The sequence below is a fragment of the Euleptes europaea genome, chromosome 20 (assembly GCF_029931775.1).
Source record: "Euleptes europaea isolate rEulEur1 chromosome 20, rEulEur1.hap1, whole genome shotgun sequence".
Classification (NCBI taxonomy): domain Eukaryota; kingdom Metazoa; phylum Chordata; class Lepidosauria; order Squamata; family Sphaerodactylidae; genus Euleptes; species Euleptes europaea.
Genome location: NC_079331.1, coordinates 22,190,688 through 22,477,061, shown reverse-complemented (window position 1 = coordinate 22,477,061; position 286,374 = coordinate 22,190,688). Strand labels below are relative to the sequence as shown.

Sequence of the window (286,374 nt, the reverse complement as noted above, 5' to 3'; positions counted from 1 at the left end):
AACAAGAGACCTAGTTCTCGCCAACAGGTGCGCACCTCCTTGGCGACAACAGCAAACCAGCAGGTTCCCGGGCGTCTCTCAGGAGTACCCGCGGCAGCTCCTCTCCGTCTAGGCCTACCAGTGCGCAGACAACCACGGCAAAGAAAACAACAAACTAAAATAAAAACGATGGTGGGATTAGACTCGTAATGTCAGCTCTGAGCTCACCAGCTACATCCCACAAAACGACTCTTAGGCAGGTGTTCCATAAGAAGTTGATTTATTGAGAAATAAGCGCAGTGAATGGCAGAATATGACTTGGAAAAAGCAACGAGTCTAATGGGAATCTACTGAGGGTGCAGGAAATATAATAGAAAGCAAACTTTCGGAACGGCTCTTGGTTGCCACGGCAACTCAGATAAGCCCCTTCTTCCCAGGGCCCAGTTTCTAGAATAGAACGGAGTACAGACATAACAATATGTACCACAACATAGCGACCTTGGGACTAGCACCTGGCAGGCCCCTGAACAACAGGCCGATGCCTGACAGCAATGCTGATTCTATGACCTTAGGCAGATCATGAGAGGGAGGGCATCTTGGCCATCTTCTGGGCATGAAGTATGGGTCACTGGGGGTGTGTGGGGGGGAGGTAGTTCAGAATTTCCTGCATTGTGCAGGGGGTTGGACTAGATGACCCTGGTGGTCCCTTCCAACTCTAGGATTCTATGAATGATGCCGTTGGACACATATTTCAGGTTCACCACTTTCTCAGCTTTATCAACATTCAGTGATCATCCTAGTATGGGGTTGCCAGATCCCTCTTCACCACCTGCGGGAGGTTTTTGAGGCAGAGCCTGAGGAGGGCGGCGTTTGGGGAGGGGAGGGACTTCAATGCCAAAGAGTCCAATTGCCAACCCTGGACTCGTGCTTACTTCTATTTTTCGTTGGACTTTATCTCATATCGAGATATCACAGTGGAGGCAACTACGCCCGCATTTATTTGGACTTATCCGTGGTGGTCGTCGTGTTCCATTATTTCATGGTGATATAATTTTCATTCGTTTATTTTTTGTCTTTGTACTTTAGCAAAGTTTGCTTGCTTACCATAGTAAACTATATAGTTATGAAGTGTATGTTTTGAATGTTTCTATGGTCTATCTATTATCTTTTAATGTGAGCCTTATTGCTGCTTGTTGCTTGCCTAGTACCTGGAGGTTGGCAACCCTACTCCATCTTTCTTAAAGTGTGGTACCCTGAACTGGAAACAACTTCAGATGAGCTTTGAAGAGGGCAGAGTAGAGTGGAACGATAACTTCTTTGGGCTTAGACAGGACTAATCTTGTGTAGGATTGCACTGTGGATAAACCAAAGGTATTCCCACTGATCAGATGTTTTATTTTTCCAAGGTCTATTTTCCTTTTCAAAAAAGTACTGGTATCACCTGTTGCAGTAATGCAGAATGTTTGTTTGCTTTTTTACCAAATGCATATTCTGCCTCTCTGGAGAGCTGCTCAAGATGGCTCATCAAGTAAAATAAATGTAATAAAATCATAAGAATTACACAAGAATTATCAATCAGAATTATTGGGGAGGGATCGTGGTTCAGGGGTAGAGCATCTGCTTGGCATGCAGAAGGTCCCAGGTTCAATCCCCGGCATCTCCAGTTAAAAGGGACCTTGCAGTAGGTGATGTGAAAGGGCTCTGCCTGAAACCCTGGAGAGCCGCTGCCAGATTAGACAATACTGACGTTGATGGGTCCGATGGTCTGATTCAGTATAAGGCAGCTTCATGTGTTCATGTCTTAAGCTGTTTGGAAGGAGCCAGGGCTCAGTGGTAGAACATCTGCTTGGCATGCAGACCGTCCCAGGTTCAATCCCCGGCATCTCCAGTTAAAAGCACCAGACGATGTGAAAGACCTCTGCCTGAGACCCTGGAGATCTGCTGCCAGTTGAGAGCAGAAAAGACTGACCTTAGTGGACTGAGGTTCTGGTTTAGTAGAAGGCAGCTAACTTCATGTGTTGACGCCATAAAAACAAACTAGGGGTATGAAACCAGGATAAAGCCACATTTAGCAGCCTAAAATAATATCCGCCCTGACCTGGATGGCCCAGGCTAGCCCGATCTCATCAGATCTCGGAAGCTAAGCAGGGTTGGCCCTGATTGGTACTTGGATGGGAGACCACCAAGGAAGTCCAGGGTTGCTCCGCTGAGGTAGGCAATGGCAAACCACCTCTAAACTGTCTCTTGCCTTGAAAACCCTACTGGGTCGCCATATTTCGGCTGTGACTAGACAGCACTTTATACACAAATACAATGATATCCGTATTATACTCCTCAGGCTAGATAGACACAGACAATTTGAAACAGATGGCTTTTATCCTCAGTTAAAACCTGGGATAAAAAAAGATTTGTCCTAGCTACTAAAGGATAATAAGGGTAGTGCCAGGTGAGCTTCAAGGGGCAGGTGAGGAGCCACCACCAAAAAAGGCCCTGTCCCTAGTCGCCACCCACCTCATCTCTGAAGCCAGGGCCACAAAGTCCAGCGCTTGAGAAGAGGATCTTCACTGGCAGGCTGGACAGTATGGGAGGAGACGGTCCTTCAGGTGCCTTTGCCCCATGCTGTTTAGGGCCTTAAAGGTAACAGACATCTTTGAATTGTGCAGCTAGGGATGCCAGCCAAGGGCTATAAACCCCCCCAGAAATGAATCAACCTCCCTCTCCCCAAAAAACGAGTTTCAGTAAAAGGCCAGCATTCCAGGCCTAATTTATAAAAAATCAACATGAAGAGGTTAAATAATTATTTTTTTGCCCAGCTGAGATTAAAATAGACATCAAAAATTCCCTCACTTCAGTCTCCCACATCACTGGCCTGTCCATGCTGTAATCAAAAGCATATTTTTGTGATTGTGAGGACCTTTTGCCAAACCGACAAAAAGCAGCTAACTCCACTGCCTAGTCCAAAAATACCCAGCGTGTAATTTATGTCAAATCAACAAAACTCATCTTTCCACGGCCCCTCGAAACCACATGAAATGCAGGCTGCAGAGAAGGACAAATGCTAAAAGTTCAGTAAGAGGAAGGTTCTGTTTTTGACAATGGGAACAGGTAAGCCTCAATTTGGGCCACAGGTAAGCCTGTTCCTGGCAATAAAGGGAACCGAAAGAGGAATGCATAAAAAAGCAAAAGAGCCTGTCTCTCAGGAGCATGGTTACAGACAAGGGTTACTGGGTTTACAGAAAGCAGTTCTCCTGGTGTGGCTGGCACATAGAGTACTGGGCCAAGGGAAAATAGGAGTCAGCCCAGGTGTATCATTAAAGTACCCTCATCTCCATGGGAAGTTGCTGCCAATCGCAGCTCCCAGGTGAGTGTACCTGCTCGATCAATGTGTCAAAGCCTTCATATGGACTGGGGTGGGGGGAAGGAACAAGGTGAAAGACTCTAATGCTGGAGTGTCAAACATACAGCCCAGGGGCTGGATCCAGCCCCTCGAGAGCTCTTATCCAGTCTGCGAAAGCCAAGGCAGCCCTCCCCCAGTCCAGATCTGGGGTGGCAAGCTCATTGCAGGCTTGCTGGCCGAGGCTGCCCCCACTCCCTCCATTCTCAATCTGGGCTGGCGAGCCCTAGGCAGCCACCCCCACCCCGCCCATCCTGATCTGGGCTGGCAAGGCATGGCCTGGTCCGACCAGGTGAGATTTTGTCATATCTGGCTCGTAGCAACTGAGTTCAACACCTCCTCTAATGGGTAAAGCAGCCCTTAAATCTGCCTCTGAATGTTTTTCTATCAGTGCCGGCCTCCCTGTCTCCCCTCCCTCTTCTTTAACATCTGTATTTAGTTTGATTACTTAATGCTCATGGGCTCTGCAAGATGGATACCACTGAGGAGCGCCATCTTATGCACATACTCAATTATTTATTATGGTTCTATCGATTGCTGGTATTTATGCAGCTGAATTTTATTTTTATTTTTTAATATTTTTTTGTTTTAAAAAAAGATAATTTGAAAAGAAAAGGAGAAGGGGAGGGGGCAATTAGTAAAAGATAAAAAAGAGTTATATACAATACATTCAAAATTTCTTCTTGTTTTTGTTTGATTTCTTTCTTTGCACCCAGAATATATTGTAATACATTAAAAACTTCCTATTAAAAGTAATGTAAGATGTTTTCAACATTTCTTGTCCTGTCTTCTTCTCTTCTTCTCTTCATTTCTTCTCTTCTTATTGCACATACTCAGTTGTGACCCAAATTGGGTTGTGATAAACATAATAACACAATGAGACATACCTATATATGTCAAGTTGCAGGTAAATATTTACAATATGATTTAAGGAGGCTGAATTTTATTGCTATGCAAATGGTTTTAATGCATTTTCTTTGATTTGATATGTTTTTTATTTTGCTGTAAGCTGAGAGCCCAGCTCTGCCAGGGAGAGCGGGATGTAAGAATGACAAATAAATAAATAAATGGCGGGGGGGGGCAGCATGGGATTTGACAGGATGCTTTCCATTTCACCCTCCTCCTTGGCAGACATCTTTTCAGGGGGGAAGGGGAGAGATTTGGGGATTGTTTTTATTTTTGGTTTTTAAACTGAAAATGTTTGTAACTCTTGTTGTAAGCGACTTTGAATGACAAGGAAAGGCGGGATATAAATGCTTAAATAAATGAATGAATAAATAGGCTAGAACAGCGGTTCCCAAACTGTGCTCCACGGAGCACTTAGGGCTCCGCAAAACATCTCCTAGTGCTCCTTGAAGAGATTGGAAAGAAAAATACTATTGTCATTCGGTTTAGTATATAGGTGCTAGGTGAAAATTAGTGCTCCGTGACGAATTTCTCTCCATGACTCAAAAAGTTTGGGAACCGCTGGGCTAGAAGAAGCAGAAGAAATTATGGGGAATCATCTCCTTTTCTCTGAGAATTGTTGGGTCTGTCTATTTTCTGGGCCCATCCGGAAATGTTGTTGTTGTAGCACTGAAGGGAATGAGAGGATATTGGAGGGTCATAAAACCCTTACAAGAACTTTAGAAGTATGAGAAGGTAGACAGATGACTGAAATAAGTCCATTAAATTCACACGTGCACAGAAGTGCAAGACATGAAAATGCTCACGGTCAAAGATGCAACATCTCCTTCTCAGTTTGTGGCTGGAATTACAACCCCTCTAGAACCCCCAAAGACCCCAAAGATTATCTGGTGTGTCCTTAGCTCACAGCTCTACCAGTGAGCCAGTGTGGTGTAGTGGTTAGAGTGCCAGGTCTGGGAGACCCCCCACTCTGCCGAAGCAGATCACTGGGTGACTTCAGGCCAGTCACACATACTCAGCCTAACCTACCTCACAGGGTTGTCGTGAGGTTAAAATGGAGAGGAGAATGATGGAAGCCTCTTTAAGTTCCCATTGGGGAGTAAAGCAGGGTATAAATGAAGTAAACCAACAATAACAACAGCAATAACAGTAGTAATAGTAGTAGTAGTAACAACAACAACAACAATAGTCTATAGATGAAACACTGCAGCCCTAATAAGACGCGGGGGGAAGTTATAAAGGCACCCTTTGGATCAGGTGGGGAAAACCTATTAAACCAAAGGAATTTGCAAATAGGGTTCACTCTCTTGACTTTTCGCTCTCTGCTACATGCCGTGTTTCTAGGCCGGCAACGAGGGTGTCCGAGCAAATGGCCATTCCTGACGCCACGCCACCCCAAAAGGTCTTTGTCCTGTCTCAGGCCTTCTGCTGTCAAAACAACGTCAACAGGAAGATAAGAGAGCTGCAGATACGAAGGGGCTCCTTCCTGCAATCCCACCGCCTATCTCGAAGACACTCTTGTCTGGAAAGAGTCACAGACGCATGCAAACCAAGAATGGGCCCCTTCCAATCACATTGCCAGAAATAGTCTGAACCCCTCCTGACCTCGAGATTAGTATTATTTTTTCAAGTAGCCAGAAATTTTCGCCTACGGAAGAAACGGTTGTTTTCCAAGAGCAGCTGAGATGGTCTCCCGTTGGCCATTCAGAAAAATATGCATTTTCTGGCTTGGTTTATCTCTCACAGCATTTCTGCATTTCTCCCACCTCCCCGCAACCTCCCCCTTCTCCTTAGGATCTCCTCCTGAACTGAATTAATCTGAGCCTTTGGACTCAGCCCAAACCTGCCCCACTCAGATATACAAGAGGAAATAAGATTATAAAGGGATGTGATTCGTTTGGTAAGTTTCCCCTTTTCAATTACTAAGCTCTTCCTTTGAGAGAAAAAAATCATCTTCAGTCCAGAACTGGAAACTAACAGTCATTTTTTTCCCCTTTGAGTATATGGGGGTGGGGTGTGAGAAAATGGGGAGAAAGAGAATGCAGGACCCCTCCCCGGCTTTAGCATCCTACTACACAGAAACTGAGAAATGCATTGGGAAGTCCGGATCGCTCCCAGAGCTCATGAAGTTGCAGAGTTAGCACTCTTCATGGACACCGGGGCTCTGACACGAAACCATATTCACACCCGGCACTTTGGAAACTCTTTCGCCTGTTCTGAGTACTTCCTGTATGTTATCTCAGCAACATGTGAACAAAATCAGCATGCTTAGTCTCATGTTCTGGTTTTATTTGGGGTTGGGAGCAGTTTAGGAGATTATTATATTGCTTAAAACCCTTCTGAGTTCATGGCATGTGAGAGTGGAGCCCCCCAGCCCAATAAGCAGTTGGACCCCTCCTCCTGCTAAGGGGTGCCAGGAAGGCACGGGGGCCAACCATTGGCATCAGAGCAAGACACTGCTGCTCCCCACAAAATGGATGCCCCTCAGAGGGTTTTGGGATCCATCTTGTGTGTCATGTCTGGGCAGGAAGGCAGTAGGCCACTGGGCGTTTCTCCTGGCCCTAAGGTGTGCCTGGCTGGACAACGGGGCCAGCTAATCTCCACTGTGTCACCCTAAGGTGATTCAATCAACCAACAGACCATTACTTACCCGATCTGCACCCATCCCAGCAATCAATCCGTATTCAGGAGAATGAGCCAGACATTCTCTTGGGTTCATCAAGCCTATCTTTTTGCTCGAACCCCAGAAAAGCAATCAATTCTTTGTCTCTGGCTTTCCTGCCAATTTACCTCATACCGCCTCAGGACCCATTTTGGGGTATAAACATAGGTCAGCCAATGTGGTGTAGTGATTAAGAGCGGGGGTTTGGAGCAGTGGACTCTAATCTGGAGAACCGGGTTTGATTCCCCACTCCTCCACATGAGCGGCGGAGGCTAATCTGGGGAACTGGATCTGTTTCCCCGCTCCTACACATGAAGCCAGCTGGGTGACCTTGGACTACTCACAGCTCTCTCAGCCTCACCTACCTCACAGGGTGTAGGGAGGGGAAGGGAAGGTGATTGTAAGCTGGTTTGATTCTTCCTTAAGTTGTAGAGAAAGTCGGCATATAAAAAACCAACTCTTCTTTTCTTCTTGCATGTGGGCTCTTTCCTTTGCTCCTAGAAATGCTGGTCATCTTCCCCTTCAGTGCTGCTTTCCCTGGATGTCCCTTCAAGACTGGGAATGACCATCCATCCCTGAAACCCTATCCAACTTCCTTCCTTTTCTTAGTCAGCTCTTGTATGCTTTGTGTGCATAATTTGATTGCTTAAAATGTATTTCTTGGTTTACTGTTTTTATTCTTTAGAATCATAGAGTTGGAAGGGTCATCTAGTCCAACCCCCTGCACAATGCAGGAAATTCACAACTAACCTCCCCCCCACACCCCCAGTGACCCCTTCTCCAGTGGCCAGGGGGGACCTGGCAACCCTACTGATGGACCAAGGGTCTGATACAGGACAAGGCAGCTTCTTGTGTTCACGTGCAACCCCAGGGCAGCCTTCATTCTTGCAGAGATCGGACTTGAACCCAAACAGCATCCTTTACCACTGGAGAATCTCGCTTGCTTAAGAGGGCTGGGAAATCGGCTCTTTTGCTCCCTGCCTTTCTCTGACAGCAGCTCTTTGTGGAAGCCAGGCAGGCTGTCCCTTTCCCATGCCAGGGAGAGATTTGGCTGGTGCCGGAGAGCTTTTCGTCCCAGCGTGCAATTGATACAGCTTCCCCCCCACCCCCAGATAAACACAAGCTTGTTTAACTATGTCTGTTGATAAGTCCCAGCAAGATTTGATAATGCGGCCCAGTCGGATGTTGTCAGGACGAAGGAGTCAGACATGCTGGCAGCAACCTTTTCCCTTTCAAAGCACACATGTTTAGAAAAGAGAAGGGGCCGCGGCTACTGCCGCTGGAGACTCACTAAAGCATCAAACGCAGACTGGAATGCGCTCGCGCCGGCTTTGGGTTCAGCCGCTGGTTCCCACCCGAGCTTCTGCCGTGCGATGAAGACTGCAAAGAATAATTCTAATGGTAATCCCATAAAACAAACAAATAAGTCCTGCTGAAATAGTTTGCGGACATATAGGAGCTTCTCTCTGCCAGGTAGCCTCTTCTATGTGTTCATTATAGCTCTTGGAATAGAAGTGCAATCCAAACTGTAAAGTACTTTCAGGATTGTTCACCCTCCCAAGTACCTTCCCCCTAGTGTGGTTCTAGGTCTGACTCAGTGGGTTTTCCTCAGCTGCCTTTCTATAACAGGGGTCTCCAACATGGCACCCGTGGGCACCATGATGCCTGCAGGCACCTTTCCTGATGCCCACCAAGTGGATTTAGAAAGTGGGTGGGGCTCCTGCCCAGCAGGTAGGGTTGCCAACCTCCAGGTAGTAACTGGAGAACTCCTGCTATTACAGCTGATCTCCAGCCGATAGAGATCAGTTCACCTGGAGAAAATTGCCGCTTGGGCAATTGGACTCTATGGCACTGAAATCCCTCCCTTCCCCAAACCCTCCCCTCCTTAGGCTCCGCCCCAAAAACCTCCTGCCGGTGGGGAGGAGGGACCTGGCAACCCTACTGGCAACCCTACCAGCTGGGGTTCAGATTGGCCGCTGGAGATCAGATTAGCGGTGCAAATTAAAATAACGTCGTTTCAGCGGCAGCAATCACCAGCAGGGTTGGTTTTATTCTCTCACTCCTCTTTCCCAGTGTATTTTTTAAAGATTACTCTTCTCATCCCCTGCACTGTGAATGCCTCCTAGGGTTGTCAACTGCCAGGTGGTAGCAGGAGGTCTCCTGCTAATTCAACTGATCTCCAGCCGACAGAGATCAGATCACCTGGAGAAAAATGACCTCTTTGGCAATTGGACTCTATGGCATCGAAGTCCCTCCCCTCCCCAAACCCCGCCCTCTTCAGGCTCCGCCCCCAAAATCTCTCGCCGGTTGCAAAGAGGGACCTGGCAAGCCTAATGCCTCCTGTGGCAGCCATTTTGTGATTGGCTCCACCTAGGGTTGCCAGCTCCGGGTTGGGAAATACCTGGAGAATTTTGGGGTGGAGTCTGAGGAGGGTGGGGTTTGGGGAGGGCCTTCAATGCCATAGAGTCCAATTGCCAATGCAGCCATTTTCTCCAGGTGAACTGATTTCTATCGGCTGGAGATCAGTTGCCATAGCAGGAGATCTCCTGGGAACGGGCGCTCCTCGCTGTGGAATTTGTCCAAGCCTGTGTGCTTGCTGCTGCGGCCTCCACAACAACACTCCCTCAAAGAGCAGTGTTTTTCGAAATGACTCCCCGCACTCTCTTCGAAAGGGACTCCGCTCTTTGGCAAAGGCTTGCAACACTCTTGAAGTCTCAGAGGGGGGGAAAAAGACAGAACGTTTAACTTGACAAACAGGAATGATGTTTGAAGAGACTCTCTATTGGATTCTAAGCCAAACCGGGTGCCGGAGGCATCCTTCACGCGTTCCTACTGAGCTTTTCTGGCACAGAGAGCTTTTCTTTTGAGTCCCTTTTTTCCCACTTGTGGCAAGGAAGCCACGATACAACTGGCACCTGGAAATAAAGGCACTCTCATGCCAGGAGGCAACTTGGGCTTTTGTTATTTCAAAACATTAAAAAAAAATATGATAGCCAGATTAAACTCGCTCACACCTACGATTTGCAGGAGATGTGGTCGGCAGCCGCACTGAAGTTATGAAATTTAAAACCCTGTGAAGTACAGTGTGGAAAAACTACACAGGCAAGAATTCACACTACAACAGAGATGACCCTCCCCTCCCCAAAAAAAGTTCATGGCACCTGTCACATGTCACACACCTGTCACACCTGTCTTATACCCTTGATCCATCAAGGTCCATACTGTCCATTCAGACCAACAGCATCTCTCCTGGATCTCAGGCCTTTCCCATCACCTACTTGCCTGGTCCCTTTAACTGGAGATGCCGGGGATTGAACCTGGGACCTTCTGCCTGCCAAGCAGAGGCTCTACCACTGAGCCACAGCCTCTCCCTTAATGCTGTTCCCCAGTCAGCAGGTGAATCTCAGTGCAAGAAGCTACCCTTGGGCTAGGTCACACCTGGAGGTGCATGACCCAGTTACTGTGGGCCTGGCAACTGGTGGCTTGTTGTGTGAAATCACTCAGTCGAACATAGAGGTCCACAAAATGTTTCTCTGGAGAGGGTGCAGGGAAAGTGACCTCTGCTCTGGCCCTCCACACACCCAAGTCATCGCTTGATGGTGCAGCTACCGAGTGATAAACGGGCGCACAACATGTATAACAATGTATATTATGTATGTTGTATAATGTATTATGTATTGGTATGCATTATAAGTGATGTTATTAGACCACTGAGGAAGGCCAGGGGGCCGAAACATGTTTGGATTGTGGTTTTAGTTTATCAACCTGTATTAGTTGCCATTTGTGCTTTCTTTTAATACAATTTTTAATGTTTAATGTTAATAGGTATCAGCGTTAAATATATTTCTATACCAAGTCCTATGAGGAAAGTTGAAGGAGCTGGGTATGTTTAGCCTGAAAAGGAGAAGACTGAGAGGGGATATGACCGTGTTGGCGAACCTATGGCAGGGCAGCTCAGCTGTTTGTCGGGGCCCCGCCTGTCTTCAGTTTGTCTGGGGCCCACCCATCTAAAAAAGCATTTAGAAAATTCTACAACATCTGCAGACAATCCTACAAGCCATCAGAAATCTACAAGGAATTTTCTAGCATTGTAGCAGCTGCAAAGGTGAATTTTAGTAACAGATTTTTACAGTTCCGTAAGATGGAGACAACCCTGTGTTTTCTTACTTCTCCAGATAAAGCCAAATTTGAAGAACTTGATCTTTCCTGCCTACGCTGGTTAGATTTAGCAAATCTGGAAATGGAGCTAATAGAATTTCAAGAAAGCTCTATCTGGAAAAATAAATTCTATGACCTGTGTGAAACACTTGAGAAGATAGAAGGGATGACAAAGGACAGCACAGTTAGTTCTGAAAATGAAATCCTTAAAGTGTGGAATTCTCTGCCAAATAATTTTAAGTCAATGAAAGCACTAGGGATTGCTTTCCTTACTTTGTTTGGATCATCTTATGCTTGTGAGCAGCTGTTTTCAGCTTTGAATTATATCAAATCTGACACCAGAAACAGGCTATCAGATGACCTGAGTGCTGCATGTGTTGCTCTCAAACTTACAAAGTATCAGCCAAGGGTAGACAAATTATCAGCGTGCACACAACAGCAAAAATCACATTAATTATTCAAAAAAATTGACGATGTCCTCAAAGATGTCACAAAAATGGTGAATTACATCAAGGCTTGTGTTCTGAATTGTCGACAGTTTCAAGCACTTCTTGAGGAGGTTCAGGCACAGTATAATTGTTTACTTATGTACAATAATGGCTGAGCAGAGGATGAGTCCTGGAGAGATGCATGCCAAATGCAAACTTTTACCTTTCAATAAAAAGTTGTTTGTATAATTGAAAGCTCTGTTATTGTGTTTTTCTTTTAACACAAAATATGTGAATGTAGGAGTTGTTTTTTCTAAACTAAAACCTCAGTATTCAGGTTAAATTGCTGTGTTGGCACTTTGCGATAAATAAGTGGGTTTTGGGTTGCAGTTTGGGCACTCGGTCTCTAAAAGGTTCACCATCACTGGGATATGATAACCATCTTCAAGTGCTTGAAGGGCTGTCACATAGAGGAGGGTGCCGAGTTGTTTTCTGTTGCCCCAGAAGGTCGGACCAGAACCAACGGGTTAAAATTAGACCAAAAGAGTTTCTGTCTAGACATCAGGAACAATTTTCTAACTGTTAGAGCGGTTCCTCAGTGGAACAGGCTTCCTCGGGAGGTGGTAAGTGCTCCTTCCCTGGAGGTTTTTAAGCAGAGGCTACATGGCCATCTGTCAGCAATGCTGATTCTATGACCTTAGGCAGCTCATGAGAGGGAGGGCATCTTGGTTATCTTCTGGGCATGGAGAAGGGGTTGCTGGGTGTGTGTGGGGGAGGTAGTCGTGAAATTCCTGCGTTATGCAGGGGGTTGGACTAGATGACTCTGGTGGTCCCTTCCAACTCTATGATTCTGTTCTGTTCTATTCATAACTGAGTCTTTCCTCACCCAACCTTTGGGTACCCAGCTTTGGTTTTATGTTGGGTCTTTCTTTCCCCCTTTTGTTTTTTGTCTGGTGTTTGTGCAGAACAGACCTTTCCCCCCAGTTTCACACCAGCCGTCAATTAAACCTCGTCTTTATTACTGACATCTTGTATGCTTTGTGTGCATACGTACTTTATTACTTTATTACTGACATCTTTGGAGGCTGCTGTTTGGTGCAAAACACAGACAACCAGGGACTTGCTTCGATGAGGCCTGCCCCCGGCCCTTCCGACATCCCAAACGGAACAGATCCTCATGGAAGCCAGAAGATTTGCCCTTAACCTGTCCTTACCTAGTGGAGCCTCGCCAGATAACATCCCTAACAAACAAACAAAAGATTGCTGTCTACTTGGTAAGGTCACACACAAAGCCCTGAGTGGTAAACACAGAGGTCATACTTTCCATGCACTGAGCCACTTCCTTAATGCATGCCACACATCTTAAGGAACAGCTCTACAGCACAGTGCACTAATTGCCAAATTGCCCAAGCGCCCATTTTCTCTAGGTGAACTGATTTCTATTGGCAATCAGTTGTAATAGCAGGAGATCTCCAACTAGTACCTGGAAGTTGGCAACCCTATCCCTTGGTTCCTTGCCTGCATTAATTTGGAGACACCAATACTGGCTTCAAGGATTTACTGAACACACCTACAGCAGCTTGGGAGGTGTGGGACCCAATCCCACACGGTTTGCTGCAGTCTGTGTGTGAATTCCATGCACACATTGATTCCGACCTTGGTCTATCAAGGTCAGTATTGTCTACTCTGACTGGCAGCAGCTCTCCAGGGTCTCAGATGGAGCTCTTTCACATCACCTACTGCCAGGTCCTTTCAAACAGAGATGCCAGGGATTGAAATTAGGACCATCAGCATGGCAAGCAAAGGCTCTTCCACTGAGCCATGCCCCCCCTTCCAGAACCGCATGGGGCCATGCTACAGTCGCCAACCTGCATGTGGCATCTGGAGATCTCCCACTATTACGAGATCAGTTCCCCTGGACAAAATGGCTGCTTTAGAGGGCGGATTCTACTGCATTATACCCTGCTGAGGTCCCTTCTCTCTCCAAACCCCACCCTCCCCAGGCTCCATCCCCCAAATCGCCAGGAATTTCCCCACCCAGAGCTGGCAACCCTGGGCCATGCCCATATCGGTGAGCCCAGGAATCTTTGAAGGGCGCTGGGTTGTTGCCTCTACTGTTTAGTGTTTCCCAGGGCAGCAGGCAACTGTATTATCCAACAGCTGTGTGTGTGTGTGTGTGTGTGTGTTGGTGTGTGTGAAAGAAGGAGTGAGAGATGCCTGCTTTGCCCTAAACAATGTGCCAAATGAGCACAAACCTGTTTGAGCGGCCAATGACTGGGGCATATAGTGCCATTAATATTCTGCCCACATCCCAGGCTCTTTTGCTATCACACTGATCTGCTCCAGAAGAACGCACGATGGTTTCACCTCGGCAACTCATTAACGGCGCTCTTGGAACTTGCTCTAACAAAGCGTTGTGGTATGGTTCTTGTAGGTTATCCGGGCTGTGTGACCGTGGTCTTGGTATTTTCTTTCCTGATGTTTCGCCAGCAGCTGTGGCCGGCATCTTCAGAGGAGTACCACTGAAGGACAGTGTCTCTCAGTGTCAAGTGTGTAGGAAGAGTAATATATAGTCAGAAGGGGTTGGGTTTGAGCTGAATCATTGTCCTGCAAAAAGAATCAAAGGTAATGTGCTAATCATTGTCCTGTAAGTATCAAGATAATGTGCTAATGAGAGTGTGGTATGTTAATATGGAACCATTGTATCCTGAAGTGATCTGTTAATGTGTGAAATCCAAGGCTAATCTGCATGGCTATTGTGGACTGTAGTCTTTGTTAGTCTGGAGGTTTTCAGGACAGGAAGCCAAGCCTTATTCATTCTTAAACTCTCTTCTTTTCTGTTAAAGTTATGCTGATGTTTATGAATTTCAATGGCTTCTCTGTGCAATCTGACAAAATAGTTGGTAGAATTGTCCAGTCTTTCAGTGTCTTGGAATAAGACCCTGTGTCCTGTTTGTGTCAGTCCATGTTCAGCCACTGCTGATTTCTCAGATTGGCCAAGTCTGCAGTATCTTTCATGTTCTTTTATCCTTGTTTGTATGCTGCGTTTTGTGGTCCCAATGTAAACTTGTCCACAATTGCCTGCTCTGGTCCAGTTCGCCCAGATGGACGGCAGTGACTTCAAGGGGGGGCTAGTAGATCGTCGCACAGACGGGGTGGCAATAGGAATTGGCCACCACTGGGAACAAATCAACCTTACTATCGTGCCTAATGTTAGATATGTGGTGGTGTTAGGAGCAAATTGGCTCAAAGGACACAGTCCCGCCATCGACTGGGACGCTGGAACTTTAACGTTTAATAGCCCGTTGTGTGAATTGCATCGACATGACGTAGCCGTCAAAACCGTAATCACGCCAGCCCCTGCTCTTGCCTCGGACCCCTCCAGTCCAACCCACTTGCTACCTGAGTATCAGGACTTTGCGGATGTATTCAATGTACAGGAGTGTGATGGTTTACCTCCCCATCGCCGGACTGATTGTGCTATTGAGGTGGTGGGGGATGACAAACTGCCGAAAACTAAGATTTACCCAATGAGCCCTACAGAACGAACGGTGGTCCGCGAGTTTTTAGACAAAAACCTAGCTCGCGGTTTCATCCGACTGTCCATCCGACCCTGTTCGGCACCAGCCTTTTTTGTGAAAAAGAAAACGGGGGATTTAGGTTTGTGTATTGACTTCCAGAAACTCAGTGCTGTTACTCAAACGAATGCTTACCCCATTCCCCTCATTTCTGACCTCTTGGGACAATTAAAGGAAGGACACATTTTCACTAAGCTGGATTTAGTCGAGGCTTATTACAGAGTCAGAATTCGGGAGGGGGATGAACCTCTGACTGCTTTCTCCAGTTGCTTTGGGATGATCGAGTTTATGGTGATGCGGTTTGGATTAAAAGGGGCCCCGGGGGTCTTCATGCAACTCATTAATGAGATCCTCCATGACCTGCTGTTTAGAGGAGTGGTAGTTTATTTGGATGACATTCCTATTTACTCCAAAACCATGGAGGAACATGTTGCCTTGGTCAAAGAGGTACTGCAAAGTCTTAGAGCTAATCAGCTCTATGCCAAACTTTCTAAGTGCGAGTTTCACAGGAAGCAACTAACCTTCCTAGGATATGTTGTCTCACACCAAGGACTGACTATGGATCCAGAAAAGGTGCGAGCTGTGCTCAGTTGGGAACCACCCTCTACTTGCAAACAAGTTCAACGATTCCTCGGGTTTGCAAATTTTTACAGGGTGTTTCTCCCTCATTTCGCTCGGATTGCTCTGCCCATCACGGATCTCCTTAAAACTAAGGGGAAGGAGGATTCGGCCACTTTGCCCAACGCCCGGGTGGAGTGGACCCCCCAGTGTCAAGCCGCCTTCAATAGTCTGAAGCAACTCTTTACGTCCGAGCCGGTCTTGCGACACCCTGACTGCACTCAACCGTTCATAGTTCAAGTAGACGCTTCTGACGTAGCGATGGGGGGTGCACTTCTGCAACGGGAGGAGGATAGACACCTGCGTCCGTGCGCTTATTTTTCCAGAAAGTTTACCCAAGCTGAACTCAATTGGGCTATTTGGGGAAAGGAAGCCGCCGCTGTGAAACATGCCTTGACAGTGTGGAGACAGTTTTTGGAGGGTTCCACGGTACCTTTTGAAGTGTGGTCCGATCACAAAAATCTGGTTGCCCTAACGGAAGCCCGCAAACTGTCCGCAAAACAAGTGCGTTGGGCGGACTTCTTTGCCCAATTCCGATTTATCCTGAAGCATGTACCAGGGAAGCAAAATCTACTGGCTGACACCCTATCTAGACTTCCCCAATATCCCACCAAGGTTGACCGACCCACAGAGTCGCTCTTCACCCCTGCCCAATGGGGTCTAGTGCCCACTCTGGCTGTGCAAACCCGTTCTCAGACTCACTCCCTGCTGCTGCCGCTCCCGGACGCCCCGTGCCCGAGCGAGCTGGTGACTCCACCCATCTCGCTTCCTCCTCCCTCGGAGCGGACTACACCCATGTCTCCCGAGACACGGGGACCCGAGCACCCTGTTCAGCCACCCCCCACTCCTGTCTCACCTCCGTCCCCGGTCCAGCTGCCCACCGGCACTACTCCGGGGTGTGTGTGTGGAAAGTCTGTCCGAGTCCTTTCGGGACACTCTTCTCCGTAGTTATCAAACGGAACTTTCCTCTCGGACCCTTCCAGCTTCTCTAGTTAAACGTGGACAATTTTGGTACAAGGACTCTAAACTGTATGTGCCAGAGGTGTTGCGGGGGGGAGGTTTTGGGTTTGGTTCATGGTGCCAAGACCGCAGGACATTTTGGATTCCTAAAGATGTTGCATTTACTTAGAAGGCAATTTTGGTGGGCGGGCATGCGGTCCGATGTGGACTCCTTCATCCGCAGATGCCCCATCTGTGCAGCGGCCAAACGGGCACAGGGAAGGCCGTCCGGACTTTTGCAACCGTTAGAGACTCCCTCTAAGCCTTGGGAGGTGATTGCAATGGACTTCATGACGAATTTACCCCCTAGTGGGGGAAAGACTGTACTTTGGGTAATTACTGATCTGTTTTCGAAACAGGTGCATCTTGTGCCCTGCGCAGGTATCCCTTCTGCCCCGAAATTGGCCCGCCTCTTTGTGTCACATGTCTTCCGTCTCCATTCTTTCCCGCGCAAGGTGGTGACGGACAGGGGTTCAAATTTTGTGGTCAAATTCTGGAAAGCTTTCCTCAAACTGGTTGGAGTGGAACAGGGACTATCTAGTGCCTTGCATCCCCAAACGGATGGTCAAACCGAACGGATAAATGCGGTGTTGGAATGTTATTTGCGTTGTTATGTCAATTACCATCAGGATGACTGGGTAAACTTGTTGCCTTTTGCCGAGTATGCCTACAACAATGCGGCTCACCAATCCACAGGGTTCAGCCCATTTCAGATTGTTCATGGTAAAGAATTTAATCCTGTGGGCCATGTCGATGTGTCTGAGGAGGAGGGGGGAGCTGATGTGGCCGAATGGGTGCGTTCCATCCAAACAACCTGGCCATGGTTGGTTAAAAATCTGGAACGAGCCAAACGAAAGTACAAAACTCAGGCTGACAAACATTGCTCCCCCGGTAAGGAGTACAGGGTGGGGGATCTCGTCTATTTGTCCACCAAGAACCTACGATCCAACCTCCCGTGTGATAAACTCAGTGCCAAGTACATGGGTCCGTTTCCCATTTCCCGGATTATTAATCCAGTAACTGTAGAACTCTCCTTGCCCAAGTCTCTGCGGAGAATTCATCCTGTGTTCCATACCAGTCTCCTAAAACCGTATGTTCCCGCCCAAAAATGGCATCCTGAGCCACAACCCAAAGTACCTGAAATGGTGGTGGGGTGGAGAGAACATTTTGAAGTGGCCAAGATATTGGATTCCCGCTTTCGCTACGGTACCCTTCAATACCTGGTTCGCTGGAAACATTTTGGTCCCGCCCACGACGAATGGGTGCGGGCCCGTGACGTCTCCGCCCCCCGCTTGGTACAAGAATTCCATTCCGCTTACCCTCACAAACCCTCGGTGGAAGGGTGAGGGGGGGTCCTTAGGGGGGCAGAATGTCAGAAGCAGGCCATGAAGACAGTTCATGGTTGTGCTTCCAGGTGTTGTTTTGCAGTTCTCTTCCAAGGCCACTCTGTGCCCCGTGTTTAGACTTCATAGATTCCTTTGGTGTTGGGAATTGCCAAGTACTCCTTCCTGCCTCTGGGAGGGGGGTTGCCTGGGTTACCGGTTATCTCCTTTGCTTTTCCATATATGCCAAGTCCCTTGCCCTAGCCCCTCACTTGTGTCATTCTGAATATGGCTTCTGTAACCTGTCGAGTCTAATCAATAAAGCTGCTTTCGTGGACCTGCCGTCTACTGGAATCTGTTTATGGGTTTGCCGCAGGGCTAGAGCTTACACAGAACTCCAGGCCCTGCCTGGAGGTTGTCAAACCTAACTACATGTGGACTTGAAAACTGGGTGCTCTGGCACGGCAGAAGCATGGATGGGTTGCCAGCTCCAGGTTGTGAAATTTCTGGAGATTTGGGGGGGGGGTAGAACCTTTGGGAGGGTAGGGGTTTGGGGAGGAGAAGGACCATAGAGTCCACCCTGCAAAGCAGCCATTTTGCCCAGAAATTATTTATGTCATCTGGAGATCAGCTGTAATTCCAGGAGATCTCCAGGCTCTAGGGTTGCCAACCTCCAGGTAATAGCTGGAGATCTCCTGCTATTACAACTGATCTCCAGCCGACAGAGATGAGATCACCTGGAGAAAATGGCCCCTTTGGCAATTGGACTCTATGGCATTGAAGTCCCTCCCCTCCCCAAACCCTGCCTTCCTCAGGCTCCGCCCCAAAAACCTTCCGCTGTTATCAAAGAGGGACCTGGCAACCCTACCAGGCTCTGGTTGGCAAGCCAATATAGGGCTGCCAGTTCTGGACTGGGAAATTCCTGGAGATTGGGGGGTGGAGCCTAGGAGCGGTGGGGTTTGGTGAGGGGAAGGACCTCTGCAGGGTATAATGCTGTAGGGTCCACCTTCCAAAGCCACCATTTTCTCCAGGAGAACTGATCTCTGCCATCTGCACATCAGCTGTAATTCTGGGCAATCTACAACCCCCACCTGGAGGTTGGCAACCCTATGGAACGGGCTATAACACTGACCGCTGCTTGAGGGTAGGCAGTTCTGAAGGCGTAGCGAAACTCTCTGAGCACTTCTTGTTGGAATTCAGTGGCAGAAATACTCCAGTTCAGGTTAGGGAACACGCTAGCACCACCAAAGCAACGCCAGGCAAAAGTTGCCCCATTTGTACTAGGGCTGCCAACATCCAGGTGGCACCTGGAGATCTCCCACTGTTACAGCTGATCTTCAGACAATCAAGATCAGATCCCCTTATAGGGCTGCCAACCTCCAGGTAGTAGCTGGTGATCTCGTGCTATTACAACTGACCTCCAGCCGATAGAGATCAGTTCCCCTGGAGAAAATGGCCTCTTTGGCAATTGGACTCTATGGCATTGAAGTCCCTCCCCTCCCCAAACCCTGCCCTCCTCAGGCTCTGTCCCAAAAACCTCCCACCGGAGGTGAAGAAAATGGCTGCTTTGGAGGGTGGACTCTATGCCATAATGCCCTGCCGAGGTCCCCCCCTCCCCTAATCCCGCCCTTCCCAGGCCTCACCCCCCAGATCTCCAGGCATTTCCCACCCAGAGCCAGCAGCCCTAGTTTGTACCCCCAGGGCCCAGCACAGCACGCCGGACTCCCGCACTGCCTCGGTCCCACCCAGGAGTCAGCTCATGCAATCCAGCCGCCCGTGGGGCACGTTGCAATTTGTTTATAAGTTCATGTTTGTCATGAATCACGCAGGGAAGCACTCACCGCACGGAGACAAAAGTCTGGGGTTGCTAAATCAAACGGGAAATGAACGACGTAGCGGCCTCTCCTTTTTGGCACAGAGTCTCTTTCAGCCTTTTTTAAAAAAAATTTAAAATCTGCTTCTTCCAACTGTTTATTTTTGTCCAGTTGTATTTTGCAAAACTGGGTAGGATATCTGATTTTAAATAAACAGGGCTTGTTACATTTTGATCTTTTCAGTCATTAAGAGGGGGAAGAACTGGCTAGTTTTCTTCTGGGGAGAGGTCTCTCTCTCTGTTCCCTTTTAATTAAAAACATTTTTCAGGGAGAATAAAATAAAATATACAAAAGGGGGGAGCATTTATATGATGATGGTTTGGAAGTAAGGAGTACGAGAGGATTTTCTTGTTTACAGCAAATAATTCACATTCATTCCAATCCTCCGCTAATAAAATTACCAAATAACTCATATTCTTATATGGGGGTGGGGGGAGATAATTCTGAGATTGTTTGAGCTACTCCCCGTTAGAAAACAAACAGCTGGCTCCTCATCCCATTCAAGGCAAATCTCAATAGTACACATAGGAAATCTAAGTATTTCACACTCATGGTTTAAACAGCAATGGAACATTTAGATCTGCACGAGCTAGTTTTGAGATCATGCCCAACTAGGGGTAGCCACAGTTTGCAACTGGCCCCCAAAATAGAAATATGATTAGGACCCCCACACACACACCATATCTTAAAGACCTGCACGGAGGGGCAGAAGTTTTGCAACTCCAAGTTGGGAAATTCCTGGTCATTTGGGGGTAGGATTGCCAGCTCTGGATGAGGAAATACCTGGAGAGTTGGGAGGCGGAGCCTGGCAAGGGTGGGGTTTGGGGAGGGGAGGGACCTCAGTGGGGCACAATGCCATAGAGTTAGGGTTGCCAGCTCCAAGTTGGGAAATACCTGGAGATTTTGGGGGTGGAGCCTGAGGAGGGTGGGGTTTGGAGAGGGGAGGGACTTCAATGCCATAGAGTCCAATTGCCAACGCAGCCATTTTCTCCAGGTGAGCAGATCTCTGTCGGCTGGAGATCAGTTGTAATAGCAGATCTCCAGCTAGTGCCTGGAGGTTGGCAATCCTAGTACCCACAGTTCTACATTCCTTATGCCATGCCCCACAGACCATGAGGGGAGCCTGGGAACAGAGGCAGGCAGTGGCCAGGGTGTTGTGAGAGGAAGATGGAGACACCTTCCCACAAAAATGAAAAATGGACAAAGCGAAACCACTAACTTTTAGCCCACCCCTCCCAACCTGCCAGTCCAGGAACCGTCACGGGCCTCCTCTTCCATCTAGATGACTAAGAACATAAGGAAGGCCCTGCTGGATCAGACCCAGGCCCATCAAGTCCAGCAGTCTGTTCACACAGGGGCCAACCAGGTGCCTCTAGGAAGCCACAAACAAGACACAGATGTCTGTGCTGGAAGTAGGGTTGCCAGGTCTGGGTTGGGAAATACCTGGAGATTTTGGGGTGGAGCCTGAGGAGGGTGGGGCTTGGAGGGGGAGGGAATTCAATGCCATAGAGTCCAATTGCCAAAGCGGCCATTTTCTCCAGGGGAACTGATCTCTGTTGCCTGGAGATCAGTTGTAATAGCAGGAGATTTCCAGCCACCACCTGGAGCTTGGCAACCATACTTGGGGGTATAGCCTGGGGAGGGAGGGACATGGGGAGGGGAGAGACTTCAACAGGCTATAAAACCATAGAGCCCATACTTCAGAGCAGCCCTTTTCTCCAGGAAAACTGATCTCCGTCATCTGCAGATCAGTTGTAATTCCAGGAGATCTCCAGACCCCACCTGGAGGTTGCCCAACCCTAATAGGATTACCAACTCTGCGTTGGGAAATTCCTGGAGATTTGTGGGGGGGGGGAGCTCCTGCTATTACAACTGATCTCCAGCCAATAGAGTTCAGTTCCCCTGGAGAAAATGATTGCTTTGGCAATTGGACTGTATGGCATTGAAGTTCCTCCCCTCCCCAAACCCCGCTCTCAAGCTCCACTCCCAAAATCTCCAGGTATTTCCCAACCCATAGCTGGCAACCCTTAGGGTTGCCAATTTCCAGGTGGTGACTGGAGATCTCCCACTATTACAACTGATCTCCAGCTGACAGAGATCAGTTCACCTGGAGAAAATGGCCATTTTGGCCATTGGACTCTATGGCATTGAAGTCCCTACTCTCCCCAAACCCCACAGGCTCTGCCTCAAAAACCTCCTTCCAGTGGCGAAGAGGGGCCTGGCAACCCTTCTGGTAGAGTATGAGCTCTTGTGGGTCACAGCTCCATCTGTGTCCATCTGTGTGTCTGAAGAATTGAGCTGTGACTCATGAAAGCTCCTACCCACCCCTTGAGAGTGATGGGTGGTGACGTCCCCCTTAGGACAAGTCTATATCCGCAGTAAGTGAACAGTGGGCAACAGAGGTGGAGGAAGCTTTTGCCGGGTGCCCTCTACTGTAATCCCAAAGCGTGAACGCTGCAGAGATGAGGAGGATGGGTCAGCTCCTGGCTCTTCAACTCAGGTTTCCTTTTATATGTGTGTGTGTGTGTATATATATATGTATATGTGTATATATATATATATATGTATATGTGTGTGTGTGTATATATATATATGTGTGTGTGTGTGTGTGTATGTATATATATACACACACACATACACACACACACACACACACACATGGAATATCAACCTCCATTCCAACAGTTAGACATTTCACTATTTCAGACCAAAAAGGTATAGCTCTCTCACATTTCCACCACATGTGTATAAAATCTGCTTGTTTTCTATCACAGTACCAACAGCTGTCGTTTTCTGATTTATGGATTTTACTTAGTCTAAGTGGGGTTATATACCACATATATGCATCTTTATTAGATTTTCTCTCATTTGCATACTGACTGTAAAATCTAATCCCTTTGTGAAAATGTGTTCCCATTCTTGGTCACTTAACGCTCTGTCTAAGTAAGTGTTCCATTTATCCCGATATCCTGTTGTTTGATTTAATTTATCTTTAAGTATAATTGTATATATTTTTGAAGTTGGAGTTTTGTCTTGTAACATCAGCTTCTCAAACTCTGATTTATCTCTAATTTCGGATATGTCATTTTCTTTTAGGTTATTCCAATATATTTTTTATTTGTAAATATTCTAAACATGTAATATTAATTTCTTTTTTATCCATAATTTTACATAAAGGTTCTAAATTATTATTTCTAATCCAATAATTACGCTCATTCTGTTTATCTTTATTCTATGTGGTAATTGGAATTCTGGGTTCTCAGCTAAGATATTCCATAAAAAGGAAGACATTGGGGAAATATCTGGAGCTAGTTTCTCTCTTAGCACATCCCATTGCTTTAGAATGGTATTAATGCAATTATTATCTTTGTTGTAGAAATTTTTCCTATAAGTTTTTTTAATCCAAAGCCATCTATTTAGCGGGAATTTAACGAAGTCCTGCTCAGTTATGATATATGGTTCCTTTTCATCGTTTACTACCCATGATTTTAACCACTTTATCCTAGCTACCTGATTCAATTCAGGTTTCCTGAGCAGAGAGTTAAGGGCTTCTCTGGAAAAAAACTGCCAAGAACGGAGAATCTCCATTTTCACCATTGTTCCAAGCATGATTATTTGGACTGCTTCCTGTCCTGTGATGACGTGAAACGGCCCCACTTTGTATGTCCTCTGGCATTTCAACCCAGCGACAGGAATTCCTGCATTTTACAAGAATGCAGGCAAAACACAGGACGATTTCATTTTATGCAGTTAACTGTTGAGAGAGCCTAAGGTACCTTTTTGTGCAATGTTATATCCCCCTGCCCTCCAAATTTGAAGTTTGCCAAAATTGAGCCTAATACTACACCCAGGTAATCAAATACTGCACACACACCCCTAAAAAAATAAGGGAAACTTAGTAGACGTTATGCAGAACTAGGGTCACATTTTTTTCAAAGCAACGATTCCAAATTTTCGACCAGTTCCTCTGGATCTTGGGGCCCAACCACATAATATTTTTGAAGAAATTTCCAATGCAATTGTTTGTTTGTTTGTTATTTCAGCTTACTACCCCGCTCTCCCTGGCCAAGGCTGGGCTCAGAGCAGCTTACAAAGCCTCTAATATCCCATTAAATCAATAAAACCATTAAAACAGCATTTAAAATAGCCCTCTAAAAAGCCATATAAAACAATATCCCAAATTTCCTAAGGTGCCTCTAGAGCGTAAACATAAACTACAACTAGGCGAGCAGATGAAATAAAGTCCCAGTTTGATATTGGGAAAGAATAAACAAGAGTGGGGGCCAGGGAGGCCAGAGTTTACATTGATATGGCAAAGGGGAAGTCTACCTGCTGTCACAACATTATAGGTGACCGTAGCTGGCCTCAGCCATAGGCCTGGCAGAATAGCTCTGTTTTACAGGCCCTGAGGAACTCTTTGAGGTCCCACAAGGCCCTGGTCTCACTAGAGAGGCTATTCCACCAGGCAGGGGCCAGAGCAGAGACAGCCCTGGCCCTGGTCAAGGCCAGCCGGACACTCCTCGGGCCGGGGACCACCAGAAGGTGGGTATTAGTTGAACAAAGAGTCCTCCAGGGAACATACCAGGAGAGGCAGTGTAAAGTGCCATCAAGTGTGTGTGTGTGTGTGTGTGTGTGTAAAGTGCTGTCAAGTCACAGCCGACTTATGGCGACCCAGTAGGGTTTGCATGGCAAGAGACTAACAGAGGTGGTCTGCCATTGCCTGCCTCTGCATCGCGACCCTGGTATTCCTTCCTGGTCTCCCACCCAAGTACTAGCCAAGTACGACCCTGCTTAGCTTCTGGTGAGATCAGGCTAGGCTGGGCCATCCAGCTCAGTCACACCCTTCTAATTCCACTGAAGTCAATAGACTTAGACAGACATAACTCTGCGTAAGACTGTCCTGTTCAGATTCAGATTTAGTATTAATACGGCCAAGCCATTAAAATATTCATATCAATTACAAGATAGAATTAAAATATACAATATCTAAAACTATGGGATGTATAATTCTTAAATAAATTTTAAAAATTACTATTAGCTAAAAACCTCAGATTAATATAACATTTTCCGTTTCAGGTTAGATTGCCAAACCCCCGCTTTGTCTGGCGGATCTTGAAAATTGCAGCACAGAATTTAGCTACTTGTTTCATCATCTGGGCTGACCCTTCCCATAGGGGATTCCTCACCCTCCCTTCCTCGGAGCTGTCCTTTGTTAGATTGAGGAGAAGGGAAATTAGCTTAAATCTTGCTTCCTCATAGAAAGAGCATCTGAAGAAAACGTGTGCAATAGACTCGACTTCACCCGATTTACAGGGACACCCCCATTCTGACAGTCCTGTTTGATTTCTAGTATATTGTTGGATGAGGCGTCTCATCCACCCCAAACCGCAGGATCCTCACAATACCCACAAATACCCAAACAAATACCATTCAGTGTGCTTCCGGATAAATAACTGATAGATCACAGGTTTCATTTCCCTCCAGATTGTTTTTTGGGAAGCCCTGCAGAATCAGTATATGCCCACAGCTATTAGACAGTCAAGTTTTTAAGAGGAAAGGTTGGAATTTATCAAAACATGACAGTATAAACAACTTAATTATGTTAGGGCAACTGCCAGAAAAGAATAGCTGGAACGGCACCAAATGTTCTTAATCTCCTCCAACTGGCATCAAGGTATGCTGACACTTTTATCTCTACAAACTGTTTTGGGGAGGCTGTCTCCTACAAGCAATTATGAGTCTGCCTCTTGAAGAGCTGGGCGGTCTTCTATGCTCCCTCTGACCTAGGGTTGCCAACCCTAGGGTTGCTGGAGTTCTCCCAGAATTACAAGTGATCTCCTGGCTACAGAGATCAGTTCCCCTGGAGAAAATGACTGCTTTGGAGGGTGGAATCTATGGAACTACATCTAGGGTTACTAGCTCTGGGTTGGGAAATACCTGGAGATTTTGAGGGTGGAGCACAAAGAGGTCATGTTTGAGGAGGAGAGGGACCTCAGCGTGGTATAATGCCACAGAGTCCATCCTCCAAAGCAGCCATTTTCTCCAGGGAAACTGATATCTGTTGCCAAAAGATGGAGATCTCCAGGCCCCACCTGGAGGTTGGCAACCCTAATTGTATCCCTGCTGTGCTCCCCCCCCCCTCCCCAGGCCATGCCCTCAAAGCTCTAGAAATTTTCCAAGCTGGAGTTAGCAACCAGTCTGACCGAAAAAGGCAACATGCACAGAGGAGTATTGTCTCTCGTTCACACTATCAGCACTGCTAACATGCTCCCTCTTTCTTTCTCTAGTTTTATCACAATTTGTTTGGGGCACTGGGTGTGTTCCAGTTATACTGTCCTCAAATGTGTGGAATAAGCAAGGATAAGATTAAAATTGGGCACAGGGACTTATCACTCTTGCTCTCATGAAGCTGCCTTGCATTGAATCAGACCATTAGTCCATCAGGTTCAGTATTGTCCACTCAGAATGGCTCTCCAGGGTCTCAGGTAGAGGTCTTTCACATCCCCCCTAGTACCTGTTCCTTTTAACTGGAGGTGGCAGGGATTGAACCTGGGACTTCCTGCATGCCAAACAGATGTTCTACCCCTGAGCTGTGCCCCCCACTCTCAGCCACTATGATATACCCACTCTGAGAAAGGATGCCCCAGACTTTTGTGGGGGGTTTCATTTGCCAGGGCAGTCCTGGGGCAGAATACAGGGAAACGGATGACGGATGAGCCAGCGTGGTGTCATGGTTAAGAGTGGAGGACTCTAATCTGGTGAGCCGGGTTCAGTTTCCCATTCCTCCACATGAAGCCTGCTTGGTGACTGTTGGCTAGTCACAGTTCTCTCCGAACTCTCTCAGCCCCACCTACCTCACAAGGTGTCTGTTGTGGGGAGGGGAAGGGAAGGCGATTGTAAGCCACTTTGAGACTCCTTAAAGGTAGAGAAAAGTGGGTTATAAAAACCATCTCCTCTTCTTCTTCATTTTGAAGGTCTGTAAATTGGTGCTGACTTCCGGACGCCTCCCCCACCACCACCCGATGCTGGGCTCTCCAAAACCTGGGAAGAGGATTGCAGTGGCAATAGTTATTTGGATGCATGTCATCATGAGAAAACTCAGGGAAATGCGCAGGCATGATCACAGTGGAGAGTTCAGCCAGAAACTCCTAGAGCAAGCTGCCAAATGTATTTATTGGCTTTTCAAGACGTGTGCGGAGCCAGATGGCACTTGGAAGCACCAAATCTTGTTATATAAATGCAACACGTAGTATAAGGCACTCTAAATAGGTGCCACTTCATCAAACGTCCCACATGCACAAGCCACTTACAATGTGTTTGGTCAGAGAGATTATATAAGATTTCCCCTTCAGCTCTGACCCCACTGAAGATTCTAGCATACAGAAGAAGCACAACAAAATCAGATCCATAAACTGCTCCAACAAACCTCAACTGACTGATAGCTTTGCTGAGCATTTAGCAACTTGGAATTCAGCATTCGCCAACCAACCCCCAGAACTCCAACCTCTAGAGACTAAACAAATTTATTCCAACATAAACTTTCATTGGTCAGAATCCACTTCGTCAGACGCATGAAGTGTACATCTGACAGACCAATGAATTTATATTAAAGGCTGTAAATAACAGAAAGGTACAGTGGAGGCAGGAGATGTTATAAAGAGAGGGTATTTTAAAGGAAGATCCAATTAAAAGAGTAATCAGTCCGCTCAGAGTGGGTGAGGACCATGACTAACTAGTTAGTTAGGCAAAGCAGTGTGAACATAAAATCTAATCTAGCAAGGTGCAGGATGAAACATGAAAAGCAGATCCAATTAAAAAGTTGCAGAGGTATAGCTGAACTAATTGGTATCCGTAAGGAGGAAGACAGTGCAAGATATTAGCATCTACAGTGAGTGAGAAATCTCGAGTCCTTGTTAAGAGCTGGTGTTAAATTTCTTGCTGAATTCCAATTCAGCAATTTCCCACTGAATTCTACATTTGAAGTTCTTTTGTAGGAGAACAGTGAAAATAGATCAGCAACAGAATGCCCTGGAAAGGTTAAAATATTCATCAACTGGTTTCTGAATGTTGCCGTTTTTAATGTATCCTTTGGAGTAGGGAGTCGCCTGTTTGTCCAATATTTGACACTGTCCTTTGTCAAAATATTTTTTAAAATTTGCTGCAATGTCACTGGTGTTGTTAGGGAAGCCAGTGTCTCTTGGCTTCTGCCCTCCAATCCACAATGCAGGGCTATTACCCTCTTTGGCCTGCTCTGTCACCAGTGGGGCCCAATCTAAAGGCAGCCCAGTAGGGTTTCCAGGTGCCTCCTCTCCTCCGGCAGGAGGCTTTTCTTTGTAATCGCGCGTGCATACGGCATGTGCGTACGTATGCGTGCGTGCATATGGCATGCAGCACTTCCGGTTTAGAACCAGAAGTGCCTCCTTGCCTCCTTGCAAGGGGCCTTTACCTCTTAGTTTGAGTGGTAAAGAGGACCTTTACCACTCAAACTAAGGGGATTAACGCATGGCCAATTTGTCTCGCCTTTGTGCCCCAAAAGTAGCGAATTCCCATGGTCTAAACGCATGACTGTCCGTGGGCTGCGCATCGGACCCACCTTAGGCACAAATTTCAAACGGGTTAAGCAATCCCTGGTTTATAGTGATATTTTCGGTGCTAAACTGCTACTTTTTAAAATTTCGCTACATGATCGGACCGCCGGCGTGCGTGTAATCACACGACTAGCCCACTACTAACCTCCTTTTGTTCAAGGACACGCTCCTTACTGGTCTCCCCCATCCCGCCCCCTTTTCTGCGCAAGCAATTGCCGCCTTTCCTGCCATTTTCCGTCATTCCCTTATTCCGTCTCTCTATTGGTCACGCATAACGGATTGTGTGTGGGGTTGTGTGGGGAGGACTTTTGAATGAATCTGTCCCAAAAGTGGCATTATTGAGGGAGAGAAGACAGACGGTTCATCCACTGTCTATTTTTTGACAAACATGTCTGCGTCGGGACGTTCGCAAGGGGCCCGTGGGATGTCGTGGCGAGAGAGAGACACCCTGGACCTCATCGCGATATGGGGAGAAGCCAAGGTCCAGCAGGCTCTTGGATCTTGTCACAGGAACACTGATGTGTTTGTGAAGATTTTGGAACAGGTGAGGCGGCGGGGTCATAGCCGCTCAGCGGTAGAGTGCCGCACAAAGACAAAACTTCTTCGTAAAGAATACAAAAGATCCATGGGGCACAATAGTATTTCCGGAAACTCCCCACATTACTGTAACTATTACAAACAACTTGATAGAATTTTTCGCGGGGACCCCAGCATCCAGCCAAGAGACCTTGCTTGCAGCATGAATGTCGTAGTGGTGACCGATCACGACGCTGCGCCGGCGGTGGAGGCAGGGGGATCACAGGAGCTTTTCCCGGATGACCTCATAACTATTGATCCCTCATCCATCCTGTCATCCACACCAGCTTCTACTAGTGAGTTCGTTTGCAATGCCTGTAAACTACTGAGGTTTGCTAGCTTCACCAGATTGCCGGTTTCCTAACATCTCAGCAAAAAAATACCCACCTCAACTTTTTTCAGTAGCGCCAACGCACCTCCCTCACTCTAGTAGGCATTCCACTGCCCCACTCCAAAAAGCCGTCTTATGCCTGAGAATATCAATGCTTGACAGGTTGAGACGATGGTATACCGGAACGCTGGTGTCCCAAGAAAAAAAAGGGGAGAATCGGCCTTTGATTGGATAACCCCTCAGCCAATCCTTGGGCGATCTGGAGAAAGAAAGGCTCAGTGCTGTATGGGTAATGGAAAGAATCCAGACAGCACTCACACAATATATATTAAAGTACTAATTTATAAAGGTGAAAGAAAGTGCAAAAGTGAACAATATATACAACAAGGTAACAACCAGATACACATATAGATATTAATAGCAGTCCAGCAGAAAAAACAAGTTCAATATATAAATATCCTGGGAGTCAGGTAAGTCAATGTCAATTCCTGAGTATCCTGAGTAACAGGTAAGTCAATTTTTATACTCAAATATAGACTTCTTTAAGTGTTGTAAATTGCTGGAAAGCAGAGTCCCAGGCAAGAGCCACAGAGGGAAGCTGTCAGGACGTGTTGTCTAGATCCAAATCACGTTTCGCTCATGGCTTCATCAGCTATCTGTATCAATAAAGTGCAAGGAAGAAACACAGTCTCAAATAGGACCAGAAAAAATTCATGTAGGTCTCAAAGTGGACAAGTGCACTTTACAACACATAAAGAAGTCTATATTTGAGTATAAAAATTGACTTACCTGTTACTCAGGATACTCAGGAATTGACATTGACTTACCTGACTCCCAGGATATTTATATATTGAACTTGTTTTTTCTGCTGGACTGCTATTAATATCTATGTGTGTATCTGGTTGTTACCTTGTTGTATATATTGTTCACTTTTGCACTTTCTTTCACCTTTATAAATTAGTACTTTAATATATATTGTGTGCGTGCTGTCTGAATCCTTGGGCGATGACACGGCGTTCACTCCCCTACTATCCCACATTATATGGGTGGCTCAGACGCCCGGGGAGCCTCCAGCAGCTACTTGCTTCGGACTTACAGTGGGATGGGCTAGCGTCATGCGTATGACTATCCAGTCTCAGATTAAAATATTGTGAGCTAAGGGAGAAGCGAACCAAGAACATTATGCCCATGCGTTAATCCCTTAAGAGGTAAAGGCCCCTCGCGAGGCGGAACTTCCGGTTCTAAACTGGAAGTGCCGCGCATGCGGCACTTCCAGTTTAGAACCGGAAGTTCCGCCTCGCGAGGGGCCTTTACCTCTTAGGGGATTAACGCATGGGCATAATGTTCTTGGTTCACTCCTCCCTCAGGTGGTCGGCGGGCAGAGGGGTAAATGGCGGGGGGTTTGCCCGCCACCAGCAGGCACCTGGCAACCCTACGGCACAGCCAAGGAGCAATCACCTCCTATACCGCTGATGACTGGGAAGTAGTGGCGCTCCTGTGGTGAATCGGGGCCCTTTCTTTTGTCTCGGATCATGAGAGGGAGGAAGGTTTGCATCAGTGTCTGGCTCTCGTGGCCCTTTTTTACATGCCCAGGGTAATGCTGATTGCCACTTTGAGGTCAGGAAGCAATCTTCCTCCAGGCCAGATCGGCCAGGGATCCTGGAGGGGTCCCCCCCCCATATTCTGGGCATGGGGTAGGGGTCACTGGGGGTGTAGGGGGGAGGTAATTGTGAATTTCCTGCATTGTGCAGGGGGGTTGGACTAGATGACCCTGGTGGTACCTTCCAACTTTATGATTCTATGATTCTACCTCAAGCAGTCACACCTGGAGAACGAACCGTGACAATACTGTCCTGCTTTGCTGGGCTGTTGTAAGGATTAACAGACCAAGTAACATGAACTGCTTTGTGCACTACAGAGAAGCGCTTTCTAAATACGAGGGACACAGAGATTCTTGCCTGCTTAGAGGAGCAGGAATGCCTTCCTACAGTTTCTTAACCCCTGACTAAAGTTCGTGTTGCTTCTAATCTCTTTCAATATCCATCAGATTAAATCAGGAGAGGGAAACCCGGGGTTTATCCATCAAAAAGACTGACACTCCAGTCAAATAAAAGCACCTTTGAGAGGGGCTGTGTCATCAAACAAGCTGCCCTCCTGCCTCTCAATTCCCAGGTCTCTGGCTCCACCCGTCGTCAGGAAACTTTGCACCCGTGATGGGACAGAGCAGCCCTAAAAATATCTTGGCAAAGCAAACCGAACACCTCAAGATTTCAGTATATTTAAGGGGCCCCGCTTGGCTCCCGGCCCATTTTGGTTTTATTTATCTGAAGTCGGCTTCATGGTATGAATTTTCCTAGAGAAGACATTATTTGAAGGCAACATGTGTACAAAGCAGAGGGGGGAATGTGGGAGAAACTGATCACTCTTTCTGCATCAACAAGGCAGATTTCGGCATTCAAACCAGATGTGTCTACACTGCCGACTGAACTGGGTCCACTTTAAAATGAAGCCTGTTGGAGGATGCCTGCGTCGTTCATCTTGTTTATTATTTATCACATGTGTGACATTTCCCCTCAGCCATTTTCTCACAGCCCAGCCTATCTTACTGGGCTGCAGTGAGGATAAAATGAAGAAGGGACCACGCGTGGCTCCAGAGAGTCCAAACAAAGCAGCCACAACAGGCCTAATTTCTATCACACAACTTTATACCATGGAATCTCTCGGTTCTGTAGCCCTTCAGTCTCTGAATAAATAATGGTTTTAAACCATCTTCATCTTACAGGGCTGTTGTGAGGATAAAATGAAGAAGGAACCACATATGCCTCCAAAGAGCTGAGGGTGGGATACATGACTCTGTCCTCCATTTTCTCCTAAACATATAATTTATGTTATATGTTTAGCTATGCAGCTATCCTATCCCTTTCGCCTCCCGATCCCAACAGAAGTCGGTTTCAGGTAGCCGGCTCAAGGTTGACTCAGCCTCCCATCCTTCTGAGGTCGATAAAATGAGCACCCAGCTTGCTGGGGCTAAAGGGAAGATGACTGGGGAAGGCACTGGCAAACCACCCCGCAAACATAGTCCGCCTAGTAAATGTTGGGATGTGACGTCACCCCATGGGTCAGGAATGCCCTGGTGCTTGCACCTGTACCTTTTACCTAACTCCACACAAGCTGCATGATTACTCAAGTATTCACGTGAGGTGGCTGGGTTTCATTATTTCTCACAGAAGCATGTCAAAATAGTAGTGGGCTTTTATAAAGAAAAAATATGTACATATGGGGGGGGTGTCAATTTGTACTTTTGCCCCCCTTAAAAAAATGTAGATCCAGCCCTAAATACTTTACTCAACTAGACTGTCTTTGCATCGTAGTAAACCATAGTAATTTTTTTGCATGCAGCTCTTCTTTTCCATGACTATTTTGAAAAACAGGGTCTTTCAGATAGGGTTGCCAGCTCTGGGTTGGGAAATACCTGGAGATTTTGGGGGTGGAGCCCGAGGAGGGTGGGGTTTAGAGAGGGGAGGGACTTCAATGCCATAGAGTCCAATGGCCAAAGGGGCCATTTTCTCCAGGTGAACTGATCTCTGTCGCCTGGAGATCAGTTGTAATAGCGGGAGATCTCTAGCCACAATCTGGAGGTTGGCAACCCTACTTTCAGATTGTGTACAGCGTCTGTACACGTAAACTGGCAAGTTCCTGTGTACTGAAGCTGTATGTCCCTGGGAAATACACGCATTGACATGCATTCACACAACATAGCGGGGGCATGCTTTCATTTGATAAGCCTGGCCCACAGCAAAAACAGTTGGCAAAAGTTTCCAGATGAAAACTCAGCCCTTTTACTCAGTCCTGAAACCGCTCCCGGTCTGTGAAATACGAAACCCCACCGCTTCTCCCCCTCCATTTTCTTTTTCTGAACCTGGGCAGTAAATGTTAGGGAATCACTTCAAGGCATTCCTGAGCCGGCTCTTATCTGATGAAAGACGTTTGCAAATGCACACAAACGGAGGAAAGAAAACCTTCTTTGTTAGTCCTTAAACATGACTTCATATCCCGGCTGGATCGCTGGTGGAACCCCAGATGGTCCATTCAGAAATGAACAGAGTTCCTGTCTGGGTCTGTTCAACTTTGGGAACTATCAGTTATTTTATTTTTGTTTTTCGCTTTTCTGCTCTGAAATTTGATTCATGCCTCTCTAATCTCTCCCTCCGCCATTGTTCATAAGCTGCAGTATAGGGGCAAAGCGGGGGGAGGCAGAAACATGAAGAAACGCATGGGCTAAAACTTTAGCAGTGTCCTTCAGCGGGGCTGTAATTAGATAGCGCACAGTATTAATCTTGCGCATAGCCAGCGGGTCCCTGCCAGCATCCTGCAAAAGCTCGGTTAATGAGGGAGGATTCCATGCATGCCGAGATGAAAAATGGACAAAGTGAAACCACTAACTTTCAGCCCGCCCCTCCCAATCTGCCACTCCAGGAACCCTCACAGGCCTCGTCTTCCATCTTAGGGCTGCCAATCTCCAGGTACTAGCTGGAGATCTCCTGCTATTACAACTGATCTCCAGCCGATACAGATCAGTTCACCTGGAGAAAATGGCCGCTTTGGCCATTGGACTCTATGGCATTGAAGTCCCTCCCCTCGCCAAACCCTGTCCTCCTCAGGCTCCGCCCCAAAAACCTCCCACCGATGGCAAAGAGGGACCTGGCAACCCTACTTGTGCTGGAAGTAAAGTTGCCAGCTCCGGGTTGGGAAATGCCTGGAGATTTTAGGGGTGGAGTCTAAGGTGGGCGGGGTTTGGAGAGGAAAGGGACTTCAGTGCCATAGAGCAATTGCCATTTTCTCCAGGGGAACTGATTTCTGTTGCCTGGAGATCAGTTGTAATAGCGGGAGATCTTCAGCCACCACCTGGAGGTTAAACCAAAGAAAAAACAGCACAGGCTCTTAGTAGAAAATGTTATATTAAATTCATTAAAGCATGTATACAACCTTACACACACCGAAATACATTAATGAAACACCACCAATGGCAATATAATCATACAAATAAACATCAATTGTGGCAGTTGGTAATTAAGATGTTCAATTCCCAAAGTTGGCAAGCGCTGAAATAACGCTGCTAGGGAAAAAGGTATTACGGCTGCCGGGTGAGTTGGTCATGAGCAATAGAGCACTTGAAGACGGTACCAGTAGTTAGCTCGAACAGTCATGCGCAATGAGAACGAATAGTGCAGAAGGCAAAGATTTCACTTGTGAAATATGTTGGTCATGCGCAGAAAGTCAATTGAAGTCAGCAATGGTGACTGGCAAGAGCTGTCATGCGCAGTAAAAGGGAATGAATGTTCGTACTTTATAATTCTCAATGTACTTTATAATTCTCAAATTAGCCATGAAAATAATCCTAAATTAGCCATGGTGGCGAAGGAAAGATCAAGAAGGACGTGGTTTCTAGATCATTTCTTCACGTTTCGCTTGGGGGGCTTCTTCAGCATGAGTTAAAGCTGAGGCACGTCACCGTCCGACCCTTTTACAAAGTACAAACCTTGTTACTAGACATCAAAAGAATAATATTAGACTAAATATTTGTTGGTCTTTAGAATATACCCCCAAGTCCAACAGAATAGAAAAAATAGTAAAAAAAAAAAACATTGGCATTTGTTAAGATCAATACCTGGTTGTGAAACCTTACCTACCTGTGGATTGCGTAAAACTAGAGCAATAGGTGATCTTGTGACACATTCTGATCATTTTACCCAACGCCCTTTGACAGCTTCCCTTCCTCCAGGGCATTATAAATGTGGGGCATGTTCTGTGTGTCCCTTAAGTCTGCCCATAAAAAACTTAAGTGCAACTAGCGTTGGGTTCAAATTCGAACTAAGACAATTCTCAAATTGTGCCACTAGGGGCGAAGTTTACACTATCCTATGTAGTTGTAGACTTATGTACATAGGTTCCACTACATGTGCCATCCGTACACGTATCAGTGTCAGAGCCAAGGTTCTTGAAGCGCCCCATGTCTCACATTTTTTGGAGAAAGGACATGGAGATAGTGATTTTTCCTTTTTTGTTATATGGCAATACAAACCCCACCCTTATAATCAGACCAATATGAAACGTACTTTATTACAAAATGAATGCAAATTTATCCATATGTTCAAAACTATGACTCCATATGGTCTGAATACTGAAATGGATCTTGCATGTCTTTTTATAACAGAATATAATTTTCTTTATAGTTACTCTGCAAATTCCCCTTTAAGTAAGTCAGTGCAGAATCACACCTATTCTAGTATTTAAGATGGGTTAGGCAATTTCTTTGTCAAAGACCTTTAATTGATTATTGAACCTGCGGGTCACTTTCAAATCAGCATTGCCTGTATTATACTTTCATTCCATTGGTAAGTTATAAACAAGTATTTTTATATCGGCAATTGTTTATGTACAACTACTAAGTAATTTTGTAATTTTGTAATGTGTTAATGTCTGTCCAAATATATTAGTCACTGTTTAGTTTTCTATGCACACTCTTTCAGGCTGAAGAAGCCCCCCAAGTGAAACGTGAACAAACAATCCAGAAACCACGTCCTTCTTGATCTTTCCTTCGCCACCATGGCTAATTTAGGATTATTTTCATGGCTAATTTGAGAATTATAAAGTACATCATTTACGAACATTCATTCCCTTTTACTGTGCATGACAGCTCTTGCCAGTCACCATTGCTGACTTCAATTGACTTACTGCGCATGACCAACATATTTCACAAGTGAAATCTTTGCCTTCTGCACTATTCGTTCTCATTGCGCATGACTGTTCGTGCTAACTACTGGCACTGTCTTCAAGGGCTCCACTGCGCATGACCAACTCGCCCGGCAGCCGTAATTGCTTTTTCCCTAGCGGCTTTAATCAGTGGCTTTTTTTCTTTCGGCGTTATTTCAGTGCTTGCCAACTGTGGGAATTGAACATCTTAATTACCAACTGCCACAACTGATGTTTATTTGTATGATTATATTGCCATTGGTGGTGTTTCATTAATGTATTTCGGTGTGTGTAAGGTTGTATACATGCTTTAATGAATTTAGTATAACATTTTCTACTAAGAGCCTGTGCTGTTTTTTCTTTGGTTTAACCAGATATTTATACAGCACTATTGTCTGTTGTTGTTGACCACCTGGAGGTTGGCAACCCTAGCTACTAGCCATGAGGACTAAAGGGAACCTCCACGTTCAAAGGCAATCAGTCTCTGAATTTCAGTGCTAGGTGGCAACATCAGGGGAAGACCTCAGCCTCTATGCCCTGTTTGTTTGGCCCTCCAGGGCAACTGGCTGGCCACTGTGAGACAAGATGCTGGATTAGATGGACCACTGGTTAGATCCAACAGAGCTCTTCTTCTAAAGTACTTATGTAAGCCTCAGCCTCTATGCCCTGTAGATGGACCTCCAGAGGAACTGGTTGGCACTGTGTGGGACAGGATGCTGGGCTGGATGGCTCTTCTTACATTCTTAAGCCTGCCCATTGATCAGTTCCTAGTCAGTGTTCCCGGTGCTATTCATCCTCCCTCACTGAAATGAACACAACCTTTAAAGAGTATCTATAAACGGGGGTGGGGGGTTGTTTTTTATTAGGAGCTGAACATGGCCCCCAAAGTGATGTCCTCTGTCCTCAACCTCACAGGCTTATCTTTAAAATCAAGCCCCAGAGTGGCCAGGCATACATTTTTGAAATCTGATCTCCAGCTGCACCGTGGAGACAGTGGTGAAGGCCCCCCTCCCATGCTGAGGGCCAGAGCAGCTAAGCAAGAAATCTGACTGGCTGGTGAGCAGCAAGGTTGGGTCTGAAGCACTGGTGAAGTGTTGGGTCAGGGTTGCCAACCTCCAGATGGGGCCTGGAGAACTCTCAGAATTACAACGGATCTCTGGACTACCTTAGGCAAATCATGAGAGGGAGGGCAGGAAGGTTTGCATCAGTGTTTGGCTTTTGGGGCCCTTTCTTACATGCCCAGGGTAATGCTGATCACTACTTTGGTGTCAGGAAGCAATTTTCCTCCAGACCAGATTAGCCAGGGATCCTGTAGGGTTATTGTTGCCATCTTCTGGGCATGGAATAGGAGTCCCTGTGTGTGTGTGTGGTGTGGGGGAGAGATGTAGTTGTGAACGTCCTGCATTGTGCAAGAGGTTGGACTAGATGATCCTAGTGATCCCTTCCAACTCTATGATTCTATGATTTTTTAAAGTGACATCTAACAGGCTGAAAAGGGCTTTCCCAGCTATGAAGAAAATGTATTCTGATATACACGGAGCATCATATACCAACTTTAAAAGATAGGTGGGACATTACAATGAAGACTCTTTAAATTTGAAGGCCATTTTTCTTTATTCTTGTGATTTGCCCTTTGGGAAAGGTTCTTCCTAGTCCTTCATTAAAATCCAGTTGTTCCACCAAGAGCCAAAATGTTTTGATGGTGGAAAGTGCCATCAAGTCACAGCTGAATTATGACGACCCCGTAGGGTTTTCAAAGCAAGAGACATTCGGGGGTGGTTGGCCATTGACTGCCTCCGTGTGGACTGGGAGAGTTCAGAAAGAACTGTGACCGGCCCAAGGTCACCCAGCAGGCTTCAAGTGGAGGATTGGGGATTAGAGTCTGCCGCTCTTAACCACTACTCCACACTGGCGCTCCAAAATGTTTTAGGTCTCTAAATTTGGCCCGTGGACTTATATTATTGGCCATCCCCACAGCAGGGCTTTCAGCAATGGACACTTTTATTTATGTATTTACAATCCTTTGATCCTTTCCTTCTTTGCTCCTATGACCCATAGGTCCTGAGCAGTTATTTCTTAGAGGAAAATATGATGGAGAGATATTAGGCCATGGCCAATGTTTTATTTGGATCTCTATCCATCAACAAAAAGTCGACTATTTTGCCTCTTGTTATGGGGGCAGGAATTCTCGCCAATATGGGGGTAACCCATTTATCTCAGTGGTGTTTACAGAGGGGGCATTCCATCATCTTATGAGATAATGTGTCACTTTTCTTTGTATTGCACGGGCAAAGTCTGTCAGAATATGGTAGATTTCTGTATCTTCCATTTAATACTGCTGAGGGTGCAGCGTTTAAACGGGCGGAGCATAAAGGCTCTTCGGAAGAAAGGGACTGTCAGGTTGTAAGAGTACAGTGGAGCCCACGTGGAACTCAGCTGCTGCTAACTGGCTTCCGGCAAGATCTCCCTCACTGCCTCCCTTCTCATCTTAAGAACTCCAGGAGCTGCTCCTATCCCAACACTTTTAAAGAGCTTTTACCGAAGAATGGGCAGATATCCAGTATTAACGGAATTACAGAAGAGCAAGTGCAGCTCAACCTTAAGCCAGAGGAGCTGAATGGACAACAAGCAGAAGGAATCATAACAGAAGTTATGAGAAACTCCAAATGTGATTCTAAAAGAAGAGTCTGCTGAAAACATGGAGACCAAGACACCAGAATCAACTGATAAAACAAATGAAGATGATGACCCTAAGGACTCACCAGATGCTGGTAAACAATTTATGTATTTATTTACTTCATTTCTATCCCACCTTTCTCCCCAATGGGCACACAAAGTGGCTTACATCCCTCTCATCTCCTCCATTTTATCCTCACAACAACCCTGTGAGGTAGGTTAGGCTGAAAATATATAACTGCCCAAAGCCACCCAAGCAAGGTTCCATTAGGGTTGCCAGGTCCCTCTTCGCCACTGGCGGGAGGTTTTTGGGGCAGACCCTGAGGAGGGTGGGGTTTGGAGAGGGGAGGGACTTCAATGCCATAGAGTTCAATTGCCAAAGCGGCCATTTTCTCCAGAGAAACTGATCTCTATCGGCTGAAGATCAGTTGTAATAACAAGAGATCTCCAGCTAGGTCTCCCAGATCCTAGTCAGACTCTCTAACCACTACACCACGCTGGTCCTCAGTTTTACAGATATCTTAGCCAAAGAATCACACTGATTGAGGACATTAAGTTTAAACCTATGTAGCTATCCCAGCATCAATAAGACTGGGCGATGACATCTTTAAATCCAAATACATAAAGCAAGAAATTATTTTTAAGTGTAAGTCTGTAATCAATGCATTCTTACTTGCATGAGCTGCCATAGGGTTCAAAAGCATATCGTAATGAAAACTCCTATAAATTGCATTGTCAGATGATGTAAGACTGGAAAGAAGAAGAGTTGGTTTTTTATATGCTGGCTTTCTCTTCCACTCAAGGAAGACTCAAACTGGCTTACAATCACTTCCCCTCCCCACAACAGACACCCTGTGAGATAGGTGGGGCTGAGAGAGCTCTAAGAGAGCTGTGACTAGCCCAAGGTCACCCAGCTGGCTTCATGTGTAGGAGCGGGGAAACAAATCCAGTTCACCAGATTAGCCTCCAACACTCATGTGGAAGAGTGGGGAATAAAACCCGGTTCTCCAGATCAGAGTCCTCTGCTCCAAACCACTGCTCCAAACCACTACACCGTGCTGCCTTTGGCCACGCTGGAAAGATCTCCAAGGATATTTTTGCAAACAATCATACTGACAAATGCTGCATATGGACATGCATTTTTGTGCCCTGGTGTTCAAGAATAATAAAGATGGCGTTGACAGGTGACCCACCTCTATCTTCCTTAGTGACAGACGAGTGGTATTTCAGCACCGCTACACCGTCTCCTTCAGAGGAGGCAGTGTTAAGCTAGCCAGAGCACACACTCCCCAAAAGCCTTCTCAGTATATGCAACCCCCCTTTTAAATGATCTGTTTTGCTATTTGATTTCCAACATTTATGATAATTAAAACAAAAAAGCAGTAAGCCAACGTCAAAGTTTTCTATCAACCATCCACACTCCATTAACAACTTCACAGACATGGCAGCAATTCAGCATGCAATTCTTATGGAACACCATTCATCGTATGGGATGTAAGTGAAATTGTGGTGGGAAGACTTCAGGGGAAGATTCAGGAGTGAAGAACATAAGAAGGTAAGCCAAGCCCTGCTGGATCAGACCAGTGGTCCATCCAGTCCAGCATCCTGTCTCACACAGTGGCCAACCAGTTCCTCTGGAGGTCCAACTACAAGACATGGATGCCAAAGCCATCCCTGATAAGAACATCAGAGCATCAGAAGAACCCTGTTGGATCAGATCAGTGGTCCATCTAGGCCAGCATCCTGTTTCACACAGTGGCCAACTCATTCCTCTGGAGGTCCAAGAGCAGGGCACAGAGGCCCTTTCCCTGATGTCGCCTCATGGCACAGGTATTCAGAGGTTGACTGCCTCTGAACATGGAGGATATTCTTCGGCCATCCACTACCACTAGTTTAAGGAATGAACACATCTCACACTGCTCCATTGGTCCACTTCCTGCCCACTTCTATCCACTGCAACTGGCAGAACCTCTCCAAAACCTCGGCAAAATTTTCCTTGGCTTCCTAAAATGAGCCATAGTTTCAAAGCAGGAGTCTCCTGGGCAAGAGTAAATACTTTGCCATTAGGAGGTGCCGTTGGAATGAATGTGGGCCTCCTTGGGAGAGTATATCCCAAAGTGTCCGAGTGAAGGTATGCAGCGACTGGAAGTGTGCGGCATTGGCGCCAGAAGAAGCCACCGCCGCTTCGCCTCTGATGGTGGGGCTCCGGCCTGCAGGCTGCAGGCTCCTGTGAGGTGGGGTGAAACACCGGCTGATGTCGGGGGGGGGGAGGAGGGCAGGGGGGGAGGAGCAGCCACTGCTGCTGCCCCTGTTTGACCTGTCTCCATGTGCTCAGCTTTTTGAACGTGGGATCAGAAGGTGTGAGACAGGGCAGGGTCAAACAAATGTGACAACAGCCATGGGTAAATGGCCCTGGGCTATCCAGGTCAAGGCCAGTATTCACCTCTGACTTATGGCGATCCCTGATGGGTTTTCCGAAGCTAGAGACATTCAGAGGTGGTTTGCCATTGCCTGCCTCTGCATCGCGACCCTGGTATTCCTTAGTGGTCTCCCATCCAAGTACTAACTATTATGTCTAGGTTACACACGAGGCCAGAGACAGAGTTCCAACAGCAACCACTTTATTCAGTTAACAAGAAAGAGAGGACTAACTTAACTGCAAAACTCCCCAATTTATATACAGTTCCCACCCACCCGGAGCCACCAGCCCTAATCTGTGGTTGGACGGCCAAAGTCCACCGTCCAATAGGAGACGGAGCCTGGAGCAGAGCCTCAAGGTCAACACAGTTCAGCACAGCTGAGTTCAACAGTTCAGCAGTTCCAGAGTTCAGCATAGTCCTTGCACCAACTAAATACATTACACTAACCATGGCCGACCCTGCTCAGCTTCTGAGATCCGATGAGATCGGGCTAGCCTGGGCTATCCAGGTCACATGGAAGCCCCAAATTAAAGGGGCCCATTTGACCTGCTTATTCTGCAGGCAATCTTCCTGTGGAATAAGGGAAGGCATGCACCCTCTTCAACACAACGTGTGACGGGGCTGCTCCATTCCAAGTCCCAAATGCCAAATTTGTGCTCTCTTTTTTGAGAAGGAATCATGTGAACCGGGCTTCTGTGCATCCAGATCTGTGCATGAAGCATCTAAGTCACAAGTGACATTATGTGCACAGTGCAGGGTGCGCCAGAACCTTGAAGCCAGACAGTTCTCCATCACCTCAAGGTTTGTCTTATGCCTCTTTCTCTAGCATCTAAAGAAAGCCCATTCAAAACACACGTTTCCCCAATTGCCATCGGCCTGACCTTTGTGTGACTTCCAGAGAAGCCACGGGCTGGAATGCAAAATAAAAATGGCACCGGATCCGCTCCCTCCCTTCCTCTGTGCGATTTGCCACCCAGATTTTGGACTGCCGGGCCATTGTGCTGTTTTATTTAGGCCAAGATGCGCCGTCCTCAATCACAGGCCCTCCGGTGGAGAATCTGGTTGCATAAACAATACTTCCAAGAGGAGAAGCAAGGTTCTCTGTTGCTGTGACCCACGGCGCAGCCAAGAAATTACATCCATGCTAATAAATCACTCAAGAAAGAACACTCTTGTTCCATTCGAAGAATGCAGCTCAACTCTGACCCCAAAAGGAGTAATCGTATTACAGTATTAATAAAACAAACTCCATCCGATCAGTTGTTTTCTTTCCCGAAGAACATGCGCTCTCCGTCTTTAAAGGAGGCAAGGAAAGAGTAACAATTCCCCAGCTAGCTGTGGAAGGGGGAAAAATGCACTTCTGCAGCTAAGGAGGAAAGCCGAAGGAAAGATTTATAGGGCAAATTCATAGTGCTTTCAAGTCCACATTCCTTCTGCCCGCAGTCCCATTTTGGTTGCTGCAAGAGAGCTCGTTTCTCAGGGTATAAAGATGAAATTTAAGATTACTTTTAATTACAGAGGGTGTGGGAGAATGTTTTCATGGGAGTCAAATACATCTCGTGCTTCTGAGCCATGTTGATTTAAGAGGTTCACAGCAAAAAACACAAATAAATCGGTTTATGGAGACGGGAGCATTGCTGGAACAACGGCTGTTTTGCTTGAGATTTACGGGAGCGCGGCCACAAGTCTCTTTGCCTTTTATAACTGGACACACTGGAGAGGTCTATAAAATAAAAGTTCTGAGTGTTTTCTTCTTCTTCCTTTTGTTCAGTTCTTGGGTTTCACCGGTGGGCCACTTTGAATGGGGAGGGGCGTATCAGTTGGCGAAGCCCCCTTTACATGGGCGGGGAGAAGATCCAATCAACATTCCCTCAACCCAACCAGCCAGGATATGTGAACTGGACAGAAAAAGAAGTGCACCAGTGAAAGATCCCACATTTTAAACATGTGCGTTCCCCCCCGCCAGTCTTACCAAACAAACAATGGCTATTTATACAGGGGAAATTTGTGCTGGATTTGCCCCTCTCCAGACACAGTTTTCTGATCAGAATTCTCAAAACTCTATATATGGGGGCTTTTTTGCCCCGAATATTTTTGTTTTGTTTTAAAGTGTTATTTTAGCAAACAAAAAACAAAACAAAAAAACCCCTCTAAAATAGTTAATGGAAATGAAGGGCGGGGGACGACATCGGGCTCCCTTCCGAGATCTTTACACTCGCTGACAAAACTGACCAAAATGGCTTCTCTGGGAGGGGTTGGATGGGGAGGGACAAGTGAGAATGGGCTGGAGGAGAGAAACCCAGAGTTAAGACTATTCACAGAAATCGCCTTGATTAGCTTCGCTTTGCGATTGAGGCAAAATTTAAAATCGTGATAAAACAGGTTCCTGAAAATGCAGGACAAGTGTGCGTGGCAGCTGCAAAATGACTTCCGAAGGTCGGAAAAATCATGAATAATCCAAATGAAGCCCCGAAGCAATCCTGAGGGGATCTCAGTGGGGTATAATACCACAGAGTCCGCCCTCCATGGCAGCCATTTTCTGCAGGGGAGATCAGTTGCAGTCTGAGATCTCTACAGTCTGGAGATCAGTTGCAATTCTGGGAGAGATCTCCAGGCTCTAGGAGGAGGTTGGCAACCCTAAGCTGGAAGGAGAAGGGAAGGCTGGAACACTGGAATCAGGGCATGCTGCCTTACCACATCCAGGGGAATAAAGCGGGGCTGGGCTGTTCATGCAGGGGTGTGCGTTTACACATGGAATCATGCCCTTAAGGCACACTGCTTCACCCCCTTTGCAACTAAGAGGAAAAAATATTCTTTCTCCATTTAATTTGTTTTTCATGCAAGTGCTGGGTTTTGCTTAGCTATTAACTGGAAATGTAGATGCTTGTTTTTAAATAAAATAATGACTCCTATCCTGTTACAATGTGTATTTTTTTAATATATGTGTATGCGGCAGTTTCCCAAAAAGTTTTTTTTTAGGAGGGGGGGTGCCCAAGGCAACTTTGGGCCTTTTCACTGTTGATTTCCCAGTGAATGGCTGCATTCATTAGATGCCATTCATATTTGCAAGGCGCTTGCTCCGACCTGCCAAAATGCCACTCCGCCTCCTTTTGTTTCATATTTCAGTCATTGCGTACATACACTGAGCAAGCCAGTGTGTGTATTTAAATGACCTGTTGCAGGCCATTGTGAAGATGTTCTTTTCTATCCATGCCCTCCAAAATGAAGTTTCCAGGCGTCAGTATTACAGGGGAAATAGGAACATGTGAAAGGCGGAAGTACTACGAAAGAATGGCAGTGTGAGCTCCAGGCCTGGGAGCGCAGCTGGCCTTCAAGGTTCTGTTTCTCAGAAGTTTGTTATGACTGCTTACTCTCCGTTTGCGTGATAACTGTAATCTACCATGGGAACCAGGCCATGGGAACCTGGTAACCAACTGTGCCTTTGGTTTTCTGTATATGAAAAACTGTGCCTTTGGTTTTCTGTATATGTAGATATGTTTTCTGTATATGTTGGTTTTCTGTATATGTTCCAACCTGCTTGTATTCCCCCCAGTAGAGTCCTTGTACCTTCCCCTGTAAGTTCCTGCTACTCACCTTATGCTTTCCAAATAAACCAGCCTCTTAGAATACCCTGTCTGGATGTTTGGTGATTGGGATTCAACAGGTGAACTCAGACCTTACATTAGGACTCTACTCGGCCCTCCTTTATTCTCAAAGCCCTTCATCATTTTTTTTATTTTTATTTTTTTGGTTTTGGGGGGAAATGAGGCTGAAGCCTCTTCCCTGAGTTCTGCATGGCGGCAGCATCTGAGTTCACCCTTTCCCCTGGAGGGAGGGATGACGGGTTGTCCCAGGCAGGGAGACCCGGGACAGTTACAGCCAAAGAAGTGCTTCACCAACTCCTCCGAGAGAAGGTGAGAATACAGACCCTGCGCGCCCGAGAGGAGGCTGCGGGAAAAGACTTCCAGTGATCCATCCTGGAGGGAGAGTCCTTGCGTTGGGCCGTGAGCTCGGGAGAGGCCGCGGATGTGGAGGTGGATCTAAGGCGACACCGAAGCCTAGACAGGAGTTCCCGAACTCCACAGTGGAAGGAGTCCTGCCAGCAGCGCAGCGCAGAGAGGCTGAGGGACAGTAGGGACAGACTATTGGATCGGTACCGCCGTGTGAGTGAGAATGCAGCCGGGGTAACGAATCTCTCCTGGAGGGCCCCAATCCCGTACCCTTATTCCTCATGGGGGAGCGAGTGGAGACGGCAGGTCCTACTCAACCCCGTTTTCGCCAAGAGACGGAACGATCGTTTGCTGAAGCGGTCGATGCCCAGGCCGCCGAGTTGGAGGCGCTGGTGGCCGCGCAGGCATTCGGAACGCAAGCCAAGGGTCCGGCGACGCCTGACACGGATGAGGGGGACTGGACGTTCCACTCGCTACCCTCATTTTATGACGTTCTGAGCAGGGAGGACACAGACGAAGTCCAACGTCTGCGGGTTCAAAACCGGGCGTTGCAGGAGCACATGGCTTGGATGCAGAATCAAATGGATTTAATGGGGCAGGACTTAGGCGAGATGCAGCGGGTGCAAACTCTTGTACCGACCCTGCTGCCGCCTGAACAACCAGGTCAACCAGGTGTGCTGTTCCAACCATTGTCAGGTGGGTCACAGCGGACCTCTGCTCCGCTCCCCCAGCTCCACAGCCAGGAGCACCCCAGCCAGCGCCAGGACAACCGGGGGGGGCGACGCTTGGAGGTTTGGCGCCACAGCAACCAAGAGGGCCACAGCCCTGAGTGGGGGGACCCGCTCCGCCACCCAGAGGTGTGGGACCGATGCCTGCAGCGCTGGGACTACCAGGGGTGTACATGCAACCGTGGCCACAGCCCTTGCCTCCACCGTTTGCCCTGCCAATGACTTTTGATGGGTCTGATGAAACTCTTCCCTGCTTTTTGCATCAAGTGGATAGCTTTATGAGGGAACAGGGACATACCTTCCCCACGGAAGACATTCGGGTTAGGTTTGTCTCATCCCTCTTGGAAGGCACGGCGGCGGAGTGGATGATCCAACAGTTTGATTTCCGGCCCCGATCCATTCAGACCCTGAATGACTTTATGTGGGCGCTACGAAGACGCTTCGAGGACCCTTTCCAGAATGAAAAGGCTAAGGCTGCCATTCTTCAATTGCGCCAAGGCACTAAGTCGGTCAGAGAGTATGCCAGCGAGTTCCAGCGGCTCGCTAATATAATTATGGACTGGAGCGAGGCCTCCCGGGTACAGTGCTTCCGAGAAGGATTGCATCCTGAAGTGCTGTACTGGGCTTCCATGCTGAGGGATCCACTTACACTCGAAGAGTGGATTCTGCTCGTGGAAGAAGTGGAATGCCGGCGGCAAAACCTCTCCCTTTCCAGACAGAGAGCTAAGGGAGTGGAACCGCGGCAGGAGCGGGCAACCTCAAAGATGCCCGCGCAGCCGCCACGGAGGACGGTGGCTCCCGTGACTGAGCGAGTCCAACGGATCCAGTGACGCCTGCCTCATCTGTGGAGTTGTGGGCCATTTCGCCACAGTCTGCCCGGTACGATCCAAACGGCCAAACTTGAGCCCCCGCCAGGAGAGTCCGGAACACAAGGGAGGAAGCAACCGTTGGACAGCCACCAGCGGACGCAAGGTTCCTGCAAGGTCTCCTGCCAGGGACCTCACTGTCTCATCATTTGACACCTCTGGGTCTCGGATTATAAATGCTGCCATCCCAAACGAGGACAACACGGAGTCCTCGGACAAAGAGGAAACCCAAGAGGTTTCGGCCCTGAACCTGGTCCCAACGAGTGACCAGTCAACTGAATGACCACTGCAGACCCTTGTACCAGTACAAACAAAACCTACATTAATTGTAAGAGATGTGGAGGACACGATGTATCTCGACGTCATTTTGCAGCATTACAAGCCCCCCCCCCCCAAATAACTGTTAAAGCCTTAGTAGACTCTGGGTGTGCCCGCACTTTAATTAATGAGGACACCTTCAAGGCTTTAAAAGTGAAAGCTGTCACCCTACCCCAACCCATTCAGTTTGCCCAGATGGATGGTAGTGGCTTTAAGGGGGGGCTGGTTAACCGATGGACAAGCGGAGTCGCCATGGGAGTGGGGATCACTGGGAGCAACTACACTTTACCATTGTGACAGGCATTCGGTTTGCAGTAGTCTTGGGGGCAAACTGGCTATGTGGGCATGGTCCCACTATTGACTGGGTAGCAAAAACAATTGAGTTTGCTCAGCCGCAATGCAAACATCACCAAAGGGAGGTGGCAGTCAAGGTTCCTGCCTCGACGGCAGAGGTTGGGGGTATGTCCAACATCTCCCAATTACCCCCCGAGTATCTGGACTTTGCTGACATTTTTGATGTTAAAGAGTGTGACAGGCTCTGATATTGAGGTGGGGGGGAGAAGCTAACAAAGAGTAAGATTTATCCTATGAATCCTAAGGAAAAAACAGTACTGAAAGACTTTATTGGCAAGAATCTGGCACAGGGCTTTATCCGCCCTTCCACAGCTCCCCACTGCACTCCTGCCTTCTTTGTGCGTAAAAAGACAGGTGACTTGTGACTCTGTATAGACTTTCGCAAACTGAATGCGGTCACCCAAACCAATGCCTACCCCATCCCCCTCATCCCGGACCTCTTAAGCCAACTAAAAGAAGGGCGCGTTTTCACTAAACTGGACCTGGTGGAAGCGTATTATCGCATTCGTATTCGGGAGGGAGATGAGTCATTAACTGCCTTTTCTAGTTGCTTTGGGATGTTTGAATACCTTGTGATGCCCTTCGGGTTGAAAGGAGCTCCGGGGTTTTTCATGCAAATGATTAATGAAATCCTTCATGACTTGTTGTTTAAAGGAGTGGTGGTTTACTTAGAAGACATTCTCATTTACTCCCAAACCTTGGATGAGCACGTTACTTTGGTCAAAGAGGTTTTGCAACTTCTCAGAGAAAACCACCTCTATGCTAAGGTTTCCAAATGTGAGTTCCATAAAAAAAGAACTAATGTTTCTGGGCTACAGGATTCCCTATCAAGGGTTAACCATGGACCCAGACAAAGTATAGGTGGTGGTGAATTGGGAGCCGTCAACTACTCGCAAAGAGGTGCAAAGATTTCTCGGTTTCACTAACTTTTACCGGAATTTCCTCAGCAATTTTGCACAGGTGGTGCTTCCAATTACTGATCTCCTAAAAACCAAGGGGAAGGGGGTTGCTGCTACCCAGCCTTCCGCAAAAATAGACTGGACCCCGGAATGTCAGGTAGCCTTTGAGACTTTGAAACGTTTGTTTATGAGCGAACCGGTGCTGAAGCATCCGGATTGTGACCGCCCATTCATTGTCCAAGTAGACGCTTCTGAAGTTGCCATGGGGGGGGGGCTCTTTTGCAAGAGGGTGAAGACGGCCAATTATACCCATGTGCCTATTTCTCAAAAAAGTTTTCCCAAGCTCAGCTTAATTGGCCCATTTGGGAAAAAGAAGCAGCAGCGGTGAAACATGCGTTGACAGTCTGGAGACACTTTCTTGAAGGTTCTGAAACTCCCTTCCAGGTTTGGACGGATCACAAGAACCTTGAGGCCTTAACCGGGACTCACAAACTCACCGCAAAACAAGTTAGATGGGCGGACTTCTTTTCTCGATTTTGTTTTGTGATGAAACACATTCCGGGCAGGAAAAACCTCTTAGCTGATGCTCTTTCCTGGCTTCCTCAATACCCAGTTAAGGTGGAGCGCCCCACCGAATCCCTGTTTACTCCAGAGCAAAGAGGTGTCCTACCCACCTAGCAGTGCAAACTCGCGCTCAAGCGTGGCAAACCCAAACCGTGAGTAACTCCTCTCCACCCACTGAGGGGGCTACCCCTCCTGTTCCTCCGCCGTCGCTCGGAGATGCTAGCGTTAACACTCCAACCCAGCCCCCAGCAGGGAGTGAACCTGTTGTTCCGGAAGGACTGCACAGTTCCTTCCGTGACGCTTTGATCCGCGAATGCCAAGCAGAGATGAATAACAATGCCCTACCTTCTGGTCTTGAGCAATGGGGAGAAATGTGGGTGAAAGACACTAAATTGTACATACCTAAAGCTTTACGGGCAGAAGTGTTAGGACTTGCTCATGGAGCAAAAACCGCTGGACACTTTGGTTTTGTTAAAACGCTGCATTTGCTCCGTCGTCAGTTCTGGTGGGCGGGTATGCGTTCAGACCTGGACTCCTTCATCCGCAGCTGTCCAATATGCGCCACCGCGAAACGTCCTACCGGCAAGCCCACAGGGCTACTAAAACCTTTAGAAGTGCCTCAGGGGCCATGGGAAGTCATTGCCATGGATTTCATGACTGATCTGCCATTAAGCGGGGGGAAAACTGTACTATAGGTGATTACTGACCCTTTTTCCAAACAGGTGCATCTAATCCCTTGCACTGGCATGCCTTCGGCTCAAAGACTGGCTCACTTGTTTGTAACACGTTTTCAAACATCATTCATTCCCACTCAAGATAATGCCAGGTCGGTATTCATAGCCAAATTTTGGAAAGTGTTCCTCAAATTAGTTGGAGTGGAACAAGGGTTGTCACGTGCGTTCCACCCCCAAATGGATGGACAAACCGAAAGAGTTAATGCTGTACTAGAATGTTATCTCCGTTGTTATGTGAATTATCACCAAGATGATTGGGTTGACCTATTACCTTTTGCAGAGTACGCGTATAATAATTCTGTTCATCAGTCCACAGGTTTCAGCCCCTTCCGCATTGTGCACGGCAAAGAATTTGGACCTGTAAGTCAGGTGAATGTGTCGGGGGAGGAGGGGGGCGCGGAGATATCGGATTGGATTCAAACCATACAGTCCACGTGGCCTTGGTTAACCAAAAACCTAGAACGGGCCAAGAGGCAGTATAAAGCCCAGGCTGACAAGCATCGGGCCCCTGGTTGGACTTTCAGGGTGGGTGATCTGGTTTATCTCTCCACCAAGAATCTGCGGTCTCTGCGACCCTCTAGAAAGCTAAGTGAGAAGTACATTGGGCCTTTTCCTATTTCTCGAATCATTAACGAGGTAACGGTGGAATTGCAACTGCCTAAAACGTTAAAGAGAATCCATCCAGTGTTTCATGTCAGTTTACTGAAACAGTACGTGCCAGCACCTCAGTGGCACCCAGAAAATCCCCCAGAGGTTCCCGAAATGGTGCGGGGGGGGGGGAGGTCACTGCAAAGTTTCCAAGATTCTTGACTCCCATATCCATAGGGGTGGGGGGCTGGAGTACCTAGTCCGTTGGAAGCATTTCAGCCCTGCCCATGACGAATGGGTTAAGCATCGTCATATCTCCGCCCCTCGCCTACTACGTCAGTTCCATGCCTCGTATCCAGATAAACCCACCCCATCGAATGAGAAGAGGAGGGGGGCCTTAGGGGGGGCAGAATGTGAGCTCCAGGCCTGGGAGCGCAGCTGGCCTTCCAGGTTCTGTTTCTCAGAAGTTTGTTATGACTGCTTACTCTCCGTTTGCGTGATAACTGTAATCTACCATGGGAACCAGGCTCGGCCTGGTAACCAACTGTGCCTTTGGTTTTCTGTATATGTTCCAACCTGCTTGTATTCCCCCCAGTAGAGTCCTCGTACCTTCCCCTGCAAGTTCCTGCTACTCACCTTATGCTTTCCAAATAAACCAGCTTCTTAGAATACCCTGTCTGGACGTTTGGTGATTGGGATTCAACAGGTGAACTCAGACCTTACAGGCAGCGAGGGTTGCCAGCTCCAGGTTGGGAAGTTCCTGGAGATTTGAGTTTGAAGCCTGGGGAGGGTAGAATTTGGGGAGGGGAGGGACTAGGGTTGCCAACCTCCAGGTGGCTCCTGGAGATCTCCCACTATTACAATTGATCTCCAGGAGACCAAGATCAGTTGTAATAGCAGGAGTTCTCCAGCTATTACCTGGAGGTTGGCAACCCTACCCCTGAGGTTGGCAAGCCTAATGACAACAAGCGTCACAGAAATCCCCATTGTTGGGCCACAAGTGATTTTTCCTCTTGCCGTTGGCTAAGTCACAAATTCATCCCATTGAGTGACAAATAGGGGCCTATGGACCTAGGCCGTAGCTATGTATTCTGTGGGGGAAAGGAGCAGCCAGGGCTGGTTGTTGGCACCATATTGCAGTCAGCCCACCCTAAAGTAAAGATGGACAACCCAGAAATGTCACGGCACTGCCACAGGCAGAGAAGCCACCTCCCAACCTCAAAGAACTATAAAAGACTTGTGCTGACACTGAGCTTGGATCCCATTGGGATCACAGGGTCGACAGAGGAGGTCACCCCAATCCAGCTGGAGGAAGCTCTCCTCAGGGAGCAAGAACCAACCATGAAACCCTCAAGAAATTGTCACATGGTCTATAAATTTTTATAGAGGTCTATAAAATTATGCATGGTATGGACAGGGAGAAGCTTTTCTCTCTCTCCTGGGAGTCATGCACTGAAGCATGACTCTGCATAGTCACCCTGGACTTCCTTGGTGGTCTCCCATCCAAGTACCAACCAGGGCTCACCCTGCTTAGCTTCCTAGATCTGACAAGATCAGGCTAGCCTGGGCCATCCAGGCCAGGGCCATTCTATAGTGTCCTTTTTCAGGTGCAGTGAACAGAACGGTATTTCATCGATTGTAAGAAATACAAAGTAGCCTGTGATAAATGGCTCTATAGGTAGATTAAAAAATGGAGCCCTGATACCAAGCAAGAGCTTGAAGGCAAGTTGCTAGCAGATGTTGATCCAAATGTGTCCTTGGCGGTTGAAAAATTATTGTCTATGGCATTAAATGGTATTACTCTTTAAATTTTAACTTGTATTCTCGTATAATCAAAATAAGAAATTTGAAATGAAATGTTACATATTATTTTAGGTATTTAGTTGTTAATTTGTATACTATTTTTCTTTTTGCTAGTGACCTGCTGGTCTTTGAGCAGTAAATAAAAAAGAATGGAACAGAATGGAACAGAACACAATATTCCAAGGAGGGAAGTTGTCGTACTGAGGATTGCCAAAGGACTGGCAATGCCTTTAACTCCAGGTCCCAATGTCAGTTGCTAAAACTATATGAAGCTCCTACTCTACTGATCCAGCAATGGGGAAAGGCTGGTATTTACATCATTCTGCCCACCAATCACAGGACATGATGTTGCACATCCCTGATCCCTTCTGCACCACAAGAGGGCACAAGACAAGACTCCAGCCTCAGCCCCAAGAAGTTCCCATTCAAGCCCCAGAAGTCCTACACCGCCCTCTGCCTTCCTGTCCAAAACTTTGCACATTACACTTACCTATGGACAGAACTGGTGAGTTGTCAACATGCAAACGTGCATGTCACATGTGTGTATAACACTCAAAATGTGTCCTATGGTATAGAATCAGACTAGTTGGGAATTATGAGGAGGAGGAGGTGGAGGAGTTAGTTTTTATATGCCGACTTTGTCTACCAATTAAGGGAGACTAAAACTGGCTTACAATCGCCTTCCCTTCCCCTCCCCACAACACACACCCTGTGAGGTAGGTGAGGCTGAGAGAGCTCTAAGAGAACTGTAACTAGCCCAAGGTCACCCAGCTGGCTGTGTGTAGGAGTGGGGAAACAAACCCAATTCACCAGATTAGCATCTGCTGCTCATGTGGAGGAGTGGGGAATCAAACCCCGTTCTCCAGATCAGAGTCCACCGCTCCAAACCACCGCTCTTAACCACTACACCATGCTGGCTGGGACATAAGGAGCTTTGTTTCAGTGATAACTGGACACAGGTGTGCAGTGTTGCATCCCATAAACACTGCAGGAGTGCCCTCCTTGGGGCCACCACTCGGCAGGCCAGGCACATCTGCATCTCCTGCGGGTAACTTTCCTCGACGACAATCAAGGGGGCTGTCTGAGAGAATCCAGCTCCATTCCCAGACAGGTGAGCTGACCTCTCAGCTCCTGCTGTTGCCTAGAACACACCCAGCTGCTCCTTTGTCAGAAAAGCAACCAAACTCCTACCTGAGCCACTCATGCTGAGCGGGCCGAGCACCTGTTAAAACAAATGACATTTAAATTGTGTGCTGGAGCATCTGTTCTTGGCCTTGCATTGAACTCCAATGTGGTGCTAATTTTCTCAAAGACAACAAAGGATATGGAGCCCTCCATGGGAAGCATTCTGCCTTCGGGAAACATGCACAGTAGATCAAAATCAACGAGGTGGGCCGCTAAGAGTCAGCAGCCAGAGATTATTTCACATTTCCCTCACAAAGAAGGAGAGTTGGTTTTATACCCCACCTTTAAGGAGTCTTAAAGTGGCTTACGATCACCTTCCCTTGAGGTAGGTGGGTCTGAGAGAGTTCGGAGAGAACTGTGACCAGCCCAAGTTCACCCAGCAGGCTTCATGTAGAGGAATGGTGTGTGTGTGGGGAAACCCAGTTCACCAGATTATAGTCCACTGCTCTTAACCACTACACCATGCTGGCTAGAGTCCAAAGCATCTTTGCACCAAACATTATTGTCAAAGGATGCATATCTCGTATCGCATAATTTATTACGGTCATGGACCATCAAATAAAAGATATTACATAATATATAGTAAAATCACTAATATTCAGGATAAAACACAAATTCAAATATTTAAAACCATAAACATTACTAAAATAATCAATATAGAAAAATTCATAGGGTTAATACAAAATAACAATCTATAAGATTCCAACCAATATTCATCCCATTCTTCCATAGCTATTGTGTAGATTTGGTCCAGATCTGTCTTATTTTTATTGCTAACCAGGCAAATCTAGCAACTCTGTTGGTTAAAACCTCACTTGTATCTGACAATAATAATTTAAGGCATTGTTTTCTCAGAGCCCTAGGACATTCTACAAGTAATGGCGTTAATAGTCCTGTACGTATATACAGCTTACATTCAAATAGCACGTGTTCGGTAGTTTGGAGTTCACCTTCTTTACAGATACACTTAAGTGCTTCCATTGGAAGTCTATTATACTTCCCATCTAAATATGTAGAGGGCAAAGCATTGTACCGAAGAAGCATAAAAGATCTTTGATATTCAGAATTTGTGATTTTAAGCAAATATGACATCATGACATGAGCAAGTCCTTTCTAAAAAGGGGATCCAAGATCTTTAAATCATGTTGCCTTTCTACTTCTGCTGCTCTGGTTTTAAGAAGTTCCTTTGCTTTCTCATAACTCAAGGTCAAAAGAAACTGGTACGAAAGCCCCTATGACCTGGTTGTTTGCTTGTAAGCTACAAGTTTTTTTTTTTTTTAGCACTGAGGGGTACCTAGTTTCTCTGAAGCACAACTCAAATAGATCCTCATGGCAAAAAGTATTTGATGAGAAACTGTCACCGACGGACATCTCGTGGGGTATGTTATCGGATCTTGGAAAAACAGAAGCTTTCGCTACAATAAAAAAGCATATCAAAGAGATTGATTATGATAGCACCTTTTCGTGCTCGTAGCCTTTGCTCATCTCAGTTTTTCAGAATACCACCACCACGTGGTTTGCCTGCCTATACCTACTTTTTGACAATTCCTCGCCTCTCTAGAGGCTTCTTTCAAGCTAGATTAAATGCTAACCCTTCTATGGTTATTCAAGGCAGAATTTTGAATTTACTATACTCGGAAAGGACTTGTCCATGCTCTTCTGGCTCCATTGACTCATTAGCTCATGTGCTCTTGGAATGCAGTTTCTATGAGGACCTTACAGCACGATATAGAATCATAGAATTATAATGGACCACCAGGGTCATCTAGTTCAACCCCCTGCACAATGCAGGAATTTCACAACTACCTCCTCCCCCACACACCCCAGTGACCCCTACTCCATGCCCAGAAAATGGCCAAGATGCCCTCCCTCTCATCAGCTGCTTAAGGTCATAGAATCAGCATTGCTGTCAGATGGCTATCCAGCCTCTGCTTAAAAACGTCCAGGGAAGGAGCACTTACCACCTCCTGAGGAAGCCTTTTCCACTGAGGAACCATTCTGTTAGAAAATTCTTCCTAATGTCTAGACGGAAACTTTTTGATTTAATTTAATTTAAGTTTAGCTTAAAGAGAAGACTGAGGGGGGATATGATAACCATCTTCAAGTATTTGAAGAGCTGTCATATAGAGGATGGTGCCGAGTTGTTTTCTGTTGCCCCAGAAGGTCGGATCACAACCAATGGGTTGAAATTGAAGGCAAGTAGGTGCTGTGAAAGACCTTTCTCTGCCTGAGACCCTGGAGAGCTACTGCTGGTCTGAGTAGACAATGCTAACTTTGATGGACCAAGGGTCTGATTCAGTAAAAGGCAGCTTCATGTGTTCATGTGTGTTCAGTGTAATTAATTCTTTTGGGGGAGGGAAATGCACTGCGTCTTTTCCTGCTTCTCCCTGGCAACAGTTCTAGCCCCAGGCCTTCTTTGCAAACCTTTCTTTGAACACAATGGGTAGCAATGTTAGTCTGTCTGTAACAGTAGAAAACAGCGTCCAATAGCACCTTAAAGGCTAACAAAATTTCTGGCTTTCATGAGCTCATACCCTCCAGAAATTTTGTTTGTCTTTAAGGTGCTACTGGACTCTTGCTCTTTTCTATTGAAGAAGTGCCGTCAAGTCGCAGCCGACTTATGGCGACCCCTTATGGGGTTTTCAAGGCAAGAATCTAACAGAGGTGGTTTGCCAGTGCCTTCCTCTGTATAGCAAACCCTGGACTTCCTTGGTGGTCTCCCATCCAAATACTAACCAGGGCTGACCCTGCTTAGCTTCTGAGATCTGATGAGATCAGGTTAGCCTGGGCCATCCAGGCCAGGGCCACAAAAGCTCATACCCTACCAGTAATTTTGTTTGTCTTTAAGGTGCTACTGGACTCTTGCTCCTTTCTTGAACAGACACCCAACCTTCCCTTGCTGGGTACTTCCACAGGTGTTCTTCTGCTTTCCAACACACCATCAGGGAAGTCTTCTTCCTCGAGAACATCAACACTCGGCTGAGATCAAAGCCCGGAATGGTATTGCAACCAAGCGCTCCCCGTGCCAGTAAACTCGACTTTCTCCACTGTAATTTCTGTAATGGCTCGGCGAGAAGCTCCCGGGCTGATTGCTTTCCAGCCGTGGCGCCAGCGTCGGCGCTCTCATTAGCTCCCACACCAATGTTTGTGCAACCCAGGAGGCAATCAGGACTCGAAATCAACACGGGGCTGGCGCAGCTCCAACTTAAACCTTGGGCGAAGGGCTGAGCACGCCCACGTTACAGGCAGTGGCATTCTCATTAAAAGGAACCTCTTGACTGTGCTGACCTTGGTCTCCCAGCCCCACCCAACTCTCTCCGCCAGCTATGCTCACTGAACATGACTGCTGTCCCCGGGACTCGTGCAGTTTAATTTGGTGGGGACTCAAGTTTGTTCAGGGAATTATGAAGTTTGTACCAGGTTTCCCCCTAGTGGTTGGGAAGGAGAGCAGAGTTTTATATGAGGAGGGCCTCGAAAATGGATTTTTAAAAATAAAAACTTTTGCATTGGTAAAATGTAGCGACTGTGGCTCATACTATGTATTGCTACCCATCACTGTGAGTGTATTCCAGACTAGGTAGTTTCTACACCAGGGGTGTCAAACTCAATTGTTATGAGGGCTGGATATGACATGAATGTCACTTGGTCGGGCTGAGCCATGCCTCGCCAGCCCCGATTAAGAGTGGGGGGAGGGCTGCCTCGGCTGGCTCGCAGGCCAGATAAGAGCTCTCAAGGGGCCGGATTTGACCCGCAGGCCTTATGTTTGACACCCGTTTTACACTGTTTAACATATTTAAATGCTTATGCTTTGTTTCAGGTTGGTTTCAGCTCTGTTTTAGATTTCTGTTTGTTTTCAGATTTCTGTACTCCAAACCCTATTGTACTGTAAATTGGATATCCCTATTGATTGTATTTGACCTACACTATGTAATCTGCCTTGAGTCTCAGTAAGAAAGGTGGACTATAAATTGGATGGATGGGTGGAAATGTGCATAAAGGGCGGTCAAGTCGCAGCCAATTTATGGTGACCCTGTAGGGTTTTCAAGGCAAGAGACGCTTGGAGGTGGTTTGCCATTGCCTGCCTCCGCGTGGGCTGTGAGAACTGTGACTGGCCCAAGGCCACCCAGCAGGCTTCATGTGGAGGAGTGGGAAATTGAACCCGGTTCTCCAGATTAGAGTCCGCCACTCTTAACCACTTCACCACACTGGCTCTTGGATAGATGGATAAATAGAAGGAAATGCCAGGATTACAGAAGTATAGATCAGAAGCCTGAAGACCAGGGGCATTCTCCTAGCCAGTGTGGTGCAGTGCTTAGAGCAGGGGTGTCGAACTTATTTGTTGCGAGGATATGATATGAATGTCATTTGGTCAGGCCAGGCCATGTGTACCATAACATTTAATGCCAGGTACCAGAGATACAAACTTTATAGAAGACATAGGCAAAACCAATTAATGATACTAATGATAATACAGAAAATACTGTAAGAGTGTTATTGTTTTAAGCATGTTTGTGTTTTAAGTAAAAAAATAAAATTAAAAAATCATTAATTGGCTTTGCTTGTGTCTTCTGTAAAGTTGTATCTCTGGACCCTGACATTAATTAAAAAAAATTAAACTGGGGGGTGGCTGCCTTGGCTGGCAAGCCCGTAGTGGACTCTCCAAACCAGATCTGGACTGGGGCGGGGGTGGCTGCCTGGGCTGGCGAACCCGCAACGGGGTTCATGACATAGGGACAAACCTGCCTCAAATATACACAGATATTTCAGGGTAGGAAGAAGGATGAAGTCCTGGGATGTATTATGGGACCCTGACACTGGGGGCTTCATAGAAAGAGTGCACTGTGGGGGGAAATCAACATTAGTGAGGGTTTTATGGGTTTCTGCAGCACCGGTTTCATTCTGCCCCAGACCTTAAACTGACTACATAACAACAGAGAAGCTTCCAAGGGAGATTCCAGCATGAATCAGCCAAAATTAGATTTCATTAGCAGTTTTGAAACCCCAGAGCTGGGAATGACTACGAGCTGTTGCCCAAAGGTAACTGTCTCCCTTCTTAAGTGTTTATTGACACAATGCTGCATGTTCTACCCAGCTAGTCAGGAATGGGTCACGCCCACGTTGGCAGGAACACATATTCATTCGACTGGATTTTGTATCCATTCCTACCCTTACAGCACTGTGACACACTGTTATCTGTTCAGCCTTAGCTTTGATGTCACATCATTAAAAAAAAATCTCACCCTCTGCTCAAAGTACACACAATACCTACCCACTTGGTAAGCACTTTGCACATCTAACCAGAGGGGCTGTGACCCCTGAACTCTTCTGCTGCAATAAATGTGCTAATAATAAATGATGGGGAAATGTTTCCAACACCAAAAGGAGGAAAAAATGTGTGGACAGAAAAAATACAACATAGCTTTCTGACGGCATGAAACATTGTAAACTATTCATGCGGAAAAGGCCTTTAAGTAGGAGCCTTCCAACCGAGTCAATAATTCCCAACCTTTTTGGAGCTGCAACACCCTGTTGCAAGTTTGATTTCCTGACACCCCCCTTTTTCTTCTTAAATAGAATGAATTTGAAATTATATATATTAAACATTAACAACACTCATACTTAATTCATTCAGGAACAAAAGCTTTCATGTAGTGCTGTGCTTGAAATGATGTGTGGCAAATTTCGGGGGTGGGGGAGTGCTGTATGGCATATCTTTCTGCATTAAAGTGAATTAAAATTCAGTTGCCATTTTTGCAGGGTCGATTCTGCTCCTCGCTCAATGCTGATTTTTTAAATCCGACCTTTAAAATGACTATTCACGGTCCCGATGCAAGAGGAGAAAGTCAAACAAATTCCACCTCCCCCACTTGCCTGCTCCTCCGTTCCTTTGTTTGCATAGCCATTAGCAATCCTCGTTTGCACAGCTAAGCTGCGGCTGGGATTCTGCATGCTTCCTTCAGTGAATGCTTTGAGGCGGAGGCGGAGCAAATACAAAAGGTCACGTTAAAGGGGCTCTTAAGAAATGTGAAGCAGATATGCACCAGCTTTGCAGTGATGTCTGGAATGATGGTTCAGGGTGAATAAATTTTTTAAAATATGCATGGCCCTTCAGCCTGGAACACGCTGCTAATTACCAAACATTTTGTTTTGAGAGCTTTTTTTGAGAATTAGAGATGAGCCTTTATAATAAACGGTGGCACAATTTGGAATCACTCTCTGTTGCTTTTGGTGCCACTGACTAGCACGACTTAACCATCTGGAACTGTTTTTCATGAGCAACAAGTTGCTAAGGTTGCCAACCTCCAGGTGGGGGCCTGAGTTATCTTGGGATTACATTTTACCTCAAGACTACAGAGGTCACTTCCTCTAGAGCAGGGGTGTCAAACATGAGGCCTGAGGGCCGGATCGGCCCCTTGAGAGCTCTTATCCGGCCTGCGAGCCAGCTGAGGAAGCCACCCACTCCAGTCCCGATCTGGGCTGCCGAGGCATGGCCTGGCCCGACCAAGTGGCATTTAGGTCAGATCCGGCCCCCATAACAAATGAGTTTGACACCCCTGCTCTAGAGGAAATGGCCAGATCAGAGTCCGGTAGCACCTTAGAGACCAACAAGATTTCCCGGGTGTAAGCTTTCAAGAGTCAAAGTTCCCTTCATCAGATTGAGGACATTTGAATCTCAGAAGAGATTATAACTTGAAAATACAGTTGCCAACCTCCAGGTGGTAGCTGGAGATCTCCCACTATTACATCTGATCTCCAGGTGACAGAGGCCAGTTCACCTGGAGAAAATGGTCGCTTTGTAAGGTGGACTCTATGTTTATTATAGCCCATTGAAGCACCTCCCCAAACCCCACCCTCTTCAGGGTCCTCCAAAATCTCAAGGCATTTCCCAACCCGGAGCTGGCAACCCTACATCTTTTCAGTGTCTAAGGTGCTACTGGACTTGAATCTAGCTGCTCTACTGCTAGGGTTACCAACTTCCAGGTGGTGGCTGGAGATTGCTTGCTATTACAACTGATCTCCAGGGTACATAAATCAGTTCCCCTGGAGAAAATGGCTGCTTTGGTAATTGGACTCTATGGCATTGAAGTCCCTCCCCTCTCCAAACCCCGCCCTCCTCAGGCTCCACCCTTAAAATCTACAGGTATTTCCCAAACCAGAGCTGGCAACCCTATCTACTGCAAACCAGCATGGCTACCCTCTGAAACTATAGGAAATAGCAGCTTTGGAGGGTAGACTCTATAGCATTGCGCCTCTGCAGAGCTCCGGCCCCTCAGATTCTCCACCCCAGGCCCTGCCCCAAATTTCCAGGATTTTTCTAACCCACAGCTGGCAGCCCTAGCAACAACTGGACCCTGGGCCCGTAAGTTTGTAGTATTGGCTCTTTGACACGGGCAGCCTTGTCTAACCTGAAATCCTACATGGAACATCTGAAGCTGCCTTTCTCCGAGTCAGATTTTTGGTCCCTTGGGTTGGGTGTTGTCTACTCTGACAGTGGCTCTCCAGGATCTCATGGGCCATTTATGCATGGCTGTATCCTCGCAGTCACCCTGCTGACTACCCCGCCTCACTCTCCCCGCATGTTTTTCCTGTGTTTTCTGGATGCTGGCTAAACACAAATCCAAAAAACGCGGACAAAATGCTTGGGAACATGCAGAGAGAGCAAGGCAACCTTTGATGGTTGGAAAATGCAAGCAAAATCAATGCAAAGCCCCAAAGTAGTCAGTAGGGTGACCGCAAGAAAACAGCCATGCATAAATGGTCACGGAAATAAAGTTTTTTTCCAGCAACCAGGATCTTGCAAATATAGATGCCAAAGACTGAATACCTGAGACCTTCCATATGGAGAGTGTGCCCTTTACCACTGTGGACCCAATCCAGTCAACAGGACAAAAGTCATCTCCATGATTCTGCCGTAGGCTTAGATCCTCATTACATGAGTAGGGTGGCCAGAGTCGCTCTTTGCCACCGGCGGGAGATTTTTGGGGTGGAGACTGAGGAGGGCAGGATTTGGGGAGAGAAGGGACTTCAATGCCATAGAGTCCAATTGCCAAAGCAGCCATTTTCTCCAGGTGAACTGATCTCTATCGGCGGGAGATCAATTGTAACAGCAGGAGATCTCCAGCTAATACCTGGAGGTTGGCAACCCTATTACATGAGGCATGTAAAGCAAATTGGCACGAGGATTCCCCAGCATGACTTGCTGTAGGGTTGCCAGCTCCAGGTTGGAAAATTCCTGGAGATTTGGGGGCAGAGCCTGGGGAGGGCAGAGTTTGAGGAGGGGAAGGGCCTCAGCAGGGTATAATGCCATAGAGTTAGGGTTGCCAATCTCCAGGTGGTAGCTGGAGCTCTCCTGGGATTACAACTGAACTCCGGGCAACAGATATCACTTCACTTGGAGAACACGGCCCCTTTGGAAGGTGGACTCTATGGCATCATACCCCATTGGTCCCTCCCCTTCCTCTTCAGGCTCCACCCCAAAAATCTCCAGGTATTTCCCAACCCAGAACTGGCAAACCTGAGTCCACCCGCCAAAGCAGCAGTTTTCTCCAGGGGAACTGCTTTCTGTCACCTGGAGATAGGGTTGCTGGAGATCTCCAACTATTACAACTAATCAGTTTCCCTGGAGAAAATGGCCGCTTTAGCCATTGTACTCTATGGCATTAAAGCCCCTCCCCTCTCCAAACCCGGCCCTCCTCAGACTCCACCTCCAAAATCTCCAGGTATTTCTCAACCCAGAGCTGGCAACCCTACCTGGAGATCAGTTAGAATTGCAGGAGATCTCCAGGCCCCACTTGGAGGCAGTGGCAGCCCTCAGCCATACATGTGATGGGAGACTGTCTTTAAAAAGCATTATAGGGCCTGATTCTGTTCCAGAGTCCGGCGTGGCAGGAGAAGGAGCTTCTGCCTTCCCTCCCCGGTTTTTGTGAGGAAAAAACAGCGGAGGGGGGTTGTCCTTCTGCTGGGGTTAGGGTTGCCAGGTCTGTCCTCGCCACCGGCGGGAGGTTTTTGGGGTGGAGCCTGAGGAGGGCGGGGTTTGGGGAGGGGAGGGACTTGAATGCCATAGAGTCCAATTGCCAAAGTGGCCCTTTTCTCCCGGCAAACTGATCTGTATCAGCTGGAGATCAGTTGTAATAGCAGATCTCCAGCTAGTACCTGGAGGTTGGCAACCCTATCATTTTGCAAAAACCTTGCCTGTGACGCCACCAAGCGCACAGTATACTCCAGTAATCTGATCACTGATTCAGTCCTCCATAAGGCGATTTATTAACCATAATCAAAAAGTAAAAGATTCCAGTCCAGTTTTATCACGGTCTTTTGAGTTAAGCATTTTAGAGGGGAATTTTTTTAAAAACGCCAATTGTTTCAAGTCTCATTATTTAAGAAGATATTTATTTTACCCAAGAAGAATTCTGAGCCGGCATCTCACACATCTTTTTTCCTTGCTCCTTGTTTTTAAAGCTTCTATTTCATCCTACATTTTTAAATACATTTTTAAAAAGAGCCACAACATATTCTCAATAACACCATAACGGGCTTTTGAGAAAGCATCCATTAAAAATAAGTTTAAAGGAACATTATAAATACTTAAGACAGACTTCCCAATAAAATAACTCTCACAGCAATAGGATCCTTTCTTAATGGGTTCTCTGCTTTGTACTTACGTCATTTGTTTTATTAATTTAGCTATATACCATAACTTTATTCCACTGTTAAGTTACTGCAGGATCCTTTGGTGTCTGCTGTTTAGGCATAATGAAGATATTTGCTATTACGACACTCTAATTGTTGGTCATATTTTTTCACAATCTCTGATGCTTCCAAATTCTGTGTTTTCAGGTTTTAACATAATTGCACACCTGATTATGTCTTCCAATTTGTTTAATTCTATCTTTCCTATAGACATTAATTTTAAAGCAATGAGTGCACATGAAATCAGAATTATTTTACTAGGTCTCCAACAATTTGCATCTCTTATTTTATAAATATTTCTTATCCTTTCAGGTGTTAAATACCACAGATATAAAATTTTATAATGGCTTCCTTTAACATTTACTTGTAGAAATACTGCTGGAGATTTTGCAACAATATTTTCCGAATTTTGCTCAGATAATTGCCACCCAAGACAGTTTCCCCCATCTTACTTGAAAATTATTGCCCAAATGATTTTCAAACTCCAATAATATCTTATAAATTATAAATAATAAACCTTCTGAGTTATAATCTTCATTATGCAAGGTTTTCAAATTTAGTCCTAGTCAACTGTAACAGATCATTTTGTACAAGGCTATGAGTTTATAGGCTATGAGTTTATACCTCAGCTGGAAACAAGAGAGCATCAACTTTCATATCATGACAAAATTTCATAGGCTTCATCATTGTTATTTGCTGGTATTGCACAATGTCATGATCTTTTTGTACGTTTAATTACCCCGTTCACAAAGCTTTTTCCACATTTTGTGTATGAAAATGACAATTATCATGTTATGATGATGCTTAACAATTTTAAAATTTATTCCAGCTATACAATAAAGATTCAACATAAGGATTTTGAACTGATACTGATGTCAAAACACTAGCAGATGCATTTTAAGTGGGCTAACACACCCGTTTGTTATTAGGGCTGCCAACCTCCAGGTGGGGCCTGGAGATCTCATGGAATTACAAATGATCTCAAGGCTACAGAGATCAGTTCCCCTGCAGAAAAAGGCTGGGTGGGGCTGGGCACTGGTGGTATTAGACTCTGCTGAGGTTGCTCCTGCCTTCAGCTCTGCCATTAGGGTTGCCAGATCCGTTCTTCGCCACTGGTGGGAGGTTTTTGGGGTGGAGCCTGAGGAGAGCTGGGTTTGGGGAGGGGAGGGACTCCAATGCCATAGAGTCCAATTGCCAAAGTGGCCGTTTTCTCCAGGTGAACTGATCTCTATCGGCTGGAGATCAGTTGTAATAGTAGGAGTAGTACCTGGAGGTTGGCAGCCCTACTTTAGCTCCCCACTTGGGTGTATGTTCTTAGTTTGTGTGAGTGGCCTTAGCGAGTGGGTGAGATTTCAGGCACAGTCTGCTTTCTTAAACAGGAAAGAAGCTTTATTACTAAAGATTAAACTAGAGCACTTATAGGGAAAACAGTGAGAGATACAGATCTAAGGAAATAAAAGAAAAAACAAATATCTAACTTAGTTGCATTGTGCTAGTTACCTTCAGATGGAGCAAACACATCCCCCCCCCATCCCCACATTTCAGGAAAGGGTTTCCACATGTCTGAACTGAATTCCCCTTCTTCTCCTCTCACTCTCAAACAAAGGAAGGGTTCACCTTTTAATCCTTCTGCCTGCTGAGGTAAAAACCTCCCTCTCCCAATCCAGACTCAGGTATCTTGCTCACGGGGGGTGGGGTGGGGGCTTCCCTGTGCCATGCCAATGGGCCCTTTCTACAGGTGTAGGGGTTAGAGTAGTCTAGAGAGCCAGCATGGTGTAGTGGTTAAGAGCGGTGGTTTGGAGTGGGGGACTCTGATCTGAAGAACCGGGTTTGGTTCCCCACTCCTCCACATGAGCGATGGAGGCTAATCTGGTGAACTGGATTTGTTTCCCCACTCCTACACCTGAAGGCAGCTGGGTGGCCTTGGGCTAGTCACAGCTCTCTTAGAGCTCTCTGAGCCCCACCTACCTCACAGGGTATCTGTTGTGGGGAGGGGAAGGGAAGGTGATTGTAAGCCGGTTTGAGTCTCCCTTAAGTGGTAGAGAAAGTCAGCATAGTACCTGGAGTTTGGCAACCCTACCCACTTGGGAAAGTAAACAGATTTGCCCTAGGTTCAGAAACCCCCACCATAACAGAGGCAACCCAAGTTTCCTTAGGATATCTTTACCCCAGGGGCAGAGGTTCAGGAAGAAAAATAAGAGTTGGTTTTTCAATTTTCTCTACCTTTAAGGAGTCTCAAACCTGCTTACAATCGCCTTCCCTTCCTCTCCCTACAACAGGCACTTTGTGAGGTCGGTGGGGCTGAGAGAGTTCAGAGAGAACTGTGACTGGCCCAAGGTCACCCAGCTGGCTTCATGTGGAGGAGTGGGGAATTGAACCCGGTCCACCACTCTTAACCACTTCACCACGCTGGCTCTCAAAAGGAGGCTCAATTGGTTGTGTGTGCGTGTGCGGGGGGTCCCATTATATGGGCAGAAGGTCTCAGGTTCAGTCTCCAGCATCTCCTGTTAAAAGGACCAGGCAGTAGGTGATATTTAGGGTTGCCTGGTCCCTTTTGCCACCAGCAGGAGGTTTTGGGGGCGGAGTCTGAGGAGGGTGGGGTTTGGGGAGGGAGGGACTTCAATGCCATAGAGTCCAATTGCCAAAGTGGCCATTTTCTCCAGGGGAACTGATCTCCATCAGCTGGAGATCAGTTGTAATAGCAGGAGATCTCCAGCTAGTACTTGGAGGTTGGCAACCCTAGTGATACAAAAGATCTAAGTCCAAGATCCTGGAGAGCAACTGCCAGTCTGAGTTAGGGTTGCCAGCTCCTGGTTGGGAAATACCTGGAGATTTTTGGGGTGAAGTCTGAGGAGGGTGGGGTGTGTGGAGGGAAGGGACCTCAGCAGGGCATAATGCCATAGAGTTCACCCGCCAAAGCAGCCATTTTCTCCCGGGGAACTAATCTCTCTTGTCTGGAGACCTGTTGTAATAGCATTAGATCGCCAGCCACCACCTGGAGGTTGGCAACCCTAGTCTGAGTAGAGAATCCTCACTTTGATGGCGCAAGGGTCTGATTCAGTGTAAGGCAGCTTCATGTGTGTGTTCAATGGTAATGAAGCATGCAAGCTTTCAAATTCCACAGAACTCTTCATCAGATAGAACCCTGTGTGTACAACAAGGACTCAGGTGTTGAGTTACTTCAGGGGGAGGATATGCTCGGTGTCTTCCGCCTTCCCGGTTCTAAACCTGGTTGGATGAAGAGGAGAAAAGGCACAGCCTTCAAAGACTTGTTTAAAACACAGTCTAAGATGATCCACAAAATGGAAAACAGTGGCCAAAGATTTTAGGTTGATTGATGGGCTGGCTTTCTGTCCTCCCTAAAACCCTCTCTCTCCACCTGGATCTTCGGGGCACCACAGAGATGAATTTTCCAGCTTCTGTTTTATGCGCAGCAATGGCGGCTCACTCCATCCCTGGACTTTAGAAATGTGGCAAGTAATTCTTTATTCTGAGCGAAAGGCTGAGCCCCCCCCCCCCCGGGGGCAGTTTCCTTATCCAGGTGAAGAGCTGTGAGGGAAAACAAAGTCCCCATCCCCTCTTGCAAACAGCCCCGTCAATGGCGGCTTCTCCGACATTCATGGGTAATAAGCGCATCGTTCCCATGGGGCCTACCCAAGTGCAGAACAGCTGCCAGGCAAAACCCTGCTTGAAGAAAGCCAGGCTTCGGTGGAATTTAATGGAGTAGCAGCTCTGCATTCTTGGAGAGTTAAATAACCAGGAGAAATTATAATAAATTGATCCACGCTGACTGGCATGCAGATCTCTCCCTCCCCACACCCCTTCCAGGGCTTTATGCTTCCAGAGCCGCTGGCATAGCGACCAGAATAAAAGATCCTGGGGAGTGACGGATCACAGGAGAAGCTCAGGAGTTGACATAATCTGGAATGTCAGGCTGCAAGCAGCAGGGACTGTCTTGGGCAAAAAGGGCCCCTCCCAGGCTGACACACCATTCCGGTTTCCTCCTGGGCATGAGACAGGATCCCGTTCCATCCCACTCATCTCTTATGAAGGATGGGCTGAAGCGGATGGCAAGTAGGGTTGCCAACTCCAGCTTGGGAAATTCCTGCAAGTTTGGAGCAATACCTGGGGAGGATGGAGTTTGGGGAGGGGAAGGAGCTCAGCGGGGATGTGATGTCACTCTAGGACTTGTAGACTCCCTGGTATGCCAAAGAGTGGCTGTCTGTTATAGAGATGCCAGACCTCCTGGAATCCGGACTTGTGGCCAGCAGGAGGTAATGATAGGTATATGATAGGTATATAGGGTTGCCAGCTCTGGGTTGAGAAATACCTGGACATTTTTGAGGAGGACCCTGGGGACAGTGGGGTTTGGGGAGGGGCCTAAGCAGGGTATAACGTAGGGCTGCCAGCTCCTGGTTGGGTAATACCTAGAAATTTTGGGGGTGGAGCCTGAGGAGGGCAGGGTTTGAAGAGGGGAGGACTTCAATGCCATAGAGTCCAATTGCCAAAGCAGCCATTTTCTCCAGGGGAACTGATCTCTGTCGCCTGGAGATCAGTTGTAATAGTAGATCTCCAGCCACCACCTGTAGGTTGGCAACTTTAGTATGAGACTCCATTCTCCAAAGCAGCCATTTTCCCCAGGGGAAGTGATCTCTGGAGATCAGTTGTAGTTCCAGGAGAACCCCAGCCTCTACCTGGGTTGGGAAATACCTGGAGATTTTGGGGGTGGAGTCTGGGGATGGCGGGGTTTGGGGAAGGGAGGGACTTCAATGGGGTATAATACCAGAGTCCACCTTCCTAAGCAGCCATTTTCTCTAGGGGAACTGATCTCTGCAGTGTGGAATTAGTTGTCATTCTGGGAGAGCTCCAGCCACCACCTGGAGGTTGGCAACCCTAGGCAGGCCGTTCCACAAATCAGGAGCCACAACAGAGAACACTCAGGTAAGGGCACCTGGTATTACAGCAGGGTTGCCAACCTCCAGGTAACAGCTGGAGATCTCCTGCTATTACAACTGATCTCCGGCCGATAGAGATCAGTTCACCTGGAGAAAAATGGCCACTTTGGCAATTGAAGTCCCTCCCCAAACCCCACCCTCCTCAGGCTCCACCCCCAAACCTCTCACTAGTGGCCAAGAGGGACCTGGCAACCCTATATTACAGCCAGGTGGATCCATGGTGTGTGGGAAGAGGAAGGGTGAGAAATGGGAAGACAGTCCCCATTTGGGGGTGGGGACTCTGCGCTGCTCTACCCTGCTGAGGTCCCTTCTCCTCCCCAAGCCCCTACCTCCCCAGGCTCCACCCCAAATCTCCAGGAATTCTCCCCTGCCCTGTGCTGGAGTTGGCAACGCTAGTCACTCTGTCGGAAGGTGCTTGGCATTCCAGGGTCTGCACTTGCATGAAGCTGTTTTGGGTAGGCCTTGTTTTGTCTCACATCAACCACCCTGGAGTCTAGGGATTCCTCTCACCCATTTCAAAACTTAATGGCCCATCGACTCTAATTCTTCTGTAGCGGCGCACTAAATCTTCACCACTCTGCTGAAAAGCTGCCTTTCCATTCAAACCATGGTCCAGAATGGGAATTATTTAGGTCAAAGCCAATGTGTGTTTTAACTTGCTAACTCTATTTCTTCAGTAATTAGAGGTGAGAACCATGCTGATCATAGGCAATAAAGTGATTTCCCCTGGCTTATGTATCCCAGATCGGGCGCCTTCCCATTTTTATGGATGCTCTGTTTCACGTCTGGAGCTGGGGAGGGAACGGAGAATTCCCTTCTGGCTATTAACAGAAGACACTAAATATCCTTTTCAGCCTTATTTCAACAGTTTCACAGCTCCATTTGCATAGTAAATTTTGCCAGCATTAAGAACGTGTTTGCTTCAAGGACTTGGGGAGAGGGGGTGCATCAAAGACTCCCCTTTTCCCCCATAAGTGCGAGAACTGTGCAGAACGAACCTCAAAGGCACTTTGCCGTGTTGTAATGAGCGATTCACACAACATTGCGGAGTTTGCACAGAAAGTTGGCAATGTGAGCGGGTCTTAATGCTCTAGAAAGCATTAAATCAGGACAACAGGAGCTGAATGCTTGTTGGAGCTGAAACCTCTCTCCCCGCCCCACCCCACCCCTGTTCTTGTCCCCCTTTCCTAGTTTAACTTATTTATTTAAATATTTATACCCCACTTTTCTCCCTAAGCAGCTTACTACACCATTCTCCTCTCAACTATGTTATACTCACAATAATCCTGTGAGGTAGTTTAGCCTAAGGGTGTGTGACTGGCCCAAGGTCACCCAGCCAGCTTCTGTGGTAGAGTGAGGATTCGAACCTGGGTGTCCTAGTCCCTCGTGTGCTGATCTAAGCACTGCACCACATGGGCTCTGAGACTTCTAAGGATGGAAGCAGCAAATGTGAACATCACTAGGTGATGTCTCAGACCCATCCCTCACTCTCAACCTAACCTACCTTTCAGGGTAGTTGTTGTGCGAATAAAGGGAAGGAGAGGAGTTGTAAGCCATTTTGGCTTCCTATTGGCAAGGTATTAAATATCTAAATAAGTATATCTAGATCAAAAGAAGAACAAGAGTTGATTTTTATATGCCGACTTTCTCTGCCTTTTAAAGAGAATCAGACCGGCTTACAATCACAGTCCCTTCCTCTCCCCACAACAGACACCTTGTGAGGTAGGTGAGGCTGAGAGAGCTCTAAGAGAGCGGTGACTAGCCCAAGGTCACCCAGCTGGCTTCATGTGTAGGAGCGGAGAATCAACACCGGTTCTCCAGATTAGAGTCCACCACACATGTGGAGGAGTGGGGAATCAAACCCGGTTCTCCAGATCAGAGTCCACTGTTCTTAACCACTACACCATGTTGGTGTACCTGCACATTCTGGCTGGGGGTGACACATATCTGAAGAAGCCAGTGCAATTAGCTACAAAAATAGAGTTGGCTGCAGCATCCAACATGGTATAGTAATGTCAGACTAGGATCTCATAGACCTGGGTTCAAATCCCCACTCTGTTGCTGAAGCTCTCTGGGTAACCTTGGGCCAGGCACACACTCTCAGCCTCACTGAGTCACAGGGTTGTTTTTGAGAGGACAAAATGAAGGAAGGAAGAACGCTGTAAGTCACTTCGGGACCTCATTGTGGAGAAAAGCAGAGTATAAATCAGTAAATAAAATTATTCCAATGGGAACAATGGGCTAAGCACACAGCTACGCCTCTGGATTAATCGGGTGGCTGGTTTGGATGAGCAGGGCTCAGGCAGAACGGTGAACACACATTTAATACTCACAATTTTCTTAAGGGGGGGAGGGAAAAGTTGCATTGGAATGTCTTATGCTAGACCTGGTCCTTAGAAGGCAAAATGGGAAGGAAATGCCAAAGAACTTGCCTGCCTTGACGTTCACCGCCCTTGATATTTATCACTGAAGTTTCAGAGCGTCATGGCAACAGTGGGAAGAAAACAAATCATGCCTTTCTTTCGCTGCAGGATTCAAAGAGGAAAAGCCTTCAATTTTCGTGTCCTACTTTTGGGAGAAGGAAAAGTAATAATGCCGGAGCAGGGCTGATCCCGTCCGCAGCCTTTCCCCCAGTGCTGCCAACAGCCACAAAGCAGCAGGAACATAGAGAGCATTTATTTAGAAAATGTATATATCACCTCTCCAGACTTGCTTTGAGGGTTGCCAACTCCAGATTGGGAAATTCCTGGAGATTTGGGGTGGCCCCTGGAGAAAGTGGGGTTTGGTGAGGAGACGAAACTCGGTGGAACATAATATAGGGATGCCAACCTACAGGTGGTAGCTGAAGATCTCCTGGGATTACAACTGATCTCCAGGAGACAGAGATCAGTTCACCTGGAACAAATGGCTGCGTTGGAAGATGGACTCTGTGGCCTTTTACGCACAAGTTGTTTCCATAGCGGTCACCCCCTCGACTACTTCAGGGCTTTGTTTTCGTTATGGATGTCTTTTCCGACCTTTAGAAGTCACTTGGTTCTCTCCCCACATTTCCCCTGGGTTTTCTGGATGCTGTTTCTGGTGGCATCCAGAAAACATGAGGAGAGGGAGGGCACCTTGGCCATCTTCTGGGCATGGAGTAGGGGTCACTGGGGGTGTGGGGGGGAGGTAGTTTGAAATTTCCTGCATTGTGCAGGGGGTTGGACTAGATGACCCTGATGGTCCCTTCCAACTCTATGATTCTATGAAAACATGGGGAGAGAACGAAGTGACGTCTAAAGGTCGGAAGAGATATGCATAATGAAAACAAAGCCTCAAAGTAGTTGGGGGGATGATCACCATGGAAACAACCCATGGATAAAAGGCCTATGACATTATACCCCTATGAAGTCCCTCCCCTCCCAAACGTCCTCCTCTGGCTGCACACCCAAAATCTCCAGGTATTTCCCAACCCAGAGCTGGCAAACCTAGGCACAATGCCATAGAGTCCACCCTCCAAAGAAGCCATTTTCTCCAGGGGGGGGGGGCTGATCTCTGTAGTCTGGAGATGAGCTGAAATTCTAGGGAATCTCCAGGACCCACCTGGAGGTTGGCAATCCTATGCTCGTGCTTCCCAACTATGCCTGCCAAAAATATACTGGTATATACTGATGTGACAGGGTCTTAAGTCATTACCTGAAAAATCAGCTTTCCTCTTTTTTTATTCTTGTAACATCTGGCCTGATGAAGAGTTCTGATAAACTCTAAAACTTGCACACAGTTTTCTATCATTTTTTTCAGTCCTAATAAAAGGAACTGCATTGGATGCGTTGACAACTATGGTGGTGGTAGAAACTGCCGTCAAGTCACAGCCAATTTATGGAAAACCTGTAAGGTTTTCAAAGCAGGAGTCGTTTGGAGGTGGTTTGCCATTGCCTGCCTCCACGTGGGCTGAGAGAGTTCGGAGAGAACCATGACTAGCCTAACTGTGACCAGCAGGCTTCATGTGGAGGAGCAGGGAATCAAACCCGGTTCTCCAGATTAGAGTCTGCCGCTCTTAACCACTACACCACGCTGGCTCTATAGAACAATAAAATAAAGCAAACATTAAAAGTCATACCAATAATAAACATATCAATAACACAATCTAAGTCATAAATAAATATAGCCAAGGCAATACAAACAGATGAATAAAAAAACAGCCAATAAAAGCAAGCCAGGGCACAAAAGCACTTAAAACGGAGCAGGCTGAAATCATGGTGATAAAACCATCCTCAGGCTAGGAGCAGGCTGTGGAACACCTAAAAAAGAAGGAGTCCCGCTAGTTGAAAGCCTGCATAAAGAGGCTTACAAGTCCTAGCAAGTCCCATGACGCCACTGGCATGATGGTGATATGATAGCCATCTTCAAGTACTTGAAGGGCTATCACATAGAGGATAGTGCGGAGTTGTTTTCGGTTGCCCCAAAAGGTCAGACCAGAAGCAGTGGGTTGAATCAAAAGAGTTTTCAGCTAAACATTAGGAAAAACCTCCTGACAGAGCGATTTCTCAGTGGAACAGGCTTCCTCAGGAGGTGGTGGGCTCTCCTTCTTTGGAGGGTTTTTAAGCAGAGGCTACATGGCCATCTGACTGCTTTGCTGATTCTGTGAAATTAGGCAGATCCTGAGAGGTAGGGCAGGAAGGGTTGAGTCAGTGCTTGACTCTCATGGCCCTTTCTTACATGCCCAGGGTAATGCCAATTGCCACTTTGGGGTCAGGGGGCAATTTTCCTCCAGGCCAGATTGGCCAGGGATCCTAGAGGGTTTTTTGCAGGGGTCACTGGGGGGTAGGGGAGGAAGTAGTTGTGAATTTCCTGCAGTGGGCAGGGGTGGACTAGGTGACCTTGGAGGTCCTTGTTTCTAAGTGCTCGCAGGGGTTGCCAGCCTGGCAACCCTTCTCTTTACAATCTGTTTCATTTCTTCTTCTTTAGAAATTTGAAGTGTGTGTTTTGAATCAGTTCCATTTTGGAGGGGAGGAAGGGAATTTCACTCTGCAGACGCTCAGAGGCAGGCAATGATTTCCCAAACCTCCCTACCCTTTGGTGTGTAACATTAAAAAAGCAACCAACCATGCAAAGGTTGAAGTTACAAAAGGGTGCAAAGTGGTGGAAAAGAAAACTAGAAAGAGAAATGAAAGCAAAAGTCTTCTTTCAAAAGAGAAAAAAGAGAATAGGAGGAATCAGTGGCTATATCTTTTAAAAAGTGAATTTTGGAAAAAGAAATTCAATTCCCCATAACAACGCTACCCTAAGCTAACCTCAGCCCTCCCAGCCAACCTTCTCTTTTCTTTGATAAATGGTGTCCCCTGCTAGTGACACAAGACAGGAATAAATCATGACGTCCTCCTGGGGATTTTCCTCCATGTAGGAGTCGACAATTGTGCTCCTACCACGCCAGGCCTCTTCAGCCTCACATAGCCAACGCCCCCCCCCCCCCCCACTTTAAGCCGAACCTCAAACTTGGTTTTAATGTGCAGCATTCTTTTTCTCTTTTACGCTTTCCTTTTTCTCCTGGGCAAGCTCCTTGGGACACTGGGCAGGCACTGGCAGGCAACCCATTCCTGACTCCTGCCCTGCTACAGCTTTTCCGCTTCCCCTGGCCATTGTATTAGTGAAGTGCCTGGTTGTCTTATAGAGTCCAATGAAGACAACTAGGAGGAGGTTAAAATAAGCAACAGTTCTTTATTTAGCTAAACAGAGACCCTGGGGTGAAATAACCCACAAATAAGATGCAGAGTTACTCACCCGAGAAACAAAGGAAAGTCAGTATCATTTATGCATTCGCATGGGGCAGGCCCATGACTGCTGACAAGCAGATTGATACACAAAAGCACCAATGCACATTAGGTGTCTACTCCATTCTAATTAGCATAGCCTATAGATATTGCCCGAAGGCGTCACTTAGTGAGTGCCTGATCTTGTGAGCTCGGTAACCAGAAACCACATTCCTGAAGATGAACGTAATTCAGAGCTCTCTACTGGTGAGAGGCCGTACCAGGCACAGAGAGCATGATTTGTTGGTTCATGGCTCCTGGATGCCAACTTCCCCAAAGCTTCCATGTGTGTGCATATGAGTACAAAGTATTTTATACCAGCCCTTATATCTGGGCATTACATTCGCTTGCTCAATGGCAAGTGGGGCCCCTTAAACATTAGACAATATGTTAAAAATACAAATTAATAAAAATTAAATAATAGCCTTATAGTCGTGGGTGGGCTCCCTTTGTCTCCTGGCAACCAATATTTTTAGACCCAGTCCGCCACTTACATGTAGGGATGCCAGCCAAAAAGCACAGAAGTGATAGCAATTTTGGCCCATGTGTAGGGTTGCCAACCTCCAGGTACTAGCTGGAGATCTCCCGCAATTACAACTGATCTCCAGCCATTAGAGATCAGTTCACCTGGAGAAAATGGCCCCTTTGGCAATTGGACTCTGTGGCATTGAAGTCCCTCCCCTCTTCAGGCTCTGCCCCAAAAACCTCCCGCTGGGGGCAACCCTACCCATGGGCCAGAAATCCCTCTCCCCTGCCTTGGGCTTATGGCAAGCCTTGTCATGCTACAGAACAAGGAATGGGGGGCGGACTTAAGGACTAGGAAGGAAGGCGGAATGGCGGTTGGTAGTGAGCTGCTCCCCCCACACACATTTTGAAATTGGATCTTAGCTCCATCCCCTCCCTAAAGTCATCTTGCAGTTTCCTGTCTCAGCCTGAGAAAATGAGGGGGGGTCCTCTAGTGCAAAGGGTGAGGGGAAAGAACAGGAGCTGGACAAGTCATGCCACCCCTAGCATGACATCTGGATGTTCCCCTTTACTGCAGAGCTTTCCATTCCTAGGGTTGCCAACCTCCAGGTGGTTGCTGGAGATATTCCGCTATTACAACTGATCTCCAGACGACAGAGATCAGTTCCCCTGGAGAAAAATGGCCACTTTGGCAATTGGACTCTATGCATTGAAGTCCCTCCCCTCTCCATACCTTGCCCTCGTCAGACTCCACACCCAAAAACTCCAGGTATTTCTCAACCTGGAGCTCCCGAATACATTGGTTCCAATCCAGATTGGGTCCCCTAAGAGATCTGTTAATGGATTCCCCTGTACAATATGTAGATAACCCTCGGCTTTAGTATGAGGACTGCAATAATAGCCTACCTTACAGAGCTGTTGTAAGAACAATCAAAGCACTGTGAATGTAATGTAGCGACGCAAATTGTATTTGACCAGCAAAACTAAATGAGTGGTGATGGGGATATTCCATGCCTGGGGAGCCACATCTTCTTAACATATACACCACAGCCCCCCATGCTAATGTGTGATTCCTAACCACTCCTGGTAGGAGTGGCTGAGTCTGATCTGGAGAACCGGGTTTGATTCGCCTCTCCTCCACATGAGCAGTGGAGGCTAATCTGGTGAACCGGGTTGGTTTCCACACTCCTACACATGAAGCCTGCTGGGTGACCTTGGGCCAGTCACAGCTCTGTTAGAGCTCTCTCAGCCCCACCTACCTCACAGAGTGTCTATTGTGGGGAGGGGAAGGGAAGGTGATTGTAAGCTGGTTTGAGTCTCCCTTAAGTGGTAGAGAAAGTCGGCATATAAAAACCAATTCTTCTCCTCCTCCTTCTTCTTCTATGAAAAAATCCCAAGAACTGCTAATTCCCTAGTGAATTAGTAAGTCAATGTATTATTATTTTTGCCATCAAATCACAGCTGACTTATGGTGACCCTGTAGGGTTTGCCATTACCAGCCTCCAAGTCACGCCCCTGGCATTCCTTGGAGGTCTCCCATGCAAATACTAGCCAGGGTCAGGGCTGAGAGTGTGTGACTGGCACAAGGTCACCCAGCAAGCTTCCATGGTGCAAGTGGGGATTCGAACCTGGGTTTCCCAGGTACTAGTCCGACACCTTAACCACTATACCACACTAGTGAAATATTCAATCCAGGACTGCCTTTTTCATAAATGGAAACTGGTCTGTGGTAAAGAACGTGGTGTGGGTTCTTTTATTCAACATTGAGATTTTACTCAGCAAGGCCAACTGCAATTCAAAAGAATCCGCAATATTCAAAAATTCAAGGAGACCAGAAACCAGTCTGACAAGAAAGCAGCAAAGGAAAGATGAAGAAATACAGCAAATATGTCTGCATTCCTCTAAGTAAATTCACCTGGGTTTATTAGGGAAAGAAGGAACTTCTTCACAAATCATCTTTAAGCTATCTCGCTTTCCAATAACCTTCCTTGATTAAATCATAATTGAATGCCATGGGGCAACACATAATTGTACGGGGGGAAATGGATGCAGAATCAAAAGCAGTAAAAATGCAAACAGTTATGAAAAGCTTACTTTTTTTTTTATCACGTGCCATGAAATTCTGGAAACTCTTTTCATGGATAGAGGTGTCCTGCATATCTTTACTGCCTCTGAAGTAAATCCCACTGAATGCGCAGGCCAGCATGTAGCAAATGGCAGTCTTACTACTGTATTTACTGAAAAGAAAGATGACCCACTTGAAAAATGTTATACAGGCAAAAATATTATTTTTGGACATACCTGTAACTTGTATGCAAGTACAATATGACTCCCTCTCTTTTTTAATGGGGAAACCTAGTCTTGCATTTGAGTAAATACTGAAATGAAATAAATATATCGCTCACTGGATAAAACAGCTAATGACACTTTCTGAAAAGTGGATACTGCGTTATCCGCTATCAATTAGATCAGTGAATTGTGTGAGAGATTTGGCAACTTTTCTCCTTGTAGTGTCAAGAAAAAATTAATCTTCATTTCTCCCTTTAGTAAAGTGTGAAATGGCAGATGAATAGCCAATGGCTGTTAAATCTAGGGAAAGCAAATACTGTAATGCATCAGCTCATATTTGTATTAGTGGTCAACCATTTCTTTTTATCTTAAAAAAAAACCCTGGTCTCTTGCCTTGAACATATTATATAGCATGAGCAGAAATTCATTCCAAGAACAAAAGGAAATATCCAAAATTTATATTTAGACAATCTCTATGCCACCTGTCCAGAGACATGCTCAAGGGGGCGTACAACAATAAAATAAGACCGTTAAAATAATAAATAAAACCGTTAAAATGGTAACAACCATCCCAAACAAAGCCATTTAAAGAAGCCACCAAAACAACCTATAACGGATCTCATATTTCTGAGATGCCAAAGGGAGTACACAGACCCCTTCATCCCCACACTAAAGTGGTCCTGTGATCAAGCCTAACTGGAAGTCATACCCTCTGCCCCTTTAGTCCCCTGATGTTCAGGACAGAAAGATGTTAATAAGAAAATGAACTGTGCATAAGCTCAGAGGTAGGGTTGCCAGCCTCCAGGGGGTGGCAGGAGATCTCCCGCTATTACAACTGATCTCCAGGTGACAGAGATCAGTTCCCCTGGAGAAATTGGCCGCTTTGGAAGGTGAACTCTATGGGATTATGCCTCATTGAAGACCCTCCCCTCCTCAAACCCTGCCCTCCTCAGGCTCCACCCCCAAAATCTCCAGGTATTTCGCAACCTGAAGCTGGCAACCCTAATCAGAGAGCAAATGCTCTCTCTTTTGGTATCATTTCAAATTTTCTAGGCTTGAGACATGGCTCTGAAAACAGGCTCTGGGGTCTGAGCCCAGGTGAACCTTCACTGAAAATAGTCTTTGCCTGTCAGATAATGAAAAACACAGATGTTCACAAGCATAAAGCCATAAGCCAATTCTCAAGTGGTGCTATGCTACCATTTTCAAAGCAGAGATACAATCCTAGGCAGAGTTACTTCAGTTTAAACCCATCGATCTCAGTCGGTTTAAGGCAGTTTAGGATTGCACTGCATCTCTCTTATTATATACATGAAAGAAAGAAGATAAGAGGAGCTACAGTTAGGTTTGCCAACCTCCAGGTGGGGCCTGGAGATCACCTAGAATTACAACTGATCTCCAAACTGCAGAGAAAATGGAAAAAATGGAAGCTTCAGAGGGTGAACACTATGGCATTATACCCTGCTGAGGTCCCTCCCCTACCAAACTCCATGACTATTAATGCATGGCTGTTTCCTTGCAGTCACCCCACCAACTACTTTGGGGCTTTCACAAATCACACAAGGTTGGAAGAGACCACAAGGGCCATCCAGTCCAACCCCCTGCCATGCAGGATCCCAAAATCAAAGCGCTCCCAACAGATGGCCATCCAACCTCTGCTTAAAGACCTCCAAAGACGAGGACTCCACCCCCCACCCCGAGGCAGGGCATTCCACCTTCGAACCACCCTCTCCGTCAGAAGGTTCTTCCTAATGTTTAGGTGGAATGACTTTTCTCTTAGTTTAAATCCATTACTCCGTGTCCTAGTCTCTGAAGCAACAGAGAACAAGCTAGTTCCCTCATTAACATGGCATCCCTTCAAATATTTAAACATGGCTATCATGTCACCCCTTAACCTTCTCTTCTCCAGACTAAACAAACCCAACTCCTTAAGTCTCTCCTCATAGGGCACAGATTGCAGTCCTTTGACCATTCTGGTCGCCCTCCTCTGGACACACTCCAACTGGTAGTATTACTTCCCTTGATCAAGACACAATACTTTTTTTGATGCAGCCCAGAATTGCATTGGCCTTCTTAGCCACCATATCACACTGTTGACTCATATTCAGTTTGTGGTCCACTAAGACTCCCAGATCTCTTTTCACGTGTACTGTTGTCAAGCCAACTACCCCCCATACTGTACCTGTGCCTTGATTATGCTTGCATTTTCTGACCATCACAGGTCGCCTCGCCCTCCCCACACACATTTTGCCTGTGTTTTCTGGATGTGTGTTTAGCCAGCATCCCGAAAACACGGGCAAAAGGCACAAAAATGCACGCTGAGAGCAAATATAATCAAAGCAAAGCCCCGAAGTAGTCGGCAGGGTGACTGCGAGGAAACAGCCATGCATAATAGCCAATGTTTCCTATGGTTCACCTCCCAAATATCCAAAAATTTCCCAACCCGGAGTTGGCACCCCTAGCCACAAAAGGAAGCCAAGAGTCAAGAGAGACCTGAGGCAGCCCAAAGGGAGGCTGATTATCCCGCTCCAGGCCTTTGCCGCAAATGCCTCAGTCAGTCCCCTTGTTCGGCTATTTCCATTAATAAGCATTTTGTCAAAGGGGACACCCCCTCCCCAAAAAAGATGTCAATTTTTATCTTGGGTGTTAGTGACGGATGGATGGAGTGAGGCTTTGGGGCCTCTTAATTGGGCCCGTTTGCCGAGGCGCCATCAACGCTTTTGACATGAAATGTTCTAATAACCGGGCCGTGCAGGTGGCCGGCTTCCTGGCAGAGCCGGCGTTCTTGTCCGTTCCGTTCAGGGCCCGCGAGACTGAACAGACGGCTTTGGGCCTTACAGTCACTAACCCTAATGTTCTCCGCACGTCGTCTAGCAACCCATTTAAGTAGCTGGGATCTTTAACAGCCGGAACAGAAACCAACACAAATAAAGTGGTTCTGGTGCGGATCGGATTTGTATAGACATGGATTACTGGGTTTCTTTAATAATTATTCACTTTGGGTTTTCCCTTGATGGTTTTGAGGGAGGAGGGATTGAAGGGGCAGCTAAGGGTTTTTTCTAGGGTTGCCAACCTCCAGGTACTAGCTGGAGATCTCCTGCCATTACAACTGATCTCCAGTCGATAGAGTTCAGCTCACCTGGAGAAAATGGCCACTTTGGCAATTGGACTCTATGGCATTGAAGTCCTTCCCCTCCCCAAACTCCGCCCTCCTCAGGCTCCACCCTGAAAACCTCCCGCCACCGGCAAAGAGGGACCTGGCAACCCTAAAGCTTTCCCACCCCACAGAAATATGTTGCTACAGTCAAATGTTGTGGGGTATTTATTCACAATTGCACATAAACAGCCACAGTAATTAATTCGCTCATGAGGACATTCAACGAAGAAAGTAACAAGAGCCCTGCTGGATCAGACCAGAATAGGGTTGCCAGCTTCGGGTTGGGAAATACCTGGAAATTTTGGGGGTGGAGCCTAGGGGGGACTGGGTTTTGAGAGGGGAGGGACTTCAATGCCATAGAGTCCAACTGCCAAAGCAGCCATTTTCTCCAGGGGAACTGATATCCATTGCCTGGTGATCAATTGTAAAGCGGGAGATTTCCAGCCACTTGGAGGCGGGCAACCCTGTGCATGAAGAAGACTGGCACAGACATGTACGTGACTGCACACACGCATGTGTGTAAGTGTTCCAGGCAGTTACAGCCAATCCCATTTCCCCAGCACAGACATACTTAGAAACACTTCCCATATAAACTGATGTCATCCCTGAAATGGCCTTCGGTCATCTTAAGAGAGGTGGGGGGAGAAACAAGGGACAGAAGTATTTCCATCCAGGCTTGATCCATGCTGCCTGTCTCCTAACTTCCACCCCAGAACCTCCTTGGGGGCCACTGCGGGAGAGATTTGCTCGCCTTATGGAATTAAGGTTGCCAAGTGGCCAGGAAAAAAACATGTCCTGTCTCTCTCTTCAATAGAGGTTGGATATGGGGAAATCAGCAACTGAAGGCAGTTATATACCATCACCTGATAATCGCTGCACCTAGACCTGACATTAAAGGGACAGCAAGAGGGACTAGTTGAAAAGCGAGCAACTAGGGTTGCCAACCTCCAGGTACTCTCAACAAACACAGTACCTATGCTGAAAATAACGAAGTTGTGAAAACAGCAGCACGAGGGCTCACAATAATGTCAATATTGTATTAATTATTAATGAAAACAGTTGCTGAAGAACTTGGCAGTATAATACAAAAAAGAAAAAGCATTACTTCATGCATATAATCAATTCAACACAAGGTAAGTACACCCAAAGCAAAATACATGTAAACGGGCAAGCTGCCCTCAAACAAGGTGAAAAATGTTCCACTATCAAGTGGTAAAGAGTCTCTGTGGTGCACTTGATATATCTAGGAAAGAATGAAGGAAGCCGATAAGCCGAGACGACACCTCCGGTTTGGTATTCGTTTCGCATGTGCTTCTTCAGTCGGATGTTGCCATCATGTGAAAACTCTCTAGGCAAAATAAAGGCTTATATAACATAATGTCCATTACTAAATATTATCTGATATATAGAAAACAGAATTATTCTTACCATATGTCTTACAATTGACCCAGAGGGTTCATAGACCACAGGTTCTCATGTCCTTCAGCGAGGTAACAGATCATGAGATAATGTCAGGGTATGAAATTTAAAGTAGCAGCTCATTACATACAGGTGAATTGAATACATGGCATTCTGAGGGTCTTAAAGCTACATATTACAAAAAGCAGGATAAATCAAAATCATTGTTAAGACCGGTAGGGGTCAGTGTTTTAAAAAGAAAAATGAGTTTCATTTCTTGCCTGTGCAAAATCTGGGCTACATTTTGATGATGAAAAGGTTTGGGTCTATATTTCCATAATGCAAAGAATAGCATGTCATTCTCTGAATGTCCCTTTTTCAGAAAATGTTCTGTTAATGGCTCTTCGAGATTCCTCGCGCGTAAACGCGCTTTATGATCGCCAATTCTGAGTTTTAATTGGTGTGTGGTTGAGCCAATATAAATTAAGGAACACGGGCACGTGACCGCATAGACCACATTGTGTGATGCACAGTTGCTGAAATGTCTTAATTTATATTTAAATTTAAACGCTGTAGAGCTGACTTCCTTAACTTGCAGGCTTAGCGGGCAAAAGGTACAAGAGCCACACTTAAAATGGCCGAAAGTAACTTCCTGTTGTACCGAAGTAGTACTTGTTTGTATTAGTTGGTCTCTCAAGGAGCTTGTTTTTCTCAAGCCAAAGAGCGGAGACTCTTGGCAACCTGGAACGGTGTGCAGAATGTGCCAATGCTTGTTAATTATCCTTTTGATATCATTAGTAAGATGATTAAATTCTAAGGATGAAACGATCCTGGTGGTACTGCTCTTTGTTTGCTCCGACCGGAAAAGTGACTCTCTAGTTTTTAGTTCCGCTTTGGTATAAGCTGCGTTTAAGACCTGGTCATTGTAACCCCTATTTCTCAGTTGAGCACATAATGCAGATGTGGTTTGTATGTAATCCTGATGAAAAGTTGAATTGCGTTTGAGCCTTAAAAATTGGCTAAAAGGTAAGTTTCTACGCAAATGAAGAGGGTGATGGGATTCAAAATGTAACCCTGCGCCACAATCTGTAGCTTTTTTAAAGGGTTTAACTGCAATCTGACCCGTCTGGGTCCTAAAGACCGTGATGTCAAGGAAGGCTATAGACTGTTGGTCAGAACATCCAGAAAAATTAAGATGACTGTCCAAAGAGTTGATCCACCTATGCAATTCGGAAAAGGTGTTGGCAGAATCCAGGACAAAAAATAAATCATCAATAAATCTAAAATAAAATAAGACATGTGATTGAAAAAACGTATTGCAGAAAAGGAATTTACTTTCAAAATCCGCCATATATAAGTTGGCTATGGCAGGGGCGCACGCGGAGCCCATAGCCACGCCTTGTTTTTGTAGAAAAAATTGGTCCCGATAACGAAAAAAGTTGTACTCAAATAATATATCAATGAGTGAAAGAATAAAATGAGTAGGAGGATGCGGGTTCTTTCTGGAGTCTAAGTTGTCCTGGATAATGTTCCTTGCGGCATCCAATGGGATGTTGGTGTACAAAGCCGCAATATCCAATGTTGCAAAAACTGCTTGTTCAGGGATCTTCTGCTTCTCTATTTTCCTAATAAAATCACCAGTATCCTTAATATAGGATACTCCCCAAATCCCGCCCTCCTCAGGCTCTGCCCCAAAAACCTCCCACCGATGGCAAAGAAGGATCTGGCAACCCTACAAGCAACCCTTTAATATGCAGTCTCTCTAGGATGGCCAACAACCTGCGGGGGGGGGGGATATGCTCTGCCCCGTTAAAAGAGGCTTAATGTGTGGAAATGGGTGGTTGAAGGTTTTCAGGGCACAGAAGCCCATTAAACCCCTGTTAGGGAGGCAAGGCAACTTTTTTCTCCAGACTGTTGGCAACCCCAAATCTCCAAGCTGAGAAGGTTTCGTTTCAGCTGCCTCATCTTTGCCTCTCTTCAGAGGAGGAGCTGTCCAATTGATCTATTAGGGGTCCCCAACCTTATTGAGCCTGAGGGCACCTTTGGGATTCAGAAGCACTGTGGTGGGCACACCCACAAAATGGCTGCTTTGGGAAGTGGAGCTAGACACAAAATGGCTGCCTCCGCTTCTCTTCGGTCACACAACAAAGATCCTTGTGCTGTGGTGGCTGCTTCTGCCAAAGCAACATTTTTAATCTCCACACAATCAATCAAACCCCTGGATTAGAGTCATTGACACGTTCCGTGCTACTGAAACCTTTAGGCATTGGCTTTAGTTCTTTTCAGCTCTTTCGGTTTTGTTGTTGTGGCTTGGTTTGTGTAATACACGTAAAACACAAAGCTGCCAGATCATACCACTGACAGGGAGCAGATAGCAGCTTGTATTACACATGCAAATGGGGGTGTTAATCCTCCATTAAGTAATCTTAAATTAAAGATAGATCCGTTTTGCTGCCCCTCTATTGCAAAAGAAACTCAGGAGATTAGAGATCTTGGCACAGCTTCGGCAAGAGCCAGCCAAAGAGGTTTACCACCTTATCGAATCTGATGGTTTGAAACCTGTTACCTCCAGGGTTGCCAAAGCTCATCGAAACTGAGTGATTAGTCATTCTGGGTTGATTATTTTCAAATGACATTCGCCTAGGGTTGCCAACTGGCCAGGAGGAAAATGTCCTGTCCCTTTAGGGGAGCCTTAATGTGTGGAAATGGGCAATTGAAGCTCTTCCTGGCATGGAGGTAAATAACACCACTTGGTATTTGCTGCAGATCAAACTGACATTCAAGGGAAAGATAGAGGGACCAGTATAAAGGTTGGCAACTAGGGTGGCCAACTCCGGGTTCAGAAATACCTGGAGATTTGAAGGCGGAGCCTGGGTGAGTGGAGTTTAGGGAGGGGAGACACCTCAGTAGGGTATAATGTCAAGCAGTCCACCTTCCAACGTAACCATTTTCTCCAGGAGAAGTGGAATAAATGTTTTAAATAAACAAACAATACATAAGTAAGCGATTTCTATAGTCTGGAGATCTCCAGCCCTCACTGGGAGGTTGGCAGCCCTATTGGCAACCCTACATCCGCTAATGATCCTGCATAAACTTGGCCTGTTCTTCCTGCCTCCAGAGAAACAGAAAGGTTATCCCCTCTCCCCCTTGAGGGGCAGGGGTCCCAGGGAACCCAGCAAGCTTCCATTAGTTTACCCAGTTGTGGACTAGGAAATTCCTGAAGACTTGGGGCAGAATCTAGGGAAGGGCCATAGAGTCCCTCCTCCAAAAGCAGCCATTTTCTCCAGGGGAACCTATCTCTGCAGTATGGAGATCAGTTGTAATTCTGGGAGAGCTCCATGGCAGAGTGGGTCTCTGAGCCCAGGTTTCCCTGCTCCAATCACTACCACAATACACAGGTTCTCATGAATGGGGATTTGGAAGTATTTGAAAGGATATTTAGATCAGTGGTTCCCAAAGTGGGCAGTACCACCCCCTGGGGGGCAGTGGGATTACCTAGGAGGGCACTAAGAGGCAAGGGGGCAGCAGGGGGGCGCTAGAAGTGGGCCCCTTCAACTGTGATATTCACTAATTCACAATAGGTCAAGCTATGGCACCATACTGGCAAATTTGGTGGAAACTAACAGAATTTTTTTGCCAGACTTTGAAGAGCTGGTACCACTGGATCAAGTTCATCAGATTTGTTGAATAAATTTCAACTACAAAGTTTTCATGTGATTTTGAATAGATGTGCAATTAATTGTTACTGTTTTGAAATTTTATTGTTATTATCTTCTTTAGTGAGTCATGCAAACCCCTATTTTGAAAAATGCTTTTTATAGGATAGGGCAGGGGGCACTGGGGTTGAGTTTGTGGAACCAAGGGGGTGGTGGCCCGAAACATTTGGGAACCACTGATTTAGATGAATATGATTTTGCTGCCATTAGAAATTCACTTTCAAGAGTGTGTAGCATTCACAGTCTGGAAGAGGTTTGCTTTTCTTCTGTCAAGGGACCATATGTTTGGGATGGAAGCAGAGAGCTCAGGCTTTCCCTTTAACTACATATTATGTTCAACAACCAAGACAGTAAAGAACAAAGGAATGGCAGCAAGAATGGACAAAGGAAAGGCCAGAGAGCATCCGATCTAGCCCTAGACTGACTCTCTCCTGCCTTCTCTTGAGGCTCCAAAGTCTGGGCTAGCATTAAGCAACATAGCACAGACTGTTCCTTCCAACAACTAAGAGCCACATACCTGCTGTATGAATGCTAGGGTTGCCAGATCCAGGTTGGGAAATACCTGGAGATTTTGGGGGCCTACCTGGAGATTTTTGGCCCTTGTTTGTTGGAGTGGGGGAAGCAGTTTACATTAAAGTTGTCTTCAATCATCCCTAGAGTGTCTCTGAACTCAAAAATGTTATGCCAGGGGGCAGGGGCTACTGGAAAACAACAGGAACGAAAAAGACCTAATTTGGCAGGAGTCGCCCTTCAGTTGTTTTATCTATTTATTTTTGCTTTTAAATGGTTTCAACATATTGAGAGCAAAATTAAATCTATTGGCCTTAATTTCGTCTCCTTGTTTATGTTTACTGAGGCAGAAGCTTTCCAAAGGATAAAACACAGACTATTAGATATAGGACTTCAAGATCTAAATAGTGCTGCTAATAAAACATGCTCCCCATTAAATTTAGGGGTACCCTTTGATCTTTACCAGCCCTCCCCATACTCATCTCCCTTGTGTGATCCATCTCACTGCAGAGCTATATCTCTGGCCAGATTTAATGTTTGGCCATCTGCGCTACTTGAAGGCAGATTTCAGAAAATCCCTCTGTCTGACAGGGTTTGCCTTTGTAAAAATAATTGTATCGAAACAGTTGCTCACGTTTTATTTTACTGCAGTTTCTATACAGAATCTCGTAATGAACTTCTAACACACACCCCGTTGGTAAATAGACTGGATGTCTCAGACTCTCTTAACGTTTTCTGTTTATTGAACTATTGTTTGCCCCAAATATTGGAGACAGTGGCACAGTTTTTAAAGTTTGTTTTAAAAGCCTGCCAAACAGCTAACTAAATGGCAGTATTAACTAACAGTATTTTGCGATGTAACCGCCTTTTAACCATATTATAAAGAGCTTTTATATCCATTCCTTTTGTATCCATTCCTTTTGTAACTTTTTGAATTATGTTTTTATGCCAATGAAGGAATTATGATGATATTTATTTATTTATTTATTTATTTGCTAGGCAGTTTGCCTTCTGAGACTTTGGAGAAAACAAATGGCAGGCTTAAGAACCGCAAGAGCAGACCACACATTAAATAACGAGGGTTCCTTCATCCCAGGCAGCTCCTGTTTAGCACGACATAATTAATATCGATTTGAAAGACAGCCTTCCCGAGGGAGACCAAACAAATGTGATGCACTGATCAACGAAACAATCTGGCTATCAGATGGCTGGCTCAAGCCATATATAACCTGAATGAATGTCGGTCCGTTCTTGTCTGAATTTTTCTTCTACGTTCCTACCTAACTCTTGGCTTTCAAGGGAGACTCCTCTGGTGCAGGGGGAGGGGAAACTATTATTATGAAAGATGGAGGATGCAAATGCCAGAGGACCGGGAGGAATGTGGGATGGACCTAATACGAAAGGGCTGCATCGAAGAACGCAAATGCCTTTTTTGTCTGGATCAAGTAGACTCCCTAGCCCACATGATGCACGTGGTGTAGTAGATAAGAGAGATGGTTTGGAGCAGTGGAGTCTGACCTGGAGAACCGGGTTTTTCCCCACTCCTCCACATGAGTGGCGGAGGCTAATCTGGTGAACTGGACTTGTTTCCCCTCTATTCCACCCTACCTCAGCTTCTGACAGGGGGGGTGACATTGCATGACACCATGACGTCACTTAGGGGCAAGTACCCGGAAGTGATGTCACCACCATGATGCATTGGTGTTACTTCCAGGTACCTGTCTGTAAGTCACGTGGTAGCGTCAGATGACACCGTTTCCGTCTGCGCCCCACCATCACACTGCTGGGGGTAGAAGAAGAAGAAGAGTTGGTTTTTATATGCTGACTTTCTCTACCACTTAAGGAAGAATCAAACTGGCTTACAATCACCTTCCCTTCCCCTCCCCACAACAGACACCCTGTGAGGTAGGTGAGGCTGAGAGGGTGTGACTAGCCCAAGGTCACCCAGCTGGCTTCATGCAGAGGAGCAGGGAAACAAATCCAGTTCACCAGATTAGCATCCGTCGCTCACGTGGAGGCGTGGGGAATCAAACCCAGGTTCTCCAGATCAGAGTTCACTGCTCCAAACCATCGCTTTTAACCACTACACCACACTGGTAGTCAGCAAATGTCTGGATGTCAACTCCAGGGTGAGAAATTCCTGGAGGTTTGGGGCTGTTGCTTGGGGAGGGCAGAGTTTTGGGAGTGGCTGGAGCTCAGCAGGGATGTGATGCCATAAAGTTAAGGTTGCCAGTTCTGGGTTGGGGAATACCTGGAGATTTTGGGGGTGGAGCCTGAGGAGGGCGGGGTTTGGAGAAGGGAGAGACTTCAATGCTATAGAGTCCAATTGCCAAAGTGGCCGTTTTCTCCAAGTGAACTGATCTCTCTTGCCTGGAAATCAGTTGTAATAGCAACAGATCTCCAGCCACCGCCTGGAGGTTAAGCAAAAAATCACAGCACCTATGACCAAATGTAATAATTACTAAGTAGTAATATTTCAGTAATAGACAACAATAAATCAACCCGATACATAGGATATGCGTAAATATAGACAAATCCAAGAATCGTCACTGTTGTTCTCTACAATTTAATGTCGACCACATTACCTCATCTACTACCAAAAACCATTAACATTAGCTACATGCCATACATGTTAAGCTACCATGGCTTAAGAGATTGATAAACAGTTGAAATGGGTGGCTACTGGAACCCCATCTCGTCTTCTTTATAAGGTCATATTTGGTTCAAGTTTTGTTTTACAGTGTGCCATACTAACTGAATACTTACCTGCAAATTGTCAGCTGGCCAACAGGAAGCAACTTTGGATAAGATCAATTAATAGCGCGGACTTTGTTGCCAACTGTTTATCACGTGCCCCCAACCACACCCCCACAAAGCTCCCGCCGGTGGAGCAAAGGGACCTGGCAACCCTAGGTATGACTAGGGTTACCAACCTCAAGGTGGGGCCTGGAGTTCTCAACTGAATTTCAACTGACCTCCAGACTACAGAGATCAGTTCCCCTGGAGGAAATGGACATTTCGGAGGGCTGTCTCTATGATATACCATAGACTAGGGGAAACAAAAGTCCAAGAGTGACACTGCATCCCTACCAAGCGCCCTCCTCTCCCCTAACGTCACTCTCCACAGACACTGCCTCCAAATCTCCAGTCCCAAGTTGAGGTAGGCAGCCCTAGATGTGAGCCAGGAAGGAAGAAAGCTACTTGGGAGCCTGACTTCTGAGAGGAAGGGTTGGGACTTTAGTGGCACCAACCCCGATTCCTCTGGCAGTAGCTGAAGGCAAATTGCCTCTCCCTGTTGTGATAGAACTTATAATTTCAAGACATTTCCTTATGTTAGTTCTAGTGTGTTAATTTGAAGACCTTCCCTAAACCTGTTCACATAGGCAGTTGTTAGTTGAGAGTGCTAGCATGAACCTGTTGGAGGTGCTCCTTTGAGTAAAACTGTTTCGACTACTCCTCATTCTTTTGGTCTCTTATATTGGAATCCAGAAACATTACCCCTTTCCAAACACAGGACAACCGATCTTTCCAGAAGAGATGTGGACCTTAGAATCATGGAATCGTAGAGTTGGAAGGGACCTCCAGGGTCATCTAGTCCAACCCCCTGCCCAGCTACCCACACACACACACACCAGTGACCCCTACTCCATGCCCAGAAGATGCGGAGGGGGGAACCCAGGTCTGAACCTAAACACTCCTGTACTCCATATTCATCCAGGTGGATATAATTTTGTAGTAAGAGAAAGAGTATGAAGTTTGGTAAGTATATTCCCTAGAACAGATAATTTGTTTTAGAATCTAACTGACTTGCTTGGGGAGACTTTGAGAGTTAATAGTTAATTATTTGATGTACTATAATAGATGTCAGATTTGCATTATAATAGGATTTTACATTTTTTAGCTTGGGTGTTCTGAACAGAAAGGTGGGTTACAAATAAATATTCACAAGTCTCTACAAGCAGGCATCCTAATGAGGGTTGCCAACCTCCAGGTGGAGTCTGGAGATCTCCTGAAATTACAACTGATCTCCAGATGACAGAGTTCCGTTCCCCTGGAGAAAATGGCTGCTCTGGAGGGTGGACTCGAGGGCATTATATTCCACCGAGGTCCCTCTCCTCCCCAAACCCTGCCTTCCCCAGGCTACACCCCCAGGTCTCCAGGAATTTCCCAACCTGGAATTGGCAACCCTAATCCTAACCAATCCAGTATCCAAGGAACTCAGCTAAGTGTGGATGAGGAAAGAGTGTAGTTTAATTAGTTTCTTCTATTAACAGTGCATTCAACTAACTATTCTTCACTTCTACCTTTTAAAAAATTAAAATACAAAATTTAAATTTTGCATAGCTGTTTAGAAAGCAGACTGGCAGAGCATTGAGGGGACTCCAATTTAGCTGGAATGAAGGCAAATCAGATTTGCTTTTCATTAATACAGTAAATAGTAGTCCTACAGGAGACAAAGTTCTTCTCAAACAATGCCAACAAATTTTGCTGGAGAATTTTAAAAAGAAAAAAATAAAGAAAAACACCTGTAGGAAGTTTAAGAATAAATTTGCAATTTCTTTTTTTAAAATATTAATACTAATACTACTAATAATAATTATGAGTTCACCCTGAAACACAGGAAACAATAATCAGATGATCTCAGCTTGAGAAATATTCCGCTGCTGCAGCTATGCCAGGTTGGAGAGTTCATGTGGAAAAGGAAAAAGCTTTTGAAAGGCTCCAAGTATCAGTCATCACTTCCAGATACCTCTAAATATGACGATACGTTTCACGCAGCAGGATATTGTATTGAAAAGCAAGGCCAGCCCTTGCGCCTTCCACCACTTCATGTTCAGTCCTCCATGAAGCCTGCTTTTCCTCTTTGGAACATGGCTGCTCCAGTCCCAGAGAAATCTTTGCAGATTTCCTGTTGGACCCAGGAGATCATTTATTGCTCTCTGAGATGTAGGGCGGATGTTCCCAGCTGGCGACCAGGCAAAAGAAGAAGAAGAAGAGTTGGTTTTTATGTGCCGATTTTCTCTACCACTTAAGGCAGAATCAAACCGGCTTACAAGCACCTTCCCCTCCCCACAACAGACACCCTGTGAAGTAGGTGGGGCTGAGAAAACTGTGACAAGCCCAAGGTCTCCCAGCTGGCTTCGTGTGTAGGAGTGGGGAAACAAATTCAGTTCGCCAGATTAGCCGCCACCGCTCATGTGGAGGAGTGGGGAATCAAACCCGGTTCTCCAGATCAGAGTCCCCTGCTCCAAACCACCACTCTTAACCACTACACCACGCTGGCGTTCCTGTTGGCTTTTCAGCTGCCTCCTTCGACAAAAGTCCTGGTCCTGGTAGTAGAACAGAATGGATTGACCTAAGATGCTCCCCAGTTCGAATCTCACTACTGCATTCAGCTTAAGGAAGCTGCTAGTCTCCCGGCCACAACCTGACAGCCAGAGTGGTGTAGAGGTTAGGGCATAAGACTAAGATCTGCGAGATCCTGGTTCGAATCCCCACGCTGCCATGGAAGCTTGATGGATGACCTTGGGGCAATCCCACGCTCTCAGCCTAAGACTAAGATCTGCGAGATCCTGGTTCGAATCCCCACACTGCCATGGAAGCTTGCTGGATGACCTTGGGGCAATCCCACGCTCTCAGCCTAACTTACTGCACAGGGTTGTTCTGAGAATAAAATAGAGAAGGAGAGGGGAACGTTGTAAACCACTTTGATTCCCCACTGGGGGGAAAGGCTAGGTATAAATGAAGTAAGTAAATAAGTAACTATTGTGCCACATGAAGACTATATTGGCCCACTTTACAGGGTTGTTGTAGTACATGATGTGCTTTGAACCCTCACAATGCCTAGCATTATTAAACTGCCCCAAGGGGGAAAATCTACTTTTGGAAATCCAAAAGAGGAAGCGTTGTGTAGACTGGAATCGGGGAGATCCAGATTCAAATCCCCACTTGTTCCATGGAAGCTCGCTGGGGGATCTTGAGCCAGTCACACACTCTCAGCCTAACCTACCTCATAGGGTTGTTGTGAGGATGAAATGGAAGCGAGGAGAACATGTAAGTCACTTTGGGCCCACATTGGGGAGAACAGTGGGCTATAAATGAAGTAAATAAATGAATAAATCACTGTACAAATTTGCTACATTTTTAATTAGTGGGAAGTTTTATTTCAGCTGCTTATGTTTTCAAAAGGAAACAGGCAAATTTTGCCAGCTGGGAGCCCCACCTGTGCTAGGGTTGCCAGCTCCAGGTGGGGAAATTCCTGGAGATTTGGGGGTACAGCCTGGGGAAGGTGGGGTTTGGGGAGGGGAAGGACTTCAGCACGGTGTAATGCCGTAGAGTTCACCCTCCAAAGCAGCCATTTTTCTCCAGGGGAACTGTTCTCTGTAGTCTGGAGATCAATCGTGCTTCCGGGAGATTTCCAGGCCCACCTGGAGGTTGGCAGTCTCCCGCTATTACAACTGATCTCCAGGCGACAGAGATCAGATCCCCTGGACGAAACGGCCACTTTGGCAACTGGATTCCCCTCTCCAAACCCGGCCTTGCTCAGCCTCCACCCCCAAAATCTCCAGGTGTTTCCCAACCCAGAGCTGCAACCCTAGTTGGCAACACTAGTGCCTGTGCTGGAAACAGGAAGAGGCACGATTATGGGGTTACCAACCTCCAGGTGGTGGCAGGAGATCTCCTGGGATTACAACTGATCTCCAGAAGATAGAGATCAGGTCACCTGGATAAAAAGGCTGCTTTGGAAGGAGAACTCTACGGCATTACACCCCACTGAAGTCCCTCCCCTCCCCAAACCCCGCCCTCCTCAGGCTCCACCCCTCCAAATCTCCAAATATTTCCCAACCTAAAGCTGGCAACCCAATGGAGCCCTCAAAAGCGGACAGAGACCCTGAGGGCAGCCGTCTTTCCTACTCTGCCACCCTTGACAACTGGGGGGGGGGGCGTCAGTGTCCCATTCCGGTGCTGCTACTCAGGGTTGTGATCCCAGGTTAGGGTTGCCAGGTCCCTCTTTGCCACCGGCAGGAGGTTTTTGGGGCAGAGCCTGAGGAGGGCATGGTTTGGGGAGGGGAGGGACTTCAATGCCATAGAGTCCAATTGCCAAAGTGGCAATTTTCTCCAGGTGAACTGAACTCTATCGGCTGAAGATCAGCTGTAATAGCAGGAGATCTCCAGCTAGTACCTGGAGGTTGGCAACCCTACCCTGGGTTAAGCAGCCCGAAGGCTGAACAGAAAGGTCCCGTGGGCCATCTTTGTCCCCCTAGGCCATAATTTCCCCGAGTCTGTCTTAAAGTCTAGTTTGTATGAGACGAAAGAGCAGAGCAGTTGCCTCGGGGCACAGTGTGTGGATGTCAGAGCGATACCAGCTAGGCCTACAAGCATTAGTTGATTGCTGAGTGTGATTAACCAATTAATAGCTTGATTACCGAGTAAATATTCAGCTCTGGTTAATTGGAGCTGGCAAGCCACTGGGGGTCTTCTGCTGCCACAACTGGCATGTTCCTTAACGTCCCCGTTGTAGGATTGAAAAAGAAGGAGGAGGAGTTGGTTTTTATATGCCGACTATCTCGACCGCTTAAGGAAGAATCAAACCGGCTTGCAATCACCTTCCCTTCCCCTCCCCACAACAGACACCCTGTGAGGTGGGTGGGGCTGAGAGAGTGTGACTAGCCCAAGGTCTCCCAGCTGGCTTCGTGTGTAGGAGTGGGGAAACAAATCCAGTTCACCAGATTAGCATCCACTACTCAGGTGGAGGAGTGGGGAATCAAACCCGGTTCTCCAGATCAGAGCACTGCTCCAAACCACTGCTCTTAACCACTACACCAGGCTGGCTGGATTGCCAACTTTGGTACAGGAAATTCCTGGAGATTCAGAGGCGGTGCCTGTGGAGGAGGGGAATTTGGGGAGGGATTTCACCTAGGATCTATGCTATGGTATATCAGAGAGTCTGCTCTCCAAGGCTGCCCTTTTCTCCAGGGGAACTCAAACTGGCCATCTTGACATCGCATGTAATTCTGGGAGAACTCTGGTCCCCACCTGGAAGTTGGCCACAGCTCGTTTTTACGAGCAGTTGCGCTTGTGTCAAATCCACGCAAACTGATTATTGTTCATTCCCTTTTCCATCCTGCACTGCAGCCTCTCTGGCAGCCCCGTTGCTGGCTCCCCCCTGGTTTTTCCAGGGCTTGTGACTGGGGGGAGGGGGGGAGGGGAAGAAACCTCAAAAGCAAGAGAAGCAGAAGGAGCGGCAACCAACAAACCACTCATGTGTTTGGCCTGCCCGCAGCGGACTGGGTTGCCGTCCCCACCGCTGGAGAAGGGTGCCTCAGAGCTTGCGCCAAAAGCCAGACGAGAACGCAAGAGTTACTCTTAGGCTGCCATCTTGTGGGGAGGATTGCTTATTGCTGCCAGCACCACCCCTCTGGGAGGCTCTGGCTTTACTTTTTGGGGAGCTTGGTGAACGGGGCATCAGTTTGGTTTGGACTCAGGCGGGACAAAAGAGTTTCTGTGGTTCCTTAAGACAGGGGTCGCAAAAGCGCGGCTCCCCAGCCGCAAGTGGCTCTTTGGGCCTCTTCCCACGTGCGGAAGCAGCGCCCTAGGCCGGCCGAAGCAGCGGGAGGGTCTCCGAGAGAGGAAGGAGTGGCCCTTCCTCCTTCTCGCCCCAGCGCCGTCCCCGCCTCCCACCATTGCGGCAGCGGCCGGAGAACGACAAGAGCCCCTCAGCTGCCACCACCCCGTCTTTTCTTGCCACCCGGCTGCGCATCTTGGTTTGGCAGAGAGGGGGCTCCTCCCTCCCTCCCTCCTCCCTTCCTTCTCTCCACCGTGAGGAGTGAGGCGTGGCTGTCTGGTCCTCGTTTCGGCCGCTGCCGCCTTCCCTCCTCTGTCTCTATGGGCGACTGGAGCTGGGCGACCTCTCACCCCCACCTCCTCCTCCTCCTGTTGGCTCCACCTGGCCCCGGTCGGGGAAGGTGACGATGCTTCCTGGGCCAGGACCGAGCTCGCTTCACCCTCCCCGCGCCTCAGACTGAGAGTTTGAAGCCGGTCCGGCACATCGCCTTCCCACCCCCCATGCAGGCCGCGTCTTGCCCGGCCGGGATCTTAAAGGCACTTCCAGGGCGGGGGGCTGATTTCGCGCCTTAATCGCCGGCCCACTTGGAAGGGGTAAACTCTCCTCCTCGCCGCCTTCCTCCTCCTTGTCCCCCTCAGGCGGCCCCCAAAAGTCCAGCTCCAGGCTGCCTTTCTTCCCCAGTTCCTTCCTTTCTTTCTGTCCCTCCCCCACTCTTCCTTCCTTCCATCCTTCCTCCCTTTCATCCTTTCTTCCCCAGTTCCTTCCTTCTCTTTCCTTTCCCCCTTCCTTCCTCTTTCTTTCTCTCTGTCTCTCCCCCCACTCTTCCTTCCTTCCTTCCTTTCATCCTTTCTTCCCCAGTTCCTTCCTTCTCTTTCCTTTCCCCCTTCCTTCCTTTCTTTCTCTGTCCCTCCCCCACTCTTCCTTCCTTCCATCCTTCCTCCCTTTCATCCTTTCTTCCCCAGTTCCTTCCTTCTCTTTCCTTTCCCAGTTCCTTCCTTTCTGTAACTCCCCCACTCTTCCTTCCATCCTTCCTCCCTTTCATCCTTTCTTCCCCAGTTCCTTCCTTCTTTCCTTTCCCAGTTCCTTCCTTCCTTCTTCTTTCTTTCTCCATCCCTCCCCCCTTTCTATCTTCCTTCTTTCCTTTCCCAGTTCCTTCCTTTCTGTAACTCCCCCACTCTTCCTTCCATCCTTCCTCCCTTTCATCCTTTCTTCCCCAGTTCCTTCCTTCTCTTTCCTTTCCCAGTTCCTTCCTTCCTTCTTCTTTCTTTCTCCATCCCTCCCCTTTCTATCTTCCTTCTTTCCTTTCCCAGTTCCTTCCTTCCTTTCTCCATTCCTCCCCCCTCCCTTTACTAGCGTTTGCTGTTCTTTCCCTTTTCGGTTCTACATATTCATGCAATCTTTTTCAAGCATGAACCTTATCAAGAGTAAATTGAGAAGTCGTCTTATTGATGAGAACCTGGAATCATGCCTAAAATTAAAAACAACAACATACAAACCTGATTTACCCAAACTTTCCAAGGAGATGCAAGGCCATTGTTCACATTAAGTGTTTGTCAGTCATTGTCATGATTTAATTTTATGGATACCTTACTTACAATTTATTTTTTATCAATAAATAAGATCATTATTAAGTATGATATCAAGTTTTATTCAGTGTACCTATAGTTTAATTAAGACTTAAAACTTTAATTAAAGTTTATTAAGTTAATAAACAGTGTACCTACCTATATAGTTTAAGTTTAAGAAATTTGGCTCTCAAAAGAAATCTCAATGGTTGTACTGTTGATATTTGGCTCTCTTTACTAATGAGTTTGCTGACCACTGCCTTAAGAAACACGCTGAGAGCCAGCATGGTGTTGTGGTTAAGAGCGGTGGACTCTAATCTGGAGAACCCGGTTGGTTTCCCCACCCCTCCACATGAAGCCAGTGTCAGTTTCAGGAGTCTGTCCCCAGTATCCCATAAGTAAACTCATCCAGGCAGGTAGTCCTGAAGCAGTAATAGTTTATTAGGAGCAAAAAGACAGATAAAAGAACTGACTGCTTGCACGCAGGTGAGGCTAGTAATGGTGAAACATTGGCAGATTACATGTTTAAAAGCATTACAGGCTAGGATGGTAAACCCGGCTAAGCATCCCCGAGATAAGCTATTCCCAGGACAGGCAGACGAAACATCAACGCAGCTGTGGGAGAAAGGAAAAGCGAAACTGTACACAGAGTTTACTGTACACAGAGTTTACAAGGACTTGGTGGGGAGAGGAAGGGATTGTGATTGTAAGCCGCTTTGAGAGTCCTCAAAGGTAGAGAAAACAGGGATATAAAAAGCCAACTCTTCTTCTTCTTAATGGCTGTGGATTCTTTCCTGAATGGGCAATTCCCCTCTAGGAGTGGAGTTCCCACAGCAGGGACCGCAGGGATTGGGACTGTTTGCTGGGCTTCAGTCATCATTCTTTTTCTTTTTTGCTGGTATTCTTTGCTAAGGCTTCAGTCCCAGCCCCACTGCATTGTTTGGCTTTTAATCATATTTTGTAACCCGCCTTGCGTCTCGGTAAGAGAGGTGGGCTATAAATGAACATCATGATGATGATAACCAGATGTTTGGAATTAGAATGGAGACACCACCAGGGAGAGAGAAGTAGCGGGACAGGAGACAGCGCTTACTAGCGGGGCTCGGAAGTTGATTGATTTATTGACTTGGTAAGGCTGAGAAACATAAACCACACACCATACGCGTTTTGGCCAACAGGCCTTCATCAGTGGTCAGATAAAAACCTAAAGCACACAGAAACAATGTATCACAATATACAAACAAAATTATAAAATCCCAGGTATGTATGTAGGGTGTATAACAAATTTCAAATTTGAAAGCCCTCTAGATGAAATACCTGCAAGTTGTTTTACTCTGGGCTATATTAGTCTCCCATACAGAGTGTGCATGCTAATAGCAACCTGGTAAAAAACCTTACCAGTTGCAATTGTGCTTTGTTTTATCATTTTTAATGTTTTTAACCTTGATATAAGTTCTTTAAAATAAATATATTTCTCTATAACATCATTTTACAATCGCCTTCCCTTCCCATCCCCATAACAGACAGCCTGTGAGGTAGGTGGGACTGAGAGAGCTCTAAGAGAGCTGTGACTAGCCCAAGATCACCCAGCTGGCTTCATGTGTAGGAGTGGGGAACCCGATCCAGTTCACCAGATTAGCCTCCGCCGCTCATGCAGAGGAGTGGGGAATCAAACCCAGTTCTCCAGATCAGAGTTCACCGCTCCAAACCACTGCTCTTAACCACTTCACCACGCTGGCTCTCTCACAAGGTGGCTGTATAGTCCAAGGGGGAAAGTCCCCCACATCGGGCTCCCGCTTTCTTCGAAGCAGCATTTCGGATCCCTAACATTGCGATCTAGTTACCAAAAAGAGTGTCATACGCATTTTCTGCACACAGGCTTTCTGATATCTGAAATCAAGTTTTGCTCACAAGTTAGGAACGGCCATTTGAATATCATACAGGTCCAAGATCCACCTCCTTTTCTGAATTCAGCATGGAATTCACTCCAGTCAGATTCAGAAACAATTACCTATGATTTTTGCTGCCAGAATGTGAAATGAAAATGAACCAGATGCCAGAGAGAAGGGTGGGAGGAGCTGGGGGTGGGTGGGGAGTATACAGCCCCGAAGGAGTTTCCAAAGAACCCAAGTCCAAATTTGCAAGTATCAGCAGAATAAAGCTTCAGCTGAGTTCTCATGAGCAAGCAAATTTTAATAAAATCATGTCATTCCAAAGACGGGAGCCTTGCGTATCTGGATGGAGGCCAGAGTTATTGTAACGAAGTGGGAGAAGTCACTTTGAAAAATTGTATGTTTGCGCACATACTAGCTCATGAATTTTCCTTAGAAGAATCTAATGATCTCGTCACACAAAAACTGAATGTTTGACATCGTGTTTGCCTAATTTTTGGGTGTTGCATCAGCAAGGTTGTGGGATGTGTAAGATTTTAATTAATTTAATTCTAGCATATTGGAAAAATGTTATTTTTCTATTATATTTGTAAGCTGTGGTTATTTATATAAGTCAGTAGAAAATAGTCCTGTCTAACTTAAACTGAACAAAGCAGGTGATTTTTCGTATCTGGTACAGGATATCACCAAATAACAGATGAGATCATATGCATGTGACCACAAAAATGAGATCAGAGTTAGGGTGGATTTGAGAGGAGGAGATATTCAAATCCTCTTAAAACAAAGAACTCTGGAAAAGTATAAATATGAGGACTAGGCGGAGTCTGTTAGGAGAGTTTCACTTTTGAACCCGAAAAGGGCTGAAATGTCTTCCTCTTTTGCCTGGCAAAATAAAAAAAGCTTTTTTCTCCCTTTGCTTCTTAAACCTGGCGTCGTCTCTACTTTGTGATAATAAATCTGGTCACAGAGGAGAGTGTATATTTACATCCAACAAGGTGGCAGTATTTGGTGGCAGTATTCCAACAGCACCAAGCCAGCGCAATGTAGTGGTTAGAACATTGGACTAGGACCTCCGAGACCCAGGTTCGAACCCCCACTCTGACATGGAAGCTTGGGCCAGTCACAGCCTAACCTACCTCACAGGATTGTTGTGAGGATAAAATGTAAGACAGGAGAATGCTGTAAGCCACTGGGTGACCAAGTAAATAAACAAATAAAAGAAATAAAAGACCATCCACCTAAGCCAGAAAATGACTGTTCTACCAGGTACTGTCAAGAGAAATGATTATGCCAATCTCCAAAAAAACAAAAGAAAAAAGACACAGTTGGTAGATGCTGGCTCTATTTTTTCATTATTAAATACCCCAAGATGTTTCCTGGGCAGGGCAGCTTAACACCGATTGCTTGGAGACCATTCACTATCATAGTGACAACTCTTAATGGTGAGAAGCGAGTTCTAGTATTTGCCTAACAAATGACTCCCTTAGCCAGTGTGGTGTAAAGTTTAAGAGCAGCAGACTCTAATCTGGAGAACCGGGTTCGATTCTCCACTCCTCCACATGAAGCTTGCTTGGGTGACCTTGGGCTAGTCACAGTTCTCACCGAACTCTCTCAGCCCCACCGACCTCACAGGGTGTCTGTTGTGGGGAGGGGAAGGGAAGGTGATTGTAAGCCGGCTTGAGACACCTTAAAGGTAGAGAAAATCGGAATAAAACCAGCTCCTCCTCCTACCTCAAGTTGCAAACTCCCAGTTGCAGGCAGACCTCCTCTCCCTTTGAAATGCGCCCTCCTTTGGTCAGCTTCTCTGTCACTGGTTTGTGCCCACCCCAATATTAGTGACGGTACTAGCTGTGCCATGGTTGAGCTTTCTCTGTCTCTCATGTCTAGGATTGTGTCAGCCCTTGGCCCACAGAACCAGAAATCACCACAAAGTCATATAGAGTCCAAACAGATGGCTTTTACTGATCAAATAGGCATACAGTGCAAACGAATAAAATGACAGCTATGAAAGGCTCACTAGCTGGGAGATATTATAAGGCAGGAAAGGCGGGAGATTACACGCAGGAATACAGTTTCCCAGGAGCTGAGTTCCCAGGCTTAGGCATGCGACCTTGGGGGGCAGACAATACAGCACAGAGACAGAGGCAATAACGAAACCGAGATAGCAGCCTGACATTCTGCTCCCCTCAAGGCCCCCTCCCAATTCGCAAGGGGGCTGGCCTGTCCGGGTAAGCAATGTGAAAGGCGTCGACGAGGTCGGGGGCGGAGACATCCCGTGCGCGCACCCATTCGTCATAGGCAGGGGGGAAATGTTTCCAACGAACTAGATATTGGAGAGTGCCATGGTGAATACGGGAGTCAAGGATCTTGGAGACTTCGAAGTGTTCTTCCCCCCCCACCATGATGGGTTGCGCAGGCGGTGGGTCCGGATGCCACCGTGGAGAAGCAACATGGGGTTTGAGGAGGCTTATGTGGAAAACAGGATGCACACGCCTCAAGGATTTGGGGAGAGCCAGTTCCACTGTGACAGGGTTTATGACCCGAGTAATGGGGAAAGGGCCAATGAATTTGGCGCTGAGTTTATGGCACGGTTGGGTGGAACGGAGGTTTTTGGTGGAAAGGTAAACCAAAGCACCCACTTGCAGATCACCCCCGGGGGAGCGATGTTTGTCAGCTTGCGCTTTGTATTTACGTTTGGCCCGGTCGAGGTTGCTAACGAGCCAGGGCCAAGTGGTACGGAGGGCGTGTGCCCAGGAGGCAATGTCGGGGTTCCCCTCCCCCTCTACATCATCTGTAGGAACGATGGGACTGAAATCTTGTCCATACACAGCAAAAAACGGGCTAAAACCTGTGGATTGATGCATGGCATTATTGTAGGCATATTCTGCTAAAGGTAACAGTTCCACCCAGTTATCCTGGTGGTAGTTAACATAACATCGCAAATAACATTCAAGTACAGCATTGACACGTTCAGTTTGACCATCAGTTTGAGGATGGTATGCGCTAGACAATCCCTGTTCCACCCCCACCAACTTGAGGAAAGCTTTCCAAAACTTAGAAATGAAACCACTTCCGCGGTCACAAATTATTTTACGCGGAAACGAATGTAAACGAAATATATGCGTCACGAAGAGGCGGGCCAGTTTCTGCGCAGAAGGGATCCCTGCACATGGAATCAAATGTATTTGCTTAGAAAACAAATCAGTAACAACCCACAACACAGTTTTACCCCCACTGAGAGGGAGATCAGTCATGAAGTCCATAGCAATCACTTCCCAAGGTCTGCTGGGCGTTTCAAGAGGTTGTAGCAGTCCCGGGGGTTTGCCCTGCGATCGTTTCGCAGCGGCACAAACGGGACAGCTGCGGATGAAGGAGTCAATGTCGGAACGCATTCCCCCCCACCAGAACTGTCTGCGCAATAAGTGAAGGGTCTTCAGAAACCCAAAGTGCCCAGCTGTTTTGGCTCCATGAGCTAAATGTAAAACGTCCTTCCGGAGAGCTTTGGGTACATACAATTTTGAGTCTTTGTACCAGGACCCCCCTTGTTCCAAAACACCAGGAGGTAGGGTATGAGCGGAACGTTCTAAAAGGCACTGGTCCCGAAGGACAGTTAAAAAGGATTCGGAGATGGGGATTTTGGAGGGAGCCCCCCCGTCGGTCCTGGAGATCTGAGAAATAGTTATAGGGTTAGTGCTTACGTGCGGCGGCGCGCAGACTGCAGGCGGCTGAGCGGTCGGAGGGGTAGGAGGGGCGGGAACTCCGGTCTGTTGCGGTGGCGGCTGGGCAGCCGGTTGGGCTGGCGGAGCTTGCGAGTTAGGGAAGGTGTGTTGATGCTGGGATCGGGTTTGCACAGCCAGCATAGGTAGGGCCCCACGTTGCATAGGGGTGAACAGAGAGTTGGTAGGTCTTTCGAGTTTTACCGGATATTGTGGTAAACGGGAGAGGGCATCCGCGAGAACGTTCTGCTTCCCAGGGACGTGCTTCAGGGTGAAACGGAACTGAGCAAAGAACTCCGCCCACCGTTGTTGTTTCGCCGATAGCTTATGGGACCCCGTGAGGGCAGCTAGATTTTTGTGATCGGTCCAAACTTCAAAGGGTACTTTAGACCCTTCCAAGAATTGCCGCCATAAAGTCAGTGCATGATGAACTGCAGAGGCCTCTTTCTCCCAGATGGGCCAGTTTAATTGAGCGTGCGCAAATTTTTTTGAAAAGTAAGCGCAAGGGTGAAGAAGACCGTCCGGTCCTTGTTGGAGGAGAGCCCCTCCCATGGCTACATCGGAAGCATCGACTTGCACAATGAACATTTGATTTGGGTCTGGGTGCCGTAGCACCGGCTCCGAAGTGAAAAGGCGTTTGAGGGCCAGAAAGGCGGCTTGGCATTGCTCAGTCCATAGGATTTTTGCGGAGGGCAAGGCAGCCGAGCTTACTTTTCCCTTAGTTTTCAGCAGGTCCGTAATGGGTAGAGCCACTTGGGCGAAGTTAGGGATGAATCCCCGATAGAAGTTTGTAAATCCCAGAAATTGCTGTACTTGCTTACAGTTGGTGGGGGGAGTCCAATCGAGGACGGCTTGGACTTTGGCGGGGTCCATGCGAAGACCTTGGTGGGAGATGATGTATCCCAAAAACGTGAGTTTGCTTTGGTGAAATTCACACTTAGATAGTTTAGCGAACAGTTGATGGTTACGCAGGCGTTGTAGAACTTCCCTGACCAGAGTCACATGCTCGTCCATAGTTTTCGAATAAATGAGAATGTCATCTAAGTAGACCACCACCCCACGATATAGAAGGTCATGTAGGATTTCATTGATGAGTTGCATGAAGACCCCCGGGGCCCCTTTTAATCCGAACGGCATTACAAGGAATTCATACATTCCGAAACAGCTAGAGAAGGCAGTGAGGTGCTCATCTCCGTCGCGGATACGGACTCGGTAGTAGGCTTCCACCAAGTCTAATTTAGAGAACACACGGCCTTCCTGTAATTGTCCCAAAATATCCGATATTAATGGGATAGGATAGGCGTTGGTCTGGGTAACCGCATTGAGCTTTCTGAAGTCAATGCACAGGCGAAGGTCGCCCTCTTTTTTCCGGACGAAAAACGCGGGGGCCGAGTTTGGGGCATTCGAAGGGCGAATGAACCCTCTGGCGAGGTTTTTGTCCAAAAAGTCCCGGAGAACAGTGCGCTCGGAAGCGCTCATAGGGTAAATCTTACTTTTGGTTAATGTGCAGTCCTTTACTACTTCAATCGCACAGTCTGAGGCCCGGTGGGGGGGTAAGGCATCACATTCCCTAAGGTCGAAGACATCTTCAAAGTCCCGGTACACAGCGGGTAGAGCCGGTGGTACTGGGGCAGTAGAGGTTAACGCTGGAACGGGCGGAAATGGCAGAGCAAAGTTTTGCCGATGCTGGTCGCAGGTGGGACTAGCGAAAGAGATAGTGTTTGTTTCCCAATCAATACTGGGACTATGTCCTTTAATCCAGTTAATTCCCAAGACCACTTCAAATCGGATAGGGGCTATAGTGAAGTCTATTTGTTCCCAGTGGGAACCAATTCCCATTGCCACCCCTATGGTGCGATGATCAACTGGACCCCCCTGGAATTGGCTCCCGTCCATTTGAGCAAATTGGACGGGGGCGGGTAAAGCCTCTGAGTCGGCTCTGAGTGCAGCAAACGTGGCTTCGCTTATGAGAGTGCGACAGCAACCGGAGTCAATTAGTGCTTTGACGGGGATTTGTGGACCTCCGTTAAGTTGTTGTAAAACTGCATCTACGTAGACGGTGGAGTCCACTTCTTTGATTTTGGTAGGAGCATTCGGTTTGATAGGAAGATCCTGAGAGGTCTGTGGAGATGCTCCATTCACCACAGACCGGAGCCGTTTTTTGACAAGTCGAGGGGAGATTCCAGGTTTAAGGCTGGAGAAATCCAAGGGTTTTCCTCATCCGAAGAGGGAAAGCTGTCCCCCAATGGGGCACTTGTAATCCGAGACCCGGCGGGGTCGTTGGAAGCAGGCAGGGAGGCTGGGTCCCCGGCATGGAGTGCAGAGGGTGTGGGCCTTCCCGGAGCTGCGCTGCGGGTGGCCGCGGTGCCTCTGCGTGGTGGACGACCTCGGGCGCGGGTTGTCGTGCTGGGACGAAATAATTCCTGGCGGCGTGGGCAAACGGCTGCAAAGTGGCCCATTTCTCCGCATGTAAGACAGGCACCCCTCTGAAATCGGGCTTCACGTTCCTGGAGCGGACGTGGGGGATTTCGTGGGACGAGCAGTGGTGCCTTGGGTTGAGGCTTTGGGGTGCCCTTCTCCTTGTGCTTTTGACGGACGAGGGAAATAAAGCGGCGGCGGCTTTCCACTTCCTCGGCTAATAGGATCCAGCCTTCGAGGGTATCGGGATCGCCCCGCATGTAAGACCAGTTCAGAATGTCAGGATGCAAGGCTTCCCTGAAATGATGGATTAGGGTGGTCTCGGGCCAACCTACAATTTTACTTGCCAGTCGCTGAAATTCATCGGCAAATTCCCGAACTGTAGTAGAGCCTTGTTTTAATTGTAAGAGTTCCGTTTTGGCTCTTTCTCCCAGGAAGGGGTCCTCAAACCTCCTTCTCAGGGCAGTCATGAAGTTGTTGAGGGAACGAATCGCACGAGAGCGGGTGTCAAACTGGAGGACCATCCAGTCAGCCGCTTTGCCTGTCAGGAGGGAAGCTACGTACCGCACCCGGCTATCTTCCGTGGGGAAAAGTTGACCTTGTTCTCGCATATAACTGTCCACTTGATGCAAGAAACAAGGCAAAGTCTCAAGAGATCCGTCATACGTAGTCCTCAATTTGAGTTGCTTCCAAGGGCCGGGCGCGGGCTGACCCGGTTGCACGGGTGGTCCGGGCGGAGGAGCAACAGGAGCTCCAGGAGGCAAGGGTGGAGCAGGCACATTAGCAGGTGGTTGCACGGGTACCCCCTGACCCGGTATCGGAACGGGCTGTCTCTGAGCTATCAGGGTTTGTTGTAATTGCCTGTTCTCGTGAAGCATAAGTTCCATTACTTCTTGGAGTTGATCAACACGGTCGGAGAGCTCCCGATTCTGGGCTCGTAAAAGATGAACCTCCTCACTTGGGCCACCAGTAAGATGAGGCTTACTGGTTCGGAAGCTCGTGGCCCATTGAGAGCTATCCCCATATAAATCCTCGTCTTCAGACTCATCTGAGTCTCGACGTCGGTCAGCCAAACGGCGTGCGCGTTGGGTCGCACGCGACGGGACAAACGCCGGGGAAAAAGTTAGACCTGATAGTCCCAGTACATAGTCCTTGGGGCGCGTGTCCACGTTCGCCTGATTCCTTGCTGCAGCCGCCCTGGCTGCTTCCGCCGCCTCTCTCTCTCTTGCGACCCTAGCCGCTTCGGCGGCTTGCTGATCCGCAAGAACTTTGGCGTTCTCAAGTCTTAGGGCAGCCTCTGCCGTAATGCGCGGCAAAAGTTCTGTCTCGAGGAGCAAGAGTATGGGGTCAGGTTCCCCGCCCAGCAGAGGTTGTACTCGAACCGCCAGTGCGGATGCCTCGGCTCCAAACGTCGGGGTCAAAACTTGAGCCAAGGTGGCTACCGGGGTGTCCTTTGTACATTCCACAAGGAGAAGAGCGGTGCTAATAGCGACTCGCTTGGCCTCAGCCTGGCAGCTGGCCGCATCCAGGATCAGGGAAAAACCCTCCGGCGGGGCTCCCGCCATGGTAGAAAGAGTTTGTCGAGAAATAAGATTATCCAAAAGTCCAGTTAATATTTGTAAATCCTCAGTCGCCAATCGGGCATCGTCCAGTAATTGATCCAAGTCCTGAAGATCTAAACGAGCATCAGTATCCTCCGATGTTAACATCCAGAGACGTCCTGTAAGAGATTGCCACTGCGCGTGTACCAGTCCCCTCAAGCGGCAAACCTCTCGGTTCGTCCGGAAAAGTTCAGCGATTAAGTCCTGTAACAGAGTAGGGTCCTCTGATAAGGGCTCCAGGGTAGTAGATCACCTGGAGAGCTGCACAGCTCCCATCCAAGTGGCAGGCGAACCCCCCTGGGCTCCAGCCTGGCTAGGAGAACGGTGAAGATGAGATAGCTGTCATAATGTCAGCCCTTGGCCCACAGAACCAGAAATCACCACAAAGTCATATAGAGTCCAAACAGATGGCTTTTACTGATCAAATAGGCATACAGTGCAAACGAATAAAATGACAGCTATGAAAGGCTCACTAGCTGGGAGATATTATAAGGCAGGAAAGGCGGGAGATTACACGCAGGAATACAGTTTCCCAGGAGCTGAGTTCCCAGGCTTAGGCATGCGACCTTGGGGGGCAGACAATACAGCACAGAGACAGAGGCAATAACGAAACCGAGATAGCAGCCTGACAGATTGCCAACCTCCAGGTACTAGCTGGAAATTTCCTGCTATAAGAACTGATCTCCAGCCGATAGAGATTAGTTCACCTGGAGAAAATGGCTGCTTTGGCAATTGGATTCTATGGCATCAAAGACCCTCCCCTCCCCAAACCCCACCCTCCTCAGGCTCTGCCCCAAAAATCTCCCGCTGGTAACGAAGAGGGACCTGGAAACCCTACTCCTGTCATGTCTTCTGCATAAAACCCTGTCCCTTCACCATGTAATGCAGTTTCTTGCACATTAAATTGACAGAGAATGCGTAGGCACACCGCCCAGAGACCGAGTGACATTTGATTCGGCAAAGATGGCACCAGGCCTAGGAGTAGTACTTCTGCTCGGAATGCAGAGGGTCCCAAGTTCAATCCCTGGCATCTCCAGTTAATAGGATCTGGCAGTAGGTGATGGGAAAGACCTCTGCCTGAGACCCTGAAGGCCCACTGCCAATCAGAGTAGACAGTGCTGACCTTAATGGACCAAGGGTCTGATTCAGTATAAGGCAGCTTCATGTGTTCATGAGTCACTGCCGGTGTTGCCTCTCTGGGGGCCCCAATTATGGAACTTTGCTTACCAAGTGAGCAGAAGCATCCTTTGCAGGGGGAAAAAAAGGATTTGTCCAGCTAAGCAAAACCGTTTGCTGTGTCAATAGTCAAAGAAGAGGAATTGTTCTGTATTGTTGGCCCCTTTCGGTTTTAGCTGATGGAATTGTTTGTTTGCTTGTTTTGCAGCTAGAAATTTCCACCCTGTGCGGGAGCCTGCCGTGGAGCAATGCGATGATTCTGGGAAGGCGAATTTGTTCCGAATGCTCGGGTAAACCTCCAGCAATCTGGGCGGTCTCTGTCCACCGCAGGACCGCAGGAGGAAGAAGGAGCAGGTAAGAGAGAGAGATGGGGATTTTCTAACTAGCAGGGAAAACAGCAACACTTCCCTGTATTTCCAGATTTGTGGATATCCCTCCAGATCAGGACAGGGCACAGATGGCTTATTTGTGTCTTTCCTTTCCTTTTTTTCAAGCTCCCTTGACCAAAAGGGCTTGAGCAGTAAAAGGGGAGTCTTTATTTCTTTAAGGAAATTATGGTGGATAGATACTTGGCTATCACCAATGTTGTTCTTGGGTCTCTATCCGCCAGCATAAAGGGGACTGTTTTATCTTTTGTTACGGTGGCAGGTAATTTGATTAAGATAGGGGTAATCCATTGATTGCGACAGGAATTATATTGGGATATTCCAACATCATATGGGATAATGAATCCACTCTCTTCAGATAATATGGACAAAGCCAATCTGAATAAGGTAAGTTGCCATATCTTCCATTTAACACCGCTGAAGGGGTGACGTTCAAGCAAGCAAGCATGAATGCTCTACGTTAACGAGGGACTATTAAATTGCTAAAATAAGCAGGAGTTTGCAAAGATGGAAGGATACCCAAAAATTGGGTAGAGCATACTCTCCTATTATGCATTAAAGAGCTGGAGTAGTCTAATTTTTTAATATAGTTCTTGATGGTTAGTATAGATTGGCTTTTCCCTATACCTAATAAGGTATCCTTAGATAGGCCTAGGATCGTGTCTGATCATGTACTATCGGCATTGCTATTTTCATAGATTATCTGTTTATAGTGTCAGGGACTGCCGCCACACACGCAGCAAGCAAGCAAATCAAGTTTTGCTTGGCAACAGCAAACTTGTTTAATTTATGTTGGTGTCGGGGTTAAGAGCGGTGAACTCTAATCTGGAGGACCAGGTTCGATTCCCCGCTGCTCCAAATGAAGCCTGCTGGGTGACCTTGGGCCAGTCACAGATCTCTCTGAACTCTCTCAGCCCATGCGGAGGCAGGCGATGGCAAACCACCTCCGAATGTCACTTGCCTTGAAAAGCCTACTGGGTCGCCATAAGTCGGCTGAGACTGACGGCACTTTACATGCACCCAGAGCTGCTGTCAAAGGCAGACTCTTAAGAAAGTGGGTAACTGGGTGAATTGGCCAGACAATCCTAAGCAGAATCCTGCTTTTCTCAGCCCATTAACTTCAGTGGAGAGCGGCCATGGCTCAGTGGTAGAGCATCTGCTTGGCATGCAGAAGGTTCCAGGATCAATCCCTGGCATCTCCAGTTAAAGAGACCAGGCAAGTAGGTGATGTGAAATACCTCAGCCTGAGACCCTGGAGAGCTGCTGCCAGTCTGAGTAGATACTGACTTTGATGGAACAAGGATCTGATTCAGCATAAGGCAGCTTCATGTGTTCATGGACTGAGAAGGGTGTAGCTCCACTTAGGATGGCACTATGAGTCTTCACAGGCTCTGACGTATTAGTTATGCACCTGAAAGACACCAGCAACATGTAAAAAATGGGGCAAAACAGAGTGGAATATGAGACAAGTTGTAGGTGAGGAGTGATTGATGTTTCTCTGCTAGGGTTAACAACACTGAACCTCCATGCTCAGAGACAGTCTACCTCTGATCACCAGATGCAGGGAATTTCTCTCGAGTGTCCTCCTGGCCACTAGCAGAGATGGACGTCCGGATGGGATGAGACTCCAGCAGAAGAAGTTTCTCCGTGCTTTTTAATTCCTAACAGGTAGCCCTGGGGGGCGGTCTGAAAGTCAGTTGGTTTGGACAGGTGCTGCCCGGGTGAACCCTCAACAGCAGTGTCTTGTTCCATCAGGTGGAGGCTGGGCAGGTGTCTGCATTCGGCGATGGTGGTGTGGACGGACGTCCTGAGAGTTTGGTGCCTCCTTGGACCAGTCCTGGCAGAGGACTCCTGGACCAGGCAGAGCCCCGGCTCCTTCTATTACAGCACTTTCCCTAAAGGTGTTCTTTCATCCACAGCTGGTTCAGGGAGATGGCGGGGTCATCAGGTTGTAGGGCTGCAGCTTTCACAGACCCACATTTAGCTCAGGTCTCTGTAAATTGAAATCTAAGCTGAGGGTGCCTAAACTCCTTCCCTTGAATTCTGCAACCCTTATAACTCTATTTATTAATTTGCTTCATTTATTTATTTACTTCATCATTTACTATTTATTTATTTATTCTATTTATTTGTTTACTTTATTTATTTATTTATGTACTTGACTCTATTACCTCTATTTATTTATTTACTTCATTTATTTATTTACTTTATTTACACTATTTAATTCACTCTATTTACTTCATTTATTTACTTTATTTATTTACTTTATTTACACTATTTTTACTTCATTTATTTATTTATTTACACTATTTAATTCACTCTATTTACTTCATTTATTTATTTACTTTATTTATTTACTTATTTATTTACTTCATTGTTGTGAGAGCCAGCGTGGTGTAGTGGTTAAGAGTGGTGGACTCTGTGGAGAATCAGGTTTAATTCCCCACCCCTCCACATTAATGGTGGCCTCTACTCTGGAGAACTGGGTTTGATTTCCCACTCCTCCACCAGAAGCCTGCCGGGTAACCTTGGGCTAGTCACAGTTCTCTCTGAACTCTCTCAGCCCCACCTACCTCACAGGGTGTCTGTTGTGGAGAGGGGAAGGGAAGGAGGGAAGGTACAGAAAAGAGCAACCAAAAGGATCAGGGGACTAGAGCAACTGCCCTATGAGGAGCGGTTAAAACGCTTAGGGCTGTTTAGCTTGGAAAGAAGACAGTTAAGGGGAGACATGATAGAGGTTAAAACATTATGCATGGTATGGAGAGAGTGGACAGGGATCACAAAATCACACAAGGTTGGAAGAGACCACAAGGGCCATCCAGTCCAACCCCCTGCCATGCAGGATCCCAAAATCAAAGCGCTCCCAACAGATGGCCATCCAACCTCTGCTTAAAGACCTCCAAAGATGAGGACTCCACCCCCCACTCCCAGGCAGGGCATTCCACCGTCGAACCACCCTCACCGTCAGAAAGTTCTTCCTAATGTGTAGGTGGAATGACTTTTCTCTTAGTTTAAATCCATTACTCCGAGTCCTAGTCTCTGAAGCAACAGAGAACAAGCTAGTTCCCTCATTAACATGGCATCCCTTCAAATATTTAAAGATGGCTATCATGTCTCCCTTTAACCTTCTCTTCTCCAAACTAAACAAACCCAACTCTCTAAGTCTCTCCTCATAGGGCATGGATTCGAGACCTTTGACCATTCTGGTCGCCCTCCTCTGGACATGCTCCAACTTGTCAACATCCTTCCTAATTGTGGAGCCCAAAACTGGACACAGTATTCCAAGTGAGGTCTGACCAATGCAGAATACAGTGGTAGTATTACTTCCCTTGATCTAGACACAATACTTTTTTTGATGCAGCCCAGAATTTCACTGGCCTTCTTAGCCACCATATCACACTGTTGGTAAGCTTTTCTCCCTCATAATACCAGAACATCTGCTGAAGCAGGAAGGTGAGAGATTCAAAACAGACAAAAGGAAGTATTTCTTCACACAACACATAGTTAAATTGTAGAACTTCCTGCCCCAGACTGTGGTGATGGCTGACAACTTGGAAGGCTTGAAAAGAGGAGTGGACATGTTCGTGGGAGGATCGGGCTATCCATGGCTACTAGTCAAAGTGGATACTAATCATGATGCACACCTATTCTCTCCAGGATCAGAGGAGCAGGCCTATTATATTAGGTGCTGTGGAGCACAGGCAGGATGGTGCTGCTGCACTCGTCTTGTTAGTGGGCTTCTTAGAGGCACCTGGCTGGCCACTGTCTGAACAGACTGCTGGACTTGATGGTCTGATTCAGCATGGCCTTCCTTATGTTCTTATGAGATTGTGAGCCGCTTTGAGACTCCTTTAAAAGGTAGAGAAAATTGGGGTATAAAAACCAACCCTCCTTCTTCTTGTGAGTTAGGTTGGGCTGAGAGCGTGGGACTGGTCCAAGGTCAGCCAACCATCTTCTGTGGTAGAGTGGGGATTCGAACCTGGATCGCCCGCATCCTAGTCTGACACTCTAACCACTATGCAACACTGGCACATTCTACAATGGACCCCACTCCAAAACACTGCTCCTTATCTTCCCCACAAAGACTGCTTGCTTCTCTCTCTCTCTCTCTCTCTGCCCCTTCCCCAGAGTATCAGATGAGAGAACCGATAAATGAGCAAGTCCACCTAAGATCACCCCTTGTAGATTAGGCTACCACACTGGCACTGAAAACAAGCACTTTCCTGCTGGTGTAAAGATCTCAGCGGATACTACTCTGAAAAGCCAAAATAACAGATACATAGAGGAATGAGGAATTGATCGCCATAGGATGACGGTTTGTTATTTTGGCTGCCTCAGGCTAAACATGGCTAACACCCAGGAATACTTCTGGAAAGAAGTAACCCTGAAACAGAGCCTAGGGGTGCATCTTGCAGTTTCTCAAAAGTATTTTTTTTTGGGGGGGGGTGTCTTTTGTCTCCTGACTGCTTTCCGCTCTCCTCTCTGGTCAATACCATCAGGGTTCCTTTGGGGCGTTGGCAGTTCGGCCTGCCAAACGGAAGGCGCGTGGGACAAAGCCGGGAAAGGCCCGAGTATCTGGGACACTTTTGGGCACCAGGCAGGAAAGGTGTACATGAACCACACAGCAGATTCGGCATGTGAAAGCTACTATAAGGTTAAGGTAAGAGGAGCGCTCTTGTTTTGAGGTGTGTGTGGAAATAAACAGATACTGAATTGCGGAAAATCCAGTATCAAGATAAGCTAAGGGGATGCTTAGGGTGGCCAGGTCCCCATTCGCCACTGGCGAGAGGTTTTTGGGGAGGAGCCTGAAGTGGGTGGGGTTTGGGGAGGGGAGGGACTTCAATGCCATAGAGTCCAGTTGCCAAAGCGGCCATTTTCTCCAGGTGAACTGATCTCTATCAACTGGAGATCAGTTGTAATAGCAGATCTCCAGCTAGTACCTTTGGATTTAAGTTTGTTACTACGGACTCTTAGAACTTGAGACTTGGACTTTGAGACTTGGACTTTGATGACGGGAACACCCCGTTCGTTTTTGACTGTAACTGGCAACATTGGGAGCATTCTGCCCCGTTTGCGTTTTTGCTTCTATTTTGTGCTGAGCATGTTTATATTTGTTTCTTTTCTGTACGGTTTATGCATGAGGTAATGCTGTTCAGCATAATATATGACTTTTGTTGAATTTCCAGTGTGGTTTTGTATTTGAGCCCTCGTGCCGCCATTTTCTTTAACGTAGTTAAATACGGCACAGGTGTATTCGTTATTGTAGTACCTGGAGGTTGGCAACCCTAGGGATGCTGGCTCGGCATGGCAAATCTTAACTTGTAGCAAGAGTCTTAGAATGTTTTCTTAACAGGAGTGAGGAAATTAATGATTTTCATCCTTGATTTTCTTCTTCTAGGATGACATTCAGCTACTGAAAGAACTGAAGGTCAGCCACTATTTGTTTTCTATCTCCTGGCCCCGTCTTCTGCCCACGGGCATTAAATGTAAGCATGACGCTTGCCGACATTTTCTCACAATTGAATAGATGGCGATTAGACCGTCTTCTATGCAAAATCAGATTGGCTGGAGCAAGTGATATAATTGAGCTCCATAGTTGGATATGCACTGAGAGAGGGGGAGAGAGGAATGTGTGGATATTGTTGTCATATATTTTTAGAATTGCATTTTTCATGGCAAGGATCCAAAGAACCGTGTAACTCGTTCTGCCAGCCCTAGGGAGCGTTGGGGGGGGGGGAGGGTAACATGTTTCTGAAACATGATACAGACACACCCACCGCTTCTTGCCAAAAATACTTGACATTGGAAGAGGTTCCAAAAGCAGTACGTGATACGGCAGGTAGTTGGTTAATGAGCGCCTGCAGTTCTTTGGATGCTGACCCATTTGTTTGGGAGGAGGCAATTTTATCTAAATGCCAATGGGGAGTTGAGATGCTCTCTGGTCTTTAATTTCAGAGGTTAGGTGTGTTGGTCTGCACAGCTGGATTCGAGTCCAGAAGCACCCTTAGAGACCAACACAATTTTCGGGGTATGAGCTTTCAAGAGTCAAAGCTCCCTCCGTCAGATAGCTGTGTTTGTTTGCAGTAGAAGAGCTGGATTCGGGTCCAGTAGCACCTTAGAGTCCAACGGGAGGAGCTGAGGCTCAGTGTTGGAGCCTCTGCTTGGCACGCAGAAGGTCCCAGGTTCAATCCACGGCATCTCCAGTTAAAGGGACCAGGCAAGTAGGTGATGTGAAAGACCCCTGCCTGAGACCCTGAAGAGCTGCTGCCGGTCTGAGTAGGCAATACTGACTTTGATGGGCCAAGGGTCTGATTCAGTAGAAGGCAGCTTCATGTGTTCAACAAGAATTTCGGGGTATGAGCTTTCGAGAGTCAAGTTCCATTCATCAGAAAGCTGTGTTGGTCTGAGATAGAACAGCTAGATTTGAGTCCAATAGCACCTTTGAGACCAAGAAGATTTTCAGGGCATGAGCTTTCTAGAGTTCAAGCTCCCTTTGCCCCTTGATATCTTACAAAGGGAGCTTGGACTCTTGAAAGCTCATACCCTGAAAATCTGCGTGGTCTCTAAGGTGCTACTGGACTCAATTCTAGCTGTTCTCTGGTCTTTGTTTTTACAGCAGAAAAAGTGAACCAGGAAGGTATACGATTCTACAATGATACAATCAACGCTTTATTGGAAAGCAAGATAATTCCCATTGTAACCCTCTACTACTGGGATCTGCCACAGGTTTGAAGAAAGCTATTTCTGCATTGTTGACTGCCAGGGAGAGGGGTTGGGGCATTGTTCGTAAACCAGAAGAAAACTGCAGGTATTTTCCCAGAGTCACATGTGTGACTTTTTGAAGCGTTTGTGCTTACAGGTGCTTCAAGAAAAATATGGCGGATGGCAGAACATAAGCATGACACGCTATTTTAAGGATTATGCAGATTTATGTTTTGAGAACTTTGGGGATCGAGTGAAACACTGGATTACTTTTAACAACCCTTGGGTAAGTCACTACTTCCAATGGATTCAGCCTCCAAATGCAAGAATTTAGAGCAACTGAAGAGCCATGCAAATAGGTCCATGTGGTTGGGGGTTGTTGCTGCAATTGTACTTCTCAAATGGCAACACCCGCCCCCCCAACATGGCACACAATGGCCATTCAGTTGTGATACAGAGGACAGTTTCAGTTCCATGGCACTTGTATGAGGGTTGCTGTTCAAATCTGAAAAGTCTAATATTGCAGGGGATTGTCTAGAACAGGGGTGTCAAACATACGGCCCACAGGCTGGATCCGGCCCCTTGAGAGCTCTTATCCAGCCCACAAGCCAGCCACCACCACCCCCAGTCCCAAGGTGTCAATGATCAAAATACTGTTAAATAAAAGAAAATACTGTAAGAGTGTTATTGTGTTAAGCATGTTTGTATTTTAAGAAAAATAATATAATTAATTGGCTTTGCCTGTCTTCTATAAAATTTGTATCTCTGGTACCTGGCATTAAATTTTATGGTGCACATGGCCTGGCCCAACCAAGTGACATTTATGTCATATCTTGCCCTCATAATAAATGATTTCGACACCCCTGATGTACATCTAAAACAGCTGTCTGGACTGGCTAAAAGCCATATATTTTTAAGGCTGCAGTCTCTAAACCAGGGGTGGGGAACGTCAGACCCGGGGGCCGTATAAGGCCCTCGAAATCATTTGGTCTGGCCCTTCATGGGTCCTGGTAGATCTCTAGCTCAGAAGGATGCTGCCCTGCCTGAATCTCTTGGGCCCAGCTGGGGACACCAGAGCTCAAAAGCGAGTCGCTCTATGTGGCAGACACTTGGAGCTGTCTCCAGTCGTGCCTCTTGGCTAAATGTTTGACCAAATATAGCAGGCTAATTTTTAAGTTGATAATTTTGTATGGCCCCCGAATGATGTTATAAATATCCAAATGGCCCTTGGCAGAAAAAAGGTTCCCCACCCCTGCTCTAAACACTCAACTGTAGGTAAGATCCATTGAAAAAATGGGAACTTACTTCTGAGTAAAAATGCATGGTCTTGGACTGCGTATTTTGTGCCGAATGTTTGGGTAAATGTACAATGCAGCAAGGCCCTTGCACACTTTGATTTGATGGCTGGATATGTGATGCCCTTTCTTCCAACCATGCACAATTAACCAAAACATACACCTAACGTTTTCCAGGCAATTGCAGAAGAAGGGTATGAAACAGGACAACATGCACCAGGCCTGAAGCTGGGCTCAGGTGGAGCTTATAAAGCAGCGCATCACATAATCAAGGTAAAAAAAACAAACCCTTCTGAACAGCCATCGAAGGAGGATCTTAGGTTGGATTTATGTGACTACAAGTGACCCATGGCTCAACCCCACACTAGTCCAGTCACATGTGTAAGGAGGAATAATGTCAGCTGGGCGAATGATGTTAGAATCACAGAATCATAGAGTTGGAAGGAACCACCACGGTCATCTAGTCTAACCCCCAGCACAATGCAGGAAATTCACAACTACCTCCCCCTAAACATCCCCAGTGACTCCTACTCCATGGCCAAGATGCCCTCCCTCTCATGATCTGCCTAAGCTCATAGAATCAGCATTGCTGACAGATGGCCATCTAGCCTCTGCTTAAAAAACTCCAGGGAAGGAGAGCTCACCACCTCTTGAGGAAGCCTGTTCCACTGAGGAACCGCTCTAACTGTTAGAAAATTCTTCCTAATGTCTAGACGGAAACTATGTTGATTTAATTTCAACCTGTTGGTTCTGGTCCGACCTTCTTGAGCAACAGAAAACAACTCGGCACCATCCTCTACATGACAGCCCCTCAAGTACTTGAACATGGTTATCATATCCCCTCTCAGTCTTCTCCTCTTCAGGCTAAACATACCCAGCTCCTTCAACGTTTCCTCATAGGACTTGGTCTCCAGACCCCTCACCATCTTTGTTGCCCTCCTCTGGACACGTTCCAGCTTGTCTACATCCTTCTTAAATTGTGGTGCCCAAAACTGAACACAATACTCTTGAGGCCCTTTGTGGGCCTGCAATGCTGAAAGCACATTGTTTAGCCATGCTGAATGGTTCTTGTTTATAGAGGTGTCCCAAGCGGCACTAGGTCCATGCTCTCCTTTCTCCAGAGCACCGTTCCAATATGGGCAACTCCTGGTCCCTGCCGCCCCCCTCCCAGGACTGGACAACCTGGTGTCCACCATCCAGAAAGGGAACAGTCCCTTTCCTATAACTGCCTTCCTCACGTCATAATGATGCATCTTTGCGAACTATTAGGGAAACGCTCACGATCATGGAGCTCCCCATCTGCACCGACAAAGGCACCCCTGCTGCTGCTTTGAGCCCGTTGTTTGTCTCAAACTCCAGCTGGGCCACTTCTCCCCACAGGCTCACGCGGAGGTGTGGCATTCTTATCACAAGAAATGGCGCCGTGGACAGAAAGGTAAGCACTGGCAGCAGTGCTGCCGCAAAGAAAACAGCCGTTTAGAACAAGGTGCTAGCCATGTGAGGGCCAGCATGGCGCGGTGGTTAAGAGCGGCAGACTCTAACCTGGAGAACCAGGTTTGTTTCCCCACTCCACCACATGAAGCCTGCTGAGTGACCTTGGGCTAGTCACAGTTCTCTCTGAACTGTCCCATCCCCACCGACCTCACAAGGTGCCTGTTGTGGGGAGGGGAAGGGAAGGGGATTGTAAGCCAGTTTGAGACTCCTTAACTGTCAAGAAAAGCGGGGTGCAAAACCCAACTCTTCTTCTTCTAACTGAAGTGCTGGGTCCCCTTTGTTTTAAGGCCTGGTGGGGATCTCTTTAAGCAGCGCCTGGGGGGAACCTATTGATCTTGGCGACAGGATGGATGTTGAAGTAGCTGAGAGATACATGCAGTTTTCCCTGGGATGGTTTGCAAATCCGCTGTTCCATGGAGACTATCCTGGAGTCATGAAGGATTATGTTGGTAAGTCATGTGGCAAGGTATAGTTTATAGTGCCTTTTAAAATCATCACTTAAAAAAAAGGCTATGATCTTGGCAAACGAGTCTGTTGGGGTATATTTTAGCTCTGATTTAGCTCTCCCATGAGAGATTCCACTGGCAGCAGGATAACCACCGAGTACCACTGCTCTGAAATCCTAACTCAGGGGTCCAGGAAGCAATTTTCCTCCAGGCCAGATTGGCCAAGGATCCTAGAGAGGTTTTCGTTGCCATCTTCTGGGCATGGAGTAGGGGTCACTAGGAGTGTGGGGTGGGGGAGGTAATTGTGAATTTCCTGCATTGTGCAGGGGGGTGGACTAGATGACCCTGGTGGTCCCTTCCAACTCTATGATTCTGTGTTCTGTCTCCAGTGTGGTGCCCCTGGGTGCCATGGCGCCTGCCAAGTGTTTTTAGAAAATGGGCTGGGCCAGGTCGGGCTTTTGTCCAGCAAGGCTTCTGACTGGCCATCAGAGATTTCTTTAAAATGTTGCTTTATCAGTAGCTGTCATCACAGTACAATGATCTTTGCTGTGTGACTGAAGGTAAGCTGTGGCTAGGGTTGCCAGGCCTCCCCCCCTCTCCTCCGGCGGGAGGCTTTTGGGGCAGAGCTGAGGGGATTGCGCGCGCACGGCCATGCCGACGCGGGCACATCACTTCCAAGTTTACACCTGGAAGCGCCACATTGCGAGGGGCCTTTTACCACTCAATCACTTTGAGTGGTAAAAGGCCCCTCACAATGAGGCACTTCTGGATGTAAACCAGAAGTGATGTTCCACGGTGTGCAGGTGCGCCGTGCACGTTTGCCCGCCAACCTTCAGCTGGTTGGAGAGCAGCGGGGTGGATTGGTGGGGGTTTGCCCACCACCACAGGGCACTTGGCAACCCAAGCTGTGGCAGCCATTTTGTGGTTGGTTCTGCTTCCTGCTGCAGCCATTTTGTGGCCGTGCCCACCACGCTGTGTCAGAGGTCCAAGATTGCCTACAGGATGAAAAAGGTTGGGGACCCCTGTCTTAACTCATCATCCCATTAGGGATTCCTGTACTAAAAGTGCTGCAGTACTTTAACCGCAATACCTCTCGTGGCAGCCTGCTATAGTTAGTAGCTCCAACCACTGGCAGCTCAAGAGTGTATTTAAGTGCTATTCAGTTAACCCAGGGGTCGGCAAACTCATTAGTCACAAGAGCCAAATATCAACAGTACAGCAATTGAGATTTCTTTTGAGAGCCAAATTTCTTAAACTTAAACTATATAGGTAGGTACACTGTTTATTAACTTAATAAACTTTAATTAAAGTTTTAAGTCTTAATTAAACTATAGGTACACTGAATAAAACTTGATATCATACTTAATAGTGATCTTATTTATTGATAAAAATTTAATTGTAAGTCCCTGCCATTTCCCCCTCCACGTCCGGAGTCCTCGTCTGGAGACCTGGTCTACCGCCATAAAAGCCTATTGGTAGACCTGGCCTCCGGCTGAGTCCCATTGGGAGGCCAGGTCTACCCATTGGCTTTCTTGGCAGTAGACCTGGCCTCCGGAGGCCCTTAGAAGCCAATTGGTAGACCTGGCCTCTGAAGGGGGACTTTTTCCCCTCCTCGGAGTCCAGGTCTACCGCCAAGAAAGCCAGTGGGTAGACATGGCCTCCCAATGGGACTCAGCCGGAGGCCAGGTCTACCAAAGGAAGCCCGCCTTGCCCAACAGCTGATAGGCGGGGGGAGGCAGGAACCGCTGAGCTGCCCGCCCAGCAATCACGCAGCTAGAGGGGAGGGGAGGCTTTAGCGTCCCAACCATTGAGGGCAAGGGAAAGGGGAACCTGGCCATTCTCCACGGCGGGGGGGGGGGGAGAGACAGCGTACCCGCTCGCCCGCTCTCTCTCTCTCAGGCGCGCCGGCTCCGCGGTCCAGCTGCCGGAGCGAGCGGGCGCAAGAGTAGGGGCTCTGAACCAAGTTCGGAGAGCCACACTCAACGGGCCAAAGAGCCGAATGCGGCTCTGGAGCCGCAGTTTTGAGACCCCTGAGTTAACCCTTTGCACTTTGAAGTCCGGAAGGACTGCCTGGTGAGGCATTAACGACTCAACAGGAAGGCCAGATGGCTACTGAAGATGCTGGCTGTTGCACAGATGCTGTCATTTGGGCTGTCATAGAATCATAAGAGTAGGAAGGGACCACCAGGGTCAAGGTCATCTAGTCCAACCCCCTGCACAATGCAGGGAATTCACAACTACCTCCCCTTCCCACATCCTCAGTGACCCCTACTCCATGCCCAGAAGATGGCCAAGGTGCCCTCCCTCTCATCATCTGCCTAAGGTCATAAAATCAGCATTGCTGACAGATGGCCATTTGGCCTCTGCTTAAAAACCTCCAGGGAAGGAGAGCTCACCACCTCCCGAGGAAGCCTGTTCCACTGAGGAACCGCTCTAACCGTTAGAAAATTCTTCCTAATGTTTAGACCAGGGGCATCAAACTCATTTGTTACGAGGGCCGGATATGACATAAATGTCACTTGGTGGGGGCCGAGCCCTTCCTTGCCAGCCCAGACTGAGAGTGGGTGGGGGGGTGGTTCCCTGGCTGGCTCACGGGCCGGATAAGAGCTCTCAAGGGGCCAGATCCAGCCCACAGGCCTTATGTTTGACACCCCTGGTTTAGACGGAAACTTTTTTCCAATGCAAGGTCATTTCAGAGTTCTCTTACAAGCATTGAATGCTTTTTCTTTCTACATTATTCATGCATAGGAAGAAAAAGCGCCGAACAAGGAATACCGTCAAGACTCCCAGCATTTTCAGCCCAAGAGAAAAACTACATTAAAGGCACGGCGGACTTCTTGGGAGTCAGTCATTTCACCACCTACTATGTTTCCCAGAAGAGCCACCCCCCTCCGGGGCTGAGTTATTTCACCGATCGCGACTTGCTGGAATTGGTGGACCCCCGATGGCCTGACTCAGGGTCCAAGTGGCTGCATTCTGTGCCCTGGGGCTTCCGGAGGTTGCTCAATTTCATCAAGGTAATTTGGGCTTCTTTAGTTGAAGGTAGTGTTCAGTTTTGGGCACCACAATTTAAGAAGGATGTAGACAAGCTGGAACATGTCCAGAGGAGGGCAACAAAGATGGTGAGGGGTCTGGAGACCAAGACCTATGAGGAAATGTTGAAGGAGCGGAGTATGTTTAGCATGAAGAGAAGACTGAGAAGTGATATGATAACCATCTTCAAGTACTTGAAGGGCTGTCATAGAGAGAAGGGTGCCGAGTTGTTTTCTGTTGCCCCAGAAGGTTGGATCAGAACCAACGGGTTGGAATTAAATCAAAAGAGTTTCTGTCAAGACATTAGGAAGAATTTTCTAACAGAGGGGTATCTCAGTGGAACAGGCTTCCTCGGGAGGTGGTAAGCGCTCCTTCCCTGGAGGTTTTTAAGCAGAGGCTAGATGGCCGCCTGTCAGCAATGCTGATTCTGTGATCTTAGGCAGATCATGAGAGGGAGGGCATCTTGGCCATCTTCTGGGCATGGAGTATGGGTCACTGGGGGTATGGGGTGGGGAGGTAGTTGTGAATTTCCTGCATTGTGCAGGGGGTTGGACTAGATGACCCTTGTGGTCCCTTCCAACTCTATGATTCTATAATTCTAAGGGTTTTGCTCTTTTCAGGGCAAACGTTTGTCTTAAATTGGAAGTACCTTCTGACATCACAGGATGTCGAAGGTTGACGTAGACATGTGTTCCTGACTCAACAACTTGAAGGGCCACCTCCTCTCATACTGTTTTCAGGACATCAGTTGAGAGTCTCTTCTCAACAAACTCGCATGTGTCTGTGCCCCACTTGCAGATACAGGGCACGCAGCCATCAATGACAGGGCTCTTCTAGTGGTGGCGCCTCACCTTTGGAACGCCCTCCCTGTTGAGGCTTGTCTGGTGCCTACATTACTGTCCTTAAGGTGCCGGCTGAAAACATTTCTCTTTTCCCAGGCTTTCATTGATGGGCTCCATATTTTCTGGCTGTTTTAGGGCCTGCTCTTAGCCTGACAGCTGTTTTACCTACTATTCTAGACTGTGCCATATTTTGGGCTTGGTTTTACTAGTATTTTTTTAATGGCGTGGATTGTTGTAATGATGTTTTTATTAGTATGATTTACTTTTACTGTCTGCTTGGGTCTTGTTTTACTGGTATGAGCCGCCTTGAGCAGATCTGCAAAGGTGACATACAAATTGTCTAAATGCAACGGCTACAACACCCAAAGTTGACCCGCATGTGATTGAGCGCCATTCCATACCATCTGTTGCTTGAAATCAGAGGTGTGGAACTCTAATTGGTGCGAGCGCTGTATATGACATTAATATCCCTTGGTCGGGCTGAGCCATGCCTCACCAGCCCAGATAAGAGAGTTGTGGGGGTGGGGGCTCTCAAGGGGCTGAATCCAGCCCACGGGCCTTATGTTTGACACCCCTGCTTTAAATAGTTTTCAATGCAGTAAATTCCACATTTTCTTGCTAGTCAGCCACTATAATGAAATCAGCCAATGTACATACGCTGATGAGTCAGGATTTATTGCTACTTACTCTAAGGATGAGATCCAGTGGTTAAGAGCGGTGGACTCTAATCTGGAGAACCGGGTTCGATTCCCCACTCCTCCGCATGAAGCCTGCTGGGTGACCTTGGGCCAGTCACAATTCTCCCAGAACTCAGTCCATGCAGAGGCAGGCAAAGGCAAACCACATCCAAATGTCTTTTGCCTTGAAACCCCTACGGGGTCGCCATAAATCGGCTGTGACTTGATGGCACTTTACACGACAGACCACTCAAAGGATGGATGGACAGCCATCAAAGGATGGCTGGCCTGTACCTTTGTGTTAAGTGGCTCCCAGAAGACAAGGTGGCTTTACATCCGCAATTGCAGTTTGGAATCCCATCCTAAGGCAGTTATGAATGATCATCGCACCGATATGTGATAAGAGGTTTGGATGCCAAAGAATTTTCTAGCAATGGCAAACCACCTCTCTTAGTCTCTTGCCTTGAAAATCCCTTAAGGGGTCACCATAAGTCAGCTGTGACTTGACTGCACTTTACACCACAGACCACGGAAATGATGGCTGGCCCTGGAACTTCATGCTAAGGAGTTGGTTTTTATATGCCGCCTTTCTCTACCTTTTAAGGAGAATCAAACTGGCGTACAATCACCTTCCTCTCCCCCACAACACACACCTTGCGAGGTTGGTGGGGCTGAGAGAGTTCAGAGACAGCTGTGACTAGCCCAAGGTCACCCAGCTGGCTTCATGTGTAGGAGTGGGGAAACCAATCTGGTTCTCCAGATTAGAGTCCACCACTCCTAACCACTACACCACACTGGCTCCCAGAAGACAAGATGGCTTTACATCTGCGATTGCAGTTTGGAATCCCATCCTAAGGAAGGCAGTTATGAATTATCATCTCACTGATATTTGATAAGAGGTTTGGATGCCAATAAGTTTCTAGTTTATGGTCTGCTCACATTCAGTAATTTCATCTCATGTTAGCACTACATTCTGTATCTACACGTACTTGAATTACCTTGAAGCAGCATAACTGTCTTTAAGAGATGTGTTCGATCACGGCTCAGTTTTCGATGCGGTAAAATGACCCCACACCCGTTGCAACACAGCATCAGAACAGATTATTCGAACCAAAATTTCCATCTTCTTCAGTATGCGACCAACAATGAAGGTAGTTTCAGAGGGTAGAGCCATGTCGGCCTGCAGTAGAACAGTTAGAGTCCAGTAGCACATTATGCACACCAACAAAATTTTCGGGGTATATCCCTTCGTGAGATATGCATGGTTTGAGAGGGGACAGGGAGAAGCTTTTCTCCCTCATAATACTACAACGCGGGGTCATCTGCTGAAGTTGGAGGGTGAGAGATTCAAAACTGATAAAAGGAAATATTTCTTCACACAACACATAGTTAAATTGTGGAACTCCCTGCCCCAGGATGTGGTGATGGCTGCCAACTTGTAAGGCTGAGGGGAGCGGACATGTTCATGGAAGAGAGGAGTATTCATGGCTGCTAGTAAAAACGGATAGTAGTCATAATCATACCTATTCTCTCCAGGATCAGAGGAGCATGCCTATTATATTAGGTGCTGTGGAACACAGGCAGGATAAATGCTGCTGCAGTCGTCTTGTTAGTGGGCTTCCTAGAGGCACCTGGTTGGCCACTGTGTGAACAGACTGCTGGACTTGATGGGCCTTGGTCTGATCCAGCAGGGCTTTTCTTATGTTCTTATACCAACCATAATGTTCTCTGTTTGTCTATAGGTACAATACGGTAACCCACCAATTTATGTGACAGAGAATGGCATTTCAGAAAAGCAGCCATGCGCTCAGCTATGCGATGACTGGAGGATAGACTATTTTAAGGGGTACATTAATGAGATGTTAAAAGGTGAAATTTAACTTAACTAACCATATACATCAGCCTGGGGTACTGTTATCATTATCCCAGTTAATGAAAAAATTTTTTCCTCCAGCTATAAAGGACGGAGTTAGCATCCAGGGCTATACGGCGTGGTCTCTGCTGGATAAGTTTGAATGGAATCGAGGTTACTCTGAGAGATTTGGACTATACTATGTTGATTTTCAAAATCCAAACAAACCCCGATATCCAAAAGCATCTGTTCACTATTATAAGAAAATCATCAAAGCAAATGGATTTCCTAACGCAAAGGAGGTAAAGCTGCTTGCTACTAATTTTTGCTTTATGGAAAAATGCTTTGTGGAGTTTTAGACCAAGAACAAAGTGAGTCGGGGCTGAGGCATCCGTCCACCTTGACCCACTTACTAGTATTGGGCAAGGGTCCAGTTACTTTCAAACTCAGCAACCGAGTTTCCATTAAAGCTGCAGATAGATGTGATAATATTGAGGGCTATAGAGTGTGATTTGGTTGAATTACAGTTAGCTGTGAGGGACCCCCACACGCACAAACACACGGTTTTTCTGCATGAACTAGGATACTTAATTAGAAGAAGAGTTGGTTTTTATATGCCAACTTTCTCTACCACTTAAGGAAGAATCAAACCAGCTTACAATCACCTTTCCCTCCCCCTACCCACAACAGACACCCCAGGAGGTAGGTGGGGCTGAGAGTGTGACTAGCCCAAGGTCACCCAGCTGGCTTCATGTGTAGGAGTGGGAAAACCAACCTGGTTCACCAGATTAGCCTCCACCGCTCATGTGGAGGTGTGAGGAATCAAACCCGGTTCTCCAGATCATCCAACCCACCACTCTGGCTCTCAAATTAGTTTGTACTGGGGTAAAATTTCAAAATAACCCAGTTCTGTAGCACTGCCTCTTGAGCACAGAATCAGTACTCCAGAGTGGTCAGGAAGGTTGGTTTTTATATGCCGACTTCCTCTACCTGGCTTACAATCTCCTTCCCCTCCCCACAACAGATACCTTGTAAGGTGGGTGGGGCTGAGAGTTGTGAGAGAACTGTGACTAGCCCAGCAGGCTTCGTATGGAGGAGTGGGGAATCAAACCCGCTTAGAGTCCACCGCTCCTAACCACTACACCATGTTGGTTCTCTGGCTACTGCAGTGGAATTGGGTTCTCACTGGCCCCTTACTGGGACCAACCATCTACCCATCCCCCAAGTCCTCTCTCCATGCCAGTTTCCCCACTAGCAAGGACTTTGATAGCCAAAGTGCATGGTTAAAACATCTCCCCTGGGCACATCTAAAAGGCAGGACAAAAGAAGCGCACTGATTGCACACTTACATTTGTGAAGACACTAAAAACCACCCCATGGAACATTCTACTAGGGTAGATAAGTTCGCCCTGATCTGGATGGCCCAGGCTAGCCTGATTTCATCAGATCTCAGAATCTAACCAGGGTTGGCCCTGGTCAGTACTTGGATGGGAGACCACCAAGGAATACCAGGGTCGCTATGCAGAGGAAGGCAATGGCAAACCACCTCTGTAAGTCTCTTGCCTTGAAAACCCTACGGGGTTGCCATGTCGGCTGCAATTTGAATGCACTTTATACACACACACAAGCAGTTGAGAGCAGTGGTCTCTAATCCGTAGAACCGGGTTTGTTTCCCCACTCCTCGACGAGTGGCAGACTCTAATCCGGAGAACCATGTCTGATTCTCCAGTCCTCCACATGAGCAACGGACTCTAATTTGGTGAACCGGGTTTGTTCCCCCACTCCTCCACATGAAGCCTGCTGGGTGACCTTGGGCCAGTCACAGTTCTTTCCTAACTCTCTCAGCCCCACCTACCTCACAACGTGTCTGTTGTGGGGAGAGGAAGGGAATTGTAAACCACTTTGAGACTCCAAAGGTAGAGAAAATCAGGGTATAAAAACCAACTATTCTTTTCACTCCTCAGCCACCCTGGGTTCTGAAGGCTGCTTCTTGGCCTAGAGGCAACCTATGTAACAACATGTTTTGCCTACACCTGTCTGTGACACATTCATGGAGTCTAAGGGTGGGTGGAGTAGGGGACATTTGCCAGCTCTGTCTGTCAATGTAGGGCTAACAGCAGTTCTACTTGTTAGGTGGCAAGCTGGCACCACCAGGCCACGGATATCTGTTCTTCTAGCAGCCGGCTTCTTGTGACAGGTAACTGCACATCTTCTCGTCCTTGTTTGCATGCATAGTTTTGACACCGCCCCAGACACTATAGTTCTTCTTCATCACAGAAGCTCAGCTGAAGCCGAAACGTAGGATCAGAATACTTGTAACAGACTGCTACAGTGCGGGTCCAAATATGAAGTTCTGGTGTAAACCGAGCTCAATGAAGCAAGTTTGATGGCAGGATCTCCCTCTAGTGCAAAGACTAGCGTTGGCTTTACAATGTAGTTTTGCCAGATGGGAGACCCCTCACCCATTTCCTGTCTCTGCAGAGGCCTCCAAGAGTTGTTTCAGCATCCCTGGATCCTCCCTGTCTTGCTCCAAGAAACACACAGGGTACTTCCTCCCCTTGCATTTTGTCTTCACAACAAGCCTGCGAGGTGGCTCAGGGTCATCCTCTGAGCTTCAGCGGCTGACACACTGCCCTCTGGCCCGTACGCCAGGCTGTGGCAGGGGTGGGTGTAGGCATATGATCCCCCCTTCCTGGAGGCTTAGGGGACACAGGCAGAAGTGCGCCGAGTCTCCCGTTAGAGATACACTGCATGCCTCCGAGGTTACTGCAAGCAGTGATGGAGAGGGTGGGTACAGTTGGCCCCTAGGGGGCACCTGCTGGGCATCCTACACAAGCGGCAGATGGCATAGCTTTCCAAAGAGTCCTTTTGACAGTTCTCTTTTCCCTCCCTTGAAAAACCAGAAGAACAGCGGAATACTGCTGCTAAAATGCTCAGGCTAATTCATGGTAAGCGCCAACTGTTTTCACTCACACGCTTATAGATTTTAGTGCAGCCCCTTGTGCCCCACCCCGCCCCAAAAAGATGAAAACCAAGTTTGTACAGCCCTACATTTTTAACATTCTTTGGGTAGCTGTTGCCACTTGCTTCTAGCACAGCCAGAAACATTTTAAAAAATGCAGCTATCAATGTGGCACAGAGTTGATCTCATCTTGCTCTCTCTCCCGTTGCAGAGCCGTTGGCCACTCACATGGAAATGGTGACTGAGATAGTCGTGCCGACAGTTTTCACCCTCTGTATTCTGATCAGTGCCATCCTCCTGCTCCTTTTGCTCAGGAACCACCACTAGCCGGTATCCCCACCTTTTCCACCGTTCCTTCATCTTGCAAAAATCACCTGCGAGGTTTCCTACACCTCTTCACTGAAAATAATTTAGACTTTTCACACATAAACGACTAGGTTTATTTGAACATTTTAAATAAGGAATTTAGTTCAGGATTTTAAAAAAAAATCAGCTCTCTCTCTCTCTATATATATATATAGGAAATGACTTATAACAGTGAAATGTTTAGCAGTTTAGCAGAATCAGCAACATTGCCTTCTACTTATTTGAGGAGATTCCTAGCAATAGAGTGACTTGGGGCTGGTTGATTTGAGATTATTCAGACTAAAAATTAAACATGGCTTTGCAGGAGCACAGAAGGCGTGCAGCCGCTTCTTAAATGTGCTTGGATCCAAGCCTCATTTTCCATCAGCAAAAGAACTCTTCCATAAGAGGCAGGGGGCTGTTTCCAAATACCCCCTCCCACTTCCCATCCAGCAGTGCTCCCAGGGGGTCGCCTGGTCCCCAGGGGAAAGCATTTCAGGGAGCAGAGTCCTGCTCGACCTGCCAAGCTCTGCAACTGGTACTTTGGAACTGAAACTGGCATCTTTCTTTACCGTCATCCGACTCTCTCCGTAACCCGTTGCCGTTGTGCAATCTGTCAATCCCAGATGTTCTTTCCTTCCCCAGTCTTGCCTACTTAAGGTAGACGGCAAGTACGACAAAGCATACCATTTCAACACTCTACTCAGCACCTGGCACATACCTATAAATCTTGAAGAAAAACAGCGTTGTCTGCACAGATCCTACAGCTCTTTAATACATACAGCACAGAAAAAGCATTCTTTAGCAAGAAGACGGGTCGTTTCAAGACATGCAGTGGATACAATATGTATGCTCTTCACCTTACGATTATTACTTCAGCGCATGAAGGTTAAGTGGAGCCTTTTTCTTCTATGAAATGCACCTGGCTGCACTCGGCCAGGGTGATAAAGGACATCCCCTTTGGGTCGTCGCTTAGTTCTGTGCTGTCCAGGAGACCTGCAAGACCAAAGGAAGTGATTGCAGCATCTGCTGTGAACTGTCATGAATGCAAGCGAAAGCAGCGATCTGAGTCTTCTTCCTGGCCACCGAAAGGAGGACATCTTACGGTGGGTGCCTCCCTCTCATTTGCTTCGGGAGGCAGCTTTCCCCGCCTCTGCTGGGAAGGGACACCTCCCAGCCCCTAGACAGAGGAGACAGTCCCACTGTCAGACAAATAACCTGAGAATTCACCAACACTGAAATCTCTTTCCCGGCTACAATGTCTGAGACAGGTGGGGAGGGAAATGCTCCTTCGTAAAATGGGGAATAAGACTTGTGTTCCACTGCCCCTGGGGACTGGCTAACAGAAGAGGTCCCGTTCTTGCTCCGGCTAGACTCTCTTAGAGTCATTCTCTGCCTTTCAAAAAAGCTGAACAATGTCTTAACTAAATGAAGATCTTCTCCCAGCCCGATTAAGAGTCCAATTAGAGAGAATGCTAGAGGGAAAAAACCCTCTGAGAATATATTGGAACTCTGCTACCTCAGAGGAGGAACCTGGGATCCCCTCCTCCATGTGGAAATCATTTCAGAAGCACCAGGCAGTCTGGCCTCCTGAAGCGGGTAGGAAGAGTCACCTGTTGAAGAACGCCCTCCTCCCATAGCCAAGGCAGCGCACGCACACAAAGAAAACACAGGTCAGAGTTTTACAGACTCAGAACCTCCACCCTCAGATGTTTGGAGGGAAACCTTTTTCAGCTTTGGAATTTCAACCTTCTCTTTGCCCGGTCCCTTTTCTGGACATTTTTGGAGCCAGGAGAAGACCCTGATTCCAATAGATTTTAATTGGTCTTCACTCCTGTTTGGTTGGGTTTCATTTGATGATTAATGACTAACTTGGTTTTATTTATGGCTGTTTCGTGAATGCAAATTTTAGGGTGAACTTGGTTCTATATCTGCTGTTTTGTTCTTATTGGTGCCTGTTTTTCTTTGAGTTTTATACCGTGTTGTATTTATATTCATTACATTTTCAAAACTGTACACCGTCTCAGATATTAGTGGAGAGGAAACGTTTTAAATGAACATTGGTTCAGAGGGTAGCCGGGTTGGTCTGCAGTAGAACAGTTAGATTCAGGTCTAGTAGCACCTTAGAGACCAATGAAATTTTGGGGGTGTGAGCTTTTGAGAATCAAAGCTCCGAATTATTTTCACCCCAAAAATCTCATTGGTCTCTAAGGGGCTTCTGGACTTGAATTTAAGTGAACAAATACTGTCGGGCCAGGGCAGCAGCTCCGTGGCCTGTTGAGGAGTTCCATATTGCAGGATGTCTGGTGGACTCTAGAGAGCTCTCAGCTTTCTGGCAGCCTCTAATTAAAGTCGCCAAATGCCATACAGCTGTATGGCACCCTGATTAACCAGCAAGACTCCATGCTAAAGCTTAACATAGCATTACGTTTCTTTAACTCATTTGTCCCAGCAAAGTGTGAGAGCCAGCATGGTGTAGTGGCTAAGAGCGACAGACTCTAATCTGGAGAACTGGGTTTGATTCCCAACTCCTCCACGAGTGACAGACTCTAATCTGGTGAACGAGATTAGATTCCCCACTCCTCCACATGCAGCCTGCTGGCTGACCTTGGGCTAGTCACAGCTTTCTCAGAACTCTCAGCCTCACCTACCTCACAAGGTGCCCGTTATGTATGGGGTGGGGGGGAAAGGGAAGGAGATTGTAAACCGCTTTGAGACTCCTTTCAGTAGAGAAAAGCAGGGTATAAAAACTCTTCTTCTATCTGAGACTACTGCCCCTCCCCCTCCCCCAGTGTTCAGTGGCATAAGAACTCTGAATGTAACCCTTATTTCATGGGGGGGGGAGGAGAACCATCCTTCTTTCTTCCTACAGCCCAGATCCTGAGGCAAGAAATATTCATCATCAGTGACCTCCCACACAGCCAAATCCTTTTTCCTTGTTGCTACACAAGTTCAAGTTCAAGGCTTTTTGTGTTAACAGGACAGTGGATATTTATACATGAGGGATTCTTCCTCTAGCTCAGTGGTTTCCAAAGTGGGCAGTACCATGCCCTGGGGGGCGGTGGGATCATCTAGGGGGGCACTAAGAGGCAAGAGGGCAGCAGGGAGTGCTATAGGTGGGGCCCTTCATCTGTGTTATTTACTAATTTACAATAGGTCAAGCTATGGCACCATGCTGGCAAATTTGGAGGAAACCATCCGATTTTTTTTCCAGCCTTTGAAGAACTGGTACCACTGGATCAAGTTCATCAGTTTTGTTGAATAAATTTCAACTAAAAAGTTTTAATTTGATTTTGAAAAGATGTGCAATTAATTGTTACTGTTTTTAAATGTTGTTGTTATTATCTTCTTTAGTGAGTCATGCAAACCCTTACTTTGAATAATGCTTTTTATACGATAGGGGGCGCTGGGGTTGAGTTGAGTGGAACCAAGGGGGCGGTGGCCCAAAACGTTTGGGAGCCACTGCGCTAGTTCCAGCCTCACAGAGAACTGATTACTGGAAAATAAGCAGCCTTCCTGTTCCAAAAGGCCACGTTAGAACAGGCGATTCCAGGACGGGCTATAGGGAAAGGAAGTGAAAGACAAATATTACTACACTGCACTTTACATTAAGGTGCTCTACAAAGTAAAATATGACAAGTCCCTGCTCTGAGGAATTAATGCCCAATTTCACCTAAGCAACACGGGGAAGGAGGTGGAAACAAAAATGTGTTCATTTACCTACCTATGCATGCTCCGGATTAATTTCAGCACAGAACTGGATCAAAAGGTTTGTAACCAAAGTTTCCTCAGAAAAGATAGGCTCTGAGAAAGGACTGGAAGGGAGGGAAGGGAGAGGCGGCATCGGACAGTTGTTCTAGGAGACAGCTCCAGATACACGGGGCAGCCTGGGCGAAAAGGTGGAGTTGCCCCAGATATCCTCTGGACAACCAAAAGTGGTGAAGCTTGAGGAGAAAAGGGATTTACTGGTATAAGAGATAAGGGAGGGTAACACCAAGGAAGGCAAGGCAGAGGAGTTTGTGCTGGATCCAGGAGCAGGGAGAAAGCCCATGTAGGGTCTGAAGGACGTCCAGTGCTTAGAACCACAGAAAAGGAGAATGATTTTGGCAACAGAGGACTGCAGAGAGGGCGAGGGACTGAAGGACAACAGCAGAAAACATTTCCTTTATCCCTTAGAAGCGCCTTGATCCATTGATCTTGAACAGCATAATTTAAAATCTAATGTTTGAGGGATATAAGGACTGAAATAAATCTTGCTACTGACAATGTAGCCTTTGGATCCTTGTCACTTAATAAAAAGGCATTATGTCAGACACAGAGGCATTAGATTTATATATTAAAAGGGGAGAGATATAACATGATCTAAGTTCCTCATAAAAGCGGCATTCCAAAAGGGCATGAGCTAATGAATCACTAGAGCCAGAAAAGCAAGGACAGGTCCTTTCTGGGTATGGTATATTCAAAATTCTGCCTTATATAACCATAGAGGGGTTAGCATTCAGTCTAGCTAAACAGAAGGCTCTAGAAAGACGAGGAGTTGTCAAATAATAAGTATAAGTGGGCAAACCGTGTGGTGGTGGCATTCCGAAAAACTGAGATGAACAAACACGGCGAGCACGAAAAGTAGTGCTGTACAGCAGAAAACCTAAGAAGAAGATTGCAGGAGTCAAGCCACGAGGTGAACCAGAGTTTTTGCTAAGGGGGTGGAGAGGAAGAGCAACATAATGTGGGAAGCAAAAGCAAAGAGTCAAAGATTAAGGTGAGGTTTTTTTGCTTGTTCTGCAGCATGGACCTATCAACAGATTTGGAGTGTGAGGAACAGAAGGTAGAGAAGATCAGCCTGGTGTTGATCTGGCCCATATTAACATCTTGGACAAGCTGAGTTAAGGAGAGGGAAGAAGCCTGAGGAAAAGGGCAGGTTGGTGACGGGCAGGGAGCTGTCAGCCAGAAGTCAGGAAGAAAAAAGATGTGTGAAAAAGTCATTAGCTGAGGAAAAAAAGGGAGAGAAGAAAGGACCGAGGGAGGTGGAAGCAGAGTTCCTCACCTATGCTGCTTGAGTTCATGTGTTCTGCTGGAGAGGTGGTGCTAAATTGCCAGGTGGTTTTCACTTCTTTCTGTCCTTGTCCACTGCTGATTTCTACTCTCCATATTTGGGGATAAGCACTGGAAGGATGATCAAGGAGAATATAATTGTAAAATGAAGTAATAGTTTGATACTTGGGATACTAGTGTGTTAAGTACTGAGGTTTAGAATTACTTTTGGCATAAGTTCTTTACACAAGACTGCTTCACTGGTAGCTCAAACATGTGCTTTTCACTCAGAGGATTTTCCTTGTAGTACTTTATACAGGACCTAAAAGAGAAAAAATTATGATCCATATCCTGTGAAAAGAGGAACAGGAAACATTTGCTATGATCCTCTACGCAACGACTCAAAACCAGACCACTGTTAAGAAGAACTGGTTTTAATATGCCGACTTTCTCTCCCTTTTAAGGAGAATCAAACCGGCTTACAATCTCCTTCCCTTCCTCTCCCCATAACAGACACACTGTGAGGTAGGTGGGGCTGAGAGAGTGACTAGCCCAAGGTCACCCAGCTGGCTTCATGTGTAGGAGTGGGGAAACAAATCCAGTTTACCAGATTAGTCTCCGCCGCTTATGTGGAGGAGTGGGGAATCAAACCTGGTTCTCCAGATCAGAGTCCACCGCTATTAACCACTACACAATGCAAGTTGAAGAAAAGCACAGCCGTTACTCAAACAGGTCTTTGCTTTGGGAAAAAGAGAAAATAATAATGCTATTTTAGAGCTAGAAAACTGCATGTTGAATGAATTCCTTCTCTGCAAAATTGGAAGACTGAAAAAAATTGCTAAGGCACGCAGAGAGGTGGCCAATAAACCCATCATTCTAGATGTCTTTATGAAGTTCTATTTCTTGCAAACATTACTCCAATTCAGTGAAGAGTCTCCTGTAGCTCCTTACACACTGTTTGACCTCTCAGAGAATCTGCTTCTTCTTGCCATTAAAAAAAAAAAAGATTTTCTGGTTTACAATTACTGTGTCAAGAAGACGAGGTTCAAATGATCAAGTTTAAGAAGATCCACACAGTTGTCCACTATTTCCAGCACGTGATGGAGTTTCTGAATACGATGAACTTGCTCCTGCAGATCTACTGAAGTGGAGATGAAATAATCCTGTGGGGGGGAGGGGACGACGACAGAGAAAGATGTCAAAGAACAAAAATGAACTGCCCTTAAAAAAAAAAAAAAGTCAGACCTTGTTTAGAGAAGCTTTGTTAAACACGAATGTCATCTGAATGACAACACTCCCTTAAAGCCTTTTCTCCCAAAACAGAGAAGAAAAAGAAGAGTTGGTTTTTATATGCTGACTTTCTCTACCACTTAAGGAAGAATCAAACTGGCTTACAATTGCCTGTGAGGTAGGTGAGGCTGAGAGCTGTGGCTAGCCCAAGGTCACCCAGCTGGCTTCGTGTGTAGGAGTGGGGAAACAAAATCCAGTTCACCGGATTAGCCTCCGCCGCTCATGTGGAAAAGTGGGAAATCAAACCCAGTTCTCCAGATCAGAGTCCACCGCTCCAAACCACTGCTCTTAACCACTACACCACGCTGGCTACACCAGTGCTACTTATAGCATTTGGAAGGAAACAAATGAAGCATCTTACCAGATGAGAATGCACGGCAAGTTCCTTGCCTAAGAAAGAAAACATAACTAATTTGCACGGTAGCACTTAGCGTCAATGTGAACCGTGTTATGAAAAGTTGCTGTTGAGATGTCACAAACCCTTTTTTGTTCCCTCAGCTGCAGTGCTCTCCTGCTCCCCCCCCCTCCTTCTGCCCTCACTCATAGGACACATCTGAAGACTCTATGGATTTATTTAATTTGTTAATTCATTTATATCCCACCTTTCTCCCCAATGAGGACCCAAAACAGTTCACATCATTCTCCTCTAGATTGAAGCTAAGCTGCGGCAGCCATTTTGTGGATGTGCCCACCATGATGTGTCAGAATTCCAGAGGTGCCTGCAGGATCAAAAAAGGTTGGGGACCCCTACCCAAGCTTCTTGTCAATCTGCCATAACGCGGCTTTAGTTTCTGTTTTGTGGAAGTGGGATGCAAAGAAGCCTTTAAAATGAGCACCACTTGGCAACCTCAGCTGAGAAAATCTGCCCAGAAAAATCTGTTAATTTACGTATACAGGGAATACTTATGGGGAGAGTTTAGTATGTAAGCCTGACTTAAGAGTGTTTTGCTAGTCAGATGTTTAACGTGAGCTTGATGATATACCTAAAATCTGCTCTCAAATGGAAAGAGATAAAGAAACCGAATGCTTGGAAAAGCCACCAATATATGTGATTGTTGTTCCAAAACATAAGACTTACCTATAAAATAGCTGAGATAATCTCTTTTCATTTTATCCACACCAATCTCTAGAAGCATTTGAACTGGAGCCTCACCACTAAGAGAAACCGTCTCCATGCTTCCATGGTGAGACTGTTTAATCAGTTTGCTCAGTAAGCTATTACTTTCTTTATGAACCTACAGAAAGATAATAACACAATTACAACACCAGAGGAATCTTGTACTAATCAGATGCTTCACAATATTAAAAGAAAAAGGTCTGGTCTTATTACATAACTAAAACACATGGTGAATAAAAATATTAAAAGATATTCCTTAAGGTTATATTTTTAAAATAACAAATATATTAAGCTATTTATGATTAATATTTGCTTATACTGTCAAGCCCTCACCAGGTTCAGCTGATTGTTTAAATTATTTGATTTGTACCCTGCCGTTTCCCGGCATAAGCCAAGCTCAGGGTGGCTAACAACAGCATAGGTTTACATAATCTATCAACACAATAAAACATGCATACATGTATATATGTATATACAGGCACACCTCATTTTATTGGGCTTCACTTTATTGTTCTTCACAGATACTGCGTTTTTGAACAAGTCTCTCGGCGCCATTTTTCCGACAGCATGTGCTCACTTCATGTCTCTGTGCCACATTTTGGTAATCCTTGCAATATTTCAAACTTTTTCATTATTATTACAGCACATTGTTTTATTTAGACATAATGCTATAGCACACTTAATAGACTACAGTATTGTGTAAACGTAACTTTTATATGCACTGGGAAACAAAAAAAAATGTGACTTGCTTTATTGCGGTGGAACTAAACCCACAGTATCTCCAAGGTATGATTGTACATAAAAATCTTTAAAACCTAGCTAATTTAAAATGAGTAGAGAGCCCCTTGGCGCAGAGTGGTAAGCTGCAGTACGCAGTCCAAGCTCATGACCCGAGTTTGATCCCAATGGATGTTGGTTTCAGATAGCCGGCTCAAGGTTGACTCAGCCTTCCATCCTTCCGAGGTCGGTAAAATGAGTACCCAGCTTGCTGGGGGTAAAGGGAAGACGACTGGGTAAGGCACTGGCAAACCACCCCGTAAACAAAGTCTGCCTAGGAAACGTAGGGATGTGACGTCACCCCATGGGTCAGGAATGACGTGGAGCTTGCACAGGGGACCTTTACCTTTTAATTTAAAACGAAGAGCCCTGTGGCACAAAGTGGTAAGCTGCAGTACTGCAGTCAAAAGCTCTGCACACGACCTGAGTTCAATCCCGACGGAAGTCGGTTTCAGGTAGCCGGCTCAAGGTTGACTCAGCCTTTCATCCTTCTGAGGCTGGTAAAATGAGCACCCAGCTTGCTGGGGGTAAAGTGTAGGCAAGTGGGGAAGGCACTGGCAAACCACCCCGTAAAACACAGTCTGCCTAGTAAATGTCAGAATGTGATGTCACCCCATAGGTCAGGAATGACCTGGTGCTTACACAGGGAGCTACCTTTTTACCTAATTAAACATGACGCCCAAATATCAATTCCCTCTTGTATACAGTTCAACTTAATCTAAACGGAGGGAATCATCACTAACATGGGTGGAAGTCAGCCCCAGGGAGTGCAAATGTATATCCTTTCTTAGCTCCATTCTGCACCAGTCAGACTTCACAAGCGTAAGGGAGGCTCAACATTAACATGCCCATTGCTGGAAGGGAAGCAGGCAGCAGCCCAGGTCAGTCTCCATATTCCCTCTTCAATCAACCCCAGTTCACGACTGCTGGGACAGTTCCCGGAGCTGCACTGATAACCTTGAAGAGCCCTACAAATATAATTAATCCATTCTGAAGTCTGAATCACACAAAGGCTGAACATCTGTGGATACGCTGAAGTAGAACTCAGTGAGATTTCCTTAGAACCCCAGCAACGCCTTCTATCAGCTCCGTCTAGACATTAGAAAGAATTTTCTAACAGTTAGAACAGGCTTCCTCAGGAGGTGGTAAGTGCTCCTTCCCTGGATGTTTTTAAGAAGCAATCTGTCAGCAATGCTGATTCTATGACCTTACGCAGATGATGAGAGGGCGGGCATCTTGGCCATCTTCTGGGCATGAAGCAGGGGCCACTGGGTGTGTGGAGGGGGGGCGGGGGGGAGGTAATTGTGAATTTCCTGCATTGTGCAGGGGGTTGGCATAGATGACCCTGGTGGTCCCTTCCAACTCTATGATTCTGTGATTTGCCAACTCTCTTGTTACCTAGATGCAGCCCTTCTGGCCAGAGTTCATACATACCCATGCCTGCAATTCACCACATTGGAAGGATTTCATTATCAACCTGAAACACTTCACCAATTCCTCACAGGATGTGACACCTTTGGGGGGAGAAAGTTAGCCATGTCACTGAATACTTTAGCAGATTATAAGAAATTCAGAAACAATTTAAGATGAAGAATTTCAGAAGAAATGGGTGTTTTACTTTGACTACACAAAGTAGAAATCATAATTCAGTAAAGAAGAGTGGAGGCATATTAGTGCATAACAGAATAGTAATATAAAGGCAGTAGTTGTATTGTATATATGAAATAGTCTAGTCTGGAGCAGTAGAATAAAAGTGAAGCACAGAACGGGAAATATGAATTGTATTACATATTGTATCGATAGATAACTTGAAGAGCAGTGGAAATATTGACAAAGGATTAAGAAAGATCATGAATTAAACAAATTTCCAGTATGATATGAAAGATTAGTTCAAAACGAATTCCCTGGAAGATTGATTATTCTGTTTGTATGTGAATAAATGAGTATGTTATATGTGTTTTCTTTTTGAAAATTTCTAATAAAAATACTTTAAAAAAAAGAAATAATTTAAGATGACACTGCACAAACCAGCTAGTGTTCCCGTTATAGGTTGCAAATCTTAAAATAAAGACATCTGAATGTGTACAATAAAAAAACAAAAACAGAACACATACTTTTCCATAGCTTGCACCACAGCTGCTCAACAAAATCCAGATCTTCTCTGCTACTAAAAACTGTTTTCATGGAACCATAAACTGTAGCAGTGTTGTTCTGGAGATTGAGAAGAGGAGAAAATGATTTCAAAATAAGATAGAATGTAATGCTAAGGATGTACGTCTAAACGTGGCACGTTTCTAGATTTAGATAAGCACAGGAGCAGCCGGTGCTGGTTAGCCGGAGATACTAATACAAACACATTAGCATCGGTCTGATGTTCCGGGGCTGCGCTCTTCAAGACCTTGATGCCATTACAGGAATATTTTCTAGTCCTACAAACACTTACTGCAGCAGACCTTTTCCCCTCTAACAGGCACCCAACATTAAAGGTAAGAGAACACATTAACAGATCACCTTTTGTAAAGACTACTGCAGTAGAAAACAGCAAGTGTCTAGTAGCACCTTAAAGGCTAACAAAAGTTCTGGCAGGGTACAAGCTTTCGTGAGCTGCGGCTCATGAAAGCTCATAACCTGCCAGAAATTTAGTTAGCCTTTAAGGTGCTACTGGACTCTTGCTGTTTTCTACTGCTATTGACAAACACAGCTACCCATCGTGATCTATCTCCATTTAAAGACTACAAGGTTGAAATGCAGTGAAGGGCTGGTTTTACAGCCCTGCATACCTCAATCTCATAATTGTCTGGTGTATTCAATCCATCTGTTCCATCCTTTAGACCTGAAAGGGGAGACAGGATGACAGCACAACACTATGGCAAGGCATGTAGCAGAAAAGTACCCATGCAACGAGAATGATTTTGCCACACTTCAGAACTTCAGTCAGAATGGACTTTTACTGAACCCAACCATCAGGGTTGGGAAAAACTCCATGGTTATTAAAGCCTTGAGTGGCAAATCCATTCAGAACACTACTGCTTCGAATTATTAAACCAAAATTACCTTTCAAAAGGTTCTGGACCAGTTCAATAGCTGGCTTTCCTCCTGAAGGCTTATTCCACTCTGTCGTGCCAGTCTTCAAGCCCTTGGCCAAGCCCTACCAAGCACCACAAAAGAGAAAAAGCAAAGCCCCAAGCCATTTGTCAGCTACTTTCCAATATGTTGTGCTGTTTACGCACAGGTTTAGTTTTATAATTTCAGAAAAACCAGTTATATCTTTTAGACTAACTGAATATATTTTTTAGTGTAGAGCACAAGTATTACAGACTTTAGAAGCTAGGGGAACAGTGAGCTGCACATTAGGCAAAACAGTCAGGAGATGTTCTGCAAGGACTTTTATTGCTTTTACTAACAACATAAGAACATAAGAAAAGCCCTGCTGGATCAGACCCAGGCCCATCAAGTCCAGCAGTCTGTTCACACAGTGGCCAACCAGGTGCCTCTAGGAAGCTCCCAAACAAGATAACTGCAGCAGCACCATCCTGCCTGTGTTCCACAGCACCTCATAGAATAGGCATGCACCTCTGATCCTGGAGAGAATAGGTACGCATCATGACTAGTATCCATTTTAACTAGTAGCCATGAATACCCCTTTCCTCCATGAACATGTCCACTCCTGAAGGGAAAACACACACACAATTGTATCTTGATCATTGAGAGAACCAGCTCTACCCTCTGAGTGGAGCTCCCAGGTTTTATTAAGGAAGACACAAAATGAATAGCGAGGTTGATCATTACTTTAGACAATGGAATTTTAGGCAATGCATACCACGATTAATAATTAACAAGATCAAGGAATGGAAAAGACAATACACATTCTATCTTGGAGTCAGTAAACATTGGCTGTCTGTTACATAGGATAAGTGGATTACTCGAAGCTAAATCCCTTTAAGGTTGCTCCACGGAGGTCATTAGGTCACTATACAGTCAGTAGACTTTGGACAGTATATATCCAGAGATGAGACCCAGAAATCGTTATGATAATATTATATGCACTGAGGGTGTGCCCTGCCAAAGCAATAAAACCATAAGAACTGCTACATCTCATCTTTTCTTTTTTATATTAAAAAGCAAATTATATGCATATGTAAGATGGTCTCTGGCTAAGTATAGGACCTTTGGAGCAGGGAAAAATAGCTGCTTGCCTTGCTGAAATGAAGTAGGGATTCATTGTAGAACATAACTGGTTACTTAGAGAATTAAGAAACAAAGGTCATACATATTAAAGCAACACATATTTTGTACTGATTCACAGCCAGATGATGTTTAAGGAGTCCAAAAATGGTTGAATGAAATTCTTGCTGTTCATCATTTAACGCAGCAAGAGCAATAGAGGTTACATTAAGTGTTTTTGCTAAAGAACATGCAATGGCTGAGATTTGATGATGATTATAAACAGCTAAACAGTACACCTGCCAATGAGGTGGCTGACCAGAGCAACATATTCTAATATTTGTGATTCCCGTTTTGACTTTTGAATGCTAAGACAACATTGTACTGCTGACATTTGGGCAGGAACATAATTAAAAGTTTCACTGTCCACATGTAGAAAACCTATTCAGATGGCAATGAAATATAGGCATAGTTTGATACATACAAGATACATTTTGAGGTTTAGAATAGTTAAGCAATTAAAAAAGGGGGATATATAAAGATCAAACATCTGCAAGGAGCTTATAAGTAGGTGTTCTCTAAATAGCTTAGAATAGAATATTGAATATCAAACTCATTTAGAAATTTACAGAATGTTTATATACAGTAATACAAATAAGCAAAAATGTGATACATTAAATACATTCTATACATTAGATATATTAGCTAAATGTTCCCAGATATTAAATTGTAGGTGATCAGCAAAACTGACAGCTTGAACTCTTTGACTTATTATTATTAACCTAATACACAAAATTGTCATTGAACTAGCACTGAGCTGAGCAAAAATTCTCAAAATTAACATTTAAATGATTAAGAGCAAATACAATTATATTCAGTTATGATTTATCCACTTCTGATGTGAAGATCCACACACTCCCCTCTTAAAGCCTTCCAAGATTATACATGAGGAAAGACAGTGTTGCTCTTATAGTGTGATAAAAACTGCAATCCGTATTTTGGCCTCATTCAATGCAGTCACATTTCTGAAATAAATTCAGCCACCTTGCATTTTTTAATGTCCATTCAATACACCTGCCTCTTGGCTCTAGATTAAATAACCAACAGTTCCATCCTCCTGTATTGTCCCAAGTTCTTATTTCAATCTTACTGTATGCTGACAGCACATTGTTACTTTTTAGAACCCCAGTGGGTCTACACCAACGTCTGAGCTCTTTCCCAGAGTATTGGTGTTCTGAGGGTCTGACTATTAATTATAACAAATCCAAAGTGATGAAGTTCTCTAGGTCCTCACATCAACAGAAATATCTTTGGCATGTTAATGGTAATTTCATTGAACAGGTTACCCAGCCTAAATATCCTGGGATCTATTTTCAGTCTAATATGCTCTGGACAAGCCATATTAGAAATGTACAAACCAAAGTGCTTACTGTTTTGAAGGCAATAATCTGTTTCTTTGTTGCTGTTGTTTTAGCTCTAAAGGTGGTCAATACATTCCAGCCACTATTAATGTATTTAACAATCAAGTAGGATCACAATTCCTGTATGGACCCCCCCTCCCCTTGTGGGTTGAAACCTGTGGAGAATCGATTGATTCCCTTATGAATTAATTTATCCGTAAAATTAATGGTGCTCCTAACTGCATTGCAGAAGTTTCTCTGCACGAAGAATTGGGCCTTAGATCCCCTGAACCTCAGTTTTGAGCCGCAGTTTTTAGATTCCAGGTTAAGATTTCATTCTCCACGGAGTCAAATGGATACTTAATCTACTGCAAGCCAATTCTTACAAAAGCTTGTGGAGCAAATTGGTTGAAAGTTGCATCCAGATTCTAAGAATCTCTCTTTATGACTTAAAAGATCATGGGCCACCAGCAGCTTTCTTTTATCTTGAGCTGCTTGCAAAAATTGGATTTTTGAAGCACTATCACAAGAGCATGTAGAGTATGTTCACCTTTATAGCTAGGTTTAATGCTGCCAGTTTCTTCCAATGTACTTTGATTTCCTGATAGTCCCACGTTACAGGACAGCTGATTAAAACATACACACATCTTAGCTGCTGTGTGGGCAATAAATACTTACAAGAAGGAACTGCAGTTCTTTGCTGACCTCATACACAGAACTCAAAGGGCCTCCACAAGCCATCTGAAACTTCTGAAAGTTCCAAATATAAAAGACCCATTACTCAGGTGAAAGAAAAAAACTACTACAGCCCGACGGAGGCTAATAACTAAGTTTACCAATTAATACCCCCTGTAGTTAAATAATCATTAAATATATTTAAATATATATTTAAATATTTAAAAAACCTGTGCTATAAATTTATCAATATAAATTACTTTACTCTTTAAGATGCCAAAATTGAAATACAGTACATATGATACACTGTAAACAGAGAAGAGCAATTATATCTATCAATCTGCTTCCACTTCCAAAAGTCAAAGAAAGGTTTCCATTAATTTGAAAAAATTTGTGTCTGTTGCCTTCTTTCTCTCAGAAGCATTAACTTGCTTAGTTTCATTAACCTTTCTACCTGACAGACTGTTTATCCAAGCTTAAATACAAGTTCTTAACATTTTGCCATGATCATTTTGGCAGCAGTAAAAAGATGCAGAACTATATTCCTTTAACGATTCCATATTTTATTCAGTAGGAAAAAAAAGCAAGAGTCCAGTAACACCTTAAAGACTAACAAAATTTTATTCAGGCTGTTTTGGTTACCTTAGCTAGCAGCCATTTACAGACCAATCATCCTCCTTGAACCTGTCTAATCCCCTTTTAAAGTTGCATTTAGTGGCAGCCATCGCTGCCCGCACTTGTATTTGTACATAATTATATTAAGCTTGCTGTCTAAAACCATTTCATGAACAATGTGTAGCAGGGAAATTGGTCTATACAAACCGGGGTCTTTAAAAGGGCCTTTTTCTGTTTTAGGGATAAGAGACATCCTTGCCTTATTCCAGAATTAAGAGCATTTGCAATACTCCATTTCTGTAACAATACTGAAATGGCAAAGATCATTTTTCCTACCAGCGTAGCACTGCAAGTGGGTGGAGGTATCTGTAGAGTCTCCGTCACTGTGTTCCAAGAAAAGTCAGCATATATATTTCTCTCTGGTGGAGCGAAGGTGTCCTCCAGGGAGAGGGAGTCCAACAGGGTGGCTTCAAGGAACTTGTAAGAGGCAAAGACCTTCGTAGTCAGCTAGAATTAACAAAGGATCATTTCAGGAGGCGACTTTTATGCTGGATAAAGTTTTTCCCTACACTGATTATTTTATCTAAAACAATTATTAGCCACCTTGGGCCAGCGTGGTATAGTGGTTTGGAGCGGTGGACTCTAATCTGGAGAACTGGGTTTGATTCCCCACTCCTCCACATGAGTGGCGGAGGCTAATCTGGTGAACTGGATTTGTTTCCCCACTCCTACACATGAAGCCAGCTGGGTGACCTTGGGCTAGTCACTCTTTCTCAGCCTCACCTACCCCACAGGGTGTCTGTTGTGGGGAGGGGAAGGTGCTTGTAAGCCGGTTTGATTCTCCCTTAAGTGGCAGAGAAAGTTGGCATATAAAAACTAACTCTTCTTCTTTTCTCTTTTGTGCAACTCAATGTGACTTAGAATATAAACAAAACATTGTTAAAATAAAAAAACACAATAAAAACAACAATTTAAAAAACTCCAATTAGGGCCCTCAATAAAAACTACATCAATCAAACGCAGTCCTAAATAAAACCGTCTTCAACCACCTCCTGAGGATCAAAGAGGGGGGTCAGGCGAACCTCTCTGGGGAGGTTGTTCCATAACCGATTGCCCTCTTGCCTTAAACAGATATGGCTGAATGGGCGGTTTGTGCCCGCACCCCCCCCCCCGAAAATTCCATCATCTCAGGCCAACTGCATTATTTTTTCTTACTAACAATCTTTGTTGGTAGATTCAAATGTTCTTTAATCTTGTAACTTGTTTACAGTGGACAGTTTTTTATATCATACTCGTAATCCGCGTTGAGTCCCAGTAAAAACGGGAGTCTATGAATAGAAAACAAACTGCAGTTCCCACCAGTTCCCTGTAACACAACAAATAATTCCCAAAGAGCAGCTATCCAGAAAGATATAAAATCCTAATATCAACGCCCTAAAATACTTCAATCATTCCACAATTTAAAATGTATCTGGGCAATGCAATTATTGCAAACCAGACCCAGATTAACAGTACGATCCTAAGCAGAGTTAGGATCTAAATTCACTGCTATCAATGAGCTTAGAAGGGTGTAACTCTGCTTAGGACTGCACTGTTGGACACTAGCATCAATTTTAAAAGCCTGGGGCAACAAGGCACTTGGGATTTCTCCAGCCACATATTCATTTATAGGTGAACAAAACACAAAAGAAAAACGTACCCCAAAACAGCGATGTCTTCTTCTGTGGTTCTCTTTTAATTCTTCCAAATTTGTATAACAATTTTTATTTGACAATGGACCTAGGAAAGGTATAACATGGAATTTAGCAGGGGAGATCTAGTTAGCACAAAGTGGGCCTTTCTCTCAGGCTTTGCTTATGGGACAGCTCTGACCCCCTTGTGATAAGATTCTAGTACGAATATATCCCATAATGCCATTCTCACCAGTGAAACAGCAACAAAGAGCTCAGATACCATGGTTTTTAGTGGTTAACATGAGCAGCAGCTAATATAATGCAAACCAATAATACAGGAAATATTTGATGTAATAAAAAAGTTCATCTTTCACATTGTTAAGATTATTTAGCTATATTCCCAGGTTCAGTCAGTTGAATTAAAATTACTGTTCCTTGGATTATTAACCATCTTCTCTGAGAGATTTTGAAAGACATCTTTGGTTCTAATCAGAACAATAACTGTCACGTGTGCTGTCACGTTGCTACTGACTCATGGTGACCCCAGGATCAAGGGGTTTTTAAGGCAAGAGATGACCAGAGGTGGTTTGTCATTGCCTTTCTTTGCATAGCAACCCGGGACTTCTTTGGTGGTCTCCCATCCATGTACTAACCAGGACCTACCCTGCTTAGCTTCCAAGCTCTGATGAGACTGGGCTAGCCTGGGCCATCCAGGTCAAGGCAAGAGACATTCAGAGGTGGTTTGCCATTGGCTGTCTCTGCGTGGAAACCCAGGACTTCCTTGGTGGTCTCCCATCCAAGTACTAACCATGGCTGACACTGTTTCGCCCCAGGCTCTGATGAGATCAGGTTTGACTGGGCTGTTCAGGCTGCTGTCTTTGGTTTTACAAAGTCTAAAAATCAATCCCTTTGCTTATGAAGAGCACATCCTACATTTAAAACAATGGTGTTTAGACTTGCATTTTCTTCCCTGCCCTTATTCAAATCTGAGAAGGAAATTGCTGGAAAGCACTGCTACCAGAGAACTCCTTACCACTGCTGGTAACTGTATGAAGAGTGATCCCAGTAAGGTTATTTCCAGTGGAGAGAGGCTCAGCTCCTAGCCAGATAGTTTGTTGGGGGTCTGTCCGATCACACCGCACCCACAGTGGAGGAAAAGCCACTGGATTGCTTATTTTTAAATCGGTCATGTTCGGATTTTGTGACATGGTGAAGAATGAAATGAGCTGCCTAGGAGGGGGGGAAAGGTAATTACATGAGACTGGATAAGTAATGGTTAAAGTTCAATTTACTGGGTCTACTAGTGAAATCGTTCCATCTCATAACATAGTCCCGTGCCACTTGTGCCGTCCCTGGTAGGATTTTTCCGGCATGACTGCTCACGCTGGTGTCCAGGGGGGCATTTTCGGGGGCAGAGCTGCCTTTAGGCAGCTTCCAAAGCCCTTTTGCCCCGAGAATGTGCCATTTCGAAGGTGTCCAGTTATGCCTGCAAAATAGTTGGTGTAGCTCCGTGAAACTCAATGGGAGAGTTTCACGGGTTTTTTTAAAGTCCATTTTTAATTATTTACAGCCCGGGAAGCCTCTCAGGAGGTGGCACGGCTGCACTGTCCCTGGCCATCCCGGATTGGGCTGCCCATTAATGTAGAGCCCTTTCAGAGAATCGATAGCCAATCGCTTCTATACGAAGATGTGCTTTCACTGTCTGATGGAAATGCATGCCCACAAAATTCCCCCCCCTTTTTTTTTTCTAAATTCAAGTGATTGGTTATAGAAGCAGAAATTAGCACCAGAGACACAGTCTTATTAACCAGCAGAAGATTTGAATGAGGAGTCACACACACCTTGCTTTTGAAACAGGTAAACCATGTGGTGCAGGACACTCTTTTGAAGAAACCTCAGAGATACATGTGCCATCAGTCTGTTGCTCTTCTGATTGCTCAGTCTTTTCACATGGTATCTGTATGAGCAGGCAACAGCGTTGTAGAGATGACTATTCCCAGAAAGGAAAGCACAACACTTTGAAACAAGGATACCCCTCTTACCACTTTCTCCAAAACAATAATCACCCCGGTTCTGTTCCAGAGGTTCTCGATGGGGCTTGCGCATGCTTCGTCAATCACACAGCCTTGTACATCAGTCTGGCAAAAGAAACAGCTTCATGTTTGTACTGCAGCTTTTTGGAGGGCGTTCAAATGTTTAAGGCAACAAGGTAATGCAGCGCACCAGCACATGAAGTAAGCCTACACCGAGGGAAACCAACAATCTGGCTCTACTGTACTGTACCATCACCTCTGACTGGCAGCTGACAACCAGAACCTCAGCCATAGTCCCCCACCCCCACCTCTGCCCATTTAGCGATGAGGTTTATCAGGGAGGAGCTCAACTACTGAGCTACGTAGTAGCATTAAGTCACAGCACACGTATACCTTCAAACTGGATGGTCAACTTTAAAACAGACTCCAACATCAAGAGACGACGGCCTTTAATGCATGGGTTATATCTCCCTGCTTGGACCTGGCTTCATTGCACATTAATGTAACCCGATTTGGGGGAAACTGTACGCATTGGCTGGAATGATCAGGGATGAAACTGTGCTAATCGAACCATGTATACAGAAAAGCAGTCTCCCAAGCTCAAATCAAGTCCCACCCCTTTAAATGTTGCTCTGTAATTGGCTTACTTCACATTGCTCCCCATGAGAGAAGATTTCCTTCCCCCCAAACCCAACTGCCAAAATAAAAAAGCATTTTAAGAACAAAAAACAGAGCAATCTGAAAGGGGGTGGGGGAGAAATTCAAGCCTCATTTTTAAAAAGCCTTTCTTTTGCTCAGAAAGAGCTCCAAGGTAGCAGGAAGCTCTTGAATCCCTGCCTCTTTACACATTGCTTTGTGATTGGCTGTGAGAGAAGCCAATCTTTTGTGTTTCCCCGTTTAGTCATCTGCACGCTGCTTTGAGCAGCGCTGAGCTCAGGCGAGAGGAAAAAGTCAGATTAACAGAGGAACGGGAAGACCCGGGTTGGTTTTGCGTCGAAACAGCGTCGAGCTACCAAGGAATGGGATATCGTGCATACTGAAAAGTTAGATCCTAGCTGAAACAGGGAATAAAGGAGGTTACAGCAACCATGTATAAATGACCGATATGTTCATACAGTTCTTTACTAACAAAAGATGGTATCTTTAAGGGAAACAGCCACCAAGGCCATATCAAACAGCTTGAAATAAGACTATCAACCATTCAGACTCTTCCTTTGAGAAACAGTGCAATCCCATGCAGTTACTCAAGTCTAAACCCATTAAAATAAATGGGCTTAGACTAGAGTAACTCTCTTTAGGATTGCACTGAAAATCCTCTTTTCTAGTAATTATGTCCCAGTTCATGACAATAACTGGTGACTATAGCTTACAGCTGTAAATTTCAGAGCAGAGAGTGAATTTTTTTATTAGCTAATTTCCAATTGATTGGAGACTTATTTCTGGAATCCAGAAGAACTGCATTTTTAAAAACCCACTGATGAAATTAACTACTATTATCTTTTCTCTTTCCCATTTTAAAATATCCACTAAGAAGTTTAAAAAAGCCATTACTGACATAGCAACTAGCCTTTTCCCCAAATTACATAATTTTTATAAAACAAACATTCCTTTGGAGAAAGTATACCTCAAAGGTAAGTGGACTTTCGCTGGTATTTTTCTTCCCTTCTTTGTACACTCTGAAACATAACAAACCATTTATTATCACTAACTGCCTTTTCCCTCTTAAACAGCCAAACATAAATATTTACAATCTGATCACAAATATTTCTGGTCAAATTTTTGAGAAAAGAATGGTGCTACAAGAGTCATGTGGAATATTTAGCTTGTTGAAAACATCTCTACTCCACCTCTTTACTAAAGTGAAATAGACAGATCTGAATATGATAAACTAGACAGCTAAACTAACAGTGCCATCCTAAGCAGACTTGCACCTTGGTTGTAGTCAGTGGGTTTGGTAGGTGTTCGCTCTGCTTAGGATAGCACTGTTAATTCAAAAGCCAGAAGCGGGAACACAAGATCAGAACCAGGCCTTTTCAGTGGCAGCCCTACAATTATGGATCAACCTCCCCAGGGAGGTGCGCCTGGCCCCCTCAATTCCAGTCTTTAACAGGCAGCGGAAGCTGGCTTTATTTATGCATTTGATTAAAGTAGTCTTACATTGTGATTTTCAATTTTGGTTTTTATGAATTTGTATGTACTCTATGCATTTTATTCATATTGTAATCCACCTTGAGCTCCATGAGGAAGAAAGGCAGCCAACAAATGTTTTGAAAAGGTCCAGAAAAAGTCCAGGTGAACAGAACAGTTTTTCTATTGGGCCTAAAAGAGGGATTTATGCTGCTCTAGGAGGGGCATTCCAAATAACAAGGTAACACCCTCCCCAAAAGGCCTGAGTTCCAGGGCCTCTTACTAACGACTGAAGTTAAGAGGTAAAAGGAAATCAGTCCTCTGGGCTGCTTTGGGTTCAAGGGGTTTAGGGCTTTGTTGAGTTGCAAGCAGGTGGACGGGGCAGAAATCTCAATACCTTTGAGAGCTGGTGTGGTGTACTGGTTAGAGTGCACGGCAAGGATCCAGGAGATCCAGGTTCCAATCCCCACTCAGCCATGCCAGCTCGCTGCTGGGAGACCTTGGGCCAGTAGCACATGCTCAGCCTAACCTACCTCACAAGATTGTTGTGAGGATACAATGGAAGAAAGGAGAATGAGGTAAGCTGCTTTTTGGGGGAGGGGGGAAGTGGGATACAAATAAAGCAAATTAATAAAGCTAGCATGGTGTAGTGGTTAAGAGCAGTGGTTTGGAGCGGCGGACTCTGATCTGGAGAACTGGGTTTGATTCCCCACTCCTCTACATGAAGCCAGCTGGGTGACCTTGAGCTAGTTACATCCCTCTTTAAGCTTTCTCAGCCCCACCTACCTCACAGGGTGCCTGTTGTGGGCGGGGGAAAGGGGAGGTGATTGTAAGGCGGTTTGATTCTTCCTTAAGTGGTAGAGAAAAAAACCAACTCTTCTTCTTCTAAGGGGGTTACCGCACTTTGTATTCCCAGCGATGTATTAAGAGTCTGAAAATGTTATAAAAAACATCGCTTTAAAGGGGTTTTTGGTTACCACGGCTAATAAATGGTTGCAAGACGTCTTCACAGCTAAAGGGGCCAAACAAAGTGCGAACGGTATTTTTTATAACCTTTTCAAACTCTTAATACATCGCTGGGAATACAAAGTGCGGTAACCCCCTTAATCACAGCAGAACTTGGGGCTGCAGCAATCCGGCGGCAGCTATCCTGGAAGGGCTGCTGGGCATGCTCACGCGGCATCTTCCAGGCCCATTGAAGTTTCCAGCGACTTTTCAAGAATCCCGGGCGGGGGTGGGGGGGCAAGGCACCATGCCAGCAATTGCAAACTTTTTTCTGCTTCTGCTTGTATTACCTGTTTGGCCATTCACCGTTTTGAAGCAGGACGCGCTTCTAAGCTTATGGCACGTTGGGACTGACTTAGCTCACACGGTTTATTTAATCCCTTCACTCACACGCCGCCTCTTTCCCCAACGTGGAGGCAAAGCAGCTGACAACATTCCTCCCTCCTCCACTATCCTCACAACGACCCTATGAGGTAGGACAGGCGGCCCACAGAGAGCTGCGACAGATGAGTCTGGATTCGAACCTGGGTTTCCCAGACCCTGGTCTGCCGCCCTTAACCACGACACAGGCTCCTTCCCCAATAGAAAACCCCCCGAGCTTAACATCAGTCGGCACGGGACAAACTTGTACTTTATTTTCCCTATTTAGCAAAACCCTCCCCCCAACACACCCATACACTAGCGCTCCCTGGGCAGCTTTGGGCCCGCTCTAATCTCTCCCGCTAGCCTACCTCGCAGGGTTGTGCGGGAGACAAGGCCGAGAATAAAAGAAACATGTACGTTCTCTTGAGCTTCCTGGAAATTGAACGATTTAAAGGACATTTTTCAACAAAAAGGAAGACTCACTGCCGGAGGAATTCGTAGAACCGGAGGAGAGACCCCCGCCGCTGCTGCCACCGAGGCGCCATCGCCGCGCGCCCCGCCCGCGCATGCGCAGCCAACCCTCTCCCTCAACCGCGACACTCGAAAGCCGCGCCAGAACAACTGTAGCCCTCTATCGAAATCCATCCGCTGCCGTGAGAAGGCCCTCCTTTCCCCCGCCCCCACCCGGCTATAAAAATAATCCCTGGGTTTTCCAAGGCGGCTCAACGCGAAGGGCGCGGCCGGGCGCGGGATTTCCCTCACAAGAGGCCGGGGGAGAAACACGGGGCGGTTCGCGGGGCGCTCTCGGGCGCGGGGAGAGTAGGCGGGGCCCTCCGGCGGAGGCAGAGAAAGGGAGGCGGGGTTGACGAGTCCTTCCTTTTCCGGCTGGGCCGAGGCGGAGGGAGAAGCCAGCGTGAGGGGCTCCTCCGCTCGCCGCCATCATGGTGAGAGCGCGGAGGGCCTGCGGGTGGGAACAAACCCGGGGGGCGAAGGGCCGCGCGGGCCCAGTCCGACGCGCGGATGAGGGAGCGAAGCCGGCCGCCGCCGCCGTTCGGTGGGCCGCTGAGCGGAGGCCGGCCCGGCGCCATCTTGCCGAGGAGGAGGAGGAGGCGGCCAGCGGGCGCCGCGTGGAGGCCTCGCTCGGCCCGCTGGCGTGAGAGGCTCTGCGGCTGGACGGGGCAGGAAGGAAGCCGGGGGAGGAGAAACGCCACGCGGGGCCGCCGAGAGCCATGCCGACCCGGGCGTGCTGCTGAGGGCAATGCAGTCAAGGGGGTTGGAGGGCGCCGGGAGAGCCCAGCCAGGCCAGCATCCTGTGTCCCACAGTGGCCAGCAAGTCGGGAGGGCCAACAGCAGGGCATAGAGGCCGAGGCCTTCATAAAAATATAAGAAGGGCCCTGCTGGCTCAGGCCAGTGAGGGTCCATCTAGTCCAGCATCCTGGCTCACACAGGGGCCGACCAGTTCCTCTGGAGGTCCAACAACAGTGCACTGAGGCCTTTCCCCTGAGGTTGCCTCCTACAACTGGGGTTCAGAGGTTAACTGGCTGTGGAGCTTCCCTTTAGTCACCATGGCAAGCATCCATTGATGAATCTGTGCTTCCTGAGTCTGTCCCAGTTCAATTGGGAAAATTAGCAACTTTCTCTCGGTGCAGTTCCCAAACTGGAGCAGCTCCTGTACTAGGCAGCTTTGAAAAGACGCCAGATGTTTATGGGAGAGAAGTCTACCAAGGGCTGTTGCCCTGAATTCATAGATTCCTGTAGGTGCGTTCCATGCCCCTGAGATATTAGGGATAAGCGAGGAGGGCTCATGCTCTGCTTCTAAGCTTCTCAGAAACATTTAGTTGGCTACTCCTGGAAGCAGGAGGGCGGAGACAGTGAAGCCAATTTGGTTTGATCCAGCATGGTCGGGCTTTGCAGGCTTAAGAGACCAGCATTCCCAACAGGCATGTGACATTACAGGGGGGAAGCCTGAGCATGAAGGGGCGAGAAAGAGTTGCTTAGTAGAGTTGTGGGGCTAAGAGGGTTGGATCCTTTTCAGTCTTTTTAAGTGGTGAATGATTCACCACTTAAGACAGTGTGGTGTAGTGGTTAGAATGTCGGATTAGCACCTGGGAGACCCAGGTGCAAATCTCTGTTCTGCTGTGAAAGCTTCTGGGTTACCTTGGGCTAGTCATGCAACTGCAGCCTAACCTACCTTACAGGATTGTTGTGATCATGAAATAGAGGAAAGGAGAATGATTTAAACTGTGTTGGATCCCCATAAGGCTTTTATTGGTGCCATTAGAGGGTGGTCTTTGTGCCCACATCCTCAAACTGTCGATCACAGTGCTTTGCCAAGAGGGTTTTGCACTTAGAGGAACTAACTGAGGAATAGGCGAATGGATTCTTAATTTGAATGTACTGTGTATCGTCTGTAGGTGCAAGCACATATTGCTGTGATGTTGTAATTTGCGTCTTATCTGGCGTTCAGGGACAGTTGCCTGCTGTTCATACACTGTCGCTGTTGAGCTGAAGACCTCTTGGGACTGAGCAATATTTGTGCTGTTGAAGAACAGGAATATGATGTGCTTGTGACTAAGGTGACTTTTTCTCCCCCAGGCTTGTACTCGTCCACTAGTATCGGTGTACTCCGAAAAGGGGGAAGCGTCAGGTAAAAATGTCACCATGCCTGCTGTGTTCAAGGCTCCCATCCGCCCTGACATTGTGAACTTTGTTCACACCAATTTGCGGAAGAATAACAGGCAACCGTACGCTGTCAGTGAGCTCGCAGGTAAGAGATTTATAGAAAAGAATGACCTTGAAGTATCTTGGGGGTTAGGAATAACAATATCAAGAAATTATAGGCTGTGCAGTGCTTTTTTATGGCTTTTAAAAGATTGAAAAGTGGGTGGTTTTAGGTTAAGGATAGGTAAATTGGGGTGTGAGTTGACCTAAAACACACTATAAAATTTTGTGGTGGTTACAGATAAAAATCTGTGGAGGCACCAATAGATATAGGCTTCCTTTTCAAATGTGGTTTCCGAGATCTGACTGAATAAAGTCTTGGTTCATTAATTGCAGCAGCAGTGTGGTGATGGGTTTTTGCTAGCTTATTCAGACGCTAATGGGAATAGATTAATTCCTGGTTGCTGTTGTTTTGTCCAGTATGTGTTCTAGGTGAAGGACATTAATATTTTCCACTTAAAACTAAAAAATTCATGTAGTGATACCCCTCCCCCCCGAAAAGGATGTGCCATACAGAAATGATGAAATTCCACTTCATTGGTCCGTGTTTTTGAGTTTTCTGATAACAGTGGAAGTTCTGATGGTGGCTCTGAAATCCTTCAGAAAGAGGTGACCCAGCCTATTCAGTAACAAAACTCTCCACACTATGTGCTTGTGTTTTTCAGGACATCAGACCAGTGCTGAATCTTGGGGTACTGGTAGAGCTGTTGCTCGTATCCCAAGGGTTCGTGGTGGTGGAACTCACCGATCTGGCCAGGGTGCCTTTGGCAATGTATCCTTTGTTCTGGCTTCCTCTTGTGGGCACGTCCTCAGACTCTGGCCCTCTGCCATTCCAAATGAGCGTTACTGTTCAGCTACAGTTTAAGACCCTCTAGATGCCTTTGTATGTGCCCTTAGAACATACAAGAAAATGCTGGCCGGTGGGTGGCTCAAAAGGAGACAGGGGGTCTCGCTTGCTGTGATGTCGTAATTTGCGTCTTACTCTGTACTTGGCGACAGTTGCCTGCTGTCATCCAGCCGAGGCAGATGGTTGATGAGCAGCTAACTCTGAGCAAGGCTAGCAGAGAGACTCGAGCTGTAAATATTCTGGTTGTGTCCTTGATGCTGGACGTGTAGATGTGTCGTGGAGGTCGCATGTTCGCCCCAACCAAGACTTGGAGACGTTGGCACCGCAGGGTGAACATAAACCAGAAGCGCTATGCCGTCTGCTCTGCACTGGCAGCGTCAGCCCTTCCAGCACTGGTAATGTCTAAAGGCAAGTATATTATCATGTAGTGCTTCAGGAAAAACTAGCTGTAGAATATTTGGCATGTATACCCCCTGATTACAGAGGGCTGAGGACATTTGTCTAAATGGAGAAATGATGCTTTGTATAGAGGGGCATGCCCTGACCTGGATGGCCCAGGCTAGCCCAGTCTCATATCTGGGAAGCTAAGCAGGGTCGGCCCTGGTTGGTACTTAGATGGGAGAGTTTCAAGCAAATCTGAGGTTGCTACGCGGAGACAGGTAATAGAAAGCCACCTCTGTTCATCTCTTGCCTTGAAAACCTTACAAGGTCGCCATAAGTCAGCTGTGACTTGGCTGCACGTTCCACCATTATAGAGGGATGTTGTGAATGGGTTTTGTATGGAAAGTCTTGTAGAGGAGCTTCTTGTCGCTCTTCTCTGCTGGGGTTTGTTCATGAACACACATGTCCTCTCAGCAACATTTTTTTTGCTGTTGCAATTGACGTCTGTTTAAAGTGAAAAATGTTCTCTCCATCAGGCCACCGCATCGAGGAGATTCCAGAACTCCCCCTGGTAGTTGAAGACAAAGTTGAAAGTTACAAGAAAACTAAGGAAGCTGTTCTGTTGCTGAAGAAGCTTAAAGCCTGGAATGATATCAAAAAGGTGAGCTGATCATTGATCGCAGAAACAAGGTTGGTTCTTGGTTTTTTGGGCTGATAAAGCTAGCGAAAGGACATACTGACTAGACTTTTAAGAGGTCTCTTAGTCCAAGCAGTTTATATAAACAGGGTAGCTAGCCAGCACTTATTTCTTGTACTTAGGTGTTTCAGTGCCTCACAGAATGATGAATATTTTTCACTGGTCCGTGTTTCAGATGAACAGTGGTGATGGTGAAGTTCTGACTTGCCAGTAGTCTGACTTTGCGACCCCTGAAAGTGGTGGAGCTTCTGGCTTTTGACACACAATGCCTTTCCTTCCCAGGTCTATGCCTCCCAACGTATGCGGGCCGGCAAGGGCAAAATGAGGAACCGCCGTCGCATCCAGCGCAAGGGGCCCTGCATCATCTACCATGAGGACCATGGCATCATGAAAGCCTTCAGGAACATCCCAGGTACCTCTTGGGTTGACCATAACCGTGGGGTATGGTGGTGGTGATCGTTGAGGTTGTAGGAAGGAGGTGCTGCAAATGATGATATTCCACTTCATTGGTCCGTGTTTCTGAAAAAACATGATTTGGTGGAAGTTCTGAAAAAACGCACAAATATGTAGACCTTCCAAAGGGTGCTTCATCTAAGGCACATTGGATGGGGACATTTTCTCTATCTTCTGGGGTGCAGAACAATGGTTGGCTCTTCATTTGATGGGTATTTGCCTCTTTTATAACGGATGTGCGTCTCACCCGCCAATTTTCTGTTTTATAGGAATTACTCTTCTTGATGTCAACAAACTGAACCTTCTAAGACTTGCTCCCGGGGGCCACGTCGGACGCTTCTGCATTTGGACAGAGAGTGCTTTCCGCAAGCTGGATGACTTGTACGGCACCTGGCGTAAGCCGGCCACCCTGAAGAGCGACTACAAGTAAGCTTGGTTGAAGCTGGAGCGTTTATCTGGCTTCTAATGAGCAATCCCCGTGTACAGCTGAGAACTGCTTAGTATACAGAATGAGGCTACTTGACATGGGAGGGGTGATAACATGTCTTGGGTGGAGATTCTAATTTGTAGTTTGTGTTTAAATGCAGTCTGCCAATGCACAAGATGACCAATACAGATCTTGGTAGAATCCTGAAAAGCCAAGAGATCCAGAAGGCCCTGCGTGCACCAAAGTAAGTGTGTGCTGCTTTAAGCTGGAGAGTTGAAAAGAAAGTCGGAGCAAAACCAAACCCAGTCAGATTGGGGGCAGGGTAGGAGGGAGACCCAAATGAAGGTGAGAATTAGAACAACACCACTATGAGTCTTGATTTCTGAAAACCTATGATCTTGTGTAGCAGTGCCTGTTTGGGGTTTCCCCCAGTCTTGTTTTCCGGTGGCTTAATAAAGATTCATTATCCTTTAGTACCTTTTAATCGTACCCTTCCACCAAGGAGCTCAGAGTGACGTACATTTTGCTTTAGCCTCACAACAGCCTTGCGTAGTAGGTTAGGCTAAGAGTAACTGGCCCAAGGTCACCCTCCTGACTGAGTGGGAATTTGGACCTGGGTCTCTCAAAACCAAGTCTCTGACCACTAAACTAAACCCACTACTAAGCTTGTATATTCACAGAAGAATTGTGTGCTCACCCAAACATCTTTTGCAGGAAAAAGATTCACCGCAGAGTTCTTAAGAAGAACCCACTGAAGAATTTGAGAGTTATGATTAAACTGAATCCATATGCCAAGACCATGAGGCGCAACACCATTCTGCGCCATGCTCGGAACGTGAGTGGGGTGAAAATGGGACTGAAATCCTAGCACTTATTTTTTTTAAAAAAAAATCCAGACAATAAGGTCTAATGCTTTTCTTCCCCCTACAGCACAAGCTGAGAGAAGAAAAAGCAGTGAAGGGGAGAGAGAAGGTCCAGGCTGCTGCTGCTGCCGCTGCTGAGGCAAGGGCAAAAAAGGCAGAAGCTAAAAAAACGGCGGAAGCTAAAAAACCAGCGGCATAAGGGGCTCAGTCTGCTTCAGTGCTGTAAAGGGCTGTACTGTGGATTACAGTTAATAAAAAACAAATCTGTCTAGAATGTCTTCACAAATGCTCTTTGTTGCTGAAAACATTGAATGGAAATTCAGAAGCCGGTGAATATTCATAGAGGGGTTAATCTTTTGAATCAGATTAAGGTTTGCAGTATCATCTTCTGCATACTTTCTTAACAGTAGGCCCCACTTTATTCAGTTTTTGAAGCTGAGTAGAATTCTGTGGTACCTGTGTTCATGTGATACACCAGGCATACATGTGTAATGCAAAGGATGTCTCAGTGAATATTGGGTGGAAGTTCAAGAAGAAGAGTTGGTTTTTATATGCCGACTTTCTTTACCACTTAAGGGAGACTCAAACCTGCTTACAATCACCTTCCCCTCCCCACAACAGACCCTGTGAAGTAGGTGAGGCTGAGAGAGCTGTAACTTGCCGAAGGTCACCCAGATGGCTTCATGTGGAGGAGCGGGGAAACATGCAGTTCACCAGATTAGCCTCTGCCGCTCATGTGGAAGAGTGGGGAATCAAACCCAGTTCTTCAGATCAGAGGCCACTGCTCTTAACCACTGCACCACGCTGGCTCTTCTTTCACTGGGAAAGAAGCAGGTTTTGTGGAAGTATCAGTTGAGGGTAGTAACTTCAGTTAGAATGTTGGGTAGAAAACAGCTCTTGCGTTATTCAAAAAAGTTAAGGTGGAATGTTAGTGTAATCTGTGTGGCACCTACAGGTGTTCCTATGAATACTATTGCAGTGTGTTGATAAGGAACAAATATAAACTGCTTAATGTGTGTTTAGAAACTACTAACGTATTGTAGCAAAGCACCAGTGTTACGCTTTCCTGGAGCTGTCTAGTAGAACTGGAGCTGTCGGGATTTCAGAATAAACAGTTTTAAGGTGTGAACAGCTGCATATCAATCAACAGGCGTTAACATAAAAGATGTGTAGGAGAAAAGTTTTGGTGATGAAGCAATAGCTTGCAAATAGTATCCTGTAGTAATCGGCCTTTGCTCTATTACTGAAGCAGTGGTTCTTAACCAGTGGTGTGTGTACGACTGTTGGAATACAGAAGCAGTCTAGTTAGGACATGGGGTTTTCATAAAAATTACCAAGAATTCACTCTCCCTCAGACCCAGTGTTCACCTGTGTGACATGCCAACCCTACTTTCAAGGGATTATCCACCTGTGACCTTTTGGGCTGCGAATAGTAACCCTGGACTCAAGTGTGTCATAATCTCATCCCCCATGCTCACCAGCAACAGTCTTTGATATGCCGCTTATTGCTGACCCTGCCTGCCAGCATTTATCCATTGTGGTTCTGTAATTAGTTATGCCCTTAAAATTTACTAAAGGTAAAGGTCCCCTGTGCAAGCACCGTCATTCATGACCCATGGGGTGACATCACATCCTGACGTTTACTAGGCAGACTTTGTTTACAGGGTGGTTTGCCAGTGCCTTCCCCAGTCATCTTCCCTTTACCCCCAGCAAGCTGGGTCCTCATTTTACCGACCTCAGAAGGATGGAAGGCTGAGTCAACCTTGAGCCGGCTACCTGAGACCAACTTCTGTCGGGATCGAACTCAGGTCGTGAGCAGAGCTTTTGACTGCAGTACTGCAGCTTACTACTCTGCGCCATGGGGCTCTTATAAAATTTACTTGAACATGATAAATCACAGAATGCCTACAAGCGGCCTTCTTTGATAAAGGAGGGTTTTCTTGTTTCTATCTTGGTGGGACCCAGTTTATCCAACAGAGCAATTGGTAAGGGATGCAAGACGAAGATGAGTGTGGCAGGGCAGAGGTTTCCAGTCAACAGTAACAGTAATAGCTTGGTGGCGAGTAGGGGCAAGTTACGTGTTGGCTTCATTTATACCCTCCTGTTCTCCCCAAGGGGGACCCAAAGCAGCTTAAGTTGTCGTCTTCTCCGTCTTATCCTCACAACAACCCTCTGGGGTAATTTAGGCTGAATGTGACTGACCCAGGATCACCCAGCCAGTGTTACTGACGGGTCTGTCTCAGGAGCTATGAACACATGAAGCTGCCTTGTACTGAATCAGACCCTTGGTCCATCAGAGTCACGATTGTCTACTGTGACTGGCAGCAGCGCTCCAGGGTCTCAGGCAGAGATCTTTCACATCACCTACTTGCCTGGTTCCTTTAACTGGAGATGCCGGGGATTGAACCTGGGACCTTCTGCATGCCAAGCAGGTGCTCTGCCGCTGAGCCATCGCCACTCTCTTCAAGAAGAAAAGTTGGCTTTTATATGCTGACTTTCTCTACCGCTTCAGTCAGAATCAAACCTTAAAGCTTACAATTACCTTCTCCTCCCACGAGGTAGGTGGGGGCTGAGAGAGTTGTTACTAACCCAAGGTCACCCAGCTGGCTTTGTGCGTAGGAGGGAAACAAATCCAGTTCACCAGATTAGCATCCGTTGCTCATGTGGAGGAGTGGGAAATCGAACCCGGTTCTCTATATCAAGAGTCCACCCCTCTTAACCACTACACCACACTGGAGGCTGTGGCTGTGCCCACAGTCACTAAAGTCTCCAAGCAAGAACCCTCTCTCCCCCTCCCCCGGCTATTTCAGGGGTAGCCACTACTTTATTTTGATGATATTTTCCCTTTTAGCAAGGAGAAGGTGGTAGCTGTTTATAATGATGTGGTAAACAAGGGTTCTTGGGGGGAGAGAGAGACCTGAGATCGTTATTTCAAGAAAATAGTTTATTTGCAGCTGCTGACTCAGAGGCCCTAATGGGCAGAAATCTCTGAGCCCCGATTGTACTGAGGGAGAGATATTTATCCAAATTCAAGATATGACAACCCATCAACATTCAGGGTAGGCTGATAGCACTCCAGACATCGAGGCGGCAGTAGAGTAACAGTTTCACCCAGTTCTTGTTATGGTTTACTGTAACGTTCTTCGACTCTTGCCCCAGTTACTAGCACACAGACACAGAGATATCCTGCCCAGCAACAAGCTATTCCCTTGCTGTCCTAATACATTTTAATAAATTTACAGAAAGGAAAAGAGATTACCACCAATTGCTAAATCAGTGGATCTTCCATAGTCACGGGAAGTCTACCTTGCTGTCTCAATAAGGAAATGGAGGGCATAACAGGGTTCCCCACCCCCTCCAACGGCCTCTTCAGCCTGGACCCCTGCGCCTCCACCCGCCCGGCTTTTCCTCCCGGGAGCCCCCACCGCGGCCAAACAGCCAGCTGCTCGCCCCAGGCCCCGGCCCACGTGGCGGCCCCGCTCGCTTCCGGCGCTGCCACGTGAGCCACGCGCCCCCCCTCCGCGATGGAGCTCGCCGCTTCCTGCCCGGAAGCCGGGCGGCCCTCATATCCGCTCCGGCCTTTCCCGTCTCGTCGCCTCGGAAGCGCGGCGCTTCCGCCCTTACGCAAGATGCCGGCGGCGCTGCCCTCCCGGCGGCGCGCCGGGGACGGGCGCCCGGCGGTGTCGTCATCTCCCCGCGCCGGCCGAGGCGGGGCAGCGACGGAGGGAGGATGCTGAGCCGCCTGCAGGAGCTGCGCAAGGAGGAGGAGACGCTGCTGCGGGTCAAGGCGGCGCTGCACGACCAGCTCAACCGCCTCAAGGTCCGGCGGGGGGGGAGGAGGGGTGGCATTTGCATATGCTAATGAGCCGGCCCCCGAACCCAGGCGCGGGGCCTCATTAAGCGGATACATGGCCGCGCGTGCACGTGACTGTGCGTGGGGGAAGGGAGTCCTCGCTGGGCGTGGGCCTTTCGGAGGCAGAGGGCCCGCTCGCCTACGGAACGCATCGCCACACGGAGGAGGCCGGCTTAGATGTCCCTTGGATGACCCAGGAACACACGAAGCGGCCTTCTACTGAGTCAGGCCCTTGGTCCATCAAAGTCAGTATGGTCGAAGGCTTTCAGGGTCAGAGTTCATCGGTTCTTGTAGGTTACCCGGGCTGTGTGACCGTGGCCTTGGCCTTTTCTTTCCTGACGTTTCGCCCGCAGCTGTGGCAGGCATCTTCAGAGGAGTAACACTGAAGGACAGCGGGACGCTGTCCTTCAGTGTTACTCCTCTGAAGATGCCGGCCACAGCTGCGGGCGAAACGTCAGGAAAGAAAAGGCCACGGTCACACAGCCCGGGTAACCTACAAGAACTGAAAGTCAGTCTTGTCTACTCAGACCGGCAGCGGCTCTCCAGGGTCTCAGGCAGAGGTCTTTCACATCACCTACCCGCCTGGTCACTTTAACTGGAGATTCCAGGGGTTGAACCTGGGACCTTCTGCATACCACGCAGAGGCTCTACCATTGAGCCACGGCCCCTCCCCGAAACACAAAGCTGCTGTTTCTTACCCTCAACACACACGAGCACCCGAAATTCCCTTATACTGAATCAGATCCCTGGTCCATCAAGGTCAGTATTGTCTACTCAGGCTGGTGGCAGCTCTCAGGAGGAGGTCCTAACATTGTCTACTACCTGAACTGGGGATTGAATCTGGGAACTTCTGCATGCCAAGCAGATGCTCTACCACTGAGCTACGACCCCTCTCCCTGGTTCTCCAGGGTCTCAGGCAGAGGTCTTTCACGTCACCTACCTGCCTAGTCCCTTTAACTGGAGATGCCAGGGATAGAACCTGGAACCTTCTGCATACCATGCAGAGGCTCTACCACTGAGCCACAGCCTATCCCCAGAAAGGTGATGGAGTAAGCAAATGTGATGAAATTCAGTCAGTGGCCGATAACTAGGGAGTATGAACGGACCTGACGTGTTCAGAGGCAGGGTAGCTCTGAGTACTTGTAGATGCTCTGGCAAGCGTGGTGTAGCGGTTAGAGTGGATTGGGGGGAACTCACATTTGAAGCCCCACTCAACCATGGAGATTTGCTGGGTGACCTTGGGCCAGTCACGCACTCTCAGTCTAACTTACCTCACAGGGTCGCTGCCAGGACAAAAGGGAGAAAAGCAAGATATAAATGAATAACTTAAAGGCATCCTTTTGGGTTTCCAGAGGCATCTGGATGGTTTGGTCTATTAAGGCTTTTCTTTATGTCTGTGCAAATAAGAGACAAATAGTTTCCTGGTCATTTTCCTTCTCCAGGTGCTCCATCTGTACTGTTCTCTCTACTCTACTGCTAGTTTCCTAGTTCTGCAACTCATTTTAGCTCAGGTGTTTGTCTCTGTACACACGGATTGCTTTATTTCTGTTATATGCACTGAGGCTGCATACGTGTGATTTCCGTGATGCTGGACAATGATTCCATTTGCTCAGAATCCCCACCACCACATGCACCCATCTCTCTTTCTTGCTTGGTATTCCATTTCTGAGAGAGCCAGCATGGTGTAGTAGTTAAGAGCAGCAGACTCTAATCTGGAGAACCGGGTTCAGTTCCCCACTCCTCCACAAGAAGCCTGCTGGTCCAGTCACGGTTCTCCCGGAACTCTCTCAGCCCAAGCAGAGGCAGGCAATGGTAAAACCACCTCTGAACCTCTCTTGCCTTGAAAACCCCACAGGGTCGCCATAAGTTGACTGTGCCCTGACAACACACACACATTCCATTTCTTCAGTTCCCAATGGGATCCTCGAGGCAAAATGGTGCTGAAATCTCAGTATTAAAAGGCATGCCATGAAAAAGATGAATTGATTTTTATATGCCGACTTTCTCTGCCACTTAAGGCAGAATCAAACCGGCTTACAATCACCTTCCCTTCCCCACAACAGACACCCTGTGAGGTAGGTGGGGCTGAGAGAGTGTGACTTGCCCAAGGTCACCCAGCTGGCTTCATGTGTACGAGTGGGGAAGCAAATCCAGTTCACCAGATTAGCCTCTGCCGCTCATAGGGAGGAGCGGGGAATCAAACCCGGTTCTCCAGATCAGACTCCACCGCTCCAAACCACGGCTCTTAACCACTTCACCATGCTGCTTCTACAAGAGAAGCAGAGTCGAATCAGTAGAATCTTAGAGACCAACAAGATTCTCAGGGTATAACCTTTTGAGAGTCAGAACTCCCTTCTTCAGATACATACCTGATGAAGGAAGCTTTGGCTCTCGAAACTCATACCCTGAAAATGTTGTCGGTCTCTAAGGTGCTACTAGACTCGAATCTACCTCTTTTGCTGCAGACCAACATGGCTACCCTCTGAAACAAGAGAAACAGCCATGCTAAGAATCATCCTGATCATGCTAGAGGGTCTCAGAACTCAGATATCTCTACTCTGGACAGAAAGATGAGGAGAACTTGGAGTAGAGCTTTCCCGAAAGGTGGGTGGGAGATTGGTGGCCTTCCTGTGCCTGGGGGAAACACCTCTGAGACATTAAGAGGATCCCCCCACCCAAATGAAGAAAAGGGATATTGCAGAGCTTGAGAAGGTGCAGAAAAGAGGAACCAAAATGAACAGGGGACTAGAGCAACTTCCCTATGAGGAATGGTTAAAACGCTTAGGGCTGTTTAGCTTGGAAAGAAGGCGGTTAAGTGGAGACACGATAGAGGTCTATAAAATTATGCATGGTATGGAGAGTGGACAGGGAGAGGGTTTTCTCCCTCTCTCCTAATACTAGAACGTGGGTTCATCTGCTGAAGCTGGAGGGAGAGTCAATACAGATAAAAGGAAGTATTTCTTCACACAACGCATAGTTAAATTGTGGAACTCCCTGCCCCAGGATGTGGTGATGGCTGCCAACTTGGAAGGCTTGAAGAGGGGGACATGTTCATGGAGGAGAGTGGTATTCAAAATACTAGTCATGATGCATATCTATTCTCCAGGATACGAGGAGCATGCCTATTATATTAGGAGCTGAGGAACACAGGCAGGACAATGCTGCTGCAGTTGTCTTGCTTGTGGGCTTCCTAGAGGCACCTGGTTGGCCACTGTGTGAACAGACGGCTGGAGTTGATGGACCTTGGTCTAATCCAGATGGCCTTTCTTATGTTCCTTGAAATGTATTTGCCTATTGACAAAATAGCCCTTGTGCCTGCTTCCTGGGCAGCTGAGGCCATAAAAGGGCTTTGATAGCTTCACACCAAAACTGTTGTTGCAGGGTTTGTTGAAATGCCACAAGGTTTTTGCAAGTATTAGCACAGCTGTCGGAGGGTGTTAAGACAGTGGCATGAAGAAGCGAGTGAGCCAGGCACACACATAAATAGGCATGGAATGTGCTTTCCGGAAAGGATTAGAATGAAAGCTTAGCAGCGTGTGCAGACTGGTCGATGCTATTCGGATGTTGGCCGGCCATTGTTTGGTGCTCTTGCAGGCCAGTCTGGGAGAGCGGCTCTGCCTGTCAAGTCTGTCTTGCAAGCATGGGATGTGGAATTGAGCATTCTTGCCATGGTAAATTTCATTTAAAAGGGAGATAAAAAATTCTAGCCCCTTTGATGTGCTGATAATTTCAACACACTATGCACATTGTGCTGAGTTTCCCCATCCATTCCAAGTGGGGCTTGCAGAGGGGAAATTCCCTGGGGGTTTTTGCTTCGCTAACTGAAATAGTTCTGGGAAGTAGTGTCTTTTTTCCTTAGTAAGCTACCCGGCTTCCTTCTGCCACTAACCTCCAGTTCAAATCATCATCACCACCACATGAACCCATCTCCCTTTCTTGCTTGGCATTCAATTTCTGCGCAAGCCAGTGTGGTGTTGTGGTTAAAAGTGGTGAACTCTAATCTGAAGAACCAGGTTCAGTTCCCCTCTCCTCCACATGCAGCCTGCTGGGTGACCTTGGGCCAGTCACAGTTCTCTCCGAACTCTCTCAGCCCCACCTACCTCACAAGGTGTCTGTTGTGGGGAGAGGAAAGGAAGGTGCTTGCAAGCCACCTTGAAATTCCTTAAAGGTAGAGAAAAGTGGGATTTAAAAACCAACTTTTATTCTTCTTCTTCTTTCACCTCTACCTGTTCTAACAGAAACAGACCTGTTCCTATTATCTCTTGAGGGAGCAGTGATGTTTACAATCTATTACAGTGGTTCCCAAAGTGGGCAGTACCACCCCCTGGGGAGGATGGTGGGATCACCTAGGGGGGCACTAAGAGGCAAGAGGGCAGCAGGGGGGCGCTAGAGGTGGGCCCATTCAACTGTGTTGTTCACTAATTTACAATAGATCAAGCTATGGCACCATGCTGGCAAATTTGGTGGAAACTATCAGAATTTTTTCCCAGACTTTGAAGAGCTGGTACCACTGGATCAAGTTCATCAGTTCTGTTGAATACATTTCAACTAAAAAGTTTTCATTTGATTATGAATAGATGTGCAATTAATTGTTACTAAAGAATAACAATACAATTTCAAAACAGTGAGTCATGCAAACCCCTATTTTGAATAATGCTTTTTATAGGATAGGGGGCCCCGCGGTTGAGTTTGTGGAACCAAGGGGGTGGTTGCCCGAAAAGTTTGGGAACCACTGATCTATTAGAACAGATGCCAAAAGAGGTGGTGCCCGCTACCGAATGAAGCTTTACTGGATAGAACTGGGGCAGGGTTGACCACTTGCCCGCTTTATTGGTTCATGATTAATTTTTGCTACTAACTTGGTGCTCCTTGAGCATTTCCTGAGTTTGGTTAGTTTCTTAGAAAAAGAGAGCTTGTTGCTGTCAAGCCATAGTTACTCCCAAATGCCAATTTGCCCTGCTTCTTTCATTTTTGAAAAAAAGAATCATGTTACACTGTTAACAGACAGCGTGTAGCTTAAGGTAGCATGGTATGGTGGTTGGAGAGTCAGACTGTTATGATCTGTGAGATCCAGGTTCGAATCCCCACTCTGTCATGGAAGCCTGCTGGGCGACCTTGGGCCAGTCGCTGTCAGCCTAACCTAACTCCTAGGGTTGTTGTGAGGATAAAATAGAGGAGAATGTTGCTGTGAGCTGTTTTTTGGGTTTCCATTGTGGGGGGGGGGAAAGGTGGGGAAGAAATGAAGTAAATCAACTAAGAACCTGTTTGTCTTTAGAGATTCATGGTTACCAAATGTTTCTAGGTGGAAGAACTGGCCCTCCAGTCTATGATCAGCGCCAGGGAAGAGAATGTGACAGTATCTTCAGCGGGTTTACTGGAGGAGCATCAGAATGTAAGTCTCTTGTGAGGAAAGCAGCGTTGAGAAGTCAGCCACTGTTTCTAGTGGGATGCTGGTGTGAGGTTTCCTCTGTTGACCCATATTTTAGAGGGGTTTATCTCCTCTTTCGTGGAAGAATGATTGCTGACTCTCATTCAATATGCCCGGCCTGCACCGTGGCGTGAGGGGACCCAGAGCACCTGTAACGTTTTTGAGAGTTAGAAGGCCCTTGTTGGCCTCTGTTGGAAGCCTGACGCGACCTGAAAAGCGCTTGTAAAAACTTGCACCACTGGTGCTTTCGAGTGTTTCTTGTTCCACCTTAACCAGAGTTTTATTCTGTTTGCTCTTGGACAGATGGACAATGAAGCAGAGATTAATCAAACTAAACTGCAGCTGCATGTCGGGGAAGAGGAGGAGGAGGAAGAAGAGGAGGAATCAGACTCCTAAAAGGAGGCGCACAGCAGGCGGACTACCTTTTTATCCCAGACTCAGGGACTTCCCCGTCCACCATTCAAGCAAACTGTTGCTTCAAACTTTGCACGGTGCTACAGAAACCGAATGATGCTCACAGCTGCCGCTGAGTATCCCAGAGGCGCTGATAAAATAGTGGGGAGGAGTGGGTGGAACAGATGGGTGTGTGTTTGGGAGGGTGTTGTTGGGAGAACGCATTCTAATGTAGCATGATTTTTTTTTTAAAGACAAAACTATTAGAGCCAAGTAGCATCTGGGAAGCACACCATAAACTCAAAAAGCAATAACGTAACCTGTCCTTGAAGGCATTCTACTGCAGGCAAAAAATAAATGAATGAATGGCTGAAAAAGCCTGGATGTTCTGCCATCCACAAGTTCCGCCCTCTTCAGGACACCCCTTACGCATCTAAAGGGAAAGAACTGTTGGGCTGGGGCCTCTGGGTGCATTCTCCCCCCCCCCCACGGACAAGGAACCACTGCTAGTATAGAACAAGAACCCTGACTTGTAGCCACCAGTGGCTCTTAGTATAAAACTCGGAACATTTAAGAGATCATCTATGTATACTGATGGGCAATGTTTGAAATCCCTGGATTCTTCACTGCTGGGGGGCAGGGGAATGGAACGTTTCTGAATGCTACTCCTTTCTGCCAATGTGGGCGTGAATGATACAAAATGAAGAGATTTTCAGTTTTCTCTGCAAGAGGCTTCTTGCTGTGGCTACAGAATTTTTGACAAGTAACCCCCCCCCTTTTTTTGGCTCTGTTCACCTCTCTTCTGGAACACAGCTGGGCTCCTTGCATGCAGCAGGTGTGCTAGGGATTGGGGTACACACCTGGAACTGGAAGAGCAGGCTTTTGAGCACCTCCGGGGGGGGCGGAGGGAGCGGGCACTATCAGCTTGTTCTTGCCCACTGCCACTCTCTCCTGTAGTAGCCGTGCTTTCAGTAACAAGGGAGCTGCTCGCCTGCTTGTTTTCCTTTCATGCCTCCTTTCCCTCCCTTTCTGCCGTCTGCAAGCAAAAACATGAGAGAGCTTAGAGGAGGAAAGGAACGAGGCAGGCCTGCCTGTGTGGAAAAATTGGCTGGGGGAGGGTTCTGCTCAGAATCTGGGATTCTGTTTCACAAGTCGGAACAAAGGTCCTGAGGACTGTACCCATGATGAAAGCCCAAGCTCACATTTATGGGCCCCATCAGTGGATTAATCTGATGCGTGGGGCCATCCTAAGGTATCTGAACAGCCAGCTGGTAGGTACCTGTTACCTCTTTCTGTAGTGCTGGCCTGGTAGTGGTACCTGTAGCACATGCGGGGAGGGAAGAGCCTGTGCACAGAGCCGAGAGGGCTAGAGAGTCACTTTTGGTGCAGAGGCCTGGAGTCTCCTAAGAGCAGCAAACAGTAGTTCATATTAACTTTGGTTTTGTTTGGTGTGTTTTTTTAAACAAAAATGCATTCCCTGAAGTAACCTTGTAATATTTATTAGTGTAAGATGGAAATGTTCAACATCTGAAAGAATAAAATGATCAAAAGGATTCTCAAAACACAAAAGTACACACAATTGTTGTGTCTCAGAAGTTCAGCTGAGCTCAAAGGGAAGCCCCACTCAGACGCGTCTTAACCCTGGATTTTGTTGGAGGCTACTCAGTCTCAAAATACAAGACACCAAATTAACTAGAAGAGAGATGTGCATCACTGAAGCAATCCTGAAACATCCAACAAGACACTGAAAAAAGAAATAAATAGGAAAAATGCGGGGGGGGGGGGCGAGGGCAGGCCCCGCTCATGTTCACCAAGAGCTCTTTGGGGAAACCAAAGCCTCCGGCTGGGAAAGACAAGGACTGAAGGGAGGGATCGTTTTGTTCAGGAGACCGGCAAAGCAGGAGCGGGAAGTACCACCAACTTACGAAAGGCTCAAGATCAAAACACCCTAGCAGGACAAGGAGGTGGGAGCTCCAGTGGGATTTCCCCCCAACCCCACTCCGAACGGATGGCCGACATCCACTCCAAATCTGCATCTTGCTAACTTAAAAAAGCATTGCATGACAGGGCAGTTAACAAGAGGCATCAAACCGAACAGCTGTTGATTTAGACCCACACAGAGAAAGAGGCTGACACGGAAAAGAATTTGGCACATGCACGATAGAGAGAGATCATTCACTGGTGCCGAGGGTGGGGGGAGGAGGGAATACACATCAGTTTTGAGAAACTGGACCAAAACAGCATCGTTTTAACGTTTGGACAAGTGGGGGGCGGGTTCGGGATGGAAAAAATTCACCGAGCGTTGCTCCCGTTCATTTTGACAGGTCCCCATCAAGTCTCAGATGGAATGAAGGGTGCTGGGTGGCAGCAGCACTCGTGGTTTCCTGGCGGCGGCACCCAAAGCCCGAGCTCAGCCCACGTGTGTCGGGGTGCTCGGCTGGTTAAGGCCGATGGTGGAACACAGCCAGCCTGCAAAGTCCACTTCTTCCGCCTCCGACCTCTTAATAAACATGTGGACCTGGAACAAACAAAAGGAACAACCTTAAGACTAAAAAGAGAAACTCCATTCCTACCCAGGGGCAAGCAAGAAAACAATCTGTAGTGGGGGCAGCAGAGAGTTTCCCTCTACCAGGAAAGGCCCAAGCAGTCCTGGGACGAGGGAGGATCTCTCTCGGTGCCTCCAGATGTGCCCAAAGACCAGAAAGGGGTTAATCCTGAAGAGTGGCAGAGATTTTAGTTCCTGAAATGACTTAATCTCTACTATTTGCCCAGGAGAAATGTTGCAGTGTTTAATTGCTTACATATATGTGTAGTTTTGGCTGGTATCTATTAAGACTATCTTGTGTTTGAAGAAGAAGAAGAGTTGGTTTTTATATGCCAACTTTCTCTGCCACTTAAGGGAGAATCAAACCGGCTTACAATCACCTTCCCTTCCCCTCCCCACAACAGACGCCCTGTGAGGTAGGTGAGGCTGAGAGAGCTCTAAGAGAACTGTGGCAAGCCCAAGGTCACCCAGCTGACTTCGTGTGTAGGAGAGGGGAAACAAATCCAGTTCACCAGATTAGCTGCCGCCGCTCATGTGGAGAAGAGGGGAATCAAACCCAGGTTCTCCAGATCAGACTCCACTGCTCCAAACCACCTTTCTTAACCACTACACCCCGCTGGCTCTCTCATTTGTACAAGATCATTTGTACATAAAATTTATTCTTTCTGTAATTAATGTTTTCTTTATATACCTACTGGTCGTGGACTGTAATAATAAAGACCAGAAAGGGTCTCAGAGAAACTCAGGACATTTAAGCAATGGAGCAGGTTTCCACTCACCATGAGCTGTTTTAGATCCGCCCTCTCGGCTGGGTTTTTGATCAAGCTACGAGGGGAGGGAAAAGGGGTCATGTTTCCGTTGCTGTATCCGTTCATGTCCGCTAGAAATAATTGTGTGAAGGCATAGGCAAGTTCCCCCCCGGCCTTCCTTCCCCCCCCCCAGACAATCCGGCTCTTGCCCACCTGTCTCTTTGCACTGGGGCTCCTGCCAGAGAACTTCCTGCCAGATCGCGCCTCGTTCATGTGAATGAGGGATGCTGACTGGATTTTTTTTTCCAAAGGTACCAAAATAGGCCCAGCCTGATCATAGAATAGAATCATAGGGACCACCAGGGCCATCTAGTCCAACCCCCTGCACAATGCTGGAAATTCACCACTACCTCCCCCCCCCCATGACCCCTACTCCATGCCCAGAAGATGGCCAAGATGCCCTCCCTCGTGATCTGCCTACAGTCACAGAATCAGCATTGCTGACAGATGTCCACCTAGCCTCTGCTTAAAAATCTCCAGGGAAGGTTCCTGCTTGGAAGTCGGTTTCTTCTGGAAATTTACCTCCGCCCAAGAACCGAACTCACCATTTGTTCACAAAGTCCTGGAATTCCGGACTGAAGACTCCACTGGGAAGCTTCGGAGGTGGCTGAAAAAACATGAAACCGAATAGAATGAGTGTGGCAAGCGGCGGGGGCCCCGGGGCCCTTCCATTTTCACTCTTGGCAGTAGAAAGACAAGTCTGATGTAATTCAGGGATGGGGGTGGGGTTTGATAGCCGCTGGGGCACTTGCCTGGGGAAAGTGATCCAATGCAATCACATATATGACTTCACAAGGAAATTGCTGCTGCAGCTCAGGCCTGTGGTCCATCTAGTCCAGCACCCTGTTTATTAGCAGAGGCCAACCAGTTGCCCCAGAGGGCCAGCAGACAGGGCACAGAGGCCGAGTCTCTATGAATGTATCCAGTGCCCCCTTTCTAGCCATCACTACATTCTCAGGCAGCGAATTCCACATTTTAATAGTGCGTTTGTGCAAAGAAATATTTCCTTTTGTCTGTCCTGAATCAGCACGGCTGGATGCCCTCGAGTTCTAGCATTTTGGGAGAGGGAGAGGAAGTTCCCTTTGTCAAGCCTCTCTGCCCCAGGCATAACTTTATAAACCCTGATCCTGCCACCTCTCGGGAAGGTGAAGTTGCTGCAATTAACTCCTGAGTAGTGGCTAGCTGACCACCTTTCAGTTTTTCCAGTGAAACAACATCCACTGCATTTCAGGAGTGGAAGTGCAGATTCAGCGCTGCCATAGCAACGGTCGGTGGCCCCTCACGCAGGCCATGTGAAGATGCCACAGGTCATGGGCAGGAGTTTGAGATGCTGGGTGTTTTTTTTTAAGTGTTCTTTGATACAGCACGTTTTAAAAAATACAATTGTGACTCATCAGTTGGAGGCGCATAAAAGATCAAAGGTGAGCATGTGTGTGTGCGCGTGAGAAACGAGGGACTAGGAATCAGAATTCCACACAGCTCTCCATAAAAGAGAGCTTTCCCCATCGTTAAAGCAGGCGAGGACCGCTTTCGGTCTGCAAGTTGTGTGCAATCAGGAGGGGGGGGGCAGCATCCCTAGACCACAATGCCCCAGACAGACAGAGCTTGTGACGTGCCCTTGGCTAAGTCCGGCCAGACACCTCTGGCCTCTTGTAGTGGCTCAAGAGATCAAGCTTTCAAGGTTCGCCTTGACCTCAGCAGGTCGTAGTCAGAAAAGCAGAGCTACTTCCTTGGCCTCTGGTGTAGTTAGAGGAAGTCAAACCCCAAAAGACAAAAGCATTTGGCTAAGGGACAATAGTCATAGGTTTAATTATGCACCAACATTTTAACTACCTATATATACTGACTGAAGTAACAATACACAATCATTATACTGGCACAGAATCGAGAGTCCATATACAATCCTTGAGCTTGTTCTTCCATATGTTGCAGATATCTCCTCAATGATGCAGCACCAGTAGATCGGTTAATAAATAAAGTTATAAATCATCTCTTCAGTATTGGTAGAAAAACGGCTATAAATAATCTCTTCAGTACTACACAGGTTGTTGGCTCCTGATCCTGTTTTGTAAAAATCTTCATCAGAACTTCACATCAATCTTATCTGTCCAAAATGATACTTAATGATACATAACCCTTCCATTTGCAAATTCCATTTTTTACGAAATCTCATTGAAGAGAGATCCACAACATATGGAAGAACAAGCTCAAGGATTGTATATGAACTCTCGATTCTGTGATGGTAGAATTATTGTGTATTGTAACTTTAGATGTATTTCAGTCAGTATATATAGGTAGTTATAATGTTGGTACATAATCAAATCTACGAGTATTGTCCTTTAGCCACAGGCTTTTGTCTTTTGGGATTTGATTGCAGTGCTGGTGTGGCGTGGCTACTATTTTTTCTTGAGTAGTTAGAGGGAGACCATCGCACATGAAGGCTCTTAAGCAAAACCAACATGGTGGGATTGGTCAAGAAAGCTCTATGTGGCGCCCATGTTTGGGACTAGAAGGAATTAACTGGAAAGTTTGTGGGTTTGAGGCATACTCTCCCTGACAGTATGTTTCTGAGTCTTCTGGACTCGAACGTATGGCTTGACCGTGGACATTGCTTCACTGTACACTCAGCAGCAATTATGGAGAATTTGCACACTGAATTCATGAAAGATCCTGCTTTGGGGACTAGAAAAAGTCTGAACCTTCATCTACCCTTACAATATTCCTTTCCTTAGATTTAACAGCCACTGGCTATCCATCAACCACTTCACACTATAAAAAGTGGAAATGAAAATGAATTTTTCCTTGACACTATAAAGAGAAAAGTTGCCACATCTCTCACACAATTGACCAATGTCCTTGACAGCAGATAACGCAGTATCCGCTTCACATAAAGTGTCTTTAGCTGTTTTATACAAGGAGTGATATATTTATTTTGTGCAATATTATTTTGTGGACATGCTAAAACAATGTGGGCTAGGGAGTCTATTTGATCGGGACAAAATGGGCATTTTCATTCTTCTGCAATAATTGTATTGTATCACCCTTGAGGCTCGGCTTAGTCTAGAGCATTACATCTCACCAATAAGAAAGCTCGCCTGAACTTATTAATTTCTAACTAGCGGAAATAGTCTGGCAAGGAGAAAGTTCTGTTGATACCCTTACAGTATATCCCAGGGGCTTATAAAGTCCGTACTCCAAAAGCCAGGAGATACAACACAGATATCCCAGCAAGCTTACCTCATTGACGATATAGTCGAGGAGTTCAAAGATGGCCATTGGTGGTCTGGTGTCAGAGCCGTAGGCTGAAAAGGCACAGTTGGAAATGAACAAGGAGGCTCAGTTTTACTAGCAACTTTTCAGTAAATGTTATCGTTACCATGTTTAAACAAATGGTCCACGTCTTCTCGAGCAACTTTGGAGCAAAAGGTTCAGTTCCTCTTAGAGGAAGCTGACCCTCAGCGTACTTATTTTGTTGCTCATTTTTTGGAGGCTTCAGAGAAGAGACGAAGGGAGGTGTCTTTCTTTCTTTCTTTCTTTCTTTCTTTCTTTCTTTCTTTCTTTCTTTCTTTCTTTCTTTCTTTCTTTCTTTCTTTCTTTCCCCCTCTTCTTAGATCGAGGTCATGAACAATAAAACCAAAAAACTTAAATAAGATCCATCTCTAAAAACGGGGAGGTGTTTTTAGAGATGGGTCTTGTTTAAGTCTTATGGTTTTATTGTTCAAGACCTCAGTCTAAGAACAGGGGGAAAGAAATGTTATCGTTGCCCCTAAGGCGGGTATTTATATATCCTTATTAAGCCCAGTTGTTATTTGATTAGGAAATGCTTATGAAATGCCATTTGGCAGTAGCCAATAAATTGCTGCCCAGGTTAGCAGAGAGGGAAACAGGAAGAGAGGTTGGGAAAGAGGTTCCTCCACTAGCTGAAAAGAATCCCTGTGGCAGAAGGATACAAATTTGGTCTTGGCTGCTCTTAAGGGGAAACACTAGTTGCTCTTGGTGTCTTGGGTTAGGGAACCTCACGAGAGCACAGGTGGCACTAAAGCACAGAGAGCCAGCATGGCACAGTGGTTAAGAGCGATGGTTTGGAGCGGTGGACTCTGATCTGGAGAACCGGGTTTGATTCCCCCACTCCTCCACAAGAGCAGCCGACTCTAATCTGGTGAACTGGATTTGTTTCCCCACTCCTACGCATGAAGCCTGTTGGGTGACCTTGGGCCAGTCACAGTTCTCTCTGAACTCTCTCAGCCCCACCTACCTCACAGGGTATCTGTTGTGGGGAAGGGAAGGAGATTGCAAGCCAGTTTGATTCTTCCTTAAGTGGTAGAGAAAGTCGGCATATAAAAACCAACTTCTTCTTCTTCTTCTAAAGTCCTCCTGAAAGGGCTCTTATTGGCCATACAAATGGCTACTTTCAAAAATCATCTCAGCTCCTCTATGGCTGTGTGTCTACCCCTGCAGCATCGGTTTCTTCAGGAGTCCATCGGCAAACCAGGACTCCACCTCTTCTGCAAAGGGCCACCCTCCAGGCCAGAAGAACTATTTCCCATGCAGACAGGCAGCTCTGAGATGGGCTTGTGGGACTTCCTAGAAATGGACTTTCATAGGGGCTGGGTGTGTAAGAACATAAGAAAAGCCCTGCTGGATCAGACCCAGGCCCATCAAGTTCAGCAGTCTGTTTACACAGTGGCCAACCAGGTGCTTCTAGGAAGTCCACAAACAAGACAGTGTACCCACAGGACATAGTGTAAAAAACTAGTATGGAATGAAGATGCTCAATCGAGGTTACAGACTCTCAGGTGCAAAGCAAGCAAGCAGGTGAAACTGAAAACCTCTCTGTTGCTGCTGGTAAGATAACATTGCATGAATCCTTGTTGTTATCTAGATTTTTTCCCCTACAGCTGTATCAGAGATTCTCTAACCTCTCCATTCTTAGGGAGCTAGATTCAAGTCCTGTTGCACCTTAGAGTCCAATAAGACTTTCAGGGTATGAGCTTTCAAGAGTCAACGGTTCCCTTCATCAGATGTGAGGAAGGGAGCTTCGACTCTCGAAAGCTCCTACCCAGAAAATCTTGTTGGTCTCTAAGGTGCTCCTGGACTCAAATTGAGCTCTTCCACTGCAGACATTGAGCTCTTCCACAAGTGCACTTCGTCCACTGATGAAGGGAGCTTCGACTCTTGAAAGCTCATACCCCAAAAATCTTATTGGACTTTAAGGTGCAACAGGACTCGAATCCAGGAGCAGAAGAGCTAAACACGGCTATCTTCTGAAACATCTCTCGAGATCCCCTGCATTTATAGCACCTCAAAATTCCAGGTATATTCTAGCACCAACTGCACATTTTTTACTCCCTGGAAAGGAACACACATAGGAGGGCCTATACACTGGTCAGATGTGCGGCCCTACCATCTGTGATATTAGAAGGGAGATTTAAGAAGATCCCCAGGGTGGAGAGACTTTGCCTGTGTAACAGTGGGGGGCTGGAAACCATTGAACATGTATTTTTTAGACGTCCCCTCTACAAGTCAGCCCGCTTGAATATTATTGATCCTTTGATTATGGAAATGGGCTCTGGTGAGGAGGGTGAATGGAACAAAAGGTTTCTGCTGGGAGACAGCTCACCAATCACCACCCAGGTCGCAAAATACTGTGCAGTAGCAATGAAGCTACATTGCCTAAATGTACTTCCTCAATCTGTGGAAATGGAAAATTGGGTGATTCCTAATTTTGTTGGCCTTGGTTGTAAACATCTACTCTGTTTCTGTTTTACCTGTTTTATCTGGCAATATTAGCCGCAAAAAAAAATTATTTATTATGTATCTTCTAAAACTTTCCAGACTTCTGCATGAAGGGTTCAAGGTAAGGCAATAGCTAGCTTACATTAGCATCAGCATCCGCCCACCTCACTCTACGACGAGATGTCTGACGCAGCTTGCACCTGCAGCTCCGGTTTCCTTACCGCTCATTGGCCGGCCAGGTGTCCTTTGTCTGGGTGATGTCTCCAAGACAGGAGAGTCGCCCCCAATGGGGCAGCCAAACAGGAGCTCCAGCTCCTTCGAATCCGGCGGAGGGATCGGGTACCTGCCGATGGCCATTTCCACCAGAGAGAGCCCCATGCTCCAGATGTCCGACTGGACTGAATAGTGAGTCCCTTGCAGTCTTTCGGGCTGCGTGTACAAAATGACAAAAACAAAGGCCATGTTACAGGTTAACAGGTTCAGGTTTGTTGCATGTGACCAAAGCCGTTACAAGAACCGATTAAAAATCAGTGATAAAAGTTACATTTTGGTAAATGTAAATGTTTATTGATACGGCACCAGCCAGACAACAATAAATATATACTATTTTGGTAACAGATTAACACTCAATAAGTATCTCTCTCTAACCTGCCAAAACTTATCAAAATACTGGAGAATGACATAGAACATTAAAAAAAAATATAACATTCAAAGTTATCTGGAAATACCCCCAACATTATATAAACAGCAATGTCATGTAAATAACAGGCGGTCGAACAGCTCTGGGTAACAGAAATTCCCCTTTCAATCATAACCTGGTCCAGGCAGCCTTGATAGAAATCTGATTCCAGGAAGGCATTCATCTGTAGTTTGCCTTTTTTTTTTTTTGGCCATGACTAATGACTTAGAAACTGTGAGGCCGGGAAATCTTCAGGAATGTGGAGCTATTAATGACTCCATAAACACGACAGAAAAGGGCCAACTTTCGTTTTTATTTCTTAGAGCGCCCATCTCCCAGCCCCGAGGCGGGCCGTCTGTTTGACCTCGGTGCCACAGGGAATTCTGAGGTTCTTGAAGCTGCTGCCTTTGCCAGCTCCCCCTGGAACAGAGCTGGAAATCCGCAGCCATAAGAGGAGGGGCTTCAGTGGCAGAGAAGAGCAGAACCGTTCTGATTTAACCTGTGCTCTTTCCCAGCCCCCCAAAAATTACAAAAAATTCAAACAGTCAATGGCTCATAGAACTTGATGACTGATACTGAACCTGCGGGTCTAAGAGAATTCGACACTGATGAATGACATTGTGTACTATTGGCTGATGAAGCCCTCAAGCGAAATGTGAACACAATCCAGAGTCCACGTACCCATGAACCTCCCCTCTGCACCATGATTGTTTGATATTTATGTATGACTGAGGATTCCTCATTGTACACATTGGTTCCATTAATAAGATCACTGCTATGGGCAACTGAGTTCCTTCAGCAGTTCCTATTGCGAACGATCTAACTACCAGTTAGTGCACATGAGCAGCATTGCTGGTATTGGAATTGCTTCGATCACCTCTACTGCGCATGATCAACCCCTGCTGCTGTTGGAGTTCCATCCTAGAAAGGCCTTCTCCTCTGTGCTTGCCATCTTTGGGAATAGACCTTTGGGGTTTCTATGAGCCATTGACTGTTTGAATTTTTTGTAACCATTAAGGCTATTTGGATATGTTTCCACTTACCTTTTGGTTTTGAACTCTTCATACATCCATGGTACAGTTGTATTTTGTGTATATGATGTGCAAGTCCTTTGACTATTGAACATTGGTTGTGAATATATATTTGGTATTTTGAAATTGGAGCTTGTGCTGTTCTTCTTGTTTGATCTTCAGGAGGCAGCTGAAGACAGTTTTAATCAGGACTGCATTTGATTTACTTGGTTTTTATTTACTGGCAATCCTAATTGGAGTTTTTAAATTGTGGGATTTTATAATTGTTTTTATTGGTTTTTTATAATGTTTTATTATAAGTCACCTTGAATTCCACAAGGGAGGTAGGCGGCTAATAAATGTTTTAAATAAATAAATAAAACCTGTAGTAGAAAAGAGCAAGAGTCCAGCAGCACCCCAAAGACTAACAAAAATATTTTCTGGCAGGGTATGAGCCTTCGTGAGCCACAGCTCACTTCTTCAGATAGGAGGGTTTGCAAATTCCTCCACGGAGGAGTTCTCTGCAGAGGGTATTTTGCAACGTCATCCAAGCTGGGCTACTGCAGTATAAATGTGAAACTTGAACCTCCCTACTTACGGACATGTACGACCGGGTGCCCACAAAGGAGTTGGCCATGGAATCGATCAGTTGCCCGCTGACACCGAAATCACAAAGCTTGATCTCCCCTCTGGAGTTTACCAAAATGTTGGATGGCTTAACATCTAAGGGAAAAGTGAGTGGATGACATACAAAGAGACAGGCATCGTTAGAAATGAAAATTCGGGGAGAGGACCTTCCAGTCTCAAAATTAAAACACACACTTAGGGTTTCTCTTTTTGCTTCTCTATGCATCCTTTTATTTTCCTTTCCTTTAATTTATCCCTTAGAAGCTCCTTGATCCATTGATCTTGAGCAGCATAGCTTTGAATCTAATGTTTGAGGAATATCACGACTGAGATAAATTTTGCCACTGCCAATGTAGCCTTGGGGTCCCTACCACTTAATTAAAAAGATATTATATCAGACACTGAGACATTGAATTTATGTATTAAAAGAGGAGAGAGATATCGTGCTCTAAGGTCCTCTTAGAAATGGCATTCCAAGAGCACATGAGCTGATGAGTCAATGGAGCCAGAAGAGCACCGACAAGCCCTTTCCAAGTAAGGTAAATTCAAAATTCTGCCTTGCATAACCATAGAAGGGTTAGCGTTTAATCTAGCTAGAAAGAAGGCTCTAGAGAGACGAGGAATTGTCAAAAAGTAGGTATAGGCAGGCAAACAATGTGGTAGTGGTATTTTTCTTTTAGGCAGTTCTACAGAACCAGTCAGTGATTCTCATAATTTCACATACAGAAAAGATGGCAAGATGCTTAACTTTCTACAACATCAGCATTTGCAAACGACAGAATCTGGCCTTCAGCATTTATTGGCTTCAAGCGGTTTGCATTTTAACTACACAGCAGGGCAGAATGTAGATAACTGGATAAGCCCCCCTGAACAGGCATGGGTGGTCCAAACTTCATCTGATTGATGAACCCCTGCCCCCCTTTACTCCACAATGGCCCTTATGGATCTCCCGCCAAATCCTCCTCAACTGGAACGATGGGAATAAAAGAAAAACACCGGAATGTCTAGATCCAACGGAGCTGCCTTATTCAGATTCCAATCCCACTGCTCCATCTACATTAGTATTGTCTGTTCGGACAGGTGGCAATAGACAAAGTACATTCGAATATGAAAGCCTTTATTGGCATTAAAAGGGAAATCGTCCAATGAAGTTTACAGTAAAATCATAATATAAAGGCATGCAGATATCATATGATAAAGTTTACTATAAAATCATTTTTATAAGAACATGCAAATCCCACTTGGTTATTCAATCCTGACTTAACCGTTATATGGTGCAGAATAACAATCACGTTCCCTAATTACAAGCTGAAAAAACCCCTTGCCACCGAGTCAATAATTGTTGGATCCTGCGGGGTCATAAGGTGGGACACCTTTGATTTGGTAGGTAACCATTCCCTATCAGCAAGTAACGGGTCTATGAGATTAGAACGGCCCCTATCCGTGGACACTTGAGGAGGATATGTGAAACTGTTTCTATGTCGCTCCTCCCCCCATGGGCAGACCCTATCTGGGTATGGAACTTTATTGAATCTTCCATATGGTAATGCAGATGGTAATACATTTAATCTAGCGAGCATATATGCTCTTCGCTGTTGGGGTACAGTTAGGCACATGAAATATTGCGCCACAGACTGTTTCTATGGCTCCCAAAAAAAAGACAAAGTACATAAAGGGCTGATGGATTCAGAGAGACAGATTTGTCTCCTAAAGAAGAGGTGGCTTTTGCATGGGACAGTCAACTGAATTAGGCTGTCTATAGACACCCAACAAGCAATAGTCTGTCATGGTTTTGGAAATGGCTGCTGCTGGAGTCCAGCTGGACCCCTTGGCCCAATGGAAGAGCACCCACTTAGCATGCAGAAGTTTCCAGGTTCAGTCCCTGGCATCCCCAGTTAAAAGGATCAGGTAGAAGATGATGTGAAACAGAAGAAGGGGTTGGTTTTTATACCCTGCTTTTCTCTACCTTTAAGGAGTCTCAAAGCGGCTTACAATAACCTTCCCTTCCCCTCCCCACAACCTTGTGAGGTAGGTGGGACTGAGAGAGTTCTGAAAAAACTGTGACTGGCCCAAGGTCACCCAGCAGGCTTCATGTGGAGGAGTGGGGAATCCAGATTAGAGTCCACCACTCTTAACCACTATGCCACACTGGCTCTCCAAATACTTTTGCCTGAGACTCTGGAGAGACCCTGCTGATCTGAGTAGACAACATTGACTCTGATAAGCTAATCAGAATAAAGCAGCTTCCTTTAGGGAGGGGCTGTGGATCAGTGGAAGAGCACCTGTTAAGCATGCAGAAGGTCCCCGGCATCTCCAGCTAAAAGGATCAGGCAGTAGGTGATGTGAAGGACCTCTGCCTGAGACCCTGAGAGCTCCTGTCTTTGATAGACTGACTTTGATAGGCTGAACAGGATAAAGCAGCTTCCTTTAGGGAGGGGTTGTGGCTCAGTGGAAGAGCACCTACTTGGGATGCAGAAGGTCCCAGGTTCAATCCTCGGCATCTCCTGCTAAAAGGACCAGGTGATGCAAAAGATCTCTGTCTGAGACCTTGGATAGCTCCTGCCAGTCAGACTAGACAACCCTAACCTCGAGAGGCCAATGTTCTGATTTGGTAGAAGACAATTTCCCTGCGTTTCTCTAGATTTGTTCAGCAGAACTAAGTGAATGGAAGGCGTCCAGTGGAGAGTTTGCTTTTTGTCACTGCGAAGACTCAGTGAAGAAAACATGGTTGTCTGACAAGCCACGATGCACAAACATGTACAGCAACGCTGCTTTCTTGAACGAAGGCCACCAGTAACTAGGCAACTGCAAACTGACTCTTTGTGAATGCTCAAGCATCAGCAGCCATTCTTCCCGGCTTTTGTGCAGTTGGCGTAGGATGCCACTCAGCAGAACTGAGGTCTTCTCCAGACATTAGCGATGTGCTCAGACTTATTAGGTAAGCAGCCGCTGAACAGGAAAAGGCCCACCCAAGGTGGCACAGAGGTCAAGGGACTGAGAGAAGCTGCCACACAAACGTTCTGCTCATGGGCTCAGAGTTTTCTTTGGGTGGCGGGGGCAAGGACCACACCATCTCCCACTTCTTAGAACCCTCCTTATGAATCCAATATGAAAGGAGACACCGGAAAGATTGCTTCCCATCGAGAAGCTCCCTGTTTTGGTCCTTCGGAGATTCCGGCATGTGTGGCTTGCTATTTGAAAACACATTTGCCGGATGGATCGTCCTGAGCTATGTGCAGAAGCACTTACTCCGTGTGTGTTGGAATCAGGCCAGCACGCTCTGCCCTCCCCTGCCGGGTTTGTGCGTTGTCCTCTGGCAACCCTACATTGCTCTCCCAGTTTTTCTTCAAGTTTTCCCTGTGGTTTTTTATCCAGACCAGCTTTACAGTGGTCTGAAAAAACATGGGGGGAAATGGGAGAGCAGCGACCAGCCAACAATATTGTATATAAAGGGTGGGGGGAAATGATGTGGTTAAGAAGAAGAAGAATTGGTTTTTACATGCCAACTTTCTCTACCACTTAAGGGAGACTTAAACCGGCTTACAATCACCTTCCCTCCCCCTCCCCACAACAGACACCCTGGGAGGTAGGTGGGGCTGAGTGTGTGTGACTAGCCAAAGGGCACCCAGCTGGCTTCGTGTGTAGGAGTGAGGAAATAAACCCAGTTCCCCAGATTAGCCTCTGCCACTCCTGTGGAGGAGTGGGGAATCAAACCCAGTTCTCCAGATCAGAGTCCACCGCTCCAAACCACTGCTCTTAACCATAACACCACACTGGCTCTCACGAAGCCAAGCTGCAGTGAAAACCCAGTGCAGAAAAGCCCTACAGGCGCCCTGGGGGCTCCGAGGAGAGCAGACCAGGTCACCATCATACCAGCCCCCCACTGCATGGTCTATCTGAAATCCCGGGGGGGGGGCTTGCTGCTCCACCAGGTCACAGGATGAGAACAATATCCCCTCCTTTCTAATCACGTCAGCAACCATGAGTGTGGGGAGGTACCTGGCGTGAGCGTGGGGACCTCTCATGTGTAAAGGGAGCAGGAGAGGCTTGCCGAGCATTTCCACCTGATAAGCATCAAGTGTAGATCATCCCCAGAAATTCCTGGACCCTTCAAGCAGCTAAGGATATGCAGTCCATTAGCCGGATAGGGTTGCCAGCTCCGGGCTGGGAAACTCCTTGTCAGGCCTTGCTCCTGCAGGCTCTTGACATGAGTAAGGCCAGTTTCTGGCTACATGTCAAGTCTTGGTTCTCATTCCTGTAAGCGTCTGTGTATAGTTCCGCTCGTCCTGTTTTCCACAGCTGTGCTGATGTTTAGTCTCCCTTCCTGGGAAGCGCTATCGCGGGGCTGCTTGGCCATGTTTACTTTCACAGCCTGTATTGCTTATAAACATGTAACCTGCCTATGTTTCCTCATTACTAGCCTCACCTGCCTCTAGGCAGTCAGTCCTTGATTCTGTCTTTTTGCTCCTAATAAAGTATTACTGCTTCAGGAATACCTGCCTGGATGAGTTTGCTTATGGGATGCTAGGGACAGACGCCTGATCCTGACACTCCTGGAGATCTGGGGGGGTGGAACATGGGAATGGCAGAGTTTGGGGAGGGGAGGGAGTTCAGCAGATGTGCGATGCCACAGTGTGTGTGCTCTGAAGTTGCAACTGGGTTGCCAGCTCTGGGTTGGGAAATACCTGGAGATTTTGGTGGTGGAGCCTGAGGAGGGTGGGGTTCAAGGAGGGGAGGGCCTTCAATGGGGCATAATGCCATAGAATCCTTCCAAAGGGGCCATTTTCTCCAGGGGAACTGACCTCTGTTGCCTGGGGATCAGTTGTAATCCCAGGAGATTTTGAGGTGGCACCTGGAGGTTGGCAACCCTACAGATGCCGGAGTGAAGAGCTGTTCTGTTCTCACATCCACACCTCCACCCAGCATTATTTATGCGCTGAAGTGCCACGATGGCCGCCTCTCTGCCATGATCCATCAGGGGCAACTTGTTAGCTTTGGGTGAAAATCCGCCCCTGGAACCTGTGACATGTTGCTGGAAGTGCTCCTGTAGGGTTGCCAACCTCCAGGTACTAGCTGGAGATCTCCTGCTATCACAACTGATCTCCAGCCGATAGACATCAGTTCACCTGGAGGAAATGGACGCTTTGGCAATTGGACTCTATGGCACTGAAGTCCCTCCCCTCCCCAAACCCCACCCCCCTCAGGCTCCTCCCCAAAAACTTCCGGCCAGAGGCAAAGAGGGACCTGGCAACCCTATGTTCCTGGCATGATGGTGCCCTGAGTTGCATCCCCTGGTTCATCTCGGACACCTGCAGACTGGGAATTTCCTCCTTGAATCAACCGTCTCCCTATCCAGGCTGGAAACCTGCTGAACTCACCCTTAGGGATGGAAGTGTCAGGTCAGTTGCAGAAAGCTTGGCAATATCCTTCACCTTCCCAACAGAGGCATCCAGCATGGCATAGTTGTTAACAGCAGCAGACTCTAATCCGGAGAACAGGGTTCGATCCCCCACTCCTCCACATGAGCGGTGGACTCTGATCTGGAGAACCAGGTTTGATTCCCCACTCCTCCACGTGAGCAACAGAGGCTAATCTGGAGAATCGGGTTCGATTCCCCCACTCCTCCACATGAAGCCTGCTGGGTGACCTTGGGCCAGTCACAGTTCTCTCTGAACTCTCTCAGTCCACGCAGAGGCAGGCAATGGCAAACCACCTTTGTTAGTTTCTTGTCCTGAAAACCCTACAGGGTTGCCATAAGTCAGCTGTGGCTTGCCAGCACTTTACACACACACACAATGTAGAAATGTGAGCTCTGCTTTGAAGCTGAGTCCTCAAAGATTAGCAACAATTGTCCAGTGTGGTGCAGTGATTAAGAGTGGCGGCCTCTAATCTGGAGAACCGGGTTTGATTTCCCCCACTCCTCCGCATGAAGCCTGCTGGGTGACCTTGGGCCAGTCACTGTTCTCTCCGAACTCTCTCAGCCCCACCGACCTCACAAGGTGCCTTTTGCGGGGAGGGGAAGGCGATTGTAAGCCACTTTGAGACTCCTTAAAGGTAGAGAAAAGTGGGGTATAAAAACCAACTCTTCTTCTTCTGCAAGTCAGAACCTGGGCACTTTCCATAAATGCCAGGGGAAGAGCCAGTGGCCCTTCCTGTTTTTACAGCATTTTGCGTTTTAAAATGGCTTGGCTTGAGAAGAGCTGGGAGGGAGAAGGCCCAGCAACTGGGGAGCAATTACGTTACAGGCCTTTATCGTGTGCGGAGCAAAGCGGCCTCTTACCCCAGAAACACAACCACTGAAGGCAATGTTGGGGAGGAAGAAGGTTTAATTGTGGAACTCCCTGCCCCAGGATGTGGTGATGGCTGCCAACTTGGACGGCTTTAAGAGGGGAGTGGACAGGTTCATGGATAGGGCTATCCATGGCTACTAGTCAAAATGAATACCAGTCATGATGCATACCTGTTCTCTCCAGGATCAGAGGAGCATGTCTGTTAAATTAGGTGCTGTGGATCACAGGCAAGATAATGATGCTGCTGCTGTCGTCTTGCTTGTGGGCTTCCTAGAGGCACCTGGTTGGCCACTGTGTGAACAGACTGCTGGACTTGATGGGCTTTGGTCTGATCCAGCAGGGATTTTCTTATGTTCTTATGTAAAGTTTAAAGATCGGCAGTGCCTACAGAATTCATTAATAAGCCACTTCCAGCAAGCCAACCAGCTCTTTGAGCTCTTCCTAGACAAGCTGCCTTATTCCCTATTCATTTGCTCTTGCTTGCTCTCCCCCCACCCCAGTTTTATTGATTTCCTCTGCCTGAACACCCGATAATGGCTGGCAGGAGGAAGCAGGAAAATGCTAACCCTCTTTTAGACAATCGACTCTTGAAAAGAGCACTTCAGGGCGGTTGAGTGCCACGGAGGACTGTGCTCCAAGGGGGCTTGGAAGACGTCATGTCGAGACATGGGCTTGCCGTGCCATTAACTAGCTGCGGAGTGCCAGCCGCTCACGGTGGTGAGTTAGCCAAGGGAGCCAAACTTCTTAGGAGAGAATGAGCTTAAAACTAAATTGTGTGAAACTGCAGGTACCTTTTAGTCTCAGGGAAGAAAGAGCAGAACAGGAGGAAAGCTTCTTATCATAATAATGTGCCTAAATCCTTCCCTGCCTCCATTGGCCCTGAGAACACTGAAAGATATGCCTTACTGTTTAAGGACCAGAAGAACGTAACAGCTCCCCATGTCGAACTGTGGTTAGCCAGATGCTTTTGGGAAACTTAAAGTCAAGTTTAAACTCTTTGTGGCCATTAGGGGCTTATCTAGACATGTATTGAACCACTTGACAGACACCTTCCACCTGCTTTGGGGACAAAAAAAAAGTCTACTGCCTTCAAACCCAGATCCAGCATTGCCAAGTGGACAGAATGTCAGATCAGGCCGAGGAGATACTTGTTCAAATCCCCACGCAGCCATGAAGATCACTGAGTGACCACTAGGAAGTTGCTTTCTCTCAGTCTAACCAACATCACAGGGTTTTCAGGGGGAGAAAATGGGGTGCGGGGGAGGGACTATGGGTAACCCACTGAGCTCCATAGAGCAAGGGTTGGATAAGAATGTGAGTACTATTCACAATAACATACATAAAAATACTTATAAAATACCCAGTTAATGAAAGCCAGGGAAGCCAAAACATTCTTACCTCTATGCATTATCTTATGTTTCTCTCTCAGGTACGTGAGACCTTTTATTACCTGCAATCCAAAGCAGAGCTTATTATTTTTTTTAAAAACAGCAAAATTGAAAATCATACATTGCACTTTTTTTTTTTTAAAGCTACAAGCATGTCTCCTTGATCAAAACAAAACCTGCTCTGGGATACGTATCCAGGCCTTATCTGCTCTGCCACGGGTCACTTGGAATCAGAGGGCCAGAATGTCTAACCTGTTTCCCTTGCTGAGCCTAACTATATATATAAAATGAAACCCCTCTGTTATTTCTGGTCGTTCCCTTAATACCGTCATAAACTGCTTGTCCTAAAGCCAAGCACAAGAGTACCTAAACCTTGGAAGGCTTGAGAAGTTAATTTATTGATAGAAAGAGCTGTGTTTAGGGTTGCCAGGTCCCTCTTCGTCACCAGAGGGAGATTTTTGGGGTGGAGCTGGAGGAGGGCAGGGTTTCAGGAGGGGAGGGACTTCAATGCCATAGAGTCCGATTGCCAAAGCATACATTTTCTCCAGGTGAACTGATCTCTTTCAGCTGGAAATCAGAAGAAGAGCTGGTTTTTATATGTTGACTTTCTCTCCCACTTAAGGAAGAATCAAACTGGCTTACAATCCCCTTCCCCTCCCCACAACAGATACCCTGTGAGATAGGTGGGGCTGAGAGAGCTCTAACAGAGCTGTGACTAGCCCAAGGTCACCCAGCTGGCTTCGTGTGTAGCAGTGGGGAAACCAATCCAGTTCACCAGATTAGCCTCCGCCGCTCATGTGGAGGAGTGGGGAATCAAACCCGGTTCTCCAGATCAGACTCCATCGCTCCAAACCACCGCTCTTAACCACTACACCACGCTGGCTTGCAGTTGTAATAGCAGGAGATCTCCTGCCACCACCTGGAGGTTGGCAACCCTAGGTGGGTTGGCAATGTGGAGGAAAGCAGGCAAGAAGAGGCTACATCCATCCAATGTGCCCCACATTCCCACCCTGAGCAATTCAACCTGTTGAGGATGGGAGGGAGACACACACCAAAGCAAGAGTAGTCTCAGTGGGGGGCTGTGAGAACCAACAGCTACTGCATCCACACAGAGGCTTCCGGTCAACAGGGCCAGTTCACAGGCTGTACTTCCTGTGTAAACTGGGCCACATGAAACATCATCTATTTTAAAGGAGGGGAAATCAGTGCATATAAAACCTACTCAAATTTGCCCACTCAGTTCAGAGCGCCTTAAGGGGAAAAAACCCGCCACCATCTGCCTGCCTTCTGGGCTTGGAGCTGCTCTCACCAGCTGCATTTGGATTCCGCTTTCCGAACACCAAAACAACATACTTACAGCAATGCTAACTTTGCCCAGGATCTGTTCAGGGATCCTGCCAGCTTTTTTCAGGACCTGATCCAAGGAGCCGCCATCCTGACACAAAAAAATGTTTAAACATTCAGAGCATTTATCTTAGTTTTCCCTAAAAGTGTCAACGACACTCCGAACAGGCTGCGCGGTGTGAGAAAAGCACCTTGAAAAACGATCAGAGAACCACTTGGGCATATGCTCAGAGCCAAGAGGATCTGCGAAACGCAGAGGTCGGGTTAACTGAAAGCCTCAAGGGGAAGGAGGGTGTCAGTACAGGTGCTTCTTACTTGCAAAAGAAGGCTATCGCCTCGCCATGAAAACATGAAGCTGCCTTATACTGAGTCAGACCCTTGGTCTATCAAGATCAGTATTGTCTACTCAGACTGGCAGCAGCTCTCCAAGGTCTCCGGCAGAGGCCTTTCTCATCACCGACTGCCTGGTCCTTTTAACTGGAGATGCTGCCAGGGATTGAACCTGAGACCTCCTGCATGCCAAGCAGAGGCTCTACTGCTGAGTTGCAGCCTCACTGTTTGGGCAGTGCATTTTATATCTGATTCTTAAAACATGTTTGTATTAAATCCAGGTTTCAGTTTCCCCAGTTACCTATGTCGTTGATTTTTGCCTGACCAGAATCTACTGCTGATCAATTTCATGGGGTGACCCCCCCACCCCCACCCCGGACAGTTCCAGTGTTACGAGAAGGGGGGGAAATCCTTTCCCTTAGCGCATTCCAGCTCCTGGCCACAACCCACGCTTTCAGCTCCCATAAAGCAGCAAGCAACTGAATTTTGGTCTCTAATAGTTGGTGAGGGAGGAGAAGGAGCCCAGGTGCCTGCTGACCCCGGGGCAGCCGTGTGGTCCTTTTCCCCAGCTGCTCACAGCAACCAACAGCGCACCAAAGAACATGTTTCTGGCTCCTGCTGCAGATGCACATGTGATGGGGATCACAAGAAAGACCTTTCCTATGAGGAAAGGTTGAAGGAGCTGGGTATGTTTAGCCTGAAGAGGAGAAGACTGAGAGGGGATCTGATAACCATCTTCAAGTACTTGAAGGGCTGTCATATAGAGGAGGGTGCCGAGTTGTTTTCTGTTGCCCCAGAAGGTCGGACCAGAACCAACGGGTTGAAATTAAATCCAAAGAGTTTCCGTCTAGACATTAGGAAGAATTTTCTAACAGTTTGAGCGGTTCCTCAGTGGAACAGGCTTCCTTGGGAGGTGGTGAGTTCTCCTTCCCTGGAGGTTTTTAAGCAGAGGCTAGATGGCCATCTGTCAGTAATACTGATTCTATTATCTTAAGCAGATAATGAGAGGGAGGGCACCTTGGCCATATTCTGGGCATGTAGTAGGGGTCACTGGGGGTATGGGGGTAGTGGTGAATTTCCTGCATTGTGCAGGGGGTTGGACTAGATGACCCTGCTGGTCCCTTTCAGCCCTTCTATGATTCTAAGAAAGCGCATGTGTCCAAGTAAAAGGCAATAAGGCAGTCCAGACAGCTGGCAGGCCTTAGAATTCAGTTATAAAGTAAGCGTGCCTTGGGTTTATCAAGACACGATTTTATGTGCGAGGAAACACAAAACACCCCCTTACAAAGTTAAATATATGCTGCTGTTGCTAAGAGCTTTGGGAGAGATAAAAACGGTACAAGCCACGTATTATTTTTAGCAAAAAAGCAGCCATTAAGCCAAGAGCTTTCAACTGAAGCCACCTTACAAAAGAGTCAAAAATTTTGATTTATTCACGAATAGAGATAAGAATCTCACTTTTCCCACTGCAAAGAGACCTGCCCTATGTCATGAAACCTAAAGCTGAGCGCCTCTGAGCCCAATTAACACCACAAAGACTCTCTGTCCCTCATTAACAAAAGCTGGCATAGGGGAGACTCTTACTGAGGCACACCCCTGCCTTCCACGTTTTTGGGTGGGATACATAATCAACGACCATTAGAAGCATGTAAATGCATATGTAAACAGGATGCATTTGAAACCACTGAACACGTGCTAGTTGAGTGTAAACTATATGATCACATTTGTACAGTGTCATAGATCCCATTACTAGGGGACTGCCCCAGACCTTTGAGAAAGCAACGCTTAGCGCTCCTCCTATCGGATACAATGGCTAACTTATCTGCAAGCATGGCTAGATTTGCTTAGCTAGCAATTAAAATCAGGCAGAGATTGCTTAAGAACCTATAATAGCCAAGGAAATAAAGAATGAATACTGTTTGATCCTACAAATTTAATGCATGTTTATTTATTTTTCTTTCTAGTTTTACCCTCTGTAATCTTCGGATATTATCAAGCATTGTAACTTTACCCATATTTAGTATTAGTTTTACTTGATATTAAATAGCTATGTATTTTGGTAATTCTGCCATTTTTAAAAACCATTTTAATATCAAATCCATTTTATATTTGTTTTACCTGCTTCTATTTGATGGTCTATGACTGCAAATAAATTATTGGTTGATGGACTGAGGCACAGAAGCTATAGTTGGCTGCTCTGGGCAGCAGAAGCACCGTCACAAATTTGCGCAACTGTAAACATGAATGTCAGAATACTTGGTACGCTACACAGCCTTGTAGAAATCATCTGTAAAGCCAAAACATTGCCTCTGTTGCTCATGAGGGACATCTGGGGTAATGAGACCTGCAGGGCATGGACAGCGGAAGGGCAGCATGAAAGGATGCCTACAGGAGAGGAAGTCGAGGTTCATCCCCAGTGCAATGAAACTAGTGAAGAAGCAGTCGTGTGGTACCTTCAAGGCCAGCAGATTTCTTGTGGCATAGGTGTCAAACATAAGGCCCAAGGGCCGGATCATACCCCTTAAGGGCTCTTATCCGGCTCGCGAGGCAGCCACCGCCCCCCCCCCCAGTCCCGATCTGGGCTGGCGAATCCGCTGCAATTTCGCCAACTGAGGCAGCCCCCCTCCTCAGTCCTGAGGTGTCAATTATCAAAGACTGTTAAATAAAAGAAAATAGTATAGGAGTATTATTGTTTTAAGCATGTTCATACCTTAATTAAAGCTGGTTAGACCTCACCTAGAGTATTGTGTTCAGTTTTGGGCACTGCAATTTTAAGAAGGATGTAGACAAGCTGGAACATGTCCAGAGGAGGGCAACAAAGATGGTGAGGGGTCTGGAGACCAAGTCCTATGAGGAAAGGTTGAAGGAGCTGGGTATGTTTAGCCTGAAGAGGAGAAGACTGAGAGGGGATATGATAACCATCTTCAAGTACTTGAGGGGCTGTCATATAGAGGATGGTGTTGGGTTGTTTTCTGTTGCTCCAGAAGGTTGGACCAGAAAAAATGGGTTGAAATTAAATCAAAAGAGTTTCCATCTAGAAGAATTTTCTACAGTTAGAGCGGTTCCTCAGTGGAACAGGCTTCCTCATGAGGAGGTAAGCTCTCCATCCCTGGAGGTTTTTCAGCAGAGGCTAGATGGCCATCTGTCAGCAATGCTGATTCTATGACCTTAGGCAGTTTATGAGAGGGAGGGCATCTTGGCCATCTTCTGGGCATGGAGTAGGGGGTCGCTGGGGATGTGTGTGGGGGAGGTAGTTGTGAATTTCCTGCATTGCACAGGGGGTTGGCCTAGATGACCCTGCTGGTCCCTTCCAACTCTATGATTCTATGATAAAGTAAAAAATATTGGTGTTGCCCGTGTTTTCTGTAAAATTTGTATCTCTGGTATCTGGCATTAAATTTTTTGATACACATAGCCTGGCCCGACAAAGTGACATTTATGACATATCCGGCCCTTGTAACAAATGAGTTCGACACCCCTGTCTTGTGGCTTCTATGGAGTACAGTCCACTTCGTCAGCTCTGATTAAGCAGGCTCCAGGCCACAAAAAAAGGGTTCCTCAATAAATCTGGTAGCCTTGGAGGTGCCGCGTGACTCCTTGGAATTTTTGTTGCGCCAAGCCAAACCCCTCTAGAACTTGGCACATGGAGGCAGAAGGCGTATTGAATGGCTCAGCACCATACCAAAGGCCCCAAACTTTAAAAAAACAGGGTCAAGACAGGGGAGATACGAGCTGCCAAGTATGCAAGAGAGACTCTGCCGGTTATTATTTTTGCTTGCAACTTTTTTTTAAACCACACAAACCATTTGGAACCACACAGTATTGTTACCTGTGCAGAGTTCTTTACTGGCACAGGATTTCTTGGGAAATGTTTTAAGTGCCATTTCTGCTGTTTATAGGCAGCCTTCTCCCTGGGTGAACTCCATAAAATCTGAATCCAATCAGAAAAAATGATAACTCTCCAGATCCCTACAGCCACATGTCCATCTTACTATTAAAAGCAGCTGGAATTTTTTTAATAGTAGGAGCAGGATTTTTGCTTTTGAAAATGGCTTTCGTTTTTAGCGTCAGAAGGTGGTTCTTTTTAAAAGTCGTCCTGGTCACCAGGCTTGGAAAGAAATCTCAACGTCCTAAAAATCCAGCCATTCACAAGACAGACAGGATATATTTAAAGTCCCTCAGTTTTCTTTTTTTATCAGGTCAACTGGGTCTTGCAAAGAAGCACCCTTTCCAGGGCACTAGCCCCGGTCACAATACTGTCCTCTGAGCAGACTCAGGTCCCCAGCCAAACGACGAAGAAGAAGAGCTGGTTTTTATACCCCGATTTTCTCTACCTTTTAAGGAGAATCAAACCGGCTTACAATCTCCTTCCCTTCCTCTCCCCACAACAGACACCTTGTGAGGTAGGTGGGGCCGAGAGAGTTGTGAGAGAACTGTGACCCCAAGATCACCCAGCAGGCTTCATGTGGAGGAGTGGGGAAACAAACCTGGTTCACCAGGTTAGAGTCCACCTCTCTTAACCACTACACCACGCTGCGGGTAAGGTGAGGGAGAAGTGGAACTGAATTTTTTCCCCTGCTGGCACCTCCTAGGCCTCTGAGACCAGAAGGAGCCCCGTGCCTACTGGGAGAAAAGTGGTAGTTCTGAGTGAGTTCAGCACACACACCCCACACACACATCGCCCTTTATGTCCCATCTACCTCTTGCTTTGTAGGTCTTCCTGACCTCCTATCTAGTTCCACCCACTGGGTTTGGTAAGTTACTGCTCTTCCTTGCTTCCCTCCCTCCTTCCTTCATTTTAACATCTTGTTTGCTTTCCCTGCAGTTTAACTTTCTTTTTAGTGGGGAATCAAAAGCCAATTTCCATCCCATTGCATAAGGCATATTAGCAACTGCACGCAAGGAACTAAAAAGGGAATCTAAAAAGAAAGGTTTCTATTAAAGAAGGACAGAAATAACCACACATAATATCTTTGTGTGCGAAAAGGGGAGTAATCTTGCAAAAACCTATTTTTGTCAGCGCCTTTCCCTTGTGCCCCGAAGCGCTTCTGTGCACAACATTTGTGTATAGCCACGAATGTGTTCAACACCTCCTCCAGGGTGAAGAGGATCGAGGGATTGGACTGACTTTCGGGCACAGAATTTGCTCCAAGGAGGAGGGTCCATCTGGCTAAACAAAGGCTGGCAGATGTCAAGAATAAAGTGTTAACTTTTTCCTATCAGAGTTGAAAACAAAGTTAAAAATAACAACGTTCACGTGGAAGGGGATTTGGGTTGGGTGAATAAAAAGCTCTCTCATTTCAATAAAAATGGGGAAACTGAGGGCCAAACATTGCCAGCGCCGCATAACTGTCCAGCCCCTGGCCGTAAATTCCAGATCAAATGACTACTTGGGGAAGGAAGCTGAGGTTCCATATTCGGGTGGGTGGGGATGAATACTTTCTCTCTCTCAGTATGTGTGGGTGCCCCATTCCCCCCATCCACAGAGACAGATGACTTGGATACTTTGTCTTACCAGTGGGGTAGGGAGCAGTCTTCAAGAGAGGGCTCCGGAAATGGGGGAATGCCCAGCCAAATAACTGGGACTGAGTGGCATAGTAAGGAGAGATCTTGGACACAGGGACTCATGGAGCTGCCTTACACTGAATCAGACCCATTGAGGTCAGTGTTCTCTATTCAGACTGGCAGCAGCTCTCCCAGGTCCCAGGCAAAGATCTTTCCCATCACCTGTCACCTGGTCCTTTTAAAAGGAGATGCCGGGGATTGAACCTGAGACCTTCTGCATGCCAAGCAGATGCTCTGCCACGGCTCCTCCCCTTACAGCAGCAACAGCAGGCCAGGTTTCCTAGCTAGCCCCGCAACAACACCCCTTCCTGGAACATCCTAGTCATACTGAACTCAGGGATTCCTCCTCATGAGTAGGACTATAGGAAGGACACACAGCAATAGGCACAGTTCTGACAATGAGGTTTCAGCTGGGTCCATTTGTGTTGTGTCCTGGTGGCTCCTCTTTAGGGAAGGAGGGTCCTGTGGCCCCCTCCTCAGTACTGGGGACCTGCAGCTGGGATGTGGCTAGCCCAGCGACTCCGAGTTCCCTTTGGTGGCGCAATTCTCTGGATCAGGCTTGGGGAAGTTACCAGACAGGGTCACAGTTGTGTGAGGGTCAATCCAGAAACGGTTTCTCCATTGCACAGAAAGGCAAATTTGGACAACTCGGAACCACCTGGTGGACACTTGGCCAGCTGGCATCTCACCACAGGGTGAAGCAGATACTCATGGCGCTAAAGAAATTGTTCTACAGACTGACCTGTGGTTCCCAGCCATTGGAATCTACACTGAAGTTGTCCAGCTAGTTCGGCAGCCACAGTCTCCTTAACATTCTGCCTACAGGCGATGACCAACATTCACAGGCAGATCACAGTGGTGTTACCCCTCCTGTTAAACCCACCCTCTGGCAGTGGCAGACATTCCTCTGTACACAGAAGCTGGACTTCTGGCTAAGTATTCAGTGCATCCCAGCCTACTTTGCCACAGAGCACCACAATCTTCTGTTATCAGTGAGTTCTACATTCATTATCATAGAATCATAGAGTTGGAAGGGACCACCAGGGTCATCTAGGCCAACCCCTGCGCAATGCAGGAAATTCACAACTACCTCCCCCACACACACCCAGTGACCCATCATGCCCAGAAGATGGCCAAGGTGCCCTCCCTCTCATCATCTGCCTAAGGTCATAGAATCAGCATTGCTGACAGATGGCCATCTAGCCTCTGCTGAAAAACCTCCAGGGATGGAGAGCTTACCTCCTCATGAGGAAGCCTGTTCCACCAAGGAACTGCTCTGTTACAATTTTTTCCTAATGTCTGGACGGAAACTCCTTTGATTTAATTTCAACCAGTTGGTTCTGGTCTGACCTTCTGAGGCAATTACGTCTGACATGGAGGAGGATCTTCCTTCTCTATGCTCATACAGAGCCAATGAAGGTTGATATTTTGAGGGACAGTGAATATATTTTTTGAGGGACAGTGAATATATATTCAAGCCAGGATAGCCTGATCTCATCAGAGCTTGGAAGCTAAGCAGGGAGACTACCAAGGAAGTCCAGGGTCACTGTGCAGAGGTAGGCAATGGCAAACTACCTCATCTCTTGCTTTGAAAACCTAGTGGTCACGGGGTAGCCATGAGTTGGCTGCAACTTGACGGCACAAAATTATCACTACTCAGTCTCCCTGCTCATGATCTTAGCACATCCCTCCAACAAAATGCAATACACTCAACGGGGAAGGTTTTCAAGACCCAAAAGACCCATCCGGTAACAAAGCGGCTTACCATGTGCTCCATGCAAATGCTGATCTCGCCATCACTGTAGAATGCTCCATAGAAGCCCACTATATAGGGAGAATTGCATTCATGCAAGACCTGCAGTTCACGGATGATCTGGTTTCGAATCGCTGGCTTGATCTCTAGGTGAATTAACTATAAAACAATAAAATTGACATCATGTCCTTCACAGGCTTATGGAATTTAAAAATAAATCTTACTCTGGATGAAGGGGCATGCTGTACTGGTACAGAACAAGATAGCACATGAAGATGTCAACCCAGTGTGCTGTGAAAAAGGCAGATTTCATGCTGGCCATAATTAGGCAAGGAATAGAAAATAAAACTGCTGCTGTCATACTGCCCTTGTACAAACCTATGGTGAGACCATACTTGGAATACTGTGCACAGTTCAACACACCTAAAAAAGGGATATTGCAGAGCTTGAAAAGGTGCAGAAAAGAGCAGGTACAGAAAAGAGCAACCAAAATGATCAGGGGACTGGAGCAACTGCCCTATGAGGAGCGGTTAAAACGCTAAGGGCTGTTTAGCTTGGAAAGAAAGCGGTTAAGGGGAGACATGATAGAGGTTAAAACATTATGCATGGTATGGAGAGAGTGGATAGGGATAAGCTATTATTCCTCTCTCATAATACCAGAATGTGGGGTCATCTGCTGAAGCTGGAGGGTGAGAGATTCAAAACAGACAAAAGGAAGTATTTCTTCACAAAACACATAGTTAATCTGCTTGGCTTCCTGTCCTGAAAACCTCCAGACTAACAAAGACTACAGTCAACAATAGCCATGCAGATTAGCTTTGGATTTCACACATTAACAGATCACTTCAGGATACACTGGTTCCATATTAACATACCACACCCTCATTAGCACATTATCTTGATACTTACAGGACAATGATTAGCACATTACCTTTGATACTTTTTGCAGGACAATGATTCAGCTCAACCCAACCCCTTTCTGACTATATATTACTCTTCCTACACACTTGACACTGAGAGACACTGTCCTTCAGTGTTACTCCTCTGAAGATGCCTGCCACAGCTGCTGGCGAAACGTCAGGAAAGAAAATACCAAGACCACGGTTACACAGCCCGGATAACCCACAAGAGCCAATGAACGCTGACCGTGAAAGCCTTCGACAAGATGGTTTCAGATTTGTACATGGGCAGCTCAGTGTGACCCAAAGGTAAGGCCGGTCACGATGCTCACCTTCCTTGCCATGATGAGACCGGAAGGCTTGTGAGACACTTTGAAGACCACCCCGCCGTTCCCTGCGCCCAGTTCGCTGATCTTCTCGAAGTCGTCATCTTTCAGCTCCCCAACTTTTTGCTTCTGTGTGAGGAAGGCCTCAAGACGTTTCCGTTGCTGTTCGTCCAACTCTAACTCTTCCAACTTCTTCTGCAGGGCTTCTAAATTTGTCCTACACCGCAAGGAAAGAGAAAGCAGAGAAGCAGACATTTACTTGCTGGAGTTTTCCCGTTCCCATCTAGGCTGTCATGCAAAAGAGGAATTGTGGCGTGTTGCCTCAGTTACTCTCAACAATCCCATGTGTTAAAAACCTGACTGTTCTAGTTTTTTGTCTCCCTTCCACAATTGCATTATGATTTCCTGCATTGTGCAGGGGGTTGGACTAGATGACCCTGGTGGTCCCTTCCAACTCTAAGATTCTGTCCTATGATTCTATTATTTTCATGTTTGGTGTTACTGTTCTCATGGGACAGCCTGCTTTTTTCTGTTTATACGAATAATAAAATATGCAATAAACACACAGCCTTTTGAAAAGAGGGCTTAGGCCAAGACTCTGATGAATCCCCACACCAGAGGAAGGGTGTTGCATAGAGATGATGTTCTATGCACTTTTGGAATTTTATAAGCCCAATCAATGGCTGAGTGTTCCCAGCACTGAAATAACCCAAAATTTTAAATTTTGAAGAAAAGTAGAACCATGCAAGATGACCTTAAATAACTAACTCTGCAGTTTTTACTCTTTTGCAGAATGCATTCTGGCTTTGTTACTCATGTGGAAGAGCAAACAGCTACTCGAGGAATTCATAGGATGTTCCAAAAACCCTAGGAAATCTTATTCAGCCACGCTTCTGGACTCCTGGGGTCTCAGCAGGCACCAGTCACGCCTTCTCAAGCACGTCTTTGCAGCCCTACGAGCAAGAACTGAAACCTGTGCCTGAAACCTCCTACAGAGATGCAGCTTGGTGAAAACCAATACCTAGTCAGCTTCAGGGCAGACACAACATGGGCACTGACAAGAAAGCGCAGCACCAAAAAGCATCTGTCTGGCTCCTTGGAGATGCTGGACCACATCAGGGTGGATTTCAGTGCCATCCTCCACCAAGTGGCCTCTTTGACTCACCGTGGCCTATGAGTCACCCAGCCACCCCTGCAGAAAGCATTTTTAGATTCAGCCAGGAGGACACAGGCAGAGACGGCACCCCATAGCCTGGAGAACGGGTGTATATACCTCAGGTGCTCATCACTGCCGATTCACAGGCCGTTATGTAACGCTTCACAAAAGCTTCTGCTTTTTGCTCATGTTTTATTTATGCAAAGGAGGAGGGAGGGGGAAATCAGTAAGAAGTTGAACCAAGGGGACAGGAGAGAGAACAGCTCTGAATACTGACTAGTCATATTTCACATAAACCCTTTTATTAAAATAGCAAAGGTGGTGGTTTTTAAAATGTTTAATTTTGCTGAATTTGAGACAATTCCCTCTTCCTGCGCTAACAGCCCAGGAATCACTGGGTGGGCCAAATGGCATCTTCCGCCAGCAAGAAAACTGCTGCTGGTTTGCATTTTCTAGACCAGGAGTTTCAAACTCAATTGTTACGAGGGCCGGATATGACATAAATGTCACTTGGTCGGGCCGGGCCATGCCTCGCCAGCACAGATCGAGAGTGGGGTGGTGGTGGCTGCCTTGGCTGGCTTGCAGGCCGGATAAGAGCTCTCAAGGGGCCGGATCCGGCTCTCAGGCCTTATGTTTGACACCCCTGTTCTAGACCTTCATAACCCGAGAAAGAGAGAAGAGAAAGCTTGAATGTGATCCGAAGGTGAACCACCACATATGAGCCTTGCTAACCAACTGGAGCATAAAGGAAAATAAACCCATGTCCCCCAGGAATACCAAGACATTTTTATTTTTCAGATCTCAGTGTGAGGTATTCCCTTTGGTCTAGGAGTCATTCTCTGCATTAACTCAGAGTTCCCCAAACCATCACTGATCAAGAGACCTTTTGGCTGAACACCGGAGCTGCAAATGCCTTTCATAAGCTTGGGGACTCCACTGTTATGCTCTAGCTTTCCAAGATGCTATTGATGCTACACTGGGTACTGCTCACTGCGTAACTCTTAACAACGCACACCCTGACCAGGATGGCCCAGGCCAGGCCGATCTCATCAGCTCTCAAAAGCTCAGCACATGAACACATGAAGCCGCTTTATACTGAATCAGACTCTTGGTCCATCAAAGTCAGTATTGTCTACTCAGACCAGCAGCGGCTCTCCAGGGTCTCCGGCAGAGGTCTTTCCCGTCACCTACTCGCCTAATCCCTTTAGCTGGAGATGCTGGGGGTTGAACCTGGGACCTTCTGCATGCCAAGCAGATGCTCTACCACTGAGCCACACAGCCCTTCCCCAGCAGGGTCAGCCTGGGTTAGGACTGGGACGGTAGACTGCCAAGGGAGTCCAGGGTTGCTACACAAAGGTAAAGGAAAAGGTAGTCCCCTGTGCAAGAACCGGATCATTCCTGACCCATGGGGTGACGTCACATCCTGACGTTTACTAGGGAGACTATGTTTACAGGGTGGTTTGCCATTGCCTTCCCCAATCACAGAATCATAGAGTTGGAAGGTACCACCAGGGACATTTCCTGCACAATGCAGGAAATTCACAACTACCTCCCCCCCACACCCCCAGTGACCCCTACTCCATGCCCAGAAGATGGCCAAGGCGCCCTCCCTCTCATCATCTGCCTAAAGTCATAGAATCAGCATTGCTGACAGATGGCCTTCTAGCCTCTGCTTAAAAACCTCCAGGGAAGGAGAACTCACCACCTCCCGAGGAAGCCTGTTCCACTGAGGAACTGCTCTGTTAGAAAAATTTTCCAAATGTCTAGATGGACACTCTTCTGATTTAATTTTAACCCGTTGGTTCTGGTCCGACCTTCTGGAGCAACTGTCAGGCCTAGCCTGGGCAGTGTACAGAAAATGCCAGGCATGGTCTGACAGAGGATGTTGTGCTTTCTCCAGGTGCTGGCCAAGGTCAGCTCTACTGCCAACTATTTGTTTTGACTCTGGACTCTGTGGGAATCTTACCTCGATGCGAGGGGGGTTGCCATGGCATCCTGAAATGTTCTATGCTCTCTGATATAGGCCCTATGTCAGCAAGGGCGTCCAGTCGAGCCCCAGATAAGCAGACTCTGTGTCTCCTTCCCACCCACCCCGTTCTCTTTCCTTTGATCGCCTGGCATTACCGTTTCAATAGAGATCAAGGTGAGATCTCTGGCGCCGCGGAACAAATGCCTGGGAGCCCAGTGATCGCCCGGCCGCTTGCTAGTCAATCTCACTAGGAGGTTTAGTAGAGGGCAATCACCGGCGAACATTTCCTTACTGTCACCTTGTATCCTTTTATATTCAAAACAATCTGCTGCACCCTTTCATGTCCTACCGCTGATGTAATCAATTGTATGGTATGTTCCCTATAAAGATGACCACTGTTTCCCCAATCCGTATTCCAACCTTAAGTTTGTTAGATATCCTGAACCCCTTTACTTTCTTAATACAAATTTTAAACTCTCTGCAACGTCTGGAGTAAAGTTTACTATTGCTGAAATGCAACAAGGTACTGAAGTCTGACAGTAGGCTGGAATCACTAGCCTTCCTTTTTATTTTTATTTTTAGTAATAAGTAGTATTAGTATGACTGCGCAAACTGAACGCTCGCTCCTGACGGGAGAAGTCCTCCACCAGAGCGAAGAACAGGGGGCAACCTCCCTTATGGATTTTGACTTAGAAGCAGCGACCCCGGAGCAGCGCCCACTTGGTTTTACCGACTCTCCCGAGATGCCGACATGGACCTCCTTGCCCACGCAACTCGAGCAGCGTCGGAAAATCGGGACCAGCGAACGGGCGGCTTCAGAACCATGTGGTGGATTCTACTGGGGACAGCTAGCCGCTTGGTACGGAGAAGGGGAAGAGCAAAGCCGGGAGGTCGTCCCTAGGGAAAGGTTGGAGGAACCCTCGCTCACCCGCATTCCGGTTACCCCAGCCGTCATCGCCTCGGAGGAAGTTGCCCTGCTACGCAGACAGAACCAGGCGTTGGCTCTACAGAACCAGGACATCCAGGCACAGCTGGATGCTCTGCAGAGGGACTTGGCTGCAGTTTTGGGGACAGTGAGCGAGCTTAGACAGCCCTCGCAACAACCCCGTGGGCTCGTTGTCTACCGCGGAACCACCCGTCTGCAGAGAGGCACCCTCACCCAGGCGCCCTACCGCTAGGGATCTGAAGGTGTCCTTCGACGGATCCAGCACTCTGCTACCCCACTTTCTGCTCCAAGTGTCCGGGTTCATGAAGGATGAAGGGGAAACCTTTCCTTCGGAGGAAGCCCGGGTCAGATACGTGATCAGCCTACTGGAGAGGGAGGCGGTCGAATGGGCAGTAACGGCGTCTGAAACCATGCCCAGGGTCTTGAAATCCCTGACGGAATTTATGTCTGCACTGCGACGCTGTTTTGAGGACCCCCACAATGGGGAGAAGGCAAAGATTGCGATGCGCCGTTTGAAACAGGGGGCCCGCTCAGTAAGTGAGTACGCCCAGGACTTTCTATCCCTAGATACCCTGCACCAGGGTTGTAGTTTTCATTAGTGCCAACTTGACTCTTAGCTGCTGTACACCTGTAGATCTTCCAATAAATCAACTCTCTTTTGGACTACTCGTCAATGGATGTTTGTTTATGGGATTATCACGGGACAAGTGCTCACAGCAACAGAAAACAACTCGGCATCATCCTCTATATGACAGCCCCTCAAGTACTTGAAGATGGTTATCATATCACCTCTCAGTATTCTCTTCTCAGTCGTCTACACTTTACCACCAGCAAGCTGGGTACTCATTTTACCGACCTCGGAAGGACGGAAGGCTGAGTCAACCTTGAGCCAGCTACCTGAAACCAACTTCTGTCGGGATCGAACTCAAGTCGTGAGCAGAGCTTCTGACTACATTACTGTAGTTTACCACTCTGCGCCATAGGGTTGCCAGGTGCCCAGTGATGGTGGGTAAAATCCCGCCTATCCACCAGGTTGCCCGCCAGCCAGCTGAGGGCTGGCGGGCACAGTGGGTGCACGCCCGCTCCACTCGCATCACTTCCGGGTTTACCTGGAAGCGACGCGGACGCTATGGCAACCTCGGCTGAAACTCTATGGAAACCATAGAGTTTCGGCCGGAATCGCTAGAGCGTCCACATCGCTTCTGGGTAGACCCGCAAGTGACATAGGCGCGTCGCGCAGGGTGCATGTGCATTTTGTGCACCGCGCACATCTGCCACATCCCTGCAAAACTCCCGCTGGGGGAGCTGCGGGGCCTGGAAAGCCTAGACACAGGGTTTCTAAGCAGAGGTAGGCAATGGCAAACCACTTCTATTAGTCTCTTGCATTAAATGCTCTATGGCTTGCTCTAAGTCAGCTGCAACTCGACAGCACTTTCCACCGGCACCAACAAAGCTCGTGTGATGGAGCTATGCCATGGAGGCCAGGAGGGTTATTGTTTCCTCGCCAGCCTCCCCCCATCAGAATTCTGCAACAAAAACAAACAAATAAAAACCCAGCAGCCCCTGCCATCCCTCACATGCCTGCTGCAAAAACAACTGAAGCACTGGTTAAAAGAAGGAGACACAAGCGAAGAAACAGCTGCCTTCTGCCTCCTGTCTTTATCCAGACAACCAGAAGACAAAAATCAGAACAGGCTATCATTAAGCCAGCAGAGAGCCTGCATTATCGCACCGCAGTAAATAGCCAAGTGTCAATGTAACCTGATTATGTACTTCCTGCCCTGGAAGCTTACAGATGAGAGAGGAGCATCGGCAGCACAGAACTCCCCCAAGGGATGTACATTGGCCAACCCACCCCCACCCCCCACCCCCGCTGCCAGCTGAATGCTTTGAGCTAAGAGACCGCCAAGCCAAGGGACCCAGGAGCTTCCCCGGCAAAAGACCAGATGGCCCCTGCCCATCACAGGGCTCTCTGCTCAACCCTGCTGCAGGAAACGAACCATTTCCCACACTCCACATGTTCTAAGAGGGAGCGCACCGTGCAACTGATGTGCCTCACCATGCACAGTGTGAGGCGACTGTCTAGGGTTGCTAACTGTCTAGGGTTAGCTGTTGTCTCCTGCTGTTACAACTGATCTCCAGGCGACAGTCCCCCTGGACCAAATGGCTGCTTTGGAGAGTGGACTCTGTGGCATTGTACTCTGCTAAGGTGCCTCCCCTCCCCAAGCTCTGCCCTGCCCAGGCTCCACCCCCAAATATCCAGGTATTTCCCCACCCAGAACTGACAACCCAACAGCTGCCAAGTAGAACATAATACACCAATTAATGGGACAAGTCCACAAAGATTGATCTTCAGCTTTTCCTCTGAAAAAATCTCATCTTTCCACCCAAAACCAAATCCCCCCTTTTTTTGCCATCAAGTCACAGCTGACTTATGGCGACCCCATGTGGTTTTCAAGGCAAGAGATTGTTTGCCATTGCCTGCCTCTGTGTCACGACCCTGGATTTCCTTGGAGGTCTCCCCTTGTCGCTAGGATTAAAAAATGTCCCACACAGCTTTTTGTTCTGTTTGTGGTTATCATGAAGGGCTGCAGGGATCTGTGAATCATGGTTGGTGTCAGAGAGATATAAGGAACATCCAGCCTTTGCAGTTTCAGTGGAAAGACACGTTTTGTTCATTTCTTTCTTTTGTCAGAGGAACTATGCTGCAACCTGACCCCAAGGGCACCTAGTGGGCTGAGAGAGTTCCGAGAGAACTGCAACTGGCCCAGGGTCACCCAGCAGGTTTCAGGTGGAAGAGTGGGGAATCGAACCCGGTTCTCCAGATTAGAGTCCGCTGCTCTTAACCACTATACCACGCTGGCTCTCATTGTGTCACTATAGCTGGTCCCAATAAAATATTACTTTTTGGGGGGGGGGAGTATACGATCTGAAGTTAAACCCAAGTCTTTCTAATTGCAGTTCTTCATGCAAATCATACCCCAAACAGCCTCCTAAAGGTGACAGGTGTGGGTGTAGGTGCAAAAATGGGCACTTCTGCATTGTGGCTTCTAAACTCTTAGATTTTTACTTTAACTGAAAACACATTTGGAACACCCTGTGCAAGTTTCGTGCTTCTGCACACGGGAATCTCTTATAGCATCTTCAATTTTAAAAAAATCAAAAACAGAATGGAATTTGCGCAGGTAGCTCCCAATAAAAACAAAGACGCTTAAGAAGAAACCAAGCTGCCAAATCACTGATGGCAGCAAATGTTTATTTCAGAGCATCACCAACCACTCTGCCAACCCAGGCATACCTCTTGTATAACTATTATATCAGGTGCTGTGAAACACAGGCAGGATAATGCTGCTGCAGTCATCTTGTTTGTGGGCTTCCTAGAGGCATCTGGTTGGCCACTGTGTAAACTGACTGCTGGACTTGATGGGCCTTGGTCTGATCCAGCAGGGCTTTTCTCATGTTCTTATTCATGATGCATACCTATTGTCTCCAGTATCTGAGGAGCATGCCTATTATATTAGGTGCTTTGGAGCACAGGCAGGATGGTGCTGCTGCAGTTGTCTTGTTTGTGGGCTTCCGAGAGGCACCTGGTTGGCCACTGTGTGAACAGACTGCTGGACTTGATGGGCCTTGGTCTGATCCAGCAGGGCCTTTCTTATGTTCTTATGTCCTTTGCCCTCTCCAATAATGGGAAATTATGACATATTCTGGTGCCTGAGCATTTCGGATAAGTTTCAAATAAGAGAAGCCCAAGCCTGACCATTTACCTCGTAGGGCAGCCCTTTCCTCAACCCCAACAGGCACCCCCCTGTGTTCCTTTCCCATAGACTGGGGCTGAGTCTCAGGAAGTCCTTTGACAAATTAAACCCAGACTGAGGCTACCCAGTCCGTAGACATTTGTTTCTCTCTCTCAGGAACTCAAGTATTTGCTTCCGGCACAATCCACAGATGTAACAGTGCCAAGCACGAATCATTTTCTGCTGCTGGATCAAGTTTCACCAGCATTCAGCAGTCTAGCTGTTGCTAAACCGAAAGACAGCATCCTTATTTGTGGGACACTACAAGTTTTGCTGTAGGGAGGGAAATTATTTGGAACACAATCAAGTGTTTTAATTGGGCCGTATTAATCCAGGGCACAACCAAAATCCAATTAATAAAGTTAATTTTGCCTGGATTTGGAGATCTAACAGATTTTTTTATAATCTCCAAGCTGTTACAGCAAAATTATGTCATGCTGCAACATTATATAATGTGGTTACCCCAGAATACCCTTCAGTGGTAAACAAAACAACTGAGTCATTATCCCTGGCTAAAGAATTACAGAGTTCTTTAATAAAGACCAACAACATTAATAACAACTCAAATGTATACTGATTTATAGGAATTTATGGGCAGGGCTGGAACAATCCCAGGAGCCTTTAGTGACTTGGGCTCTGAGGGATTTTGTTCTGGACAACAGGAGTGTGAACATATTCTCAAATGATACTGGCTGTCTCTTAAAATTTTAATTTTTGTTCGTTAGGAATTTAGAAACATTTTTCTTTCTACTTTAGAAGATCCTTGATTCATAAATCTTGAGCAGCATAATTCTAAATCTGTTGTTTAAGGGATATAAGGGCTGTGATAAAATTTGCCACTGCCAATGTAACCTTAGGATCGCCATAACTTAATAAATAGGGTATTTGCTCAGACACAGAGTTATTAGTCCGATCTGTTAGAAGAGGAATAATATATCTTGATCTTAGATTCTAATAAAAATGAAATTCCCAGAGCATGGGTGCTAGAGAATCCATAGAACCAGAAGAACACGGGAAGGTCATTTCCGGATATGGTAGGTTCATGTATTTAACCAGCGTGGTGTAGTGGTTAAGAGCGGTGGAGTCTTATCTGGAGAACCAGGTTTGATTCCCCCACTCCTCCACCTGAGCGGCGGAGGCTAATCTGCTGAACTAGATTTGTTTCCCCACTTCTGCACATGAAGCCAGCTGGGTGACCTTGGACTAGTCACAGTTCTCTTTGAGCTCTCTCAGGGTGTCTGTTGTGGGGAGGGGGGGAGGGGAAGGTGATTGTAAGCCAGTTTGATTCTTCCTTAAGTGGTAGAGATAGTCGGCATATAAAAACTAATTCTTCTTCTTCTAACTTGCATAACCCAGAACAGTTAGCATTCAGTGTGAGTGTGTGTGTGTGTGTGTGTGTGTGAGTGAAGTGCCGTCAAGTCGCTTCCGACTCATGGCGACCCTAACATTTTTCTAGATCTGCTTAAAAGAAAGCCTCCTACAAGGGACTGCAGATTAAAGGAATCCACTCTCCCAAGCATTTCTGGCCATCAGCCAAGAGCGCTGGAATGTCTATAAAGTGATGAAATCTCTCAGAGGTCATAAAGTGAGTGTCACAGCCACGGAGGAATGCCAGCCAGCCACGTTCCAATGGAATTTGCTCTTTTCCTGTTCAGACAGGACTGTGGGCAGAAGCAAGCAGATGTTTGCTAGGAATTTCTGTACAGCAAACGGATCTGTCCTCCCCAAACAGCTGTTGGCTTCTTACAGGGTCCAGCTGGCAATGTGTTTTTCCACTGCAGGGTGTCCTCAGACGGGGCTCAATTCAGCGCTAAGGAACATTTACCAAGTTGGAGAGGAAAAAATATTTTGAGCCTAAAAATCAGAACACTGCTTGGAAACTGTTCAAGCCAAATGTAAACCCACACCTGATTGTTCCTCTGCTGAGATGGATCACATGTTTATTGAAGAGGGTCCCCAAAAGAAAAGTGACCATTGCCAGAGGAAGTAAGCATGGCTATTTGCCCTAATAACAAACTAATGTGGCCCAATTTAAACATGAATCAATGCAACAAGGCAAAAGCGTTTTCCCCATCGGATTTTGCACTCATGCGGGCATCGTGTTTAAACCACACAACTACCTGTTGAAAATAGCTGAAATATGCTTCGTTTGCACACTGCGGCAGTACCTACACCATGCATAGCTGCTCTGCTCCAGTTGCGGCAGAATTTAAATGAGGAGGTGCTGTGAATCAGTGGCAGACCATCTGCTTAGCATGCAGAAGGTCCCAAGTTCAATCCCCAGCCTCTCCATCCAAAAAGATCAGGTAGTAAGTGATTAGAAAGGCTTCTATCCGAGACCCTGGAGAGCTGCTGTTAGTCAGAGTAGGCAGTACTAATAATGATGGACCAATTATTTGATTCCAAATAAGGTAGGCACGTGTGTGTTCACGTGAGACCCTGAGCCCTTCCAAAGGTGCACAGGGAAGTTCTGTCTGTAATCCTTGTGTACAAATTTGGCCCGAGTACCACCATAGGGGATGACACCCAGGGGAGGGCCGATGCTTTCCTGGACTGTGGGTGAGCTCCCAGAAGTCCCCATGGGAAACCAAATGGAAAGCTGGCCTCGATGGACCACTGGCCAGATACTGCCGCAGCTGCTTGCTCTCCTTATCATCTCTGTGGGTGGAAAGAGGAGGCCTCACCTGCAGATTCTTGTCACTTACATAATATCAGCAAAGGGAAAGAGGAAGCTTCGGTGGCAACTGTCCTGAGTGCTTCCAGTGTGGGTGAAGAGAAAGCGCTTCCCTTTGCCACCACAAAGCCAAGGCAGGACTACTGACACACAGGAACACAAGAAGAGCTGGATCCCCAAAGAAGCTGCCTGCGGTATTCTGCCGTCTCGTACTCGCTTCCTCAATTTCATGAATGTAATGAAGTTGTTTATTTTGCAAAATTATACGGCCCCTCTCCTGAGCCTGCCGGAAGCAGCTCACACAGTAAAAACAACATAATAAAATCATGAAAATGTAAAACTCTTCAATATTAAAATAAGCAAAACACAACATTCCACAGTTTAAAGGGGAGAGTCAGTGTGGTGTAGTGGTTAGAATGTCAGACTAGTACATGGGAAACCCAGGAGCGAATCCCCACTTGCGCCATGGAAGCTCACTGGGTGACCTTGAGTAAATCACACACTCCCAGCCTAGCCTACCTCACAGGGTTGTTGTAAGGATAAAATGGAGCAGAGGAAAACCATGTAAGCTGCTTTGGGTCCCCACTGGGGAGAAAGGCAGGTATAAATGAAGTAAATAAAATAAATAAAGTTATATCTATAGACTGGCATTCAAGCTGGAATAAGGACAGTTTTAAAAGATCAAAACCCTTAGCTGAAAGTTGAGGTAAAAAAAATAAATACTTTAGCCTGGTGTCTAAAGGAGAGTACAGCAGGTGACCCTCAATAGGGAAGGCATTCCAAAAGGAGCCACCACTGAAAAAGGTCTGTCTCCAGTCACCACCTGCCTCACCTGTGCAGGCATGAAGAAGAGTTGTTTTTTTATATGCCAACTTTCTCTACCACTTAAGGGAGTCTCAAACAGGCTTACAATCACCTTCCCTTCCCCTCCCCACAACAGGCACCCTGTGAGGTAGGTGGGGCTTAGAGAGCTCTAAGAGCTGTGACTAGCCCAAGGTCACCCCGCTGGCTTCCTGTGTAGGAGTGGGGAAACAAATCCAGTTCACCAGATCAGGGTCCACTGCTCCAAACCACCGCTCTTAACCACTACACCACAAGGCAAGGGCACATGATGGTGGAAAGTGCTGTCAAGTCACAGCTGTGTTGGCTGAGAGAGTTCTGAGAGAACTGTGAATGGCCCAAGGTCACCCAACAGGGCTTCATGAGAAGTGGGGAATCGAACCCAGTTCTCTAGATGAGAGGCCACCACCCTTAACCACTACACCATGCTCGCTCTCACAAGGGCACATAGAGAATCTAAAATTGGGCAGAGGATCTTAAATGGTAAGCTGGACAGCCCGGAAGAGGGGGTCGCTCAAGTACTCTAGTCTAAAAAGGCTTACGCTATAAAACAAATGAGTTTGTCCCTAAGATGCCACAAGACTCTTGCTTGTTTCCACTGAATTTGGAAGCCGTGTCGGGTATACAACACTGGGCAGTAGGGAGAACAAGTCTCCCAACTGCCCAGAAGTGCTTCTCCAGTACTCCTGACCCTGTCTGAACCCTTGAGAGCCAGTGTGGTGTAGTGGTTAAGAGCGGTGGAATCTGATCTGGAGAACCAGGTTTGATTCCCCACTCCTCCACAAGAGCGGCGGAGGCTAATCTGGTGAATTGGATTTGTTTCCCCTCTCCTACACACAAAGCCAGCTTGGTAACCTTGGGCAAGTTAAAGCTCTCTTCAAGCTCCCTCAGCCCCACCTTACAATCACCTTCCCTCCCCCCCCCCAACAACAGACACCCTGTGAGGTAGGTGGGGCTGAGAGAGCTCTAAGAGAGCTGTGACTAGCCCAAGGTCACCCAGCTGGCTTCGTGTGTAGGAGTGGGGAAACAAATCCGGTTCACCAGATTAGCCTCCACTGCTCATGTGGAGTGGGGAATCAAACCGGTTCACCAGATCAGAATCCACCGCTCCACTGCTCTTAACCACTACACCACACTGGCTCGGGTCTGAAAACACTGAAAAACAGGCAGAAACCTAGTTTTTCAGGCAGGATTTTGTTTCCACCACTGCCAAGAGGAAAAAGAATTAAAAGGGAAGAAGGACACATGTCTAGCAAGAGGAAGCAAGCAGAATTATCCTATCAACAGATGGTCCTTCTCAAATATTGAGTGTCATCACTAGAATATGGTAAGCAACAGAGAGGCAGAGCAACAGGTTTTACACATCTGCTGCCTGGTATCTGGTGCAGAACTGAGCATCCTAAGAACATAACTTTTTTTTTTTTTTAAATTAAGTTTCTAGCCCTTAAGAACATAAGCATGGCTTTGCTGGATCAGACAAGAGCTGGCAATGTCTCCAATAGTTGCCAAACACTGAAAGCGCTCAAACAGGATAGGCCCAGGCTAGCCCGATCTCGCAGCTCTCAGAAGCTAAGAAGGGTCAGCTCTGGTTAATATTTGGATGGGAGACCACCAAGGAAGTCCAGGGTTGTTACGCAGAGGCAGGCAATGGCAAGCCACCTCTCAATGTGTATCTTGCCTTGAAAACCCTACTGGTTCACCATAAATCGGCTGAGATTTGATGTCACTTTCCATTGAAGTAGAGATCACCAATCTCTCTCTCTCGACCTCATACTGCTTCTTAACTTATTCATTTTAAGCAGATGCCTAAATTTTTTTTAAATAACTAGACCACATTTGAATGGTTGCGAAAAGCGATCACAAGAGAATAAAATTTCGCAGCTGAAAGGAGTGACACTTCTACTATTATCTTCTAACAAAAGAGGCAATGTCTCTGCATTATCTATCTTTTGAAGCAAAGGAAAAATTAAGAGATTTCTAGCCTCAGTAAAATAGTTGCATTCGAAAGTCACATGATACAGAGTATCTCCACTACCCACACCGCAGTCACATACTCTATCAGAGTACAGTATTTTAAGATACCTCCCTTGTAAAACTCTAGATGGTAAGGCATTTAGGCGCGCCAACATAAAGGCACGCCTATACCGAGGAACTGAGGAAGGCACTGGCAAACCACTCCATAAACAAAGTCTGCCTAGTAAACGTCGGGATGTGACGTCACCCCATGGGTCAGGAATGACCCGGTGCTTGCATGGGGGGGCTTTACCTTTTATACTAAGGAACAGTCAAATATTGAATGTAGTCAGGAAGCTGGCCGAAGGAAGAATACTGACAAATTGTGTAGAACAAACACATTGCGAGTTCACCAATTTATTAATTTACCTCATTTGCCCCCTGCCTTTCTCTCTCAAATGGAGGCTTACGTCATTCTCCTCTCCTCCATTTTATCCTTATCAATGGTCAGGAGTGAATAGGCATGTTTCTTCATAAGAGCTTTATTTGCATATACCCCAAATATGGAAGGCAGGCTAGATTTGAATTCTAAATAAATAAGACCCACCCTAATACCTGAAGCTACAGCTTAGTCAAATACTCAGTTCCCTCCACACCCATGACTACATTACCCAAATGAAAATATATTGGGTCTCACTTCTAGATAATGCAAAGGGACATAATGGCCAGTTTATATATAGAGGGCTTGGAGCCGCTTTACCGCATCCGGTTTCTTGGAGCAAAAAAGAAAGAAAGAGAAAATTGACAGGAGCGCGTTTGTAGCTTCCTGGTTGAGCAGATTGTGGAAATAATGGAAAGAGAAAAAAAATTTGAGCAATAATTGATCAATCCTTTCAAAAAACATTTTTAATTCACTACCTACTGCCAGTTTCATCCCCAGGACCTGCAACTGGAAAATCTGCAAGCTGCAGCCTGAATGAATCACTCTTCATTTCCAAAGGGCTTTCGAGAAGGAATTCCAAGCCAAGCCACGACTTCATCAAGGATTCTCCAGGACTCCCATTTGCCCTGTCTCAGGAAAGTGCAAGCAAAGGAGAATACGGACACACCAACACAATTTGCAGCAGCTGCATCGTTCTGGTGTTGAAGCGGTGCTCTTGTCTCGCTTTCCCTGCAGTCCTAAGGCAGCTACATGGGTGGGATGTTCCACAGCAAAAGACCTATGCCCAGAAGTGCCCCTGTGTGCGTGAATGCTCTCCTTACTTTTCTACCAGTTCAGCTAAACACCTTGCAACTCTTGCGCAAGGGATGAAGGGTGATTGCATTCAGTAACAATCTCAAGATTGGGGAGGGGTCGTGGCTCAGTGGTAGAGCCTCTGCTTGGCATGCAGAAGGTCCCAGGTTCAATCCCTGGCATCTCCAGTTAAAGGGACCAGGCAAGTAGGTGATGGGAAAGATCTCTGCCTGAGACCCTGGGGAGCAGCTGCCGGTCTGACTAGACAATACGGACTTTGATGGACCAAGGGTCTGATTCAGTATAAGGCAGCTTCATGTGTTCAAGATCCCCAAATTTGATTAACATACATACTAGCATGCTTTATGACAGGAGTCCCCAATATGTTGCCCGTGGGCGCCATTGTGCTCATGGTCACCTTTTCTGGAGCCCACCAAGCGTTTTGAGGAAGTGGGTGGGGCCAGGTAGGACTTTTGCCCAGCAAGGCTTCTGAGTGGTTGTGATGGAATCTGTGACCTCTGTTTACAAAACAACGCTTTCCTCTCCAGAAGTCTCTTGGTAGGCATGGATTTTATGGCACCTAGGCCATATTTTGCAACAATGGGATAATTATCCATGAGCAGAACAAAACAACTTAGGGGAGAGGCTGTGGCTCAGTGGTAGGGCATCTGCTGTGCATGCAGATGGTCCCAGGTTTCATCCCCGGCATCTCCAGTTTAAAAAGGATCAGGTAGTAGGGATGAGAAAGAACTGAGACCCCGGAGAGCAAAAAAGACTGACCTTGATAGACAGAAGGTCCGACTCAGTATAAGGCAGCTCCATGTGTTCATGGCTACGACATATGGAAACAGCAAAGCACACAGGAACTAAATAATATTAAAGGACCAAAACAATTTTGGACTGAAGCAAAGTTGGCAGCCAGCCCTGCCTTTATCTCTAGTTCTGACCCTCCCTAATTATAATTCTCCAAAATCCGATTAGCAGATGACAACCCCATGTCCAAAGAGCCAAAGATAAACATCTCTTGTGATCTTACTATGAAGCCAACTACCTAGCTGTTTTTGCAAAAGGTAAATAAAGGTCCTGACCAAGATGGCCCGATCTCATCAGATCTCGGTAGTTAAACAGGGTGAGGCCCTGGTTGGTACATGGATGGCAGAGCACCAAAGAAGTCCAGGGTCGCTACATAGAGGCAGGCAATGGCAAACCACCTCTGAACTGTCTCTTGCCTTGAAAACCCTAAGGGGTCACCATTACTCAGCTGTGATTTGACAGCACTTTCCAAGACCAGAAAGGAAGAGGACCATGCCTATTCCACCAATATTTCTGCTGAAAATAAAAAGTCGAAATGTTGCTGTTCTGTTCTAGATTGGAACATTTTTGTACATACACAAGATGTACAAAACTATTTCCTGGTTGCAGGTCATCCTCTCCTGACACACACTGCACCAGTCTTTTGGCACTAGGTCAGGGGTCGGCAAACTCATTAGTCAAAAGAGCCAAATATCAACAGTACAACGATTGAGATTTCTTTTGAGAGCCAAATTTCTTAAACTTAAACTATATAGGTAGGTACACTGTTTATTTACTTAATAAACTTTAATTAAAGTTTTAAGTCTTAATTAAACTATAGGTACACTGAATAAAACTTGATATCATATTTAATAGTGATCTTATTTATTGATAAAAATTAAATTCTAAGTCCCTGACATTTCCCCCTCCCCGTCCAGAGTCCTTGTCTGGAGGCCTGGTCTACCGCCATAAAAGCCTATTGGTGGACCTGGCCTCCAGCTGAGTCCCATTGGGAGGCCAGGTCTACCCACTGGCTTTCTTGGCAGTAGACCTGGCCTCCGGAGGCCCATAGAAGCCAATTGGTAGATCTGGCCTCTGAAGGGGGACTTTCCCCTCCTCGGAGTCCAGGTCTACTGCCAAGAAAGCCAGTGGGTAGACATGGCCTCCCAATGGGACTCAGCCGAAGGCCAGGTCTACCAAAGGAAGCCCGCCCCGTCCAACAGCTGATAGGCGGGGGGCCAGGAACCGCCGAGCCGCCCGCCCAGCAATCGCACGACTAGAGGGGAGGGGAGGCTTTAGCCTCCCAACCATTGAGGGCAAGGGAAAGGGGGACCCGGCCAGTCTCCACGGCAGGGGGGGGGAGACAGCGCGCCCGCTCACCCGCTCTCTCTCTCTCTCAGGCGTGCCGACGCGAGCGGGTGCAAGAGCAGGGGCTCCAAACCAAGTTCGGAGAGCCCAAAGTCACCCAGCTGGCTTCATGTGTAGGAGTAGGGAAACAAATCCAGTTCACCAGGCTAGCCTCCGCCACTCATGTGGAGGAGTGGGGAATCAAACCCGGTTCTCCAGATCAGAATCCACCGCTCCAAACTATTGCTCTTAACTACTACACCATGCTGGCTCTCTTGAAAAATCTGAGAGTTAGGGATTGAGACTAATATTGTAACTTTAAAATGCAACATTTTAAAAAGATTGCAGGGACTGATTGGTGCCCCCCTGTGAAATCTACAGCTTGAAGCTTCAACGTGGTTTCATGTCAAGACCTACCTCGAACCATAACCATAGGATGCAAATAGAGTAACTGAGATAATAGAACAACACATCAAGCATTTTTGGGGGGATGCCTCTCGAGCAACACATGGTTAGCTACTAAACAAGCATGAAAAGAGCATAGGAAAGCTCTGCTGGATCAGACTGAAAGGATCCATCTAACCCTATATTTTGTTTCCAACAGTGTTCAGCCTCTGTGGAAGCCCACCTGCAGGGCATGAAGGCCCACAACCTTCCACTTCCTGTTTGCCCCCAGCAGAATCTGGTATTCAGAGGGTATACTGCCTCTGAACAAAGAGGTTCTGTTTAGCTCTCTTGGCTAAAAGTAATTAATAGACCCAATCTGTAATTGCTTTTTAAAGGCATCTAAGTTGTACCTCGTGGCAGCAAACTCTGTTGGTTAATTACCCGTTGTGTGAAACAGTATCGCTTTTGTCTGTTCACAACCTGTGAGTGCCAATCAACATTTCTAGCTGACCCTGAGTCACAAGAATGGGAGAAAAAAAATTCTCTCCATCCACTCTCTCCCCAAAATGGATAATTTTATAAACTTCTTTCATGTTGCTTTTTTTTCTTAAAGTTATAGGGAAGGTGTTCTAACCCCTTCATCATTCCCAATGTCTTTTCCAGCTCTGTCATTTTCTTTTAAAGATTGGTGACTGATATTAAACATATCCAGCAACTGTAGAAAGGTATTAGGATATCAGCCATTTCCTTTCCTAATAATCCCCAATGTGAAATCTGCCTCTTACTGCCACGGCACACAGAGTAGCTTTTCTCATTGCACTTGCCTGCACAATCCCCAAATCCCTTTCTGGCTAGTCACAGGCAATTCAGTATATGTGCCTGGGATGTATGTAAGGCATTTCTAGCCTGCCTTTTCTTGTGCTGACAGACATCAGCTTACACTTACTTACAAAAAAAGCTCTCATTTGCCATACCGCTGTCCATTCATGCAGCTTGGAGAAATCCTTTTGGAGCTTAGCAGGCTGCTTGAGTTCTCATAGTCCTGAATAATTTGCTGACATTCTAACGAATTTGGCAACCTCACTGGTCACCCTTATGTCCTGATCGATTATTAATAAATTAAATAGTGGTGGTCCCCACGTCTTTCTGTTGTGGAAACTATTTATTTACCTGTGCATCAGAGCCCATCTACTCACTTGCGCTAGGAGAATTTCCCATATTTGACCACGCCCAGAAGACGGTTTCTTGTTCCTAACACCCATCTCACAAAATCTGCCATTGTGGTTGACTGCTACTGAAATTATTCCCAAGGAAGGGGAAAGGGTACACCTGAACCCATCTATGTGGATTGTTAAGGAAAGCTAGTTTCCTTCCTCAAAAGCCAAGAGGACACATTTATCTACATCTATGTCTGCACAGGAATTGTTTACAAAGATAATTTCTATAAAAGTGAACCATTAAGCAGAAAGTTAAATTTGTATCCCATCCCTTCTTTCAAAGAGCACAAGGGGGCATACAGAGTTCTTCTCACAACAACCCCGCAATGTAGGTTAGTCTAAGAGAGTGACAGGTTCTCACTTATCAGACTTGATGTCAGGGCACTGATCTGGACCCAGGGCTCAGTATTAGTCCAAAAGTCTAACTTAGGGGCCAGCAACCTTTCATAATTAAAGAGACAAACACCATCATCATTCAGAGCAAGAGATCGAAAAAGAACCAGTATAAGAAAGCCTTTTGCATAACTGAAACTAAATAACTCACATGCTGATTAATAAACCATCATTTCTGCAGCCCAAACCTGCTTGCTGCAAGGAGTGCATGACTGTTTTAGCATCCTGGCATAAATCTGCACAAGATTAGTGCTTAGATTACTGGCAACTGTTCCCTTCTATCATTTCCTTTTCTGTAAAGCATCTTTTAGCCTCATAAAAATCTTTGCCTGCCACTCCTCTCACAGACTGGTGATTCTAGCCTCCCGCCTACCCCTCCAATATACCTTTTTAAATATACTTTTTTTTCTTTTTAAAAGAGCCCTATTTGGCTTTGGAGCCAACAGGCTGCAGCTCTCCACCCCCCCCACCCCCCGCCTAACTGCAACTCCACACTGTCTCAGACAGGACAGGTACCTTGGCCAAAACCGCGGCTGACTTCTCAAGGCAAACCAGTTCAAAATCCTGCTTAGATCTCAGCTTGACAACCAAGAGGGACCTGTTGCCAAGTGCCCCCCCCCCCACGGTTCCTAACTCCTCACCATGCATGCTTCTCAGGTTCACCACGGCTTTTAATGGCTTTTCTCGTAACAATTTTGGCCGTTGTGAAACAGTGCAAACAGCAATAAAACAAAGCACTGGAGGGAATAAATTCTACCCACTCACGGGCCAAGCAAAATGTGCTTTCACTAACCCTACAGTGACCTAGACACCTTGATGATATTTTGTACACAAAGAAGAGCGCTGCTACATTATGTCCCACCTTATTTTGACACAAGATATCCATCACAGTTTTAAAAGGCCGGCCCTCAATATTCTTTTTCCTTGGCTTTTGCACCCCCTCCTATCTTGACCCACTGGTCGGTTGTCTGAGTTCCTGCCTTGCTGGAAAGATATCTAATACAAATTCAACACAAATGCTGTCTGAATATTTAAGCCAAGAGTTTTGGAAGCCTAGTTACCTACATAATATGATAGACTCTCTGCAATCTCCAATATTGGGAGAAGAAGGAAGGGCTGTGAACTCCCTGGAAAACCTCCCGCATCCCCTGAAGTCCAGTAGATTGCAACGATGCCCCCCAACTCCCCCCCCCAGCACCGCACGCACGCCAGCAAGAGCCCCAGAAGCCGGGCGCGCGAGGCTGGGCTGCCCCTCCGCTCCTCCCGCCCGGCTGGTTTCGGCGCCCCACTCACTCGGCGGAGCTGCTGGTCCCGTTGATGGCGGAGCCGTCCGGCGTGGGGTTGAGCTGGATGGGCATGGGCTTCTTTTTGGGCATGGTCTCCCTCCCCCCTGCGCCCGCCAAGCGCGCAGCTCCCGGCGGATGGAGAAGCGGACGGCTCGGAGCAGGAGGGGTCGCGCTGGCACCGAGCAGCGGCAGCCGCCCCGACCGCTGGATGCCCGGGGGCAACGCAGGCAAGCAAGCAGGCGACGCTCGCTCGCTCGCCCGCCCGCCCTCCTCCAAGGCGCCGGCAGAGTTTGGGGCGCTCCTCAGCCGGGTCCCTTTCAAGCCAGAGGCAGCCCGGGAGAGCGAGAAGGCGCCCCAGCTGCCCGGCGGCTCCTCCCTTGGCGAGGGTGCATGTGCGAGGGGGCTGGGGCGCGCCGCGCGCATGTCTGCAGCGCATGGCCCTTGCGCACTGAAGCCGCGCCGGAGCCGCTTTGCCCTTACTTTGCTCTCTGCGCGCGGGAACGCATGAAGCTGCCTCAGCCAGAAGCAGAGCCTCGCTCCATCAAAGTCACTATCGTCTACTCAGGCCGGCAGCGGCTCTCCAGGGCCTCAGGCAGAGAAAGGTCTTTCCCATCACCTACTTGCCTGGTCCCTTTAACTGGAGATGCCAGGGATTGAACCTGGGACCTTCTGCATGCCAAGCAGAGGCTCTACCCCCTCCCCTTATAGCTGCCCTTATACTGAATCAGACCCTTGGTCCATCAAAGTCAGTATGGTCTACTCAGACCGGCAGCAGCTCTCCAGGCAGGTGTCTTTCACATCACCTACTTGCCTAGTCCCTTTAAGAGCGGTGGTTTGGTGCGGTGGACTCTAATCTGGAGAACCGGGTTTGATTCCCGACTCCTCCGCAAGAGTGGCGGAGGCTAATCTGGTGAACTGGATTAGTTTCCTGGCTCCTGCACATGAAGCCAGCTGGGTGACCTTGGACTAGTCACAGTTCTCTCAGCCCTACCTACCTCACAGGGTGTCTGTTGTGGGGAGAGGAAGGCCATTTATGCCTGGGAGGTTTTGCCTTGGATTTGCCACTCTTTAGGTGCACATTTTTCCCATCCAAGTGCTGGAGCTGGGAGGAAGAGACCCCCTAGGTAATCCCACTGCCCCCCAGGGGGTGGTACTTCCCACTTTGGGAACCACTGATGTAGAGAAAGGCAGACAAACCAAGGAGCTACAGTGCTGGATATCTAGATTGAGGATGCCGCTGCAAATGGACAGTGCTGCTGCTGCTTATTCACTCTTTATTCCATTTATTTACATTATTTATAGTTCTCCTTTTTCACGCAGACTCAAGGTGAATTACAGAGTGAGTCAATGTGATCGACAGGGTAGGGCATTCAATAAAAAATGTAACAGGGTTAGGTTTAGAGGGGCAGTGGGGTGTAGTGGTTAGATGTCAGACTGGGAGACCCAGGTTCAAAAGTTGCTGGGTGACCTTCAGCCAGTCACACACTCTCAGCCTAACCAACCTCACAGGGTTGTTGTGAGGATAAAATGGAAGAGGAGGAGAACCATGTAAACTGCTTTGTGTCCCCACTGGGGAGAAAGGCAAGATATATAGAGGAGGTAATAAATTGTCCCTATGGAGAACACAGATATGGAGCCCATGTGCATGTAGAGGGATTTGTATGGCATGCATACGTGTAACTGCATTTGTCCCACACTTGCATTACATTTCTCTGAATACCCATAAAGCATCATGCCATGTGCATATGGTATTTCCTCTATGTGGGTGAATACTGATGGAGAGGGGGAGGTTATGATACCATGCTGTGTTTAATTGGCTGGGTGGGTTGTAAAAAGTCCCCTATGAATTAATGTCCTCTCACTGAATCCACATCTGGTTAGGATCAGATTGCACAAGAAAGCTCTCTCTTGTGGTCAGATTTGTACTAAGTAAGCCGAACAAAATTTAAAATTAAATAAAACATCCGTTTCTGAAATCAGTTATGCCGTGCAGGAAGAGAATAGGAAAATGTAGGTTTTAACTGATCACCAAATTCACTGATTAAGTGAATAATGCAATATTATAACTTTGTTATACATTTAGTTATTTACTTAATTAATACCCAATTCCCCCCCCCCCAAAATGGGAACCCAGAGTAGCTTACACCTCCCTTTCTCCATTTTATCCTCATAACAACCCTGTAAGGTTGGTTAGGCTGAGATTGTGTGACTGGCCCAAGGTCACTCACCAAACTTCCATGACAGAGTAAGGATTCGAACCTGGATTTCCCAGATCCTCGTTTGACACTCTAACCACTACACTGCACTACTTATTTATACACTGCACTACACACACACACACACACATATACCCTTGCTTTTCTCCCCAATGGAGATGCAGAGTGGTGTACAACATTGTCCATCATCTCCTGACTACAGAGATCAGTTCCCCTGGAGAAAATGGCTGCTTTGGAGGGTGGACTCTATGGCATTATACCCCACTGTGCTCCCTGTCCTCCCCAGGCTCCACCCCCAAGTCTCCAGGAGTTTCCCAAGCTAGATCTGGCAATCCTACCCCCTCCATTCCTCACCAGTGGCCAGGGGGGACCTTGCAACCCTATCACCCAGTGATCTTCAGTGGCAGAGTGGAGATTTTAAACTGGGTCTTGTAAGTCCTAAAGCTCAAAAAGTTACATTTATGTTTTGCAAAACATTTTATCAGAATTCAAAAACATGACCAAAGCCTGCATTAAACAGCGGCTGCTAGCTGCTGCCGAGGACAGAAAGGGCATTTTTGTGTTTCTTGAGCAACCCCTATTGCAGAACCACTGCAGAACCCGTCCTCTACAAGACCCCTCTGCTGTACAAGGCCCTGCTTCACTCGTGAAGATGGCGCCAGCCACAGCCAGGACATACAACACATGCCCCCAAGGAAGTAGGCTGGGTGATGTAACAGTAGCACATCCAGGAAAACCAAGCCGATTACATTATGGCAGGAGGCCAATCAGCAGTATCACTGGCAAGAGACTTGCAGCCTCTTCATGTGTGCTTCTGTTCCCATCCATCTGGCCAATTACATTGAACCTTTCTGCTTAGTTTGGTGTGTTTCTACTAGGGTTGCCAGGGATGGCACCAGCAAGGGATGGGGTGTAGGGTTGCCACATCCAGGGTGTGAAACTCTTGAAGATTTGGGGATGGAGCCTGGGGAGGACAGGGACCTCAGTGGGGCACAATAGAGTCTACCCTCTGAAGCTGCCATTTTCTCCAGGGGAACTGATATCTGTAGTCTGGAGATGAACTGTAATTCTGGAAGATCCCCAGGTCCCACCTGGAGGCTGGCATCCCTAGTTTCCACTTACATGGAAACAATTTACCGGTGCAAGTCCTTCTCTTAGATATTTCCTCTGTTTGCAGTTACATACCACATTGTATCTGTGCAGATGTGTTAAATGCCATCAAGTCGCTTCCAATTTATGGCCTCCATATGAATGAATGCCTAGCCTGGATAGCCCCAGGGTAGCCTGATCTCGTCAGAAGCAAAGAAGGGTCGGCCCTGGTTAGTATTTGGATGGGCAATCTCCAAGGAATACCAGAGCTGTGACACGGAGGCAGGCAATGGCAAACCACCTCTAAACATCTGTGACATATATAACCATCCAAAATGTCCTATAATTAACATCCTTACTCAGGTCTTGCAAACTGAAGTCTGTAGCTTTCTTTATTGAGTCAATCCATCTCATATTAGGTCTTCCTCTTTTCCTGCTACCTTCTGCTTTTCCTAATATTTTTGTATTTCCAATGAGTCTTGTCTTCTCATGATGTGATCAAAGTTGCAAAGACTCAGTTTAATCAGGCTTAATTTTATCTAATATTCACTTCTATGTCTTTTTTGGTGCTCCATAAAACTCTCCTCCTACTCCACGTTTCAAATACATTTTCTTCTTGTCAGCTTTCTACACTGTCCACCTTTCACATCCATACATAGTAATGGGGAATACCATAATATGAATTTTCTTGATCTTGGTCCATACACTTAAGGATCTTTTAACTAGTTCCTTCATGGCTGCCCTTCCAAGTTTCAGTCTCCTTCTGATTTCTTGGTCTCCCTGTTGGTTGATGATGGAGCCAAAGAATAGAACATTTTTAACAGTTTCAGCTTCTTCATCAACTACAGCACTGGTATTGTGCCATGTTTTGGAACTGGCAGTTACTGTGCAGTTGTTTGCCAGTGTAGCCATTCCTAAAATGGCTATAAATTTTTCATTTTTTTAAATGATCTTATCCTAGCGCTACCAGGTAAACCAAGGCATAAGACTGGGAGCAATTTCTGGTGTTATACCCTGGTGCCAGCTGACCCCAAAACATTGCCTTTTCTGTCCTGCCAACAGCTTGGCTCCTTTTGCCACATTATACAATGGCCAACACACATTATAGAATAGCATTTGAAAAAGATTTAACGACAGTTTTTATTTAGAATAATCCTAATGGAATTCAACAGAGATCGCAAGCTGTTTGGAGACTTATGTTGGTGACTCTGCCATAAACCATACCGAGTCTAGGGGAGAGGTATTAAAAAAAAAAGAATTACTGATGAGTTGGTGTGAATGAGTGCTTTCCCCCAATATATGTTATAACATGACTTTCTGGGTTAATATTTGACTTGTGTTGCTATTCCTTGATTACAAAAAGCACAGTGAACCACTCCTGAAATTGGATCTAATAGAAGCACTACACTTATCTTCAGGATTCCCATAAATAAGAATAATGGCGCCAACCTAATTAAATTAAAAGTGTTGAATGAATATAAGCAACAAATTGTGATTGCGTTGGGAAACTTTACAGAAATGTACAACATAGATCCATATATCAGGCCAGTGATTAGGAAACAAAGCAGGATAATGTAAGTAGCTGGGGAAAGTTGAAATAAGAAATTTAATATGAGGTGTACACACTCAAAGTTTAAAGGTAGAATTGACTATTTGCTGTGAAGGCTACACTGGATGTAGAGGACCTTGGATCGTTTTCTGCATCTAGACCCCTGGTTCAGAACATGTATGAACATGTCATGCCCCCGCCGCAAGAAAGTGACTGACTGGCCCAAAGTCTTCCATTGAGCTCCTGGGTAGAGCAGGGATTTGAACCCAGATTTCCCTGGTTCTAGTCTGTTTGGCTCACTAACCCCTATACCATGCTAGGATTACCAACATCCTTTTAAGCTAGCCTGACAACTATTTTAGGCATGATGTTTTAGTCTGTTGAACATTGTTTTGATGCTATGTTTATTTTTAATCCTAATTTTTAAAGAGTTTATGGTATTGTTTTTTTATTTTGGGAGCTCCCTCAAGCAGGTCTCTAGAGAGGTGGTGGCTAGGGTTGCCAACTGCCAGGTAGTAGCAAAACAGTTCACAGCGCGATACAAGTTGGCTAAGCAAACATTATCAACACTATGCTCAGTTCTACACATATATTCTAAGTGAGAAGTCAATACAAAAAGTAGTGCAAGCAATATCTACAAGTGAGCGATAGTCAAACAAGAGAACATAGTACAACAAATATCAATGAACAAGGTCAAGGAACATATATACAAAAAATCTACGTCTAATGTTTCTCTCTGAGTCTAAAGACTTTCCAGTTATAATATCAGTCTTTGTAAGAGCTTGTCCAAATGGTGAAGAGGATTCCTGTAGATTTTTGATGAGGTCCCTATATGGAATCAGACTCTATAATCCGCTGGCCATGGGCTGCAGGTAATTCAAAGGAGGACCAAGCTGACCCTTAATATCAGAAGGAAACGTCTTCCAGGTAATTGACGCTTTCACCAAAGATGGCTTCTTCAGCCTTGTTATTTCTTAATGCTACATAGTAGTCTAGAAGTTGATTCTTGGCTGTGTAATGGTCACTAGTGCTTTCTGAGCCGCTTTGGCCATTGGACTCTATGGCATTGAAGTCCCTCCCCAAACCCCGCCCTCTTCAGGGTCCGTCCCCAAAATGTCCCGCCGGTTAAGAACAAAAAAAAATCTCATTATTACTGAGCGTCAGTCAGTAATTTATTAATACGGCACATAGCCAGTCATATACAAACGAATAGAATCGCTATAACTGAGCGCTGGAAAAGGTTCCAGCTCTCAAACCCTGGGGCTGTGGTATATCTCAAAGGAACCATCTTTAAATGTCCCTCACAATAAACCTTTATAAAAAAGTATTAATTGTAATAAAGATTTGGCTTTGGTGATGTGGTTACACTGAGAAAGCAAACTGGAAGGGAACGAGGAAGGGCTGTCAGAACATTACTTTTCTTTCAGTTCCCCTCAGGAATGTTTTGGCGCCAAAAAAAAGAACGGGTAAAAATGCGCTCGCTGCGAATCACAGATAGGAGAGGGGGGGGGGAGGCAGAGCGCGCATGCGCAAAGACTGGGGGAAGCGAGGCCGGAAAGAAGGCGTCACTAGAATTGATATGTTTTACAAAGACTTCTCCTTCAGTGAAGACTATAGGAAAGAACGCGCTCCAGTTCTCGCGAGAGTACGCCACCTACGCTTTTAAGCGCACGCGCAGTCGCGTCCCCTCGATGGCTTGGCGCGGTTTCATCCCTCCTTGTTTGTTTCTCTTAAAGCGGAAGTGGGCGGTCCTTTCTGAGGGAGGTTGGCGGCCGCGCCGGAAGTGGTTCTTACTCCGCTAAATTCGGCGCCGTCTTATCCTCGCCGGCCCTTTTGCAGCTGCTTCCAGTGGAGAAGGTTAGTTTGGGTTGGGGGGCTCGCGGGAGGGGGCGGCTGGCCTCCGGTTCCAGACTGCGGGCGGAGGCCCGGGCTCGCATGTGGGAAACAACCGCAGCGAGGAGAGGGCTGGGCGGGAAAGCTGCTTTTCTAAAAGTATTGTTGATTGGATGATCTCTACACGGGGGACCGTTCAGAACTCCTCAGTCCGCTCCATGTGTAGGCCTGACCTTTTTTCAGTGGAAGCTTGCCCCGGGGTGGGTGTGTGGGAGGGAGGTGGGGCTTCTGTGGTTCAGCAGTGATAAGAACATAAGAAAGGCCCTGCCGGATCACACCCAGGCCCATCCAGTCCAGCAGTCTGTTCACACAGCGGCCAACCAGGTGCCTCTAGGGAGCCCACAAACAAGACGACTGCAGCAGCATTTATCCTGTCTGTGTTCCACAGCACCTCATACAATAGGCCTGCTCCTCTGATACTGGAGACAATAGGTGTGCATCATGACTAGTTGCCATTTTGACTAGTAGCCAAAGATAGCCCTGTTCTCCATAAAAACATAAGAAAAGCCCTGCTGGATCAGACCCAGGCCCATCAAGCAGTCTGTTCACACAGTGGCCAACCGGGTGCCTCTAGGAAGCCCACAAGCAAGATGGCTGCAGCAGCATTTTCCTGCCTGTGTTCCACAGCATCCAATATAATAGGCATGCTCCTCTGTTACTGGAGATAATAGGAATGTATCATGACTAGTAGCCATGGATAGCCCTGTTCTCCATAAGAACATAAGAAAGGCCCTGCTGGATCATCCCACCCAACCTTGGGTACCCAGCTTCCATAAAATTGAATGCCAGGTACCGGAGATACCGTTACCTGGCATTAAATTTTATGGAACACAGGCAAAGCCAATTAATGATATTATTTTTACATTTTTTTAACTTAAAGTATAAACATGCTTAAACCTATAAGTCTTACAGCATTTTCTTTTATTTAACAGTCTTTGGTCATTGACACCTTGTGGGGAGGGGCTGTTTCAGCTGGCAAGTCTGCTGTAGGCCCGCCAGACCAGATGGGGGTGGGGGAGCTGCCTTGGCTGGCTCACGGACCGGATAAGAGATCTCAAGGGGCTGGATCCAGCCTGCGGGCCACGTGTTTGACACCCCTGCTCTAGATCATGTTACAGGTTCTCACTCAGCCATGAACTTCACTGGGGGATTTTGAGCTAGACAATCTCTCTTGGCCTACTCTACTAAAAAGGTTGTCGTGAGGATAAAAAGGAGGGTTGGAGAGATTTGTAAGATGCCGAGTTCCTTGGAAGGGAAAAAATCGGTGTGATAAGGTGTTAGGTGTTCTTTTTAGGAGAGGGTAAAAGGAAAGGGGAGGAAGAAATCTCATCTTGTTTTAGGTCCATTTTGACATATTTTTTAAAATGCTATTCTGTAGCTCACCAAAGTTGAAGGCTGAAATGCAGCTTGTGCTGTACTACTTATAAAGACCCAAGAGTTTTCATTAATAATTGATTGTTCGCGTGAACTAGTAAAAAGCAAAGGAACAGGGTTGGTCCATTCTTTAAACCTGGGTGGGTTTGCCAAATTACAGGTCCTGCCTTTACCTTTGAATTCAGTCCTGAATTGGGGTGTGTGTGAAAGAGGAGCAGAGAAGTTCCACAAACTGTTTTGAAAGTTGTCTCTGTCTAGGTGGTCAGTCTTTTACTGCCTCTCTTCCCTTACATCCTAGTCCTTTAAAATAACTTTATGGTGTTCTTTTGCAGGACAAAACAGCTTTGGTGGAAAGATGATGGATCCAGGAGAGGGCAGTTTGTTTGACATTCCTGATTATGAACACACCCAGGATGAAAAGTTTCAACCTCTACCTCCCCCAGAGTCCCCAGGGGGAGATGATGAAGAAGGTACCCTAGTCACTTGTTTCCAATGCTAACCTTGTAGTAAGATTAGAATGCATATTGCATGCATTGTTGAAGCCTTAAGGAAAAATTACTTTCTGCTAAGATGGTGGCTTTGAGATGCTTTGTTTATTTTGTGTTTCCTAAAATAATTCAGTTTAGAGGTAACAGTTCGCAAAAGCCTAAATCTCAGGCTACCAGTGCATCTGTCTTATCTATCTGCATATCTTATATAGCAATATTTATTATGGTGAACAGTTCATTCTGTGTTGGCTTGCATTTCCATTTTCATTGTGTTTATTTTCCAGAGCCAGTGGGGGGGAAATCGTCGCAAACCAAGGATTCCTTCATGGCTACTGGGAAAGGTGTTAGAAAGCCAGTGCCTAAACTAGATGCTCAAAGGTAATATGTTTCTAATTCTCCATGCATGCACATACTCACTTACTTGTATGTAATAGGAGGAGGAATCCATTTCCAGCATCTGAGTGGTGCTAGAGTCCTTGTGCTAAATCTTTGAGATGCAGCCAAATGGGCAGATTGAGTCTGAGCCTTTTCCCCCGATCCTTTGATCTCACAGCAGAATTCGCTTGTGGACAGTCACCAAAGTGGATTGAAAGTGCATTATTCAGTGCATGTGAAAACACTGTTTGTGTTGACCCTTGATCCTTACAAGGGACTTGCAGATCCCCTGGAATATCAGAGGACTACCAGAGATTCCCAGATCCTAGTATAAGAAATTCTGGTCTTCGGAGCTGGGTAGCACCTTTGACTCCTTTAGAATAATCAAAATCGGGGGCGGGGGCTGTATTGAGAAAGAGATATCTATTGTACACATTGGATTTCAAGGAGTTGGAAGGAAAAACTATTAGTGAAAAATATTTTAAGTAATTGGAGACACTTCTAACATTCACAGATTAATTTCAGAGCGAGGACTGCCAGCTCTGCGGCATATGTTTGATGATGTAAAATTCAAAGGTAAAGGGCATGAGGTAAGTCATGCTTAGAACTGTTCTCTTGATCTTTGTAGCCATGGTGTGCATCTTACATATTCTGAAGTCTAAGCAATGCTGGAGCCAGTTCATTCCATTATGAAGTCCTTTGTCAACGAAGAGGGAGACTCTGATTACCAACATTTGTGTGTGTGTGTGGCTTGCGACTCTTGTGATGCTGGTTGCACAAAACTGACTACATGCGTTCATTTGGTATTTTAACTGGTAGCTGTATAAAGGAAGCTGAGGCAAGGAAGAGAGTTTGCTTCAGTGCTGGAGAAATTATCTACATTCACACTGACTCATCCTTTCCCCCCAAGACCATTTCAGGCAAGGGTTCTAGTAGCATATATTTTATTATAACATCATGGGGTTGCGGGAAGGAATCGTGCCTCAAAGCTGAAGGCATACGCTCAGAAGGTTATCCCTAAGTTGACGGTTTTAAAAAGCAAAGCATGGAAATATTCATTCAAGCACCAGAAAGGTGAAACTCAAGGTGCAGTATGTTTGAAAGGATGAGTGTTGGAGTGAGCGTCTGAGAGAGAACATTAAACATATATTTTTAAAAACAGTATAGAATGGGGGCATGGGTTGCATCTCCAGGGATGTAATAGGCACTTGATAATCACATTCCACAGAGCACTTCAAACTGTTTAGACCTGGGGAAATAGCATTTTTTTGCAACAACAAAATATTTTTGTTTGAGAAGGCAGTATTCCCCTGTAATAAATGTACCAGCTGAGTAACTGGGTTCCATTTAACTATGTATTTATGGCCTGGACAGGTTTTAGTGATACATTAAACTATTGCTTGTGCTTGCAAGTTTTTTGCTTACTGCCCATGTCTCTGTGAAAGTGGGTTTTTTAAAAAAAAAATCCAGCTACCCTGTTACAGCTCAGAGATGCAATCCTAAACTAATAAATGTTTAAGGCTACCAAAGTAGCCAGAACCTTTCTGGAAGTGAGTGTGCCCAGTTTTTTGCTGAACAGGCAGTTGTAACAGTACCATGTTCTCATGTTCAGGCAGCAGACTTGAAGATGATTATGAGGCGCATGGAGCACTGGGCTCACAGACTGTACCCCAAACTTCAGTTTGAAGATTTTGTTGAGAGAGTGGAGTGTTTGGGAAGCAAAAAAGAAGTCCAGGTGAGCATTACCTGCGTCTGTTTTGAGGGGAAAAAACTATGCTTAATCGAAAGCCCAAATATAATCAGGAGGAGATGCTGACCAGTAATAAACCAAACATCTTATCATTTCTAGACGTGCTTAAAGCGAATTAGACTTGATCTGCCCATTTTGCATGAAGACTTCACAGGTAACGAAGGCATGCGTTCTTTTCTGCCGTTTGCTTGGAGAATTAGCGGTTGCTCACGTTAGCACTGCATCCTTACCTCTTGTTAATACTTGAACTTTTATGCCAGGGGTGTCAAACATACAGCCCGGGGGCTGAATCCAGACCCTTGAGAACTCTTATCCGGCCTGTGAGCCAGCCGAGGCAGCCACCCCATCCTGCTCCCAATCTGGGCTCGCAAGGCATGGCCCAAACAAGTGACATTTATGTCATATTCGGCCCTCTTAACAAATGAGTTTGACACCCCTGATTTATGCACTCTTGTGAAAAATGGCTACATTCATGTAGCAGTCTTGCCTGGTCCCTCGCGAAAATCCCTGCAGCCTGCAAGGTAAGGTTTTTTTAACAGCAGCCTGAATAGCTCAGATCAGCCCAAGCTTGACAAATCTCAGAAGCGAAGCAGGGTCGGCTTTGATTAGTACTCAGGTGGGAAGACTCCCAAGGAAGTCTGGGGTTATTATGGGCAGGCAATTGGAAACCACCTCTGAACAAGTGGTCACCCCAAGTCGGCTGTAACTTGATGGCACTTAATTTAAAGCAGGGGTGTCGAACTCGTTTGTTTTGCCCTTGGGCTACAAATACGTTTACACAGAATGTGTTTTGTATCGTGGATACCAAACTCCCCCAATAATTAGGTAAACTGCTGTAATTGCATGTTCCTAATAAACTTTTCTCTCTCTTGGGGAGCACTGCAGTTGTATCAGCAGTGATGAAATTCATGACCCCCTTCTGAGTAAAAAAACCTCTCAGCTATCAAAGACTCCCTTATTGATTCCCATGAAGCACGCAGTTAGATGTGGTTAGAACGTGGAGTAGAGGGGCAATTCAGTTTCTGTACTCCACACCGTGAAAAGCTTCAAAAGCTTTAAAGCTTCTATTATTTTGCCTTCCTTTCTGCCTCCTCCCCAATCCAGATAACTGTGGCTGCAATGAATATAGGCTGCATTTGTTAGCAATACAGTGCATCCCCTCTGCAGCCACATACATTAACTAGATGGTTCCTGCCGACAGGGTCTGTCAAGTAATCAGATTTTCTGTGCGATGGCTCCATACACTAGTAGTAAATAACACAACAGTTCAAGATTAGGAAAAGATTAATTCAGTTTTGATACTGCACACTGTATACTTGATTGTGCTTCACATTGCTTTCTGATTTGTTAATTTGTTAAACTATATATACACTTCTTTGCACTTTCATATAAAGTTATATTTCTAGCTGTATTTTACTATTATGTGAAACGAGTGAATATTTGACTTTGCTAGTTCTGACAAGGAAGTGAAACGCAAAGGGTAGTATGTCTTGAAGTATGCTTGTTTGGAAGCAGGTTGTCACTATAGCTCAGCTGAGGTGTACAGTGTGGCTGGAAAGTACCCGTAAAGAGTTTGTGCTTCCCATGCAGGTGATGGTGGTGAAAGCAACCAACTTAATACAGCTACTGAAGAACTAGATGTTTTTTCTGAGGACCAGAATGCAAGAGAAGAAATGGTTGCATCTCAAAGTGCCACTCTAACAGAGGAGCAGCGACAGAGAATTGAAAGGAACAAACGGATAGCGCTTGAAAGAAGACAAGCAAAACTGCAGCTTAAGAGTCAATCACAAGAAAATGGTAAGTTCTTAAGTGCGAATAGAGAGTATTTGTGGTAGTATTTTGGTATACCAGTTCTAAAAAAATATTGAAACTTCCATTGTCCTGATGCTTTAGTGGCATATAGAAGTAAGCCGGTTTTATTCTTCCATAAGTGGTAGAGAAAGTCGGCATATAAAAACCAGCTCTTCTTCTTGTGGGAAATCTCTTGGTCTAGTTAGATTTTAGATATATACATAGCAGTAAAATGATGTGTTTGCACTACAGTGAAAGGCTTATAACTCAGTTGTTTATGATTCCATGGGGGTGGGGGGAGAGAGAAAATGTGTTCTAGCCAGGGCTGGGTAAGACCAGGTGCTCAGTCCCACCCTCCTCCAAGTGAAGAAAAATAACTTCTTAAAGAATGTAACATTTTATAATGATTTGTGTATTGTCATGTCCAGTGGTTGTGACTTATTGTAAGCTGTCTTTGGTCCAGCTTGAAGGGAGAGTTGGGATAAGTGCATTTTGAAATAAATCGAAAGGGTCAGGCCGCTCGCTTAAGCTCTAGTTGTTGTTAATTCAGCTCCTGTAGAAGTCCTCACTGTTGGGATCTCTGCTTGAGAATGAGTTAGCCTGGAAAGTAGGCGCCTAAGCAATCAAATCAAGAGATTAGAAAATTAACGCAACAGTAGGGACTTAACAAACTTCTACATAAATGTCTGCTTAATGAGGAGCTGGACGTCTCTGAAGAAGAGTGGGTTTTTATATTCCATCTTTCTCTACCATTTAAGGAAGATTCAAACCAGCTTACAATCACCTTCCCCACAACAGACACCCACCCTGTGAGGTAGGTGGGGCTAAGAGTGTGACTAGTCCAAAATCACCCAGCTGGCCTTATGTGTAGGACTGGGGAAACCAACCCAGTTCACCAGATTAGCCTTCGCCCCTCATGTGGAGGAGTGGGGAATCAAACCCGGTTGTCCAGATCAGAGTCCACCGCTCTTAACCATTACACCACGCTGGATTCTGGTTCACAAAAGATGATGCTAGAATAAAATCTTATGTCTTTTAAGGTGTTACTAGACATGCTGATGCAGTCAGTATCTTTTGTTTCTTGATAGAGCTGTTTGCGACCCAGCCAAATGAAGAATGTGATGGCATGCCCTCTCAGGAACGAGATGACCTGACTGTAGTAGAAACAGAAGGCTTACCTTTTGAAGCTACTGACTGAGATGCAGTGTGGACAGGAAGATGATGATAAATGACCTTCAACTGTTTGGGATTAAGGGTTTTAAGGACCCCTTTCACCCTGAAGGAGTGGTAGCGAAGTCCACCGTTCCTTGATATTGAGAAGTTTTGGGTTTTTAGCATGGAGTTCTTACTGGATCAACTTTGGATGCTCTCACTGGGCCATTTTACTAGCTGTCGTAAGTAAGAAAGCAGATTCTGAATTGCGGCTCCATCTTCTCTCTTGCACACCTGGCTTTAGAAACTGGGTTAGTGGGTGGTTTTTTTTGGGTTTTTTTTCTTATAGTTCTACTGGCATAACTTGAAACTGGGGGAATTGAAGTAACAGCCTTAATCTCTTTCAGCTACACCTGGATGCTGACCACTGCCTTTGAAAAACTGAATCCAAATGATGATGTATTTTAAAAAACTTTCGCATTGTGTCATTTTGTACTGTCCCTTATTTTGTACAAATAAGGTTACAATAAAGTTTGGAAATAACCTTCAGAAAGGAAAATTGTACTGGTGGTTACAATAAAGTTTGGAAATAACCTTCAGAAAGGAAAATTGGTTGTTATGCAGCGTCAAAGGAAAGTGTAGGGAGGATAACAATACATAGAATCACACCAGGGTCATCTAGTCCAACCCCCTGCACAATTCAGGAAATTCACAGCTACCTCCCCCACACACCCCCAGTGACCCCTACTCCATGCCCAGAAGATGGCCAAGATGCCCTCTCTCTCATGATGTGCCTAAGGTCATTGAATCAGCATTGTTGACAGATGGCCATCTAGCCTCTGCTTAAAAACCTCCAGGGAAGGAGCGCTCACCACCTCTATGACCTTAGGCAGATCATGAGAGGGAGGGTATCTTAGCCATCTTCTGGACATGGAATAGGGGTCACTTGGGGTGTGGGGGGGAGGTAGTTGTGAATTTCCTGCGTTGTGCAGGGGGTTGGACTACATGACTCTGGTGGTCCCTTCCAACTCTTATGATTCTAAGTATTAACTGGGCCAATCCTGCCTAGCTTCTGAGATCTGATGAGAGTGGGCTTCTTCCTCAGCACTTGGAGTATCAGTGAAGAAGAAGAGTTGGGTTTTATACCCACTTCTCTCTACTGAAAGGAGTCTCAAAGCGGCTTATCACCCTCCCCACAACAGACACCTTGTGAGGTAGGTAGGGCTGAGAGAATGTGGAGAACTGTGACCAGCCAAAGGTCACTCAGCAGGCTTCATGTGTAGGAGTGGGAAAATATATCCCGGTTCTCCAGATTAGAATCCACCGCTCCTAACTACTATACCACGCTGGATGGTTGCTAAGCATCCACTTGCATTTTACCTACACATTCCCACTGTCCCAGAACTTTTACCCCTATTGTCACACAACGACTTGAGCTCCCTCCCTAGCAGAGAAGGATGACTCAACTGCATGAGGTATTTTGCAATGTAGCATTCAGCATAAGGAAACATTCTGTTTCACAAGTGAAAACAGTTGATCCAAATATATTATTCCTTATGCCCCCCTCTTTCAGCCGTACTGGCAGAACTCAGATTCTGAAAAAAGGTCCAAACTTCATTCTATCTTTTTACTTTAAAGCGATTTCTAAAAGCTTGCCAGGTGTTTTGTATAATTTTACAGTCCATTTAATGCCTGCAAACAAACCAGTTTGTCAAGGAGACTGAAAGCACTTTGAATACTCAACTTTCTATCCAAAGGAAGTTGATGTAATTCATTTTTAACTGTTCGGGAAAACAGACGCAGATATAAAAATTTTGGTGTGACAGACAGCAAATTTTTCAAGCTAATGGAACGACACCACCATTGGTGTTTGAAACAGGTTCCCTGAGTTACTGTAAAATTTTCACAGTCCCTGTAGTCAATTTCTAGATTACATTAACTGCTACAAGCGAGTTTAAAAACAAGATCTTAAAATGTCCTTATCAGTAGATACAATGAATGATATGTACAGTGACTAATTGAGCACAGCCCACTAAAACGTTTTAAAGAAAATATCCGCACACTGTTATTTCTAATCCAAAAAAACAGTGGAAGAGTCCTATAAAACAACAGTGGGTGGCGATTTCACGCTCCGCTGTCTGCAGATACATCCAATAAAGCCGAATCCTTGATTTCCTCCAGTAAGCAATACAGGCTGATGCCCTTTGTTTGGCGGTACTGTTCATATTCTTCCTCCACTGGCTTTGCTTTGGCCTTGTCCTGTGCAAGCTGAGCTTCCTCTGCGGTCTTTGTGACTTCCCTCACCAAATCCGTTTTAGAGACATGGTGATTCTGAGCCATCTCCAGTTCTGACATCTTGTAAGGCTTGCAGCTTGTTATTTGAAGCCGGATGGTAACAGCGTGGCACCGAGAACTCTGTATGGATATTTGTACCTGGGGGGAGGGGGGGGGAGACGAAAAGACAGAAAGATGCTTAGTTACATTGTGGAACTCCCTGCCCCAGGATGTGATGGCTGCCAACTTGGAAGGCTTGAAGAGGAGAGTGGACATGTTCATGGAGGAGAGGAGTATTCATTACTAGTTAAAATGGATACTAGTCATGATGCATACCTCTTCTCTCCAGTATCAGAGAAGCATGCCTGTTATGTTAGGTGCTGGGGAACACAGGAGAATGCTGCTGCAGTCGTCTTGCTTGTGGACTTCCTAGAGGCACCTGATTGGCCACTGTGTGAACAGACTGCTGGACTTGATGGGCCTTGGTCTGATCCAGCAGGGCTTTCCTGTGTTCTTATGCTATTTTGCCTCCATTTCTTAAAAGACTGATAACATTTCACACAGATCTGAAACTTACTGTCACATGGTCAAAGAGTTTCAGGGTAACAGGCTCTCCAACTGTGGGAATGGAGATAATTCTGTCAGGAAAACGCTGGAGACCCCCCGGTTTCCAACTGCAGCTCTTGTCGCTTTGGCAAGAGAGGACCAGACCTTCCTTGTTTTTCAGATAGGCGGCTCCTTTAATTCCATACCTGTCGCAGAAAGATATAAAATGAAACCCAACTTTATTTGTTCCTTGTACGTCACGGGATAGGGGGAGTTGGTGCCCCAGATGCAATTAATTAGTAAAATATAAACTTATTATTTCAGAGGGTAGCCGTGTTGGTCTGCAGTAGAATAGTTAGACATGAGTCCGGGAACTTTGACTCTTGAAAGCTTATACCCTAAAACTCCTTGGTCTCTAAGGTGCTATAAAAGCATGAATCAGAATCATAAGAGTTGGAAGGGACCACCAGGGTCATCTAGTCCAACCCCCTGCACAATGCAGGAAATTCAAAACTACCCCTCTCCCCCACAACCCCATTGACCCTTACTCCATGCCCAGAAGATGGCCAAGATGCCCTCCCTCTCATCATCTGCCTAAGGTCATAGAATCAGCATTGCTGACAAATGGCCATCTGACCTCTTCTTAAAAACCTCCAGAGAAGGATAGCTGACCACATCCCGAGGAAGCCTGTTCCACTGAGGAACCGCTCTGTCAGAAAATTCTTCCTAATGTCAAGACGGAAACTCTTGATTAATTTCAATCTGTTGGTTCTGGTCCAACCTTCTGGAACAACAGAAAACAACTCGGCACCATCCTCTATATGACAGCCCTTCAAGTACTTGAAGATGGAAGCAACACTTTGTTTTCTTGACAGCTAATGTAATATAATGGCAGGTTAGGCATCCTTTTCTAAAGAAGAATGTACCTACAGGATACCAGCTCTAGAGCCAGAAGTGTCTCCCCTAACTCCCACAGTTATTAAATCGAAGTGTTCCACCCTAGGCAAGAGCTAGCCCAAAAGCATATGGGCTTGCTCTACTTGCCACAATCGTCAGCTGCCTCACCTGGGCACATCATCATCAAAATTTATTTCGATACAAGATCAGCTCCAGAAAATTATCAAATGGTTATAATAAAAATAAACACGTATAATTTGGCAAATACAAGACAGTACGTAAATTGAGAAGGAAACAGAGAAGAATAAAGCCCTCCCCCATCAACCCTGGCAGAGTTGCTAAGACTTAGAAGAAGAGTTGGTTTTTATAGGCTGACTTTACCACTTAAGGAAGAATCAAACTAGTTTACAATCATCTTCCCCTCCCCACAATAGCCTCCCCATCCCCTGTGAGGTAGGTGGGGCTGAGAAAACTCTTAAGAGAGCTGTGACTAGCCCAAGGTCACCCTACTGGGTTCATGTGGAGGAGTGGGAAAACCAACCCAGTTCACCAGATTATTGTCCGCCGCTCACATGGAGGAGTGGGGAATCAAACCCAGTTCTGTAGATTAGAATCCACCACTCCAAACCACTGCTCTTAACCACTACACCACGCTGGCTTAGTCAACTGCTTTTGTATCCCGCATGCCCACAGGCAACATTTAGCAACTTTATACAATAGGTTATCTCCTGGGAAGAGTCAGAAAAAAGAAGGTGTAAAATTGTTCAGATCTTCCTGGTATGGTTGACAAAACTGGAGCTATATACTGATGTTGAATATCATTACAAAATGGGCAGTGCAGCAGGACATGTTCAATGGACTCTACGTTCCCAATATTACATGAAGACAAGTCATTGAGAAAGCGGGACACAATGGTATTTGCCTTCCAGAAGGTCTGAGGGTAAAGCATTTAAAATGTGTCAGTGTAAACATTCTCCAGTATTTGGGGAGCTCAAGGGACCTAAAATAATCTGCTGGCTGAAAATATTTGGTACGCTGCAAAATGAAATGGTTATTTCTGTATATCTGTACCCTATCTGATTCTAAGGCACGATCCCAAAGCCACTGTTTAATCATTTATTTTGCTTTTGGGGGCCCAAGCTGCAGTCGAACTTGGCAGGATAGGCTATACTCCTGGAGCTCCCCCTCAACTGATGTTAGCCAGGCTGAGCGGTATCTGTCGGCAAGGAGGATTTATTTATTATTTCAATTTAATAAATTTATTGATAAATGGATTATTATTCTCAGTAAGCCGCTCTAAACCTGGTCACAGCTGGGGAGAGCGGGGTATTAATTAATTAAATAAAAATAAATGTTCAATCCTAGGGCCCTTAGGACTGAACATTTTTATTTATTTATTTATTTAAATTTAATACCCTGCTCTCCCCAGCCGAGACAGGGCTCAGAGCATCTTACAGAGAATAATAATTCATTTATCAATAAAAACCATTAAAACAACCTTTAAAGTAGCCCTAAAATTATGTAATCCAAAATATCCTCAAACTACTTAGGCGCCTCTAAGTGTAAAAAGTTACAACTAGGCGAGCAGATGGACTAAATACAACAGTGGTGAGGGGTTAGGGACGCCAGCAATCATATATAGGAAACCATAGCTGGCCTCAACCACAAGCCAGGCAGAATAGCTGTTTTACAGGCCCTGTGGAACTCTTAGCCAGTAGGTAAACACCAATAGCCACATATGTGTCTCCAAAGAGATCACTCCAGCCTCTAGTCTGAGAAGGGCATTCAGAAAGCATCGGGGGACTCAAAAAATATTTCGTAGGAATTTAGATTGTACAGCTTCCATTAAGCACCTTTCCTTGTACATACAAAGCTGGGAGGCAGACAGGAGCCAGGTAATAACCTTTCCTTGAAAGACTGATTGCTGCAGGGATAAAAGAGGCCCCTTTTGTGAAATAGAATGGCAGAGGTTACTCTGTGGGCGGTTTCTACTGCATGCAGTGCCTGAGCTCTCCAATGTCCAGACGACTGAAAAACTACACCAAGCTATTGAACGATTTTCATTTGTTCGATGTTGTGTCCATTTATTTGCCATCTATGTTTCCGGTGTGTCTGGGCAAAAGTGAGGACTTTTGTTTTTTGGCAATTTATTACAAGCTGCTTCTCTTCACAATATGCAGTGACGGCATAAAGTGCTCTCCCAAGGCCCACTTGTGAATAGGATAGAATGGCAGTGTCATCTGTACACAGCAAAGCAGGAATTGTTTTATCTGCAAGTTCTGGAGAATGGAAACTTGGATTTCTTACGTGTTGCACCAGGGAGTTGATGTAGAAATTACAAAGTAAGGGTGTAGTGGTTAAGAACAGTGGTTTCGAGCGGTGGACTCTGATCTGGAGAACCAGGTTAGATTCCTCACTCCTCCACATGAGCGGCAGAAGCTAATCTGGTGAACCGGGTTGGTTCCCCACTCCTCCACACGAAGCCAGCTGGGTGAACTTGGGCTAGTCACAGCTCTCTTAGAGCTCTCTCAGCCTCACTGACCTCACAGGGTGTCCGTTGTGGGGAGGGGAAGGGAAGGTGCTTGTAAGCCGGTTTGAGTCTCCCTTAAGTGGTAGAGAAAGTCGACATATAAAAAGTAACTCCTCTTCTCAACGCCTTTGCCAAGTGGTATCTCACTGGAGAGGTGGCCTTGAAGACAGGAAGCCCATTCCTAAAGGGGGGATAGATCCACGGTGGAGCTGCGCTGCCTCTTCTGAGACTTCCTGGCCTCCACAGAGAAAAAAAAGTCTTAAAAAAATAAAATAAGGGAAAAGGGGGGGAATTCCCCACTGAAAAAAAGCAAGGCTGCGCCACCAAAAAAAGTGGCACAGCCCCGCCACTGCTCAAGGAGGCATTCCCAGGCCGACAGAGTTGTGGAAGCTGCCTAAAGGCAACTCTACCTCTGGGAACACCTCCCCCACACCTGCTCAGCCGTTCTCTTCCAGGACTTTATTCCTGGACTGGCAGTGGGGGCTGGTGGCACTCCATCGCTCCCAGATGCCAGTGTGTTTGCCCCCATGCCGGCGTTTTTGCCATTTTATCCCATGATAAAGTGGCACCTTCACTAGCACAGGGTCATGCTGGCTCCTATGGAGATTTCCCCACCCCCTCAGGATTGCAGCCTACATCTTACATTTCAGGAATTTCCTTCATGCAACAAGTGGGTAAGTATACAAAGTCTTCAACCTATTGAAGAGTTCTCAAGCTTTGCCCAAAGCCTATTCCTGGGGATACTATCAAATGCTTTAAAATCCACGAAAGTAGCATGAAGTGCCCCATTAGGCTTAGAGCTGTACTTCTCCATGAGATGATGCAGGATCAAGCACTGATCTGTGGTGGAATGAATGACCAGCTCTAAAAGCTGCCTGCTCATCCATCAATATATTTTCTCTGTCCAACCAATCAAGAAGTTTCCAATATAGATGTCTGGAGTACAGTTTGCTAACAACACTAAGGAGCCTGGTCAATAGTTGGCAGGATTCGACTTTTCTCCTGTCTTATATATTGGACCAATAATTGCAAGACCCGAATCTTTGAGGATCTAAGTCAATTGATCGATATGAGTAGAGTGCAGCAAGCACTGGGGCCCACTAGTTGATATCTGATTTTATCACCTCTGGGGATATCATATAATTCCCAGGAGCCTTACCGGATCTCAGCTGATAAATATTTTAACTTCATTGGCCAATACTGGTGGCCATGCCGGGACGGTTTGTAATTGCTTCTTGAAGCATGTGTCTGTGGCTGTATTTGATGAATAAAGTGCATGGAAATGGGATTCCCAAAGGCAGGGTGAAATGTTGCAGCCTATCTTTGGAGATTCTGCATGGAGTGCAGCCCTAATTAGCTGCCAAAATTGCATTACCTGGGCACAAAGACGAGCACCCCATTGGTCCTTATTGAGTAGATAACCCCGTTGGAAGTGCAGTGCTCATCTCTTTCTGGGTCCTTGTCTTTGAAGTACATGCACTGGAAAAGCTCCGTCGACTGTTTCTGGGCATGCTGGGCAGCCTGTACGAAGAAAGCCACTGAGGTTAGAGTACACAGTTTGTTTCAGGACCTCAGCCTCTGGAAATCAGCAACACCATCTTATGTGGCTACCATTTCTCACCTAGTTCATGTGTATGGGTGTGAAAGCTGGACATTGAAGAAAGCTGATAGGAAGAAAGTAGATTCCTTTGAAATGTGGTGTTGGAGGAGTTACGGATACCCTGGACTGCCAAAAAACAAACAAACCGGTGGGTTCTAGATCAAATCAAGCCTGAACTGATCCTAGAAGCTAAAATGACTAAACTGAGGCTGTTGTATTTTGGTCACGTTATGAGAAAAGTCACTAGAAAAGACAAGCCTGCTAGGAAAAGTTGAGGGCAGCAGGAAAAGAGGAAGACCCAACAAGAGATGGATTGACTCTATAAAGGAAGCCACAGCCGTCAATTTGCAAGATCTGAGCAAGGCTGTCAAAGATAGGACATTTTAGAGGACACTGATTCATAGGGTCGCCATGAGTCAGAAGCGACTTGACGGCACTTAACACACACACACACACACATTTATCACCTGACAGTTCTTTCCGCCTGCGTCCAAAGCAGCTGAAGCATTTGCACTTGCTCATTTCTGGCAAGTGATTAAGTATGCCAGGTTTTTTTAATTGAAAGCAGGGGTACAAATATTCTAAATGTTATTGAAAGTAACGCCACTGCAGACTGAAGTTCCAGCTCCAAAAGCCACACACAATGTTAGGGTAACACTGATCTTTCATTACGAACAAAGTTGGCCACCTAGAAAAAACTCTCCATCCCCACATCAGCACAAAAAACCTGGGGAAAGTTGCCTTGGTGTGGTGGTTTGACCCCTTTTTGTGCCTGCTTTCCAGCTAAATTACCAAGGAACCCATAAAGGGCTTTTTTAGGGGAGGGAAAGCCCAATGCAGATTTTTTTTAGACTCATAGAATCACAGAGTTGGAAGGGGTCATGCAGGCTATTAGTCCACCCCCCTGCTCAATGCAGTATCAGCCTAGAGCATCCCCGACAAGTGTTTCTCCAGCTTCTGCTTAAAGACTGCCAGTGAGAGGGAGCTCACCTCCTCCCTAGGTAGCTGATTCCACTGTTGAATAACACCTACTGTAAAAAAATTCCCCTAATATCCAGCCTTTCCTCCCACAATTTAAGCCCATTCTTGCGAGTCCCATCCTCTGCTGCCAACAGGAACAGCTCCCTGCCCTCCTCGAAGTGACAGCCCTTCAAATACTTAAAGAGAGCCATCATGTCCCCCCCAACCTCCTCTTCTCCAGACTAAACATTCCCAACTCCCTCAGCCTTTCCTCGTAGGGCTTGGTTTCCAGGCCCCTGATCATCCTCGTCGCTCTCCTCTGGACCCGCCCCATTCTGTCCACATCCTTTCTGAAGTGAGGCCTCCAGAACTGCACACAACACTCCAGGTGCGGCCTGACCAATGCAGTGTACAGAACTATGACATCTTGCGATTTGGATGTGATGCCTCTGTTGATACACCCTAAGACTGCATTAGCCTTTTGTGTAGCTGCGTCACACTGGCTGCTCATATTTAACTTACGGTCCACCTGTACCCCTAGATCTGGTTCACACACAGAAGTGTAGCCCCCATCCAGGCTGCGCTTTCACTGTAACTACTATATAACCTCATAACCACGTGTGCTCACTGTCCACCTTACCCTGTTTCTGTTGTTGATGTGATTACACAGTTCTTCCAGTTCTTTGTTGCCAAATAAGTTCTCCTTGGCGCCTGCTTTGTCCTCTTTGGAAGTGGCTGCAAACAGCAACCTGTGGACCACGATGTCAGCGTACCTTCGAATGGGCGAAGTGAAGTGGGTATATTTATCCAGGGCTAGACCTGAGGTAGAGACACAAAACTGAAGGGCCAGCTTACATACTTCTAAAACTATCTGCCTGTCTCTTGGAGACTAACCAATGGTCAACAAAAATGGACACCCCCCCAGGCGTGGTGTAGTGGTTAAGAGTGGTGGCTTGGAGCAGTGGAATCTGATCTGGAGAACCGGGTTTTATTCCCCCACTCCTCCACATGAGCAGTGGAGGCTAATCTGGTGAACTGGATTTGTTTCCCTACTCCTATCCACGAAGCCAGCTGGGTGACCCTGGGCTAGTCACAGTTCTCTTAGAGCTCTCTCAGCCCCACCTACCTCACAGGGTGTCTGTTGTGGGGAGGGGAAGGGAAGGTGATTGTCAGCCGGTCTGATTCTCCCTTAAGTGGCAAAAAAAGTCGGCATATAAAAATTAACTCTTATTATTATTTACAGCTAAAAGTTGTATTACAACACTGGAGAGATAAATGCCTACCTCAGGGTATTGAGGACCTGACAGCTCTATCAGTATTTGAATGCATGGCATTGCCTATGATCTTATTTTTAAATATCTGGAAATCTTTCATACAAATTTATGTGCCACTACTGTTGTATTTTTGTTTCTGCTCTCGATACATGTTCCCTCCCCCCTTTCTAATTAGTTACTGGGTTTTTTTGCCTTCTCTCCCCCCCCTTATTTTATTTGAAATAAGAACATAATAAGAAATGAGAACAGACTCCATAACAAGAAACAACAAGAAATAAGAACAGACTCCAGTGGTGAAACCGAAATTGTGTTAAAAGGAACTGCCTGCTGAAGAAGGACGTATATAAAGACACGGAATGGCAAATGAAAGCAAGTACCATAGTGGGCGAACTCTTCTTCGGGGTAAGACCCTGTCGAGAAGTAGAGGGCGTTTGACATCGCCTGGGTGGCCATGGAGCGCAGCAGCTTATTCACAAGAAGATCAGATGGGTCAACGGCTCTGTCCAGGGAGTCTGCCAATGCCTTGTTAGATCTACACAAAATGGAATTTGACTGATTTAAATTGTGGGCAGAAAGGTACTGGCTGGATATTAGGGAAAATTTTTTTTACTGTAAGAGCTGTTCGACAGTGGGATAGGGAGATGGTGAGCAGTCTTTAAGCAGAGGCTGGACAAACACTTGTCAGGGATGATCTAGGCTGATCCTGCAATAAGCAGGGGGTTGGACTAGATGGCCTGTACGACCCCTTCCAATTCTGTGCAAACAGTGAGATGTTAAAATGTGTTCAGATCCACACGTTTCATTATTGTATTTGGACTAGTTATACTAACTATATTAAAGATTGGTTATGATTCAGTCAATGAAGAAAGCTGATAGGAAGTAGATTCCTTTGAAATGTGGTGTTGGAGGAGAATGTTACGGATACTGTGGACTGCCAAAAAAACAAATCAGTGGGTTATAGATCAAATCAAGCCTGAACTGACCCTAGAAGCTAAAATGATTAAACTGAGGCTATCATACTTTGGTCACATTATGAGAAGACAAGAATCACTGGAAAAGACAACCACGCTAGGAAAAGTTGAGGGCAGCAGGAAAACAAGACGACCCAACAAGAGATGGATTGACTCTATGAAGGAAGCTACGGCCCTCAATTTGCAAGACCTGAGTAAGGCTGTTAGATACGACGTTTTGGAGGACTTTGATTCATATGGTCGCCATGAGTCGGAAGCGACTTGACAGCGCTTAACACACACGATTCAGTTAAAAAAAAAGTAGTTTATAAACACTACAAGGAGATATTGACATGCTTATCCTTTCTTGCATGAATACCCTACTCTTGCAGAGGGTATCCAAAGGGCATTACACACATTCCTGATCTGCTGGACACCTGCTTAGCTTCAGTAATGCTGCAGCATGTTGTTCACTGGGTCTACCCTGTTTGGAAAGCACCAATCATGCAGACAACGCAATACACTCCAGAGAACTGCTGCAAAAGCACAGTTGGGCAGACACACACCTTGGCCTAAGAGTACCAGTTCTACTTACTGTGTATCTATCGTGAAACCTTTTGCGCTAGCGCATTCTCGAAGCTCTCCAAAAAACTCCTGCCGTGGTGGTGGATGCTGCCGCAAGAGAGCTTGGTATGGGAAGCTCTCCCAGATCTTCTTTGCCACCCAGTGGTTGGCGAGAATCATACACTCGGCTATTGTCTCGTGCACCTCCAGCAGCTGCCGAGGAATGAGGTCATCTATGTTCTTCTTGTCATCCAGCTGTACACGGACCTCGACTCCTTCCAGCTCCAGAGCGCCGCGGCTGTCTCGCTGAGCTCGGACATGGCGGGCGATGTCGGTCAATGTTCCTATTGCCCAGATCAGCTCATCCAGTTTTTGCTTCCTTGTATTTTCATCCAGTTCTTGGAGCTCCGGGATTTCGGCTGCGGCTGTCAGGTCTCCATCTAGCAGCGCCTGTGCTGCCTCGTAGAAGAGTTTGTAAGAAGAGCGGAGAATGCTTCTGTTGTACCAGACCTTTTTTATTTCATAAGAGGTTTTATCGAGCTCCCACATGATGCTCACAGCATACCTTGAAAATAAAAGAGACGGTTTTATAATTACGTTGAGTAAATGTTGAGACATTTCTGAAAAGATAATTTTGTTTGCTTCTTGCTGCTAAAATTCATTTTGAGACATACAACAGCAGGCGTGGACTTGCATCTTCGTGGGCTGAGAGAAAATAACCCAGCATCTGGACCAATGGATGGCCACAAGCAGGGAACCCCACTTGTTTTTTGCTGAGTAGGGATTGACTCAGGCTGACCCCATCTCAGAAAGATAACCAGGGTACTTGGATGGGAGACAACCAAGGAGGCCCATGGTTGCTATGTAGAAGTAGACAACAACAAACCAGTTAACCACTTGCATTGAAAACTCTACGCGGTCACCAAAAAGTCGGGTATGACTTGATGACACTTTTTACCACCAAGGATACATGACATTCATCTCATACTCCTAAACATTATTTTGATTTTTTTCTAGTTCTTTAGCTTTGAAGAGTAAAGTTAAATGCAACATGAATAAACAAAAATGCTGAGGCGCCATTTCTTGGTTCTCTCTGTAGGAAAGGGGATATTCAGACCTGTGATACCTGAAGGGTTAGTGCTGGGCAGGAATGCAATCCCCGAGATCGGACATAAAGACCTCACCTGTCGACGAGGCCAAGAAGGGAGCATAAATTGGCACTGAGGACAGTAGGCAACATGTCGTAGCGACGGTCAGCTAAGTAGTAAGTGGTGGCCCTAAGAATTGGGCAAATAATGATTATTAATTTGCTTGCATTGAACACACTGAAGCTTCTGCAGATTTGAAAACATATCACAACATTATTACTTTTTCTAGTGTGAACAACAGAACAATTTAGAATGAACCATTTTCCAGTAATGTTTCTACACTGACGACAGCTATTAATTTCAGCTACACTATTACATGGGATGGCGATTTACACAGCAATCCTAAGAACACTTTCCTAGAAGTAAGTCTAATTCAACAGACCTAAGTGGGATTCTGCTTTGGATCACTCCCTTTTATATTTGGTGGGGCTATTTATAAGTCTATCCACTGTTAATTCAGGATAACAGTACTTGGCGGTACTTGGCAGCCATAAGGAGACACCCTTCTAAGCCCACTGACTTCAACAGGAAGTAACTTGGGAAAAGGAATAATATAACTCACACATTTACAGTGGAATTCTAAGCAAAATAGCAGCACAAATATGAAATTAACAATGCAGGCAATTCAGTGCTTTTAAATATACTTGGTCACGATTACAAGAAAACATTTCCTTCTGAAATGCTTATTTGTAGGTTCTATTACATGATTCATATGGTTCTTGTAGAAGTATTTAGTCATTGTAATTAAAAAATTTACTCATGTACATAATTATTTGAACAGGTTATTAAGTGTTGGAACAGTTGTTTCATTCAGAAATAATTTGACAGAAAAGAACCTGCTGACATGTCTAAGCATGTGGGCACTGAAGCCAAGATGGGCTGATTTATATCAAATCAATTTGACTCATGATGTAAATCACTAGCAAAATAGAGACATCAATAATTCGAACCAAATTTCCCATGCTGAAATTCATGCATTTAATGAACAGCCATGTATACCACCTCTTGGGTGGAACCATTCAAACCTCCTGGTTTCTACAACTTCAGACCCTAAACCAGGCTTGTCCAAACTGCGGCCCCCGGGTCGCATGCGGCCCAGGATGGCTATGAATGTGGCCCAACACAAAATCGTAAACTTACTTAAAGCATTATGAATCAGCTATCGTTAGTGTCAGTGTATTTTATGTGCGGCCCAAGACAATTCTTCCAATGTGGCCCAGAAAAGCCAAAAGATTGGACACCCCTGCCCTAGACCTTGCGTTTTGCACCTCATGCACACTGCAGAATTATGATGACTGCTTATGAACGAGAGAGATTTCTGTTTGGCGCTCTTTGCTCATGTGCAAGGATGCTAACCAAGAACACTTCCTTGTTATGACTGCAACCTTAGGCACACACACTGACTTGGAAATGTACCATAGGAAAAAGTGAGATTTACTTCTGAACAAACAGGTTTGCTACGATCAGGTTAACAAGAACTTTCCAGAAGCCATGGGTTAGTAATTACGGGGCCAAATACTGTTTCCCCATGAGATGAAAGCAGTATACAGTTTAGTAGTCATATAATGATGTGGAGGTCAGGTACCTGAAGGGCTTAAAACAGGACCACAAAATGGGCTCAGTATGGATAACCCGTATGGGCTCAGTGGATAATTCTGGTGAGATAATCGAATTGCATTTCTTGGATTCAACTACACTGATTTCCTTTTAGAATAGATTACCTCAAAACATTTATTTAATATCCTACCTTTCCCAATGGGGACCCAAAGCAGCTTACATCGTTCTCTTTTCCTCTGTTTTATCCTCATAACAACCCTGCAAGGAATGTTAAGCTGAGTGGGGGTGACCGGCCCAAGGTCCCCCAGCTAGCTTCCATGGCAGTGTGGGAGATTCAAAGCTGGAACTCCCAGATCCTAGTCCAACACTTTAATCACTACACCACGCTGCCTCTCAAAGTTTATTATACTTGTTTTAATTAAAATTTATTTATTTATTAGACTTATAACCCGCCCTCCCCAGCAAGCTTACTTGCTTACTATATTTGTAAGCAAGCTGACTTGCTTACTATATTTGTTTTAATTTGCAGTCCGGTTTAAATAGAACAAATGTAAATGAACACATGGAGTTTTTACTTCCTTTACTTCCTTTCCTTTATCCCTTAGAAGCTCCTTGATCCATTGATCTTGAGCAGCATAGTTTTGAATCTAATGTTTGGGGGATATAAGGACTGAGATAAAATCTGCCACTGCCAATGTAGCCTTGGGATCCCCATTACTTGATAAAAAAGGCATTATATCAGATACAGAGGCACTGAATTAATGTATTAAAAGAGGAGAGAGATATCGCGCTCTAAGGTCCTCATAGAAACGGCATTCCAAGAGCACATGAGTTGATGAGTCAATGGAGCCAGAAGAGCATGGACAAGTCCTTTCTGAGTAAGGTAAATTCAAAATTCTGCCTCGCATAACCATAGAAAGGCACATGGGGTTTTGAATTCTCTTTTTTCTAAATCTGTCCTAGCATAAGCTTGCGGGTGTTTAGTTCTGCTCTTGCACAGTTCCCATCCTTTTGAATGGAGCCTGCACGAGTGACGTTACTGAAGATTGGCTCCCCTCACAGGAAAACATCTCCAGCTTTACCCAGGAGCAGCTCACCGTGCTCGTGCCTCGAGATCGGTGTACGAATTTGCAGGCACAAAATGAGTGACGTCTGCAATGTGGACCCCCAGCTCCAGGTTTCCATTGGGTAGAGTCCTGACTGACAGCGCGTCGTCCACATCCTCGCAGCCTTTCGGATCAATGCTGAACACTAAATGCGTCTCTCGGAGATCAACGCGTTTCAGCTCCTCTTCTGAACTCACTTTCCAGGGCTTTTCCGGGAGCACGACCGGCATCTCGCACATCTAGGGGAAGGAAGTGTATATGAAAACCACCCCCTCTGCATCCCTTATCCTCTAGCAACCGCTCATCAAACCTGCTGTAGAACCAAAGTTTAAATAGACCCATGATGTATTATTAGTATTATTATTATTAGAGTTGGTTTTTATATGCTGATTTTCTCTACCTTTTAAGGAGAATAAATCGGCTTACAATCGCCTTCCCGTCCTCTCCCCACAACAGACACTTTGTGAGGTAGGTGAGGCTGAGAGAGCTCAAAGAAAACTGACTAGCCCAAGGCCACCCAGCTGGCTTCATGTGGAGGAGGGGCATTCTCAGTGACATGCTTTTCTTCTGTGCTGCCTGGCATTCTCTGGGACTTGCCTTTCGCCTGAGTGCTTCACAACGTGCTTTTGACAATAGGGCTTCAATTATTCACTTCCAATTTGTAATATGATTTTCCTTTGATGTTGTTGTGATACGCTGGTTGTAATAGGATATAGCAACAACAAAAAGGGGAAAAAACCTAGAGAGTATATCTGAGTAAATTTAGATATTGTAGTTTATTGTATGTTAGTCTGCCTATGTTAATTTACATTGTAGTCACATTCTAAAATAAGTGGTGCTGTTTTTGAATACTACACTGAAGCAAGTTAGATTCTCCACATAATGGGGTAAAGAATTGTGGCATTCAGGTCACAACATAATCCCCTACACACCAAATCTATTACAGAACAAGAACTATACACAGGGTTGTGCGTACATGTGGCAGAATTCTGTGATGCCACCAAGATTGTGTGGAATTTGGTGCTGGGTACAGAATTCAGAATCCTGACAGTTTCAAGTTTTCATTAAAAAACAAACAAACAAATTTCCAGCTCTTGGAGACTTACAAAATAGATATACAAGTGTGCAGGCAAATGACACATGAACGCATGAAGCTGCCTTATACTGAATCAGACTCTTGGTCCACCAAAGTCAGTACTGTCTACTCAGACCTACAGCGGCTCTCCAGGGTCTCAGGCAGAGGTCTTTCCCATCACCTACTTGCCTAGTCCCTTTAACTGGAGATGCCGGGGATTGAACCTGGGACCTTCTGCATGCCAAGCAGATGCTCAACTCTGAGCCACGGCCCCTCCAATAGATGAGAGAGCAGTTTTTTCGGTGTCCTGTGTAGTTTTTTTGCTTCTGTCCATGGCCAGCACACACAGAACATGTTTTGCAAAAAAAGGATGTGAACAGAAATGAGTTTGTACTTTTTACCAATAATGGGAAATTGAGTACAGTGAGGCTATCTTTGCATGGAAGGGATTTCTTAGTTCATTTCCCCCCTATACCCATAGAGTGCATCAGATAGAGGCATCCTCTCCTCCATGTACCTGAAAATATATGACAATTCCTTAACTGCATGCAACTGATCTTTAGTGTACCAACTGATGTTACTGTCACACCGAGAACAATTTTATAATAACAGGTGAGCAAACATCATAAAACAGACCAACCTGTGCTTCAGAGAACGGGCTAACAGAAATGCTGTTTTCCACCAGGATCGTTTGAATTTCTCCTTCAAGGTCTCCTATCCGTCCTAAGACCCGCACAAAGTGACCATTTGGGTACACAGATGTTGTCTCCCAAGAATCGATTCGCACGACAACCCGAAAGTCCTGCAGAAAGACAACATTCATACATTGGAATGCCAAGGCAAACAGTGAATAAATTAGCACCTAGAGACTGGAATGTGGCTAGTCTGTGCACCAAGTGTTTTACCTGGAGGGCTTCAGCCTGCTGGGTACTGATCCGGATCTTTGGAATCCTGTAATCCCAAGGTGTCACCAGGATTTTCTGTGAAGGTTTGCCATGAGACTGGATCTCTTCTTTGGATGGAAAAGTGACCACGTAATCCCTCCAGTTCTTCTGGATGATGCCAACAACTCTACCTTTGCAAGGGAAATAAGGCTGCCTTATACTGAATCAAACCCTTGGTCAATCTTGCCTCCTCTGCCTGGCAGCTTCTCTTCAGGGTCTCAGGCAGAGGTCTTTCACATCATCTAATACTACATCCTTTTATCTGGAAAGCCTGGGGACTGTACCTGAGGCCTTCTGTGTGCCAAGCAGGCCAGCTGCCACAGCACCATGTCCCCTTACCTGTAGGCATAGGCTCACTGGAAACCTCTCCTGAGGCCTTTTCTTCTGTCTCGTTCTCACAGAGGGCAGATGTCCGTCCCTTCCATTCTCCCTGTGGCAGCAGCTCTACTGCCACGACATCTCCATGGATGGCCCTGTTCCGAGCTTTGGTGCCATAAATCAGGATGTCAGTTCGGAGATCTGCACTCCAAACAAAGAAGAATGGTTTAGCAGTGCTAGGGCTGGGGGCAGCTTCAAATTTCCTTCCCCTGGGGATAATCTCAAAGTCTGGCTCCTATTGTGCTGTCTGTCCACAAAAAGGGGATATGCCGTAGGCAGAAGTGAGATTGGAGTCTTGGGGTAAAAAATGCACAAGGGAACCTGAATATTTAGAGACGGCAGGGCTAGTGTCAGCATCAAACGAAGGCCTCTATGCTGTTTGTTGGCCCTCCTGGGACACTGGTTGGCTACTGTGTGAAACAGGATGCTGGACTAGACGAACCACTGGACACATCCAGCAGGGCTCTTCTGATGTTGTGACAAATTTCATGCTGGCCCTAATTAGACGAGGAATAGAGAATAAAACTGCTGCTGTCATATTGCCCTTGTACACATCTATGGTGAGACCATACTTGGAATACTGCGTACAGTTCTGGTCACAACACCTGAAAAAGGATATTGCAGAGCCTGAGAAGGTGCAAAAAAGAGCAATCAAAATGATCAGGGGGCTAGAGCAGCTGCCCTATGAGGAGCGGTTAAAATGCTTAGGGTTGTTTAGCTTGGAAAGAAGGCGGTTAAGGGGAGACATGATAGCGGTCTATACAATTATGCATGGTTTGGAGAGAGTGGACAGGGAGAAGCTTTTCTCCCTCTCTCACAATAACAGAACATGGGGTCATCTGCTGAAGCTGAGAGATTCAAAACAGATAAAAGGAAGTATTTCTTCACACAACACAGTTAAATTGTGGAACTCCCTGCCCCAGGATGTGGTGATGGCTGCCAACTTGGAAGAGGGGGAGTGGACATGTTCATGGAGGATAGGACTGTCCATGGCTATTAGTAAAAATGGATACTAGTCATGATGCACACCTATTATCTCCAGGATCAGAGGAGCATGCTGAACATATTAAGTGCTGTGGATCATAGGCAGGAGAATGCTGCTGCAGTCATCTTGTTTGTGGGCTTCCTGGAGGCCCCTGGTGTGTCCAGACTGCTGGACTTGATAAACCTTCGTCTGATCTAGCATGGCCTTTCTTATGTTCTTGTGGAGGATAGGGCTCTCCATGGCTACTAGTCATGATGCATTCCTATTCTCTCCAGTATCAGAGGAGCATGCCTACTCTATGAGGTTCTGTGGAACACAGGCAGGACAGTGCAGCTGCAGTCGTCTTGTTTGTGGGCTTCCCAGAGGCACCTGGTTGGCCACTGTGTGAACAGACTGCCGGACTTGATGGGCCTGGGTCTGACCCAGCAGGGCCTTTCTTATGTTTTTAAGGCTCCCAATCCACACCGCCAGTGCCGCCAACCACCTATGCTTATATACAAAAGACAACCTGCGAAAGTCAGAGAAGGTGGCTGTTAGTCTGCCAATGCCAAAATGAACACAGCCTGCTCTGATCGGCAGCTGCTTTCCAGGGTCTCAGTCTGAGGTCGGCCACTTCACATCGCCTGCTATCTGATCCTTACTGGAGATGCCAGGGATTGAACCGGGGACATTCTGCAAAGTGGTACTATTTCTGTAAAAACACTTTTATAGAAATAGTACCACTTTGCAGAACTTAATAAATGCAAATCATACAATAGTTTCATGGGCATCATTTACTTCATGATGCCCCCTTTTCCACAAATTCTAGAAAAGGCAGCCATCTATTTAAAAAGTTTGTAGAGTAAGATAAGTTATTCGCTACTTTGAGTTGTGAAGGTACCTTATCTAAAATTAAAAGGTTCCACACCTTCTCATACCACTGCCCAGTAGAAGGCATTTTTGCTTTTTTCCAGCATGAGGCAATCAGAAATTTTGCTGCCAGTGGCAGTATTGAAGTCAGTTTCCTTTTTTTGGGTAGAGAGTTGATGTATATCAAATTTTTCTAGTAGGACAATTAAGGCATCATGAGGGACTTTGTATTGCGTGATTAATTCTATCTCTCACAAGATCTTGTCCCAAAATACACTAACTTTTGGGCATGTCCACCAGCAGTGTAGGACAGAGCCCTTCTTGACCCCAGGAACCAAATTTACTTGTGTTTCTCACCTTTCTCTTTGTGGCCGGCTCCTTGAAGTCGCACAAAAGCCTCCACTTGCGCTCGATGCTTGTTGACATTCAGGACTCCCTGTGGTAGATGAGTGTGAGAACGACTGACCGGCATCTGTTTGTTTCTGTGCTACAGCCATGTAGTATCAGACCTCCCACCCGAATATATAAGATGCCGCAAGATATAAGATCCGCCAGACAAACCTGGGGCTTGGTAATTTAAGTTAAAATGAAGAATGTTTTATTAATTTGAGGTTTGTTTAGATTATATAAACTATGAATTGTATATCCTATTGTTTTAGTTACTGTATATTCTCCAGTTTTAATTCTGTAACTGATATGAATTTTAATGGCATTTGCCGTATTAATAAATGAATCTGAAAAGACCTCCCACCCGAAGGCTTCCCTGGGTTTGGAGCGGTGAACTCTGATCTGGAGAACCGGGTTTGATTCCCCACTCCTCCACATGAGCGGCAGAGGATAATCTGGAGAACCGGGTTTCTTTCCTACACATGAAGCCAGCTGGGTGACCTTGGGCTAGTCTCAGCCCCACCTACCTCACAGGGTGTCTGTTGTGGGGAGGGGAAGAGAAGGTGATTGTAGTGGTGTAGTGGTTAAGAGCGGTAGTTTGGAGCGGTGGAGTCTGATCTGGAGAACCGGGTTCGATTCCCCACTCCTCCACAAGTGGGGAAGGCTAAACTGGTGATCTGGATTTGTTTCCCCACTCCTCCACAGGAAGCCAGCTGGGTGACCTTGCGCTAGTCAAAGTTATCTCAGCCCCACCTACCTCACAGGGTATCTGTTTTGGGGAGGGGAAGAGAAGGTGGTTGTAGTGGTGTAGTGGTTAAGAGCAGTGGTTTGGAGCTGTGGACTCTGATCTGGAGAACCAGGTTCGATTCCCTACTCCTCCACATGAGCGGCAGAGGCTATTCTGGAGAACCGGGTTGGTTTCCCCACTGCGACACATGAAGCCAGCTGGGTGACCTTGGACTAGTCACAGCTCTCTCAGCTTCACCTACCTCACAGGGTGTCTGTTGTGGGGAGGGGAACGTGACTGTAATCCAGTTTGATTCTTCCTTAAGTGGGAGAGGAAGTCAGCATATAAAAACCAACTCTTCTTCTTCTAAAGGCCACTGGGGACATTTCAGCAAAAGGCTCCACGCATTATCTTTCCCCACAGATGGAGGGAATGTCCATTTCTGTGGTTTCACGGCCAAAAAGGGGCACGGTATTGAAAGGAAAGGGAAAGATCTTATCGATAGGAACAGTGACACTGTTCCCCAGGATTACATTCCCCCCTCTAATCATTACTGCTTTGAGTATTTTATAGGATGGGGGTAGAGGAAGGTCCTAGCTAAATATATCCGTCTGTGCCACTCGTTCTTTGCATGTCCTACACTCTTTGTGGACTTGGCGTTTGGGTTCCTGGCTGCCTGTTGTAGAAGCAGCCCCACTCACTCCTGTTTTCATACCTGACACACAAATGTTAAAGTGTCAAGCATTAAGCCTAGCAATACTGTATTTATTATCAAAGCCATTTGAAGAAGAAGAGTTTGTTTTTATATGCCGACTTTCTCTACCTTTTAAGGAGAATCAAACCGGCTTACTTTTTTTTAAAGTTTTATTGAAATAAGCAGAACACTACAGAATATGTCAAAGTACACAAAGCATACAAAAAACACAATATAAAAAAAGAAAAAAAGTGAAGAAGAAAAAAGAAAATGAGACACAAAACAATACAGAAACAGACCTCCAACTCTCCTCACACAGAACAGACCCCCATACACCTTATTTCTCTTGCGAATAACTTTGTTTTAATCTATTTTTACTTTAATTATTATTTAACTATTTTCATTTTAGTCTACCATTTAATAAGTTTAGGTTCAAAAACCTAAGGTCATTTTTTTATCCCTAAAATGTTGATTTATGTATACTGACCATTCCTTCCAGTCTATATCAAAGTAGGAAACCCAACTATCTTCAATATATTTACTTAACTTGGCTATCTTGGCCAACTCCATAACTTTCTGATACCATTCATACAATGTGGGTACTTCTTTTATTCTCCATTTTTTCGCCCATACAATTCTTGCTGCTGTTGTCAAATGTCTAAGGATATCTCCCAATTGTCTTTCTAATGTCCTATCTAAGATAGCCAGTAAATATATTTTTGGTTTGAGTGGAATTTTTACTCCCATAACTTTAGAAATTTCCTCATGAATATCTTTCCAAATTTTTTTTGCTTTGCTACAACTCCACCATTGGTGGAAAAATGTTCCCACCTCACTTTGACATTTCCAGCATTTTTCTATTCCTCTTTCATTCTTCTTCATTCAAACCGGCTTAAAATCACCTTCCCTTCCCCTCCCCACAACAGACACCTTCTGAGGTAGGTGAGGCTGAGCGAGTTCAGAGAGAGCTGTGACTAGCCCAAGGTCACCCAGCAGGCTTCATGTGGAGGAGTGAGGAAACCAACCCGGTTCACCAGATTAGCCTCCGCTGCTCACGTGGAAGTGTGGCGAATCAAACCTGGTCCTCCAGATTAGAGTCCACTACTCCTAACCACTACATCACGCTGGCTCTTTTCTGGATCTAAAGTATCTTTCTCTTACATCGCAAGTACTTTTACCCTGATAAGGCCTCATGGGGGGGGGGGAGAGTTCAGAAAGATCTATTGATCTTACAGCGATGCTTGCACCAGATCCCTTTTACTGCAGTAATTGTTTACTGGGAAGCCAATACTCTTCAGGCTATTCTGGGAAAGGGGTTGGCTCTGGTAGGAATGTCCCCAGCTATTTAAGGGCAGGCTTGGATCTTTCCCCATATCCACTGTAAATGTAACCTGTATGTATCTTCCTGACTTGATCCCAGCTTCCAATGATTCCATGGGGACATGTTCAGGATACTCTTTCCCACTGTGCTCCTGGCTTTCACTCTCCCGTTCACGCCGTGAATGAAGTATGGAATCGAAGAGCTCATGAGCAGCTTTTAAGTCAGGCCAAAAGTTGTCTAGGTAATTCTGTGTAGACAAATAAAGAAGATTACTAGTGAGAAGTTTTGTCAACGCAGTTAATTCATGGCTTTACCCTCCCCGCAAAAGGCAGAAAGACATTGCAACAGGCAAAAGATCCCCAACCTTTTTGAGCCTGTGGGCACATCTGGAATTTTGAGCCTGTGGGCACATCTGGAATAGCATAGTGGGCACAGCAACAAAATGGCTGCCACAGGAGGGTGAGCCAGCCACAAAACAATTGCCACAGCTTAACTTCAGTAATACAGTGTAGATCCTTGTGCTGTGGTGGCAGCTGCCACCAAAGCAACATTTAAAAAAATCTGCACTTGGTGGGCACCAGAAAAGGTGTTAGCGGGCATCATGATGCCCATGGGCACGTTGGGGACTCCTGCAGTAGGCAATCTTGAAGAAGAGCAGAGCCATTAACTGTTGGTTTTGTTGACACCAAATTATTTAGGGTGGTTAAAACAAAATCGGTGGTTAAAACAAAATGAGATGACACCAAATTATTTAGGGTGGTTAAAATAAAATCGGACTGTGAAGAGCTCCAAAAGGATCTCTACAAACTGGAGGAATGGGCATTAAAATGGCAAATGAGATTCAATGTGAGCAAGCGTAAAGTGATGCATATAGGGGCAAAAAATCCCAACTTCACATATACACTGATGGGATCTGTGTTGGCAGTGACAGATCAAGAAAGGGATCTTGGGGTGATAGTGGATCGCTCTATAAAGAGGTCTACCAAGTGTGCAGCTGCTGTGAAAAAGGCAAATTCCATGCTGGCCATAATTAGATGAGGAATAGAGAATAAAACTTCTGCTATCATACTGCCTTTGTACAAATCTATGGTGAAACCACACTTGGAATACTGTGTACAGTTCTGGTCACCACACATAAAAAAAGGATATTGCAGAGAGAAGGTGCAGAAAACAGCAACCAAATTGATCAGGGGAATAGAGCAACTGCCCTTTGGGGAGCGGTTAAAACGCTTAGGGCTGTTTAGCCTGGAAAGAAGGCAGTTAAGGGGAGACATGATAGAGGTCTATAAAATTATGCATGGTGTGGAGAGAGTGGACAGGGAGAAGCTTTTCTCCCTCTCTCATGATACTAGAACGTGGGGTCATCAGGTGAAGCTGGAGGGTGAGAGATTCAAAACAGATAAAAGGAAGTATCTCTTCACAAAATGCACAGTTAAATGGTGGAACTCCCTGCCCCAGGATGTGGTGATGGCTGCCAACCTGGAAGGCTTGAAGAGGGGAGTGCACATGTTCATGGAGGAGAGGGCTATTCATGGCTACTAGTCAAAGTGAATACTAGTCATGATGCATGCCTATTCTCTCCAGTATCAGAGGAGCATGCCTATTATATTAGGTGCTGTGGAACACAGGCAGGATGCTGCTGCTGCGGTCGTCTTGCTTGTGGGCTTCCTAGAGACACCAGGTTGGCCACTGTGTGAACAGACTGCTGGACTTGATGGGCCTTGGTCTGATCCAGTATGGCTTTTCTTATGTTCTTATGTACAAAAGTAAGATTTATTACAGCATTAGCCAGGAAAGATACAAACCTGTCAGATAGGGCTTCTGACAGCTCCGTGCTCAAACAAGATGGTTTCCCTGCAAACAAAATGGAATTCTCCGTGCACTCCTTCCCCGTTTTGAACACGAGCTCCGGCCAGAGATTTACAATTGTAGGGGGGCCCCGTTCATCTGCGCTCTGAACCAGTATTGTTGGGGGTGGGTGATCACTGGGAGCAGATCAGCCTTACCATTGCTCCTGGGATCGCTTACCCAGTGGTTCTGGGAAGCAACTGGCTGGCGGGTCACAACCCCAGCATTGACTGGACGCAGCGTCAAATAGTATTTGAGTCTCCACAATGCCGGTGGCATTGCCGGGAGGACATGCCCGATGGGGGAAGGGTGACTGCCACGACAGCGACCCCCGTGACACTACCCCCGGAGTATCAGGACTTTATAGACGTATTTGAGGGGAAGGACTGTGACTTATTACCCCCTCACCGCACTACAGACTGTGCCATTGAGCTCACTGCGGACATGAAGCCCTCCAAGGCCCGAGTTTACCCTATGAGCCCCCTGGAAAAGACTGTGTTGCGGGAGTTTCTGGACAAGAATTTGGCTAGGGGGTTCATCCGTCCGTCCAAGGCTCCATTTTCCTCACCCTGCTTCTTTGTAAAGAAAAAGGGGACTTCGGACCTCCAGTTGTGCGTAGACTACAGGGGTCTCAATGCAGTGACGGAAAAGAATGCGTATCCCATCCCCCTCATCCCTGACCTCCTCAGTCAGTTACAGGAAGGCAGGGTATTTTCGAAACTGGACCTGGCGGAAGCCTATTACCGGGTCCAGATTAAGGAGGGGGACGAGGCGAAGACAGCCTTCTCATGTTGTTTTGGTCTGTTCGAGTTTAACGTGATGCCGTTCGGGATGTCTGGAGCTCCGTCCTGCTTCATGCAACTCATCCACGAAATTTTACATGATTTATTGTTTCGGGGGGTCATCGTGTACTTGGATGACATTTTAATCTATTCTCGGGATCCGGAGGAACACCGTAGGTTGGTGCGGGAGGTACTGCGCCGACTGAGGGAGCACCATCTATACGCCAAACTGTCCAAGTGTGCCTTTAATCAGGACAAGCTTGTGTTCCTTGGATTTGTAGTGTCTCCCAACGGGTTAATCATGGACCCCAAGAAGGTCCAGGCGGTCCGAGACTGGGAGCCCCCCCGAACCCGTAAGCAAGTCCAGCAATTTCTGGGATTCGCAAATTTCTATCGGGGATTCATCCCGGATTTTGCCAAGATAGCCCTCCCGATCACGGACCTCCTTAAGACCAAGGGGAGGGGTCAGGCGGCCACGGCCGCTAACTACCAGGTGGCGTGGGACGACCGCTGCCAGGCAGCGTTTGACTTGCTTAAGAGCCGGTTCACGTCGCAGCCCATTTTAGCTCACCCCGACTGTTCTCAGCCTTTCGTCCTGCAAGTGGACGCTTCTGACAAGGCAATTTGGGGAGCGCTTCTGCAAAAGGACGCTCAGGGGAGGCTCAGACCCTGCGCTTACTTTTCCAAGAAATTCTCTGGGGCCGAGCTCAACTGGCCGATTGGGGAGAAGGAGGCCATGGCTATCAAACATGCCCTCACGGTTTGGCGCCAGTTCTTAGAGGGGGCGCTGGTACCGTTCGAGGTTTGGACGGACCACAGGAACCTCGAGGCCATCTTGGGGCAGAGGAGGCTCTCGGCCAAGCAGCTGAGGTGGGCGGACTTCTTTTCTAGATTCCGCTTTACCATTAAGCATGTCCCCGGGAGGGAGAATTGCCTGGTGGACGGTCTCTCCCGCATGCCGCAGTACGACTGCAGAGTCGAGCGGCCGCTTGGGTCCCTTTTTACCCCAGAACACCTGGGCTTGGACCCGGAGGGGGCAAGCGCAGGAGTTCTGACCTCGGCGCCCCCACCTGCTCCGGTTCTTCCACAAGGCGGCACGAGCGGTGCCACCCGTCCCCTAGGGGTTCAGAACAGGGCCCAGACCCGGGTGGCGGCCGCCCCAGCTGTACCGGCCCTCCAGCAGGAGGAAGCGCCCGAAGCCTCCCTCCCTCGGGGGGCCCTGACCCGGGCGCGGACCAGGGCGGCGGGTCCTCCGCCTCCTCCAGCCCTCCCGCAGAGGGAGACTCACTATTCCCCCTGTTCCCAGGGGGTCCCTGGAGACCTGCCCACTGCTGCAAGGACCAGGTGGGAGGAGGTCCTTCGCGAGGAACGAGGGGAGGGCTCCCTGGGGGTGGAAAAGACTGGGACCCCGGAAGGAAAGACATATGTTCCCCAGAAGCTGCGTCGGGAGGTGCTAGAATGGAGCCACAGCTCCAAGACGGGGGGTCACTTTGGGTTCGTTAAAACCCTACACCTGGTAAGGCGGTGCTTTTGGTGGCCAGGGATGCGCCAGGACATCGATGGTTTTGTAAGGTCCTGCCCAATGTGTGCTACCAATAAACGTCTTATGGGAAAGACCCCTGGACTGCTGAAACCCCTGGAAACCACGGAGGCCTCCTGGCGGGTGGTTGGCATGGACTTTGTGACCAACCTTCCCCCTAGCCAGGGAAAAACCGTGCTTTGGGTGATCACGGACCTGTTTTCTAAGCAGATCCACCTCATTCTGTGCAAGGGGTTGCCCTCAGCCCACAAGTTGGCCCGCCTGTTTGTTCAACAGATCTTCCGTCTGCACGGTTTTCCCCGGAACATCGTGAGTGACAGAGGCTCGGTGTTCCTGTCTAAATTCTGGCAGGCGTTTTTGGGAATTGTTGGGGTACAACAAGGTCTATCGTCAGCCTATCACCCCCAGACGGATGGGCAGACGGAGAGGGTGAATGCTGTCGTTGAATGCTTACTTGAGCTGCTTCACCAATTATCACTAGGATAATTGGGTCGATCTGTTGCCCCTGGCGGAAAACGCCTATAATAACTCTGTGCACTCTGCTACTGGACAGAGTCCCTTTAAGACTGTCTATGGGATGGAATTCGACTCTTTGGGGGCGGTTCCCCTTCCCTCTGGGAGGCGACCCTCCGGAGGTATCTGCTTGGTCTAACACCGTCAGAAATACTTGGCCGGGACTTGTTAAACAGATGGACCAGGCTAAGGAACGGTACAAGGCGCAGGCTGACAAACACAGAGCGCCTCAGTGGGATCTTGTGGTCGGGGAAAAGGTGTACCTTTCCACCAAGAACTTAAAGTCTCTGCGTCCTTATAGAAAGCTTTGCCAGAAATACATGGGTCCGTTTACCATATCCCGGGTAATCAATGAGGTCACTGCTGAACTGGACCTCCCCAAGACCCTGCAGGGGGTACACCCGGTGTTTCATGTTAGCCTCCTGAAATCCTTTTCTCCCGCCCCTGATTGGCAGCCCGAACCCCCAGAAGCAACACCTATCATGGTACAGGGGGAACAACATTTTGAAATTTCTAGGGTCCTGGACTCCAGGCTGCGGAGGGGTCTCCTGGAGTACCTGGTACACTGGAAACATTTGAACTCGAGTCACGATGAGTGGGTTGCAGCAGAACACGTGAACGCTCCCTCTCTGATCACCGAGTTCCATTGGAATTGTCCCGACAAGCCTGGGAACCCGGGGAGGGGGTCTTTGGAGAGGCGGAATGTCAGATAGGGCTTCTGACAGCTCTGTGCTCAAACAAGATGGTTTCCCCGCAAACAAAATGGAATTCTCCGTGCACTCCTTCCCCCCCGTTTTGCACACGAGCTCCGGCCAGAGATTTACAATTGTATTGGGACCCGCCCATGTAAATCTTTGATCTGATATCGGGTCCCGCGCACAAAGCCAAGGGCTCGGCCATCTCCTCCACTGATTGCTCACGATTGTTTCTCTTTCAGTTTTACTTAAGTCGTTACCGGCAGGAAACGACTACATTGTCTCCTTGTTCCTATAACCCTATTGTATCAGCCCTATAAATGTATCCATCTCCCCGTCATGTATTCCAACCTTGCGTGTCTCTTACTGAAATCACTGACTTCTGAAATAAATCATTGAATCGCTGCTCTGCCTGGATTGAAGGTCTATTGCTGAAACGCTGTGAATTTGCTGAAGCCTGACAAAACCTTATCAATAAAACCCATTACATGATAAAATAATATTGTTGAAAAAAATACAGATAAAATTTTATCAGTTAAAATTAACCTTATTAACACAATGTTCTTATGTTGTTATGATTAAAATATGACATGGAAAGGTTACCTTGAATGAAATTACAAAGACACCTTCTGTTTCACTTCCCAGTTGCTGGATAGAATCTTCATCGTCTGTCACCATCACAATGGGCATCTGACCCGAGAAGTGATTGTAATACCACACTGATGCATTGTAGATACTCCTAGGAGAGCAAGCATTCACACGTACTGACATCCTCTTTCCCGTTGGCTGTTTTTAGCATTAATTGACATTCCTAATGGCATATAACAAACATGTGAATGTAAGCAACTACAAGGCCACTCACGGTTCTAGTGCAATTCAGAAGAGGTCATTGCTCTGCCACAAAGGTGGCCATGACTTGACAGCACTTCCCACCATCCAAAAATCCATTGCCCTTTATTAATAGGTTATGGATTATTGGTCTACGTGACCAAGATCCACTCTGCCCTGACCTGGATGGCCCAGGCTAGCCCAATCTCATCAAATCTCAGAAGTTAAGCAGGTTGGCCCTAGTTAGTATTTGGGTGGGAGACCAACAAAGAAGTCCAGGGTTGCTACACAGAGGCAAGCAATAGCAAACCACCTCAGAATGTCTCTTGTCTTGAAAACCCTATGGGGTCACCATAAGTCGGCTCCGGCTTGATGCCACTTTCCTCTTCCTCCAAGCTCAGTCTGCGTCAGTTGTCCACAGACCAGGTCTGCTCTATGACTTGGTAGTTGCTGACTACAGATTTCTATCACTAAGTGTCACTGGAATCTTCAACTGCCAACACAACATCTTGAATATATATATACCTTGTCTGCCACTTCTCAAAAGACTCTCCTCTTTCTCTTGGCAAATAAGAAAGCATTTGGAATTCGTTAAAAAACATAATGCAATCGTGACGGGCATCCCTCAGCAGGTTTCGCAGCTTGTTGTACTGCCTGGGAAAGAACAGAACAAACAGAGCATCATGACCAAAACAAGACCGTTGAAGAATCTTATTAGACTTTAAAGGCTAACGAGGTTATGGTGGCAGAGCCCACACACCAGACAAAGTGGTCGCTGGTTTATAAAAGCTTATACCACACACAAAAAAAATTGTAAGTCTTTAAGGTGTCACAAGCTGTGGGGCTGTGGCTCAGTGGTAGAGCCTCTGCTTGGCATGCAGAATGTCCCAGGTTCAGTCCCTGGCATCTCCAGTTAAAGGGACTAGGCAAGTAGGTGATGTGAAAGACCCCTGCCTGAGACCCTGGAGAGCCGCTGTTGGTCTGAATACACAATACTGACTTTGATGGACCAAGGGTCTGATTCAGTAGAAGGCAGCTTCATGTGTTCAAGACCCTTTAGACACGTGTATAGTAATCCAAATACATGAAATTAAAGGATATTGTGAGAGATCCCCTCTCTCTGAGTTTGCTTCTCCAAATCAAATGTTCAGACGGTGGTAAAGAAACAAAGGATTTATTGAAGACATCAGGAGATGAGACAGGCACAGGTAGAAAGTTGCAAGTGAGGGGCTATTCGGGTTTACAGAATATATTGACTCCAGGGCACTGGGGCACTGGGGTTCACACTTATTGTTATGGGAAGTTACAAGCTTGGCATAATACAAAACATCAGACGAGTCCCAGGAAGTCTGGTGAAGCTATCACACTTCCAAGGCCGCATCGGCCTGAGGGAGTACTGACAGGAAGAACAGCGGGGGGGAAGATACTTGGGGCAATCAGGCCTGGCGCCTGAGACCAGAAGGTGTGAACTGCTTTTACGAGTTCACTGATAACAAAGCAGGTGATGGGAAGCAGAGACACATAGACAGAGACCCTCACATTCTGCCCCCCTTAAGGCCCCCCTCCAGGGTCCTCGAGAGGGCGAGGCTTATCGGGATAAGCGAGGTGGAATTCTCGGATCAAGCGAGGGGCCGCCATGTGGGGTGCGGCCACCCACTCGTCGTGAGCGGACCCAAGGTTTTTCCAACGAACAAAGTAAAACAGTTTCCCTTTCTTCCATTTGGAATCTAAAACCTTGGATATTTCCAAATGGGTATCCCCCCCTACCACGGTAGGAATCTCGTGTGCGGGAGGGGGGTGGAACTGGGGAGCCGCCACATAAGGTTTGAGGAGGCTTATATGAAAGACTGGATGGACCCCCTTGAGGGTCTTTGGGAGTTCCAGTTCCACGGTAACCTCGTTGATTACTCTAGTAATGGGGAAAGGTCCCACATAACGGTCGCTCAGTTTTTTGCAGGGACGACGAGAGCGGAGGTTTTTCGTGGACAGATAGACTTGCTCCCCCACCTTAAGTTCCCATCCCGGAGACCGGTGTTTGTCTGCCTGTTCCTTGTACTTTCTTTTTGCCCTCTCAAGATTTTTGAGCAGCCATGGCCAGGTAGATTTGACTACCTGAATCCACTCCTGAAGATCAGGGGTGGACTGGAGATCTGGCGTGACGGGGGCGGAACCGAAAGGACCGAATTCCGTCCCGTATATTACTTGGAAGGGACTAAAGCCGGTAGAGGAATGAGGCGCATTGTTGTACGCATATTCGGCAAATGGCAGCAGGTCGACCCAGTCATCCTGGTGGAAATTTACATAGCAACGCAAATAACATTCTGCCACCGCGTTTACTCGTTCAGTTTGACCATCTGTCTGGGGGTGATAGGCGGAAGAAAGGCCCTGTTCCTCCACCCCCATTAGCTTTAGGAAGGCTCGCCAAAATTTGGCAACAAACTGGACCCCCCGGTCGGAGAGGACCTTCCTCGGGATCGAGTGTAGCCTGAGGACGTGTGTGACGAACAGTTTAGCCAAGCCCTGGGCTGAAGGAAGACCTGTACATGGAACGAAATGGACCTGTTTGGAAAAGAGGTCCGTGATTACCCAGAGAACCGTCTTTCCCCGACTTGGAGGTAGGTCGGTGATAAAATCCATGGCGATGACTTCCCAGGGACGGGAGGGGTTCTCAAGCGGTTTGAGAAGCCCTGGGGGTTTTCCCATCCGTCTTTTAGCTGTGGCGCAAGTGGGGCAGCTGCGCACATACAGCTCTACATCGGATCTCATACCGGGCCACCAGAACTGCCTCCGTACCAGGTGAAGAGTTTTTATGAAACCAAAATGACCCGCCAACCTGGCACCATGTACAAGTCCCAATACCTCTTTACGAAGGGAGGATGGGACATATAGTTTTCCCCCTTGCACCCACCAGGTGTTGGTTCGTTCCAAGCCAGTGGGGAGGAGATGGTGCTCCTCCTCCTGTAAGGAGGCGTCCCGGAGCCGCTGTTGGAAGGCTTCCGGGATACCTTTGAGCGTAGGGGGGGTCTCTGGTTGTTGGGCTTGGGACCGGGTAGTGACGGCTAAGCTTGGAACCTCCCCTCGCTGCTCGGGAGTGAACAGGGAGTCGACTGGGCGATCGAAATCGTTGCGATACTGGGGAAGTCGTGACAAAGCGTCGGCTAGGGCATTTTCTTTGCCAGGGACATGCTTGAGGGTGAACCGGAATTTTGCGAAGAATTGGGCCCACCGAATTTGTTTGGCGTTGAGCTTTCTAGCTCCCTTGAGAGCCTCGAGATTCTTGTGATCGGTACACACTTCAAACGGCAGTTCGGCACCTTCTAAAAAGTGCCTCCATATGGTGAGGGCATGTTTGACCGCCGCCGCCTCCTTCTCCCAAATAGCCCAGTTGATTTCGGACTGGGAAAACTTCTTGGAGAAGTAGGCGCATGGCCTCAACCGCCCCCCTTCATCCCTCTGCAATAGGGCCCCGCCCATGGCCACATCCGAGGCATCCACTTGCACCACAAACGGCTTGGTGCAATCCGGGTGAGCCAAAACGGGTTCGGATGAAAAAAGCAGCTTTAAACGTTCAAAAGCTTGCTGGCACTGGGGGGACCATTGCAAACGGGCTGAGGGAAGCGCGGCGCTAGCCCCCTTGTCCTTGGTACGCAACAGGGCAGTGAGGGGAAGCGCAACTTGGGCAAAGTTAGGAATGAAGTTTCGGTAAAAGTTAGCGAATCCCAAAAACTGCTGAAGCTGGCGGCGGGTAGTGGGGGGTTCCCAATCCCGCACCGCCTGGACCTTTGCGGGGTCCATTTCTAACCCTTGGTGGGAAATCACGTACCCAAGAAAAGTAATGGAAGGTTGGTGGAACTCACATTTGGACACCTTAGCATACAGTTTGTGCTCCCGCAGCCGCTGGAGCACTTCTCGCACTAGGCGCACATGTTCTTCCATGGTTTCAGAGTAAATAAGGATGTCATCGAGAAATACCACCACCCCCCGAAACAGCAAATCATGTAAAACCTCATTAATTAATTGCATAAACACACTGGGAGCCCCCGAAAGTCCGAAAGGCATGACTAGGTACTCAAACATTCCAAAACAGCTGGAAAAGGCTGTTTTGGACTCGTCTCCTTCTTTAATGCGAATGCGGTGGTATGCTTCCACTAAGTCCAGTTTGGTGAAGATTCGGCCCTCCTTTAATTGTGCTAGAAGGTCGGGAATAAGAGGGAGAGGGTAAGCGTTAGACTGGGTGACGGCGTTTAGCCTACGAAAGTCAATGCACAGTCTTAAATCTCCCGTCTTTTTCTTCACAAAGAAGGCTGGGGCCGAATAAGGAGCCTTGGAAGGGCGTATGAAACCCCTCGCCAAGTTGGCATCCAGATAGTCCCGTAACACCGCCTTTTCACTAGGGCTCATGGGGTAGATCTTCCCTTTAGACAGTTTGCCTTCCCCCACAATTTCGATGGCGCAGTCCGTCTCTCTGTGGGGGGGTAGTTCGTCACATTCCCTAACATCAAAGACGTCCGCAAACTGCGAGTATTCAGTGGGCAGTTGAGGAGGAACGGTGGCTGGGGGGGGGAACCCTACCACTGCGGCGGCCGGAGACCGGACAACCCGTTCCTTGTCATGTAACCTACAGGGGTTTTCAGGAAACGAGAGCACCCGTTCAACCCAGTCGATGGATGGGTTGTGTCCCCGTAGCCAGTTCATCCCTAACACCACAGGGGTTACAATAGGGGCGATGGTAAAATACAAGCGTTCCCAATGTTCCCCCACGGACATAATCACGGCTGCAGTTCTGTGGGTCACCGGGCCCCGTTTAAAATCACTCCCGTCCATTTGGGAAAAGCGGAGGGGTCCCGGAAGCCGCTTGCGCCGGACTCCCAGTTTCTTGGCAGTGTCCTCACTAATCATGGTGCGGGCACACCCCGAGTCAACCAAAGCGGGGAATTCTAAACTGGGACCCCCTTTTGGTAGGGATAGGTGAACACGCACATATACATTGTCCTCTTGGGCGCTTACCATCGGTGGAGCTCCTTGCACAACGACAGGGGCGGTCTGCTGCGGAGCCCCTTCTACAGCAGACCGACGGCGTTTTTTGCCGGCTGTTCCCACTCCTCCTCCTCGCTGGAAGAGGGGGAAGGAGTGGTGGCGGTTGGGGACCCGTCCGAATCAAAAGTAGTACTTGTAATCCGGGACCCCGTTGGGCCAGTAGAAGTGGAGACCCCGTCCTGGGGGCGCGCATGGAGAGCGGAGGGTGCGCCGGAACGTCGGCCCGGTGGTCCGCTCCTGCGGCGGGGCTGGTCCTCGGCAGCCGCCTTCTGTGGTTCGGTCGGGGCTTGGCGTGGGGGGTTGGGACGGCCCGAACGAGAGGGGCATTGCGACGCAAAGTGTCCCTTACCTCCGCAGGTCAGGCAGACACCGGTCTCAAAACGCTTGCGGCGTTCAGCGGCCGAGGGACCCCCGCTGCCCCCCAGTCGGAAGTCTCGGCCCCGGTCGCTCCGGGGTCTCGGGTCTCGTCCGATGCGTTGTTTGGACAAGGTCAGAAGTTGTTTGCGATTCTCGATGTCGGCGGCGTGGCGAACCCAACCTTCCACATCCGGGGGGTTCCCTTGCATAAAGGCCCAATGTTGGAGGTCTGGGTTGAGTCCCTCCCTGAAACACTGTACCAAAGTGGCCTCACTCCAGTCCAGGATTCGGCTGGCCAGTGACTGGAACTCACTTGCATACTGCGCCACCGACTTGGTCCCTTGGCGCAGTTGCATCAGGGAGGCTTTAGCCCGCTCACCCAGAGTCGGGTCCTCAAAGCGGTTTCGGAGTGCTACCATAAACTCGTCCAGGGTTCGCAGCACCGGCGAGCGGAGTTCATACTGCAACACCATCCAGGCGGCCGCCTCCCCTTGCAGTAAGGAAGCCACGTACTGCACCCGGGACTCCTCGGAAGTGAAGGTTCGGCCTTGTTCTCGCATAAAAATGTCCACTTGGACCATGAAAAAGGTCAACTGGTCCCCTGAACCGTCATACGTGACTTTCAGGTCCCGACGGGACGGGAGGCTTGGAGGCGCGGGAGGGGCTGCCGGTGCCCCGTCCGGGAGATTGCCGGCGGGCGGTTGCACTTTCAGTGCGTCAAGGGCCGCTGCCATCTCACCCATCACACGCTGCATGGTCTCCATCTGCTCCTGCATAGCTTGGCGATCCTCCTGCCACTGCTTGCGTTCTTCCTCCATCAGGGCCTCCTTGCGTGCCGGGTCCCCTTCGAGTCCCGTGCTGGGGAAGGCTAATCGGCGATCCTTCGCCGCGGTTCGGGAGAGAGACCAACCCTTGGGGGAGTCCAGCCAATTGTTGAAAAGTCCTCGGGGACGTCCGTCCCGGCCTTGGTCGGGGATGGGATCCCTAGGTTTCTTTGGCTTGGCACCCTCCTCCTTGGGGTCCGGTTTCTCCGGCACCACCGGTTCCTTCGGTGCCTCAGGGGTAGTAGGGGTGTTTTCCTCGTCGCCTTGCATTCTGTCCCAAAAGGTACAGCAGCAGTCCGAGAGGCAGAGACTTGCAACTTAATGTGAGAGATCCCCTCTCTCTGAGTTTGCTTCTCCAAATCAAATGTTCAGACGGTGGTAAAGAAACAAAGGATTTATTGAAGACATCAGGAGATGAGACAGGCACAGGTAGAAAGTTGCAAGTGAGGGGCTATTCGGGTTTACAGAATATATTGACTCCAGGGCACTGGGGCACTGGGGTTCACACTTATTGTTATGGGAAGTTACAAGCTTGGCATAATACAAAACATCAGACGAGTCCCAGGAAGTCTGGTGAAGCTATCACACTTCCAAGGCCGCATCGGCCTGAGGGAGTACTGACAGGAAGAACAGCGGGGGGGAAGATACTTGGGGCAATCAGGCCTGGCGCCTGAGACCAGAAGGTGTGAACTGCTTTTACGAGTTCACTGATAACAAAGCAGGTGATGGGAAGCAGAGACACATAGACAGAGACCCTCACAGATATAAAAAAATCTATACCAAGTATTATTCATTATTTATTTTATTCAATTTATATCCTGCTCCCTTCCCGGCCAGGTTGGCTCAGAGCAGCTAACAATCATTATTAAAACAGTGCATAAAATACACTCCAACACAATCCAACAATGAAACATAACCCATTAAAAAACTAGCTTCACCAATTGGCGCACAATAATAAGATATTAGGCTACTATGGGTCAGGGGAAGGCAACCAGGGCCCCACCGCAGTCCATAAGATGGAACAAAATGGAACAGAAAATAACAAATGGGGAGGGGGGAGAACAGGGAGGCCAGCCATGATATATATACCGTTGCTGCCCTCAACTATAGGCCTGGTGCAAAATCTCGGTCTTACAGGCCCTGCAGAACTGCACTAGGTCCCACAGGGCCTTGGTCTCACTGGAGAGAGAGATCCACCAGGCTGGGGCCAGGGCCGAAACAGCCTTGGCCCTAGTTCATAGAATCATAGAATCACAGAGTTGGAAGGGGCCGTACAGACCATCTAGTCCAACCCCCTGCTTAATGCAGGATCAGCCTCGAGCATCCCTGACAAGTATTTGTCCAGCCACTGCTTAAAGAGTGCCAGTGAGAGGGAGCTCACCACCTCCCTAGGTAGCCAATTCCACTGTCAAACAACTCTTACTGTAAAATATTTTTTCCTACTATCCGGCTGGTACCTTTCCGCCCACATTTAAACCTGTTATTGCAAGTCCTATCCTCTGCTGCCAACAGGAACAGCTCCCTGTCTCCTCTAAGTTGAGGTTGCTGAAACTTCTGGTTTTTAGGTGGGTAGGAAGAATTACCCGATCCTGCATGGAACACCTTTCAAGTGCTGTGCGAAGGACACACAGCACATTTTCTACCCGTTAGAGCGGTTCCTCAGTGGAACAGGCTTCCTCGGGAGGTGGTGGGCTCTCCTTCCCTGGAGGTTTTTAAGCAGAGACTACATGGCCATCTGTCAGCAATGCTGAATCTATGACCTTGGGGAGATGCATTCCACATGGGAATGAGGTTACAGGGGTTTTTGTAAGCAGATCTTTTTAAGAAAAAAAATTACAAGCTGTTCTCTGCCATTTGGGCCTTGAAGTCCTTGCAAAGGCAGCAAGGCCCTTTGGACCTTCTTAGATGTTGCCCTATTGGTGCTGCTTGCAATGGGCCCCCCATAACAGTTCAAGCTTCAGGGTCCCAAAAATGTAGGTCCGCCACTGGGTATGCATCATGACTAGTATCCATTTTGACTAGTAGCCTTGGATAGCCCTCTCCTCCATGAACATGCCCACTCCCCTCTTAAAGCCTTCCAAGTTGGCAGCCATCACCACATCCTGGGGCAGGGAGTTCCACAATTTAACTATGCATTGTGTAAAGAAATATTTCCTTTTATCAGTTTTGAATCTCTCACCCTCCAGCTTCACCTGATGACCCCGCGTTATAGCATTATGAGAGGGAGAAAAGCTTCTCCCTGTCCACTCTCTCCAAACCATGTATAATTTTATAGACCTCTATCATGTCTCCCCTTAACTGCCTTCTTTCCAGGCTAAACAGCCCTAAGCGTTTTAACTGCTCCTCATAGGGCAGTTTGAAGATTGACTTCACCTGACACAGGCCATTACAAGGAGCAGGGACTTTTCTGCTGTGGCACTCCAATTCTGGAATGCTCACCCCTCACCTATTTTCCTGACCCTAGATCTAATGAGTTTCCCGCATGAGGTGAAGACCTGAGCTTGTATTCAGTTGTTTGCTTTGTTTATTATTTATTGTTTCGTTGTGTTTTGTTGTTCAATTATTTATGTTTTAATTTTAATGATTTAAGTCTGCTGTGTTGCTCCGTGTGATTTGTTCTTTATTGTTCTGCTGTTATATATGGTTTGATAGATCTGTTTTATTTCTGGCCTTAATTGCGCTTTTGTTTGCTTTTTTTAAAAAAATACTGCTTTAAGACTGTTTTTACCAAATACCAAAACCTTTAATGGCATAAAAAAGAAACCATAACTTATACAATAAAATATTACATATAGCTCGAATAATGTTACAAACCTGAACAATATTCATCCTTGAGTTTTGTCATGTCATACTCTGAAAGTTGGGAGAGCGATTATTCAAGAGAAAAGACACCTTTGCAGGATCAGATAAGCCAGTCTTGTTTACCAAGATAGGTGTTAAAAGTTTGGATCGAATTTTATCACATAGAAAAGCATATGTGAAATTGTTTCAATACAGCTCTTCTAACGGGCAATTCCTTGCTGGGTAGATTTTGAAATCTCCTGTACAAAGCTGAAGATGGCATGACATTCAATCTCGCAAAGGACAAGGCTCTACATTGCTGCGGAACTTGCAGAAGGGATAAGATTGTTTTTGCTGTGATTCTATAGTTACATTTTTGACAATATTCCATTGTTATATTTTCAGGTGGGTAGCTGTATTAGTCTGCAGTAGAAGGGTAAGATTCGAGTCCAGTAGCACCTTAAAGACCAACAAGATTTTCAGGGTATGAATTTAGAGTCAAATCTCCCTTTGTCAGACGTTGGTCTGCAGTAGATCAGCTAGATTCAAATCCAGTAGCACTTTAAATACCAACAAAATTTTGGGGGTATGGTCTTTTAAGAGTCAAAGCTACCTTCATCCTACCTGTATCTGACGAAAGGAGCTTTACCTCTCAAAATCTTGTTGTTCTTTAAGGTGCTACTGGATTCAACTCTTTATATTTTATTTTTTGAGAGCCATGCCAAGAATCTTATGGGTTGGGGCAGAATTTTTTAAAAAATGAATACCAGAGTTGCCGCAACTAGCTTCAAACTATACAAAAGCTATATAGAAAAACAAGGGCTATAATGTGAACCTTTAGTGGAACAAGATTAAAATGCTCTTAATCCAGGCTGTTCTAAGCAAGGTGTACAGGCAGCCACAGGAACATTTTATGCCAATCAGGGGAGAGGCCTATGTTAAAAAAATGCAGCTAGCAAAACAGTATTAAGCATTATTATTAACTTGGCTTGTTATAGCAAAGGATTAGAATACTTCCATTACCTCCCAAATATATTCATAGGTAATAACACTATAATTAATGTCAGCTAGAGAAATCCCTGATTAACCTTTAGGGTCTCAGGGGCATTTGTGATACTGGTGTCGTTGCAGCGTTACTGCAGCATACTATTAACCTTTTGGAAGTCTAAAAAAGGAACTGGGCAGCAATACATTTTACAGTTTGGTCCCATATATGTCTTGGCATTAACAACGTTGCTGTGAAGCTGAAATAAATCTGCTAAATATAAACCATCCTAAAAAGCCAAGTGACTTGAACCATGTTTATTTACACAGAGAACGAGTTATCTTTATATTGTTAGCAGGTGTGAAAATTTCCATCTTTACTTCACCTTAAAAATGTGGCTTGATACACATGTGATTACAGCATCAAGAAGGAGAAAAAGAGTTGGTTTTTACACCCCGCTTTTCTCTACCTTTAAGGAGTCTCAAAGTGGCTTACAATCACCTTCCCTTCCTCTCCCCACAACAGACACCTTGTGAGGTAGGTGGGGCTGAGAGCATTCAGAGAAAACTGTGACTATCCCAAGGTCACCCAGCAGACTTCATGTGGAATGGGGAAACCAACCAGGTTCACCAGATTAGAGTCCGCAGCTCATGTGAAGAAGTGGAGAATCAAACCCAGTTCTCCAGATTAGAGTCCGCCACTCTTAACCACTACACCATGCTGGCTCTCAACTGAATGGAGTTGGCTCACGCAAGTTAAGAGTACTGAGCATCAAGCAAGAGATCAAGCAATGTACATTCATGTGTAAACCAGCAAATAGGAACCCAAATCAAGGCAAAAAAGTAACTTCTTAATGGTTTGTCCCAAGTCAATTGTCTGTTCCCAATCCCCATTCAAGGACCAAGTCCTATGAGAAAAGGTTGAAGGAGCTGGGTATGTTTAGCCTGAAGAGGAGAAGACTGAGAGGGGATATGATAACCATCTTCAAGTACTTGAAGGGCTGTCATAGAGAGGAGGATGCCGAGTTGTTTTCTGTTGCCCCAGAAGGTCGGACCTAAACCAACGGGTTGAAATTAAATCAAACGAGTTTCCATCTAGACATTAGGAAGAATTTTCTAACAGAGCAGTTCCTCAGTGGAACAGGCTTCCTCGGGAGGTGGTACCGTATATACTCGGGTATAAGCCGACCCCCCCCCCCCAAATTAGGGGCCAGAAAAGGGAATTTCTTATTGACCCGCGTATAAGCCGAGGGGCGATAAGAAATTTCCTTTACCCGCAATGCTGCGCTCTAAAATGGCGGCCGCCATTTTAGAGCGCAGGACCCCTGCCCCAGGTCGCCCTCCCGCCGCCTCCCAGGCCCTCCCGACCCACCCCGACCCCAGTGCCATCCAAGGGGGGGAGGGGGGAAAGCCCCTGAACCCACTACTTACCTGGAGAGGCGGCGAAGCGGCGGCGGCGCGTCCTTCCTGGGCCGGCAGGAGGCCCCTCCAGGCAGCTGCGAGCCGGAGGAAGGCGCCCAGGCGCGCGGGCCGTAGCGGCGCGACGGGCAGGGGCCTCCCATGGCCCCTCCCGGCGGGGAAAATGGCGGCGGGGGCCGGGGAGGGCCGGGGAGCCTTCCTGCGGCTGCAGAGAGGCTGCCCAGGGCCCCTCCAGGAGGGAGAAAATGGCGGCGGGGGCCTGGGGGGGCCAGGGCAGTCTCTCTGCGGCTGCAGAGAGGCTGCCCAAGACCCCTCCCGGCAGGAGAAAATGGCGGTGGCTCGGCGGCAGCAGTAAGTTCCCTCCTCCCTCCTCCCCCCTTCTACCGTATTGACCCGTGTATAAGCCGAGGCCGGCTTTTTCAGCCCTTTTTTTGGGCTGAAAAACTCGGCTTATACACGAGTATATACGGTAAGCTCTCATTCCCTGGAGGTTTTTAAGGTTAGATGGCCATCTGTCAGCAATGCTGATTCTATGACCTTAAGCAGATGATGAGAGGGAGGGCATCTTGGCCATCTTCTGGGCATGGAGTAGGGGTCACTGGGGGTGTGGGGTAGAGGTAGTTGTGAATTTCCTGCATTGTGCAGGGGGTTGGACTAGATGACCCTGGTGGTCCCTTCCAACTCTATGAATGCCAGAGAATTAAGATCGCAGGGAGAGACCCTCCTGACTGTCCCAACAATCCAAGATGCTCCTCTGGTGAGCTCACGAGAGAGGGCCTTTTTGGTGGCAGCCTCAGGATTATGGAACAACCTCCCCAGGGAGGTCAGCCTCGACCCTTCACTTTCATTCTTCAGGAGACGGTTGAAGACGGTTTTATTTAGAGGTGCATTTGACTAATTCCGTTTTTATTTATTGGCGGTCCTAATTTTGAATTGTGGTCTTTTTTGTGTTTATAATTGTTGCTTTATTTACATCGTAAGCTGCCTGGAAAATACAATAATGCTAGGAAACTTTGACGGCAGCAGGAAAAGAGGAAGATCCAACATTAAATGGATTGACTCTATAAAGGAAGCCACGGCCCTCAGTCTGCAAGACCTGTTAACTACAGGATATTTTGGAGGTCATTAATTCATAGGGTCACCATAGGTCGGAAGCGACTTGATGGCACTTAACACATGCACAAGTTGCTTTGAGTTCTGCAAGGTAGAAAGGCAGCTAATAAATGTTTTCCATGTTTTAAATTAAATAAACAGACAGTGTCCAGGAATGGTCTCAGACGCCGCAGTCTCTGCCACTGCGGCAGAGTCCATCCCGGCCTTCAAAGCCAATGGTCCAGGCGGGGAGGCCTTCCTGGCTTCCTCTGCCAGCCCCCACCAGAAACCCCCAGCCCCTTACCTGCTGGGGGGCAAGAGCAGTCTCCCACAGCACCCACAGTGCAGGAGGGTATCAGCCCTGCCCACTCACTGCCTCAGGAGAAGGTGCAGTGGCAGAACCCTCCTCCCCAATGGTAGCAGCCCCGCAAAAGCACTGCCTGCCAAGCAGGGAGGAGAAGCTGCCGATTGCCTACTCCTGGGAGGCCAGGTCCCAGGTGAAGGGAGCGAGGGAAGGCCAGCAGAGCTGGGGAAGAGGGCTCACGAGGAACCCTGGGTAAACAGAGAGAGCCAGACCCAGACTCAGACCACCAGGGGAAAAGGGAAGCACCTGGGAGAAAGGGGTGGGGGCTGGGATTGAAGGGGGAGAGAGGGATAAAAGGCAGGAGAATGAGCCAGGTAGGGGAGGAGAATGGACTGAAGCCTGACCCAGAATTTAGACCCCTTTCTTTCAAATCATGTAGATCAAGCTGATGATAGTAAGATCAAATTGTTGTTATCCTCCCGAGATTCTGAGACTACTGAATCTGTGGCTAATTTTTTTTTTATGAAATTGTTAAGAGACGGAGGCTAAATGATGTTTAGACGGTTGGTTTTATTTGATTGACTGCTTGATGGTATGCCAATAAAGGTATTGAAATTTTTTGCCTGACCCAGAGAGAGAGAGAGACCAGTAGGCAGAGGTCCTGGGCAGTCTGAGACAGGAGCAAGGTGTCTCCAAGGTCTCTGCCCTTTCTGAGGTTGGCTCAGGTAGGGGAAGGCATTGTTGGCAGGATGGAGGGAGAGAGCTCCGTGGGTGGTGCTCAGACTTACAGACAGATAAATGCATCTGCTGATACCAGATGAAACTTTAGAAATATTAAAAGCAATGGGAAAACATAAGAAGGACAATGGGAGACTCGCTTTTGAGCCTCTGGAATATGTTAGATACCTGCGGCCTCTTTGATGCTGCATAGCTTGACACGCTGTTTGCATGAACACAATACCCTTCAACTCAGGGAATTCGAGTATTTCCAGGTAATCTTGGAGCACCTTCCAGTCAGGTACAACATAATGAGTCACATCATCAGATAGTAGTTTCCCATCTGAAACAGAATTCAAAGTTCATTAAAATGAAATCACGAAAAGCTGGCGTTTGCTCATCAGTCTTACCCTGGAAGTGCTAAAAAATCTGCCTTCTTGATGGGCTGCAAATCCATTCTACAATATTTTTCTAGTATACCAGGGAAGGTTGCACAGCATGTGCTTTTCTTATTTGATGGCTTGTCATGGAAGTCTGAAGGGTGGTGCATTGCAGTAACAATTCTGGCAACACACATATTCAAAGGTGCCGAAACAACAACAAAAAACTTATTAGTAAAATACATGCACTGCTTCATAGTGCAGAGTCCCAATCAATTTATTTTCAGGAGAAAGGGCAGTGGGTTTGTTCTAGTTGTAAAACGTATGACATTCAAATGTGATGACGCTGGGTTTTCTACACATCACTACACAGCAGTCCTGATTTATTTTGCTACCACAAAGGTAGCAGAGCCCTTTGGGCGTTAAGGACAATGCCTACACTGTCAACCATTCCTGCTATGAAAAGCAACACGATTAAGGTGGTTGAAGTGTTGGATCAGGAACTGAGTTTGAATTTCCACCCTGCTATGGATGTTTGCTGGGTGACCTTGGGCCTGTCACACACACTCAGCCTAACCCACCTTACAGGGTCGTTGTGAATAAAATGAAGGAGACAAGAACAGTGTGAGTTGCTTTGAGTCCCCTTTAGGAAGAAAGGCAGGATATAAATGAATAAATACACAAATAAATATCTATACAAACATAATTCTTTCCATTGCTTGAATGGGCAGTGTTTCTTTACCGCTGAGATTCAGAGAAAACCCAAATTTTCTGCCATGGGTCAATCACGTCCTTATACTTTTAGTATATTGATTCAAGATAACTGCCACTGCCTAGTTCCGCACACACTATTAGAATAAATAAATATGTCACCAAGATGAGAAATAAGACCCCACTATCACACTCTTCACGCAATCTGAGAAAGTTATGGAGCAACAGAGCCATGTCAGTTGATAAGTACAGAAGTGTTGTGTCAGGAAACCGGCTCTCTTTCTCACACACCCTGTAACTCTGCTTCATTAGAAAAGGAAGAAGTGGCAGAAACTCTTCAGGACTAGCACCACACCATCAAATGCTTCTGCCACAGTAAATCTCCTTGCATTTAAAGTGCCACATGATGCCTTTTTGGTCCCCTACTTTTGGAAACTCTGCTCCCCAGTCTAAGGGTACAAGCTCTGCACCGATTCAACAATACCCACTGTGTTTTGCTATTCAGGGAAAGTTTCAAGTTAGGGTATTCACGTTTCTCCCCTTTGTATCTGAATTCACTGCTCTTGTCCCATCCCATTGTTGGTAGCACCTCACTCGACTCCAGCACTGGCGTTTTATATTGACAGGCACCTGTACAAGCTGCTCAGAGGCCAAGCAGAGTCCAAAAGTTGTTTAAAGCATGTAAAAATCAAGTTTGGGTACTTCCTAACAAGAATTTTTTATCTTCAACAGAAGAGTCGATGTAAATGCCATCATTAATCATTTTGGGATGGTACTTTTTTGCTTCTTCCTTTTCACCCACTGGCTATATGAGTGTTTCAAGGGTCTCTCCTATTACAGGCCCAAGATCTATTAATTCTGTGCAGGATGCCTGGATATTACAGCTGAATGACTCAAGTGTCTTCACAACAAGACAGAGAACGACTATTATTTTCTCCAAACAAAGTGGCTCACCAGCTTTGCTGCTGACATTAATTCCATCTTGGCTGATACCTTCCAAAGCCAATAATAATGGCAATAGTAATTTTATGACTATCGTTTTCTGGGTTTTTTTTCTGGAGACTTTTGTGGGGAGTACTGAAAACAACTCCTCTGAAACATTTTCTATTTTAGAATGAGTGAAATGCTTTCAAAGACAAGGTGGGCATGCTGCAGACCAGCGGTTCCCAAACTGTGCTCCACGGAGCACTTGGTGCTCCGCGAAACATCTCCTATTGCTCCATGAAGAGACTGAAAAGAAAAATACTACTGCCATTTGGTTTAGTATATAGGTGCTAGGTGAAAATTAGTGCTCCGTGACGAATTTCTCTCCTGAAAAGTGCTCCATGACTCAAAAGGTTTGGGAACCACTGCTGTAGACATACACAGCTCTTAAATCTAAGACGCATTTCTGCACCTAGAAGGAAACTTAATCTTCATGAGGGGAACATGTAGGGTTCTCATTGCTTCACAACATCCCTGGTTAGTATTTGGCTGGGAGACCACCAAAGAAGTCCAAGGTCGTTGTGCAGAGGCAAGCAATTGGGAAATCACCTCTCAACACCTCTTGCCTTGAAAACATTTCAGAGCTGCCACAGGTTGACTGGGACTCGAAAGTACTTTCCATCACCAGCAACTATCTCTGAGCAGCTATTTAGAAAAAACATCTTAGAGAAGAGCTGTAGTTTTGTGCAACTCCTCAGATGTTGTTCCATTTTGGATTGCATCACTGCCTTCTCTGGTAAAACCACACTGCAGTTGACACAAGCCCTAAGAGCATAAGAACATAAGAAAGGCCCTACTGGATCAGACCAAGGCCCATCCAGTCCAGAAGTCTGTGCACACATTGGCCAACCAGGTGCCTCTAGGAAGCCCACGAGCAAGACGACTGCAGCAGCAGCACCCTGCCTGTGTTCCACAGCACCTAAGATAATAGGCATGCTCATCTGATCCTGTAGACTGAATAGGTATGCATCACGACTAGTATCCATTTTGACTAGTAGCCATGAATAGCCCTCTCCTCCACGAACATGTCCACTCCCCTCTTTAAGCCTTCCAAGTTGGCAGCCATCACCACATCATGGGGCAGGGAGCTCCACAATTTAACTATGCATTGTGTGAAGAAATACTTCCTTTTATCTGTTTTGAATCTCTCTCCCTCCAGCATCAGCAGATGACCCCGGGTTCTGGCATTACGAGAGAGGGAGAAGAGCTTCTCCCTGTCCACTCTCTCCACACCATGCATATTTTTATAGACCTCTATCATGTCTCCCCTTAACCACCAACCAATGGACTGGGCCATGGCTCAGTGGCAGAGCCTCTGCTTGTACGCAGAAGGTCCCAGGTTCAATCCCTGGCATCTCCAGTTAAAGAGAGTAGGCAAGTAGGTGATGTGAAAGACCTCCGCCTGAGACCCTGGAGAGCCGTGGCCGGTCTGAGTAGACAATACTGATTTCGATGGACCAAGGGTCTGATTCAGCATAAGGCAGCTTCATGCCTTCATGTCATGCCTTCTTTCCAAGCTAAACAGCCCTTAGCGCTTTAACCGCTCTTCACGGGGCAGTCTGGAGAACTCAAAATTCTGGAAAGCTGGCCTAACGCGTTGTGAGATCAGCTGTAATAGCAGAAGATCTCCAGCTAGTACCTGGAGGTTGGCCATTCATTCATTCATTCAACGATTCCACCTTCGGCCTCCCGCCCCGCCCCTTGCTCTGACGTCACCCCAGACCCGCCTCCCGTGCTCGCCCCGCCCTCTAGCCCGCCCCGCCCCTTCAGGCCCGCGCCCCGCCCTCCTCTCTGACTCACTCACCGCGGGGACAGGCCAATCGGCACAGGGCGCTGCCGCAGGGCACGTCGGGCCGCAGGTAGTGCTCGCGCACCACCCGTACGGAGCGGCCCTGCAGGCCCCGCAGCTGGAGCACCTTCTCCGTGCGCTCCATCGCGGGGGGAGCGGGCGGGAAAAGGCGGTCAGCGGCCGAGGCGCCGCCTCGCTCCTGGTCGGCGTCGGCGCCGCCCGCCTTCTGCTTCGTGGGTGGGGGGAGGAGTTGCGAGAGGCTCTTGTGGGCGGGGCCAGCCAGAGGCGCGAGGCGAGCGGGAGGCGGGGCCAGGTTTCGGATGGTGGGCGGGGCCAGCCGGAGGCGCGAGGCGGGGCCAGGCTTCGGATGGTGGGCGGGGCCAGCCACAGACGCGAGGCGAGCGGGAGGCGGGGGTGGACTTTGGACGGTGGGCGGGGCTTGAATGAACCTAAGGGGAAAGGCGGGAAAAACACCCCAAGGGGGAGAGCGGGAAAGGGCGGCGGCCCTAACCGCCTTCCCTCAGGAATTGAACTGGTCCGCCCTCGACAGGAGGGAGGCCCGCTGTTTTCGGTCCTTTCATTTCTTGATTTTATTCTCCGTCTCATCTGAAAATTGCCTCACAGAGCGCCTGTCGGGAACTGCAGCCCACATGGCGAATAAAAGTGCCACAAAGGAATGTTTTTGAGCAGTTACATCAAGCACTACTGTTAGTTGATACCACCATCGAATTAATTGTTTGGGGGAATTTTAAAACAAACTTTAAAAACTGAGCCACCGTCTCCAATAGATAGAAATGTCTTAAACAACTCCACTGACTAAGCCGCCTCTTGGTAAATAGACTGAATGTCTCACACTCTCTTAACATTTCCGATTGAACAATCATTCGCCCCAAATATTGGAGACGGTGGCTCAGTTTTTAAAGTTTGTTTTAAAAGTCCGCCAAATAATTCTATGGCGGCATCAACTAACAGTAGTGCTTGATGTAACTGTCTTTTAACCATGTTGTGAAGGACACCTTTTAATATTTCCATTCCTTTTGTAAGCTTTGTGATTTTGTATCAATCAAGGAATAATGAATTAGTAAATAAATCCACATTGTGGATCAGTGAGAAAGACGGACTACAAATAAACTAAAAATAATAATACCCTACACTTTCCTCAATGGGGACCCAAATTGGTTTACAGCATTGTTTTCCCCTCTGCCATTTTATCCTCACACCAACAACCCTGTGAGGTGGGTTAGGCTAAGCAAGAATGACTAGCCCAAGGTCACCGAGCCACCATCGTAGAGCGGGGATTCAAACCTGGGCTTCCCAGATCTTAGTCTGACATTCTAACCACTGCACCACATGGGCTCTCTTCTACAAGTGGTCACCAGGCAAGGGGCTGATGCCAGTAACAGAATCATAGAGCTGGAAGGGACCACCAGGGTCATCTAGTCCAACCCCCTGCACAATGCAGGGAATTCTGAACTATCTACCCCCCACATCCCCAGTTACCCTACTCCATGCCCAGAAGATGGCCAAGATGCCCTCCCTCTCATCATCTGCCTAAGGTCACAGAATCAGCACTGCTGACAGATGGCCATCAAGCCTCTGCTTAAAAACATCCAGGGAAGGAGCACTTGTGTGTGTGTAAAGTGCCGTCAAGTCGCAGCCAACTTATGGCGACCCCTTTTGGGGTTTTCATGGCAAGAGACTAACAGAGGCGGTTTGCCAGTGCCTTCCTCTGCACAGCAACCCTGGTATTCCTTGGTGGTCTCCCATCCAAATACTAACCAGGGCTGACCCTGCTTAGCTTCTGAGATCTGACGAGATCAGGCTAGCCTGGGCCATCTCTGGGCCAGCACTTACCACCTCCCAAAGAAACCTGTTCCACTGAGGAACAGAAATTCTTCCTAATGTTTAGATGGAAACTTTTTTGATTTAATTTCAGCCTGTTGGTTCTGGTCCGACCTTCTGGGGCAACAGAAAACAACTCGGCACCATCCTCTATATGACAGCCCTTCAAGTACTTGAAGATGGCTATCATATCCCTTCTCAGTCTTCTCTTCTTCAGGCTAAACATACCCAGCTCCTTCAACCTTTCTTCATAGGAAATAAAGTTGTGATCCTGCTCTCAACTAGAAGCATCCAGACAGCAATAACTGTGGATAAATCACCAAAGTAGCAACACTGACAGATGCACCCACATTTCCATTAGTGACTCTGCCACTACCCACTGACTGGCTCCACATTAGCTGTGCAGAGAAACCAACAGTCAATGTGTAGCAATATCCAAACCCCTGCATGACATTTATGTATTTACTTACTTTGTTTATACCTCTCCTTTCTCCCCAGTGGTGACCCAAAGCAGCTTCCATTGTTCTCCTCTCCTCCATTTTATCCTCACAACAACCCTGTGAAATAGGTTAGGCTGAGAGTGCATGACTGGCCTAAAGTCACCCAGCTAGCTTCTATGGCAGAGTGGGGAGTTGAAGCAGAATCCCCCAGAGACTAGTCTAACACTCTAACCACTACACCACACTAGTTTGTGCATCCCATTAGTGTTGTGCCTAAAACGTTACCCCAGGTAGATCTGATCAAGGATAACGCACTGGAGATCAGGAATTACTTTTACAGCTTATGCTATTTAATGGTACCAGTTTAACAGTACAAGCTGGGTTCACGTTTCTCCAGCCGAGACCAAAAGAAAGAATCACACTGCAGAAAGAATCACAGTGTAGTTCAGCATTCATCAACCTTTATACACTTCTAACAATTGTGTTCAATAAGGATGCATTTCTAATTTTCCCATGGTGTCATTCTTGGCTATTGAAATCAACAACTCAGCAACTTTGGCAGCAAGCGATTCTCTAATTGTGCATGTGTTAGGTCCGAAAGAGAGTACCTTGCAGGGAACATCAGAGTCCCTTTAACTTGATAACAAACTTGCAAAGCAGAGGAAGCCGGCAGTGTTTGGAATGTTGCAGCTTGAGGAATGTTAGTGTATGTGCATGCTTTATGCAACTAAGTGAATAGAAAGGAAGAGAAAAGAGAGGAAGGGGGGGCAGTTCTTGACACGAGTTTATCTATACTGGTGTCATGTCTAAAAGGAGGATTGCTGCACCTGTTTATGTACACAGGGGCAGTTTATAGTGCCACAGGTAAAAGACCTTTATTGGGGGCACTTCATTAGCCAGTACACATACCCTCTTTTCATACAACCAGGTAGCTAGAAAAAGCCAGCAGTGTATCAGGTGCACATGCACAGCCTACGCCATAGTAGTAAAGCTATGAAAACCTACTGCCACAACCTCTAGTGTTTCCGGCAGATGGGTCCAAACCCTCTGATTCATCAAGCCAAGAAAGCCTGTCAACAGACAGGGAATGACAACAGACAGGCTACAAGTCCAAACCAAATCCAGAGCCAATAGGTAGGAGGCGTGGAGAACCAATGTGCTCCCCAAGAGAAGGGTTCAAGTCCTACAGTGGCACCCTTGCTTTATCACAATCATCTGACTGTTCTATACAACACAGAACTTTTCCCCCCCACAAGGGAAGAAGAAGAGTTGGTATTTATATGCCGCCTTTCTCTACCACTTAAGGAAGAATCAAACTGGCTTACAATCACCTTCCCTTCCCCTCCCCATAACAGACACCCTGTGAGGTAGGTGGGGCTGAGAGAGCTCTAAGAGAGCGGTGACTAGCCCAAGGTCACCCAGCTAGCTTCACATGTAGGAGTGGGGAAACAAATCCAGTTCACCAGATTAGCCTCTACCGCTCATGTGGAGGAGTGGGGAATCAAACCCAGTTCTCCAGATCAGAGCCCACTGTTCTAAACCACCGCTTTTAACCACTACATCACGCTGGCCACATGCAGAGGGAAGAGTGGAAACTACCCCAGGAGACTCAGGGGAGCAATTCTAGGAGTCACCTTGTAGCTCAGCATGAAAGATCAGTGCTGTCCTGCCATGGAGAGATGGTGAAACACAAGGTGGTGGAATGACCCTTCCCATTTGCCAGCAATTTACTGAAGCAAAGTTAGACAATTACTCAGATCTCTCCTTCCACAGAGCAGCACCGTAAGCATTCCAGTAGAAGATAATCATGTGTGGTCTTCAAGGACTCTAGCCCATGACCAGTCTCTTTCTTAGCCTTCCTCCCCCAGCCCCATGCATGGAACCCGGAGACTCATCTAGAGCAGGACAGAAGGGGTCCAGCGTGATGTCACCCATTAGTGTTGCCAACCTCCAGGTGGCAACTGGAGATCTCCTGCTATTACAATTGATCTCCAGACGACCAAGATGAGAAAATGGCTGCTCCGGAAGGTAGACTCCATGGTATTATACACTACTGAGGTCCCTCCCAAATCCCTGCCCTCTCCAGGCTCCACTTCCAAAACCTCCAGGTATTTTCCAACCTAGAGCTGGCATCCCTGTCACCCATTGAAATAACACAAGTCTCAATGCCTATAAGTGGTTCAGTTATCAAATGAACACATGAAGCTGCCTTCTACTGAATCAGACCCTTGGCCCATCAAAGTCAGTATTTTCTACTCAGACCGGCAGCGGCTCTCCAGGGTCTCAGGCAGAGGTCTTTCACATCACCTACTTGCCTAGTCCCTTTAACTGGAGATGCCAGGGATCGAAGCTGGGACCTTCTGTGTGCCAAGCAGATGCTCTACAAACTGAGCTACAGCCCTTTCCCCTTCCTTGGCCATAGCCTTACAGGAAAAAGCTGGAAGGATCCACATTCGCCTGAAGTAGTACAGTGATATAGTTAAGAAGAGGGATTACTAAAAAGATCTTGTTCAGGTAACCATCTCATTTCCCAGGATACCTTGTCTTTTGCCTAGCCCCCCTTCGTCCCATCCAAATACATCTCCTCTGTGCTGTATGGATCAATTGTGGGGGGCCTGTTGGCTTTTCCCGGTAGACCTTATCAGTTCCTCTTCCATATCTTGACAGTGACATTTTTTGCTTTATTATCGCATCAGCAGTAAGGGGAAGGGGAGGATTAGGAAGACATTGAACTGATCCTTTGTGGCAAGGACTCAATCAAGATGCAAATTCCCAGCCCCATTAGGGTAATGTGGCAGGAAAGCACTGTCTCCCCACCAGGCAGAGTACATGAAGCAGAGATTCTCTACCTGCTAATTGTCAGAAGAGCAGAGAAACAGCGGCAGACTTACAGCATTTACCAAACATGACCATTGCTTGAGTTAAGTTCTACAAGCATGAAGGTAGAAGTGGAGTGGCCAACTTTTCTGTTCTTGCCAGGCCCCCGTCCTTGAGCAACGGGCAGATTTTTCCATCACTGCAACTCTGTACTTGGTTCTGCTAAGTTTGCTGTGTTGCTCTCTTGCCATGATTCTGGAAAGACACTGGAGCCCAGAAGGACAACAGTGGCAACCTCACAGAGGCACAATTGCTGCTGAATGCCTCATTGATTATCCACATGACACATTGTTGTCTCTTTTAGTGTTGCAGGGTCGCCATTTTGAGATACGACTTTGTGAGAAGGATTAGTTGAGAGCCAGTCCTCATTAATTGAGAGAGCGTGTTCTTCCTTTCTGCACTCACCAACCCTGTTCCCTGCTCTCATGTTGTTAACTCCCATGGGGTCCTTGTTTAGAGAGTCACCAGTTGGGGAAGATAATGTGGCTGTTTGATTTATGCCCACCCAAAGTGGAGTGGGGTGTTTGATATTCACTGTCAAAGGGTGACTTCACAAAGGCTTCATAAGACCATACCTGGATTGGATACGTGCGTATGTGGCCACCAATAGGGCCTCCATTGTTGTATCCTGCTTACTTACCCTATGTGTCTCTGCTACCAGGAGAAGAAGGTAGCATTATTTAATCACTGCATTTCCCCCACATATTACAATGGAACGGGGAAAACCCTCCAGGACCTTGGGTGTCTGAGTGCTTTCCACACTTTAGGGGTAGAGGGGTTTGGGAGTCCCTCTGCGAAGCATGGTCATCCTTAGCCTGGTTTACCCATATGGGTCGCTTTATCCTTGAAGCCTCAGTTGCAGAATTGTGTTGTCTTTTACGACTCTGGGGCCAGAAGGGGAGGAGGTGGACAGAGCTGTCTGGTGCTGTCCACTGACTTTCGTGGAAGTGTATTAATGTGATCCCCCCCCTCCATGTGTGTGTGCTGTCAAGTCACAGCTGACTTATGGCGACCCCGTAGGGTTTTAAAGGCAAGAGGTCTTCGGAGGTGGTTTGCCATTGCCTGCCTCCACGTGGACTGAGAAAGTTCTGGGAGAACTGTGACTGGCCCAAGGTCACCCAACAGGCTTCATGTGGAGGAGTGGGGGAATCGAACCCGGTTCTCCAGATTAGAGGCCGCCACTTTTAACCACTACACCACCTTACGTGCACAATATTACACCGTTGCTGGGCATGGGAATGTATACTGAATAAACTTAGGGTTAACCCCTATTCCGCCCACTTTCCCCCCTTACAGTGGGGATGTCCCACTGGCAGTGGTCTTCCACGTATGAAAAGGCATCACTACACTGGCAGTGTATATCCCCCCCACACACACTGAGCATAAAAAGGTACAGGAACAATCAACTCTTGCCTCGGGGTGTGTGATCTGAGAATAGGATTGCTCAGCTATTTGTGGAAAAACCAAAGCAGGAGATTGACGGCACTGAAGAGATAGAGGAAAAAGACAAAACTGTCATTTTGAATGGATTACTATCTCAATTTTTGGTGACATGTGAGAGTCATTATTATCAATTATTCAATAAAGAAGATAAATAAATTCACTGAGAAATACACACCACCACTTTTCACATAAACACAGCTGTGATATATCATTTTTTGACATTTTAATCAGGCGACTCTTTTGTACTTCAAATTACGTCTTTCACATATTACAGATGCTCCCCGCCACCCCACTTCCCTCCACCACGCTGTTCGAGAAAGACAAATATCTTTCCTTGAATACAGAAAATTAAACCGAATTCAGTCAGCTCAAGGAAAGACAAAAGGAACTGCTCTGGTTTACTCTACAGTTAAATCTGTTCAGTTTATGAAAGCAAGAATTTAAGGATTACAGTCTCACAAAATCCTTGTTGCATTAATAAAGAGCTCTTTTTGGGTATTAAGTTAGTTGGACAGTGTGCCCCCCGCTCAGTTTATTAATTTTAAAGATGCATTTTCCATTATCGTCACTGGGAGTCACTATTTCACTAATACAGGGGAGGACTTTCTCTTGCTTACATGCAAAAAGGCCCAATCTTTTCTCAAATCCTTGTTATTCAAAATATAAACTAGATATTAAAAAAAAAAAGAAGAAGAACCAGAAACCTACCATGGCCTCTCTCACACAAGGGTTCAGGTCCCAGTGTGGGGAGTGGAGAATGCCCGAATGAGCAGCATTTGGCAAAGCAAAGGGGTATCTCCGACTCGAGGGCAGCAAAACATTCCTGGAAGGTCTCCCTGTCACCTCCCCAGCAGCTAAGAAGGAGGTAAGGGCGGAATGCACCCCTCCCACCCTGCAGAGTAGTCTTCAAACCACACCCCCCACAGGGCATGCAGGAGAAAGATACTTCACCACAGGGGTGTAGATCCAGGGGAGGGGCATGGGGCCAAACTTGGTCCAGGACCATACTGACTAATCTATACTAAATTATATCAATATGAAAATATTTATATTTCCAAAAAGCATAAGCCATCAACCATTAATCATGAGGTTAAAAAAATTCACTCCTAATAGTCTGAATCTCAGTCAAAGAAAGACATCATGAACTCCTTCACTGAGATAATTTGAGTGACTATTTCATAGAATCATAGAGTTGGAAGGGACCACCAGGGTCATCAAGTCCAACCCCCTGCACAATGCAGGGAATTCAAAACTACCTCCCCCCACACACCCCTAGTGACCAGAAGATGGCCAAGATGCCCTCCCTCTCATCATCTGCCTAAGGTCACAGAATTTCATTCCTGTATGAAAGAAATACTTCCTTCCCCTGTCTTGTTTCCTCAGAACTTAGGCTGAGTGTGTGACTGGCCCGAGGTCACATGGTGTGCTTTGTGGCTAAGTGAGGATTTGGATGCTGGTCTTCTCAATCTTAGACCAACATTTTAACTACAGCACTCACATACTGGTATTTAGTATAAATCTCCAAATGCATCTCAGAATCCACAGTAAATACTGTGATCTGAAAATATGGGAGCAATTATTTGGTTGAAGTAAGGTCCAGGAGAGCAGAATCACTTCACTTTCCATATCTGAATCATCCGAGAAGAGGTGAGCAGGGCTGAGGTGGTGAGAGATGACAAACCTGCAGAGTCTAGTAGAGCAGTTGGAGAAGACTGTGGGGCGCTTGGAGATGGCATCCCATGGCCCTGGCATGTGCGGTGGCTATGGACAAAGCTCTCCGAATGGAGTAGCTGAGTACGTACAAGCTTTTGACTCTCTCTTGGCTGGTCCCTTTATTCCATTCTTTACGCTCATGGACTAACAGGTCATGACCAAAACGAATTCAATACATTTCATAATACATAAATAATCAAACATACAAAAATATAATATCTGAACAGTACAGTTAAAAGGAGGTATAATTAAAAACCATAGATAAAATGTTTGCCACGACGAGGGTTACATTTGGATCAGTATCAGCCAATAACTTTGCAACTATATCTTGCTTTAGGGCAGATCCCGACCTCTGAATGTATATTGTGATCCATTTGTCTCTGGCGAGATCATGCTTTTTACAGTCTACAAAAAAATGCCAGTGTCCAAAATCCCTGATCCACAACCATAAAGTCGCTCAGAAAAGAGGACCCCTGAAAATCTGCCTGCTAACTCCCTCAATGGCAATGCATTTAATCTGGCCTTGGAGAAAAGCACTCTGTATTTGGGAACAGTTAAAAATTTACAATAAGCAGGTAGAATCTTTGAAATGGGGAGGCCCTCTTGGCTGGAGCTGTAGCCGAAAACATGAAGCTAAGCAAAGAAATTGGTGATAATGTCCAGAAGCACGCTGAGATAGTCCACTCAGGGTTGATGACAGAGCAAGCGCTCCTGGTGACGGCATCTCAGTGCCAGCAACCAGCAGCAAACAACTTCTCATCCCTGCTGAAGCCAATCTCAGATCAGATCCAGGTGGCCCAGAGCTTCCGGGAGAAGAACCATGGCAGCAAACTGTTCAATCACCTCTCGGCAGTTAGTGAGAGCATCCCTGCGCTAGGCTGGGTTGCCATGGCCCCCAAACCAGGCCCTTATATAAGGGAGATGACAGACACAGCCATGTTTTATAGCAATCATGTCCTCAAGGAATACAAAGATGTAGATCAGAAGCATGTAGACTGAGTGAAGGCTTATCTGAGCATCTGGACAGAGCTGCAGGCATACATTAAGGAGTATCACACCACTGGGCTAATCTGGACCTATAGCAACTGATGGGGGGTCTCCAGCTCCTCCACCTCCTCCTTGTGGTGCCCCCCACCACCACCACCTGGGCCTCTACCCACTCCAGCTCCTATCTCTGCAAATTCTGGCTCAGATGACTCTGCATCCCGCTCTGCGTTTTTTGCCCAGATCGACCAAGGAGAAGCCATCACTTCTGGCTTGAAGCACGTGTCTGATGACATGAAGACTCACAAGAACCCCATGCTCAAGAACCAGGGCGGCCCAGTGTGGACAGGACCAAAACCCTTCATGGCTCTGACGCCCTCCTGTGCTATCAATCCCTCCCAGAAACAGCCACTAAGGAAGGACCCTCCTGTCCTGGAGCTGGAAGGCAAGAATTGGGAGAGTGGAAAGCCAAGAGGGTGCCTCCAACTTGGTAATCAACAACACTGAACTGAAGCAGGTGGCCTAAGTCTACAAGTATGTGAACAAGCACTCCACCTCAAAGGCAAGATTAACTCCATCACGCTGGATAACTGCAAGAAGCTGGGGCTGGTGTTTGATGCGGTAGCTAAAATGGCAAATGAGTCTTGGGCTGCATCAACAGAAGTATAGTGTCCAGATCACGCGAAGTGATGGTATCGCTTTACTCCGCTCTGGTTAGACCTCAACTAGAGTACTGTGTTCAGTTTTGGGCACCACAATTTAAAAAAGATGTAGACAAGCTGGAACGTGTCCAGAGGAGGGCAACAAAGATGGTGAGGGGTCTGGAGACCAAGTCCTATGAGGAAAGGTTGAAGGAGCTGGGTATGTCTAGCCTGAAGAGGAGAAGACTGAGAGGGGATATGATAACCATGTTCAAGTACTTGAGGGGCTGTCATGTAGAGGAGGGTGCCGAGTTGTTTTCTGTTGCTCAAGAAGGTCGGACCAGAACCAACGGGTTGAAATTAAATCAACATAGTTTCCGTTCTAGACATTAGGAAGAATTTTCTAACAGTTAGAGCGGTTCCTCAGTGGAACAGGCTTCCTCGGGAGGTGGTAAGCTCTCCTCCCCTGGAGGTTTTTAAGAAGAGGTTAGATGGCCATCTGTCAGCAATGCTGATTCTGTGACCTTAGGCAGATGATGAGAGGGAGGGCATCTTGGCCATCTTCTGGTCACTAGGTGTGTGGAGGGGAGGTAGTTGTGAATTTCCTGCATTGTGCAGGGGGTTGGACTTGATGGCCCTGGTGGTCCCTTCCAACTCTATGATTCTATGATGATGTGGTGGGCATTGTTGAGATTATAAACAGCTGGGACATCCAAGTACAGGTATTGCCAACCATATCCATCAACAAAACGGACGGGTGTCATGTGTACCTGAGCAAGAATTCCCTAGTGTGTGAGACTGTCAGTGCCAAGTCTTCAGAGATTAGTATTCTCATTCCCATGGACAGCGGCGACTTGAACGCGTTCCTGATCCCCGAGCAATTCAAGACACTGTGGAATAGGCAGAAACTTTCCATATTTGGGGAACCAGCTTTATCCCCCCACGTACAGCTGCACAGAGACAACAAAATGGCTAAAGAGAAATATTCCTATCTCTTACATTTCTTTTTCCCTAAACTGCAGGTCCTAGGACACCCCTCCCAAAACACACATGGGTAAAGTGAGAAATATTCCCATCTCCTCTGTTTCTTTTTCTCTTTCCATATTTCTCTAAAGGTGCAAGTCCCACAATACCAAAATCATATTTGAATTTGAGCCACAGGCCTGTGGTCCCTGTCCCCAACACACACGGCTAAAGACAGAAATATTCTCATCTCCTCTGTTTCTCTTTCTCTAAAGCTGCAAGTCCCAGGATACCAAGATCACATTAACTTCCAGTACATTGTCTGTTTCAATGATCCCCAGGTTGAGAGTAGGGATATTAGGCAGAGCTTCCAAAGATTCATCAGCTTGCTATGATCCGACACCCAGGCTGGAAGGAGAACTGGCAACCCCATGTCAGAGCCCTTGGATCAGGGGGTCCCAACCTTTTTGAACCTGAGGGCGCCTTTGGAATTTTGACACAGGGCAGTGGCGGACCTACATTTTTGGGACCCTGAAGCTTGTTATGGGGGGCCCTTCGCAACCAGCAACAATAGGGCAACATCCAACAAGGTCCAAAGGGCCTTGCTGCCCTTGCAAGGACCTCGAGGCTTAAATGGTGGAGAACAGGGCGGTGGGGTGGAGTCCTTGAAAATGGGCCATACAGTGATGAAATAAAACTGCAGAACTATTAAGCCATGCACCAACAAAGGATCTGACAATCCAGCTGCCAAAATGTAGGCTGTGAATGGATTCTGGCGAGCTCAGTGAGCCCATACAGCTGGAGGTTCGGGCCCTGCAAGCCCCCGAGAAAATGTTGAAATTTAACCAATTACAGGGACACTTTGAGGCCATATGAAATGGGTATTAGAGCATATTCTAAAGTCAATATTAAGTTCTTCAACCCATTGGCTTATGATTCTATCACTTACAAAATTCCATTGATTTTGTTGAGAAATTCACTCATTAAAAAAAGTTGCTTCAGGGGCCCCCTCCAGGATTAGGGGCCCTGAAGCTTAAGCTTCATTAGTTTCATAGTAGATCAGCCTCTGACACAGGGTTGTGGGAACAAAACGGCTGCTGCAGGAGCTAGAGCCTGCCACAAAATGCCATACATGCCATAGATGGCAGAGCCAAGCTGTTCATATTTAACAAGTGTGGAAGACCTTGCTAGCAGTTATTGAGGGGGCAAGGTTATTGAGCCTCAGCCCAGGGGGTACATGTTGCAGGGAGAGGGGCTGTGGCTCAGTGGTAGAGCATCTGCTTGGCATGCAGAAGGTTCCAGGTTCTATCCCCGGCATCTCCAGTTAAGGGACCGGGCAAGGAGGTGATGTGAAAGACCTCAGTCTGACACCTTGGAGAGCCACTGCCAGTCTGAGTAGACAATACTGACTTTGATGGGGAAAGGGTCTGATTCAGTATAAGGCAGCTTCATGTGTTCATGAGAGATCTGCAGCAGTCTGAGCCTTTCCTAGCCTGCCTGCCCTCCCCCCCACTTACCTGTATCCGGTGCATTCATCCCCAGATGGTGCAGTAGAGCAGAGGTCCCCAATATTGTGCCTGTGGATGCCATAGTGCCCATTTACACCTTTTCTGATGCCCGTGTTTTTAGAAAG

General features: G+C 46.8%; 7 protein-coding genes, 5 non-coding genes and 1 pseudogene across 12 annotated transcripts; 10 read left to right on the top strand and 3 right to left on the bottom strand.

Annotated features, from left to right (window-relative positions):
- The first annotated feature begins 111,043 nt into the window (after positions 1-111,043).
- LCTL (lactase like) lies at positions 111,044-126,167 on the top strand. The gene is made up of 13 exons (XM_056865866.1): positions 111,044-111,197; positions 111,936-112,023; positions 113,154-113,263; positions 113,397-113,525; positions 114,712-114,807; positions 115,915-115,969; positions 116,316-116,481; positions 119,227-119,491; positions 122,769-122,895; positions 122,981-123,180; positions 125,012-125,075; positions 125,782-125,826; positions 126,052-126,167. The coding sequence occupies exons 1-13, from the start codon at positions 111,150-111,152 to the stop codon at positions 126,165-126,167; spliced, it is 1,509 nt and encodes a 502-aa protein (XP_056721844.1). The 5' UTR covers positions 111,044-111,149.
- Positions 126,168-127,074: 907 nt separating this feature from the next.
- Positions 127,075-144,824, bottom strand: ZWILCH (zwilch kinetochore protein). The gene is made up of 15 exons (XM_056866124.1): positions 144,769-144,824; positions 143,961-144,157; positions 142,954-143,033; positions 141,591-141,761; positions 140,643-140,714; positions 137,455-137,548; positions 137,181-137,233; positions 136,515-136,611; positions 135,835-135,914; positions 133,585-133,741; positions 132,868-132,896; positions 132,243-132,379; positions 131,443-131,538; positions 131,230-131,348; positions 127,075-127,181 (listed from the first exon to the last, which is right to left on the bottom strand). Exons 2-15 carry the CDS (start codon positions 144,133-144,135, stop codon positions 127,075-127,077), a joined length of 1,467 nt encoding a protein of 488 aa, XP_056722102.1. The 5' UTR covers positions 144,136-144,157; positions 144,769-144,824.
- Positions 144,825-149,391: 4,567 nt separating this feature from the next.
- Positions 149,392-155,118, top strand: RPL4 (ribosomal protein L4). Its single transcript, XM_056865862.1, has 10 exons — positions 149,392-149,399; positions 151,051-151,222; positions 151,842-151,948; positions 152,293-152,431; positions 152,941-153,065; positions 153,384-153,513; positions 153,824-153,980; positions 154,142-154,225; positions 154,696-154,816; positions 154,912-155,118. Exons 1-10 carry the CDS (start codon positions 149,397-149,399, stop codon positions 155,041-155,043), a joined length of 1,170 nt encoding a protein of 389 aa, XP_056721840.1. The 5' UTR covers positions 149,392-149,396; the 3' UTR covers positions 155,044-155,118.
- Positions 150,884-150,984, top strand: LOC130492351 (small nucleolar RNA SNORD16). The gene has a single exon (XR_008933882.1). It is a non-coding gene; the product is annotated as a small nucleolar RNA SNORD16 (small nucleolar RNA).
- On the top strand, positions 151,690-151,761 carry LOC130492348 (small nucleolar RNA SNORD18). Its single transcript, XR_008933879.1, has one exon. It is a non-coding gene; the product is annotated as a small nucleolar RNA SNORD18 (small nucleolar RNA).
- LOC130492350 (small nucleolar RNA SNORD16) lies at positions 152,131-152,230 on the top strand. Its single transcript, XR_008933881.1, has one exon. It is a non-coding gene; the product is annotated as a small nucleolar RNA SNORD16 (small nucleolar RNA).
- On the top strand, positions 153,584-153,655 carry LOC130492347 (small nucleolar RNA SNORD18). The gene has a single exon (XR_008933878.1). It is a non-coding gene; the product is annotated as a small nucleolar RNA SNORD18 (small nucleolar RNA).
- A 3,414-nt stretch (positions 155,119-158,532) lies between the features above and the next one.
- Positions 158,533-164,521, top strand: SNAPC5 (small nuclear RNA activating complex polypeptide 5). The gene is made up of 3 exons (XM_056865958.1): positions 158,533-158,664; positions 164,000-164,089; positions 164,429-164,521. Exons 1-3 carry the CDS (start codon positions 158,575-158,577, stop codon positions 164,519-164,521), a joined length of 273 nt encoding a protein of 90 aa, XP_056721936.1. The 5' UTR covers positions 158,533-158,574.
- A 2,407-nt stretch (positions 164,522-166,928) lies between these two features.
- MAP2K1 (mitogen-activated protein kinase kinase 1) lies at positions 166,929-213,900 on the bottom strand. The gene is made up of 11 exons (XM_056865786.1): positions 213,818-213,900; positions 193,826-194,036; positions 192,607-192,753; positions 184,960-185,037; positions 183,613-183,664; positions 175,896-176,020; positions 173,830-174,037; positions 171,110-171,174; positions 168,418-168,479; positions 167,843-167,888; positions 166,929-167,036 (listed from the first exon to the last, which is right to left on the bottom strand). Exons 1-11 carry the CDS (start codon positions 213,898-213,900, stop codon positions 166,929-166,931), a joined length of 1,185 nt encoding a protein of 394 aa, XP_056721764.1.
- Positions 213,901-222,286: 8,386 nt separating this feature from the next.
- Positions 222,287-227,533, top strand: TIPIN (TIMELESS interacting protein). The gene is made up of 7 exons (XM_056866123.1): positions 222,287-222,401; positions 222,704-222,797; positions 223,309-223,384; positions 224,407-224,529; positions 224,644-224,698; positions 226,135-226,341; positions 227,424-227,533. Exons 1-7 carry the CDS (start codon positions 222,287-222,289, stop codon positions 227,531-227,533), a joined length of 780 nt encoding a protein of 259 aa, XP_056722101.1.
- On the top strand, positions 225,655-225,790 carry LOC130492352 (small Cajal body-specific RNA 14). Its single transcript, XR_008933883.1, has one exon. It is a non-coding gene; the product is annotated as a small Cajal body-specific RNA 14 (non-coding RNA).
- A 2,060-nt stretch (positions 227,534-229,593) lies between the features above and the next one.
- DIS3L (DIS3 like exosome 3'-5' exoribonuclease) lies at positions 229,594-273,983 on the bottom strand. Its single transcript, XM_056865784.1, has 17 exons — positions 273,854-273,983; positions 270,164-270,317; positions 256,985-257,113; positions 256,235-256,370; positions 250,324-250,500; positions 247,482-247,560; positions 245,252-245,431; positions 244,874-245,043; positions 244,609-244,770; positions 242,885-243,132; positions 240,267-240,359; positions 239,114-239,647; positions 237,946-238,100; positions 236,935-237,113; positions 235,110-235,255; positions 230,339-230,513; positions 229,594-229,920 (listed from the first exon to the last, which is right to left on the bottom strand). Exons 1-17 carry the CDS (start codon positions 273,981-273,983, stop codon positions 229,612-229,614), a joined length of 3,156 nt encoding a protein of 1,051 aa, XP_056721762.1. The 3' UTR covers positions 229,594-229,611.
- An 8,129-nt stretch (positions 273,984-282,112) lies between these two features.
- Positions 282,113-285,136, top strand: LOC130492325 (adenylyl cyclase-associated protein 1-like; annotated as a pseudogene).
- The last annotated feature ends 1,238 nt before the right edge of the window (positions 285,137-286,374 follow it).

Bases quoted from the DNA above. Each gene is read 5' to 3' on its own strand.
- LCTL (XM_056865866.1), top strand. From the start codon at position 111,150: ATGAACCACACAGCAGATTCGGCATGTGAAAGCTACTATAAGGTTAAG. The intron at 125,076-125,781 runs GTAACTGCACAT...TTGAAAAACCAG, and splicing joins CAGCCGGCTTCTTGTGACAG to AAGAACAGCGGAATACTGCT. The intron at 125,827-126,051 runs GTAAGCGCCAAC...CTCCCGTTGCAG, and splicing joins AATGCTCAGGCTAATTCATG to AGCCGTTGGCCACTCACATG.
- ZWILCH (XM_056866124.1), bottom strand. From the start codon at position 144,135: ATGTCACAAAATCCGAACATGACCGATTTAAAAATAAGCAATCCAGTG. The intron at 132,897-133,584 runs GTAAGTCTTATG...TTTCTTTCTTAG, and splicing joins TTATCTCAGCTATTTTATAG to GCAAGGAACTTGCCGTGCAT. The intron at 131,539-132,242 runs GTAATTGTAAAC...TTTCTCTTTTAG, and splicing joins AACCTCGTCTTCTTGACACA to GTCCTGTATAAAGTACTACA.
- DIS3L (XM_056865784.1), bottom strand. From the start codon at position 273,983: ATGGAGCGCACGGAGAAGGTGCTCCAGCTGCGGGGCCTGCAGGGCCGC. The intron at 270,318-273,853 runs GTGAGTGAGTCA...ATTCTGTTTCAG, and splicing joins CCGATTGGCCTGTCCCCGCG to ATGGGAAACTACTATCTGAT. The intron at 257,114-270,163 runs GTATCTAACATA...GTTCTTTCCCAG, and splicing joins CAGCATCAAAGAGGCCGCAG to GCAGTACAACAAGCTGCGAA.
- SNAPC5 (XM_056865958.1), top strand. From the start codon at position 158,575: ATGCTGAGCCGCCTGCAGGAGCTGCGCAAGGAGGAGGAGACGCTGCTG. The intron at 158,665-163,999 runs GTCCGGCGGGGG...AAATGTTTCTAG, and splicing joins ACCAGCTCAACCGCCTCAAG to GTGGAAGAACTGGCCCTCCA. The intron at 164,090-164,428 runs GTAAGTCTCTTG...GCTCTTGGACAG, and splicing joins TACTGGAGGAGCATCAGAAT to ATGGACAATGAAGCAGAGAT.
- MAP2K1 (XM_056865786.1), bottom strand. From the start codon at position 213,900: ATGCCCAAAAAGAAGCCCATGCCCATCCAGCTCAACCCCACGCCGGAC. The intron at 185,038-192,606 runs GTAAGCCGCTTT...TTTTTGTGTCAG, and splicing joins GCATTTGCATGGAGCACATG to GATGGCGGCTCCTTGGATCA. The intron at 167,037-167,842 runs GTGAGTGGAAAC...TGTTTGTTCCAG, and splicing joins CGGATCTAAAACAGCTCATG to GTCCACATGTTTATTAAGAG.
- TIPIN (XM_056866123.1), top strand. From the start codon at position 222,287: ATGATGGATCCAGGAGAGGGCAGTTTGTTTGACATTCCTGATTATGAA. The intron at 222,798-223,308 runs GTAATATGTTTC...TAACATTCACAG, and splicing joins CCTAAACTAGATGCTCAAAG to ATTAATTTCAGAGCGAGGAC. The intron at 224,699-226,134 runs GTAACGAAGGCA...CTTCCCATGCAG, and splicing joins TTTGCATGAAGACTTCACAG to GTGATGGTGGTGAAAGCAAC.
- RPL4 (XM_056865862.1), top strand. The intron at 152,432-152,940 runs GCAAGTATATTA...TCTCTCCATCAG, and splicing joins AGCACTGGTAATGTCTAAAG to GCCACCGCATCGAGGAGATT. The intron at 153,066-153,383 runs GTGAGCTGATCA...TTTCCTTCCCAG, and splicing joins CCTGGAATGATATCAAAAAG to GTCTATGCCTCCCAACGTAT.